General features: G+C 44.8%; 3 protein-coding genes across 5 annotated transcripts; all 3 read left to right on the top strand.

Annotated features, from left to right (window-relative positions):
• Positions 1 to 30,750: 30,750 nt before the first annotated feature.
• On the top strand, positions 30,751 to 158,171 carry NPEPPS (aminopeptidase puromycin sensitive; the record flags this gene model as incomplete). Of its 2 annotated transcripts, XM_080712325.1 has the most annotated exons (24): positions 30,751 to 30,812; positions 35,492 to 35,660; positions 64,705 to 64,789; positions 93,325 to 93,402; positions 105,576 to 105,697; positions 112,800 to 112,907; positions 116,157 to 116,357; positions 116,913 to 117,009; positions 117,122 to 117,155; positions 117,990 to 118,104; positions 120,682 to 120,846; positions 122,130 to 122,234; positions 123,055 to 123,115; positions 125,658 to 125,767; positions 129,626 to 129,689; positions 135,061 to 135,200; positions 140,683 to 140,817; positions 142,390 to 142,609; positions 144,944 to 145,086; positions 145,467 to 145,523; positions 152,566 to 152,673; positions 153,660 to 153,815; positions 154,084 to 154,131; positions 158,019 to 158,171. In XM_080712325.1, the coding sequence occupies 24 exons, from the start codon at positions 30,751 to 30,753 to the stop codon at positions 158,169 to 158,171; spliced, it is 2,736 nt and encodes a 911-aa protein (XP_080568451.1). The 2 variants fall into 2 exon arrangements, with proteins under 2 accessions (XP_080568451.1, XP_080568450.1); XM_080712324.1 differs by lacking the exon at positions 30,751 to 30,812 and having other exon boundaries at positions 35,403 to 35,660.
• An 11,440-nt stretch (positions 158,172 to 169,611) lies between these two features.
• KPNB1 (karyopherin subunit beta 1) lies at positions 169,612 to 213,704 on the top strand (the record flags this gene model as incomplete). The annotated part of the gene is made up of 21 exons (XM_080713304.1): positions 169,612 to 169,651; positions 169,752 to 169,810; positions 172,684 to 172,866; positions 183,761 to 183,961; positions 186,707 to 186,859; positions 189,683 to 189,742; positions 192,841 to 192,930; positions 193,679 to 193,789; positions 194,672 to 194,773; positions 195,416 to 195,640; positions 199,594 to 199,785; positions 200,506 to 200,636; positions 202,224 to 202,371; positions 203,185 to 203,256; positions 206,665 to 206,809; positions 208,374 to 208,456; positions 209,497 to 209,604; positions 210,388 to 210,531; positions 210,649 to 210,754; positions 211,664 to 211,778; positions 213,539 to 213,704. 21 exons carry the CDS (start codon positions 169,612 to 169,614, stop codon positions 213,702 to 213,704), a joined length of 2,634 nt encoding a protein of 877 aa, XP_080569430.1.
• A 14,375-nt stretch (positions 213,705 to 228,079) lies between these two features.
• On the top strand, positions 228,080 to 242,156 carry TBKBP1 (TBK1 binding protein 1; the record flags this gene model as incomplete). 2 transcript variants are annotated; one of them, XM_080712952.1, is made up of 9 exons in its annotated part: positions 228,080 to 228,343; positions 228,637 to 228,759; positions 228,988 to 229,092; positions 230,206 to 230,392; positions 230,948 to 231,123; positions 231,228 to 231,289; positions 239,824 to 239,942; positions 240,095 to 240,768; positions 242,028 to 242,156. In XM_080712952.1, the coding sequence occupies 9 exons, from the start codon at positions 228,119 to 228,121 to the stop codon at positions 242,154 to 242,156; spliced, it is 1,800 nt and encodes a 599-aa protein (XP_080569078.1). The 2 variants fall into 2 exon arrangements, with proteins under 2 accessions (XP_080569078.1, XP_080569077.1); XM_080712951.1 differs by having other exon boundaries at positions 228,119 to 228,343; positions 230,951 to 231,123.
• Positions 242,157 to 254,877: the final 12,721 nt, after the last annotated feature.

Below are 254,877 nucleotides of genomic sequence, written 5' to 3'. Positions count from 1 at the left end.
CAGGGTCTCACTAATTTGCTGAGACCCTCACTAAGTAGCTGAGGCTGGCTTCAAACCTGTGTGATGCTCCTGTCTCCGCCTCCCAAGCACAAGAATTACAAACGTGCACCACCACGCCCAGCTTATTCTTTATTTTGAAACAGCATCTCACTAAGCTGCGGAGGGCCTCCCTGAGTAGCTGAGGCTTGTCGCAAACCCGGATCCTCCTGTCACAGCCTCCCAAGTACTGGAATCACAAGCGTTATATCTCAACTCCTATGTCCTTATATGCACACTAGTTATAGCTAAAATCAGTCAACCAGGCATGGTGGGGCGCACTTGCTTGTAATCCCAGCATTCTGGAGGCTGAGACCTGAGGATCGTGGTTGGAGGACAGCCTCAGCTACTTAGTGAGGCCCTGCGCAATTTATTTTATTTTTTTATTTTTTTGTTTTTTTGGTGGTACTGGGGGCGGAACCCAGAGGCTTTCTACCTCCAGGCTATACTCCCAGACCTTTTTTATATTTTTATTTGGAAACAGGGTCTCACTAATTTGCTGAGAGCCTCACTAAGTAGCTGAGGCTGGCTTCGAACCCGTGTGATCCTCCTGTTTCAGCCTCCCAAGCATGGGGATTACAAGCATGCGCCACCACGCCCGGCTCCCCAAGCAATTTATCGAGGCCCTGTTTCAAAATAAAGAATCAAAAATAGGAGCCGGGCTTGGTGGTGCACACTTGTAATCCCTGCACTTGGAAGGCAGAGACAGGAGGATCTCACAGGTTCGAAGCCAGTCTCGCTGGCTTAAGAGACCCTATTTCCAAATACAAATATAAAATAGGTCTGGGAGTGTAGTCCAGAGGTAGAAGGGTTTCCAGGAATCCCAGTACCACCAAAAAAATAAAAAATAAAAATAGGGCTGGGGGTGTAGCTCAGAGGTTGAATGCCCCTGGGTTCCATCCCCAGACCCGCAAAAATAAATAAATAAATAAATAAATAAATAAATAAATAAAGTCAACCAACAAGTAAGCAAGTGTGATATGATGGAAGAGCTCTAGGTTGGAAAGCAGGAGACATGGGTTCTAGTTCCAATATTGCTGGTATTAATTTATGGCCATGGGCAAGTCCCTTTGCATCTCTGATCACTAATTTTCTTCCTTTTTTTTGGGGGGGGGATACTGGGGGTGGAACCCGAATGCTTTCTACCTTTGGGCTATACTCCCAGACCTATTTTACATTTTATTTGGGTCTCACTAAGTTGCTGAGAGCCTCACTAAGTAGCTGAGGCTGGCTTCGAACCTGTGTGATTCTCCTGTCTCAGCCTCCCAAGCGTGGGGATTACAAGCGTGAGACACCACGCCCGGCTCTCCCATTTTTTAAAAAAACAAAAGTCTCTCTAGAGCCCTAGGAGCCCACAGTCCCATCCTACATATTGAGTTCCTATTACTAACATACAAAGGCCTGAGTTTATTAATGATAATGACTCTTTCGGGGGGCTCGTGTGAACCCAGTGCTTAGCACACATTCTTCTAATCTATTCCTTCCTCTAAACCCAAAGACCTTGATATACAAACATGCCTTCCCCCATCCCCAAACACACACACACACACACACACACACACACACACACCCCTCCACCCTCATTCTTTTGGGATGCTCTCCAGTGGCTGGATGAGGTATGTGAATGCCAGAAACTTCCACTAGAGGGTACCAAGGCTGCACTGAGATCCGATTGCAGGGAGACTTCTACAAAGCCAACAATTCCAGGATTTGTAAGTACCTATGTTGAGAGAGTCCAGACATCTCCATTCTTTTTTTTTTTTTTTTTTTGGGGGGGGGTTGGGATGGAGCCCAGGGCCATTTAACCTCCAAGCTACACTCCCTCTGCCCTATTTTTTTTTTCTTATTCTTTATTTTGAAACAGGGTCTCACTGAATTGCAAAGGGTCTCACTAAGTAGCTGAGGCTGTCCAGGAACCTGGTTCCTCCTGTCTCAGCCTCCCAAATGCTGGGATTACAAGCGTGCACCACCACGCCCAGCTAAACTTCCATTCATTGCTCATCACCTGGTCTGCTCTTTTCTGGGCCCCAATAGGCATAAGAGGTCTCCACTGTTATGTCCTCATTTTTTTAAATTTTGGTGGTACTGGGGTTCTGGAAGGCCTTCTACCTCCGGACTACACTCCCAGACCTATTTTAATATTTTTTTATTTGGAAACAGGGTCTCTTAAGCCAGCACAGCTGGCTTCAAACCTGCGTGATCCTCCTGTCTCTGCCTCCCAAGCACGGGGATTGCAAGCGTGCGCCACCTCGCCCGGCTTGTTCTCATTTTGACTTGATTTGACTTCGAATCAAAGGCAGCTTGACACAATGAAGTCCACGGAAGTTCTGGCAATGGATAAAGACCTTGCTCCATGATTTCGAAGCTCTAGGAGCAAGTTACTGAAATCCACCAGGGCTCAGTGTGCCCATCAGTGAAAGAGGGATCGCAGAACTTACCTCATACAGCTACTGGGAACGCTAAGTGAGACCCTAATAGAAATGCATGGCTGGCAGAGTGTAAAACTTTTTTTTTCTTGCAGTACTGGGGATGGAACCCAGGGGCATTCTACCTTCGCTCGACACCCACAACCCTATTTTTCATTCTTTATTTTGAAACAGAGTCTCACTGAATTAACTGCAAAGGGCTTAAGTAGTAGCTGAGTTTGTCCACGAACCTCATTTGGGGAGGCCGTCTCAGCCTCCCAAATGCTGGTATTACAAGCATGCGCCACCATGTCTGACTAAATGTAAAACTTTTATGCATTGGAAGATGGTTCTAAGACCTGCGACAAAAAGAATAGATGGATGTACAGGAGCTGAGTGCCTTCAGATAGGAAATATGGCTTCTTGCCATCTTGCTCTCAAGCCAGCAGGTTTGCAAGTTGGCACAGCTGGGCGCTCCTCAGCATCACCCCTCAGATGTGTTCTCTCGCCCAGGGCCGCCTCACCACGTCCCTCCTCTGGCCTTTCTTTACCTTGGTTCACGTGGAGGTGAGTTAACTTTCTACGTCCTCCTTACCTTCTCCATGGAAAGTCTCTTGTATTTTGCCCCGTGTGTCCTGAAATACCACACACCCCTTTCATCTCCCCGACAGTCCCTTCTGGGGTTTCAGAGACAGGCTGGAGGTTTGGGAAAGGGGGGAAGGACAGCGTGGCCAGGGTTTGCGTGTCAGCAGACACGTTACAGCTGCAGGGCAAACCAGGGTGAAACCACAAACAAACCAGAGGCCCCAGGGCAGGCGACTGGGAGGCCCGCCCAGTGGCTCCTCATCTCTCTCTCACTCCGGAGGTTTCCTGGCAGGAGTGGGAGAGGTTGGCATGGAGTCCTTGAGCCCTGACTCATTCTCTGGTTAGTTGGGTATTATCCAGTTACTTCCCCAGATATCTCTCCAAGACCCGGTACAGTGTCCATCCCAGACAGAAGACGCAAGGAAAGAAAGCAAAGCACCGATTTATTTCATCCCCATCTGAGGACCCCAACAACAGACATGAAGCTCACACTCTTCACAGTTTTATGTTTCAGCCGGGAGCTTCTGTTAGTTATAAAATGAAGAAATTCACCTCACATGGCTCCATCAAGGAACGTGCTATTTTGCAGATTGCATTCTAGAAACGGCCATGATTAATTTTCTCCAGAAAGAATAAAATTGTTATTTTATTTTACATGTGCAGGGGAAGGGTGTGGAGGGCAGGGGGTAGGGCTGCAATGTGGAGCCAGGAAGTGACCAGCCATTATCAGACAGTGAGTCAGGGGCCTATCAAGGGACATAATTCAGGTTTCCAGCTCCACCCCAAATTCCATTCTTTCCCTCGTCATGTATGAACTACAGTGATATTCTGAGGTTTCTGGACTTGACAAACTTATTGTAATTGCCAAATTCCTCAGGATTCAATAGGAAATCAAATGTATTAGGCCTCTGGGCTTTTGGACTTCAAATTGTGTCCCTTTAGCCAGGCGTGGTGGCGCACGCTTGTAATCCCCGCGCTTGGGAGGCTGAAACAGGAGGATCGCACGGGTTCGAAGCCAGACTCAGCTACTGAGTGAGGCTCTCAGCAACTTAGTGAGACCCTGTTTCCAAATAAAATATAAAAAAGGTCTGGGAGTATAGCCCGGAGGTAGAAAGCCTCTGGGTTCCACACCCAGTACCACAAAAAAAAAAAAAAAAGTGTCCCTTTCACTTTTTTTTTTTTTTTTTTTTTTTTAGTGGTACTGGGGATTGAACCCAGGGGCATTTTACCTCTGACCTACACTTCCAGTCCTATTTTATTATATTCATCTTGAGGGCCTCACTACGTTTCTGAGACTGTCCTTAAACCTTGACCCTCCTGTCTCAGCCTCCCGAGGACTAGGATTATAGGTATCTGCCGCCACACCCAGCTCCCTTTTTATCCTGTGGACACTGTGAGATCCATGTTGCTGCCTTGTAGATACGTTGTCAAAAGCACTTTAGAGTCATCTAAGATTCAAAGAAGACCATGGTAGGGCGTTCACTACGTCAGTCACGCAAACAAGATGGAGGTCATGGGTATAAAAAGTCTGGTCCACATGTAATTCCTTGGGTGTATTCATTTTGAGTCACCCCCCATGCCATTTTGGCATGGGGCTATATTTCTATTTTCTGTGTTTCTTTCTAATAAACTTCTTTATATCTTCAAAAAAAAAAAAAAGACCAAGGTAGTAGTAACCTATGGTTCTGAGGTTAGATCTAGGAGATTAGAGATTACATTTTTATTCTATTTATTTTTATTTATTTATTTATTTTGGTGGTACTGGGTGTGGAACCCAGAGGTTTTCTACCTCCAGGCTATACTCCCAGACCTATTTTATATTTTATTTGGAAACAGGGTCTCACTAAGTTGCTAAGAGCCTCACTAAGTAGCTGAGGCTGGCTTTGAACCCATGCAATCCTCCTGTCTCAGCCTCCCAAGCGCAGGGATTACAAGCGTGCGCCATCACGCCCAGCCTTATTCTATTTATTTTTATTTTTATTTTTGCAGTACTGGAGATGGAACCCAGGGGCATTCTACCTTCGAGGTACACCCCAGTCCTTTTTTTTTTCTTTATTTTGAAACAGGGTCTCATTGAGTTCCAAAGGGCCTCACTAAGTAGCTGAGGCTGGGTGTGAACTGCGATCCTCCTCCCAAATGCTGGAATTACAAGTGTGTGTCACCACACCTGGCTGGAGCATAACTCTTATATTTATTTGTTTAGTAGTACGAGAGATTAAACCCAGATAAATTCTACCTCTGAGTTACACCCCCAGCCACATACATATACACACACATATATATATATATGTATATATATATATTTTTTTTTTTGGGGGGGGGGGTTCCTGAGGATGGAAAATAGAGGCCTTCTACCTCCAAGTTATACTTCCAACCCAATTTTATTTCCACACCCAGCTGAGATTGTATGAGACTGTATTTTTAAATTATTTGTAGGCCGGGCATGGTGGTATATGCTTATAATATCAGTACTTGGGAGGCTGAGACAGGAGGATCACAGGTCCAAAGCTAGCCTTGGCAACTTAGCAATGCTCTCAGGAACCTAGTGAGACCCTGTTTCCAAATAAGAAATTAACAACAACAACAAAAAATCGGGCTAGGGATGTAGTTTGGAAGTAGAATGCCTCTGGGTTCAACCTCCAGTACCACACACACACACACACACACACACACACACACGCACATCTATGTTCCAGGGTCTAATATCTTTGTTCAGGACCCGTATCAGTGGATGCGGAAAATTATTTTCTCATTTTCCCTTTTTTCAAAGGTCCCAATCTCTCCCAAACCAGGGTCATGCTTCCTAAAGATATTAGCTGGTTTCCAAGAAAGCAGATTTTAGCTTTATCCCTTGGCAGAGAGAATGGAGTCATTGCACCCAGGCCAGAACATTCTTTTTGCCAGAGCTCCCCATCTGGAAGAAAGATAGTTTCAGAGTTTCCATAAAGGCTGCCTGAAGGGGAGGAAATGAGAGTGAGCCACAGGGAGGGAAGAAGAAAGCTACAGGGCTGGAACCCCAAGCTCCCTAGTCTGAAAAGAAAATCAGATTCCCCAGCCTAAAAACCTGGCCTGGTGTTGATGCGCCTCTCCCTTAATCCCAACCCTTTGCCAGGATTTCTTTTTTCCCCATTCTTTCATCTTTCACATGTACTTCTTTTTTGTTTGTTTGTTTGTTTGTTTGTTTTCTTTTTTTCAGTATAAGGATTGAACACAGGGGTATTCTACCTCCAAGTTATACCCACAGCCCTTTTTTTTTTTTTTTGTGATACTGGGGTTCCTGGAAACCCTTCTACCTCTGGGCTACACTCCCAGTCCTGTTTTTATATTTTTATTTGGAAACAGGGTCTCTTAAGCCAGTGAGGTTGGCTTCGAACCTGTGCTGTCCTCCTGTCACTGACTCCCAAGCGTGGGGATTACAAGTGTGTGCTACCACGCTCGGCCCTATTTTTTTATTCTTTATTTTGAAACAGGGTCTCAGCCGGGTGTGGTGGCACACATTTGTAATCCCAGCATTCGGGAGGCTGACACCAGATGATCAAGGTTTGCAGACATCCTCAGCTATTTAGTGAGGCCCTCCACAACTTAGTGAGACCCTGTTTCAAAATAAAGAATAAAATATAGGGCAGAGGGTGTGTCTCAGAGGTTGAATGTCCCTGGGTTCCATCCCTAGACCTGCGAAAGAAAGAAAGAAAGAAAGAAAGAAAGAAAGAAAGAAAGAAAGAAAGAGGGTCTCACTAAGTTGTGGAGTACCTTACCTTACATAGTTAAGGCTGGCTGAGAACCTACAATCCTCCTGTCTCCGCCTCCCAAGTACTGGGATTATTTAAGTGTCCACCACCATCTCCAGCTTTATTTTTATTTTATTTTATTTTAATACTAGAGGTTGAACCCATAGAGGCATTCTACCTCTGAGCTACATTCCAGAACTGTTTTAATTTATTTTGAAATAGGGTCTCACAGCTGGGCATTGTGGCATGCTTGTAATCCCCATGGTTGGGAGGCCGAGACAGGAGGATCGCACAGGTTCGAAGCCAGCCTCGCTGGCTTAAGAGACCCTGTTTCCAAATAAAATATAAAATAGGTCTGGGAGTATAGCCCTAGCCCAGACCCCTAAGGTAGATGGATTCCATCCCCAGTACCACCAAAAAAAAAAAAAAAAAAAAAAGAGAGAGAGAGAAAAGAAAAGAAAAAGAAAAATGGAAAAGAAAAGAAATAGGGTCTCACTAGGTTTATAAGATTCATACTACTTGCTGCCCTTGAACCTGCAATCCTCCCATCTCAGCCTCTGAAATACTGGGATTACAAGTATACATTACCATGCCTGGCCGATTTTTTATTTTTGAAACAGGGTGCTAGTCGGGCGTGGTGGCATACTCTTATAATCCCAGCATTCGGGAGACTGAGACCGGAGGATCGCGGTTCGCGGACAGCTTCAGCTACTACTTAGTGAGGCCCTCTGCAACTCAGTGAGACCCTGTTTCAAAATAAAGAAGAAAAAATAGGGCAGGGGGTGTAGCTCGGAGGTCAAATGCCACTGGGTTTCATCCCCAGACCCACATAAATAAATAAATAAATAAATAAATAAATAAATAAATAAATAAATGAAACAGGGTGCTGGGGGCCTTGTTAAATTGCTGAGGCGGGCCATGAATCTGCCATCCTCCTGTCTCAGCTTTCCAAGTACTGAGATTACAGGATACCCACCACAACACCTGGCTAACTTGTTGCTATTACATTATATACATATATAAAATCAGAATATTCAATCTTATTTACTTAATGAATATTTTTAAATATTTACCATGTGGCAGGTAGTGCTCCAGTCATTGGGGATATATGGATTAAAGACACTTGTTTCTGGACCACAAACAGCTCACATTTGTTAGGAAAGAAATAAATACACAAAAAATTGCACAAGAATAGTAAGAGCCTCTACAGAAGTACAAAGTACAATCTGGTGTAAAAGAGCACATGATGAATCATTCGGGGAATTCAGGTGGGGCCACACAAGTTTGGAGAAATGAATTGGAACTTGTGGGGCATCTAATAGAAAGACAAGACATTCTGAGTCCAAGGGACTGATGCGCTCAAAGACATAGCCAAAGTGCTCACTTAGAAGTGGTCTGGCCGGGCGTGGTGGCGCACGCTTGTAATCCCCGTGCTTGAGAGGCTGAGGCAGGAGGATCGCACAGGTTCGAAGCCAGCCTCAGCTACTTAGTGAGGCTCTCAGCAACTTAGTGAGACCCTGTTTCCAAATAAAATATAAAAAAGGTTTGGGAGTATAGCCCGGAGGTAGAAAGCCTCTGGGTTCCACCCCCAGTACCACACAAAAAAAAAAAAAAAAAAAAAGTGGTCTGGAATAGGGGGAGAATTGGGTAGGGGTTAAATCAGTGATGTGTACATGTATGTACACACAAGTTTTTTTTACCCCAATATGATGTATGAATATAATGCACCAATAAAAAAAAAAAAAAAAAAAGAAGTGGTCTGGTAGCCGGGCGTGGTGGCGCAGGTTTGTAATCCAAGTGCTTGGGAGGCTGAGACAGAAGGATCGCACAGGTTCAAAGCCAGCCTCAGCTACTTAGTGAGGCTCTCAGCAACTTGGTGAGACCCTGTTTCAAAATAAAGAATAAAAAATAGGGCAGGGGGTATAGCTTGGAGGTCGGATGCCCCTGGGTTCCATCTCCAGACCCCTCCCACACACCAGAAAAAAAAAAGGCACATAAGTGTGTTAGCCATTGTAGGAGCAGAAGGGGGTAATCCTTTTCCTACCCATCATAAAAAGCCATGGCTAACACCCTTATAACGAAAGAGACCTTACCACCTAGAGAAACATACAAAAAGCTGGGCAAGGTGGCACAACACATCTCTAATCCCAGCTACTCTGGGAGGCTGAGGCAACAAGATCATGAGTTCAAGGCCAGCCTAGGAAACAGAGTGAGACTTTGTCAAAAAAAAAAAAAAAAAAAAGATGAGCCAGGCTTGGTGGCACACACCTGTAATCCAGTATTTGATTTGCATACATTAATACTGTAATTCCCAGGATTTGGGAAGCTGAGACAGGAGGGACACCGGTTGGAGATAGCCTCAGAAAGCAGTGAGACTTTATCAACCTAGTAAGATTCTGTTTGGGAGACTGAGACAGGAGGATTCGAAGCCAGCCTCAGCAATTCAGTGAGACCCTGTTTCCAAATAAAAGTAAAAAATAGGTCTGGGAATATAGCCCAGAGATAGAAAAGCTCCTGGGTTCCACCCCCAGTACTACATACACCAAAATAAATAAATTAATTAATTAATTAAATTAAATTAAAAAGGCCGGGCAAGGGTAGCACTTGCTTGTAATCCCAGCATTTGGGAGGCTGAGAGAGGAGGATCACAGGTTCACAGCCAGTCTCAGCTACTTAGTGAGGCCTTCTGCAACTTAGCGAGACCCTGTTTCGAAATAAAAGAATAAGCTGGGCATGGTGGCGCATGCTTGTAATCCCCGCGCTTGGGAGGCAGAGACAGGAGGATCGTGTTGGTTCGTAGTTTCCAAATAAATAAAAAATATAAAATAGGTCTGGGAGTGTAGCCCGGAGGTAGAAGGGCTTCCAGGAACCCCAGTACCACAAGAAAGAAAAAAAGAAAAAAAAAAGAATAAAGCCGGATGTGGTGGTGCACACTTGTAATCCCCGCGCTTGGGAGGCTGAGACAGGAGGATCGCGCAGGTTTGAAGCCAGCCTCTCTGGTTTAAGAGAACCTGTTTCTAAATTTAAAAAATATAAAATAGGTCTGGGAGTGTAGCCTGAGATGGTTTCCATCCCCAGTGCCACCAAAATAAATAAATAAATAAATAAATAAATAAATAAATAAATAAATAAATAAATAAATGGATGGGGTGTATCAGAGATAGAATACCCCTGGGTTCCATCCCCAGTACTGCAAAATAAAATAAAATAATAACAAAATAGGGCTGTGGATGTAGTTCAGAGGTAGAATGCCTGTGGGCTAAATCCCCAGACCCCCCCCCAAAAAAAAAAAAGAAAAGAAAAGAAAGAAAGAAGAAGAAAGAAAGTTTTCTTCTCTCTTTCCCCTCCTGGTTTGGTGCTAGGGATTGAATCCAGAGTCTCATATTTGCTAGGCAAATAGCTCTATCACTGAGCTACATTCCAAGTCCAAAAATAGGAGATTAATTTCAAAGTTTCATGTTATTGAGGGGCCTTCAGACTGAAGCCCCAGGTTTGGTGAGGCATGGACATCTGTGAAGAAACAGGATGGGAAGGAAAGGGTATGACCTAAGGATCACAGACTGAGGTGGGAAGGGGAACCTGGCAAAGCCTGTTTGTTCAGATTCTTGGCCTTTCTGTGCAATATTCCTTCCTTCTGGGTAAGGGGCAGGCCTGGCTATGGAATATCTTGCAATGGAACAAAAGTAAGTCTGACCAAATTATGTATGTGCATGTACAAATATGTAAAAATTCCACTATTAGGTATAATTAAAATGCACCAATTGAAAAAAAAAATCCTAGGTGGGCATGCTTGTAATCCCAGTACTTGAAAGGCTGGAGGATTGGAGGTTTGGGGCCAGGGTCAGCAACTTAGTGAGATCCAATTTCAATATAAAAACAATAAAATAGGGCTGGGGATGTAGCTCAGAGGTAGAATGTCCTCGGGTTTCATTTCCATTACCTAATTAATTAATTAATAAGACCAGTCTCAGCAACTTATGAAGACTCAACAACCTAGTGAGGCTCTGTTTCAAAATAAATAAATAAATAAATAAATAAATAAATAAATATGGGCCGGAGGTTGTGGCGCTCGCTTGTAATCCCAACATTTGAGAGGCTGAAACAGGAGGATCACTGTTTGCAGACAGCCTCAGCTATTACTTAGTGAGGCCCTTTGCAACTTAGTGAGGCCCTGTTTCAAAATAAAAAAATAAAAAATATTGCCGGGCGTGGTGGCGCATGCTTGTAATCCCTGCGTTTGGGAGGCAGAGACAGGAGGATCACACAGGTTCGAAGCCAGTCATGCTGGTTTAAGAGACCCTGTTTCCAAATAAAATATAAAAATAGGTCTGGGAGTGTAACCCGGAGGTATAAGGGTTTCCAGGAACCCCAGTACCACCAAAAAAAAAAAAAAAAAAAAAAAAAAAAAAAAAAAAAAAAAATCTATGCTCAAGCTTTTAGCCGGGCGTGGTGGTGCACGCTTGAAATCCCAGTATTCAGGAGGCTAAGACCTGGAGCATCACGGTTCGCGGACAGCCTCAGCTACTTAGTGAGGCCCTCTGCAATTCAGTGAGACCCGGTTTCAAAATAAAGAATAAAAAATAGGGCAGGGGGTGGAGCTCTGAGGTCAAATGCCCCTGGGTTCCATCCCCAGACCCTCAAAAAAAAATAAAAAAATAAATAAATAAATAAAATAAATATAAATAAATAAATAAAATAAATATAAATAAAAAATAAAAATAAATAAATAAAATAAATAAATAAAATAAAAAAATAAAAAAATAAAAAAAAGTAGCTGAGAGGTTGAATGTCCCTGGGTTCCATCCCTAGACCCACACAAAAAACATATATATATATATATATATATATATATATATATATATGTATGTATATGGTGGGAGTCATCATAGGTCAGATATAGAATGCCTCTTGGTTCAATCACCAGTACCACAAAATGAATGAATGAATGAATGAATAAATAAATAAATAAATCAGACAAGTACCCGTGGCACTCTAATCAGTTACTCCAAAGGTTGAGATTGGAAGATCATAAGTCTGAAGGTAAAGGTAACCTTGGCAATTAAAAGAGACTCTGAGCCGGGCGTGGTGGCGCACGCTTGTAATCCCAGCATTCGGGAGGCTGAGACCTGGAGGACTGAGGTTCGCGGACAGCCTCAGCTACTTACTCTGCAACTCAGGGAGACCCGGTTTCAAAATAAAGAATAAAATGTAGGGCAGGGGGTGGAGCTCGGAGGTCAAATGCTCCTGGGTTCCACCCCCAGACCTGCAAAAAATTAAAAAAATTAAAAATTAAAGAGACTCTGGCACAGGCTTGTAATCCAGCATTTGGAGGCTGAGACCAGAGGATCACGGTTTGAGAACAGCCTCAGCTACTTAGTGAAGCCCTTTGCAACTGAGTGAGAGCCTGTTTCGAAAATAGAAAGAATAAAAAATTAGAGAAGGGGGTGTTGCTCAGGGGTAGAATGCCCCTGGGTTCCATCCCAGGTACCACAAAAAAAAAAAAAAAAAAAAAAAAAAAGACTAAGCCAGGTGTGGTGGCTCATGCTTGTAATCCGAACATTTGGGAGGCTGAGACAGGAGAATTGCAGTTAGAGGACAGCCTCAACTACTATTTCATGAGGCCCTTTGCAACTCAGTGAGACCCTGTTTCAAAATAAAGAATAAAAAATATAGGGCTGGGGGTGCTGCTCAGAGGTAGAATGACCCTGGGTTCCATCTCCAGTACTGCAAAAATAAGTAAATAAATAAATAAATAAATAAATAGGACTCTGTCTCAAAATAAAAAATAAAAAAGCTGGGTGTGGTGGTACACATTTGTAAACCCAGTTATCTGGGAGGCTGAGACAGGGGGTTTGCAGGTTCACGGCCAGCCTCAGCAACTTAGTGAGGACCTCCACAATTTTGTGAGACCCTGTTTCAAAACAAAAAAAATAAAGTTGGGCTAGGGGTGTATCTCAGAGGTAGAATGCCTCTGGGTTCAATCCCCAGTATCACAAAATAAATAAATAAATGAATAAATAAATAAATAAATAAATAAAACAGGGCCGAAGATATACCTCAAAGGTAATATACCTTTGGGTTCAATCCCCAGTATCTAGTACCAAAAAAAAAAAAGTGGGGGGAGGTAGAACTATATAGCTCAGTGATAGAGCACCCGTGGGTCAATCTACAGACAATATAAAAAAAAAAAAACTAAGTAAGAGAGTTTCTCTGTAGTTGCACTGAAAGGTGGGGGAAAGTTAAAGTAATATTTTAGATTATATGGTTGGCTTTTGTGAAAGCTTGTTTTCTCTTTCTCACTTCCTTTCTTTTCTTTTTTTTTTTTTTTTTTGTGGTACTAAGGATGGAACCCAGGGACATTCTACCTCTGAGCAAAATCCCAGCCCTAATTTTTATTGATTGATTGATTGATTGATTGATTTTTGTGGTACCAGGTTGAATTTATTTATATATTTTATTTATTTATTATTTTGTGGTACTGGGGGTGGAACCCAGAGGATTTTTACCTCCGGGCTATACTCCCAGACCTTTTTATATTTTATGGAAACAGGGTCTCACTAAGTTGCTGAAAGCCTCACTAAGTAGCTGAGGCTGGCTTCGAAACTGCGCGATCCTCCTGTCTCAGCCTCCCAAGCGCCGGGATTACAAGCGTGCACCACCACACCCGGCCTTTATTTTTTTTATTTCTTTGGTGGTACTGGGTGTAAAGTAAAATGCAAGTCCATATACCACGTAAAACACGAGAGAAGTCCAGAACGCGCGGTATCAGCTTTAATAGTATAGTCTCCCGGAGATGGGGCTGGGCAGTTCCGGACTGCGGGCCCATCCGAGGCTAGAATGGAAGGGCCCTTCTTTTAAGGTATGCATCTGGGGGGTGGGTTTACTCGTGGGAACATGCGATTCTCTCGAGATACTATTGCGAGGCAGACTCTTTCTGCCTCCGGGGTTCTGCTCCCCCTGCCCTTGAAGAGGGGACCTCGACTTATCACTGGGGTTCCTAGAAACCCTTCTATCTCCAGGTTACACTTTCAGCCACCTTTTTTTTTTTTTTTTTTGGTGGTACTGGGGGTAGAACCCAGAGGTTTTCTACCTCCGGGCTATACTCCCAGCCCTGTTTTATATTTTATTTGGAAACAGGGTCTCACTAAGTTGCTGAGAGCCTCACTAAGTAGCTGAGACTGGCTTCGAACCTGAGCAATCCTCCTGTCTCAGCCTCCCAAGGGCGGGGATTACAAGCGTGAGCCACCACGCCAGGCTCCAGTCACCTATTTTTTATATTTTTATTTGGAAACAGGGTCTCTTAAGCCAGCGAGGCTGGCTTTGAATCTGCACGATCCTCCTATCTCTGCCTCCCAAACGTGGGGATTACAATCGTGTACCACCATGCCCGGCACCCTGCCCTATTTTTTATTTTTATTTTGAAACAGGTCTCACTAAGTTGAGGAGGGCATTACTAAGTAGCTGAGGCTGTCAGCTAACTGGGATCCTATGGTTTTGAATGCTGGGGTTACAAGCCTGCGCCACCACGCCCGGCCCTATTTTTTATTTTTTATTTTGAAACAGTGTCTCACTGAGTTGCAAAGGGCTTCACTAAGTAGCTGAGGCTGTCCTCCAACCAAGACCCTCCTGTCTCACCTTTCCAAATGCTAGGATTACCAGTATGTGCCACCATGCCTGACTTTATTTTTTATTCTTTGTTTTGAAACAGGATCTCACTGAGTTGCAAAGGACTTAAGTAGCTGAAGCTGTCTGTGAACTGCAATCCTCCTGTCTCAGCCTCCCAAATGCTGGGATTACAAGCCTGCGCCACCATGCCTGGTTTAAACATGTTCATTCTTTCAAGATAATCTTGAAGCCGGGTGTGGTGGCGCAGGCTTGTAATCCCAGCATTTAGGAGGCAGAGACAGGAGGATCGCAGTTCGCAGACAGCCTCAGCTACTTAGTGAGGCCCTCTGCAACTCAGTGAGACCCGGTTTCAAAATAAAGAATAAAAAATAGGGCAGGGGGTGTACCTCGAAGGTAGAATGCCTCTGGGTTCCATCCCCAGATCTGCAAAAAAAAAAAAAAAAAAAAATCTTGATATTCTACACTGGAAATCTGAAATCGCTTCTCTTTTTCTTTTCTCCCCTGCTCATTTTTCTTTCAACCTTTGATTCCCCCTTCCCAACCTCCCAAGCACATACACTCCAAATTCTTCTTATTTATACAGAGATTCTGCTGCCTCCCAGCTCTTTTGTTCAGCTCTGTCCTCGCTCTGCGTCTGCACTACAGTTCTCAACACAGTAAACTTGTTGCCATCCAAAAACCAAAATCCATCCTCCTTAGTAACCCCAACCTTGAGTCCTAACATTTATTAATCCATTTAATATCTTTATTTTTTTTTTTTTGGTGGTCCTGGGGGTGGAACCCAGAGGCTTTCTACCTCCGGGCTATACTCCCAGACCTATTTTATATTTTATTTGGAAACAGGGTCTCACTAAATTGCTGAGAGCCTCACTAAGTAGCTGAGGCTGGCTTCGAACCTGTGCGATCCTCCTGTCTCAGCCTCCCAAGGGCGGGGATTACAATTGTGCGCCACCACACCTGGCAATATCTTATTTTTTGATAGTACTAGGATGGAACCCAGGGGCACTCAACCACTAAGCTACATTTCCAGCCCCTCTTATTTGTTTATTTATTTGTTTATTTATTTATTTATTTGAGGTACTGGAGCTGGAACCCAGAGGCATTCTATCTCGAAGGTACACCCCAGCCCTAATTTTATTCTTTATTTTGAAACAGGTCTCACTAAGTTGCAGAGGGCCTCACTAAGTAGCTGAGGCTGTCCGAGAACCCCAATCCTCTTGTCTCAGCCTCGCAAATGCTGGGATTACAAGCGTGTGCCACTACGCCTGGTTTAGCCCTTTTTTTTTTTTTTTTTTTTTTTTTTTGTGGTACGGGGTGGAACCCAGAGGCTTTCTACCTCCGGGCTATACTTCCAGACCTTATTTGGAAACAGGGTCTCACTAAGTTGCTGAGAGCCTCACTAAGTAGCTGAGGTGGCTTCAAACCCATGAGATCCTCCTGTCTCAGCCTCCCAAGCACGGGGATTACAAGTGTGCGCCACCATGCCCGGCTTTGGTTTAGCCCTTTTTATTTGATTTTGAGTCAGGGTCTGGCTAAGTTGCCCAGGGTAACTTCAATCCTGCCATTTCCTGGCTCTGCCTCCTGAGTCAATGGGATTACAGGCCTGTGGCACGAATCCCAGTGACCTTTGAACAAATTTATGATGCTGTACTATTGTTATGCTTATTTCATGAGTGAAGAAATTGAGGCTTAGAGAAGTTAAGTAACTTGTGTAAATTCACACAGCTTTAAAATTCCACTGAAGTCGTGAGTGGTGGTGCGGGCCTGTAATTTCAGTACTTAGGCTGAATCAAAAAGATTACAGGTTCAAGGACAACCTCAGCAAGTAGTGAGGCTCTCATTAACCTAATGATAACCTGTTTCAAAATAAAAATAAAACAGAGCTGAGAATGTAGCTTGGAGGTAGAATGTCCCTGAGTCCCATTCCCAGTAGTACCACAGGGGGGAAAAGTTTCACTGAGAGACAAGTGTGGTGGTGTAGGCCTGTAATTCCAGTACATGGGACGCTGAGGCAGGAGGATAGCAGGTTCACAGTCAGCCTCAGAATCCTAGTAAGGCCCTCTGCAACTTAGTGAGATCCTGCTTCAAATAAGAAATAATAGGACTGGTAATATGGTAGTATAGCTCAGAGGTAGAATGCTCCAGAGTTCAATATCAAGTACAAACAAACAAGCAAATAAACAAAAAACTGAGCTCAGCCAGGCACAGAGATACATGTCTATAATCACAGCGGTTCAGGCTAAAGCAGGAGAATCCCAAATTCAAGGCCAGCCTGGGCAATTTAGTGAGACTATGTCTCAAAAAAAAAAAAAATTTAAAAAGGACTGGGGATTAGCCCAGCGTGGTGGCGCACGCTTGTAATCCCAGCATTTGGGAGGCTGAGACTGGAGGATCGCGGTTCACAGACAGCCTCATCTACTTAGTGAGGTCCTCTGCAACTCAGTGAATAAAAAATAAATGAAAAAAAAAACTCAAAATAAAAAATAAAAAATAGGGCAGAAAGCCAGCCGTGGTGGCGCACGCTTGTAATCCCCGCGCTTGGGAGGCAGAGACAGGAAGATCGCACAGGTTCGAAGCCAGCCGCGCGCGCTGGCTTAGGAGACCCTGTTTCCAAATAAAAATGTAAAAATAGGTCTGGGAGTGCAGCCCAGAGGTAGAAGGGTTTCCAGGAACCCCAGTGCCACCAAAAAAAAAAAATAGGGCAGGAGGTGTAGCTCGGAGGTCGAATCCCCTTGGGTTCCACCCCCAGACCCACAAAAAAAAAAAAAAAAAAAGAAAGAAAAAAGGGCTGGGGATGTAGTTCATTGATTAGAATGGTTGCCTAGCGTGGATGAGGTCCTGGATTCAATTCCCAGTACCATAAGAGAAAAGAAAAAAAAACAGCACCTAATTCTTCCACTGCAGATGAGTCAAGCACCTTGCCTGTTTATCTGGAATGGTGAGGCAAAGGAAAGTCTGAGGGCAAGGTGCAGTCAGGAAAAGTTCCAAGACCCATGAGTGCGTGCGTGTGTGCGTGTGTGCGTGTGTGCGTGTGCGTGTGCGTGTGTGTGTGTGTGTATGTGTGATTTTTTGGCAGCTTCTCTGGAAATTGTGATGACAGTTGGTGATGGGGAAAAATACCATTGAAGTCAGCAGTGACAACAGTCATTTCCCTGCCTCTAGCTGTCTCGGTGGCTATCACCTGCGCCATTCCAAATAGCAGACTGCTGTAGATGCTTCTCCTCCTTCTCTCCCTCCTCTTTCTCCTTCATTCTCTCTTGTCCATTTAATAAAGTGAGGGGAATTAGTGGATTTTTATTTTTTGGTACTGGGGATTAGACACAGGGATACCCTACCTCTGAGCTATACCCCCCTCCCTTTGTATTTAATTTGTGTGTGTGTGCGTGTGTGTGTGTGTGTGTGTGTGTGTGTTACTTGGGATTGAACCTAGTGAGGAGATAGAAAGGAAATAGGCAGATAGGGAAAAGGCCTTGGTAGAAAAAGTTAATTTCCTGAGTTTCCTGAGGGGCGACAAATGCCTGAAACTCCAAAGGCTCAGAGATAAGAAGGCCAGCGCTTCACAAAGCCATCCTGAGTTTCCTAATCAACAAATCCACCGAGCAAGTCTGGCATTCCTGAAAGGAGACCCTTCAAAGGACTTGCAAATACCCTATGCAAATTCTCCTTGGAATCCCAAAAGTCACCCTAACCAAAAGCAAACTTGCAAGCGGTCAGGCATTGGCCAGTCGGATGGCAAAAGGGGGATTTTCCCGCTCGGGACCCCCTCCCCTTTTGGGGAGCTGTTCTCTCTCTCACAGGTCAGGTCGTGTTGGCCCTGAGAGAAGGCAGAGTGCATCTGAGGGCTCGGGCGACTCTCGAGTAGTGACCTGAAGGCCTCTGCTGGACATCATGGCTGGCCAGGCCCCTAGGGGTGACCTGTACCTCTTTTCTGGCAGATCGCGTGGACTCTGGGAGAAAGTAGTTTGCAACTGATGGGCACTTGGCTCGGGTGACAAGAACTCTCCCCGTTTCACTAGGAGCATTCTAACTCCATGCTGCATCTCAAGGTCTTTAATTTTTTTTTTTTTTTTTTTTTTTTGGCCAGGTGTGGCGGCACTCACTTGTGTGATCCCAGTATTTGAGAGGCTGAGACAGGAAGATCTCAGGTTTGCGGCAAGCCTCAGCTACTTAGTGAGGTCCTCCCCAACTTAGTGAGACCCTGTTTCAAAATAAAGAATAAAAAAAATCAGGCTGAGGGTGTAGCTGGGAGGTAGAATGCCACTGGGTTTCATCCCAGTAACACACACACACACACACACACACACACACACACACACACATACACACACACTTATTTGTGGTACTGATGGGGATTGAACCCAGAGGCATTCTGCCTGAGTTATACCCCAGCCCTATTTTATTTTGTTTTGAAACAGAGTCTCACCAGGTTGCTGACAGTCTTGGCTAAATTGCTGAGACTGGCCTTGAACCTGTGAACCTCCTGTCTCAGCCTCTCAAGTACCAGGATTACAAGGAAGCACCACCACACTATGTAGCTTGTTTAGCTCTTTAGGTAGGGAGGAAGAGAAAGGTTCATTTTCCAAGAGCATTGAATAAGCAACGCTTATTTAACATTAACCTCAACATTAAGCAGACTCCTCCTCCTCCTCCTCCTCCTCCTCCTCCTCCTCCTCCTCCTCCTCCTCCTCTTCTTCTTCTTCTTCTTGCAGTATTGGGGACGGACCCAGGGGCATTCTACCTTCACCCCACACCCCCAGACCTATTTTTTAAAAAACAAAAACAAAACAGGGACTCACTGAAGCAGGGTCTCACTGAGTTGCAAAGGGCCTCACTAAGTAGCTGAGGCTGTCCTCAAATCATGATCCTCCTGTCACAGCCTCCCAAATGCTGGGATTACAAGCGTGTACCACCATGCCTGACTACCAGTTTCTTGTAGGATAAAAAGACCTCTACAGAAGCTGAGCGTGGTGACCCAGGTTTGTAATCCCAGTACTTGGGGAGCTGAGACAGGAAGATCACACAGGTTTCGAAGACAGCCTCAGTTATTTAGTGAGGCTCTCAGTTGCTTAGTGAGACCCTGTTTCCAAATAAAATTGGGATGGCGCACGCTTGTAATCCCCGCGCTTGGGAGGCAGAGACAGGAGGATCGTGCAGGTTCGAAGCCAGTCCCTTGGGCTGGCTTAGGAGACCCTGTTTCTAAATAAATATGTAAAAATAGGTCTGGGAGTGTAGCCCGGAGGTAGAAGGGCTTCCAGGAACCCCAGTACCACCAAAAAAAAAAAAAAAAAAAAATTGGGATTACACGTTTGTAATCCCAGCATTCAGGAGGCTGAGACAGGAAGATCGCACTTTGTGAACGGCCTCAGCTACTTAGTGAGACCCTGTTTCAAAATAATGAATAAAAAAATAGAGCTGGGCGTGGTGGCGCACGCTTGTAATACCCGCACTTGAAAGGCTGAGACAGGAGGATCGCACATGTTCGAAGCCAGCCTCAGCTGGTTTAAGAGACCCTGTTTCCAAATAAAATATAAAATATGTCTGGGAGTATAGCCCGGAGGTAGAAGGCCCCTGGGTTCAATTCCCAGTACCACCAAAAAATAAAATAAAATAAAATAAATAGAGCTGGAGGTGTAGCTCAGAGGTAGAATGCCCCTGGGTTCCATCCCCAGTACCAAAAAAAAAAAAAAAAAAAGAAAAGAAAAAAGAAAAAAAGAAAAAAAGAAAAAAAAAAAAAGAAAGCTCTTAACAGGAGACTCAGTCCACAGAGAGACCCTGTCTCTGGCTTCAGATCCGCTACAACTTCTCTGAGCTTTAGAAATTCACAACCTATCTGTTCGTCCAGTTCCTTAATTGTGCACTGGGAATAATAATTTTTTTGTCTCATGATACTGTGAACAAGGAAAGAGAGGAATAATAAACATTTAAAGTTCTTAGGAAGTAATATTCTGTAGAGATTCATTTTATTGTTTTTACCAATTTCTCAGACTGTTTTAGAGAAGTAAAAAGACCATGCTTGATATATCATTTTTAAATGAATGCTGTGCGTTGCTAAGGGGCCTCTCTTGAATAACTTCCTCCTCCTAACTGGGACAGAAATTTTGGCTGTGGACACAAATGTGGAAGGGCCAGAACAGAACTTGAGCGTTTTACAATTTCTCTCAATAGACTGAACTTAGGCATTCGGTTTTGTTTTCAAAGCTAGGTCATAAGACATGAGACACTTTGAATGAAGAGCCTACTCATGAAAAAAGTATAGATAATACACAGAAAAAGAAAAGGCACAAACTGGTTAGCCTAGTACTTGTGAGGTTGAGACAGGAGGTCCAAAGGTTCAAGGTCAGCCTCAGGAAATTACTGAGATCCTTGTTTCAAAGTAAAAAATAAAATAGGGCTGGGAGTATAACTTAGAGGTAGAACCGTGGGTACCACAAAAACAAACAAAAACAAAATTTGAAGCCAGGTGCTGTGGCACAAGCTTGTAATCCCAGCATTTGGGAGGCTGAGACCTGAAGATCTTGGTTCGAGGACAGCCTCAGGTACTTAGTGAGGTCCTTTGCAACTCAGTGAAACCCTGATTCCAAATAAAGAATAAAAAATAGGTCTGGGTGTGTAGCTCAGAGGTAGAATGCCCCTGGGTTCCATCCCCAGTACCCCCCCCACACACACACACAAAATGTGCAAAAGAGTTGACTACTTCAAGAATAAAGGTTCAGCTGGGCGTGGTGGCGCACGCTTGTAATCCCCGCGCTTGGGAGGCTGAGACAGGAGGATCACGTAGGTTCGAAGCCAGCCTCAGCTACTTAGTGAGGCTCTCAGCAACTTAAGTGAGACCCTGTTTCCAAATAAAGTATAAAATGGGTCTGGGAGTATAGCCTGGAGGTAGAAAGCCTCTGGGTTCCACCTCCAGTACCATCACCAAAAAAAAAAAAAAAAAAAAAAAAAAAAAGAATAAAGGTTCGTAAATGGCCAACAAGCCACGAAAAGGTATTTGTGTTAATTGCTATGATGATGTATCACCAGAAACTCCTTTCAGAAGGAAGGACTCATTACTCAGCTATTGGGACACTGCCAGCTAACAGCTCTCCACTGCAGCATTTGCCTCAGCTCAAGAGCCCTGGCTTGCTCAAGGTCGCTCCCTCTTCTCAGTGGCCTGCATCCAATGTCAAATCAACATAGCTGTATAAAGGACCAGCCCTTGCCCCAATTCAGCGCTCTCTCTCTCTCTCTCTCTCTCTCTCTCTCTCTCTCTCTCTCTCTCTCTCTTTTCTTTTTGTGGTACTGGAGATGGAACCCAGGGGCATTCTACCTCTGAGCTACATCCCCAGCCCTATTTTTTTTTTTTTTTTTTTGGTGGTACTGGGGTTCCTGGAAGCCCTTCTACCTCCGGGCTACACTCCCAGACCTATTTTTTATACTTTTTATTTGGAAACAGGATCTCTTAAACCAGCATGGCTGACTTCGAACCTGTGTGATCCTCCCATCTCCGCATCCCAATCGCGGGGATTACAAGCGTGCGCTACCACTTCCGACCTCCCAGCCCTATTTTGTATTCTTTATTTTGAAACAGGGTCTCACTAAGTTGCAGAGGGCCTCACTCAGTAGCTGAGTCTGGCTGCAAACCTATGATTCTCCTGTCTCTGCCTCCCAAGTACTGGGATTACAAGCATACACCAGCATGCCCGGCCTCAGGTCATATTTTTTGTTTGTTTGTTTGTTTGTTTTTTGTTCTTTTGGTGGTACTGGGGATAGAACCCAGGAGCTTTCTACCTCCAGGCTACACTCCCAGACCTATTTTATACTTTATTTGGAAACAGGGTCTCACTAAGTTGCTGAGAGCCTCACTAAGTAGCTGAGGCTGGCTTCGAACCCTCGCAATCCTCCTGTCTCCACCTCCCAAGCGGGGGGATTACAAGCGTGTGCCACCACGCCCGGCCTCAGGTCATATTTGAAAGGTCACCCCAATTTCAGTGCTTTCTGGAGGGTCGCCTGAGGCCTCTGAGATGAAGTTGCAGCTCAACTTCTTCCTCTACTTGCTTCCTTTCTGCTATGGTTTCAATGTAACCTCCCAAATTCATTCGTAAAAAATGGGTGTAGTGGTCCACACTTGTAATCCTGGTACTTGGGAGGCTGAGACAGGAGGATTGCAGGTTCCAAGCCAGCCTCAGCAGCAACTTAGTGAGGCTCTCAGAAGCTTAGGGAGACCCTGCTTCCAAATAAAAAAATAAAATAAGGCTGGGGCATATCCTGAGGGTATATCCCGGAGGTTGACTGCCCTGGGTTCAATCCTTAGTACTGCAAAAACAAAAAACAAAAAGAGAAATTTAATCCTTGCTGTGGTTTAAATATGGTTTGAGTGTATCCCTTAAGGGTTTCTGTCCTGGAAACTTGGTCTGCAGTGTTACAGTGTGAGAGATGGTGGGACTTTAAAAGGGAGAGCCTAGCCGCGCGTGGTGGTACATGTTTGTAATCCCAGCATTTGAGAGGCTGAGACAGGAGGATCGCACAGGTTCGAAGTCAGCCTCGGCTACTTAGTGAGGCTCTCAGCAACTTAGTGAGACCCTGTTTCCAAATAAAATATAGGTCTGGGAGTATAGCCCAGAGGTAGAAAGCCTCTGGGTTCCACCCCCAGTACCACCAAAAAAAAAAAAAAAAAAAAGAATAAAATAATAGGGCTGGGGGTGTCGCTAGGAGGTAGAATGGCCCTGGTTTCCATCCCCAGTAGGGCAAAAAGTAAGAATAAATAAATAAATAAATAAATAAATAAATAAATAAATAAAATAGGGCTGGGTTTGTAGCTTAGAGGTAGAATGCCCTTGGATTCCATCCTCAGTAACACACACTCTCTCCTCTCTCTCTCTCTCTCTCTCTCTCTCTCTCTCTCTCTCTCTCTCTCTTTCTCACACACACACACACACACACACACACACACACACACACACACACACGATTGAACTCTAACTGACCTTGGTGGCACAAACATGTATTCCTAGTATTTGGAAGGATGAGACAGGATAATCACAGTTTCACAGCCAGCCTCTGCACTTAGTGAGGCTCTCAGCAACCTAGTGAGACCCTGTTTCCAAGTAAGAAATAAAATCAGGGCATATAGCTCAGAAGTAAAATTACTCTCAGTTCAATGCCCAGTACCACACACACACACACACACACACACACACACACACACACACAGAACTGAACCTGTCTTCTGCTCCTATTCTGCTCTTTTATATGGTGAAAGATATTTTTTTCAGTTATCCAGAGGCAATGGATAAATTGAACTAAACAAAGAGCCTACGTCATTGGATCTCTAGGTTTTGTGTATGCAGGGGCTAAGAGCCTGGACTTAACCATATGAATGAATGAACCCAGAGAACTTGTTTCTCTTGCTAGGTTTGCTATTCCTAGTGAGGAATGAGCGGCTTGACTTTGTAAAGCAGTTTGAGGACTTCGGAAATGCTGAATGCAAGTATTTTGTCCTGATGAAGTCATCATCCCCACCCCTCCACTAAGGATTACCCCATTGTTTGGCTTTATAGGTCTTGTCATCCTTTGTCAAAGCCGCAGGGTGAAGCCTGCCTGCCTGCCTGCCTGATGTACGGTTACTCCAGAGGTGAGCTGGAAAGAGCAAGGTGGCTCTGAGCCTGGTTTAAGCACTGATGGAGAGCATTCTTTTCAGCATCAGCTGATGTTCTGCAGGATGGGATTCTGCTACCCTCATTTGAGCTGCCTGGTTATTCTGGCAGTCAGATCGTTCTGTCTCCTTCCTGTTCTCCTCATGTTGCCTGGCCATGACACCAGCTATCTATTGTGTGCCCTCTTTGCCTAGACTCACAGACACATGATCCTTCTTTATTTCTTTTTCTCTTTTTTTTTCTTTTTCTTCTTTTTTGCTTTTTTCTTTGGTGGTACTGGGGGTGGAACGCAGGAGCCTTCTACCACAGAGCTACACCTCCAGTCCTATTTTTTATTCTTTTTTTAAAAACAGGGTCTCAGCCAGGCATGGTGGCTCACGCTTGTAATCCCAGTGCTTGAAAGGATGAGGCAGGAGGATTGCACAGGTTCAAATCCAGCCTCAGCTACTTAGTGAGGCTGACAGCAACTTAGTGAGACCCTGTTTCCAAATAAAGTATAAAATAGGTCTGGGAGTATAGCCCAGAGGTAGAAAAGCCCCTGGATTCCACCCCCAGTGCTATACACACACACACACACACACACACACACACACACACGAGTCTCACTAAGTTGTGGAGAGCCTAAGTAGCTGAGGCTGGCCGAGAACCTCCTTTCTCAGCCTCCCAAGTACTGGGATTACAAGCATGCTCCACCATGCCTGGTTCCTTCTTCCATTTTCTTTAAACTCAAATGCAAGAATATTGGTTTGTTTTCCCTCTGCCCCTGGGGATTGAACCCAGGGATATTCTACCTCCAAGCTATTGCCCTAGATCTTGTCTTTTCTTTTTTCTTTCTTTCCTTCCTTCTCCTTTTCCTTCTCCTTCTCCTTCTTCTCCTTCTTCTTCTTCTTCTTCTTCTTCTTCTTCTTCTTCTTCTTCTTCTTCTTCTTCTTCTTTCCCTCTCTCTCTCTCTCTCTCTCTCTCTCTCTCTCTCTCTCTCCCTCCCTCCCTCCCTCCCTCCACTACTGGGGATGGAACCCAGGGGCATTCTACCTCTGAGCTACACCCCCAGCCCTATTTTTATTCTTTAATTTGAAACAGAGTTTCACGGAGTTTCAGAGAACCTCACTAAGTAGCTGAGGCTGTCTGAGAACCTGTGATCCTCCTGTCTCAGCCTCCCAAGTACTGGGAGTATAAACTTGTGCCACCATGCCCGGCCATAAATCTCTCTTGAATGGTTTAAATTGTGCCTTTTTGCTTAAAAATTTTTGTCTTCTTTTTGGATCTGCCCTAATTCCTGATGTCAGGTCCTGTGGTATGCCTCATAGGGTACCTGTGCTATGCCTCATTCTCAGTGAATGTATATTTTATACAGTGTGATCGCACTTTGAACTAAAATAGACCATATCCAAAAACCTGCTGGTGAAGTCTTCCCAGAGCTAAAGAACATGAGCAGTTTGAATTGCATTTTGTCTCTTTGGCTTCTTTGATTCAATTCACAATACAGAGATGTTAAGATCTAGATTTTATTAAAAAAAAAAAAAAAGTCTCCAGATCCCCAAAGCTGGCTTCTGTTATAAGACTTTTTTTTTTTTTTTTTTGTACTGGGGATGGAGCCCAGGGGCATTCTACCTCTGAGCTACACCCTTAACTCTATATTTTTATTCTTTATTTTATTTGTGTGTGTGTGTGTGTGTGTGTGTGTGTGTGTGTGTGTGTATGGTACTGAGGATGGAACCCAGGGGCATTCTACCTCTGAGATACACTCCCAAGCATTCTACCTCTGAGATACACTCCCAACTCTATTTTTTTTTTTTTTTTTTGCAGTACTGGAGATGGAACCCAGGGGCATTCACCTCCAAGCTACACCCGCAGCCCTATTTTTTATTCTTTTTTTTTTTTTTTTTTTTTTGGTGGTACTAGGGGTGGAACCCAGAGGCCTTCTACCTCTGGGTTATACTCCCAGACCTATTTTATATTTTTATTTGGGAACAGGGTTTCACTAAGTTGCTGAGAGCCTCACTAAGTAGCTGAGGCTGGCTTTGAACCTGTGCGATCCTCCTGTCTCAGCCTCCCAAGCGCGGAGATTAGAAGCGTGCGCCACCACGCCCGGCTTTTATTCTTTATTTTGAAACAGGGTCTCACTGAGTTGCAAAGGGCCTTACCAAGTAGCTGAGGTTGTCTGTAAATCACGATCCTCTTGTCTCAGCCTCCCAAATACTGGGATTACAGGCGTGTGCCACCACAGCAGGCTAAAACTAATTTTTTTTGTTGAAAATGCATAAATGAGCCGGGCGTGGTGGCACACGCTTGTAATCCCTGCACTTGGGAGGCAAGACAGAAGGAATGCGCGGGTCTGAAACCAGCCTTGCTGGCTTAATAGACCGTTTCCGAATAAAAATATGAAAATGGGTCTGGGAGTGTAGCCCGGAGGTAGAAGGGTTTCCACGAACCCCAGTACCACACACACACACACACACACACACACACACACACACACACACAAACACACACACACTATATATATATAAATTTTTTTTAAAGAAAAGAAAAAGAAAATGCATAAATGAAAAGGTCCTGGATGTTTACCTTAATAGTCTCTCTTTAGCTCTAGAATTATTTTTTTATTGAGGTTAAGATGACTTTCACCTGGGTCCTGTGAATATACTTTTTTTTGGATTCTGGGAATTGAACCCAGGAGTATTCTACTTCCAAGCTAAACCCCAGCCCCTTTTTAAGAAATTGAAACAGGGTCTTGCTAAATCGCTGAGGTTGGCCTGGAATCTGCAGTCCTCCTGTCTCAGCTTTCCAAGTGCTGAGATTACAGGCATGTGCTACCATGCCCAGCTCCCCTTATATTCTATGTGTGTGTGTGTGTGTGTATGTGTGTGTGTGTGTGTGTGTGTGTGTGTGTGATATTAAGGATGGAACCCAGGGGCATTCTACCTCCGAGATATATCCCCAGCCCTAATTTTTATTCTTTATTTGGAAACAGGGTCTAAGTAGCTGAGGCTTTCCATGAACCCAAATCCTCCTGTCTCAGCCTCCCAAATGCTGGGATTACAAGCGTGTACCACTGCGCCCGGCTTATTCTTTATTTTTGATTTGCTTTTTTGTGTGTGTGTGGTACTGGGGTTCCTGGAAACCCTTCTACCTCTGGGGTACACTCCCAGACCTATTTTTATACTTTTTTATTTGGAAACTGGGTCTCTTTAGCCAGCGCGGCTGGCTCCGAACCTGCGCGATCCTGCTGTCTCTGCCTCCCAGGCGTGGGGATTACAAGTGTGCGCCACCATGCCCGACTTATTCTTTATTTTTGAAACAGGGTCTTACTAAATTGCGGAGGGCCTCACTAAATAGCTGAGGCTTACAGTGAATCCTCTTGTCTCAGCTGAGATTATAAGTGTGCGCCACCACGCCCGGCTCACCTTTTATTTTATTTATTTATTTATTTTTGGTGGTACTGGGGTTCCTGGAAGCCCTTCTACCTCCGGGCTACACTCCCAGACCTATTTTTACATTTTTATTTGGAAACGGGGTCTCCTAAGCCAGCGTGCGGCGGCTGGCTTTGAACCTGCGCGATCCTCCTGTCTCTGCCTCCCAAGTGCGGGGATTACAAGCGTGCACCCCCACGCCCGGCTCACCTTATACTTTTTAAGTGTCTATTTTGTGTGTGTGTGTGTGTGTGTGTGTGTGTGTGTGTGTGTGTGTGTGTGTGTTAAGGGAAGGAACCCAGGGGCATTCGACCTCCGAGATACACCCCCTTCCCTATTTTTTATTCTTTATTTTGAAACCGGGTCTCACTGAGTTGCAAAGGGCCTAAGTAGCTGAGGCTGTCTGCAAGCGCAATCCTCTGGTCTCAGCCTCTCGAATGGTGGGATTACAAGCATGCACCACCATGCCTGGCTTTTAAGTGTCTATTACTCTTGACTTTTATACAAATTCTGTAGGGATACTGGCAGCAGAGGATTCTCATCTTCAGTTATTTATGTGACTAACACTCCAAAGGCCAATTGCTGTCATAAAATCACACTCCATGAGATGAAAATCTACCAGATTGGCAGGCCTTACTGTGTTGGGTTCCTTCACTTCACCCTTGACCTGGGATGGGACAAAGGCTGAACTTATTCTCTTTGCTAGGCATGGGATCAGATATTGAGTGAGGATTAATTCCGGTGTCAGTTCTTCTTGCCAGAGATTTAAGAGGCAAACAATAGAGCCAAGGGTGGAGAAACTGAAGCCCTCTTTCTGAGTCAAGCTTCTGAGACTTCTAAACCTCTTGGCTACTCCAGTGGTCTGGCTCAACTTGAGCCCTCAGTGATTTTTTTTTTTTTAATTTAAAATCAAGGCAAATAGCTCTGCAGAGTCAATTGCAGTGTGCCAGTTCCAGAGCACTGTAACCTTTGAAGACTTGGGATTCTAGGAGAAATGTTGCAGCAACATTCCAGAGACCCACGCGGCATAGACATATGCATTTCTGCCTGCAGCAGCGGGTGTTGGCTTCGCTCTCTAGCTCACAGTCCGCTAAGCCCTTCATAAAAGGACACTGTCAAACAGGCTCCTCTCAGTGCACACATCACCAAGGAAGGGGCTGGGTTTAGTCACAGAACTGCCAGTCATCTGGGATTAGGAAATAAACCTGAAGTAATAGTTGTGAGAAGAGAAGCAGAAGTATTAGCGGAAGAACAAGGAGGGACTGGACAGGAAGCGAGACAGGTGGAAATGTATGACTTTTTCAACTTCCTGATGGAAAGATACCAAGAGAAATAGAAACCTTTCAGACCAGATCCAGCCTTTCCTTTGGCCACAATTGAATGTATATGCTATATTGCCACTCTGAAACAAATAAATGAATCGCTCTATATGTGAATATTACAAATAAATGTAGTTATCCATCAGTATAATACACTTTTTTTCGTTTTTGCGGTACTGGGGATTGAACTCAATGGCATTGTCTCTCTGAGCTATACCCCTAGTCCTATTTTGAACGCTTAATTTTGAAACATTCTCACTAAGTTGCAGAGGGCCTCACTAAGTAGCTGAGGCGGGCCCAAACCTGTAATTCTCCTGTCTCGGTTTCCAAAGAACTGAGATTATAAGCATGTACCACCATGCTCAGCTCTACTTTTTTTTTTTGTATTGAGGATTGAACCCAGGGTCTCTGACAGGCTAGGCAAGTGTTCTATCAGTGAGCTACATATCTGGCTCTTTTTATTTTTATTTAGATTGAACACAGAGGCATGCTGTCTCTAAAACCCTCCTTATGCCGGGCTTGGGGGCACATACTTATAATTCCAGCACTTTGGAGGCTGAGACAGGAGGATCGCACAGGTTCACAGCCAGCCTCAGCTACTGAGTGAGGCTCTCAGCAACTTAGTGAGATCCTGTTTCCAAATAAAGTATAAAATAGGTCTGGGAGTGTAGCCCAGAGGTAGAAGGCCCCTGGGTTTCATTCCCTCATACCACCAGAAAAAAAAAAAAGAAAGCCCCCCTCTTTTTTTGTGGTACTAGGGATGGAACCCAGGGCCATTCTACCTCTGAGTGACACCCCCAGCCCTGCTTTTTGTTCTTTCTTTCTTTCTTTCTTTCTTTCTTTCTTGTATTGAGGGTGGAATCCAGGAGGCTTTCTACCTCTGGGCTCTACTCCCAGACCTATTTTATTTTTATATTTTTATTTGGAAACAGGGTCTCACTAAGTAGCTGAGGCTGGCTTCAAACCTGTGCAAGCCTCCTATCTCAGCCTCCCAAGCGTGGGGATTACAAGTATGTGCCACCACATCGGGCTTCCAGGGGCTTTTCTATCTCTGGGCTATATTCCTAGACCTATTTTATACTTTATTTGGAAACAGGGTCTCACTAAGTTGCTGAGAGCCTCAATAAGTAGTTTAGGCTGGCTTCGAGCCTGTGCAATTCTCCTATCTCAGCCTCCCAAGCGCTGGGATTATGAGCATGCGCCACCAGGCCTGGCTTTTATTCTTTACTTTGAAACAGAGTCTCACTGAGTTGCAAAGGGCCTAAGTAGCTGAGGCTGTCTGTGAACCCAGATCTTCCTGTTTGAGCCTCCCAAATGCTAGAATTACAAGCGTGCACCACCATGCCCAGCCCCCTTTTATTTTTAAAATTTTTTAAATTTTTAATTTTTTGGTGGTACTTGGGTTCCTGGAAACCCTTCTACCTCCAGGCTACACTCCCAGACCTAATATATATATATATATATATATATATTTTTTTTTTATTTGGAAACAGGGTCTCATAAACCAGCGAGGCTCCTGTCTCCGCCTCCCAAGCACGGGGATTACAAGCGTGCACCACCACACCTGGCCCCCCCTTTTATTTTTGAAGCAAGGTCTTGCTAAGTTGCGGAGGGTCTCACCAACTTGTTCAGGCTGTCCTCAAACCTGTAATTTTCTGGTCTCAGCCTCCCAAGTACTGGAATTATAGGCATGTGCCACTGTACCCAGTTCTTTTAATTTTGAGCCACTCTACCTGGTTCTTTTAATTTTGAGACAGGGTCTTGCTAAATTGCCCAGGCTGGCCTTGAACTTTCAATCTTCCTGCCTCAGCCTCCGGAGTAGCTGGGATTACCAATGTCCAGCTAGTAAACTGTGTAAAGCATATGTAATTAACCTACCACCTTTCACAGAGAACACAACATGCATAGACAACATTCCGTCCACTCAAATTTCCAACTGTCATTCCAACAGCCATTTTGAATTACAGAAGAGAGTCAAGGCTGGGATCTTGTGTTATTAGCTTCTCATGGATTGTTCTCCCGCTTTTTGTGTCCCTGGATTTTGGAACCCCTTCATCATATTCCGCAGGTAAAACTCATATTTTGGAATTAGAGTTATAATTACTATGCTGGAAATTGACATTGAAGGCCATAATTTCTCAGTCCAGAAAACTGAACAGTAACAGTACCTTATGTTTGATCTGACAGGGTAGATTTTGAAATGCTCTCCCAAGATCTTAACGTTTTCCTCTTCCCCTTTCAATGTTCCACAGTGAGGGGTTTCTTCTTTCTCTCCTGCCTGATTTTTTTTTTTTTTCTTTTCTGTGTGTGTGTGTGTGTGTGTGGTACTAGGAATGGAATCTAGGGGCATTCTAATACCTCTGAGCTACACCCCCAACCCTATCTTTTAAAATTAAAATTTTTATTTTTTTACTTTTTGCGGTCTGGAGATGGAACCCAGGGGCATTCGACCTCCGAGCTACACGCCGTGCCATGTTTTTTATTCTTTATTTTGAAACAGGGTCTAAGTTGCAGATGGCCTCCCTAAGTAGCTGAGGCTGTCGGAGAACCGCAACCCTCCTGTCTCAGCCTCCCAATTGCTGGGATTACAAGCGTGAGCCTTAGTGCCTCAATCAATCAATACATAAAATGCATTTAGGAGGCTGAGACAGGAGGATCACAGTTCGTGGACAGCCTCAGCTACTTAGTGAGACCCTCTCCAACTCAGTGAGACCTTCTCAAAATAAAGAATAAAAGCCGGGCGTGGTGGTGCACTCTTGTAATCCCAGCATTTGGGAGGCTGAGACAGGAAGATCGGAGTTTGTGGCCAGCCTCATCTACTTAGTGAGACCCTCTGGAGCTCAGTGAGACCCTGTTTCAAAATAAAAAATAAAAGCTGGGCGTGGTGGCGCACACTTGTAATTCCTGGGCTTGGGAGGCTGAGACAGGAGGATCGCACAGGTTCAAAACCAGCCTCAGCTACTTATTGAGGCTCTCAGCAACTTAGTGAGACTCTGTCTCTAAATAAAATTTTAAAAAATATGTCTGGGAGTATTGCCCGGAGGTAGAAAGCCTCTGGGTTCCACCCTCAGTAACACCAAAAAAAAAAAAAAAAAAGAATAAAAGTAATAGGGCTGGGGGTATAGCTCAGAGGTAGAATGCCCCTAGGTCCCACCCCCAGCACCACAAAAATAGATAAATAAATAAACAAATAAATAAATAAATAAAAAATACGGCTGGGCTTGTAGCTCGGAGGTAGAAGGCCCCTAGGTTCATTCATTCCCCAGTACCGCAAATAAATAAAAATATATATTTAATTTGTTACATATAAGAAATCAAATGTATTATTTTAACATCTATTCATATATGACATACTAATATATACATTACAGAACAAGTATCAATAAAGTCAGTAAAAAGCCAGGCGTGGTGGCGCCCGCCTGTAATCCCAGCATATGGGAGGCTGAGACAGGAGGATTGCGGTTTGTGGCCAGCCTCTGCTACTTAGTGAGGGCCTCTGCAACTCAGTGAGACCCTGTTTCAAAATAAAGAATAAAAAAAATAGTGCTGGGGGTATAGCTTGGAGGTAGAACGCCCCTGGGTTCTTCCCTAGTACCTCTAAAACAAACAAACAAACAGAGTCAGCAAAAATTAGTATTTGTAAGCTGATGGGAAAGGGGTTAGAGTTGGGTGGGGCTAGTCAATGGAGACTTTCTGGAAAAGGTGAGTTTAAAGGAAGGGAGGGGCAGGTTTTACCAAAAAGGATGAGGAGGTCATTTCAGCAATAATGTGTGAGCAATGGTAGGGAAGACAGCATGAGCAAGCTGTAAGGGCTAAACTGTAGGCAGGTTATGAGACTGGAGAATTTATGTTAAATGATAAAACACAGGTCTGTGAAAATAGTACAAGCATGGAGAATCTCTTTTTCTTCCTTTCTTTTCTTTCTTTCTCTCTCTCTCTCTTTTTTTTTTTTTTTTTTGGTACTGGGGATGTAACCCAGGAGCATTCATTCTACCTCCGAGCTACACCCTCAATTCTATTTTGTTTTCTTGATGTTGAAACAGTACCTGGGAGGCGGAGAGAGTAAGAACACAGATTCACAGCCCGCCTCAACTATTTAGTGAGGCCCTCTGCAACTTAGTGAGACCCTGTTTCAAAATAAAGAATAGCCAGGCGTGGTGGTGCATGCTTGTAATCCCAGCATTCGGGAGGCTGAGATCGGAGGTTCATGGTTCACAGACAACCTCAGCTACTTAGTGAGGCTCTCCGCAAAAAAAAAAAAAAAAAAAAAAAAAAAGCCTGGTGTACTGGTACATGCTTGTAATCCCAGTACTTGGGTGGCTGAGACAGGAGGATTGCAGGTTTATGGCCAGCCTCAGCTACTTAGTGAGACCCTTTATCAAAATAAAGAATAGAAAATAGGGCAGAGGATGTAGCTCGAAGGTAGAATGCCCTGGGTTCCACCCTCAAAACTTCAAAGAAAAAAAAAGCCTAGGTTGCAGGGCGTGGTGGCACATGTTTGTAATTCCAGTACTTGGGAGGCTGAGACAAAGGATCACAAGTTCAAAGCCTGCTGTGGCAACATAAGGGAGGCTTTCAGAAACTTAGTGAGACCTTGTTTCCAAATAAAGAAATAAAATCCGGCTGAGGGTGTAGCTTGGAGATAGAATGCCTCTAGTTTCAATCCCTAGTTCTCCCCCCCACCAACAATGTCTGCACCAACAATGTCTGGGTATTAATACCAGCTCTATTAGCTACATGACCTTGGGTAATTTACTGAATTTCTGTATTTGTTTTTGCATCTATAAAATAGAATGGTAAGCCAGGCGTAGTGGTGTACCCTTGTAATCCCAGCATTTGGGAGGCTGAGACCCGAGGATCGCAGTTTGCAGATAGCTTCAGCTACTTAGTGAGGCCCTCTACAACTCAGTGAGACCCTATTTCAAAATAAAGAATAAAAAATAGGGCAGGGGGTGTAGCTCAGAGGTTGAATGCCCTTGGGTTTCATCCCCAGACCTGCAAAAAAAAAAAAAAAAGGTGCAGTTTGGAGGTAGAATGCTCTTGGGCTTAATCCCCAGTATCAAAACAAAACAAATAAAAAAACTACGTGGCATTCAGAGAACAGGACAAACTGAGTGTCCAAAACTGGCCCTACCAGATACAATAGCCACTGGCCACGTGGGACTACTGAGCACTTGAAAATTTGGCTAGTCAGAATTGAGAGGAGCTGGGCATGGTGGTCCATGCCTGTAATCCTAGTAGTTGGGAGACTGAGACAGGAAGATAACAGGTTCCAGGCCAGCCTGGACAACTTAGAATTTGTACTAAAATAATAAATAAAAAATAGGACTGAGGGTGTAGCTCAGTAGCAGAATGCTCTTGGGTTCAATCCTAGAACCACAAAATAAATAAAAGAAAATTTAAGACAACAAAACAAAAAATAAAACTGGACTGGAGGTGTAGCTCAGTGGTAGTCCCTGGGTTCAATCCCCAGTCCTTAGTATAGAAAAAAAAAAAAAAAAAAGATAAAACGGGGAAAGGTAAAACAGCCCATTTTATTTTTATACTTTTATTGGCACATTGTAATTATGTTCGAATCCATGTGATGCATCCGCGCGCACACATCACTTGATTGTTTCTCTGGGGAAGCACACTGCGTCCTATTCTTCCCCCACCCAGGCTAGTGAGATTGGTGGCGATGCCGTCATATACGGCATGTTATTTGAACTGTTTCCTTCCACCATACTACTGGTTTTCTCCTCATTTAACTGGAGTCCCTTTTGTTTCCTATTTTCTCTCTAGTTTTCACTTAAGAGAGAAAACATGACCCTTGACTTTCAGAGACTGGATGATCCCAGTTACATATTCTGGCTTTATCAACTTTCCCGCAAAGGTTATGATTTTGTTCTCCTTTTTGGCTGAGTAAAATTCCATTGTGTGTATATACCACATTTCCTTTATCCATTCATCTGTAGAAACATTTTAAACATTAAGTCACGGAACGAAAAACTTCCCAATGTTTGAAACCACTCTCTCAAAGGTCCAAGTTTCATTAGCTGAAGTAACCTGGATTATTAAAGGTTTATTGACAGAGGGAAAAAAAAAAAAACCCAAACTCTTTCCCCCAATCCTCTCTTGAACTTGCTACTTAAAAGGGCAGGAATTAGGGCCGGGAGTCTCAGATCAAGGGCCTCCCACCAATCTGGAGGTAGAATCCAGTGGGGGGTTCTGCTTTCAACTGCTTTAGCACGCCATCCTGGCCGGCGGTGCGGGCTCCAGCCTCCCGGGCGGCCCGGGGGCCCCTCGGGTCTCTGCCCCTCCGCAGCCGCCCCGGCTCCTCCGCTCGCGGCCCCTCTGCCCGCCGCGCCGCGCCGCCGACAGGTGCAGCGCGGAGCCCGCCGCGCCCTCGCCCGCCGCCCCGCCCCGCCCCGCCCCCTCCCGGCGCGCGCACTGCGCGGGGGCGCGCCCGCCGGCGGGGCCGCGCACGCAGCCGCCGCCTCCCTCCCTCCTCCCTCCTCCCTCCCTCGCGGCGGCCTCCTCCCCTCCCTCCCCTCCCCTCCGCCCCTTCCCCGTAGGCAGCCCGCCGCCCGCCGCCCGCCCGCTCCGCGGCCGCTGGCCCTCCGCCGGGTCTCCCGCCCAGGCTCCGGCGGCTCTCCTCCGGCGGTCGCCGGCTCGGTGGATGTGGCTGGCAGCCGCCGCCCCCTCCCTCGCTCGCCGCCTGCCCCTCCTCGGCCCTCCGCCTCCTCCCCTCCTCCTTCTCCTCCTCAGCCGCTCCTCTCGCCGCCGCCGCCTCCACAGCTCGGGCCTCGCCGCGATGCCGGAGAAGAGGCCCTTCGAGCGGCTGCCGGCCGACGTCTCCCCCGTCAACTACAGCCTGTGCCTCAAGCCCGACTTGCTGGACTTCACCTTCGAGGGCAAGCTGGAGGCCGCCGCCCAGGTACGGCGACCCTCGGGCGCCAGGGCCGGGCAGCCGGCGGCTAGGCCGCGCCCGGGGCTGGAGCGGCGGGCGGCGGGCCGGGGCGGGGGCCGGCGGCGCTGCGGGAGGGCGCTCGGGAGCTGGGAGCCGGCGCCCGCCCGCGCCCCCCCGCAGCACACCTGCGCGGCCCCCGCCGCCCGGGGCCTGACAGCGGCCTGGGGGAGGCCGCGGGGGCCGGGGAGGCCGGGGGGTCGGGGCCCGCCGCCCGCCGCCCGCCTCAGCTCTCTTCCCGGCCGTCCCCGCACCCGCGGGGATAGCTCGGAAGGGGCGGTCGTCGGGGACTCCGGCCGCCGCGGAGGGCGCTTGGGGAGGGGGGAGAGCGGAGCGAGAATGTTAATCCCCGGCAGCCTCGCCGAGTCCTCCCCGCCTGTTCCAGCCCAGGGGCCGGGTTTCCAGGATGATCCGCCCCCTCCCCCTTCCCCACAAGTGACAGTGCAGCAGTGACTTTGTTCTCTCCTAACCTCTGGAGAAGCTGCGGGAGGACCCTGTGTCCGCGTGTCCTCCTGGGTTCCTTGCTTTGCGCCCTTTGAGGCTGGTGGATTTATTGCTGCCCTGATGGTTGCTTAGCAGTACCCTCCTCTGAAAGCTCTTAGTTTTAGCATACCACTAGTGAAAATATTCCATTACTCTTCATTGCAATTTTTGGTGAATCGTAGGCGCCCCCCCCCGCAGCATTATCTGAAGTATTGTTTGATTTTGTAGACCATTAGTATAGATGCCCTACAAAGGTCCAGAAAAATAGATATTTATGATATTTATGATAGAGACCATGTTACGTGATGTGTTTGTTATATGAAGTCTGTCATGAAAAATTGTAGCTGTTTAATAGGTATCTTTAAAAAAATGGTGCTAAATATGTTGTTTAATTTCTTTTCCTACTATTGGAGGGGTTGGGGTGGAAATCAGAAGGCCTCTACCGGAAAGGTGTATGTAGCAAAGAAATAAGAGTAATGTAGACTAGGACTCCAGTGAATTGAAACTTGGCGGTTGTCTTTGAAAGCTAAGAGGGTATGAAACTCTGATTGAAAATATGTCTAAGCCGGGCACTGGTGGCGCATGCTTGAAATCTCAGCATTCAGGAGCCTGACATCGAAGGATCACGGTTAGGGGACAGACTCAGCTACTTAGTGAGGCCATTTGCAACTCAGTGAAACCCTGTTTCAAAATAAAGAATAAAAATTGGGCTGGGGGTGAGGCTCGGAGGTAGAATGCCCCTGGGTTCCATCTCCAGGACCTCAAAAATGAAAATATGTTTAAAAGTACAGAAGTTTAAAAGTATATGGTTAACCTGGCATAGTGGTGCAGGTTGTAATCCCAATACTTGGGAGGCTAAAACAGGAGGACCTGGGTTTTCGGCCAGCCTCAGCTATTTAGGCCTTCTGCAGTTTAGTGAGACTCTGTTTCAAAATGAAGAATAAAAAATGGGGTTGGGGGTATAGCTCAGAAGTAGAATGCCCCTGGGTTCAATCCTCAGTATTTTAAAAAAAAAGTATACTGTTAACTTTGGGGCACTGGATTGAAAGCATGAAGGCTCTAGAGAACCCCCACTGCACCAAAAGGCAGAATTTATTCCTGTGAAAATCAGGTGATTTAAAATTTTCCACTAAGAAGCCAGGCGTGGTGGTGCACACTTGTAATCCCAGTACTTGGGAGGCTGAGATAGGAGGATCACAGGTTTGTGGCCAGCTTCAGCTACTTAACCCTGGACAACTTACTGAGATCCTGTTTCCAAATAAAGAATAAAAAAGGCTGGGAGTCGGGCGTGGTGGCGCATGCTTGTAATCCCAGCTTTCGGGAGGCTGAGACCAGAGGATCATGGTTGGAGGATAGCCTCAGCTATTTAGTTAGGCCCTGCTTCAAAATAAACAATAAAATATAGGGCAGGGGATGTAGCTCAGAGGTCAAATGACCCTGTGTTCCATCCCTAGACTGGCAAAAAAAAAAAAAAAAAAAAAAAGGCTGGAGGTGTTGTAGCTCAGAAGTAGAAGTAGAATGCCTCTGGGTTCAATCCCCAGTATCCAGTAGAATTTGAGAGGGCTATTTGAGAAATTGGTTTAAATTACGAGACAGGAGAGTTTGATATATGTTGGCAGGGGGCAAATGGGAGGGATTGTAAATAGTAGTATGTCTTGTGACTTGGCAAACCTTTGGAAGAAGGACCTACCCATAGATGAGTTTGCATTATGTTAAAAGGCTAACATTAAAAAAGTAATTCGGGAGCCTGACGTGGTGGCGCACACAAGCTTGTAACCCCTGCGCTTGGGAGGCCTAGAGACAGGAGGATCACGCAGGTTTGAAGCCAGCCGCGCTGGTTTAAGAGACCCTGTTTCCAAATAAAGAAGTATAAAATAGGTCTGGGAGTATAGCCCAGAGGTAGAAGGGTTTCCAGGAACCCCAGTACCACCAAAAAAAAAAAAAAAAGTAATTTGGAGCAGGATGTGGTGGCACATGTTTATAATCCCAGTGTTTGGGAAGCTGAGACTGGAGGATTCCAGGTTTGTGGCCAGCCTAGGCTTTAGTGAGGCCCTTTGCAACTTAGACCCTGTTTCAAAATAAAGAATAAAGCCAAGGGCTGGGCGTGGTGGCACATACTCCTATCCCAGCATTCGGGAGGCTGAGACAGGAGGATTGTGGTTTGGGAACAGCCTCAGCTACTTAGGAAGGCCCTTCACAACTCAGTGAGACCCGGTTTCAAAAAAATAGGACCTAGCTGGGCATTGTGGCGCACGCTTGTAATCCCAGAGCTCAGGAGGCTGAGATAGGAGGATATTACAGGTTCGAAGCCAGCCTCAGCTACTTAGTGAGGCTCTCAGCAACTTAGTGAGACCCTGCTTCCAAATAAAGTATAAAATAGGTCTGGGAGTATAGCCCAGAGGTAGAAAAGCCCCTGGGTTTCATCCCCAGTAACACACACACACACACACACACACACACACACACACACACACGACTGGGCGTGTAGCTCAGAGGTAGAATGCCTGTGGGTTCCAACTCTATTACTGAAAAAAAAAAAAAAAAGAAGCCAGTCCTGGTGGTGCACGGTTGTAATCTCAGCATTTGGGAGGCAGGGACAGGAGGATTGAGGTTCAAGGACAGCCTCAGCTGCTTAGGCCCTTTGCAACTCAGTGAGACCCTGTTTCAAAATAAAGAGTAAATGACAGAGCTAGGGGTGTAGCGCAGAGATAGAATGCCTCTGGGTTTCATCCTCAGCACTGACAAAAAAAAAAAAAAAAAAAAAAAAGAATAAAACATAGGGCTGAGGTATAGCTTAGAGGTAGAATCTCCCTGGCCTCAATTCCCAGTACTGCAGAATAAATAAATAAATAAATAAATAAATAAATAGTGTGGGGTGTGGTGGTACATACCTGTAATCCCAGTACTTGGGAGGCTGACTCTGGAGGATTGCAGATTTCAGGTCAGTCTTGGCAATTTAGACCTTGTTTCAAAATAAAAAGGGCTGGGATATAAACTCAGGTGGAACAGCCCTGATTCAATTATCATTACTCCCCACCCCCCAACTACACACACACAAAAGGCAATTTGTGAGCTGGATGTGGTTGTATATACCTGTAATCCCAGAATTTGAGAGGCTGAGATAGGAGGATCGCAGGTTCAAAGCCAGTCTCAGCAATTTAGGGAGACTGTTTTACAAATAAAAAACCAAAATAGGGCTAGGAATATAGATCAGAGGTAGACTGCCCCTGGATTTAATATTCAGCCCCCTCACCCCTCTCCCACACATCCTACCCACACACACATACAGACACAGCAATTTGTACCCTTCCCCTGCCTCACCTTCCCCTGTGGTAGGGATGGGACCTGGGGCATGGAGTATGCTAGGCAGGCACTTTACCACTAATCTATACCTACGGCGTATAATTTGTTTCTTACCCCATTAATTGGCATGATAGGTTCATAACTTTGGAAGGTGTACATATTTAGGGGAATTTTTTCAGGAAAAATAGTACAGATTTAAAAATACTTATTAAGTTTTATTTAAGTGCTGGCTGGAAAAACAAGCAGTGACATTTCTCTTTTTTGCTTTTCCAAAGAGATGAGAAATGTTGGGCATGGTGACCCATGCTTGTAATCCCAGTACTTGGGAGGCTGAGACAGGAGGATCTCAGGTTCACGGCCAGCCTGAGCTACTTAGTGAGGCTCTTGGATACTTATGAGACCCTGCTTCACAATAAAGAGTTAACAATAGGACTAGAGCTGGGCGTGGTGGTGCACGCCTGTAATCCCAGCACTGATCACGGTTTGTTGCCAGCCTTAGATACTTAGGCCCTCTGCAACTTAGTGAGACCCTATTTCAAAATAAAGAATAAAAAATAGGACAGGGGGTATAGCTTGGAGGTCTAATGCTCTGAGTTCCATCCCCAGACCCCCCCCCAAAAAAAAAAAATAGTAGGACTGGAGGTGTAACTTGGAGGTAGAGTGCCCCTGGGTTCAATCTCTGGTAACACCAAAAAATAAAAAAAAATAGAAAATAAATAAAGAGATGAGAAATATGTGGAACACTGATTTGTGCCTTTTTTTTTTTTTTTTGAGGAACTAGGGATTGAACCTCCAAGCTACACCCCCAGCCCTATTTTTCACTCTTATTTTGAAACAGGGTCTCACTAAGTTTCGGAGGGCCTTACTATGTAGCAGAGACTGGTCTCACTTGTGATCCTCCTGTCTCAGCCTCCTAAGAACTGGGATTACAAGGGTATGCCATTATGCTTGGCTGATTTGTGCCATTGAAGAAGCACTTGGTAATATGTTAAATATTATCAGAGAGTTGTTAATTTTTTGGGGGGGTACTGGGGATGGTACCCAGGGACATTTTACCTCCGAACTACACCCCCAGCCCTATTTTTTTATTCTTTTTTTAAAACAAATTTTATTGGTGCATTGTATTCATACATCATAATGGGGTAAAAACTTGTGTAGACATACACGCACACATCACCCAGATAGCCCCTACCCAATCCCCATCCCATTCCCTCCCCATCCCTCCTTCCCATTCTTGGCTTAGTGGTTGATTTGAATATGTTTAAGTACATTGTGTGCTTTAGACAGTTCCCCCCCCTTAAGCCCCCCCTCCTGTCCCATTCCCCCCCTTTTTTTTTTGCGGGTTTGGGGATGGAACCCAGGGGCATTTGACCTCCGAGCTACACCCTCTGCCTTATTTTTTAATTCATTATTATTATTATTATTATTATTATTATTATTAATTATTATTATTTGGTGGTACTGGGGTTCCTGGAAGTCCTTCTACCTCTGGGCTGTACTCCCAGACCTATTTTATACTTTTTTATTTTTGGAACAGGGTCTCTTAAGCCAGCACGGCTGGTTTTGAACCTGTGGAATCCTCTTGTCTCTGCCTCCCAAGCGTGGGGATTACTGGATTACAAGCGTGCACCACCGCTGGGCCTTTTTTCTTTATTTTTGAAACAGAGTCTCACTAAGTTGCAGAGGGCCTCAAAATAGCTGAGGCTGTCAGTGAACCAGGATCCTCCTGTCTCAGCCTCTCGAATGGTGGGATTACAAGCGTGAGCCACCATGCTCGGCTCCATCCCCCTATTCTTTATTCTTTGTTTTGAAACAGGATCTCACTGAATTGCAAAGGGACTCACTGTGTAGCTATCCGCTATCTGCTAACCATAATCCTTCTGTCTCAGTCTCCCAAATGCTGGGATTACAAGTGTGCACCACCACACCCAGCTTCTATTTTTTATTTTATTTTTTGGGGGATTTGGGGATGGAACCCAGGGCCATTTGACCTCCGAGCTACACCCTCTGCTCTATTTTTTATTCTTTTATTTTGAAACAAAGTCTCACTAAGTTGCAGAGGGCCTCACTAAGTAGTTGAGGTTGTCCATGAACTGGGATCCTCTGGTCTTAGCCTTCCAAATGCTGGGATTACAAGCATGTGCCACCACGCCCGGCTCCTAGCTTCTATTTTTTTTTTTTTTTTTGTGGGTCTGGGGATGGTACCCAGGGGCATTCGACCTCCGAGCTATACCCCCTGCCCCTATTTTTTATTCTTATTTTGAAACCGGGTCTCACTGAGTCTCGGCCTCCGGAATGCTGGGATTACAAGCATGCGCCCCACGCCCGGCTTCTATTATTTATTTATTTTTCTTTCTGGATTTTTTTTTTTTTTTTTTGGTGCTACTGTAGGTGGAACCCAGGGGCTTTTCTACCTCTGGGCTATACTCCCAGACCTGTTTTATACTTTATTTGGAAACAAGGTCTCACTAAGTTGCTGAGAGCCCTCACTAAGCAGCCAAGGCTGGCTTCCGACCTGAGCGATTCTCCCTCTCTCAGCCTCCCAAGCGCTGGGATTACAAGCGTGTGCCACCATGTCCGGCTTATTCTTTATTTTGAAACAGGGTCTCACTGAGTTGCAAAGGGCCTTACAAAGTAGCTGAGGCTATTCCTGAACTGCAATCCTCCTGTCTCAACCTCCCAAATGCTGGGATTACAAGTGTGTGCCACCACACCTGGCACTTTATTTATTATTTGAAACAGAGTCTCACTAGGTTGATGAGCGTCTCATTACTTGCTGAGGCTGTCCTCAAACCTGTGATCCTCCTATCTTAGCCTCCTGTACCGGGATTACAAGCATGCACCACTATGCCCTGCTTGTTTTGTATTTTTGAGGTGGGGTTTTGCTCTGTTGCTCTGGTTGGCTTCGAACTGCCCATCCTTCTGCCTCAGTTTCCCAAGTAGCTGGGAATACAGGCATGCACCACCTTGCCCAGCTGATTGGTTGATGTGATATAAGGAAATAAGTGGATCTTTTTATTTATTTATTTATTTATTTTGGTGGTACTGGGAGTGGAACCCAGAGGCTTTCTACCTCCGGGCTATACTCCCAGACCTTTTTTATATTTTATTTGGAAACAGGGTCTCACTAGGGTGCTGAGAGCCTCACTAAGTAGCTGAGGCTGGCTTTGAACCCATGCGATCCTCCTGTCTCAGCCTCCCAAGCGCGGGGATTACAAGCGTGCACCACCACGCCTGGCTTAAGTGGATCTTTTTAGAAACATGAACTTTTCAAAGAATTTTTTTTGTCCCCAAAGTTTTCTGGTTGGATGACAACATAGAGATGGCATGGTAGTGAATTCTAACAGGTTTTATTAAAGAGTGATTGGATTTTCCAATCTTTCTAATCCAATCTTTTTCTAAATCTACCTACTGATACCTTTAGAACTATAACAGAGGAGTTAGTAACAAGTAACTAGAAGTATATATTTCTGTTTTCAAAATCCAGGAATTGAAGCAAAAAGTTTAAATTGTGGCATTAGGTGTTATGCCTAATTTTATGGAAATGGTTTATGGTTTATGGAAATTTAAAAATACTGACAAAATTCCTACTTCTTAAAATCTAGATTTGTAACTGATACTAGGTCAGTTTCCTAACAGTTGGAATCACATTACACAAAGTATGCAAGTTGCTTGGTTGCTTTTGTTGCAAAATTTTATGATAAGAGCAGAGTTTGTACAGGTTACATATTAGAAGCTTAGTAGATTTTTAACCTGGCTTGGGGTGTGAACTCCTCAGGAAGGTGAAAAAATTAGTCAGTGTGCAGTGATTTAAAAATTGTCTTTCAGCGGGTAGTGGTGGCACACGTATGTATTTCCAGTACTTGGGAGGCTGAGACAGGAGGATTGCAAGTTTACAGCCAGCCTCAGCCAGTTACTTAGTGAGGCCCTCTACAACTTAGTGAGACCCTGTTTCAAAATAAAGAAAAAAAAAAAAAAAAGAGTTGGGGGCGTAGCTCAGAGGTAGAATGCCTCTGGGTTCCATCCCCACTACCACAAAAAATAAGAAAATAAAGATATAAAAATTGTTTTTCTACTGGGAGTGGTACATGTTTGTAATCCCAGTATTTGGGAAGCTGAGACAGGAGGATCACATATTAACGGCCAGCCTGAGCCACTTAGATATGTTCTGCAACTTTGTGAAACCCAGGTGTGGTGGTGCAGGTTTTTAATCCCAGCATTCAGGAGGCTGAAACTGGAGGATCGCAGTTTGCAGGCTGCCTCAGCTACTTAGTGAGGCCCTCTGCAACTTAGACCATGTTTCAAAATAAAGAATAAAAAATAGAGCAGGGGGTAGCTTGGAGGTTGAATGCCCCTGGGTTCCATCCTCAGACCTGCAAAAAATAAAATAAAATAAAAGAAGAATAAAATAGGGCTGGGAATATAGTTCCAGGTAGCTTGGAGGTAGAATGCCTCTGGTTTTCACCCTTAGTATCTCCACCCCCCCCCCAAAAAAAAAAGAAATCTTTCATATAGGTGAATATGGTCTAGTTCAGCTGGTTTTTGAAAATGTATTATTATGGGCCTAGATAAATTTCTGGTTACTTATATCAGAAATTTTCTTGCCCCATAATTTATTTCATTTCATTTTCTGTTCCCTCTCTTTACACTGAATATTTGAGAGCAATGGACTTTTTAGATATTTCAAATTTGAATCCACCTCTTGTATGTCTGATTAATTAAAATGGATTATAGGTATTTGTGAGTGTGGCTACAATTCGTGGTAACTTGTGTATGGTGTTTGGTACTTTCTCTGGCATAGATAAAACATTAAAAAAGTTTTTTTTTTTTTTTTTGTGGTACTGGGGGTGGAACCCAGGGGCATTCTATCTCCGAGAGACACCCCCAGCCCTATTTTTTATTCTTTATTTTGAAACAGGGTCTCACTGAGTTGCAAAAGGGCTCACTAAGTAGCTGAGGCTGGCTTCGAACCAGTGCAGTCCTCCTGTCTTAACCTCCCAAATGCTGGGATTACAAGCGAATGCCACCACACCTGGCTTAGATAAAACATTTTCATAAGAGAAATTAAGCCACACGTGGTGGTGCACACTTGTAATCCCAGTACTTGAAAGGCTGAGACAAGATGATCGCAGGTTTGAAGCCAGTCTTCACAACTTAGCAAGAGCCTCTGCAGCTTAGTGAAACCCTCTTTCCACATAAGAAATAAATCAGGCTGGGTTTAGCTCAGATGTAGAATGCCTCTGGGTTCATTCCTTAATGCCACACACACCAAAAAAAAAAAAAAAAAAAAAAAAAAAGAAATTAACTAATTCATCAAGGCCAGAAATAAGGATATACTAGACAATCTCTGGCCTACACCAACAAAATATTCATGTTGTGGATGACTAAATTGGCACTAAGAGGAGAATTACAGATATAGTAGTTTTGTTTGGCAGACTAAAACCTTGGCACCTAAGTGGATGTTATTGTCAACTCTGTGTTATGAATTTTCTATCCAAATTTTGCATATTTTCTATGCAATCACTGTGACTGTTTTTTATTTCTTTAAAAAATGGTAGCTAAGCCGGGTGTGGTGGCACACGCTTGTAATCCCAGCGCCTGGGAGGCTGAGACAGGAGAATAGTACAGGTTCAGAGCCAACCTTAGCTACTTAGTGAGGCTCTCAGCAATTTAGTCAGACTATTTTTTATTTTTTTGGTGGTACTAGGGGTGGAACCCAGAGGCTTTCTACCTCGGGGCTCTACTCCCAGACCTTTTTTATATTTGATTTGGAAACAGGGTCTCACTAAGTTACTGAAAGCCTCACTAAGTAGCTGAGGCTGGCTTCGAACCTGTGCGATCCTCCTGTCTCAGCCTCCCAAGCGTGGGGATTACAAGCGTGCACCAACACACCCGGCTAGTGAGACTATTTCTAAATAAAGTATAAAATAGGTGTGGGAGTATAGCCCGGAGGTAGAAAAGCCCCTGGGTTCCACCCCAAGTAGCATGCACACACACAAAAAAAGGTAGCTGAGCCAGCTGTGGTGGTACATGCTTGTAATCCCAGCATTTAGGAGGCTGAACTTAGTGCGACCCTGTTTCAAAATAAAGAATAAAAAATAGGGCAGGGGGTGTTGCTAGGAGGTCGAATGCCCCTGGGTTCCATCCCCATACCCGCAAAAAAAAAAAAAGAAAAAAAAAAAAGAAAAAAGGTAGCTGGGTGTGGTGGTACATGCTGGTAATCTTAGCCACTTGCAAGGCTGAGGCAGGGGGATTATAAGTTTGAGGACAGTTTTAGTTTAGCGAGAACCTATTTCAAAAAGTAAAAAGGAGCTGGGTGTGGTGTCTTGGGAGGCTGAGAGAAGAGGATTGCAGGTTCAAAGCTAACTTTAGTAAGTTAGCAAGGCTCCTAACAATTTAGTGAGGCTCTCAGCAATTTAGCAAGACACTGTTCCCAAATAAAAAAATAAAATAGGATTGTTAGTGTAGCTTGGAGGTAGAATGCTTCAGGTTCAATGCCCCAAAACACAAAAAACAAAAATAAGTAAATATCCAGGCGTGGTGGCGCACGGTTGTAATCCCAATCAGCATTCAGGAGGCTGAGACAGAATCGCGGTTCTTGGACAGCCTCAGCTACTTAGTGAGGCCCTCTGCAACTCACTGAGACCCTGTTTCAAAATAAAGAATAAAAAATAGGGCAGGGGGTGTAGCTCAGAGGTCGAATGCCTCTGGGTTCCATCTCCAGACCTGCCAAAAAAAGAAAGGGGGGCTAGTAGTATGGCTTAGAGGTAGTAGAAAGTCACTGTGTTTAATCCCCATTACCTATGAATGAATGAATGAACAGGCTGTGTGTTAGTTGGGCATGGTGACACACGCTTGTAATCTCAGCATTTGGGAGGCTGAGACAGGAGAATCTGGATTTGCGGACAGCTTCAGCTACTTAGTGAGGCCCATTGCAACTCAGTGAGACCCTATTTCAAAATAAAGAATAAAACAAGTAAGGCTGGGGGTATAGCTTGGAGATAGAATCCCTCTGGCTTCCATCTCAGTACCCAAACAAAAACAAAAACAAAAAACTCAAGCTTCCCAGCCCTATTTTTTATTCTTTAAATCTTTATTTTATTTTATTTTATTTTTTGTGGTACTGGAGATGGAACCCAGGAGCATTGTACCTCTGAGCTATACCCTCCAGCCCTATTTTTATTCTTTATTTTTAAACAGGGTCTCACTGAGTTGCAGAGTTTATGTAATGGCTGAGGCTGTCTGTGAACCTTGACCCTCCTTTCTCAGCCTCCCAAATGCTGAGATTACAAGCCTGTGCCACCCACCACTCCTGGCTTTTATTCTTTATTTTGAAATAGGATCTCATTAAGTTGCTGAGGGCCTTGTTAAGTAGCTGAAGTTGGCCATGAACCTGCTATCCTCCTGTTAAAGCCTCCTAAGTACTGGGATTACAAGCATGTGCCACCACACCCAAGTGAGACCCTGCTTCCAAATAAAAAATAGTACTGGAGGTGTAGCTTAAAGGTAAAATACCTATGGGTTTAGTTCTCAGTATTTAAAAAAAAAAAAAAAAAAAGGAGTTGGGATGTATCTCAGTGGTACAGTGCCTCTGGGTTCGATCCCCAGTGCTGCAAAAATTTTAAACAGTAAAAAAATATATAAGTGCTGGGGATGTAGCTCAGTGGTAGAATGCTCGCTTAGCATGAACACAAAGCTCTGTGTTTGATATTCAGCATTGTAAAAATTAAAAATAAAAATAAATATAAAATTTAGCCAGGCATGGTGGTGCACGCTTGTAATCCCTGTGCTTGGGAGGCTGAGACAGGAGGATCACGTAGGTTCAAAGCCAGCCTCAGCTACTTAGTGAGGCTCTCAACAACTTAGTGAGACCCTGTTTCCAAATAAAAAATATAAAATGGGTCTGGGAGTATAGCCCGGAGGTAGAAAGCCTCTGGGTTCCACCCCTAGTACCACCAAGAAAAAAAAAAAAAGAATGTGTGTGTGTGTGTGTGTGTGTGTGTGTGTGTATGTGTATGTATAAAATTGTTAGCATTGTGCCAGACAACTAAAAGGTTGTAAATTTGAGGGACTGAGGGTAAGGCTTAGTGGTAGAGCACATGCTTAGCATGTACAAAGCCTTGGGTTCAATTCATAGCATCAATAAACAAATTGATAAAGATTTGGAGCTGGGCATAATGGCTTTCCCTTGTATTTCCAGTACTTGGGAGGCTGAGAAAGGAGGATCCCAGAGTCGGGGTGCTGGCACAGGATTGTAATCCCAGCATTTGGGAGGCTGAGACAGGAGGATCTGTAGTTTGTGGATAGCTTCAGCTACTTAGTGAGGCCCTTTCAATTCAGTGAATCCTGCCTCAAAATAAAGAATAAAAAATAGGGCTGGGGGTATACTTCAAAGGTATAATGCCCCAAGTTCCATCCTCAGTATTAGGGAAAAAAAAAAAAGAATGAACCCACTGTGTTGGCACATGCTTGACTGGAGGATCTCAGCAACTTAGTGACACCCTGTTTCAAAATAGGGCTAGGTGTGTAGCTAAGAGGTAGAATACCCCTGAGTTCAATTTTGCAAAAATAAAAAAATAAAACAATAAAGAATAAGCTGGAGCCGGGCGTGGTGGTGCATGCTTGTAATCCCAGCATTTGGGAGGCTGAGACCAGAGGTTCCCAAACAGCCTCAGCTACTTTGTGAGGCCCACTGCAACTTAGTGAGACCCTGTTTCAAAATAAAAATAAAAAACAGGGCAGGGGGTGTAGCTCAGAGGTCGAATGCCCTTGGGTTTCATCCCCAGACCTGTAAAAATAAATAAATAAATAAAGAAAGAATAAGCTGGGCTTGGTGGCAGCACATCTGAAATCCCTTTACTTGGGAGGCTAAGACTGGAAGATCACAGGTTTGAGTATAGCTTCAGCAAGTAGTGAGACTCACCAGCCAAGTGAGACAATTGGACTGGGTGTATAGCTTGAAGGTATAATGACTCTGGGTTGAATATCCAGTCATGCTAAAGAAAGAAAAAAACAAGAAAAAAAAAAAAAGAAAAATTTGGAAGATTTGGTGATTAAGAATTTGATTTGTTGAAAATTTTTATCCATATTCCCCCACCCCCACCCCCATACTGGAGATTGAACCAAGGGCCTTACATAGTTACACCACCAGCCCTGTTTAGCTTTTTGAAATGTGGAGAAAAGGTATATAAGAAACCAGCAGAAGCTGGGCGTGGTGGTGCACACTTGTAATCCCTGCCCTTGGGAGGCTGAAACAGGAGGATTGTACAGGTTCAAAGCCAGCCTCAGCTACTTAGTGAGGCTCTCAGCAACTTAGTGAGACCCTGTTTCCAAATCAAATATAAAAAAGGTCTGGGAGTATAGCCCGGAGGTAGAAAGTCTCTGGGTTCCACCCCCAGTACCACCCAAAAAAAAAAAAAAGAAAAAAAAGAAGAAAAAAAAAGAAACCAGCAGAGCATGGTGGCACAAATTTGTAATCCCAGTAATTGGGAGACTGACTCAGGAGAATCTGGCTCACTGCCAGCCTCAGCTGCTTAATGAAGCCCTCCGCAACATAGTGAGACCTTGTTTAAAAATAAGAATAAAAAATCAGGCTGAGGGTGTAGCTCAGAGGTAGAATGCCCCTGGGTTCAATCCATAGCACCACACACAGAAAAAGTGTTTTATATGTTAAGCTTTGTTGTTAATATCAACGGACAATTTTTGTTTTTTTGTGGTACTAGGGATGGAACACAGCCCTATTTTCTATTCTTTGTTTTGAAACAGGGTCTCACTGAGTTGCAAAGGGCCTCACTAAGTAGCTGAGGCTGTTCACAAACCACGAACCTCCTGTTTTAGCTTCCCAAATGCTGAAATTACAAGTGTGCACCACCACGACCGGCTTTCAACTGACAGATATGTAGTGATTTTTTTTTGTTTGTGTGTGGTACTGAAGCTTGAACCCAGGGCATATTACCTCTGAGCTACATACATCCCCAGCTGGATTTTATTCTTTATTTTGAAACAGGGTCTCAAAGAGCTGTGGAGGTCCTCACTAAGTAGCTGAGGCTGGTCGCCAACCTGGATCCTCCTGTCTCAGACTCCTAAGTACTGGAAATACAAGTGTGCGCCAGCATGCCCGGCATGTAGTGAATTCTTGTTTTTTTTTGGGGGGGGTATGGGGATGGAACCCAGGGGCATTCGACCTCTGATCTACACCCCCTGCCCTATTTTTTATTCTTTATTTTGAAACAGGGTCTCACTAAGTTGCAGAGGGCCTCACTAAGTAGTAGCTGAGGCTGTCCACGAACTGCGAACCTCCGGTCTCAGCCTCTCCAATGCTGGGATTACAAGCCTGTGCCACCACGCCCAGTTTTGTAGTGAATTCTTAAAGTAACTGAAGCCTACTGTTTGAGGCATTTAGACTTTTTAAAAAATTTACTGATTTGAGCCGGGCGTGTTGGCTGCATGCTTGTAATCCCAGTGCTTGGAAAGCTGAGACAGGAGGATCAGAGCAGGTTCGAAGCCAGCCTCAGCTGGTTTAAGAGACCCTGTGTCCTAATAAAATATAAAATAAGTCTGGGAGTGTAGCCTGGAGGTAGAAGGCCCCTGGGTTCCATTCTCAGTACCACCAAAAAGAAAAAAAAAAAAAATTTACTGATTTGAGCCAGGCGTATTGGCACACACTTATAATCCCAGCATTTGGTAGGCTGAAACTGGAGGATCAAGGTTCCCGGACAGCCTCAGCTACTTAGTGAGAGGCAGTGTATCAAAATAAAGAATACAAAAATAGGGCAGGAGTATAGCTTGGAGGTCAAATGCTCTTGGATTCCATCCCCAAACCAACTAAAAAAAAAAAAAAAATGATTGATTTGGATGGAAATATTCCCCAGATAATGTTATTATTTTTTAGGCTTTATAATTCTTCATAATGTATGTTTCTGTTCGCTTTTTTTTTTTTTTTTTTTTTTTTGCTGGTCTGGGGATGGAACCCAGGGACATTTGACCTCCAAGTTACACCCCTGCCCTATTTTTTTTTTTTTATTCATTATTTTGAAACGGTCACACTAAGTTGCGGAGGGCCTCACTAAACAGCTGTGGCTGGCCATGAACTGTGATCCTCATGTCTTAACCTCCCAAATGCTGTGATTACAAGCCTGTACGACCACGCCTGGCTGTTCTCTTTAAAACAACAACAACAACAACAACAAAAAACTAGACATTGACCCAGTAGTGGTGTGGCTTACACCTGTGATCCCAGTACTTGGAAGGCTGAGACAGGAGGATTGCAGGTTCAAGGACATCATCAGCACAACTTTGCAAGACCCTTTTCAAAACAACAATAAAAAGGGTGGGAGGCTTATCTATAATCTTAGTATTTGGGGGCTGAGACAGGAGGATCATATGTTCGAGGCCAGTCCAAGCAACTTAATGTAAACCCCAGCAAATTATTGAGACCCCGTTTCAAGATAAAGAATAAAAAGGGCTAGGGGTATAGCTCAGATATAGAAATTCCCCTAGGTTTACAAGTTTCTAAGAGAGTGTTTGATGGATTTTTTTCTGAGTAAAGGGTATGAGCTTTATTGTATGGACTTTGTATCTCTATTCTGGCTTTGTATCTAAGCCTCTTTTTTTTAACTTCCTGGTTGTGGATAATTGATAATGTCTAATACAACATAGATAATGTGGTCTTGTAGTAAATTATCTGTGAAGTGTCTCTGAACTTTGCACAAAAATGAGCGAGCCTTATTCTTACGGTAAAGTAAATCCTATTCTAATCAGTACATGATTCAGTGATAAAGGGTTGAGCCTTTTGTTAGATATTTTATTGTTAACTAAGATTAGCTCTTAAGATTTTAGAAATTTTGTATTGAATATCATTTAAGCATAAGGTTTTTAGTTTATTTGGCCATTCATAATCTCTTTCAGATTTTGTTTTAATCAGGAAATATTTATTTATTTTATTGTAGTACTGGGGATGGAACCCAGGGGCATTCTACCTCCAAGCTACACCCCCAGCCCTATTTTTTATTCTTTACTTTGAAACAGGGTCTCACTGAGTTGCAAAGGGCCTCACCAAGTAGCTGAGGCTGCCCCTGAACTGCGATCCTTCTGTCTCAGCCTCCCAAATGCTGGGATTACAAGTGTGCCACCACACCCAGCAGGAAGTATTTTAGAAGTACAGAAAAGTAAGCTACTACCCTGATTTAACTTTTTGCCCCAGTTGCTTCAGATGATGCATACTGTTTTTGGGGAAATAAAATGTCACAGATACCACTAAACCCATTTTCCTGTCTTTCAATCACCAAAAGTAACTTTTTTTTGTGTGTGTAGTATTTGGTATTGAACCCAGGGGCATTGTACCTCTAAGGTATACCCCCTAACCCTATTTTTTTTCTGTTTGCAGTACTGGGGATGCAAACCAGGGGCATTCTACTTCTGAACTGTACCCCCAACCCTGTTTTTTAGTCTGTATTTTGAAATAGGGTCTCACTGAGTTGTAAAGGACCTCATTAAGTAGCTGAAGCTGTCCACAAACTGCAGATCCTCCTGTCTAAGCCTCCACAAACCTGGAATTACAAGCATGCGCCACCATGCCCGGCATCCTAGCTCTATTTTTTATTCTTAATTTTGAAACTGTCTCACTAAGTTGCAGAGGTCTCACCAGGTAACTTAGGCTGACTGTGAACCTGCAATCCTCGTGTCTCAGCTTCCCAAGTACTGGGATTACAAGCATGCGCCACCATACCTGGTTTACCAAAGGTAACTTAGGTCTTAAGATAGGTGCATATTATTTTAACATACAGTTTTAAACTTCTTTTTTTTTTTCTTTTTTTTTTAGGTGGGGGGAGGGATAGAACCCAGGGGCATTCTACCTCTGAGCTACATCCCCAGCTTTTTTTTTTTTTTTTTTTTTTGTGGGTCTGGGGATGGAACCCAGGGGCATTTGACCTCCGAGCTACAGCCCCTGCCCTATTTTTTATTCTTTATTTTGACACCGGGTCTACGAACCACGATCCTCCTCCTGTCTCTGCCTCTCCAATGCTGGGATTACAAGTGTGCGCCACCACGCCTGGCCCTGAGGCTGGCTTTGAACCTGCACAATCCTCCTGTCTCAGCCTCCCAAGTACTGGGATTACAAGCATGCGCCTGTCTCAGATTTTTTTTTTTTTTTTTATACTGGCATTTAACCCAGAGGTGTTCTCCCTTTGAGCTCTACCCCCAGCCCGATTTTATTTCTTATTTGGAAACAAGGTCTACTAGGTTGATAAAGAGTCTCACTACTTGCTGAGGCAATTTTCAAACTTGCAATCCTCCTGTCTTAGCCTCTCAAGTACTGGGATTACGGGTGTATACAATCATACCTGGCTCTGAGTTTAGAAAATTTAGTGCTGGCCAAGTGTGGTGGTGAATGCCTGTAATCCTAGACTAGAGTATAATTTGTAGGTAGAATGCCTCTGGGCTCAATCCCCAATACCACAAAAAGAGAAAGAGAGAGAGAGAGAGAGAAAGAGAGAGAGAGAGGGAGGAAGGGAGGGGAAGAGAAGAGAAGAGGAGGGGATAGGAGGGGAGAGGAAGAGAAATAGAGAGGGAGAGGAAGGAGAGAAAGAAAGGAAGAAAATAAATAAATAGGGTTGGGGATGTAGTTCTGAGGTAGAATGCCCCTGGTTTCGATCCCTAAGTACGTGTACACACACACACACACACACACACACACACACACACACACACACACACACACCTGATTGTAGTAAACACTGATTCAGAAAGTGTCTCAAGCCCTTTGTAAGTATCATTGAAAACAAAACGTGCCAGTCAGCATGTCACAGAAAATGAACGAAGGACAAGAAGTAGATCAGAATACTGGTGTACAGCCTCTGTCTCTAACAAAATATGGAAACAAGTAGAGCTTTTATTTTGCTTTTGTTTTCTTTTGTCTCCCACCCCACAGATAGAAACAAGGGCTCTTAGTTTGTTTTTGACAGTCTGTTAATTTATTAGGGTAGGTGTCTTTTTGCTTTTCAGTAGGCCTAGTAAATTTATTTGAAGAGCACGTCTGAATGCTACAACTTGATTACATCTTTTTTTTTTTTTTGGTATTGGGGATTGAACCCAGGGGCATTTTACCTCCAACTTACCCACCAGCCCTATTTTTTCTTCTTCTTTTTTTAAATTAAAAAATTTTTTTTTTGCAGTACTAGGGATGGAACCCAGAGGCATTCTACCTTTGAGCTACACCCCCAGCTTTTTTTTTTTAATTATTTATTTTGAAACAGGGTCTCACTGAGTTGCAAAGGGCCTCACTAAGTAGTAGCTGAGGCTGTCCTCGAGCTTTGATCCTCCTGTCTCAGCCTCCCAAATGCTCCGATTACAAGCGTGCGCCACCACACCCGGCTGCCATAGTTCTTAATAATTGTACATAGTTATTCTGATCTCATACTTTATAAATTGCTAAGTGGATGCTGTACCATGCCTGGCTCGATTTTCCTATTTTTTGTCAGTTTTTAAATACAGTGATCTCTCATATGGGTCATACAATACCTACTGATTTTTTTTTTTTTTTTTTTTTTGGTATTGCAGATTGGACACAGGGGTGCTCTCTTCTGGGCTATACCTTCAGCCCCCTTTTCAAAAATTTTATTTTTTATTTTGTTTGTGATGCTAGGGATTAAACCCAAGGGCATTCTACCTTTGAACAACACTCCCAGCTTGCCCGCCCTTCCTTCCTTCCTTCCTTCTTTCCTTCCTTCCTTCCTTCCTTCCTTTTATTGCGGTACTGGGGATGGAACCCAGAGGCATTCTACCTCCAAATTACACCCCAGCCCTGGTTTTTTTTTTTTTTTTCCTTCGGTACTGGGGATGGAACCCAGAGGCATTCGACCTCTGGACTATACCCTCAGCCCTATTTTATAATTTATTTGGAAACAGGGCCTCACTAAGTTGCTGAGAGCCTCACTGAGTAGTTGAGGCTGGCTTCGAACCTATGCGATCCTCCTGTCTCAGCCTCCCAAGCGCTGGGATTACAAGTGTGCATCACCATGCCTGGCTTCCCAGCCCTGTTCTTTATTCTTTATTTTGAAACAGGGTCTCACTGAGTTGCAAAGGGCCTCACTATGTAGGAGCTGAGGTTGTCCTCAAACCATGATCCTCCTGTCTCAAGCTTCAAATGTTGGAATTACAAGCCTGTGCCACCATGCCCAGACTGTCTCAAAAGCAAAAAGGACTGGAGATGAATTATGTAGCTCACAGTGATAGAACACCCTGTGTTTGATCCTTAGTACGGTTAACAAAAAAAAAAAAAAAAAAAAAAAGTTGATGGATGGTAATGTGGTTGCTTAGATAAGAATTAAGGCCAGTAACTAAACCATTGTGGCATTCTGTTGGCATAAACCTTAAACTCTGAAGGATTGTTATTCATTTTACCTTTTGGAGCCAATCCTAGTAAGTGCTTTATTTTCTTCTGTGTTCTGATTTTTTTCCATTAAGTGAATTTATGAATAAGCAAAAAATTATTTTTCTTTTTTGTTCAAATAAGTGTTATAAGTGGTCAGTTGTAGCCAGGTATAGTGGTTGGTGCATGCTTGTAATCCCAGTACTTGGGAGACTGAGACTGGAGGATCACAGGTCCGAGACCAGCCTCAACAATTTAGCAAGACCCTGTTTCAAAATAAATAAAATCTAGAGGCGTAGCTTAAAGGTAGAAGGACCCTGAGTTCAACCTCCAGTGCCACAAAAAATAAAATAGAATGAAAACAGAAATGGCTACTTGTGCATAAAGGCTTTAGTGCTATTGGGTTATGTTCTGGTGAAATACAGTGTTAAGTCATATTGCTACTTAAAAAAAAAATGAAAACTCTATTTATAAAATGACAGTTTTTTTTTTTTTAAATAGGAACATTCATGAGGAGGATTTTTTTGGAGGGTGATGCTTGGGATTGAACTAGGGCCTTGCATATCTAAGACATACTACATACTGTATCACTGAGCTATATATCCTAGCCCAGATTCCTTGTCCTATTCCCCTTCCAGTACTGGGGATTGAACTCACTAATGTCACTGCTGCTATACCACTGAACTATATCCCCAGCCTGTTTTTTTGTTTATTTTTATATTTTTATTTTTTTATTTTTTTAATTTGCTGTACTGGGGATAGAACCCAGGGGCTTTCTATGTCTGAGCTACACCCAGCCCTATTTTTTATTCTTTATTTTGAAACAGGGTCTCACTGAGATGCAGTGGGCCTTACTAAGCATCTGAGGCTGTCTGCGAACCGCAATCCTCTGGTGTCAGCCTCCAGAATGCTGGGATTACAAGCATGTGCCACTACACCTGGCCTCCTGTTCTTTATTTTGAAACAGGGTCTTATTAAGTTGCAGAGAGCCTTAGAAGTTTTTGAGGCTGGCCAGGGACCTGCAGTGCTCCTGTTTCAGCCTCCCAAGTACTGGGATTACAAGCATGGGCCACAATTTCCAGCTAGGGACAAGGGTTTAAACATGCAATTCACAGAGGAAAAACTTAATTTTATGTGTAGATATATATGTCTGTGTATGTATGTGTATATGTGTGTGTATAGATATATACACACATATACATATATATGAAAAGATGGCTTGGGATTTGTAATCAATGTTAGTAATAAGGAGAAATTCTAATTTAAAAAATATGATACAATTTAATCCTGATCAAATTTAAAGAAATTCTTAAGTTTTTATTTTTTTTTATTTTTTTGGTGGTACTGGGGGTAGAACCCAGAGGCTTTCTACCTCTGAGCTATACTCCCAGACATATTTTATATTTTATTTGGAAACAGGGTCTCACTAAGTTGCTCACTAAGTACCTGAGGCTGGCTTCTAAACCTGTGCGATCCTCCTTTCTCAGCCTCCCAAGCCGGCGGGGGGGGGGGGGGGATGATATTAAAAGCATGCGCCACCATGCCCAGCTTAAGTTTTTTTTTAGAAGATGCTAAAAGTGAGATTTATTTATTCTTTGCTCAGGGGCTATCAATTGCTACCGCTCTAGAGGGTAATTTGGCAATTCTTGGTAAAGTTTAGGTTGTGTGGTCTGAAACTCAGAAAGCCATTAGGTTTCTTTTTTTGGAAAAATTATTCCATATGTGTACAAGAAAACATGGACCAAGATGTTTATTGTAGTACTGTTGTCTTTAAGCAAAGAAGTCTTCTAAACACAAAAGTACAAATAAGCTTGCTTCCTTTAGGAAGGGACTAAATAAATATTGTTTATTCATAGAATGGAATACTATGTAGAAGTTAAAATTAGTGAATTACATCAGATTCTCTTAGCATTAACCTGTCTCAAAAGCAATGGTAAGCCGGGCGTGGTGGTGCATACTTGTAATCGAAGTATCTGGAAGGCTGAGACAGGAGGATCACAGGTTCGCGGCCAGCCTCAGGTACTTAGTGAGGCCCTCCACAACTTAGCGAGACCCTGTTTCAAAATAAAAAATAGGTCTGGGGGTGTAGCTTGGAGGTTCCATTCCCCCATACTGCAAAAACAAACAAACTGAATAGTTGAAAATAGAGTTTAGGGGGTTTAGGAGGGAGGTAAAAACACCAACCAGGTTATCAGAGACCCGCTGTTTTATTTGGACCGGCACCCTCTGGAGGGGTGGGGGGAGATCCATGGGCCACGTATCTGGAGAGTTGCGCATAGTCCTGATTGGCCGGCTGAGTCACGTGGGGGATCGGAGGCACTGCTGTTACATAGGCATGCCATTCTCTTGCGACATTTGTAGCATCGCGTTGTCTCGAGGCACCTGGAGTCTCACAACTGCTTTTGGCTTCCAGGGTTCCGCTGCGAGATCATGTGGGGGAGGGACCCAACTTATCACAAACCATAATGGTAAATAATTCAGGTGAGCTAGATATGGTGACTCATACCTATAATACCAGTACTTGGGAGACTTAGGAGGATTGCGGGTTCAAGACCAGCCTAAGCAATTTAGCAAGACTCTCAGTAATCTAGTGAGACCTTGTTAAATAAGAGCCTGGTGCTGGGTGTGGTGGCCCATGTTTGTAATCCCCGCGCTTTGGACGCGGAGACAGGATCTCATAGGTTTGAAGCCAGCCGCGCTGTTTCCAAATAAAAAAAATAGGTCTGGGAGTGTAGCCTGGAGGTAGAAGGGCTTCCAGGAACCCCAGTGGCCCCCCCCCCAAAAAAAAAAAAAAAAGCCTGGCAAGGTGGTGCATGCTTGTAATTCCAGCATTTGGGAGGCTGACCAGCCTCAGCTACTTAGTGAGGCCGTTTGCAACTCAGTGAGACCCTGTTTCAAAATAAAGAATAAAAAAATATAGAGATTGGGGCGTAGCTTGGAGGTAGAATGCCCCCAGATTCCACCACACACACACACACACACACACACACACACACACACACCTACAAAAAAACAAATAAAAAATAAAAAAGCGCTGGGTATCTGGCATAGAGGTAGAGTCCCTCTGGGATCAATCCCTAGTAATATACACACAGATTGAGTTGCTATGATGCACACTTTTAACATTCTCTACTCACAGGTTGAGACAGGATGTAAATTCAAGGGTAGCCCCCCAATTTTGGGAGACCTTGTCTCAAAATGAAAAACTCAGTGGCAGAACACCCCTGGGTTTAATACATAGTACCACAATAAATAAAAAGGAAGCTTGAGCCGGTGTGGTGGTACATGCCTATAATACCAGTACTTTGGAGGCTAGGACTAGAGAATCACAAGTTTGTGGCCAGCCTCAACAATTTAGGCCCTCCACAACTTAGTGAGACCCTGTTTCAAAAAATAAAAAGCAGCCAGGTGTGATGGCGCACCCTTGTAATCCCAGCATTCAGGAGGCTGAGACCAGAGGATTGGGGTTTGCAGACAGCCTCAGCTACTTAGGCCCTCCTCAGTTTAGTGAAACCTTGTTTCAAAATAAAGAATAAAAGCCTGGTGTGGTGGCACATGCTTGTAATCCCAGCATTCCGGAGTCTGAGACTGAAGGATAGTGGTTCTGGACAGCCTCAGTTACTTAGTGAGGCCCTCTGAAACTTAGTGAGACCTTGTTTCAAAATAAAGAATAAAAAATAGGTCAGGGGGTGTAGCTCAGAGGTAGAATGCCCCTGGGTTCCATCCTCAGATCCACAGAAAACCCAAACCAAAACAAACAAGCAAACAAACAAACAAAAAAATAGCCTCAGGTATTTACTGAGGCCCTTAGCAACTCAGTGAGACTGTTTCAAAAATAAAAAGACTAAGCCAGGTATGTGGCACACGCTTGTAATCCCAGCATTCGGAAGGCTGAGACTGGAGGATCTCAGTTCGCGGACAGCCTCAGCTACCTAGTGAGGCCCTCTGCAACTCAGTGAGACCTGGTTTCAAAATAAAGAATAAAAAATAGGGCAGGGGGTGTAGCTTGGAGGTTGAATGCCCCTGGGTTCTACCACCAGACCCACAAATAAAAAAAATAAAAAGACTAAAAAAAATAGGGCTGGGGTGTAGCTCAGAGGTACAATGCCCCTAGGTTCCATACTTGCTAATTAACACACACACACACACACACACACACACACACACACACACACACCAAAAAAAAAAAAAAAGTGCATCTTGGAGGTAGAATGCCCCTGGGTTCAACTGGGCGTGGTGGCACATGCTTGTAATCCTAGTATTTGGGAGGCTAAAACAGGAGAATCCCAGATTCACGGCCAGCCTTAGTAATTTAGTGGGGCCCTTAGTAACTTAGGGAGACCCTGTTTCAAAATAAATATAAATAAATAAATAGGGCTGACACACAAAAATAAATAAAATATAAAAAATTAAATTAGGGCTGGGGTGTAGCTCAGAGGTAGAATATCTCTGGAGAAGGAAGGAAGCGAAGGAGGGAGGGACAGAGGGGAAAGGAAAGGAAAGGAGATGGGCACAGTGGCACATACCCACAGTTCCAGTGGTTGATGGGCTGAGACAGAAGGATTGCATGTTTGAATGGTATTGAAATGGGGGTTTCTTCTGAGCCCCACAAGATGAAACAGGGGGTTTCCTGAGAAGAAACCTGGTGTTTCATCAAAGAAGAAATGGAGTTTCTTGAGAAGAAGCTTGGCATTTCCTTACAGGGTTCTTGTCTACGGTGAGTGAAGAATGACACCCGCAGACCTCAGGAAGGGGAGTAAAAGGTTTATTGGAAGCAGCAGGGAATAAGGAAGATGGCTGAACACCCCAAAGCGGCTGTCGGGTCTCTGATGTCCAGCTGCTGCCTTCAGGACATTACTTGGGAGTAGCCCAAGCCTAATGCCTTCAATTACAGGCGGCCTCCTTCCAGAGTCCATGCGATTTGCCAGAAAGGAATAGGAAAGTGGCAGAACACCATTTGGGCTGTCGGGTCTCTGATGTCCAGTAGCTGCCTTTAGGTCACTACCTGAGTGTTGCCCGAGCCAAGTGCTGTCAGTTGCAAACAACTTTCTCCCAGAGTCCACGCAATCTGCCAGAAAAGAGGAGCAGGTCACCGCTAGGGGCCCTGTTCAGCCTTGATGTCTAGCAGAGGCCTTCAGGTCACTACCCGAGAGCTGCCCGGGCCACGTGCCATCAGTTGCACTCTGCCTTCTCTCAGGGCTAATACAACCTGTGAGAGAGAGAACAGCTCCCCAAAAGGGGAGGGGGTCCTGAGAGGGAAAAGCCCCATTTGCTGGCTGACTAGGGCCTTTGCCCAATGTTTTCGAGTCCTCTTTTTGGTTAGGGTGACTTTTGGGATCCCAGGAATTCTGGGAAGCAGCTCTCAGAATTTGCAAGTCCTTTGAAGAATCTCCTTTCAGGAGTGCCAGACTTGCTCAGTGAGTTTGTGTTGATTAGTAAACCGATGGCTTTGTGAAGCTCTGGTCCTTCTTATCTCTGAGCCTTGGAATTTTAGATATTCATCACCCCTCAGGAAATTCAGGAAATTAACTTTTTCTACTGAGGCCTTTTCCCTATCTGCCTATTTCCTTCGACCTCCTCAGTATCTTTAGGGAATGAGAGACAGTGGAAGAGACTTTCATTATAACTATTCAGTAGTCCCTCTTTACCCATGGGAGACATGTTCAAAGAACCCTAGTGGGTGCCTGAAACCAGGGATTGTACTGAATTCCATATATACTATGATTTTTTCCTATAAGCCACAATGTACCAGAATTAATCTGTTCTTCCATGTTTAATGCCTTGGTGCCTCTTTTTGTTTTTGTGGGTCTTGGGATGGAACCCAGGGGCATTTGACCTCAGAGCTATACCCCTTGCCCTATATTCTTTATTTTGAAACAGTCTCACTAAGTTGCCAAGGGCCTCACTAAGTAAACAAGGCTGTTCACAAACCTTGGGTCTCAGCCTCCTGAATGCACTTGGTGCCTCTTTTGTATTAGTATTCTTTTACCTTGGAGTCATTATTAAGCAAAATAAGGATAATACTTGAATACATGCACTTATACGCCTCAGCAGTCAGTCTGATAACCTAGGCTGGCTTCTTAGTCATTAACTATGGACAGCATGTACTGCCTAGGGATGATGGACAAAGGGATGATTCTCAAGTGAGGCAGAGTGAGATTTTATCATGCTAAGGTGAGCAGCTTAAAATTCCTAGCCTTGCATGGTGGTGTGCTCTTGAAAACCCAGTATTTAGGAGGCTGAACCAGGAGGTTCACAGGTTTGAGGCTAGTCTCAGCAACTTAGCAAGAACCTTATCAATTTAGCAAGACTCTTTCAAAATAAAAAAGCCAGGCTGTGTGTGGTGGTGCATGCTTGTAATCCCAGCATTTGGGAGGCTGAGACAGGAGGATCCTGGTTTGCGGACAGCCTCAGCTACTTAGTGAGGCCTTCTACAACTTAGTGAGACCCTGTTTCAAAATAAAGAATAAAAAAATCGGGCTGGGGTTGTAGCTCGGAGGTAGAATGCCCCAATGCCCCTGGGTTCACTCTCCAGCACCACAAAAAATAAAAATTAAAAAAAGCCAGGTGTGCTGGTGCATGCTTGTAATCCCTGTACTTGAAAGGCTGAGACAGGAGGATCCCAGGTTCATGGTCAGCCTCAGCTGCTAAGGAAGGCCCTCCACAATTTAATGAGACCTTGTTTCAAAATAAAGAATAAAAAATAGGGCTGGGGGTGTGGCTCAGAGATAGAATGTCCCTGGGTTTAATCCCAGTAACAAAATGAAAAATAAAACATAAATAAAAGGTACTTCTGGAAATTTCTATTTAGTATATTCAGGCTGCAGGAAACGAAGGAAAAAGAGGAACCATTGTATTTTACTGTTTTGGATCTCAATAGTTGGTTTAAGCCAGGCATGGTGACATACCTGTAATTCCAGTACTTAGGCAGCTAAAACAGGAGGATCACAGGTTCATGACCACCTTTAGGAACTTGGTGTGACTCTTAGCAACTTCAAAACAAAAATTAAAAAGGGCTTGAAAGGAATCTCTCTGGGTTCAATCCCAGAACACAAAAAAGGTTGGCCTAATCTTGCTGGGTCATTAGTGTGTGTTACATTTTAGGGTAGCGTTTCTTTTAAAGAACTTAAAGAGTATTTTTATGAAGTTTTGACATCATAGTTTCTGGTATATCAGCCTTCTTCCTCTATCATCAAAGAAGATCTCAAGGTAGGTTTTATGTGCATGTTAAAATATGTAATTATAGCCATGCATGGTGGCGCAGGCTTGTAATCCCAGCATTCGGGAGCCTGAGACCTTAGGATCGCAGTTCACGGACAGTCTCAAGTATTTAGTGAGACCCTGTTTCAAAATAAAGAATAAAGCCGGGCGTGGTGGTGCACCCTTGTAATCCCCTTGCTTGGGAGGTGGAGACAGGAGGATTGCGCTGGTTTGGAGCCAGCCTCGCTGGCTTAAGAGACCCTGTTTCCAAATTAAAAAAATATAAAAAATAGGTCTGGGAGTGTAGCCCAGCGGTAGAAGAGCTTCCAGGAACCCCAGTACCACCAAAAAAAAAAAAAAAGAATAAAAAATAGGGCAGGGGGTGTAGCTCAGAGGTCAAATGCCCCTGGGCTTCATTCCCAGACCTGCAAAAAAAAAAAAAGTAATTATTTTGATATGTAAGAAATGTTCCCTAATTTAAGAATTTTATGAAATTAAAAATTTTTATTATTTATTAATTTTTGTTGTACTGGGGATGGAACCCAGGGCCATTCTACCTCTGAGCTACACTCCCAGACCTGTTTTTTTTTATTTTTTATTTTGAAAAAGGGTCTCAGTGAGTTGCAAAGGGGCTTTGCTAAGTAGCTGAGGCTGTCCTCAAACCGCAGTCCTCCAGTCTCAGCCTTCTGAATGCTGGGATTACAAGTGTGTGCCCCCATGCCCAGCTAATTCAATTGTTTTAAATGCAGATTTAGGGAGAAAAGATGCTTTTGTTTGATTCATTGGTCAGATGTTTAAATGATATGAAGTGCTTCCACATTTATTATTGTTTTTAATATAACTTAGAAAATGTGAGCTGGGCCTGGTGGCGCATGCTTATAATCCCCGTGCTTGGGAGGCTGAGACAGGAGGATCGTGCAGGTTCGAAGCCAGCCTCAGCTACTTGGTGAGGCTCTCAGCAACTTCGTGAGACCCTGTTTCCAAATAAAATATAAAAAAGGAGCCGGGCGTGGTGGCGCACGCTTGTAATCCCCGCGCGTGGGAGGCAGAGACAGGAGGATCGCGCAGGTTCTAAGCCAGCTACGGGCGCTGGCTTAGGAGACCCTGTTTCCAAATAAAAATGTAAAAATAGGTCTGGGAGTGTAGCCCGGAGGTAAAAGGGCTTCCAGGAACCCCAGTACCACACACACACACAAAAAATATATGGGTGTGTGTGTGTGTGTGTGTGTGTGTGTGTGTGTGTCTGGGAGTATAGCCCGGAGGTAGAAAGCCTCTGGGTTCCACCCCCAGTACCACCAAAAAAAAAAAAAAAAAAAAAAAAAAAAAAGAAAGAAAGAAAGAAAAAAAGGAAATGTGAATTGCTCCAAAAGACTAAAACTACTCCTTTCTTTCTTTTGTGTGGGTCTGGAGATGGAGCCCAGGGGCATTCGACCTCTGAGCTACACCTTCTGCCCTATTTTTTTATTCTTTATTTTGAAACAGGGTCTCACTAAGTAGCTGAGGCTGTCCATGTACTGTGATCCTCAGGTCTCAGCCTTCTGAATGCTGGATGCTGGGATTACAAGCATGTGCCACCATGTCCGGTTTATCCTTTTTTTTTTTTTTTTTTTTTTTTTGGTACTGGGGATGGAACTCAGGGGTCTTCTACCTCTGGGGTATACTCCCAGACCTATTTTATATTTTATTTGGAAGCAGGGTCTCTTAATCCAGTTGAGGCTGGCTTTGAACCTACTTGATCCTCCTGCCTCAGCCTCCCAAATGCCGGGATTACAAGTGTGCGCCACCACACCCGGCTTTTTAGTCTTTTTAGAAACAGGGTTTCACTGAGTTTCAAAGGGTCTCGCTAAGTAGCAGAGGCTGTCCGTGAACCGAGATCCTCCAGTCTCTGCTTCCCGAATGATCCTCCAGTCTCTGCTTCCCGAATGCTGGGATTACAAGTGTGCATCACCATGCCCGGCTCCTATTTTTTTTTCCCCCTTGTGCTACTGGGGGTGGAACCCAAGGGCTTTTTACCTCTGGGCTATACTCCAAGACCTATTTTATATTTCATTTGGAAACAGGGTCTCAGTTGCTGAGAGCCTTACTAAGTAGCTGAGTCTGGCTTTGAACCTGTGAGATCCTCCTGTCTCAGCCTCCAAAGTGCTGGGATTACATATGTGTGCCAAAACGCCTGGCTTATTCCTTATTTTATTTTTTCTGGGTCTGGGGATGGAACCCATGGGCATCCGACCTCCAAGCTATACACTCCCTGCCCTATTTTTTTTTTCTTCATTATTTTGAAACACGTCTCACTAAGTTGTGTAGGGCCTCACTAAGTAGCTGAGATTGTCCCTGAACCACGATCCTTCTGTCTCACTGTCTCAGCCTCCCAAATGCTGGGATTACAAGCATGTGCCATTACGCCTTGTTTATTCCTTATTTTGAAACAGGGTCTCACTAAGTAGCTGAGGTTGCCCGCAAACTTTGATCCTCCTGTCTCAGCCTCCCAACTGCTGGGATTACAAGTGTGTGCCACTATGATGGTCTTATTTCTGTCTTTGATGCCTGAATGTTCTGTCTAGGTTTTAATTAAGTTTGGGTTTTAAAAATTACTGTGACATTAGTCCAAGATGAAGATGTACATATTATTAATCTAGGTTATTTTTGACTGCCCCTTAGGTGAGGCAGGCGACCAATCAAATTGTGATGAATTGTGCTGATATTGACATTATTACAGCTTCATATGCACCAGAGGGAGATGAAGGTAAGAAATGTTTTACATTTTAATTTTAATTTGCTGTGTGTGTGTGTGTGTGTGTGTGTGAGTGTGTGTGTGTGTGAGAGAGAGAGAGAGAGAGAGAGAGAGAGAGAGCGCGCGCGCGCGCGCACGAGCATGAGCGAGACAGAGACAGAGAGAGGAGGCGCCTGTATTTTATGGTTAATATATCAATATTTGTTACTTTATTCTTCTTTTATTTTATTGTGATACTGGGTATTAAACATAGGGATGTTCTACCGCAGAACTACATCCATTGCCCAATTTATTTATTTTATTTTACTTTTTGTACTGGGGATGGAACCCAAGGACGTTCTACCTCTGAGCTACACCCCAAGCCCTATTTTTATTCTTTATTTTTAAACAGGGTCTCACTAAGTTGGGGAGGGCCTAAGTAACTGAGGCTAGCAACAAACCTATGATCCTCCTATCTCAGCCTCCCAAAATCTAGGATTACAAGTGTGTGCCACCACTCAGCTTTATTTTTTTTTCTTTTTTCTTTTTTGCGGGTCTGGGATGGAACCCAGGGGCATTTGACCTCCAACCTACACCCCCGGCCCTATTTTTTATTTTTTATTTTGAAACAGGATCTCACCTAAGTTGTGGAGGGCCTCATTAAGTAGCTGAGGCTGGCTGCGAACCACGATCCTCCCATCTCAGCCTCCCAAATGCCTGGATTACAAGCTTGGACCGCCATGCCCGGCTTATTTTTATTTTTTATTTTGGAAATTTTATTTGGAGTTGCCTATGGCCTCACTTAGTTGCTGAAGCCAGCCTTGAACCTGGGATCCTCCTGTCTCTGCTTCCCAAGTACTAGGATTATAAGTGGGCACCACCATGCCTGGCTTACTTTTTTTGTGTGTGTGTGTGGTATGTATGTATGTATGTATGTATGTATGTATGTATGTATTTATTTATTGGTGCTGGGGATGGAGCTGAGAGGCTTTCTACCTTTGGGCTATGCTCCCAGACTTTTATTTTATTTTATTTTATTTTATTTGGAAACAGGTTCTTACTAAGTTGCTGAGAGCCTCACTCAGTAGCTGAGGCTGGCTTTGAACCTGTGCGATCCTCCTGTCTTAGCCTCTCAAGCGCTGGGATTACAAGCGTGCACCACCACACGTGGCCTTACATTATTTATTTATTTATTTAGTGGTGCTGGGCGTGGAGCCCAGGGGTTTTTCTACCTCCAGGCCATAACTTATTTATTTTTGTGTGTGGTACTTGGGTGGAACCCAGAGGCTTTCTACCTCCGGGCTATACTCCCATGCCTATTTTATATTTTATTTGGAAACAGGGTCTCACTAGGTTGCCGAGAGCATAAGTAGCTGAGGCTGGCTTCGAATCTGTGCAATCCTCCTGTCTCAGCCTCCCAAGTGCAGGGATTACAAGCGTGCGCCACCACGCTTGTAATCCCTGCACTAACTAACCCTATTTATACTTTATTTGGAAACAGGGTCTCACTAAGTTGCTGAGACCCTCATTTAGTAGTTGAGGCTGGTTTCAAACCTGTGTGATCCTCCTGTCTTGGCCTCCCAAGTGCTGGCATTACAAGTGTGCAGCACTACACCCAGCTTTTTTTTATTTTGGCAGGGTTATTTTCTTTTTCTTTTCTTTTCTTTTCTTTTCTTTCTTTTTTTTTTTTGTGGTACTGGGGGTGGAACCCAGGGGCTTTTCTACCTCTGGGCTATACTCCCAGACCTATTTTATATTTTATTTGGAAATAGTGTCTCACTAAGTTGCCGAGAGCCTCACTAAGTAGCTGAGGCTGGCTTTGAACCTGTGTAATTATTCTGTCTCAGCCTCCCAAGCGCTGAGATTACAAGAGTGCTCCACTATGCCCGGCCCAACTTTTTTATTTATATTTTGAAACATCATCTGGCTGAGGTCCTGAGGGTTTCGCTAAGGTGCTGACCTAAAATTTGCAATCCTCTTTGCTCAGCTTCCCAAATACTGGGATTATTGGCATATACCATAATGACGAACTCCAACTCTTAGTAATATAAATACATATATATATATGCAATTGTTTGTTGATAACTAATAACATTAAACACTAACTCCTTGCAATTGATTTGTTTAATGTCATTGGTGTGTCTGTGAGTACAGGGCATTCAACCTCTGAGTTACACTCACAGCCGTTTTTTTGTTTTTTGTTTTTTATTTATTTATTTATTTTTTTGGGTGGTACTAGGGATGGAACCCAGGGGGCCTTCTACCTCCGGGCTATACTCCCAGACCTAACCTCTGAGTTACACTCACAGCCAGTTTTTTGTTTTTGTTATTATTTATTTATTTGTTTATTTGTTTATTTATTTATTTATTTATTTTGGTGGTACTAGAGATGGAACCCAGGGGACCTTCTACCTCCGGGCTACACTCCCAGACCTATTTTTATATTTTAGCTGAGGCTGGCTTCAACCTGCGTGATCCTCCTGTCTCAGCCTCCCCCAAGCGCAGGGATTACAAGTGTGTGCCACCATGCCCAGCTGTTTGTTTTTTAAACACCGGGGAATAAACCCAGAGGCATTCTACCAATGAGTTACAACCTTAGCTGTATTATGTTTTTATTTTGAAAAAGGTCTCACTAGGTTGCTGAGGGTCTTTTTTTTTTTTTTTTGTGGTACTGGGATCCAGGGTATTCTATCTCTAAGTGACACCCCCAGCCCTATTTTTTATTCTTTATTTTGAAACAGGGTCTCATTTATTTGCAAAGGGCCTCACTAGGTGGCTGAGGCTGGCTTTGAACTTGCACGATCCTCCTGTCTCAGCCTCCCAAATGCTGGGATTACAAGTGGGTGCCACCACACCTGGCCTTGCTGAGGGTCTTACTACTTGTTGAGGCTGTCTTTGAACCTGTGATCCTCCTGTCTCTGCCTCCCAAATACAGGAATTACAAGCGTGTGCCACCATGCCTGGCTTGAGATCTTGTGTTTATTAACTAGCTAAATAATTTTTGTCTCTGATTTACTCACTATTCCTGAGTGTATTGAGTTTTGGGAATTGAGCATAAAGTCTGTTTTGTACTGTTGCTGTTCTGCAGGATGGGTAAATTTATGCATAAACTAACCACTGTTGGAGGGAACGTTGAGGGACCAAATATTTTCCAGATTTATTGGAAACTTTTAGGACATCCTGTTTTCTGAATTAAATGACTATCTTATTTTTAATGAGTAAACTTTATTTTTTGGAACAGTTTTGGGTTTATAGCAAAACTGTGTGGAAAGTACAGAGAGTTCCCATATAATCCCTGTCCTCATGCGCTCCCAGCCTTCGCTTCTATCAGCATCCTCCATCAGAGTGGTATATTTGTTACAGTCGATGAGCCAACATTGAAATATCATTAACCAACTTCACAGTCCATAGTTTATATTGTGGTTCACTCTTGTTATTGTACTGTTTATGGGATGACTAATGTATGTGTGTATGTGTATGATGACAGGTATCCACCATTATAGATAGTATCACACAGACTAGTTTCACTGCCCTAAAACCCCATTCTTTCCCCATCCCTGTCTCCTGGCAACCACTGATCTTATTACTGTGGCCATAGTTTTGCCTTTTCTAAAATGTTATATAGTTGGAATCACACATTATGTAGCCTTTCATATTGACTGTCTGTCTTTCTTTCCTTCCTTCCTTCCTTCCTTCCTTCCTTCCTTCCTTCCTTCCTTCCTTCTTTCTTTTTTGGTGGTACTGGGGTTCCTGGAAGCCCTTCTACCTCCAGGCTACACTCTCAGACTCTTTATACTTTTTTATTTTTGGAAACAAGGTCTCTTAAGCCAGCGGGGCTGGCTTCGAACCTGCGTGATCCTCCTGTCTCCACCTCCCAAGCGTGGGGATTACAAGCGTGCGCCACCATGCCTGGCTCCTAGCCCTATTTTTTATTCTTTATTTTGAAACAGGGTCTCACTGAATTGCAAAGGGCCTCACTAAATAGTAGCTGGGGCTCTGCGTGAATCATGATCCTCCTGTCTCAGCCTCCGAAATGCAGGGATTACAAGCATGCGTCACCATGCCCGGCTATGTCTTTTTAGTTTTGAAACAGGTCTCACTAAGTCGTGAAGGGCCTCACTAAGTAGCTGAGGCTGTCCATGAACCACAACCCTTTAGTCTTAGTTTCCCTAATGCTGGGATTATAAGTGTCTGCCACCATACCAGGCCAGTGTTGTATCTTAAAGGGCATCACCAGGCTACTTTCCACTTCTGGAAATAGATTGTTGCAGATCCTTTCTCTGGGATGTAACCTTATCATCACCCTTCTCTTAAACTGTATCCCACCTCCTTAAATCAACCTCTTCTATCCTCTTCTCAACATAAAAAGCCATCACCAGCTGGTGCAGTGGTATGTGTCTGTAATCCTAGATACTTGGGAGACTGTGGCTGGAGGATTGCAAGGTCAAGGCCAGCCTGGGCAATTTAGCAAGACCTTGTCTCAAAATAAAATGAAAAATGTTAGGAAGCTGGGTGTGGTGAGTCATGCTTGTAATCCAACTATTTGGGAAGCTAAGTTTCAGGAGGATGGAGAGTTTGAGGCCATGTGGGCAATTGAGTGGAATCCTATGTCTTAAAAAGGACTAGGTGTGTAGCTTAGTGGTAGAGTACCACCTCTGTGTTCATTCTTTCTCATGTATGTGTGGGTGGGTGGGTGGGGGGTTAGAGATGTAGTTAAGAGTTCTGGCTATCATACACAAGGCCCTGAGTTCATTTGCTGGTACTACAAGAAAAGAAAAGTTATTATCATACTCAAAGTCATCTAGATTTTCTCTTATGTTGTCTTTTGGGGAGTTTTACAATTTACATTTAGATCTGTTAGTCATTTTGAAGTTTCTCTTGTAAAGTATTTAAGGTCTATGTCTAGATTCTTTTTTCTTCTTCTTTTTCTTGGCATGTGATATCTATTGGTTCTAGCATGATTTGTTGAAGAGACTGTCTTTGTTCATTGTATTGCCTTTGCTCCTATGTCAGTTAGCTATATTTGTGTGGCTCTGTTTTTGGACATTTTGATCTGATCTATTTGCCTATCTTTTGCCACTTTGTCTTAATTACTGTAGCTTTGTTGTTGTTGTTGATGTTTGTAGTACTGAGGGTGGAAACCAGGGGCTTTCTACCTCTGAGCTATACTCCCAGAAACAAGGTTTCACTAAGTTGCTGAGAGCCTCACTAAATAGCTGAAGCTGGCTTTGAACCTGTGTGATCCTTCTGTCTTCAGCCTCCCAAGTACTGGGATTACAAGTGTATGTCACCACGCCCAGCCAACTTGCTGGTATTTTGATTGAGTTTATGTTGAATTTATAGATTAAATTTGTAAGAACTGACATCTTAATGATAATGTCAAGTCTCCCCATCCATTTGCATGAAATATCTTTCTACTTATTTAGTAGTTTGATTTTATTCATCAGAGGCTTGTTCTTTTCTTCATGTAGATCTTGTAGTCTTGTTAGACTTATACCTAAGTATTTCATTTTTGAGGATGCTAATGTAAATGGTATTGTATGTGTATAAAAGCATATACAATATATTGTTGCTATTATTATTTTTTATTATTATTAAAAAAATTGTTTTTGGTACTGGAGATGGAATCCATGGTCTTTCTACCCCCAAGCTACACTCCCAGACCTATTTTATATTTTATTTGGAAACAGGGTCTCACTAAGTTGCTGAGAGCCTCACTCAGTAGCTGAGGCTGGCTTTGAACCTGTGCAATCCTCCTGTCTTAGTCTCCCAAATGCTGGGATTACAAGCGAGCGCCACCATGCCTGGTTGCTATTATTGTTTTTTAATAAACTTTTTTTTTTTTTTTTTCGGGTCTGGGGATGGAACCAAGGGGCATTCGACCTCTGAGCTACACCTCCTGTCCTATTTTTTTTTTATTCTTTATTTTGAAACCAGGTCTCACCGAGTTGCAAAGGGCCTCACTAAGTAGCTGAGGCTGTCCGCGGACTGCGATCCTCCGGTTTCAGCCTCCCAAATGCTGGGATTACAAGTGTGCGCCACCGCGCCCGGCTTTTTAATAAATTTTTAATTGTTAGATCACTTAAGTAAAAATATTTTTATTTGCAAGTGTGGTGCCCTATAATTCCAGTACTTGGAAGGTGGAGACTGCAGGATCACAGGTTCGAGGATAACCTCAGCGTCATAGGGAGACTGTCAGCATATTAGCAAGACCCTGTTTCAGAACAAAAAATAAGCCAGGTGTGGTGGCGCACGCTTGTAATCCCAACACTTGGAGGATGAGACAGGAGGATTGCACAGGTTCGAAGCCAGCCTCAGCTACTTAGTGAGGCTTTCAGCAACTTAGTGAGACCTTGTTTCCAAATAAAATATAAAATAAGTCTGGGGGTGTAGTCCAGAGGTAGAAAGCCTCTGGGTTCCACCCCCAGTACCACCAAAAAAACAAAAAACAAAAACAAAAAAACCCTAAAAATAAAAAGGGCTAGGGATATAACTCAGAGGTAGTGTGTTCCTGGGTTCTATCCTCAGGACCTCTAAAAATAAAATAGTGCATATATACTATATTTTGTTATGTTTTATTAATTTTATGTTGTATTTTGTTCTTTGCTTTTGTGGTTCTGGGATTACAGGCATGCTCCATTAAACCCAGATCTGTAAACAGATTTCTAAAAACTTTTTACTAGCAACAGCTCTGTTAGTTGATACTTATTTTTTTGCTGGTTTGGGGATGGAACCCAGGGGCATTTGACCTCTGAGCTACACCCTCTGCCCTATTTTTTTTATTCTTTCTTTCTTTCTTTTTTTGGTGGTACTGGGGATGGAACCCAGGGGCCTTGTACCTCCGGGCTACACTCCCAGACCTATTTTATATTTTATTTGGAAACAGGGTCTCTTAGGCCAGCTGAGGCTGGCTTCAAACCTGCGCGATTCTCCTGTCTCAGCCTCCCAAGCGCGGGGATTATAAGCGTGTGCCACCACGCCCGGCTTATTCTTTATTTTTGAAACAGGGTCTCACTAAGTTGCAGAGGGCCTCACTCACTAAGTAGCTGAGGCTGTCCGTGAACCCCGATCCTCCTGTCTCAGCCTCCCAAATGCTGGGATTACAAGTGTGCGCCACCATGCCTGGTTTGTTAGTTAGTACTTTTTATTTTATATCATAATGCTGGTAGAACCCAGATCCCCATGCATAGTAGAGAAGCTTTTTTTTTTTTTTTTTTTTTGGTTGTATTGGGGATAGAACCAAGTGGCATTCTACCTCTGAGCTAAACCCCCAGCTCTACTTTTATTCTTTATTTTGAAATAGAGTCTTATTAAGTTGCAGTATGCTTCACTAAGCAACCAAGGCTGGCTGTGAACCTGCAATCCTCTTGTCTCAATCTCCAAAGTACTTGGGATTACAAGTGATGCCACCATGCCCAGCTAGTAGGCAAGCTTTCTATGTTCCAGCCCCTCTCTCTTCTGTTTTTGTGTTCTAAAAACGTGTTTATTTTGACCTCCCCCTTTTTTGGTGGTATTGGGGATAGAACCCAGAGGCATTCTACCTCTAAGCTACACTCACCAGCCCTTTTTTATTTTTATTTGGAAAGAGACTCTAACTAGGTTAATGGGAATCTCGCTACTTACCAAGACTGTCCTCCAACCTGTGATCCTCCATCTCTGCCTCCCAAATACTGGGATTACAGGCATGTGCTACCACTCCAAGCTTGTCCTCATTTTTTAATAATAATTTTTCTGGCTGTAGCTATTATTTGTAGTTATTGTTGAGTTCATAAAACCTTTCTATTGTCTTCTGGCTTTCATTTATATTGAGAGGACTTAGCTGAACAGGTGCTGCTTGACATTTTATTTTTTTTTAATACTGGGGATTGAACCCCAGGGGTATTCTTCTCTCACACTATACCCCCAGCCCTGTTTTTTATTCTTTATTTTGAAACAGGGTCCCACTGGAAGTTATGGAAGGTGGTGATTTCGTTAGATGCACCCCCTCATGTTACCGCCGGGTAACATGAGGCTGTAACTATCTTCTGTATTTCTGTCTTTTTAATAAACTCCTTTAAATCTTCAAAAAAAAAAAAAGTTATGAAAGGCCTCACAAAGTAGCATAGTCTGGCCACAAATTTGTGATCCTCCTGTCTCAGCCTCTCTACAAACATGTGCTAACGTTCCCTGCTCTGCTGCTTGACTTAAAGATGGTGTTATACCCTGATACACCCATTGCAAGCCAGAGATATTCTTTTTTTTTTTTTTTTTTTTTAATACTGGGGATGGAACCCAGGGGGCATTCTACCTCTGAGCTACACCATTAGCCCTATTTTGAAACAGGGTCTCACTGAGTTGCAAAGGGCCTCACTAAGTAGCTGAGACTGGCTTTGAACCTGCACGAGCCTCCTGTCTCAGCCTCCCAAATGCTGTTATTACAAGCCTGCACCACCATGCCTGGCTCAAGCCAGAGATATTCTAAGTCAAAAACAATTTCATATTCCTAACCTATTGAAGACTCATAGCTTAGCAACACAGCACATTGTAGGTTATGAGTTGTTTACTCTCAACAATCAAATGACTGACTTGAGCCAGGCGTGGTGGTGCACGCTTATAATCCCCGCGCTGGGGAGGCTGAGACAGGAGGATCACACAGGCTCGAAGCCAGCCTCAGCTACTTAGTGAGGCTCTCAGCAACTTAGTGAGACCCTGTTTCCAATAAAATATAAAATAGGTCTGTGAGTATAGCCCAGAGGTAGAAAGCCTCTGGGCTCCATTCCCAGTGCCACCAAAAACAAACAAACAAACAAACCGAATGACTGACTTGAGCTATAGTTTGCCAGAGCTGCATAGCATCTGGAGAGAGTATTGTACAGCATATTGTTAGCTTGTGAAAAGGTCAGAATTCTGAGTACAGTTTCTACTGAATGCTTTGTGCTTTTGTAAGGTCAAGTTTAAGCATTTTAATTTTAATTTTATTTTTTGGTGGTACTAGGGGTGGAACCCAGAGGCTTTCTACCTCCGGGCTATACTCCCAGACCTATTTTATATTTTATTTGGAAACAGGGTCTCACTAAGTTGCTGAAAGCCTCACTAAGTAGCTGAGGCTGGCTTCGAACCTGTGTGATCCTCCTGTCTCAGCCTCCCAAGTGAGGGGATTACAAGCGTGCGCCACCACACCCGGCAAGTTTAAGCATTTTAAATTGGGGGCTATCTGTATTCTTGTTATTGCTCCTTTGAAGGTATGAAGTCTTTTCTGTGGCTTCTCTCTTACCCTAGCTTTGAGGTATACTTAATATATACTAAACTGTACATATTTGAAATGTATAATTTGATGGGTTTTGACATATATGTAGACTTTCATGGAAATATCATCACAATTAAGATGATGAACATAGCCAGGTGCAGTGGTATGCACCTGTAGTCCTGGCACTAAGGGCCAAGAAGGGAGGATTGCTTGAGACCAGTTGGGAACCATAGAGAAGTCCTGTCTAAACAATTTGTGATCTGCTTTCTGTCATTATAAGTCAGTTTGAATTTTCTATAAGTGGATTATGCTGTATGTAGTTTTTATTATTATTATTTTTTGGCTTTATAAATAAAAAGGATCTGGGAGCCAAGTGTGGTAGTCCTCGACTGTGATCCCAATATTTGGGAGGCAAAAATAGGAGGGTTACAGGTTCAAGGCCCGTCTCAGCAACTTAACAAGACCTTAGCAACTAAATGAGACCCTGTTTCAAATGAAAAACATAAAAAGGGTTGGTGATGTAGCTCGGAGGTAGAATGCCTCTGGGCTTAATCCCCAATGCCACACACAAAAAAGTTGGGGAATGCAGCTCAGCAGTAGAGCATTTACCTAGCATGTGCATGCCCTGTGTTCAATCCCTAGTACCACTAAAATAATAATTTTTCTTTCCTTTCTGAATAATAGTCCATTCTGTGTATACAGCACATTTTGTATATCCATTCATCTGTCAGTAGGCACTTAGGCTGCTGCTTCCTTTTGGTTGTGATGAGTCCATGTTATAAACATGGGTACATTCCGTTTAATGGTGCATGCCTCTAATCCTTGAAGTGGTGACTGAGACAGGAAGATCACAGGTTTGAGGACAGCCTCAGCAGTTTAGCAAGACTCTGTTTCAAAACAAAAAATAAAAAAGAGGGGAGGAGGCTGGGAGTGCAGCTCAGAAGTAGAATGCCTCTGGGTTCAATTCTCAGGACCACAAGAAAAATCAAATAAATAATCCATGGTAATGAATATCTCATCAAGACCCTATTTTCAGTATTTTTGGGCATATACCCAACTGGAATTTCTAGATTGTATAGTAATCCTATTAGTTTTTTGGGAAACTACTATACTTCTCTAGTGGTTACATCATTTTATGTTTCTACTAGTTGTACACAAGATTCTGGGTTTTCTAAATTTTCACTTATGCTTGTTATTTTCTCTTTTTCTCTTTTAAGAGTAGCCATCCTCATAGAGCGGTCAGCTATATTGGGCATCTTTTCACTTGCTTGTTGGTCATTTGTAAATTTTCTTTGGAAAAGGTTTTATTCTTTACTCATTTTAAAATCAGCCTATTTATTTATGTTTCTTATTGAGGCTGTAGTTTTCTTCATATATTCTGGATTTTAACCCCTTGTCAAATTTATTATTTGCAACTATTTATTTTGCCTTCTCTGTTGCTTATGTCATTTATTTATTTATTTATTTATGGTACTGGGGGTGGAACCCAGAGGCTTTCTACCTCCGGGCTGTACTCCCAGACTTTTTTTATATTTTATTTGGAAACAGGGTCTCACTAAGTTGCTGGAAGCCTCACTAAGTAGCTGAGGCTGGCTTCGAACCCGTGCGATCCTCCTGTCTCAGCCTCCCAAGTGCAGGGATTACAAGCGTGCGCCACCACGCCCGGCTTATGTCCTTTTATGTATAGAAAATTTTAAGTTTGGTGAAGTCTTTTTCCTTTTTTTCCTCTTGTTATCTGTGCTTTTGGTGTCATATTCAAGAAATTGTACCAAATCCAATGTCCTGAAGCTTTTATGTTTTCTTCTAAGACTTTTATTGTTACCAGTTGGCTGAGAGTTCTTTTGCTCTATTTGGATAAAAACCACAAATAGGAAAAGTGCAGCTCCCTTAGTATTAGCAGCTCTGAGCTTTGAATGCCAGCAGCTTTCAGCTCTTAGTGTTAGTGGCCCTCCTTATTGTTCTCCTGGCAGCCAGAGCCAAGCAGCTACTGGCAACTTTCTGGAACTCTTCCAGCAGCTAGAGCTAGCAGCTCCCCACTGTTCTCCTTCTACTAGCTGCCCTTAATATTATCAGCCCCTGCTGCTAGCCACTTTGAATGCCAACATCCTCAGTATTACCAGCTCAGCCTGCTTTACTTGAGCTAGAAATCATGAATAGGCAAAATACAACCATCTCAAAGAGGCTGTATCAGTACTTATGTTGCAGCATTAGTTGCACATGTACTGTTCCAATAAGGTAAGGAAGCTTGCTTACTTAGATAGAAAGGTGGACATGCTGTATGTTCTGCCATCTGCCAAACCAGGGACTTTCTGCTTAGTCATCAGTAGAAACAGGGGGCTCCTTGAAGACCAGATGGGGCAGCTGAAGTGGCTCTAGAGTAGGAGTACAGTCATCCAGTGGGATACAGTCATCTCGGGGAACCTACCAGTGAAGCTTGCTGCAGCTAAAACAAAATGTCTCTGAATGGCCATGGCCAAGGCATGTGTAATGTAGCCATGGACTGGTGTTTTGAGACAGCTGTAGCTGTCAAAGATGGAAGAATAAAAAGTACCTTTTGAGTTGGGCATGGTGGCACATGCTTGTAATTCCAGTAGTTGGGAGGCTGAGACAGGCAAGGACAGCCTCAGCAAATCGTGAGATTCTCATTAACCTAGCAAGACCCTGTTTCAAAAATAAAATAGGAAGAATGCCCCTGGGCTCAATCCACAAAAAGTCCCCCCTCCCCTGCAGAGGTACCTCTTGGGGGGGGGTCTTAGACCCTTTTTGTCTCATATGGTGTTAATTCTTACATTTAGGTCTTTGATCCATTTTGAGTTATGGTATTTTTGTATATGGTAATTTTTGGATATGGCATAAAGGATTCCAACTTCATTCTTTAGTGTTTAAATACCCATTTTTCCCAGCACTATTCCCTGCCACGTTTTTCTTGGGTTTTTGTTTTTGTTTTTGTGGTAATGGGATTGAATCCAGGGCATTCTACCTCTGATGTATACACCCAGCCCTATTCTAATTTTGTTTTCAAACAGGATCTCACTATGTTGATGAGAGTCTCATTACTTGCTGAGGTTGTCCTCAAACCTGTGATCCTCCTTTTTCAGCCTTCCAAGTACTGGGATCACAGGTGTGTACCACCATACCCAGCTTGGGTTTCTATCTTTTTTTGTGTGGGTCTGGAGATGGAACCCAGGGACATTTGACCTCTGAGCTACAACCCCTGACCAATTTTGTATTTTTATTTTGAAACAGGGAGGGTCTTACTAAGTTGCAGAGGGCCTAAGTAGCTGAGGCTGTCCACAAACCACATTCTCCAGTTTCAGATTCCTAAATGCTGGGATTACAAGTGTGGCCACCATGCCCAGCTCCAGTTGCTATCTTTTTGTGTGTGTGTGTGGTACTGGGGATGGAACCCAGAAGCATTCTACCTCTGAGGTACAAAACCCCAGTCCTATTTATTTTATCCTTTATTTTGAAACAGGGTCTCACTGAGTTGCAAAGGGCCTCACTAAGTAGTAGCTGAGGCTGTCTGTGAACCCGGATCCTCCTGTCTCCGCCTCCCAAATGCTGGGATTACAAGCGTGCGCCACCACACCCGGCTCCAGTTGCTATCTTTTTGAACATAGACAGCAAGTTTATGAATAGTTGATATTTAGATGATTTTGTTTTGTTTTCCATTTAGCTGTTTTTATTTAGCTTGTCTTTTATTGTTGAAATGCCAGTGGTTATTTGATTGAATACTAAAGGTAATGAATTAGGAAAATCATGTGGTCAAAATACGATGTTATCTAGCCTGGTGTGGTGGTACAGTTTGAGGACAGCCTCAGCTACTACTTAGTGAGGCCCTTTGCAACTCAGTGAGACCCTGTTTCAAATAAAGAATAAAAAGGGGGGCTGGAGATGTCTCTCAGAGAGATAATGTCCCTGGGTTCCATCCCCAGTACCAAAAAAAAGATACTATCTTTTAGAGATTTTTGTTTGCTTTATCTAGGGTCACTACTACTCAAGGATCATCTTTTATTGGTCCATCATAATTATGCATAATAGTGGAATGTGTTATTACATATTTGTACATGCATATAGCGTAACTCGGATCATTATTTTCCAATGTCAGGGCTTTAGAATTTTCTTTTGTTGTTGTTTGTGGTACAGGGAATTGAACCCAGGGACATTTTACCTTCACGCTATACCCTCAGCTTCTTTGACTCGTTAATTGCAGAGGCATTCTATCTTCCAGTTACGTCCTCAGCCCAGTTTGACTTTTTTACCCTTTGGTACTGTGGATTAAATCCGGAGGAGTCTACCTACCTCCCAGCCCTAGTTTTAGTTTGAAACAGGGTTTCACTATATTGATGAGGCCATGAACCTGTAATCCTCCTGTGTCAGCCTCCCAAGTACTGGGATTACAAGTGTGCCCCACTATATCTAGCTCTGAAACAGAATCTTTCTAAGTTGGCTGAGAGTCTTATTAAATTGATAAGGCTGGCCTTGAACCTGCAATCCTTCTGTTTTAGCCTCTAAAGTACTGGGATTATAGGCATGTGCCACCACACCCAGCTATTTTTTTTTTTAAATGTTGAAACAGTTTATAGTTTGGCTGGTGGTGCATACCTGTAGTCCCAGTACTTGGGAGGCTGTGAAAGGAAGATTGCAGGTTCGAGGACCACCTCAAAAGTTTAGCAAAACCCTCAGCAACATAGTGAGGCTCTCCTTCCTCTCCTCTCCTCTCCTCTCCTCTCCTCTCCTCTCCTCTCCTCTCCTCTCCTCTCCTCTCCTCTCCTCTCCTCCTCCTCCTCCTCCTCCTCCTCCTCCTCCTCCTCCTCCTCCTCTTCCTCCTCCTCTTTCTATTTCTTCTTCTGATGGAACTCCTACCTCCACACCACACCCTCAGCTCTATTTTTTTTTTTTTTTGGTGGTACTGGGGTTCCTGGAAACCCTTCTACTTCTGGGCTACACTCCTAGACCTATTTTATATTTTTATTTGGAAACAGGGTCTCTTAAGCCAGCAAGGCTGGCTTCAAACCAGCGCTATCCTCCTGTCTCCGCCTCCCAAGCCCAGGGATTACAAGTATGCGCACCACGCTCCGGCCCCCAGCTCTATTTTTTATTCTTTAATTTGAAATAGGTTCTCACTGAGTTGCAAAGGGCCTAAGTAGCTGAGGCTGCCTGTGAACTCGAATCCTCCTGTCTCAGCTTTCCAAGTACTGAGATTATAGGCCTGTGCCACCACACCTGGCTTCAAATATTTTAAAAAAGAGCTGGGGTGTAGCTCAAGGGTGGAATTCCCCCATGTCCCTGGGTTCAATTCTCAGTAACACACACAAGAAAAATAAAAGAAAGAAAAGGAAAAAGGAAGGAAAGAAAGAGAAGGAAGGGAAAGGAGAGGAGGGAAGAGAAATGGTCTTGTTGAAGTAGTACATAGGCCTAGACCTTTTTTAGCTTTAGCTTCTTAAATACTGGGGTTACAGGCATGTGCTGCATTCAGCAAAGGGCTTCAGATTTTCTAAAATTCAATTGTTTACCATGTATGGACTGCTTTTCTTTCTGTTCACCTTTATTATAAGGATATTGTTTTTGAGGTTTCAAGCTCAAGGCAAGAAGAGTAGTTTACCATAGTTCTTAGTCTTAGTGGGTCTTGAATTCTAACTTTGGCCCTGAGGCTTAGCAAACTCAGCCTCTAAGATTTCTCTGCTAGATCAGCAAATGGCCCTGGAGAGAAAGTGACCAAGAGTACAAGGCTTCCTCTTCCTGGGATCCCATTTTCTTCCTCATCTTGACTTCCTTATCTTGTTGCTCTTTAATATATGTATATATTTTGGTGGTACTGGGGTTCCTGGAAGCCCTTCTACCTCCGGGCTACACTCCCAGACCTATATTTACATTTTTATTTGGAAACAGGGTCTCCTAAGCCAGCGTGCGCGGCTGGCTTCGAACCTGCGCGATCCTCCTGTCTGCCTCCCAAGCGCGGGGATTACAAGCGTGCGCCACCACGCCTGGCTGCTCTTTAATATTTTGAAGAAAAAACCCTTCCCCCTCTAGCTTTTTTATTTTGAGAGGAGTCAGGTAAGAGGGAGAATATTTTTGAATTACATCCTCCACCTTTACCTGAAATAAAGTTCATACTTGTTTTGTTTTGTTTTTGGTACTAGAGATTGAATTTAGGGCATTCTACCTCAGAGCTATACCCCAGCCCTATTTTATTTTTTATTCTGAAACAGGGTCTTCCTTAGTTAATGAGTCTCCCTACTTAATGAGGCTCTCCTCGAACCTGCAACCTTCCTGTTTTAGCTTCCCAAGTATTGGGATTACAGGTATGCACCACCACACCTGGCTTTCATACTTGTTTTAACAGATGAAGATCTAGAAGGAGTAACAATGTAATACCACATAATCAGTAGCAAAATCAGATTTAGACTCCAAGTATTGGTGTTTCTTTAGTATTGTCACTTATGAGTGATTTTAACTAAATATGCAGCAATCATTTCCCTCCCTCCCTTCCTGTATTGATCCCTGGGGGCATTCTACCTCTGAGCGATACCCCCAATTCTTCTTATTTTGAAACAGGGTTATGCTAAGTTTCTGAGGGTCTTATTAAGTTGCTGAGGGTGACCTCAAACCTTTGATCCTCCAGCCTTAGCCTTCTAAGTTGTTGGAATTACAGACATGTGCCACCATGTCTTGTAATGTAACTTCAAATTTTATCCTTTATCCATAAATCTCCATCTATATGACATTAGTAAGGGTAGTTTTTCATTACTGCACCTTATATGGTGATCTCCATGACGTAACAGCTTAATACGTTGCTTTTTGAAGCATTTTATTAATTGTATGAATATTTAGAGAACCTCAGCTATATGCAAGATACCATGTGGCTCACATTGAAGGTAAATAAAACCAAGTTTCTCCTGGCATGTGCAAGGCCTTGGGTTTGATCCCCAGAACCACCAAATGAACATCAAAGAGTAAAACAAAGCTGGGCGTGGTGGTGCATGCTTGTAATCCCAGCATTCAGGAGGCTGAGACCAGAGGATCATGGTTCGCAGACAGCCTCAGCTACTTAGGCCCTTCGCAACTCAGTGAGACCATTTCAAAAATAAAAAGACAGCCAGGCGTGGTGGTGCATGCTTGTAATCCCCGCTCTTGGGAGGCTGAGACAGGAGGATCGCACAGGTTCTAAGCCAGCCTCAGCTATACTTAGTGAGGCTCTCAGCAACTTAGTGAGACCCTGTTTCCAAATAATATAAAATAGGTCTGAGAGTATAGCCCGAAGGTAGAAAGCCTCTGGGTTCTACCCCCAGTACCACAAAAAATAAAAAAAAAAAAAATAAATAAAAATAAAAAGACTAGCTGGGTGTGGTGGCCCAAGCTTGTAATCCCAGCATTTGGGAGGCTGAGACAGGAGGATCTCAATTCCAGAACAGCCTCAGCTACTACTTAGTGAGGCCCTTTGCAACTTAGTGAAACCCTGTTTCAAAATAAAGAATAAAAGGTAAGGTTTGGGGTATAGCTCAGAGGTAGAATGCCCCTGACTTCCATCCCCAGTACCAATAAAATAAAATGCAAAAATAAAAAGACTAAAATATAGGGCCGGGGGGGTGTAGCTCGGAGGTAGAATGCCCCTGTGTTCCATCCAATACCACACACACACACACACACACACACACACACACACACACACAAAAGGAATAAAACAGACCAAGCCTCAACATTTCTGATACATATATTTTATTTGGGAAGATACCTGGGATAGAAAAGCCAACTGATTTTCCTCTCCTCATGTCATAACAAATGAACACAGAAGACTTATGTGGCCTTAAAAGATACGGGGGTGGGGGTGGGGGGGTGGCGCACGCTTGTAATCCCTGCGCTTGGGAGGTGGAGACAGGAGGATCGTGCAGGTTCGAAGCCAGCCGCGCTGGCGTAAGAGACCCTGTTTCAAAAAATATATAAAATAGGTCTGGGAGTAGAGCCCGGAGATAGAAGGGCTTCCAGGAACCCCAGTACCACAAAAAAAAACCCAAAAAACAAAAAACCAACAACAACAACAACAAAAAAAAAGATACGGGGATTCTCCCCAGTAGCAAATAAGCAGTTTTGCAGCAGGAACACAAGCTCCTCTAATCCATTTCTCTGCTTTGCTTTTTTTTTTTTTTTTTTTTTTTTTTTTTTAAGCACTGGGGATGGAACCCAGGGGCATTTGACCTGAAAACTATACCCCCTGCCCTATTTCTTATTCTTTATTTTTGAAACAGGGTCTCACTAAGGTGCAGAGGGCCTCACTAAGTAGCTGAGGTTGTCCACGAGCTGCAATCCTCCGGTTTCAGCCTCCTGAATGCTGGGATTACAAGGGTGTGCCACCACGCCCGGCTTCTGGCCTTTTTTTTAATTTTTTATTTTAAAACAGGGTCTCAGCCGGGTGTGGTGGCTCATGCTTGTAATCCCCGTGCTTGGGAGCAGAGACAGGAGGATCATGCAGGTTCGAAGCCAGCTGCGCGCGCTGGCTTAGGAGACCCTGTTTCCAAATAAAAAAAAATGTAAAAATAGGTCTGGGAGTGTAGCCTGGAGGTAGAAGGGCTTCCAGGAACCCCAGTACCACCAAAAAAAAAAAAAAAAAAGACAAACAAAAAAAACCAACAAAACACAGGGTCTCACTGAGTTACAAAGGGCCTCTCTAAGTAGCTGAAGATGTTCTTGAACCATGTTCCTCCTGTCTCAGCCTCCCAAATGCTGGGATTACAATCATGGGCCACCATGCCCACCTTCCAATTAATTTCTGACACAGTCTACCTGGAGATAGAGTCAGATCCCATAAGATTCAGTCCCCAAATGCTCAGTCCCTAAGACTGTCTCTGTCCCTACTTTATTTATTTATTTATATTTTTATTTTTTGCGGTACTGGGGATGGAACCCATGGGCATTCTATCTTCGAGCTATATTCCCAACCCTACTTTTTTATTCGTTATTTTTGAAACAGGGTTGCACTGAGTTGCAGAGGGACTCACTAAGTAGCTGAGGTTGTCCACGAACCATGATCCTCTAGTCTCAGCCGCCAAAATGCTTACAAGCGTGTGCCACCATGCTTGGCTACCAGCCCCCACTTTAGATGTCAGTTGCAAGCCCCAGGTTGTTCTACCTGTGCTTCAGCCCGTCATGTATAAATCAGTGTTCCCATAACCCTCTTTTCAGGTTTGATGAATTTACCCTAGTGGCTCACATCTCAGGGGAAATATTTATAGATTTGTTATAAAGCATATTACAAAGCATAGAGGTAAAGAGATGCATGGGGTGAGGTATGGGGGGAAAAGCATGGAGCTTCTTTGCCCTCTCTGAGTATATTACCCCACAAGAAAGTCTGGGTTCAGCTATCCAGAATCTCTTTGAACCCTCTGTCTATTCTTTCTCATCTCCTCTCTTCTCTTCCTTTCTTTTCTTTCTTTATTAGAGATTGAAACAGACATTCTACCTCCAGGCTATACTCCCAGACCCTTTCTTTCTTCCTTTCTTCCTTTCTTTCTTTCTTTCTTTCTTTCTTTCTTTCTTTCTTTCTTTCTTTCTTTCTTTCTTGGCTACTGAATATTGAATTCAGGGGCACTCTTCTTCTGAGCCAAAATCCCCAGCCCTATTTTTTATTTTTGGTTTTTTTTTTTTTTTTTGGTGGTACTGGGGTTCCTGGAAGCCCCTCCTCCTCCGGGCTACACTCCCAGACCTATTTTATATTTTTGAAACAGGGTCTCTTACGCCAGCACCGCTGGCTTCGAACCTGCGCGATCCTCCTGTCTCCGCCTCCCAAGCGCGGGATTACAAGCGTGCGCCACCACGCCCGGCTTATTTTTGGTTTTAAAATAGGATCTCCCTAAGTTGTTGAAGCTGACCTCAAACTACAATCCTTCTATCTCAGCCTCCTAAGAACTGGGATTATAGGTGTGTGCCACTACTCCTGGCCCTTTTTATTTTTATTTTGAAATAGTCTCACTGGATTACTGAAGCTGGTCTTGAACCTGTGGTCCTTCTGTCTCAGCCTCACAAGTACTGAGATATATAGTACCTGGCTCTGAACTCTATTTTTGGTTTGGATTTTGGGGTTTTTTGTTGTTCAAGTTTCTTTTTGTTTTTGTTTTTTTGCAGTACCAGGGATGGAACCCAGGGGCATTCTACCTCTGAGCTACACCCCAGTTTTGAAATAGTGAAATGGGTGGTTTCTTGAGAAGAAACCCAGCATTTCCTTAAGATGAAAGGGAGTTTCTTGAGAAGAAACTTGGTGTTTCCTTACCGGGTTCTTGTCTACGGTGAGCGAAGAATGACACCCGCAGACCGCAGGAAGGGGAGTAAAAGGTTTATTGGAAGCAACAGGGAATAGGGAAAAGTGGCCGAACACCCCTATGGGTCTGTCGGAACTCTGAAGTCTAGCAGCTGCCTTCAGGACAATACTTGAGGGTAGCCCAAGCCAAATGCCTTCAGTTGCAAGCTGCTTTCTCTCAAAGTCTACACGATCTGCCAGAAAGGAATAGGGAAAGTGGCAGAAAACCTCTAAGGGTTATCGGGGCTCTGGTGTCCAGTAGCTGCCTTCAGGTCACTACCCGAGTGTAGCCTGGGCAAAGTGCCTTAAGTTGCAAACTGCTTTCTCCCAAAGTCCATGCGATCTGCCAGGAAAGAAGTGCAGGTCACCCCTAGGGGCCCTGATGTCCAACAGAGGCCTTCAGGTCACTACCTGAGTGTATCCCGGGCCAAGTGCCTTCAATTGCACCCCACCTTCTCTCAAAACTAACGCGACCTGCAAGAGAGAGAGAAGCTCCCCAACGGGGAGGGGTTCCCAGAGTGAGTAACCGTCTTGGTGACTGCTCTAGGGGTTTATATATGTCTGCATGTCCTCTCTTGCTTGGAGTTTGGGATTCTGGGAAGCAGCTCTCAGAATTTGCAAAGGGTATTTGCATGTCCTTTGAGGGGTCTCCTTTCAGCAGGAGTGTCAATTGCATGTCCTTTGAAGGGTCTCCTTTCAGTAGGAGTGTCAGACTTGCTCCAGTGATGTCTCCTGGGTTTGTTGATTAGTAAACAGATGGTTTTGTGAAGCTTTGGTTGGTCTCATCTCTGAACCTTGGAATAGCTGATCTCTTTTAGGAGCCTTTGAAGTTAATTAGTATTCCTCGCCCCTCAGGAAATTAACTTTTTTCTACCGAGGCCGCCTCCCTATCTGCCTATTTCCTTCTACCTCCTCAATTAGGGTCTCACCGAGTTGCGAAGGGCCTTGCTAAGTAGCTGAGGCTGTCCGTGAACCACACTTCTCCTGTTTCCGCCTCCCGAATGCTGGAATTAAAGTGTGTGCTACCATGCCTAGCTTGTTTTTGTTTTTGAAGACAGGGTATTGTTATTTTGTCCAGGCTGGTCTTGAACTTCTGGGCTCAAATGATCCTCCTGAATAGCTGATACTACACAAACTCAATACCACACTTGGCTCCTGTTTTTGATTTTATGAGACTTTATTATACATCCAACTCAGATTAGGTGGGAAAACCTAGCAAGACCTGTGTATTCAGATTCTTCTTGGCCTTGCTAGGCATGGTGGCATATTCCTATAATCCCAATTCTTGGGTCTGAAACAAGAGGAGCACAGATTGGAGGCCAGTGAGACCGTTTCAAAATAAAAAGGACTGGGGATGTAGCTCAGAGGTAGAACATCCCCTAGTTTCAGTCTCTAGTAATATATACAAGCACACAATTCTTCTTGGCTTCTGTGCATCTTTCCTTCCTATGGGTATAGAACTAGACCCATTCAGAAATGTAGGCTCATAATCCACCCCCACCCTGCTTGGGAAGGAAGTTCTGAACTAGGAAATGTGGGAAAAAACAAGAAATATATTTTATAATATTATAATAGGCAACCACAAATATGTAAAGTACTAGTAAATGCTTAAAAAATCACAAGAGAATGTAGAGAATGTAGACTGAGGATTGTTCTTTAACGTGATAGATCTTTAAGCCGAGCGCGGGTGGTACACGTTTGTAATCTCAGTAATTGGGAGGCTGAGACAGGAGGATCGCGGTTCACAGACAGCCTCGGCTACTTAGTGAGGCCCTCTGCAACTCAGTGAGAACCTGTTTCAAAATATAGATTAAAAAAATAAGGCTGGGGGTATAGTTTGGAGATCGAATGCCCCCGAGTTCCATCTCCAGTACTGCATAATAAATAAATAAATAAATAAATAAATAAACAAATAGAATAAAAGATTGGGCTGGGCTGGGCATGATGGTACATGTTTATAATCTCAGCATTTGGGAGGATGAGACGGGGATCACGGTTTGTTGATGGCCTCAGCTACTACTTAGGTCCTTTGCAACTCAGTGAGAACCTGTTTCAAAATAAAGAATAAAAGAGCTAGGGGTGTAGCTCAGAGGTAGAAAGCCCCTGGGTTCCATCCCAAGTACTGGGGGGAAAAAAAATGGGGCTGGGTGTGTAACTTGGAGGTAGAATGCCCCTGGGTTCAATCCCTGATCAATCAATTCTTCCCTTCCTCCCTTCCTCCCCCTCCCCCCCCATACACACAGATCTTTAAAGAAATGAGTTGACCTTGAGCTAGCTGGGCATGGTAGTGCTCACTTGCAATCCTAGTACTTGGGAGGCTGAGACAGAAGGATGGCAGGGTTGCGGCCAGCCCCAGCAATTTGTAAGGCCCTCTGTAACCTAGTAAAACCCTATTCAAAATAAAAAGAATAAGCTGGGCGTGGTGGCACATGCTTGTAATTCCAGCATTTGGGAGATTAAGACAGGAGGATTGCTGTTCCCGAACAGCCTCAGGTACTACTTAGTGATGCCCTTTGCATCTCAATGAGACCGTTTCAAAATAAAGAGAAAAAAAAAATAGGGCTGGGGGTGTAGCTCAGAAGTAGAATGCCCCTTGGTTCTATCTCAGCCTCAGGTACTACTTAGTGATGCCCTTTGCATCTCAATGAGACCCTTTCAAAATAAAGAAAAAAAAATAGGGCTGGGGGTGTAGCTCAGAAGTAGAATGCCCCTTGGTTCTGTCTCCAGTACCACAAAAATAAATAAGAAAGAAGAAAGAAAGATAAATAGGGCTGGGAGTGGAGGTCAGAGGTCGAATGCCCCTAGGTTCTATCCCTGGTACCATAAAAACAAAAGAGAAAGAGTAAGTTGAGCTGAGCCTGATGGCACATGCTGTAATCCTAGTACTTGAGAGGCTGAGACAACTGGAGGATGGTGAGTTTAAGGTTATCCTCAACAGGGTGTGTGTGTGTGTTTTGCTGGGTATTGAACCCAGGGGCATTCTACCTCTGAGCTACACCCCCAGCCCTATTTTATTCTTTATTTTGAAACAGGGTCTCACTAAGTTGCTGAGGCTGGCTGTGAACCAGCAATTCTCCTTTCTTAGCTTCCCAAGTACTGGGATAAAAAGAGTGCATCACCACGCCCAGCCAGCCTCAACAATTTAAGGAAATCCTCAGGAACTTAGACTGGTTCAAAATAAAAAAGGCTGAGGTTATAGCTCAGAGGTGGAATGCCCTTGGGTTTAATCCCTAATGAGGGCTTGCACACATGAGTGCCTGTGTACTCAATGTACAGTGAGTTGAGCAGAGATCTAAATTATCCAATGGATTTATTTTTCTATTTTTATATTTTGGTGGTACTGGGGTTCCTGGAAACCCTTCTACCTCTGGGCTACACTCCCAGACCTATTTTTATACTTTTTTTATTTGGAAACAGTGTCTCTTAAGCCAGTGCGGCTGGCTTCGAACCTGCATGATTCTCCTGTCGCCGCCTCCCAAGCGTGGGGATTACAAGCGTGCGCCACCACGCCTGGCTTGCTTGCTTGTGTTATGGATTGGGAGAATATGGTTGTGGGGAAACTGTTCCCTGGGGACCCCTGCTAGGGTCCTGGACACACTTTCTCCCAACCCATAACATAAACCAAAAGCGACCAAAAACATAAAATTACTGTGGGTTCTTGTCCTAAGCTAAGAATAAATATGTATAGCTTGGACAGTTGCCAAAGATTTAAAGAAGTTTATTAAAGATAGAAATACAGAAAATAGAAATACAGCTCCATGCCAAAATGGCACGAGGGGGCGACTCAATGAATACACCAAAGGAATTACACGTGGACTCAGCCTTTTATACCCATGACCTCCATCTTGTTTGCGTGACTGATGTAGTGAAAGTCCCTGTAAGGTACCTCCCCTAGCAAGGTATGGTGAGGTGTCTCATGAAGGTCGACCCCTCCTACCATCTTAGCTAGCTTATCCAATCATGTAGATCTGTCTTTAGAGAAATAGAGAAAGGCCTAGTTCTCCTCTCCTATTGACTTGTTAATTGCTTTGAGCTAGTGAAATGGGGGTTTCTTCTAAGCCCCCCAAGATGAAAAGGGGGGTTTCCTGAGAAGAAACCTGGAGTTTTATCATAGATGAAACGGAGTTTCTTGAGAAGAAACTCAGCATCTCCTTACAGGGTTCTTGTCTATGGTGAGCGAAGAATGACACCTGCAGACCTCAGGAAGGGGAATAAAAGGTTTATTGGAAGCAGCAGGGAATGGGGAAAGGTGGCTGAACACCCCTAAGGGGCTGGAATTCTGGGGTCCAGCAGCTGCCTTCAGGACAATACTTGAGAGTAGCCCAAGCCGAATTGCCTTCAGTTGCAGGCTGCTTTCTTCCAGAGTCCACAGGATCTGCCAGAAGAGAATAGGAAAAGAGGCAGAACACCACTCGGGCTGTAGGGTCTTCTGGTGTCCAGTAGTTGCCTTTAGGTCACTACTCGAGTGTCGCCCAAGCCAAGTGCTGTCAGTTGCAAACTACTTTCTCCCAGAGTCTACGCGATCTGCCAGAAAAGAGGTGCAGGTCACCCCTAGGGGCCCTGGTCAGCCTTGATGTTCAGCAAAGGCCTTCAGGTCACTACCCAAGAGTATCCTGAGCCATGTGCCCTCAGTTGTACTCTGCCTTCTCTCAGGGCTAACACAACCTGTGAGAGAGAGAACAGTCCCCCAAGGGGGTCCTGAGAGGGAAAAGCCCCAATTTGCCTTTGACTAGGGCAAAGGCCTGACCGTTTGCGAGTCCTCTTTTGGTTAGGGTGACTTTGGGAATTCTGGGAAGCAGCTCTCAGGATTTGCATAGGGTATTTGCAAGTCCTTGAAGAATCTCCTTTCAGCAGTGCCAGACTTGTTCCCTGGGTTTGTTGATTAGTACACAGATGGCTTTGTGAAGCTGTGGTCCTTCTTATCTCTGAGCCTCAGGAAATTAACTTTTTCTACTGAGGCCTTTTCCCTATCTGCCTATTTCTTTTCTATCTTCTCACTAGGTTAATTTACATTGGAATAGCTGCCTGGTTTTTTTGGTGGTGCTGGGGGTGGAACCCAGAGGCTTTCTACCTCTGGGCTATACTCCCAGACCTTTTTTATATTTTATTTGGAAACAGGGTCTCACTAAGTTGCTGAAAGCCTCACTAAGTATCTGAGGCTGGCTTCAAACCTGTGCGATCCTCCTGCCTCAGCCTCCCAAGCGCGGGGATTACAAGCGTGCGCCACCACGCCCGACTTTAGCTGCCTGTTTTAGGCAGAAATCAAGTCCTTTCTTTACCCATGTCTGCCGCCATTTTGACACAACTATTTTGAAATATATAAATTATTTTCTTTTGAAATATATTAATAATCAGAGCTTTCCCAAATCTTCATAGGCCATTCCCAATACTGGTACAGCTTGCTTGCTTGCTTGCTTATTTATTTATTTATTTATTTATTTATTTATTTTTGCCATACTGGGGATGGAACCCAGAGGCATTCTACCTCCGTGCTACACTTCCAGCCCTATTTTTTTTTTTTTTATTCTTTATTTTGAAACAGGGTCTCACTAAGTTGACAGGAACTAACTCACTAAGTAGCTAAGGCTGTTCACGAACCATGATCCTCCCATTTCAGCCTCCCAAGTATTGGAATTACAAGCATGTGCCCAGCTTCTTGTTACTCTTTTCAAAAGTTAGCCTTTCTAGTGGGTTCATAGTGATATGTCATTGTGATTTTAATTTGCATATCCTTGATGATAACTAAGGGTACTGAATACTTTTTTATTTTCTTTTTGGCTAGTTGTGTTTCCCGAGCACCATAGTGCTCAAAAAGTTATGCATTTTGAGTTTTAGATAAAGGATGCACAATCTAAAGTATAATATAATATGAAGAGTTCCCATAATACAAGGGACTCTTTAAGAATTCAGATATATGAGTGAGGTGTGGGGGCTGGTGGCATGGCAATCACTGTACTTGGGAGGTGAGACAGGAGGATTGTGGGTTCAAAGTCAACACCAGCAATTTATCAAGACTTTGTTTCAAAATAAAGAAAAAGGACTGGGGGTATAGTTGGAGGTAGAATGCCTCTAGGTTTTATCTCTAGTACCCCCACCAAAGAATTCAAATATATGGCTATTTTGTTGGGAGGGGGATTGGAGATTTAACCCAGAGGCATTCAAATTACACCCCCAGCCCAATTTTACTTATTTGGAAACAGGGTCTTGCTAGGTTGATGAGAATCTCACTGCTTGTTGAGTCTGTCCTCAAACCTGTGATCCTCCTGTCTCAGCTTCTCAAGGACAGGGTTTACAGGGATGTGCCACCACTCCTGGCTATTTCCTTTTTTTTTTTTTTTTTTTTTTTTTGCTAGAGAATTTTACAGATAATTTTCTTTCCTATTTAAACTTATGCAATATAGGTGGTATATACATCTGGAAGTCTATACTATAGAGTGGAATATTAACAGTACAACACATGATTGTTTCAGTTTTAAAACCACTGTCCTAGCGAGCCTGGTAGTGCATGCTTGTAATTCCAGTACTTGGGAGGTTGAAAGGGAGGATCCAAGTTTGTGGTAGTGAGGCCTCTGCAATTTAATGAGACTGTTTCAAGATAAAGAATAAAAAATCGGACTAGAAGTGTAACTAGGAGGTTAATACCCCTAGGTTCAATCTCCAGTACTGCAAGCAAACAAACAAACAATCAAAAAACTACCATCTTTTTTTTGGGGGGGGGTACTAGGAATTGAAGCCCAAGGCAATCTACCTCCAAGCTACACCCTTAACCCTTTTTATTATTTAGGGTTAGGGTTAAGGTTAAGGATATACTCTGAGCCACACCCACAACCATAGTTTTTAAATTAATTATTTTTTATTTTGAAAGAGTCTTGCTAAGTTGCTGAGGGTCTGGCTGTGTCTTTTTTTCTGAGATGGAGTCTTGCTATAATTCTAAACTGATCTCAAACTCATTGGTTCAAGCAATCCTTTTGCTTCAGCCTACTGAGTAGCTGGGATGACAGGTGCATCACATTGTGCCTTTTTTTTGTTCATTGAATAACTTTCACATGTTTGGATAGGCCACATTTTATCTATTAATCAATTAATGGACATTTGGGCAACAAAAGATCACTTTGAAACTATTATAAATTGTGTACATATTTTTCTGTGAATATATGTTTTAATTTGGGAGGATATACCTAGAAGAGGGATGCCTGAGTCTTATAATATTATATTTAGTCTTTTGAGGAACTCCAAACTGTTTACCAAAGTGGCTGTACTATTTTTTATTAGGGCTCTGATGTCTCTACATTCTCCATTATATTTATTATTATTGTTGTTGTTATTTTTATTGTTTACTGGGGATTGAACCTGTGGGTTCTACCTCCAAGCTACACCCTAGCCCTTTTTTAATTTTTTTGTTTGGAAGCAGGGTCTTTGCTGAGAGTCTTGATTTGTTCCTGTGGCTGGCCTCGAATCTGCAAACCTCCTATCTCAGCCTCCCAAGTACTGGGATTACAGGCATGCGCCATCATACCTGGCACGCTGATTATTATTATTACTATTTTTTTGGTGAAACTGGGGGTTGAACCCAGGGATGTTCTACCTCTGAGCTACACCCCAAGCCCCGTTGTTGTTGTTGTTAAACAGGGTCTCACTAAGTTGCTGAGGTTGACCTCAAATCTTTGATCCTTCTATCTCAGCCTTACAGGTACTGGGGTTACAGGTGTGTGCCACCACAATTGGCTATTAAACTTATTATCTATCATTTTGATTATAGTCAGTCCAGTGGGTGTGAAGTGGTATCTTATTTTGGTTTTGATTTCCATTTGCCTTGTGGTTAGAGATGCTGAGTATCTTTTCACATGCTTATTAAGGCTACCTCGTTGGCTGTTTTTTTTATTTGGGATGGGAATAGATGTATGTGTTGCAACTTAAGCTACATGGTTCTTTCCTTAATGTGTGAACTAAGCATCATAAAGTACCAATCAAATATGTAGTCTCTTTCCTTCTAGAGAGTAAACTGAAACCTTACTTTAATATGTACTTTTGGCAGTACTGGGGATGGAACCCAGGGGCATTCTACCTTCAAGCTACATCCCCTAGCCCTATTTTTTATCCTTTATTTTTGAAACAGGGTCTCACTGAGTTGCAGAGGGCCTCACTAAGTAGTTGAGGCTGTCTGAACCACAATCCTCTTGTCTCAGCCTCCCAAATGCTGAGATTACAAGCTTGAGCCACCACACCTGGCTGTACAGGTGTTTTTGTCTTTTTTTTTTTTTTTTTCCTTGTGGTACTGGGGATGGAACTCGGGGGCTTTCTACCTTCCAGGCTAGTACTTCCAGACCCATTTTTTATATTTTATTTGGAAACAGGGTCTCACTAAGTTTCTGAGAACCTCACTAAGTAGCTGAAGCTGACTTTAAACCTGTGCGATCCTCCTGTCTCAACCTCCTACGTGCTGGGATGGATTACAAGCGTGCACAACCACGTCCAGCTTTATCTTATTTAAAAAAAAATGTAACAGCAAGTTTTTTGCTTTTTTTTTTTAACCAGAAGTGGATGTTTTCTAATGTTTAAATTGTTATCCATCACGAAAGGATAGAACTTTCACTGATGCATTCCACCCTATTCTGTGTGTGTGTGTGTGGGGGGGGTACTGGGGGTGGAGCCCAGAGGCTTTCTACCTCCGGGCTACACTCCCAGACCTCTTTTCTATTTTATTTGGAAACAGGGTCTCACTAAGTTGCTGAGAGCCTCACTAAGTAGCTGAGGCTGGTGTTGAACCCATGCGATCCTCCTGTCTCAGCCTCCCAAGCGCGGGGATTATATGCGTGCGCCACCACGCCAGGCGGCTGCAATTATTTTTAAGTAGCATCTTTAACTTTGGTCATGTAGTTAATAGTTAAAATAGGTTAATTTGAAATGACACTCGTGTTAATAGGAACATGATCTGCTGAGTTTATTTCCTTTTAGTAGAGATTTTGCTCTTGAAAATGTTAATTGCTAGAGTCTAGATTTTGTCTCATGAATTCAGTCAGATTTGCAAAATCATTTTCCCTCCCTTTCCAGAAATACATGCTACGGGATTTAACTATCAGAATGAAGATGAAAAAGTCACCTTGTCTTTTCCTAGTACTCTCCAAACAGGTAAGAGCATGTTTTGTAAAGTCCTGTCATAAACATTAGTATTTTACTTTTTCAAAAGAAATTTATTGTATGCTATTTTTTTAATGTTGCTAGCAGATGAAGTATTAAGAAAAAAACTTAAAAATATAAAAATAAAAAAAGTTTGCCAGGTATGATGATGCATGCCTATAATTCAAGTATTTGGGAGGGGAGGCTGAGACAGGAGGATAACAAGTTTGAAGCCAGGCTCCTCAATTTAGGCCGTCAGAAATTTAGCATGACCCTGTTTTCAAATAAAACATAAAAAATTGGTTTAGGGGTATAGCCCAGAGGCAGAAGGTCCCTGGGTCCCATCCCTAGTACAAAAAAAAAAAAAAAAAAAAAAAAAAAGAAAGGACCATGCTGGGTTTGGTGGTGTATGCCTATAATCTCAGTACTTGGGAGGCTGAGACAGGAGGATTGCCAGTTCAAAGCTAGCCTCAGCAACCTAGGATGCTCTCAATTAGCAATTTAGCAAGACTTTGTTTCCAAATGAAAAATAAAAAGGGCTGGGGGCGTAGCTCAGTTGTAGAATGCCTCTGGGTTCTATCCCCAGCACCACGGGGCGGGGGGGGGGGGGGGGACGACTTGATTAGTTGATATCATTGGAGAGTTTAGAAAAGATAATTCATTAAGCAAGGACAGAGAGAAGGCCACCAGAGAGGAAGAATTAAAGTAAGAAAACTTGGAAATTAGAATATGATAAATATACAATATAGTAGAAATTTTGGAAAATGAAATTAAGGAATCTTCCAAACATCAGAAAAACAACAAAATGAGCCAGGCGTGGTGGCACACGCTTGTAATTTTGAGGCTGAGACAGGAGGAGTATGCAGGTTAGAAGCCAACCGTAGCTACTTAGTGAGGCCCTTTGCAACTCAGTGAGACCCTGTTTCAAAATAAAGAATAAAATATAGGGCTGGGGGTGTCAGTCAGAGGTAGAATGGCCCTGGGTTCCACCCCCAGTACCGCAAAAAAAAAAAAAAAAGAAAAGAAAAGAAAAGAAAACAAAATGAAAAACAGAGGGCTGGGATATGGCTTAGAGGCAGAGCTGCTTGCCTTTGAGTTTGATCCCTAGCACCGCAAAAGAAAGACAGAAAGAAAGGGCAAAATAGAAAAATTTTGAGGACCAGACAAAAACAGTGAGGAGGAATTTATTAAAGGCATAAAAAATGAAGTTACTTCACACTAATGAGTCAAGAGCCTTCAGCTTGCAGACATTAGGAGAGAATAGCTCAATAAGTGTAAAAAGTACCACACCACAGCAAATTTTAGAACTTCTGGGATAATGTGAGGCTCTGGGAGAGTTTATTGGAGTGGAGCAGAAGAAAGAAAGGATGGCCTGTTACTTCCACAGTTTACGAGTAGCAGCAGTGGCACGTCCCCATTATCCCAGCTGTTTGGGAGATTGGGTCAGAAGATTTAAAGTTCTAGGCCAGCCTGCTCAGTTTTAGTTAGAGTCTATCTTGAAATAAAATTAAAAGGCTGGACATCAGCCAGATGTGGTGGCACACACCTGTAATCCCAGTACTTGGGAGACAAGAATAGACATCAGGCAAGAATAGACCCTTCTATCATGGTAGATTTACATTATCCATGCACATATATACTGAGTGCTTAATCTGTGCCACATAAGTTTTGTTTTGTTTTTGTGTGTGTGCTTGGTACTGGGGGTTGAACCAGGGGCATTCTCCTTCTGAGCTATACCCCATCCCTTTGTTATTTTTTTATTTTTTGTTGCCGGGAATTGAATGTTACAGCGTTCTGCCTCTGAGCTATACTCCCAGCTCTATTTTATTCTATTTAATTTTTTAGTTTGAAGCAGGGTTTCACTGAGTTGTGGAGAGCCTCACAAAGTTGCTGAGGCTGGTCATGAACATGTGATCCTTCTGTCTCAGCTTCCCAAGTACTGGGATTACAGGCATGTGCCACCATGCCAGGCTGAAACCCTGCCTCTTAAAAAGATAAGTGAATAGCTGAGCATGGTGGTGCACCCTTTTAATCATAGTACTTGGGAGGCTGAGGGAGGAGGATAGCAGGTTTAAGAACAGTCTAAGCAAGTAGTGAAGGCTCTCATCAACCTAGTGAGACCCTGTTTCCAAATAAAAATAAAATAGGGATGGGGGTGTAGCTCAGAGGTAGAATGCCCTTGGGTTCAATCCCCAGTACCCTACAAGTCACAAAAAAGATAAGTAACTTATTGAATCCTAGTCGGGCATGGTGGCGCATGCTTGTAATCCCAGCATCCGGGGGCAGAGACCAGAGGATCGTGGTTCACGGAAAGCCTCAGCTTCTTAGTAAGGCTCTTTGCAACTGAGACCCTGTTTCAAAATAAAGAATAAAAATTAAGGCTGGGGGTGTAGCTCAGAGGTAGAATGCCCCTGGCTTCCATCCCTAGGGTGGGGGGGCTTATTGAATCCTTTCAACAGTCTTTTTTTTAAATTTATTTATTTATTTATTTTGGTGGTACTGGGGTTCCTGGAAGCCCTTCTATCTCCGGACTACACTCCCAGACCTATTTTTACATTTTTATTTGGAAACAGGGTCTCCTAAGCCAGCGCGCGCGGGGCTGGCTTCGAACCTGCGCGATCCTCCTGTCTCTGCCTCCCAAACGTGGGGATTACAAGCGTGCGCCACCACGCCCGGCATCGACAATCTTTTGATATAGAATCTATTCTCTCTACTTTATAGATAAGAAACCAAGGAACAAATGTAAAATAAATAAACCTAAATAACTTCTCCGAGCAAGATCAAACAGGTAGTAAGTGGCAGAGCTGAGATTTAAACCCAAAGAAGTCTGTACTTTTTTTTTTATGGTAGTGGGGACTGAACATGGCATTCTACTCCCAAAGCATCCCCAGCCCTAATTTAACTTTTATTTTGAAGCAGTGTCTCACTGTATTGTTGAGGTACCTGTGATCCTCCTGTCTTAGCCTTTCAAGTACTGGGATTACAGGAATGAACCACCATGCCTGACTTCAAAAGTTTGTACTTATAACTCTTACATAGTACTTTTTACATTTTGTTCTTTTGTGGCATTCAAAATTGAATTCAGGGGCATTCTACTTCCAAGCCACATCCTCAGCCATATTTTATATATATATTTAGTGGGTTTGGGGATGGAACCCAGGGGCATTTGACCTATGAGCTACACCCCCTGCCCTATTTTTTATTCTTTATTTTGAAACAGTGTCTCACTAAATTGTAGAGGGCCTCACTAAGTAGCTGAGGCTGTCCACAAACCGGGATCCTCCCGTCTCAGCCTCCCGAATGCTGGGATTACAAGCGGGCGCCACCACGCCTGGTTTTATTTTTTATTTTTTTAAACAGGGTCTCCCTAAATTCTTAAGGGCTTAAGTTGTAGATACTAGCCCTGAACTTGTCATCCTCATGACTTAGCCTCTCAAGTACTGAGATTACAAGTATGTACCATCACACCAGCTGTTTTTTCTTTTTTAATTAAATGTTTTAAAAATGATGCTTGTAGCTGGGCATGGTGGCACATGCTTGTAATCCCAGCATTCGGAAGGCTGAGACCGGAGAATTGGAGTTCGTGGACAGCCTCAGCTACTTAGTGAGGCCCTTCACAACTCAGGAGACCCTGTTTCACAAAAATAAAAATAAAAAAAGACTAAAAAATAGGGCTAGGAGCCGGGTGTGGTGGCGCATGCTTGTAATCCCTGCCCTTGGGAGGCTGAGACAGGAGAATTGCACAGGTTCGAAGCCAGCCTCGGCTACTTAGTGAGGCTCTCAGCAACTTAGTGAGACCCTGTTTCCAAATAAAATATAAAAAAGGTCTGGAAGTATAGCCCGGAGGTAGAAAGCCCCTGGGTTCTACCCCCAGTACCACCAAAAATAAAAAATAAATAAAAAATAAAACATAGGGCTAGGGATGGAGCTCAGAGGTATCATGATGCCCCTGGGTTACAGCCTCAGTAATGCCCCCCCTCCCCCCAAAAAATAGATGTATATTTATAGTTTGAAATTTAAATGCTGTATAGTGAAATTTTGTTTGCCATTCCATTCTTTTTCTCTCAGCATCATTCAAAAGGAAACAGCGGGATGTCATGATGCATGTCTATAGTTCCAGTACTTGGGAGGCTGAGACAGGAGGATCTCAGGTTTGAGGCCAGCCTCAGCAATTTAGTGAGACCCTCGTGTTTTGTGTGCGTGCGTGCGTGCTTGTGTGTGTGTATTACTGGATATTGAACCCAAGAGCATTTGACCTCCAAGCTATATCCCCAGCCCTTTTTATTTTATTATTTTGGAAACAGAGTCTCACTAAGTTGCCGAGGCTAGCTTCGAAACTGCAATCCTCTAGTCTCAGCCTCCCAAGTACTGGGATTAAAAGTGTGTGCCACCATGCCTGGCTCAGAGAATCTTTTGCAAAAACAAAAAATAAAGAAGGTTGGGGGTGAAGGTTGGAGATAGAAGGCCCCTGGGTTTAAGCCCCAGTTTAAAAAGAAAAAATCTTGCATGCTCTCGCTTGTGCTATCGCTCTCTCTCAAAAATAGTTTTACCATTTTTTTCTTTGTTTGTTTTTGTGGTACTGGGGATTGAGCCCAGGAGCATTCTGTCTCCAAGATATACACCCAGCCCTATTGTTGTTGTTGTTGTTGTTGTTGTTATTACTATTATTCTTAATTTTTTTTTTGTGGTATTGAGGATAAAACCCAGGGGCATTCTACCTTCGTACTTCCGAGCTACACCCTCAGCCCTATTTTTTATTGTTTATTTTAAAACAGGTTCTCGCTAAGTTTTGGAGGTCCTCACTAAGTAAGTTGAAGCTGGCTGCAAACCTGTGTTGTCTTAGCCTCCCAGATACTGGGGATACAAGTGTGAGCCATGACACCTGGACAATACTATGTTTTGTTTTTGTTTTTAAATACTGGGGATGGAGCTGGGTGTGATGGCACACGCTTGTAATCCCAGCATTCGGGAGGCTGAGACCTGGAGGATCGCAGTTCGTGGACAACCTCAGCTACTTAGTGAGGCCCTCTGCAACTCAGTGAGACCTGGTTTCAAAATAAAGAATAAAAAATAGGGCAGGGGGTGTAGCTCGGAGGGCGAATGACCCTTGGTTCCATCCCTAGACCCGTAAAAAATAAAAATACTGGGGATGGAACCCAGGGGCATTCTACCTTCAAGCTACACCCTCCAGCCCTATTTTTTAATTCTTTATTTTGAAACAAGGTCTCATTGAGTTGCAGAGGACCTCACTAAGTAGCTGAGGCTGTCAGCGAACCTGGGATCCTCCTGTCTCAGCCTCCCAAATGCTGGGATTACAAGCGTGTGCCACCACGCCCAGCTCCATACTATGTTTTTGTAAGCATTTATGTACATGTATCTTATTTTTAACATTTATTTATTTATTTATTTATTTATTTATTTATTTATTTATTTATTTATTTATTTATTTATTTTTGGTGGTACTAGGGGTAGAACCCAGGGGCTTTTCTACCTCTGGACTATACTCCCAGGCCTATTTTATACTTTTTTTTTTTTAAAGGTCTGGGAATGGAACCCAGATGCATTCCACCTGCGAGCTACACCCACTTCCCTATTTTTTTCTTTATTTTGAAACAGGATCTCACAAAGTTGCGGAGGGCCTCACTAAGTAGCTGAGGCTATCCGCAAACCACGATCATCCGGTCTTAGCCTCCCGAATGCTGGGATTACAAGCGTGCGCCAATACCCCCAGCTTATTATACACTTTATTTGGAAACAGGGTCTCACTAAGTAGCCGAGAGCCTCACTAAGTAGCTGAGGCTGGCTTCAAACCTGTGCGATCCTCCTGTCTCAGCCTCCCAAGCACGGGGATTACAAGCGTGCGCCACCATGCCTGGCTTGTACATATATTTTAAGAACACAAGCCATCCAGGTGCAGTGGTGACCTTGGGAGGCTGAAACAGGAGGATCTCAAGTTTGAGGCTATTCTCAGCAACTTAGCAAGACCCTCAGCAACTTAGGAAGACTCTATTTCAAAATAAAAATAAAATGTTTGTACTTGGAGGTGTAGCTCAGAGGTAGAATTCTCCTGGCTTTGATATCCAATACCAAAACAAAGAGAATACAGAAGTTTTCATGCCGTGTGTAATATTCTGTACCTCCTTTTTCCCCTTAAATAAATATATGTGTTTATACACATGCACACACATATACTATATAAGGCCATTTATTATCAGTATTTATTTATTTATTTATTTTGGTGGTACTGGGTGTGGAACTCAGGGACTTTCTACCTCTGGGCTATACTCCCAGACCTATTTTATATTTTATTTGGAAACAGGGTCTCACTAAGTAGCTGAGGCTGGCTTTGAACCTGTGCGATTGTCCTGTCTCAGCCTCCCAAGCTCGGAGATTACAAGCGTGCGCCACCATGCCCAGCTATTATCAGTATTTAATAGGACCTTCATCATTCTCAATAAGAACACAGCATGCATGCTAAATGGTAAAGCCCTTTCAAATAATAATAGAAACAAGAAAGGTTATTGCATGTGGTAGTGGCACACGCTTATAATCTCAGTACTTGGGAAACAGAGACAGGAGGATTGCAGGTTCACAGCCAGCTTCAGCTACTTAGTGAGGCCCTATGCAACTTAGTAAGACCCTGATCAAAGTAAAGAATAAAAATTGGCCTAGGAATATAGCTCAGAGGTAGATTGTACCTGGATTCCATTCTCAGTGCTGGGAAATTAGAAAAGACAGATTATGACCATGTAATTCAATATATTTTCTGAGATTTTTAGGTAATATAATGATTTTTAGCTAATATAACAAGTAACTGATATAAATATTAGAATAGGAAATACAGCAGATGTGACTGTTGAGTTATTGAATATATTAATATCTATTTGAAAATTATTGGCCTTTAAGTTTGATCAGAGTTCTTTGGGTCAGTTACCCAGTCATCATTTGCTTTAAGAATTTTTAGCTGGGAGGCTGAAGTAGGAAGATTGTAGGTTTAAGAACAGCCCCAGCAAGATAACAGGATTTTATTTTTAAATAAGGGCTAGAAGGTAGCCCTCCCAGAGGTAGACTGCCCCAGGGTTCAATCCCCTGCTGTACCAAAAAAAAAAAAAAAAAAAAAGACATTCTTACCCCATAAGTACTTAACTTTTTTTTTTTCTCTTCCAGTACTGGGAATGGAACCCAGGGGTATTCTACCTCTTAACTAAATCCCCCAGCCCTATATTTTATTCTTTATTATTTCTTTTTTTATTAATTTTTTTGGAGGTGTACTGGGTATGGAACCCAGGGACTTTCTACCACTGGGCTACATTCCCAGACCTGTTTTCTGTTTTGTTTGGAAACAGGGTCTCACTAAGTAGCTGAGAGCCTCACTAAGTAGCTGAGGCTGGCTTCAAACCTATGTGATCCTCCTGTCTCAGCCTCCCAAGTACAGGGATTACAAGCTTGCACACTTAGCTATTCTTTATTTTGAAACAGGGTCTCACTGAGTTGGAGAGGGCCTTACTAAATAGCTGAGGCTGACTTGAAACCTGCGATCCTCCTGTCTCAGCCTCTCAAGTTCTGGTATTTCAAGCATGCTTCGCCATGCCTGGCTCCAAATATTTACAATTAAATAAATAAAATAGTTTTTGCCAGGCATGGTAGCACATACTTGTAATCCCAGTTCTTGGGAGGCTGAGACGGAAGGATCACCAGTTCACGGCCAGCCTCAGCTACTTAGTGAGGACTTCTGCAACTTAGTGAGACCCTGTTTCAAAATAAAGAAAAAAAATAGGGCTGGGGGTGTAGCTCAGAGGTAGAATGCCCCTGTGTTCAATCCCCAGTACCACACACACACAAAAAAAAAAATTATTATTTTTTCAGATTTTAACAGAATACAGAAGTGTTCAATTGGCTAATGGAATAAATATTGAACATATAATGACATTAGCAGTTTTTCTGTTTAACATTAATCACGCAAACTGTCATAGAACTAAATAAAATATCTTTTTGTGCAGCACCATGTTGCACGCCTGTTATCCTAATGATTCCAGAGTCTGAGGCAGAAGGTTCGCAAGTCCAACTCCAGCCTCTGCACTTAGCAAGATCCTGTCTCAAAATAATAAGGAGGGCTTGGATGTAGCTCAGTGGTAGAACACTCTTGGCTTCGATCTCCAGTACCTTAAAAAAAAAAAAAAGAAAGAAAAAAGGCACCTTTTAGAATGGTGGTTAAGTTACCATAATCATTTTAAGATCTAACAACCTGAGAACCAATAGTTAAGAGTCCTGTAGAGGAGCATTTATGTGGAGAAAAACAAGTTGTTCTTAGCTTTTTTTTTTCTTTTTTCTTTCTTCATGGTACTGGGTATTAAGCCCAGGGGCATTCTACCTTTGAGCTACACCCCTAGCCCTGCTTTATTTTTTGTTTTGAAATAGGCTCTTGCTAAGTTGTGAGGGCCTCCCTAATTTGCTTATGTGTGAGAGTAGGTATGAAGTTAGATTGATTGGCAATCAATTCATTATAGTATAAATTTGATAAGTGAAACTTGTCGAAAAGTCTTTTTTTCTCCTACTTGCCCTAAATTTCTACTGTAGTACTTTGTAATTACTATTGTATAATGTGACACTAATTAAATTTATTAATGATTTTTTAAAAACTTTAACTTGTGTTTTGTTTGAATTTCAGGTAATAACCCTTTCCAATACTTTGTATTTTGTTTAGTATGCCACTTTTTGGAAGTGGTCACTGTCAATATCTTGTTATGATTTGATGGCCTTGGAGATTTAAAACCGAGTAAAAGTGTAAGCAGCCTTTCTTATTTAGTTACAAGTTTTAAATCCACTTTTGTTCCAAATTGGAAAAGTTGAAAGTAGATTTACTGTGAAATATGAATTATACTAGAAACATCATCACAGTCGACCTAGTGAAAATAGACTGGCTAGTTCCACTTCTGGAATTTTAACATTAAATTCCATCAAACAACTCCTATTAAAGGTAGTGGGCGTTTACAATTTATTAGGTCTTTCTTGCAGACTTTATTAATGAAAATACATCTGTTTTTATAAAAATAAAAATTCACTGAATTCCTAAAGAAAATAGGGAATAAACATCTTTAAAACTTTTCCTCAGAATTCTGTATTATTTATAAATTTTTTAGTTTTAATTATTAAAAATTCCTATAGATTCTCTTACTGTATACATATTTATTGTCCCAATTTATTATTCTCTCTAGGGAAAAATTATGTTTTCAGGCTCAGTGGTAGAGTGCCTGTATAACCTGTCCAAGGCCTTGGGTTCAACCCTAGCACCTGAAAAAATGTATTAATTGTCCCTTTAGATAGTCACAAATGTCTAGGTTTCTTTCTTTAAATAACCATCATAGATATCTATTCATTTGAGCTTCACTTGAGTTATAATTGTTGTTTTCTAGCATGATTACATTAAGATGGGTATACTTTCTTTAGTGATGACTTTGCAGCAAAGGTCTAAAGATTTTAACTTTCAGAATCACTTTGTAGTACCTAAGAAACTCACTTTAGCCGGGTGTGGTAGCACATGCTTGTAATCCCAGCATTCGGGAGGCTGAGACAGGAGGATCGCAGTTCGAGGACAGCCTCAGCTACTTAGTGAGGCCCTCTGCAACTCAGTGAGACCCGGTTTCAAAATAAAGAATAAAAAATACAGCAGGGGATGTAGCTCGGAGGTAGAATGCCCCTGGGTTCCATCCCCAGAGCCGGAAGGAAAAAAAAAAAAAAAGAAAAGAAAGAAAAAAACTCATTTTACTTCAGACATGCTTTGTTTTTGTATAAAATCAGTTGGCAGTTTATCATTCACTTACTGTCTAAACTTGTACTCTTCATGATTTGGGACCTCTCCACAAAGCAAATTCAGTGTTAGAAGATGAGAATGTGACTTTAAGATCATCCAAAAGAAAATACTAAGAGAGAAAGGCAAGAATATTTGACCAATATCAAATGTCATCACTTTACAGCATTCCAGAATGATAGTATGAAATATTAGAATGTGAAAGTTTGGCACGATTAGCTAATTGTTTAAAATTATACCGTATCTTTATGTTTTTTATAAACTGCCAGGCTCTAGATCTTATTATAAATAGGAGCGTTAGCTGAGCATGGTAGTGCATGCTTGTGATCCCAGTACTTGGGAGGCTGAGACAGGAGGACTGCAAGTTTAAGGACAGGCTCTGCAAGTAGTGAGACTCTCAACCTAACAAGACCCTGTTTCCAAATAAAAATAATATAGGGCTGAAGGTATAACTTGGAAGTAGAATGCTCCTAGTGCCACCAGAAAAAAAAGGAGCTTTAAAACAGTCGAAGTGAACATTTTTCTGAGTTTTCTGACTTGATTTGTAAGATGTAGAATGAGATAATTGTTTTTCATGTTTCTATATTTATCAGATGACTACTATATAATAATTACCTTTTTTCTGTTATTAAAAAAAAAAAATAAGCCAGGCATGGTGGCACATGATTTTGATCCCAGTACTTGGGAGGCTGAGACAGGAGGATTACAGATTCTCGGCCAGACACAGCTATTTAGTGAGGCCCTCTGCAACTTAGTGAGATCCTGTTTCCAAATAAAATATAAAATAGGTCTGGGAGTATGGCCCGGAGGTAGAAAAGCCTTTGGGTTCCACCCCTAGTATCCCCCCCACACCTCCCCCCCAAAAAAAGGATAAAAAATAGGGCCGTGCCCCTATTTCCCCTGTACCACAAAAACAACAACAAAAGTACAAAAACAGTTGGTCTAAATTGATTTTTCTCTTAAACAACATGGAATACATATTTATGTTGCATTTTCATTTGCATTTAATAACTTGTTAATTAAATGTATTTTTTTCTTTTCTTTTTATGTGTGTGTGGTTCTGGGGATTGAATCAGGGTCATTCTACCTCTGAACTATAACCCTAGCCCTGTTTTATTTTTTATTTTGAAACAAGGTCTCACTAAGTTGCTGAGGCTGGTCTCAAACCTCAATCCTCCTGTCTCAGCCTCCCAAGTACTGGGATTACAGGCGTGTGCCAACATAGCCAGCTCCCTCAGCCCTCTTTTTATTTTTGAAATAGGGTCTTACTAAATATATTTCTTAATATTATAGTTCAAATAATTGAGTTATCAATGAGTTTGTTTTATGCCCTTTTTGTGTGTGTGTGATACTCGAAATTGAACCCAGGAGCATTTTACTTGTGAGCTACACCCCTAGCCTTATTTTATTTTCACTTTGTTTCAAAGGGTCTCACTAAGTTGATGAGAGTCTTATTACTTCATCTGGCTGTCTTCAAACTTATGAACCTCCTGTCTCAGCCCCCAAGTACTGGGAATACAGGTGTGTGCTATCACACCCGGTGTTTTAAATCAGTGGTCTTCCCTATATTTCCTTACACAGATATGCAATCACTGTTCCATTTGGATGGGATGGATAGTGTTTATCTTTAATGATAGATAGGATGAAGTTATCGAAAATGACCAATTCCAGATGGTGTAACTGATAGCTTGAATTTTGGGTTAAGACATTTTATCTCATTCTTGCTGCTTATTTAATTATATGGCCCTTGACAAGTTATTTAACTTCTTCAATTTCCTCACCTGAAAAAATGGAGATAATATCTATTTCCAAGTTTATAGTCTCAAATATTTTTAAGCCCCATGTATAATAGCAGGCATTTAATAATAATAAATTGTTCCATTCTTGTTCCAATCTTCATGTTTGATAATTTGAGACCAGATTAATAAAATTAAAGAACTTTCAGCCAAGTATGGTGGTGCATGCCTGTAATCCCAGTCATTTGAGAGGTGGAAGCAGGAGGTTCATAAACTCAAGATCAGCATGGGCAATGTAATGAGACTTTGTTTAAAAATAAAAAATTAAAAAAAAAAAGTCTGGGAATGTAGCTTAGTTAAAGTGTCTCTGGGTTCAACCTCCTAGTACTGAAAAAAATAAATAAAAGAAGAACTTTCTAAACAGTCACCCTGAACATAACTTGAAGGGCTATTTTAGGATTAGTTTGCATTTATTTCAGTAAATAAGCTGTTCTCTCCAATGCCAGCAGTAGTATTTGAGAAAGGAAAGAATGATTTGAACATTGTGAATAGCCATCTGGATGCAGTATCTTAAAGACATATTGTTGATAATTGTACTTAACATCTCCATAAAAGTGGTTTTTATTTATCTTCAATCACAGGTACAGGAACCTTAAAGATAGATTTTGTTGGAGAATTGAATGACAAAATGAAAGGTTTCTATAGAAGTAAATATACTACCCCTTCTGGAGAGGTACGCTATGCTGCTGTAACACAGTTTGAGGTATGTGTTTTTCTTCTCTAACATATTAGAATTATTAAGCATTTTAAAAATTTGATTTTTGCCAGGCGTGGTGGCACATGCTTATAATCCCAGCATTCGGGAGGCTGAGACCAGAGGATGGTGGTTCGCAGACAGCCTCAGCTACTTAGTGAGGCCCTCCCCAACTTAGTGAGACCCTGTTTCAAAGTTAAAAAATAAGGCAGGGGTGTAGCTCAGAGGTCTAATGCCCCTGGGTTCCATCCCCAGAACTGAAAAAAATTTAAAAAAAAATTTTATTAAGTGGATTATTTCACACTGGGTGCTTTTGACCATATTTCTATTCATGATTTTAGATTTTTTTTTTCTTTTTGTGGTACTGGGGGTGGAACCCAGGGGCTTTTCTACCTCTGAGCTATACTCACAGACCTATTTTATATTTTATTCTGAAACAGGGTCTCGCTAAGTTGCTAAGAGCCTCACTAATTAGCTGAGACTGGCTTTGAAACTGTGCGATCCTCCTGTCTCTGCCTCCCAAGTGCTGGGATTACCAGCATGCCCCACCATGCCTGGCTTAAAATTTTTATTTTAGCTAGATGTGGTGGTTCATGCTTGTAATCCCAGTTCTTGGGAGGCTCAGACAAGAGGATTGCAGATTCGTGGTCAGCAACTTAGTGAGACCCTCCACAACTTAGTGAGACCCTGTTTTAAAAAAAAAAAAAAAAGGCCGGGCATAGTGGTACACGCTTACAACTTAGTGAGACCCTGTTTCAAAATAAAGAATAAAAAAAATAGGGCAGGGGGTATAGCTTGGAGGTCAAATGCTCCTGGGTTCCATCCCCAAACCTGCAAAAATAAAAATAAATAAATAAAATAAAAATTAGGGCTGAGGATGTAGCTCAGAAGTGGAATGCCTTTGTGTTCAATCCCTAGCTTAAAAAAATCTTTTTATTTTTATATTCAGCCATTGTCTAGAAAGATAAGGGAACTAAGGGTATGGGTTAGGGAATGATTTTAAACAGGTACACACACACATGCACATATACATTCAGGTAGTAGAATTTCAATACCTGAATTGCTTTTATGCTGTGTACCTTTCTTAATTAAAGTAATTCTGTGCCGGGCGTGGTGGTGCACACTTATAATCCCAGTACTTGGGAGTCTGAGAAAGGAGGATCTCAGGTTTGTGGCCATCCTCAACTACTTAATGGGTCCCTCTGCAAATTAGTGAGACCCTCTTTCAAAATAAAGAATAAAAAATAGAGCTGGGTTATAGCTTGGAGCTAGAATATTCCTGGAGTTAGTCCCCTGTACACACACACACACACACACACACACACACACACACACACACTCATACACACACAAAAGAAAAATCATACTTTTAGCCAGGTGTGATGGCACATGCCTGTAATCCCAGTACTTGGGAGGCTGAGACAGGATTGCAAGTTCAAGGCCAGCCTAAGCAACCTAGCAAGACTTGGTTCCAAAAGCAAAATAAAAAGGTAAAAAGGTCTGAGGATGTAATTCAGAGGTAGAATGCCCTGATTTTAGTCCCAAGTACCAAAAAAAAAAAAAAGAGTGTGTGTGTGTGTGTGTGTGTGTGTGTGTGTGTGTGTGTGTGTAATTATCCCTTTAGTTTTTTTCTTTTTCTTTTCTAGTGTACTATTAGGTGTTTCATGGTGTTCCTTGGCTATTGCTGCTTCTCCTTGTTTGTGTGTGGTACTGGGGATTTAACCCAGGATGCTCTACTACTGCTACATTCCCATGTATCTTATATTTATTTATCATTTTATTTCATTTTATGACAGGGTTTCACTAAATCCCCAGGCTGGCCCCAAACTTGTGATCCTCCTTGCCTTAGCCTCTCAAGTAGCTAGATTATAGGCTTGTGCCAGTACATCTGGCTCTTTTGCTTCTTTGATATTTCTTTTGTTCATCTTACTATATAGTATCTGTGTTTTTGTTTTTTCTGTTTTTTTTTTTTGGTGGTACTGGGGTTCCTGGAAACCCTTCTACCTCCGGGCTATACTCCCAGACCTATTTTTATACCTTTTTTTTTTTTTTTAAATTTGGAAACAAGGTCTCTTAAGCCAGAGCGGCTGGCTTCGAACCTGCGCGATCCTCCTGTTTCCGCCTCCCAAGCCCGGGGATTACAAGTGTACGCCACCACGCCCGGCTAGTATCTGTGTTTTATTTGTATTTTTTGTTTATTTATTTTGTATATGTGTGGAACTTGGAATTGAACCAGGCCCTCACTAAGTAACTGAGGTGGGGCATGAACTTGCAATCCTCCTGTCTCAGCTTCCCAAGTACTGGGATTATAAGCATGGGTCACCACACACTTTTTTTTTTTTTTTTTTTTTTTTTTTTTGTGGTACTAGGGGTAGAACCCAGAGGCTTTCTACCTCTGGGCTATACTCCCAGACCTTTTTTTTTTTTTTTAATTTGGAAACAGGGTCTCAGTAAGTTGCTGAGAGCCTCATTAAGTAGCTGAGGCTGGCTTTGAACCTTGCAATCCTCCTGTCTCAGCCTCCCAAGTGAGGGATTAGGGGATTACAAGTGTGCGCCACCACGCCCGGCTATCTTTTTTCTTTTTTTTTTTCTCTTCTTTTTCTTTTTTTCTTTTTTTTTTTTTTGCAGAACCGGAGATGGAACCCAGGGGCATTCTACCTCCCCTGGCCCTATTTTTTATTCTTTATTTTGAAACAGAGTCTTACTGAATTGCAGAAGGCCTCACTAAGTAGCGTAGGCTGGCCACAAACTGCAATCTTCCTGTCTCAGTCTCTCAAAAGCTGGGATTACAGGCATGTACCACCATGTCGGGCTGCACCACACATATCTTACCTTCTTTTTTTTTCTTTTCCTTCGGTACTAGGGATAAAACCCAGTGGCATTGTACTTCTGAGTTTACCCCAGCCCTATTTTTTTATTCTTTATTTTGCAACAGTCTCACTGAGTTGCAAAGGGCCTAAGTAGTAGCTGAGGCTGTCCGCAAACCCTCCTCTTGTATCAGCCTCCCAAATGCTGGAATTACAAGTGTGTACCACAATGCCTGGCTACCTTCCACTTTAAAATAACATTTGCCACAACTATTTAGGCTTAATCCTGTGTTTGACTGATTTTAGTGCCTGTTTCTCACCCTTTTGAACACTTCATTCTGGAATGTAGGCTGGAATATGTCTCTAGACTATTCTTAAAAAAAAAAGATATGTATGTATGTGGTTTAATTCCTGAGCTTTTGTATATCTGGAACACTTTTATTTGCCTTTACAAACATGGCCATTTTTACTAGGTATATAGTTCTGATGAAAGACAAGAAAAAAAAGAGCAACTCTAAACTGACCTTTAGAAGTTGTCCTGGCGCTCACAGCTGCTCAATTATTCTCCTGTTGGACATAAACAATATCACAGAGTACCAGATATCTCAGATATGGGTATTCTGAGACAGTGGTAAAGTGAGACAGACGGGCGTGGTGGCTCACACTAGTAATCCCAGCATTTGGGAGGCTGAGCAGGAGGTTCGCACAGGTTTGAAGCCAGCCTTAGCTACTTAGTGAGGCTTTCAGCAACTTAGTGAGACCCTGTTTCCAAATAAATTATAAAATAGGGCTGGGAGTGTAGCCCGGAGGTAGAAAGTCCCTGGGTTCTACCCCCAAGTACCACAAAAATAAAAAAAAAAAAATAAAAAAATAAAGCGAAGGCCGGGCGTGGTGGTTCACGCTTGTAATCCCCATGCTTGGGAGGCAGAGACAGAAGGATTGTGCAAATTCAAAGCCAGTCTCGCTGGCTTAAGAGACCCTGTTTCCAAATAAAAATATAAAAAATGGGTCTGGGAGTGTAGCCTGGAGGTAGAAGGGCCTCCAGGAACCCCAGTACCACCAAATAATAAAATAAAGCGAGACAAAACAAGGACACCACGTAATTTTCTCTTGCACAGACAAAAATAAAATCATTATGCTGTTGAAAAATAACATCTCCATTTCTCTTTTTATGAGCAAGTACTACTTTTTTATCCATTTTAATTTTACACTTGCTCTAGTTTGTCTTCCTTATAGATAAGAAATTTTTAAAAATATTACTTGTTGGAATTACCCCCCTCCTACTCTCCCTTCCTTACTCCATCCTAGAATTAGACCCAGGTGCATTCATTCAGTCACTGAATACCCAGCCCCCTTCCCCCCTTAATCTTGAGACAGGGTCTCACTAAGTTTGCCCAGGCCGGCCTTGAACTTGTGATCCTCATGTCTTAGCCTCTTTGAGTAGCCAAAATTACAGGCTTGTGCCACCACACCGGGCTTCTGCCCCTCCTTTCTGACAGCAGCAAATCTAGACTGAATCTCTACTACTTTAGACCTTCCCCCAAATCACTCATCCAAAATTATATAATAGGTCCTTAGACTTTTACACTTTGGTATGGGTTCTCCTTGCAACAATGAGTAACAAGCCAAATTTGTTCAACTATAGGAATAATAAAATTAACTTACAATTTTTTCCTTTCAAAAATTTATAAATAATGTTCCAAAGTCTTTCACACCTCATTTGGGATTTTTTTTTTCTTTTTTGGCGATTCTAGGGATGTAACCCAGGGGCATTCTACCTCCCGAGTTATACCCTCTGCTTTATTATTTATTCTTTATTTTGAAACAGGATCTCACTGAGTTGCAGAGGGCCTCACTAAGTAGCTGAGGCTGTCCGCGAACAGCGATCCTCTGATCTCAGCCTCCAGAATGCTGGGATTACAAGCGTAGCATCACCACACCTGGCCGATTTGGGATTATTTATTTATTTATTTTGTGTGGTACTGGGGTTCCTGGAAACCCTTCTATCTCTGGGCTACACTCCCAGACCTATTTTCATACTTTTTAAATTTGGAAATAAAATAAAATATAAAATGGGTCTGGGAGTATAGCTTGGAGGTAGAAAGCCTCTGGGTTCCACCCCTAGTACCACCAAAAAAAAAAAAAAAAAAAAAAAAAAAAGAAGAAGGAGAAGAAGAAATAGGTGCTCCCTCCTCCTCTACATATTTTTATTTATTTGTTTGAGTAGTGAGGATTGAATCCACAGCCTCTTTTTTTTGGTAGGCACTGGAAATGGAACACATGGACATTCTAACTCTGAGCTATACTCCCAGCCCTTTGTGGTTTGCGATATTCTGGGGGTGGAACCCAGAAGCACTGTACCTCCAAGCTATACTCCCAGCCCTATTTTTTACTCTTTATTTTGAAACAAGGTCTCGCTGAGTTGCAAAGGGCCTCATTAAGGAGTAGTTGAGGCCGTCCTCGAACCGTGATCCTCCTGTCTCAGCCTCCCTAATGCTGGGATTACAAGTGTGCACCACCATGCCTGGCTCCTATTTTTTATTCTTTATTTTGAAACAGGGTCTCAACAAGTTGCAAAGGGCCTAAGTAGCTGAGACTATCTGCAAATCACCATCCTCCTATCTCAGCCTCCCAAATGCTGGGATTACAAACATGCGGCACCACGCCCAGTTTGAAACAGGGTCTTGCTAAGCTGCTGAGGGCCTCATTAAATTGCTGTGACTGGCCTCCAACTGTGATCCTCCTGTCTCAACCCCACACCCCAGTGTGTGTGCCATCACACCTTACTCTTTTTTTTTTTTTAATTTATATTTTTTCTTTTGTGGTACTAGGGATTGAACCCAGGGGCATTCTACTTCCAAGCTACACCATCAACCCTATTTTTTATTTTTATTTGGAAACAGTCTTGCTAGACTGATGAGTTTCACAACTTGTTGATGCTGCCCTTTAACCTGTGTAACTCCATTCTCAGCCTCCCAAGTAATGAGATTACAAGTGTGCACCACCAGGTCCAGCTTCCTTTTTTGGTTTTTTTTTGGTGGTACTGGGGTTCCTGGAAGCCCCTATTTTTACATTTTTATTTGGAAACAGGGTCTCCTAAGCCGGCACATGCAGCTGGCTTCGAACTTGTGCGATCCTCCTGTCTATGCCTCCCAAGCAAGGGGATTACAAGCGTGCACCACCACACCCGGCTTCTTTTTTTGTTTTTAAAGAAGAGTGAACCTATTTAAAAAAAAAGAGAGAGAGAAGAGTTTGCTAGGTGTGGTGGCTTATGCCTGTAATCCTGTATTTGGGAGGCTAAGACAGGAGGATCGCAGATTCCTAGCCAGTCTTGGCAATTTAATTTAATGCCCTCAGCAACTTAGCAAGATTGATAATATTTTATTTTGGTACTGGGGATTGAAATCAGCAGCATTCTGTCTCCAGCTGTATCCCTCAGCCTGGTTTTACTTCTTTCTTGGAAACAGGATCTCACGAGGTTGCTGAGAGCCTCAATAAGTTGCTGAGGCTGGTCTTGCATCTATGATCCTCTTGTCTCATCCTCCCAAGTATTGGGACTACAAGCATGCACTACTATACCTGGCTTGAATATTTTTATTTTAAAATAAAAGTTAGAGGGCAGGCTATCATATTTTCCCAACTCTGAGTTCTTATAGCATACTATTGACTATTCCATTCTGTGTTCTGTTGACATTATTGATGAAATTATTAGCATTAAAGCTGGGTGTGGTGGTACATGCTTGTAATCCCAGCAATTTAGGAGGCTGAGACAGGAGGATCGCATTTCGCAGACACCCCCAGCTACTTAGGTCATTTGCAACTCATTGAGACCTATTTTAAAATAAAGAATAAAAAATAGGGCAGGGGGTGTAGCTCAGAGTTAGAATGCCCCTGGGTTCCATATATATTTAAGTATTTTCTTTGTGGTTAGTATGGAACTCTGAGCAGAGTAGAAGGTAAATTATTTATTTATTTATTTATTTATTTATTTAATTTTGTGGTACTGGGGATGGAACCCAGGGGCATTTTACCTCCGAGCTACACCCCTGTGTTTTGTATTCTTGATTTTGAAACAAGGCCTGAGTTGCAAAGGATCTCATTAAGTAGCTGAGTCTTGCTGTGAACCATGATCCTCCTGTCTCCTCCTCCTGAATGCTGGGATTACAAGCATGCACAAGCATGCCTGGCATGGAGGTAAATTTTTAATCAAACACATGAACAAATTATAGAGAAATGATGGTTGCTTCATGAAATACCTTATTGGGCTAATTTTGTGATACTTATATTTTATATTCTTATTTTAGGCTACTGATGCCCGGAGGGCTTTTCCTTGCTGGGATGAACCTGCCATCAAAGCAACTTTTGATATTTCATTGGTTGTTCCTAAAGACAGAGTAGCTTTATCAAATATGGTATGTATATGTTTATAAGTCTATTTAAATTTTTAATGAGCTTTAATATACTTAATTTGTTGTTTGGATGGAATAACATGAAACCTCCTCTAGCACAGTACTTTGTATATAATAGGAACCCCAGTAATAGTTTCCTTTATTTTCATTAAGCCTTCTTTCTCTCTCTCTCTCTTTTTTTTTTTTTTTTGGTGTGTGTGTGAGGATTCTTTCTGTGGAAGAAAGTCCTTGTTAAATATATTAACAAGATTATGTACTTCTTTTAATTTAGAGACATAAATAAGTGACAAGTTTAGTAACTATTACCTGTAAGGGAAAGATACTGACTTTCTTTTTAAATTCCAAAAGATAGCCAGGTTTGGTGGCGCACGCTCGTAATCCCAGCATTAGGGAGGCTGAGACCGGAGGATCACAGTTCGCCAACAGCCTCAGCTACTTAGGTCCTCCGCAATTCAGTGAGACCCTGTTTCAAAATAAAGAATAAAAAATTGGGCAGGGGGGTGTAGTTCAGAGGTCAAATACCTCTGGGTTTCATGACCAACCCACAAAAAAAAGCAAAAAAATCCCAAAAGATACAACTGTATAATAATTGCATTTAGGTTTTGGCTGATTGTGTTCTTCAGATATGCTCTTTTCACTGGTGTCGTTGATCTCAGCATTCACCACTTGAAGTGTGTGGTCAGGATTACCTTGTCTAAGATGTGTAATAGCCGGTAACCTATATTCTGATTCTGGGGAACTTGGCCCACTTAAGAGCATTCCATAGGTAGAATGTCATTCTCTTCTTAAATATTCTAAGAGGACTCTAATATATTAAGGTGAAATTCACTTACATTTTAGTATGAGCGAATGTTTTAGAGATCTGTTCCTTGAAAGTAAGATAGAATTTGGGGAATTTGAGAGCTTAAATAGGAAAAAGAAAGAGAACACCAAAGAAGTTAGGGATTCTGAAAGTAAAAGTAGAAATTTTTTCACCAATTTGCTCAACTATCACTGGTACAGAGACTGCTTGAGATCTAGAAATCTGTACCCTTTGAAATGAGAGCTTCCAGCCGGGCGTGGTGGCGCACGCTTGTAATCCCAGCATTCGGGAGGCTGAGACTGGAGGATCACGGTTCGCAGACAGCCTCAGCTACTTAGTGAGGCCCTCCACAATTTAGTGAGACCCTGTTTCAAAATAAAGAATAAAATGGGAGCTTCCATATTTATATATATTTTTATTTTTTATATTTTTTTTCTTTTTCTGTTACTGGGGGTGAAACCCTGGGGCATTCCACCTCCATGCTACACCCTTAGTCCTATTTTTTCTTTATTTTTGAAACAGGGTCTCAATAAATTGTGGAATGCCTCACTAAGTAACTGAGGATAGCCACGAACATGTGATCGTCCTGGCTCAGTCCTCCCAAATGCTGGGATTACAAGTGTGTACCACCATAGCTGGCATTATTTTATTCATAATTGTTTTCTCAGCCAGGCGTGGTGGCACACACTTGTAATTCCAGCATTTGGGAGGTTGAGACCTGAGGATCGCAGTTCATGGACAGCCTCGGCTACTTAGGTCCTCCATAACTTAGTGAGAACTTGTTTCAAAAAATAAAAGAAGAGCCAGGCATGGTGGCGCACGCTTGTAATCCCGGTGCTTGGGAGGCGGAGACAGGAGGATCATGCAGGTTCGCAGCCAGCCTCCGCTGGCTTAAGAGACCCTGTTTCCAAATAAAAAATATAAAATAGGTCTGGGAGTGTAGCCCAGAGGTAGAAGGCCCCTGGGTTCCACCTCCATTACCACCAAAAAATAGAAATAAAAAAATAAAAATAGGGCAGGGGCTGTAGTTCGGAGGTCACATGCCTCTGGATTTCATCCCCAGACCTGCCAATAATAATAATAATAATAATAATAATAATAATAATAATAATAATGTTTTCTCATATCCTTGTTTTATTTGAAAAATTTTGAGGCCTCCTGCTCAGCTGGGTATGGTTACACATGCTTGCTTGTAATCCCAGTACTTAAGAGGCTGAGACAGGAAGATTGAAGGTTCGTGGCCAGCCTCAGCTACTTAGTGAGGCCCTATGCAGCTTAGTTAGACCTTGTTTCAAAAATAAAAGAATAGAGCTGCGTATGGTGTCACACGCTTGTAATCCCAGTATTCAGGAGGCTTTGACTGGAGGATCACAGTTTGTGGACAGCCTCAGCTAAGTAGGAAGGCCTTTGGCAACTCAGTGAGACCCTGTTTCAAAAATAAAAAGTCAAGCCGCGCATGGTGGTGCATGCTTGTAATCCCCGTGCTTGGGAAGCGGAGACAGGAGGATCGCGCAGGTTTGAAGCCAGTCTCGCTGGCTTAAGAGACCCTGTTTCCAAATAAAAATGTCAAAATACGTCTGGGAGTGTAGCCCGAAGGTAGAAGGGCTTCCAGGAACCCCAGTACCACCAAAAAAAAAAAAAAAAGAATAAAAAATAGGACTGGGGGTGTAGCGCAGAAGTAGAATGCCTCTGGGTTCAATCTCCAGTACTGTAAAAAAAGATCCCACTAGGTGTGATTGTGCACACTTGTAATTCCAGTACTTGGGACACTGAGATAGGAAGATTTGCAGGTTTCTGACCAGCTGCAGCAACTTAGTGAGACTCTGTTTCAAACTAAAAACTAGGGCTAGAGTACTGTAGCTCAGAGGTAGAATGCCCCTGCTTTCCATCCCCAGTACCACACACACACAAGAAAAATAATAAAGAAAAATATCAATGCCTACCATATAAGTATTCAAGAAAAGTAGATTCCTCTTTTCTCTCAGAAATGTTAGTAATTTTAACAGTTTAGCCCCCAACATCTTAGTTTGAGTGATTTATCAGATGACTTATGAAGAGAAAAGATCTTGATAACAGAAAAACATTGAATGAGCCGGGCGTGATGGTGCACTCTTGTAATCCCAGCATTTGGGAGGCTGAGACAGGAGGATTGGGGTTCGCAGACAGCCTCAGCTACTATTTAGTGAAGCCCTTTGCAACTCAGTGAGATTCTGTTTCAAAATGAAGAGTAAAAAATAGGACTGGGGGTGTAGCTCGGAGGTAGAATGCTTCTGGGTTCCATCCTTAGTACCGCCAAAAACAAACAAACAAACAAACAAAAAAAACTACAATGAATAGAGAAGCCATTCTGGAAAGGAGAAAAGAAAAACATTCAAGTCTACAGTTTTTGGCTCTTGTCTTCTGTAGAGGATTAATGTAAATCTCTTTAAATTTCCCTTTTTGTTTTTAAGAATGTAATTGACCGGAAACCATACCCTGATGATGAGAATTTAGTGGAAGTGAAGTTTGCCCGCACACCTGTTATGTCTACATATTTGGTGGCATTTGTTGTGGGTGAATATGACTTTGTAGAAACAAGGTCAAAAGATGGTGTGTGTGTTCGTGTTTACACCCCTGTTGGCAAAGCAGAACAAGGAAAATTTGCGTTAGAGGTAAATGTACTTGAAGAGGATTGTTCCAACAGTCCATAACTCCAGGTTGGGGAATTTACATTTCTGATCAATTATTAGTACAGTTATTTATAATTTAATCTGAAAGTTGTTGTGTTACTTTGGTTTTATTTTTGTTAGTATTTTTGAAAATACCAATTTTGATGCTGCATTAACTTTTTACAAAATAATGATTCAGGGAATATAAAAGTCTGGGCTTTGGGGTGTAGCTCAGTAAGTAGAACACATGCCTTAGCATGCGCAAGACTGTGGGGTCAGACCCCAGCTCTGAGAAAAAGAATATAAACCTGAAATTTCTTTATCTGGGGAATGGGTGGAGAAAAATTTAGTTATATTTATATTTTCATACTGAGTTATAAATGGGTGAGAGTTTGGGCAGTGTGTACAAAGCTTGAAATTAGTCTTTGGAAGAAGGGCTCCCTGGGATTGATTTCTGGTTACTTGAGATACTATTTCTTGCAACAGGTTTCCTTTGTGGATTTCTATATGCATCATAATAAAATGTTTATCAGGTGGTTCTGTTTTATACTTTTATAGGTTGCTGCTAAAACCTTGCCTTTTTATAAAGACTACTTCAATGTTCCTTATCCTCTACCTAAAATTGATCTCATTGCTATTGCAGACTTTGCAGCTGGTAAAGTAAATTTCATTTTATTGCTGAATTGTAATAACTTTACTTGAATTTTGTGATTTTGAAGAAGAAATATGCATAAATGTCAATAAATGTTTATATTTATTTTATGAAGGTGCCATGGAGAACTGGGGCCTTGTTACATATAGGTATGTTAATGATGCTGTTACCTGCCTTATCTTTCCAAGCACTGACTTTATAAGGGCTTCACTCCTAATCACAGTTGAGTAGCTTCTGCTTTAGGCTCTGGTAAATTTTCCTGTCTCCGCCCAGTTCCATGCACATTTCAACTATACAGATGGACTTCCCCCTGTAGTGCTACTATCTGTGGGTGTAAGATTTTAAAAGTGAGCATCTGGTATTAGTAGAATTTTTAGATACATTTTTGGCTGAGCTTTCTCATTTCAGTACCTTTTCTTCCTCTCAGTAGTTTTATAGTTATTTATCCAGTTTGAAGAACCTCCCCTGATTTCATATCTTCTAGCCAAGTTTTTACACATCTGCCACCACAAGACAAACATGTGGGTTGTATAATTTTTAAAGCAAGGTCTGTAAACAATTTTCTGCCTTCTCCTTTCAGTTGCCTTTTTAGATGAACTAAGTGTTGGACAGCCTGCTCAGTGTTCTTTTTCGAATTGTGGAATTCATCTCCCCTGCTGCTCCCCTCACTTAATGGAAGGAAGTCTTCTCTATGTAGCATAATCATTCTTAATCTCATAGACAAAGCATTTCTAAAATTTCAGACAACAAACTGATGACAACAAACTGTGACATTTCTTTGATCTTCTACTGTATGAATTCTGTTGGGGTAGTCTTCAGTCTTTCTAGAACTTTTTCTATTCTGTATGTGCTAAAAAAGCATTTTCTTGATATCTGTAAAGCCTAACCTAACCATGTCATTTACAAATGCATAAAAACATAGTACATATTTATGCCCTTTTCATTGCCATATTTTAATTATTTTAAATTTTTCTTAAATACAGGGAAACGGCGTTGCTTATTGATCCAAAAAACTCCTGCTCCTCATCCCGCCAGTGGGTTGCTCTGGTTGTGGGACATGAGCTCGCCCACCAATGGTTTGGAAATCTTGTTACTATGGTATTTAATATTTTTAAGTGCTCAAATATGTTTGTCTTCACCCTGCTGCACATTATTTTGGCCACTTAGTATTTCAGGTTTGGCTGAACATTGTGCCAAAAAATAACTGAGTATAGAAAATTTTTATTTTAGCCAAGCATAGTGACATATTCCTGTAATCCCAGTACTTGGAAGGCTGAGACAGGAGGAGTGCAGGTTCAGGGCCAGACTCAGCAACTTAGCAAGACCCTGTTTCAAAATAAAAAGGGCTAGAGGTGTAACTCAGCGGTAGAATGACCTGGGTTCAATCCCAATACCATGATCAGTAAATCAGTCAATAAAGCAAAAGATCTACTTTGAAGCATATTTCAAAATCTTTGTGTTGATTGAGAACATGTGGACAGTTTTTACTCAGTAGAAAACACTTTCTGAGCCGTTCTAGAACTGCTGCAAATGGGGGAAGGAAAGATCCTAATTTGGGTGAGAAAGAAAGATTCCTCTTTAGTAAAGATGATGAATCATTCAGTGAGATTCCAGGCTAAGGTTAGTTTCTTGAATGATAGTTACATAGTATACTAAGTTGCAGAGGGTGTCACTAAGCAGCCAACTTCAGCAACTTAGACCCTCTGCAATTTAGTGAGACCCTGTCTCACTAAAATAAAGAATGAAAAATCAGGGCTGGGGGTGTAGTTCAGAGGAAGAATCCTCCTAGGTTCAGTCCCCAGCAACACACACACACACACACACACACACACACACACACACACACAGAGTCCAGGAAAATAAACCCTTGCCTTTTGCTTTGAATGTTTAAAACTTTACTAACAGATGAGGGAAAAATAATTTTGGAACTATAATTTCATGTTTAATTCCATGTGTCGTACTGCCTATATTCACATATGTGCTGTGCCGGGTGTGGTGGCGCACGCTTGTAGTCCCAACATTTGGGAGGCTGAGATAAGAGGACCATGGTTTGAGGCCAGCCTCAGCTACTTAGTGAAGCCCTTTGCAATTCAGTGAGACCCTGTTTCAAAATCAAGAATAAAAAATAGGCTGGGAAGCTGGAGTTGGTGGCGCACACTTGTAATCCCCACGCTTGCAAGGTGGAGACAGGAGGATCGAGCAGGTTCGAAGCCAGCCTTAGCTGGCTTAAGAGACCCTGTTTCCAAATAAAAATATAAAAAAATAGGTCTGGGAGTGTAGCCCAGAGGTAGAAGCCCCCTAGGTTCCATCCCCAGTACCACCACCACCCCAAAAAAAAAAAAAAAGGCGGAGAGTGTAGCTTACAGGCCCCTGGGTTTCATTACCAGTACCATAAATGTTAAAAAAAAAAATTTTATACTGAACTACTTCTTGCCATGGTATTTCTGTTAATTTCACATAATCCATATTGAAGCAGTACTATTTTTCTATTTATATTTTTATTTGGAAACAGGGTCTCTTAAGCCAGCGCGGCTGGCTTCGAACCTGCGCGATCCTCCTGTCTCTGCCTCCCAAGCGCGGGGATTACAAGCTTGCGCCACCACGCCCGGCTCCAATTTTTCTTGTTTGGCCCTGATAACTTTCTGGGTTTGTTTGTCTCTAAGAAAAAATTTTTACTAAACCTAATTTTCAGTAATAATATTTTTGCCTTTGCCTATTTATCTGCTCTCTTTTCCTTTTCCATATAGTAAGACATTACTTAGCAGTGTTTTTTTTTTTTTTTTTTTTTGTGGGTCTGGGGATGGAACCCAGGGGCATTCTACCTCCGAGTTACACCCCCTGCCCTATTTTTTTAATTCTTTATTTTGAAACCGGGTCTCACTGAGTTGCAAGGGGCCTCACTAGCTGAGGCTGTCCACGAACCGCGATCCTCCAGGTCTCAGCCTCCCGAATGCTGGGATTACAAGCGTGCGCCACCACGCCCGGCCTAGCAGTGTTTTTAAAATGTTCTTTAGGCATGATTCTACTATCACCCATTAGCCTTTATTTTCATCTCAATTTTGGTGGAACTGCAGATTGAACCCAGAGGCATTTTGCTTCTGAGCTACACCCCCAGCCCTATTTTTTTTCTTTATTTTGAAATAGGGTCTCACTAAGTTGCTAAGGCGAGCCACAAACCTGCAATCCTGTCTCAGCCTCCTAAGTACTGAGATTACAGGCATGCACCACCACATCCATCTTGTTTACATCTCTTCTATGCTCCTCTCTCCCTCCCTCTCCCCCTCCCTCCCCCTCCCCCCCCTTTCTTGTGGTACTAGAGGGTGGAACCCAGGGGTTTTCTACCTCCAGGCTATACCCCCAACCCTATTTTATAATTTATTTGGAAACAGGGTCTCACTGAATTGCTGAGAGCCTTGCTAAGTAGCTGAGGCTGTCTGCGAACCTGTGAGATTCTCCTTTCTTAGCTTCCCAAGCGCTGGGATTATAAGCGTGCACCACCACGCCCAGCTGATTTTCTCTTTTTCACATATGTCAGTTCCTTATTAAATGGTTTTAATTGAAATTTAGTTATTTAAATTAAAAGTTTTAGAATATAGTAGAAGGGACATATTTTTAAAATTAGTAGAATGACAGCCATTTTGTTTTAGTCACATTATTTCTACCTTTTGTTTTTAGGAATGGTGGACTCATCTTTGGTTGAATGAAGGCTTCGCATCCTGGATTGAGTATCTGTGCGTGGATCATTGCTTTCCAGAGTACGATATCTGGACTCAGTTTGTTTCTGCTGATTACACCCGTGCCCAGGAACTCGACGCCTTAGATAATAGCCATCCCATTGAAGTAAGCTATACTTTGAACCATTAGCTTATGACTGCTCTCCCTTTCAGTGAACAAGTAATTTGGCATACAGATGCTTAAGATATTGAAATAAAATGAAGAGAAAATTGAATGAGTGGTTTCACTTTTTTTGTTGTTTTCTCAGTGCTAGCAAGTCTTATACATTCTAGGCAAATGCTCTCCCACTGAGCTGCATGCGTAGCCCTCACTTGTTTGTTTGTTTGTTTGTTTGTGGAGCTGGGGATTAAACTTAGGGGTATTCTATCTCTGAGCTATATTTCCAGCCCTATTTTATTCTTTATTTTTTTATTTTTTTAAATTTTTTGCAGTACTAGACATGGAATCCAGGGGCATTCTACCTCCAAGCTACATCCTCAGCCCTATTTTTTATTCTTTATTTTGAAATTGTGTCTCACTGAGTTGCAAAGTTGCCTCACTAAATATTTGAGGCTGTCCATGAACCACAATCCTCTAGTCTCAGCCTCCCAAATGCTGAGATTACAAGTGTGCGCCATCACGCGTGGCATTTTTTTTATTTTATTTTTATTCTTTATTTTGAAACAGGGTCTCAATAAGTTGTGAGGGCCTCACTGAGTACCTGTGGCTGGCCACGAACCTGATATTTTCCTGTCTCAGCCTTCCAAGGATGCACCACCACTCCCAGCTCTCCCAGCTTCTGCTTTGACTTATTTAACCAGGGTCCTACATAATTGTAAACTATTACAGTTAGTGTAAGAAATCAAATGTTTGTCATCTCTTTCTCTCCTCTCCCACTCTCCAAGAATAAACAGAGCTGTGATGACTTCCTTCCAGCAGGGCAAAGTTAGGACTAGAACCAAGGTTCTGAGAGATAATGGGGATCAGTTTATATATTCTACTTTATTAGGGTTAGTTACTACACTCTTTCTTGAGGATTGTCATATACATCATGAGTGAATTAAAGGCAAAAAAAATGTAGCGAGGCATGGTGATGCATTTGCTGAGACAGAAGGATCACAGGTTTGAGGATAGCTTTAGCAATGTAGTGAGACTTTTTAGCAATTTGGCAAGACCCTGTTTCAAAAAAAAACAACATTATAAGAACCAGGGGTGTAGCTCAGATATAGAATGCCCTTGAGTTCAACCCCCAGTCACACACACACACACACACACACACACACACACACACACACACACACACAGCAAAAAATATGAGTTAGAAGGGTTTTCCTAGAAAGCTTTTTATGTAATTCAGTATTACAGGCTATCTGCTTCCTGTCATAACCCTGAATCGCACTGTCTGCCAGGTCAGTGTGGGCCATCCATCTGAGGTTGATGAGATATTTGATGCTATATCATACAGCAAAGGTGCATCTGTCATCAGAATGCTACATGACTACATTGGGGACAAGGTAAAAGCAATTTTTTTAATCTTTCATTTATTGTGAAATCATAGAGTTTTGCATGGATAAAATGTTTTTTTAAATTAAGTTTCTAGGTTATTTTTGTCTTAATTTCTTTGTATATTGACTATTGTAATCTCTTAGAAGAATGATGTACAAGTATGTTTGGGGATAAGAATGGGAGGCTGGTAGCCAGGCATGTTGGTACACGCTTGTAATCATAGCATTCGGGCTAAGACAGGAGGATTGTGGTTCATGGACAGCCTCAGCTACTTAGGCCCTTTGCAGTTCAGTGAGACCCTGTTTCAAAATCAAGAATAAAAAGCCGGGCATGGTGGCACACGCTTGTTGTAATCCCTGTGCTTGGGAGGCAGAGACAGGAGGATCATGCAGGTTCAAAGCCAGCCTTGCTGGCTTAAGAGACCCTGTTTCCAAGTAAAAAAAATATAAAATAGTTCTGGGAGTGTAGCCCGGAGGTAGAAGGCCCCTGGGTTCCATCCCCAGTACCACCAAAAAAAAAAAAAAAGAACAAAATAAAGAATAAAAATTAGGACTGGGGGTGTAGCTTGGAGGTACCATGCCCCTAGGTTCCAACCCCAGGACCGCAAAAGAAAAAAAAAAAAAAAAAAAGAGAGAGGCTGGTATAAAACAAAGGTAGAAGCCAAAGAATATACATTCTTAAATAAAAACAGTAGGTGTTAGAGGTATTTTTTTTCAGCATATCTCTTACTTGAGTGTTTGAGTAAATTTGCTTTTGACTACTGATATGTACATATACTCTAAATTGTGGGAAATGACTCTTCTGGATTTAAAAATTGTGTTTTCTCAGGACTTTAAGAAAGGAATGAATATGTATTTAACTAAGTTCCAACAAAAGAATGCTGCCACAGGTAATCTTTAATACTTGAGATAAAAATGAAAAGTGTTGTCACACCGTACAACAGGGACATTTCTAACAAGTTCTTGAGTAAATGTAGTGCTACTAGGTCATGGGCCACACTTTGAATAGCCAAGCCTATCACTTAATGTTTTCATTTGTTCTTATATTTATGAAAGACAAATGGCAGTTTAGATATGCTTTGGCTATTATTTATAGTCTTTATCATCTTGCAGAACTTCCAGTGTCCTCTCTCTTTCCTCACTGCCCTTCCCCTAATGTTTGGCTTTGTGATTTCTACATTAGAATTCCACAGTTGCTTACTAACTCAAAACTTCTTTTCCTACCCACTCTTTTCAACTTCATCTTTTATACCCTGGCTAGAGTTATCTTGGTAGAGTGATTATCTAATTGGATCATCCTACCTATTAAAAATGCTTGAAGCCAGGCATGGTTTCGCATGCTTGTAATCCTAGTATTTGGGAGGCTAAGACAGGAGGGTCTCAGTTCGCAGATAGCCTCAGCTACTTAGTGAGGCCCTTTGCAACTCAGGAGACCCTGTTTCAAAATAAAGAATAATGCCGGGCGTGGTGGCGCACGCTTGTAATCCCCATGCTTGGGAGGCTGAGACAGGAGGATCGCACGGGTTCGAAGCCAGCCTCAGCTACTGAGTGAGGCTCTCAGCAACTTAGTGAGACCCTGTTTCCAAATAAAATAAATAAATAAATATATATATATATATATATGGTCTGGGAGTATAGCCCGGAGGTAGAAAGCCTCTGGGTTCCACCCCCAGTACCACCAAAATAAACAAACAAATAAATAAACAAACAAACAAACAAACAAACAAATAAATAATAGTAGCTGGGCGTGGTGGTGCACGCTTGTAATCCCAGCATTTGGGAGGCTGAGACAGGAGGATTGTGGTTCGCGGACAGCCTCAGCTACTTAGTGAAGGCTCCGCAACTCAGTAAGACTCTGTTTCAAAATAAAGAATAAAAAATTGGGCAGGAGGTGTAGCTTGGAGGTCAAATGTCTCTGGGTTCCATCCCCAGACCCACACACACACAAAAAAAAGAATAAATAATAGGGGCAAGAGTATCACTCAGAAGTAGAATGCCCCTGGGGTCCACCCCTAGTACCACACACATACACACACACACACACACACCAAAAAAAAAAAAAAAAAAAAAAAAAGCTTGAAGCTCAGCCCAGTGGCACATGCCTGTAATATCAGTACTTGGGAAGCTGAGACAGGACAATCACAGGCTCAATGGCAATGCATGACAACTTTGTGAGACCCTTTTTCAAAACTGAAGCAATAAAATGGGGCTGTGGGTATAGCTCAGTGGTATAGCACCCTGCATTTACTCCCCAGTACCAAAAAATAAAATAAAATAATACAGTACAGTGGTGCACAACTGTAATCCCAGTACTTGGGAGGCTGAGACAAGATGATCATAATGGTTCAAGGCCAGTGCACAGTAACTTAGCAAGACCCTGTTTCAAGAAAAAGAGGGCTGGAGGTATAGCTCAGGTAGAATGCCTTTGGGTTCAGTCCCTAGTACCACACAAAAATACTTGAGAGTCTTCACTGTATTTATACTGAAGTTCCTACTTCTTGTAAGCCCCCCGCCTGTGGTACTGGGATGGAACTCAGAGGCTTTCTACCTCCGGCTACACTCCCAGACCTATTTATATTTTATCTGGAAACAGGGTCTCACTACGTTGCTGAGAGCTTCACTAAGTAGCTGAGGCTGGCTTCGAACCTGCGTGATCCTCCTGTCTCAGCCTTCAGAGTGCTGGGATTACAAGTGTGCGCCACCATGCCCGGCACCAAACAGTCTTGAACAATTCAGCCTGTCTATGTTTTAGCCTCATCTTCTGTTACTTCCACTCATGTGCCCTGTCTTTTGAGCTTATTAAACAAACTGCTACTTCCTGTCTTATACTTTACTATTTATACATAGACCATGTATTTGTTCCATCTTGAATTCCCTTTTCTCCCTTGTCTGCAAGATCAACAACTCAACTTTGGATTCTTCCTTATGTGTATTTCTCTGTTCATGCCACCACTAGAGTACTTATACATTATATTGCTGTTTTGCTTTCTCAACCACCAGTGATATTTGACTATGAATTTTACTTCAGTTTCATTAGTGTTGAATATTTTTTTAACTATGGTTAATTGAATGGATACATGACTAAGTTTGTGAATAATTATTTAAGTAGTGAGCTTGAATATTTTCCATGTCTTCATTCCTATTTCTTCGTTTGAAGAATTCTTCTGTTTGTCTTTAGTTTATTGTAATTTTTCTTATATGCTAGAATGATTAAGTACATATTAGAATAAAAGAACAATTTTTAGAATAGAATTCTATTCTCTTCTATGGGGGGGGGCATTAATTTCACCCCTACTATTTCCTGAACTTGAAAGAACCAAAGAATTGGCCAGCATTGTAGTATTTAGAGTTAAAATAAAGTTTCTGATTTGTTTTGGAAAATAAACATATATAAGCCTTGCAGATTATCTGTTTTTTATGTTTACTTTCTAGAGGATCTTTGGGAAAGCTTAGAAAATGCTAGTGGTAAACCCATAGCAGCTGTGATGAATACCTGGACCAAACAAATGGGATTCCCTCTCATTTATGTGGAAGCTGAACAGGTAAACTTATAAAAAGTTCTTCTGTTTGGTATTGTATTACAGGAAATTCAATTCAGTATTGTCAGATTTGCTTTTCTGTATTTTTTAAGCCCTTATGCTATTTTCTCAGTGACTTTGCCCCTCCCACATTTTTATACATACTTAAGATAGAAAACAAAATATAGTCTACTTGTATTATTCCCAGAGAAAACAGTGTGATTTTTTTTTGTATAATTCTAAAATTACCAAGTGAGGTTTATTCTAGAAATGTAAGGCTCATTTAATATTTAAATAATCACTACAAAAGCTATGCCCAGTGGCACACACTTGTAATCCTAGGTACTTAGGAGGCTGAGGCAGAATATATTAAGTTTGAAGACAGATTGAGCAGTTTAGTGAGACATTGTCTCAAAAATAATAAAAATTTAAAAGAGCCAGGCATTGTGGTACACACCTGTAATCCCTGTATTTAGGAGGCTGAGACAGGAGGATCACAGGTTTCAGACCTACCTTAACAATATAGTGAGACTCTCAGCAACTCAACGAGACCCCATTTCAATATAAAAAATAAAATAGGAGCCGGGTGTGTTGGCTCACGATTGTAATCCCAGCATTCAGGAGGTGGAGACCAGAGGCTCATAGTTCACAGAAACAAACTTAAAAAAAATCTATTTTTAATCAGACAACATTTCTAGAGCACTTCTAATTGTCTAGAAGAAGGTGTTCTTCTATCACTGCACCAAAAGGATATGAAAGTAATACTGAGGCTGATGACATATAATACCTATAATGATTAAGGAAAACAGCAAATCCATTCGAAGTTTGAAATTTATTTATTTATTTTTATTTATTTATTTATTTTTGGCAGTGCTGAGGTTGAACCCAGGAGCATGCTACCTCCAAGCTATACTCTTAGCTCCATTTTTTGTTCTTTATTTGGAAACAGGGTCTCACTGAGTTGCAGAGAGCCTCACTAAGTAACTGAGGCTGTCCACGAGCCATCTACCTTCCTGTTGCTGGGATTACAAACATACATTTTTAAATTTTTTTCTTTTTTTGAGACAGTAAATTGCCTTGGCTGGCCTCAAAAAAAAATCCCCCCCCCCCTGCTTTAACCTCTTGAATAGCTAGGACTACAGAACATACTTTTAAGGGCATAATGGTTCATCACTTAGAACAGATGACAGTATTACCCCACTGCTTTGCATTGTTACTGAAACTCAGTTTACTTTTCTATCCAACTACTTTTTGCTTTCTTTGTTTTTTTTGTTTTTTGTTTTTTTTGTCTGTGTGCTGAGCCAAACTCATCATCCATTTTTATATTACAATAAAAAAGGCTATCTGTAACTCAATCTTTAAGAATAGAAGAAGCCGGGTTGGGCGTGGTAGCTCACACAAGTAATCCTAGCGTTTGGGAGGCTGAGATAGAACGATTGCACAGGTTCAAAGCCAGCCTCAGGTACTTAGTGAGGCTCTCAGCAACTTAGTGAGACCCTGTTTCCAAATAAAGTATAAAATAGATCTGGGAATATAGCCCAGAGGTAGAAAAGCCCCTGGGTTCCACTCCCAGTACCACAAAAAAGAAAGAAAGAAAAAGAATAGGAAGCTGGGCGTTATGGCGCATGCTTGTGATCCCAGCATTCAGGAAGCTGAAACTGGAGGACCGCAGTTCACAGACAGCCTCATCTACTTAGTGAGGCCCTCTGCAACTTAGTGAGACCCTGTTTCAAAATAAAGAATAAAAATATAGGGCAGGGGATGTATCTTGGAAGTCGAATGCCCCTGGGTTCCATTCCAAGACTGGCCAAAAAAAAAAAAAAAAGAGAGAGAGAGAATAGAAGAGTGCTATCCAGCTAGCCAGGCACAGTGGCACACTTGTAATCCCAGTACTTGGGAGGCTGAGACAGGAGGATTGCACAGGTTTGAAGGCAGACCCAGCTACTTAGTGAGGCTCTCAGCAACTTAGACCCTGTTTCCAAATAAAATATAAAATAGGTTGGGGGTGTAACCCAGAGGTAAAAAGCCCCTAGATTCCATTCCCAGTACCACACATACACACCAAAATTATTAAAAAAGAATAGAAGAGTGCCATAACATAGTATTTTATTTATTTATTTATTTATTGGTACTAAAGATTGAACAAAGAAACATTGTACCTCCAAGCTACACCCCCAGCTCAATTTTATTTCTTATTTGGAAACAGGATCTCACTAGGTTACTGAGAGCCTTGCCCTTGCCAAACTTTCGGGGCTAGGTCCGAACCTGTAACCCTTCTGTCTTAGCCTCCCAGGTACTGGGATTACAAGTGTACAGAACCATGCCTGACTATAGCATAACATCACTGGGGATGATACCCAGGGTCTTTCTACCTCCAGGCTACACTTCCAGATCTATTTTATGTTTTTTATTTGGAAACAAGATCTCACTAAGTTGCTGAGAGCCTCACTAAGTAGCTGAGGCTGGTTTTGAACCCACTCAATCCTCCTGTCTCAGCCTCCCAAGTACTGGGATTACAAGGATGTTCTACCATGCCCAGATTTTTTAAAATCTTTTCTCCCTCCCTCCCTCCCTCCCTCCCTCCCTCCCTCCCTCCCTCCCTCCCTCCCTTCCTCCCTCCCTCCCTCCCTCCCTCTGTCCCTCCCTCCCTCCCTCCCTTCCTTCCTTCCTTTCTTCTTTCTTCTTTCTTTTTTGTGGTGGTGGGTGTGGAACCCAGGGACTTTCTATCTCCGGGCTATACTTCCAGACCTATTTTATATTTTATTTGGAAACAGGGTCTCACTAAGTTGCTGAGAGCCTCACTAAGTAGCTGAGGCTGGCTTCCAACCTGTGTGATCCTCCTGTCTCAGCCTCCCAAACGCAGGGATTACAAGTGTGCACCACCATGCCCTGTTTTTTTATTTATTTATTTTTTGTTTTGTTTTTTTTTTTTTTTTTGGTGGTACTGGGGGTGGAACCCAGTGACATTCTACCTCTGAGCTACACCTCACACTGAATTTTTATTCTTTATTTTGAAACAGGGTCTCACCAAGGTGCAGAGGGTCTCACAAAATAGCTGGGGCTGTTCGCAAATGGTGATCCTCCTGTCTCAGCCTCCTGAATGCTGACAAGCATGGGCCACCACAGTCGGCTGTAACATAGTATCTTAATTATGATCTACTTCTCACTTTCCATTCCTAATCAACTGGAAAGTTGAAATTGAAACTTAAATTTTTATGCAACTCTGTGTGATATATAACTAATCAGTGATATAGTATTGAAGATCATTAATAATTTCTTTATTGCTGGATGTGGTGGCTCACGCTTATAATCCCAGCATTTGGGAGACTGAGGCGGGAGGATCATGGTTCACTAACAGCCCCAGCTACTTAGTGAGGCCCTTTGCAACTCAGACCCTGTTTCAAAATAAAGAATAGCAGGGCGTGGTGGCGCACCCTTGTAATCCCCGCGCTTGGGAGGCGGAGACAGGAGGATCGTGCAGGTTTGAAGCCAGCTGCGCTGGCTTAAGAGACCCTGTTTCCAAATATAAAAAAGTATAAAATAGGTCTGGGAGTGTAGCCCGGAGGTAGAAGGGCTTCCAGGAACCCCAGTACCACCAAAAAAAAAGAAAAAGAATAAAATATATGGCTGGCAGTGTAGCTAGGAGGTAGAATGCCCCTGAGTTCCATCCCCAGTAACAAAAACAAAAAACAAATAATCTCCTTATTAATAGTTTTCTTATGGCATTAACTAATTCTGTAGTAGTGTTGTCTTTTTTCACCACTGCATTTTGTGTACTCAAGAGATATTTGCTGGTACTGGTTCCACCAACTACTTTGTCATAGGAATATTGTTTCCTGAAAAAGTGTTGATGTTATTATATTCTTTGTTTTGTTTCTTTAGGTAGAAGACGATAGATTACTGAGGTTGTCCCAAAAGAAGTTCTGTGCCAGTGGACCATATGTTGGTAAGGAAATGGTCATAAGTGGGAGATGAATTTGGATATCAAACCAGTAATATTTCAACTAATAGGAAATAATTGTCTCTTTTTTTATAGTTTTAATATAATTAATAAAAACAAGGAGAGATATTTATAGTGTTTAGTCACTTTCTCAGATATTTAAAATTTCATGTCTCTGTGTGTTATTAGAGGCTGTAATAAGTGAAGAAGGATTAGAACACCCAAGAGGTGATGTATCTATCTTTTCTTTCTTTCCTTTGTTTTTGTTTTTGTGGTACTGGGGGTTAAACCCAGAGTCATTCTACCTCTGAACTATACCCCCAACCCTGTTTTAATTCTTTATTTTGAAACAGGATCTCATCAAGTTGGGAAGGGCCTCACTAAGAAACTGAGGCTGGCTGTGAATCTGTGATCCTCCTGTCTCATCCTCCCAAGTACTAGATTTATAAGTGTGGGCCACCTTGCCCAGCTATGATGTATCTAATCTTAATCTCTCTCACTGTTTCATATAAAACACATTCACTAGCTGGGCATGGTGGCACAGTACTTAGAAGGCTAAGATAGGAGAATACAGGTTCGTGGCCAGCCTCAGCTGCTTAGTGAGGCTCTCTGCAACTTAGTGAGACCCTGTTACCAAATAAAAAGAATAAAAATTAGGCGGGCGTGGTGGTGCACACTTGTAATTTCTGCATTTGGGAGGCTGAGACAGCAGGATTGCGCAGGTTCAAAGCCAGCCTCCACTGGCTTAAGAGACCCTGTTTCCAAATAAAAAATATAAAATAGGTCTGGGAGTGTAGTCCGGAGGTAGAAGACCCCTGCGTTCCATCCCCAGTACCACCAAAATAAATAAATAAATAAAAGAATAAAAAATAGGACCGGGGTGTGTGTCTTGGAGGTAGAATGCCCTTGGGTTCAATCCACAGTACTATATTAAAAAAAAAAATGTGTGTTTTATGTGGATGACTAAATTTTTTTTTTAATTCCTAGGGCATAAAGAAAGCCCAGTGATTACTCCATAAATAGGGCAGGGGGTGTAGCTTGGAAGCAGAATGCCCCTTAGACTTATTATGTATCATTGTACTCAGTCCTTTTTTTTTTTTTTTTTTTTTGGTGGTATTAGGGATGGAACCTAGGGGCCTTCCTTCTGGGCTACACTCCCAGACCTCTTTTATATTTTATTTGGAAACAGGGTCTCACTAAGTTGCAGAGAGCCTCACTAAGCAGCTGAGGCTGGCCACGAACCTGTATTCTCCTATGGCTTCAAACCTGTGTGATTCTCCCATATCAGCCTCCCAAGTTCTGGGATTACAAGCATGCGCCACCACGCCCAGATCATGTTCAGTACTTTTATTGGCTCTTATTTTATATCTCTTAGCATCCTTATAACGCAAGTAGTATTATTTGTATTTTACAGATAAAAGAACAAAGAAAATATAGCTATGTTAATTAAATTGATCAAGGTCAACTGGGTGTAGTGGCACATGCCTGTAATCCCAGTACTTGGGAGGCTGAAACAGGAGGATCACAGGTTCAAAACTCACCTCAGCAACTAAACGGGGCCCTTCCCAACTTATTGAGACCCTGTTTCAAATAATGAATAAAAATTTAGAATAGCCAGGCACGGTGGCACACACTTGTAATCCCAGAATTTGGGAGGCTGAAACAGGAGGATCGCGGTTCGAAGACAGCCTCAGATACTACTTAGGCCCTTTGCAACTCAGAGAGACCTGTTTCAAAATAAAGAATAAAAAATAGGGCTGGGGGTGTAGCTCAGAGGTAGAATGCTCCTGGGTTCCATTCTCAGTACTGCAAAAAAAAAAAAAAATTACAATAGAGAATATATATATATTTGGGGGGGGTACTTGGGGTGGAACCCAGAGGCTTTCTACCTCCAGGCTATACTCTCAGACCTATTTTAATATTTTTTATTTGGAAAGAGGGTCTCAATAAGTTGCAGTAAAGAATAAAAATAAAGATCTGATACATTGAGAAGTATGGCCTTCTGCCTTTAACCCTAAAACTTAACATTTGAATTACCGTTTTAAACTGGGTACAGTGGTGCACATTTGTAATCTCAGCAATTTGGGACACTGAGGTAGAGGCATGGAATTTTTTTTTTTTTTTTTTTTTTTTGGTGGTGGTACTGGGGTTCCTGGAAGCCCTTCTACCTCCGGGCTACACTCCCAGACCTATTTTTACATTTTTATTTGGAAACAGGGTCTCCTAAGCCAGCGCGCGCGGCTGGCTTCGAACCTGCGCGATCCTCCTGTCTCTGCCTCCCAAGCGTGGGGATTACAAGCGTGCGCCACCACGCCCGGCGAGGCATGGAATTTAAAGCCAGCCCTGGCAATTTAGAGAGACAATCTCAGAATAAAAATTAAAGGCCAGGTGTGGTGGAGCACACTTGTAATCCCAGCATTTGGGAGGCAGAAGCCAAAGGATCACAGTATATGGACAACCTCAGCTACTTAGGCCCTTCGCAACTCAGTGAGACCCTGTTTCAAAATAAAGACTAGAAAATAAGGAGTTGGGTGTGGTTGCACACGTTTATAATCCCAGTACTTGGGAGGCGGAGATGGAGAAATTGCACAGTTTAAAAGCCAACTTCAGCTACTTAGTGAAGCTCTCAGTAACTTAGTGAGACCCTGTTTTCTTTTTCTTTTTCTTTTTTTTTCTTTTTTTTTTTTGCGGGTCTGGGGATAGAACCCAGGGGCATTCGACCTCCGAGCTACACCCCTGTCCTATTTTGTATTCTTTTATTTTGAAACTGGATCTCACTGAGTTGCAGAGGCCCTCACTAAGTGGCTGAGGCTGGCTGCGAACCGCGATCCTCTGGTCTCAGACTCTTGAATGTTGGGATTACAAGTGTGCGCCACCACGCCTGACTCCTGTTTTCAATAAAATATAAAAATAGGTCTGGGAATGTAGCCCAGAGGTCAAAAGCCCCTGGGTTCCATCCCCAGTACCACCAAAAAAACCCCACAAAAAACCTAAAAAGGGTGGGGGATGTAGCTCAGTAATAGAGCATTCCTGGGTTCAATCCCTAGTACTGCAAAAATAATAATAATTATTCTTAATAAATATGTCTGACAAATCAATCTTTAAGTGTCACAATTGCTGGTTTCTGCCCTATGCCTATAATCTGCATTGTAATTACTGACAGGTTTTTCTATATTGTAACCAATATAGGCAATATTAAAACCTGAGATGGAGCCGGGCGTGGTGGCACACGCTTGTAATCCCAGCATTCAGGAGGCTGAGAATGTAGGATTGTGATTCACAGACAACCTCAGCTACTTAGTGAGGCCCTCCATAACTTAGTGAGACCCTGTTTCAAAAAAAGAATAAGAAATAGAAGCCAGGTGTGGTGGCGCACACTTGTAATCCCCGCACTTGGGAGGCTGAGACAGGAGGATTGCTCAGGTTCGAAACCAGCCTCAGCTACTTAGTGAGGCTTTCAGCAACTTAGTGAGACCCTGTTTCCAAATAAAATATAAAATAGGTCTGGGAGTATAGTCCAGAGGTAGAAGCCCCTGGGTTCCATACCCAGCACCACAAAAAAATAAAATAATAAAAAATAGGACAGGGAAGCCGAGCATGGTGGCGCACACTTGGAATCTCAGCACTTGGGAGGCTGAGACAGGAGGATCACGTAGGTTCGAAGCCAGCCTCAGCTAGTTAGTGAGGCTCTCAGCAACTTATTTGTGAGACCCTGTTTCCAAACAAAAGATAAAAAAGGTCTAGGAGTGTGTCCTGAAGATAGAAAGCCGCTGGGTTCCATCCCAGTACCACAAAAAAAGAGGGCAGGTGGTGTAGCTCAGAGGTAGAATGCCCCTGAGTTCATCCCCAGACCCGCAAAAAAATAAAAAAATTAAAACCTGAGATGGAGAGGCTTAAATTGTGGTTTAACCTGCTAACCAGGTATGTAACTTAATTATGTATGTTATATATTAAGGATTAAAATTTCTGATTTTATTTAAATAGCTCTGTTAATTACTGGTAAGGTTTCTCTTTTGTTTGGCATCTTTTTTTTTTTTTTTTGGTGGTACTGGGGTTCCTGGAAGCCCTTCTACCTCCGGGCTACACTCCCAGACCTATTTTTACATTTTTTTTTAAAATTTGGAAACAGGGTCTCCTAAGCCAGCGCGCGCGGCTGGCTTCGAACCTGCGCGATCCTCCTGTTTCTGCCTCCCAAGCGCGGGGATTACAAGCGTGCGCCACCACGCCCGGCTGTTTGGCTTCTTTAATTCAAAGTTTGTTTTGCTCTCTGATATCTATGACAGTGTTTCTGCTTTACAAATGCTTTGGCTTTTTTTTTTTTTTTTTTTCATTTTTTCTTTTTCTTTTTTTTTTTTTGTGTGTGTGTGTGTGTATGTGTGTATGGTACTAAGGATGGAACCCAGAGGCATTCTACCTTCAAGCTACACCCCCAACCCTATTTAATTTTTTATTTTGAAAGAGGGTCTCAGTAAGTTTTAGAGGGCTTCACGAGGTTGCTGAGGCTGGTCAAGAACCTACAGTTCTCCTGTCTCAGTCACCTAAGTACTAGGATTACAAGCATGCGCCACCACCCCTGCATGCTTTGGCTTTTAGATATGTCTCCTTGGTAATAGAATGCAACAGCTCTCAGGATATGTCGTAATCAGCCCTTCAGTGTTTTGGCAGTGTGCATACCCATTAAGAACTGCACCTTAGAATTTGTTTTTAGCTTATTTTTTTCTGAAGGTCTTTTTTTTTTTTTTTTTTTTTTTTTGGTGGTACTGGGGGTAGAACCCAGGGGCTTTCTACATCTGGGCTATACTCCCAGACCTATTTTACATTTTATTTGGAAACAGGGCCTCACTAAGTTGCTGAAAGCCTAAGTATCTGAGGCTGGCTTCGAACCTGTATGATTCTCCTGTCTCAGCCTCCCAAGTGGGGGATTACAGGTGTACGCCACCATGCCCAGCTTGAAGGTCTTTTTTTTTGTCTTTTTGGAACTGGGAATTGAACCCAGAGTGCTGTACCTGCAAAGCAGGCACTTTGTCACTGAGCTGCATCCCAGTCCCTAGAATGTTTTTAAATGCTATGTGAGTTTTCACATACCAGAATTTATTTCAGCAGTAAAGTTCTTACTGTCTCTATTGCTCTGTAATGGGAAAACAGCAGTTAAATTTAAATCACTGATATGATTCTACAGGCAAGTTGTTATCTTTTTAAGACTTCTGTGATTCTGTTAGTAAATTATTGCTTCCTTTGCACTGATATTATTCAGGTTATCTGGAAGAGTTCTGTAGCATTATTGGCTTAATGCTTAAACTCAGGCCCAAGGTTAGAACACCAGTCCTCTCTTTCCATTTGACAGTCTGTTCTTTTCAAGTTTTCTTCTCTTACTTAGGAGAAGATTGTCCCCAGTGGATGGTTCCTATCACAATCTCTACTAGCGAAGATCCCAACCAGGCCAAACTAAAAATACTAATGGATAAGCCAGAGATGAATGTGGTTTTGAAAAATGTCAGACCAGACCAGTGGGTGAAGGTGAGTCCAGAAATGGCATAACTATATTTGTCTTGCTTTAATTATTTCTCTTCATTTTTCTTTTTATCTGTCTCTCTCTTTTTTTTTTTTTTTTTTTTGGTACTGGAGATTGAACCTAGGGGTATTCTACCACCGAACTACACCCAGCCTATTTTTTATTCTTTGTTTTGAGACAGGGTCTCAATGAGTTGCAAAGGGCCTCACTAAGTAGCTGAGGCTGTCCTCAAACCACGATCCTCTTGTCTCAGCCTCCCGGATGCTAGGATTACAAGCGTACGCCACCACTCCTGACTGTCTCTAAATTTTAAGCTTCAGTTTAGACTAGGACTTTTGGAAAAAAAAAACATTTCTAAACCTTTGTAAAATTTAGTATCAGTTTTCAAATAGTGTTGTCCTAATACTTGCCCTTATGTTAAATATAAGGAAATGAGAAATAAGCAAATAAAACGGGATAAGACTGAAGTGAAAAAGAAAATAGTAGACTGTGTTATAAAATCACATTAACCAAAACATTTGTAGTCTTGCAATTTTAAACTGCCTTCTCATTGTAATGATACGTTAACCTCAATGATGTGTTATCACATGTGCACAACTATCATCAAGTGAGCAGACATATGTAATGATGAGTTTATGTCATTAAGATGTGAAATTCCTTTAGCTAGTGGGTTTTTTTTCCTGGTTTGTGTGTGTGTGTGTGTGTGTGTGTGTGTGTGTGTGTGTGTGTGTGTGGTGCTGGGGTAGAACCTAGGGGCTTTTCTACCTCCAGCAGGCTATACTCCCAGACCTATTTTATACTTTATTTGGAAACAGGGTCTCACTAAGTTGCTGAGAGCCTCACTATGTAGCTGAGGCTGGCTTCGAACCTGTGAGATCCTCCTGTCTCAGCCTCCCAAGTGCTGGGATTACAAGTGTGGACCACCAGGCCCACCCATTGGTAGTGTTATGAAACCATTTCAGAAAAATATCTCTGGGTATTATTTTTCATTATTCTGTACCCTGTATCCTTTTTTTTTTTTTTTCACCCCTGTACTGGAAGTGGAACCCAGGGGCATTCTTCTACTTCCAAGCTATATCCCAAGCCCTATTTTTATTCTTTATTTTGAAACAAAGTCTCATTAAGTTGCAGGCCTCCCTAAGTAGCTGAGGCTGCCGGTGAACCTCTGTCCTCTTATTTTAGCCTCCCAAGTACTGGGATTATAAGCATGTACCATCACACCCGGCCCTGTATCTTTTTTTTTCTTTTCTTTTCTTTTCTTTTCTTTTCTTTTCTTTTCTTTTCTTTTTTTTTTTTTTTTTTTTCAGTACTGGGGATGGAACCCAGGTCTAACTCCAAGCTATACCCTTACACTTTTTATTTTTTTATTTTGAAATAAGATCTTTCTAGGTTGTTGAGAATCTCACCACATTGCTAAGGCTGCTTCTGGGTTCAATCCCCTGTACCAAACACAAGAAAAAAGAGCTGGGTTTGTAGTTCAATGGCAGAGCACCCCTGAGTTCAGTCCTCAGTATTACCAAAAGAAAAAAGATGCCGGGCGTGATGGCGCACGCTTATAATCCCAGTACTTGGGAGGCTGAGACAGGAGGCAGGTTTGAATCCAGCCTCAGCTACTTAGTGAGGCTCTCAGCAACTTAGTGAGACCCTGTTTCCAAATTAAATACAAAATAGGTCAAGGTCAAGGTGTAACCTGGGCAGAGGTAGAAGGCCCCTGGGTTCAATCCCCAGTACCACAAAAAAAAAAAAAAAAAAAAAGATAAGAGGAATCAATAAAAATTATTGCATTAGGAGCCAGGCATGGTGGCAAATGCTTGTAATTCCAGTACTTGGGAGGCTGAGACAGAAGGACCTGGGTTCACAGAAAGTGAGACCCTGTTTCAAAATAAACAATAAAACATTGGCCTGAGGATGTAGCTCAGAGATAAATGCCCCTGGGTTCCATCCCCAGCACCACCTAAATAAATAAAATAATAAATAAATAAATATTGTTGCATTAGAATTTGTAGATTTTTTTTTTTTTTTTTTTTTTTGCGGTACTTGGGTGGAAGCCAAGGGCAATCTACCTCCAAGTGACACCCCCAGCCCTATTTTTTATTCTTTATTTTGAAACAGAGTCTCACTGAATTGTAAAGGGCCTCATTAAGTAGCTGAAGCTATTTTCAAACCATGATCCTCCTGTCTCAGATTCCCCAAGCATGGGCCACCACACCTGACTTGTAGGATAATTTTTAAAACATATTTACATAAAAGCCAGGCGTGGTGGCGCACGCTTGTAATCCCCGCACTTGGGAGGCTGAAACAGGAGGATCACACAGGTTCGAAGCCAGCTTCAGCTACTTAGTGAGAGGCTCTCAGCAACTTAGTGAGACCCTGTTTCCAAATAAATAGAAAAAAGGTCTGGGAGTATAGCCCGGAGGTAGAAAGCCCCTGGGTTCCACCCCCAATACCACCAAAAAAAAAAACCCCCACAAACAAAAAAACATATTTACATAAAAACAGTAAAATATTTGTATCTTATTTTACCATTAAACTATTTTGTATATAAATATTTTAAAGATATTTTGGTTGTTTATGAATAACCTATAGAGAATAATTGCAGTCAGTGATTACCTCACTCCAATAATCATTAAATTGCACTTAGTGTATCTCTCACTTAAGGACTGTAATGAATTTTGTTGATTAAAGGATCTTGTTTTTTCCTGAAGTTTCTGATTAGAAGAGTATGGTTCTTCCTGAAGGTTAAAATTTGGGATCCAAGCCGGGTGTGGTGGTGATGCACACCTATAATCCCAGTGTTTGGGAGGTGGAGACTGGAGGATCACAGATTCGTGGCTAGCCTCAGCAACTTTTTGAGACTCAGCAACCTAGCAAGACCCTGTTTCAAAACAAAACATAAAAAAGCTTGGCAGTGTAGCTCCAAGGAATGCATCTGGTTTCAGTAGATCAATCTTTATAAAACTTAATCTTTCTCAAATATTCTATTCAACTGCTTTTTTTTTTTTTTGGTGGTGGTACTAGGGTTCCTGGAAACCCTTCTACCTCCGGGCTACACTCCCAGACCTATTTTATACTTTTTTATTTGGAAACAGGGTCTCTCAAGCCAGCATGGCTGGCTTCGAACCTGCTCCTAATGCAATAATTTTTATTGATTCCTCTTATCTTTTTTTTTTTTTTTGTGGTACTGGGGATTGAACCCAGGGGCCTTCTACCTCTGCCCAGGTTACACCTTGACCTTGACCTATTTTGTATTTAATTTGGAAACAGGGTCTCACTAAGTTGCTGAGAGCCTCACTAAGTAGCTGAGGCTGGATTCAAACCTGCCTCCTGTCTCAGCCTCCCAAGTGCGGGGATTACAAGCGTGCGTCACCACGCCCGGCTTCAAGTGCTTTTTTAAAGTGTGTGTGTATGGTACTGAGGATTGAATCTAGGGGCATTCTACATCTGTGATACAGCCCCAGCCCTATTTATTTGTATTTGGAAACAGAGTCTCACTATTTTGCAGATAACCTCACTAAGTTGCTGAGGCTGGCAAACCTACAATCCTCCTGTCTCAGCCTCTTAAATACTGGGATGACAAGAATGTGCTACCATGCCTGGCTCAAGTGCTTTTAACATACTAAGTGTGTGTGTGTGTGTGTGTGTGTGTGTGGATTGAATCCAGAGACATTCCACCTCTGAGCTATACCCCCAGTCCTATTTTATTTTATTTTGAAACAGGGTATCACTAGGTTGATGAGAGTCTCACTACTGAGATTGTCCTGTAGCCTCTTATCCTCCTGTCTCAGCCTCCCAAGTACTGGGATTACAAGACTGTACTACCATCCCTAGTTTAAAGTAAATATTTTCTGTAAGGCTATTACTTTCCAGGGAGATTAGAAATAGGAACATATGTAACTTTTTCTTCTTTCTCTTATTCTTCCTGCTGTTTCTCATTTTGGACCCTACTGTTGCACTTTTCTGTTTTCTTTACATTCATTCATTCATTCATTCATTCATTCATTCAATTTGTAATTCTAGGGATTAAACCTAGAAACATTCTACCTCCAAGTTATATCCCCAGCCCTTTTTTTTTTTTTTTTTTTAATTCTGAAACAGGGTCTCCCTAGGTTCCTAAGGGCCTTGCTAAATTCCTAAGGCTGGCTTCAAATCTACCATCTTCTGTGTCAGCCCCTGAAGTCCTGTAATTAAAGGTGTGCACCACCATACCCAGCCTTTGCCTTTTTTTGGACAGTTGATTTCTGACTTCCTTGGTTCTGTGTTTTAATCCTGTCTTACTAAGTATGATCTTTGGTGTTTTTTATCCAGATATGTCTCAGACTAGAATTCATTTTACACATAGAAAAGGTTTTTGAAGCCGGGTGTGGTGGCGCATGATTGTAATCCCTGCATTTGGAAGGCTGAGACAGGAATATCACAGGCTGAGGGTGTATCTCGAGGTAGAATGACCCTGAGTTCTATCCCCAGTACCACCAAAATAAACAAAAAAACAAACAAATAAATAAATGGAAAAGCCGGGTGTGGTGGTGCACCCTTGTAATCTCAACATTTGGGAGACTGAGACAGGAGGATCGAGGTTCACGACCAGCCTCAGCTACTACTTAGTGAAGCCCCTTGCAACTCAGTGAGACCCTGTTTCAAAATAAAGAATAAAAAAGTAGGCTGGGGGTATCACTCGGAGGTAGAATGCCCCAGGGTTTCATCCCCAGTACTGCAAAAAATAAATAAGTAAAATAAATAAATGGAAGCCAGGCATAGTGGCAAATGCTTGTAATCCCAGCATTTAGGAAGCTGGGACAGGAGGATCACAGGTTCTTGAACAGCCTCCGCTACTTAGTGAGGCCCTTTGCAACTCAATGAGACCCTGATTCAAAATAAAGAATGAAAAATAGGGCTGTGGGTATAGCTTGGAGGTAGATGCTGCTGGGTTCTATCCCAGTACCTTAAAAAAAAAAAAAAACCAACAACAACAAAAAAAACTGAGTGTGGTAGCTCACGCTTGTAATCCCAACATTTGGCAGGCTGAGACAGGAGGATCACAGGTTTTCGGAAAAGCCTCCACTACTTAATGAGGCCCTCCACAACCTAGTGAAACCCTGTTTCAAAATAAAGAATAAAAAATAGGGCTAGGATGTAGCTTGGAGGTAGAATACCCCCCGGGTTCCACTGCCAGTACTGCAAAAATATAAAAAATAAAATAAAAAATAAATAAATGGGCTGGGTATGGTAGTACACACCTGTACTTATGAGTGCAGGCCTACAGTACCTGGGAGGCTGAGACAGGAGGGTCACAGGTTCAAGACCAGCCTCAGCAATCTAGTGAGATCCTATTTAAAAAAAAAAAAAAAAGGTCAGGAATGTGGCTTAGAGATGCAGTGTCCTTGGATTCAAACCAGGGTAACACACACACACACACACACAAAAAAAAAAAAAAAAAAAAAAGGAAAGAAAGAAAGAGTTAAATAGTGCCTATTAAATTTTTTTTTTCAGTTAAATCTGGGAACTGTTGGATTTTATCGGACCCAGTACAGCTCTGCAATGCTGGAAAGTTTATTACCAGGCATTCGTGACCTTTCTCTACCCCCTGTGGATCGACTTGGATTACAGAATGACCTCTTCTCCTTGGTAAGCATCTCTCATTAAGTAATACAATGGATTTTGTTGATCAAAGGATCTTGTTTTTCCTTGAGTTTCTGAAACATAATTGGAAGAATATGATTCTTCCTAAAGGTTAACACCTTTGAGATGAGAGCAAATGAATTATTATTCATTAACATGACAAAACTGGAATGCTTTCTTTCTAGTAGAAATAGATATGAACCTTAAAGAAATTTTTCAACTTTTTTTTTGGGGGGTGGGTCTGGGGATGGAACCCAGAGGCATTTGACCTCCGAGCTATACCCCCTGCCCTATTTTTTATTCTTTATTTTGAAACCGGGTCTCACTGAGTTGCAGAGGGCCTCACTAAGTAGCTGAGGCTGTCTGCCAACCACGATCCTCCTGTCTCAGCCTCCTGAATACTGGGATTACAAGCGTGCGCCACCACGCCCGGCTCAACTTTTTTTTTTAATAATCAGAGTGATTATGTTTTCCTAAAGTTGTACTTTGATTGGAAAGCTAGACTTTTATAGTATTCTATTATTATCCATATTATAGCACAATAGCTTTAGAATTACATATATATGTCTTTGTTCCAAAAATAGTTTAAAGCTGCAATTAGTATTATTATTTTTATGATTCCAAAATAGGTTACGTTATTTCTGGATATCTTTGACTATGATAAAATTGTCATATTCCTCCTATTGTTCCTTTAAATTGGACTTGAAATTTTCCGTGCCCTCTGCAGTCACTGGTTTTGGATTCCTTCTTTGTATAAACACAGATTAGCATTGATGCACAAAACCTCACATCTGCTCATCTCACTGCCGAGAGAGATCTGTCCCAGGAGAGTGAGCTGTTTATGTAGTTGGCTGCTTAACAGAAGTTTTTCCTCCTAATTCCATTAGTTATTATTAAAAGGGCTCTGAATTTGAAGTGCCTTTAATTTGTGCTCTTTTAAAAATAAGTAAAGGAGAGGCTTAAATTGACACATTTTGCAGGTCCAGCATTGAAAGAGCCTCTGTCAAGAACCAAAGCCCCAACTATTTTTTCATCTTCTCTGAAAGTATGAAAAATTTTAAAACAAAAACAGCCAGGGCCCCAGAAACTAAGTAGAAGTAGGAAGTTAACTAGTTTGTGTGTTTTTTTAAATTCCCATATTATAGGAGTTTAGTATAATTTTCAGGGTTTTTTTTTTTTTGTGGTACTTGGGTTCCTGGAAGCCCTTCTACCTCTGGGCTACACTCCCAGACCTATTTTTATATTTTTATTTGGAAACAGGGTCTCTTAAGCCAGCAAGGCTGGCTTCAAACCTGCGTGAACCTCCTGTCTCTGCCTCCCAAGCACAGGGATTACAAGCGTGCATCACCACGCCCGGCTATATCCAGTATTAATTTTATAAATAGCAAAGAAGTAAATGAGGGGTGTTGTCATAATGGGAGTTTTATTCTAATGGTGTTCTTCTGAGCTCATTTCATAGTCTTATTTCCTTAAACCAAAAACATTTATTACATATAGACAATGCCAAAAGTGCATGCTTATCTGTTTTGCTTTGTTTTGTTTGAAAACTAGGTTAATGTATGTTTTTTCCTATCCCAGGCTCGAGCTGGAATCATTAGCACTGTAGAGGTTCTAAAAGTCATGGAGGCTTTTGTGAATGAGCCCAATTATACTGTATGGAGCGACCTGAGCTGTAACCTGGGGATTCTCTCAACTCTCTTGTCCCACACAGACTTCTATGAGGAAATCCAGGAGTTTGTGAAAGATGTCTTTTCACCTATAGGGGAGAGACTGGGCTGGGACCCCAAACCTGGAGAAGGTAATGGACATACTGAGTGGGGAAACAACCAGAAATTGAGACCTTTTTTCTCACCTGTGATTAACAATTTAGTCAGTATTATCTTTATTTCATCTGGATGTCACTGTATATTTAGCCAGACAGAAATTAAAACCCAAGCCTGGCATGGTGGTGCATGCCTGTAATCCCAGGACTTGGAAGACTGAGACAGGAGGATCACAGGTTCACGGCTAACCTCAGCTACTTAGTGAGGCCCTCCACAATTATGTATGCATGCATGTATGTATGTATGTATGTATGTATGTATGTATGTATGTATAGTACTGGGGATGCAACCTAAGGGCATTTTACCTCTGAGCTATACCCCCAGCCCTATTTTTTATTATTTATTTATTTATTTATTTGCGGGTCTGGAGATGGAACCCAGGGACATTCTACCTCCGAGCTACACCCCCCTGCCCTATTTTTTATTCTTTATTTTTGAAACCGGGTCTCACTGAGTTGCAGAGGGCCTCACTAAGTAGCTGAGGCTGTCCGCGAACCACAGTCCTCCGGGCTCAGCCTCCCAAATGCTGGGATTACAAGCGTGCGCCACCACGCCCGGCTTATTCTTTATTTTTGAAGCAGGGTCTCACTGAGTTGCAAAGGGCCTCACTAAGTAGCTGAGGCTGTCCGCGAACCATGATCCTCCTGTCTCAGCCTCCCAAGTGCTGGGATTACAAGTGTGAGCCACCACACCTGACTTTGTCTTCTAAACTTACTTGTGAATTACATGGGTCACCACAGACACACAGTAGTGCTTAGGTGTATTCATTGCTAAATAGGATTTATGCACAATGATGAAAATAAAGGTCTTCTGCAATGTTCAAAAGGCCCATTTATAGTCAAGAAAAGCTAAAAGGAATTTTGGTAATTTTATTTATATTATTATAAATACCAGGTATTTTATGTGTAACTTGTAACCCAACTAAGCAACACAGGAACCAAATTTTTGAGTTAAGGAAGTTAGTTGTTTTCTACATGTGTTCTCTCTCCTCCATCTTGAGGTGGATGGGTGTGTGTATGTGTTTTACCAGACATTGAACCCACAGGTACTCTACCTTTGAGCCATACCTCTAGCCCTATTTTTATTTTTTATTTTGAAACAGGGTCTCATTAAGTTGCTGAGGGCCTTGCTAAGTTGCTTTGGCTGGCCACAAACCTGTTATTTTCCTGTCCCAGCCTCCTAAGTACTGTGGTTATAGGCGTGTGCCACCATGCCCAGGTACATTATTTCTTTAATCATTGTATTTACTTTTTAACACTCCTTTAAATGTTGAGTATGGAGACTTGAAGGCTTTTTTTTTTTTTTTTTTTTTTTTTTTTTTTTTTTTTGGTGGTACCGGGGGTAGAACCCAGGGGCTTTTCTACAGCCAGGCTATACTCTTAGACCTATTTTTATACTTTATTTTGGAAACAGGGTCTCACTAAGTTGCTGAGAGCCTCACTAAGTAGCTGAGGCTGGCTTTGAACCTGTGCGATCCTACTGTCTCAGCCTCCCAAGTGCAGGGATTACAAGTGTGTGCCACCATGTCTGGCTTAAATCTTTTTATTTTTTTTGAAACAAGGTCTCACTGAATTGCAAAGGGCCTCACTAAGTAGCTGAGGCTGTCTGTGAACCTCAATTCTCTTGTCTGTGCCTCACAAATACTGGGATTACAAGTGTGCGCCACCACGCTTTACACCAGATTTTCATTTAAAAAAATCTGATTCAGCTGGGTGTGGTGGCGCACACTTGTAATCCTGCGCTTGGGAGGCTGAGACAGGAGGATCACACAGGTTCGAAGCCAGCCTCAGCTACTTAGTGAGGCTCTCAGCAACTTAATGAGACCCTGTTTCCAAATAAAGTATAAAATAGGTCTGGGAGTATAGCCCGGAGGTAGAAAGCCTCTGGGTTCCACCCCCAGGACCACCAAAAATAAATAAATAAATAAATAAAATAAAAAAAATCTGATTCAGTTTGATATACACAGAGCATTTAATATATTTTACATGTAGTCTTTTTGAACCTTTTCAAAGCTGATGATGTCTCTTCATACATAATGCTTAGCAGAGTGATTAACTAGATTGAATGGACCTTTAGTAAATTCAGATAGTTGGTATTTGTGACCACGGGTAAATTTATTTGATGTCTAGTCTGTTTAGCACTCTCTTAGGATTTGCTACATTCAAATCAAATGTTCTCTCAAGTATCAGGATAATTATGTTTGTTCAATACCACAGACTTGGTGTGATACAATTATAAAATATTCAGGTAGTAAGTTTGTGCAAACAAGCTTTGTAAGTAGTCACTACTTCTTTCTTCTTCTCAATCAGGTCACCTAGATGCACTCCTAAGGGGATTGGTTCTCGGCAAACTAGGAAAAGCTGGACATAAGGCAACATTAGAAGAAGCCCGTCGTCGGTTTAAGGACCATGTGGAAGGAAAACAGATCCTGTCTGCGGATCTCAGGAGTCCTGTAAGTTTTCATAATGAATTCCTTTGACCTCTAGGTGTCTGCATCAGTTTATAAAGCTTGGAACACCTCTGGTAGTAATCAAAACTGACTAAGCACTGACCTGCAAACCATGTCTGTTGCTAGGTTAACATATTCCATGTAGGTGGTTTGTAGCCAGCTTCTCATTTAAGTTGCTGAAAGGTTGCTCCTGTGCACATTCCCTGGTAGGCTCTACTGTCACCATATACCATACACCTCTGGTGGTTCACAGGGTTTTTAGTTCCTTACAAAATGTGTATGTATATTCACATGTGACTATTTACAAATTTTTTTAACTTGCTTTCTAAAACAAGATCCATGGACTCAGATGATTCCCTTCTTGTCCCTATCTCATCCTGTAGGTCTATCTGACTGTTTTGAAGCACGGCGATGGCACTACCTTAGACGTTATGCTAAAGGTGAGTATATTTGAAAAAGGCACCTCTTTCTGGCTTTTCAATGTTGATGGACATGGAGAGTACAGCTTTTTTTTTTTTTTTTCCCCCAATACTGGGGATTGAACCCAGGGGCATCCTACCTCTGAGCTACACCCCAGCCAAATTTTTTATTTTTATTTTTATTTTTTTGTGTGGTACTGGGGGTGGAAACCAGAGGCTTTCTACCTCCGGGCTATACTCCCAGACCTTTTTTTAAAAATATATATTTTATTTGGAAACAGGATCTCACTATGTTGCTGAAAGCCTCACTAAGTAGCTAAGGCTGGCTTCGAACCCGTGCAATCCTGTCTCAGCCTCCCAAGCGCAGGGATTACAAGCGTGCGCCACCACACCTGGCTTTTATTCTTTACTTTGAAACAGGTTCTCACTGAGTTGCAAAGGGCCTCACTAAGTAGCTGAGTTTGTCCTCAAACCACGATCCTCCCGCATGATCCTCCTGTCTCAGCCTTCCAAATACTGGGATTACAAGCGTGCACCACCATGCATGCCCTGGCTTGCAAAAAAAAAAAAAAAAAAAAAAGGTCCTGGCAAAAGAGAAGTGGTGTATGTCTATTTCAGACATGCAAATACTAAAACTGTGGGAGCCAGGGATGGTGGTACATGCCTATACTTGGGAGACAGGAGGGTAGCAGGCTTGAAGCCTCAGCAACTTAATAAAGCTGACAGCAACCTAGTGAGACCCTGTTTCAAAATAAAAAATAAAATGGCGGGGGAGGGCGGTATGGTGTGTACGCCTGTAGTCTCTACTTGAAAAGCTAAGATTGAGCCAGACATGGTGGAGCACGCTTGTAATCCCAGCATCAGGAGGCTGAGACCAGAGGATCGGGGTTTGCCCATAGCCTAGTTATTTAGTGAGGACCTCCACAACTTAGTGAGACACTGTTTCAAAATAAACAATAAAAATTAAGGCAGGGAGCCTAGCTTGGGGATCGATCGAATGCCCCTGGGTTTCATCCTCAGAACCACACACACACACACACACACACACACACACACACACACACACACACAAAGAAGAATAAATAGGGTAGGGGGTGTAGCTCCAAGGTCAATGCCCCTGGGTTCCATCCCCAGACCTGCAATAAATATATATATATATATTTACACTCCCAGACCTATTTTATATTTTATTTGGAAACAGGGTGTCACTAAGTTGCTGAGAGCCTCACTAAGTAGCTGAGGCTGGCTTCGAACCTGCGCGACCTCCAGTCTCTGCCTCCCAAGCATGGGGATTACAAGCATGCACCACCATGCCTGGCAATAAATAAATACTTAAAAAAATAAAAAGACTAAAAAAAGAAAAGCTGAGATTGAAAGTTAACAGGCTCAAAGACAGCCTCAACAAGTAGTAAGACCCTTAGCAGCCTAGCAAGACCCTGTTTGGGGAAAAAAAAATGAAGCAGGTCATGATTGCACATGCCTATAATCCCAGTACTTGGCAGAATGAGACAGAATCACAGGTTTGAAGCTAGCTTCAGCAATTTAGCAATGTTCATGGGAACTTAGCAAGACCCTGTTTCCAAATAAAAAATCAATTCGTGCTGGGTGTATAGTTTGGAGGTAGAGTGTCCTTGGGTTTAATCTCCAGTTGCACGAATGAATGAATGAATGACTGAATGCTTAGAGGTAGAATGCCTCTGGATTCAGTACCTAGTATCAAAAATAGTAGTAGTGGGCTTGGGAGGCTGAGACAGGAGGATCACGCATGTTCGAAGCCAGCCTCAGCTACTTAGTGAGGCTCTCAGCAACTTAGTGAGACCCTGTTTCCAAATAAAATATAAAATGGGTCTGGGAGTATAGCCCGGAGGTAGAAAGCCTCTGGGTTCCACCCCCAGTACCACCAAAATAAAAAAATTAAAAAAAAAAAATAGTAGTAGTGGTAGTGGGGGAGGTGCTAGGGGTGTAGCTCAGAAGTAGAATGTTCTTGGGGTAAAACAGTAAAATACAGAGAAGGGACAATGTTTAGTTGAAAGTTAAACCCTAATTTTTTTTAATAGGTTTAGGGATGGAACCCAGGGGCATTTGACCTCTAAGCCACATCCCCTGCCCTATTTTTTGTTCTTTTTATTTTGAAACAAGGTCTCACTAAGTTGCAGAGGGCCTAAGTAGCTGAGGTGGTCTGTGAAACACAATCCTCCTGTCTCAGCCTCCTGAATGCTGGGATTACAAGCATGTGCCACCACGCCCGGCTTTAAACACAAATCTTTTATATTATAAAAATGAAATAGCAAGAAAAACCTTGCCTCAAAATAAAAATACCATTCTTATTTGAAATATGGTGTTAGAGTGCCATCTAGTGGAGTTGTGTATAACGGCTCTCTCAGAAGAAACACTTCCTGAACTCTAGAGTTCAGTCCTTGAATATTGGAGCCGACCTTAGGAATCTGAAATTGGTGATACACACCTATAATTGGGAAGCTTAGCTGGTAGAAACATGGATTCAAGGCCAACTCCAGCAATTTAGAAAGAACATCATCAACTTAGTGAGACTCTGTTTCTAAATAAAATACAGATAGGGGCCGCCCACTCTCAAGCTGGCCCGCAGTCTACCTTGAACATGCATCCTCACTTTTCCTTAATAAACATCTGCCTTTGCTCTGGGGGAAAAAAAAAAAAAGAACAACTGGGCTGGGGCATAGCTCAGATGTAGAATGCCCCTGAGTTCTATCCCCAGTAAAGGAAGGGAGGGAGGAAGGGACCTTAGAAGTCTGTCTCTCAGCCCCCACCCCCACCCCATGTGTCTGTGTGTGTGTGTGTGTGTGTGTGTGTGTGTGTGTGTGTGTGTGTGTGTGTGGATTAAACCCAAGGGCAGGGTCTAACTAGGTTGCTAGAATCTCACTAAGATGCTGAGACTGTCCTAAAACCTGTAATCCTCCCATCTTACCCTCTCAAGTACCTGGATTACAGGCATGTACCACCATGTCTAGTGTCCCCCTTATTTTATAGATGGAGAAACTGGGACCTGGAGAAGGTTAGGAGTTAGTCAAGATGATAGAGCTAATTAGAGAAACATCTGGGACTATAACTCAGATCTTTCCAATGTTTCACCTGTTATACTGATAGAGTACATGCCTAGCATGCCAGAGGTCCTGGGTTCCATCCCCAGCACCATTAAAAAAATTAAAAAGTACGATCTGGGCTGTATCTCATATATATTCAGTGTTTGTGTGTGGGTGGGTGGGTGTGTTACACACTCGTGTAATCCCAGCATTTGTGAGGTTTAGACAGGAGAATCTTGGTTTGCAGACAGCCTCAGCCATTAGTGAGGCCCTTTGCAACTCAGTGATACCCTGTTTCAAAATAAAGAATAAAAAATCGTGCTGAGGATGTAGCTCGGAGGTAGAATGCCCTTGGGTTCCATCCCGAGTACCACAAGGAAATTAAAAAAAAAAACCCAGAACCTTCTGCATGCTAGACTAACACTATACAATTATGCTATATCACCAGTCCCTGCAGTCTTTACTTCTTAAAATACACCAGGTGTCAGGGCCGGGTGTGGTGGCACATGCTTGTAATCCCAACATTCGGGAGGCTGAGACCGGAGGATTGCGGTTCGTGAACAGCCTCAGCTACTTAGTGAGGCCCTCTGCAACTCAGTGAGGCTGGTTTCAAACTAAAGAATAAAAAATAGGGCAGGGGGTGTAGCTCGGAGGTCGAATGCCCCTGTGTTCCATCCCCAGACCTGCAAAAAAAAAAAAAAAAAAAAAACATCAGATGTGGTGGCATACACTTGTAATCCCAGTACCTATGAGGCTGAAACAGGAGGATCACAGGTTCAGGACAGCCTCAGCAATGTAGCAACTTGTAACAACCTAGTGAGATCCTGATTCAAAACAAAAAATAAAATAACTTAGAGCTAGGGTATAGCACAGAGGTAAAATTCTCCTGGGTTCACTCTTTAGTACTATACACACACAAAAAAAAACCCCAATGTTTTGTTTCTAATTACGAAAATAAGATTTTATATATGGTAGATTTATTTTATATATGGTAGATTTTTCATATGGTAGATTTATAGACTAGAAGAGTTAAGAAGAGGAACTGTCATTTAAAAATTGAAAGCTGGGAGCCCAGTGTGTTGGCACACGTTCATAATCCCAGCATTTGGGAGGCTGAGACAGGTGGATCTTGGTTTGAGGACAGTTTCAGCTACTACTTAGTGAGGCCCTTTGCAGCTCAGTGAGACCCTGTTTCAAAAATGAAGAATAAAAAATCGGGCTGGGGGTGAAGCTTGGAGGTAGAATGTTCCTGGGTTCCATCACCAGTACTGCAAAGAAAAGAAGAAAAGAAAAAGAGAAAGAAAGCCAGGCATGGTGGCACATGCTTATAATCCCATCATTTGGGAAGCTGAGACAGGAGGATCAAGGTTCAGGGACAGTCTCAGCTACTTAGTGAGGCCCTTTGCAACTCTGTGAGACCTTGTTTCAAAATAAAGAATATAAAATAAGGCTGGGGGTGTAGCTTGGGGATAGAATGCCCCTGGGTCCCATTCCCAGTACTACATAAAATAAAATAAAATAAATAAAATAAAGAACTGAAGAAGAAAAAGAAGGCAGGCATGGTGGCACATGGTTGTAATCCCAGGACTTGGGAAGCTGAGACAGGAGGATTGAGGTTCTCATCCAGCCTCAGCTACTTAGTGAGGCCCTCTGCAACTTAGTAAGACCTTGTTTTAAAATAAAGAGTAAACTGGGCGTGGTGGCACACGCTTGTAATCCCAGCATTTGGGAGGCTGAGATGGGGATCACAGTTTGTGGCCAGCCTCAGCTACTTAGCTACTTAGTGAGGCCCCTTTGCAACTCAGTGAGATGAGGTCCTGTTTCAAAATAAAGAATAAAAAATAGGGCTGGGGGTGTAGCTCAGAGGTAGAATGCTCCTGGGTTCTACTCCCAGTACCACAAAAAAATTAATAATAATAAGCCGGGCGTGGTGGCGCATGCTTGTAATACCAGCAGTCGGGAGGCTGAGACCGGAGGATTGCGGTTCGCTGACAGCCTCAGCTACTTAGGCCCTTCGCAACTCAGTGAGACCCCGTTTCAAAATAAAGAATAAAAAATTGGGCAGGGATTGTAGCTCGGAGGTCAAATGCCTCTGGGTTCCAGCCCCAGACCCACAACAACAACAACAACAATAAAAATGGTAATAATAATATTAATACTTAAAAAAAAAAAAAGGCTGGGGTTGTAGCTAGGAGGGGCAAGGTTCCTGGGTTCCATCCTCAGTACTGCACCAAAAAATAGTGATGAAGCTAGGTATGGTGGTGTACTTTGTAATCCCCGTACTTGGGAGGCTGAGACAGGAGGATCACTTAGGTTCAAAGCCAGCCTCAGCTACTTATGAAGCCCTCTGCAATTCAATGAGATCCTGTGTTCAAGTAAAGAATAAAAAATGGGGCTGGGGATGTAGCTCATAAGTAGAATGCCTTGGGTTCAATCCCCAATACCACTAATAAATAAATAATAAAAATTGGAAAAAAGGCTCTATTTTTAAATTCTTTATTGTTATTTATTTATTTATTTATTTATTTAGTGGTACTGGGGTGGAACCCAGAGGCTTTCTTCCCAGCCCTATTTTTTATATTGTATTTAGAAACAGGGTCTCACTCAGTTGCTGAGAGCCTCACTAAGTAGCTGAGGCTGGCTTTGAACCTGCGCAATCCTCCTGTCTCAGCCTCCCAAGCGCAGGGATTACAAGCGTGCGCCACCACAGCCGGCTTCTTTATTGTTTTAACATAAGGGCATTCTACTTCTTAGCCACGGCCTAGCACTTTTTTTTTTTTTTTAACTAGGTACTGGGGATGGAACCCAGGGACTTTCTACCTCCAAGCTACACTCCCATACTTATATTTTATTTGGAAACAGGATCTCACTAAATTGCCAGGAGCCTCACTAAGTATCTGAGGCTGGCTTTGAACCTGTGCGATCCTCCTGTCTCAGCCTCCCATGTACTGGGATTACAAGAGTACAACACCACACCTAGTTTCATCACTTTTTTTTTTTTTTTTTTTTTTTTTTTTGTGTGTGTGTGTGGTACTGGGGATGGAACCCAGGGACATTGTACCTACCAGCTACAACCCTAGCCCTTTTAAGTCTTTTTATTTTTTTGAAACAGCATCTCACTGAGTTGCAAAGGGCCTCACTAAGCAGCTGAAGCTGTCTGCAAACCCTGGTCCTCCTGTCTCAGCCTCCCTAATGCTGGGATTACAAGCATGTGCCACCATGCCTGGCATCACTTTTTTTTTTTAAACTGGAGATTAAAGCCAGAGGCAACTGGGTGTGGTGATGCAGGTTTATAATACCAATACTTGGGAGGCTGAGACAGGAGGATTGGTCAGTCTCAGGTTCACAGCCAGCCTCAGCTACTTAGTGAGGCCCTCTGCAACTTAGTGAGACCCTGTTTCAAAGTAAAGGATAAAAAAAAAAAAGCTGGGCGTGGTGGCGCACGCTTGTAATCCCCGCACTTGGGAGGCTGAGACAGGAGGATCGCATGCGTTCAAAGCCAGCCTCAGCTACTGAATGAGGCTCTCAGCAACTTAGTGAGACCCTGTTTCCAAATAAAATATAAAAAAGGTCTGGGAGTATAGCCTGGAGGTAGAAAGCCTCTGGGTTCCACCCCCAGTACCACCAAATAAAAATAGAGCTGGAGGTATAACTCATGCCCCTGGGTTCAATCCCAAGTAGAGGGCAGGAGGAGCCCGGAGCACTCACCTCTAAGCTCCACTCTTAGTTCTTTTTTTCAAAACAAAGTGCTGAATTGCTGAACCTGCAGTCCTCCATTCTCCGCCTCCCAGATGTTGGGATTCAATAAAGACCTGTTCTGTCGCACCCAGCTACTTTTCTATTCATTGATTTAAAGAAGGTAGATTTATGGGGAGTGCTGAGTAATTTTTTTTGAACAGGGGGTGTTAAGCCAGATGAGTTTGGCAGTCTCTAGCTTGAGTTACTTAGTGTCATAGAACTTTGAGAGAAAGCTAATCATCCCTGTCTTTATTTTCTCCCTATAGCTTCACAAACAAGCAGATATGCAAGAAGAGAAAAATCGAATTGAAAGAGTCCTTGGGGCTACTCTTTTGCCTGAACTGATTCAAAAAGTCCTCACGTTTGCACTTTCAGTAAGTTACAAGGAAAATGCTTTTAGAGGAAACTGTTACCCACTCAACTGATCTGTGGCAAGTGTCACTAATCAGTACCCTCTTGACCCGCTTTTACCCTAAACCAAAGCTTTCTCTTCACTGGAATGACGTGTTTTTGTTTTTGTTTTTGATTTTTGCAGGTCTGGGGATGGGACCCAGGGACATTTGCCCTCCAATCTACAGCCCCTGCCCTATTTTTTATTGGGGTTTTTTTTTTTTTTTTTTGGTGGTACTGGGGTTCCTGGAAACCCTTCTACCTCCGGGCTACACTCCCAGACCTATTTTATATTTTTATTTAGAAACAGGGTCTCCTAAGCCAGCGCACAGCTGACTTTGAACCTGCACAATCCTCCTGTCTCCGCCTCCCAAGCGCGAGGATTACAAGCGTGCGCCACCACGCCCGGCTTTTATTCTTTATTTTGAAACCGGTCTCACTGAGTTGCAGAGGGCTGTCCGCGAACTGCGATCCTCCAGTCTCAGCCTCCTTAATGTTGGGATTACAAGTGTGCGCCACCACACCCGGCTAGGAATGAGTTTTTGTTTTTGTTTTTGTTTTTTACTTCAGTTATCTCCCATTAGTGGTGAGAATCAGAACTTGAAGAGGGAAGAGGAAACAAATCCTCCTCTAGAACTCTAGAATTGGGTCTGTGGAGACAAGGACTCTTGTAAACTGGACAGCTGACTTACCCTTTTGCCTACTTTGTGTCTTTTTTTTCTTTATCCTCTTAGGATCCTGAGCAAATATTTGATGATTAGCCTGTTTGTTTGTACCTGTCTCAATGCCTCATTCTCAAATTTACAGATGTTTAGAATTATCCTTTGCTGGAAGCTTCTGGTGTCACTTATTCCTAAAACAGTAAATGTCTTCAATGTGGTTACTCAAGAATTTCAATAGTATGTTATATTTTCTGGCACCAGAAAATATTTTGGATATGCCAGATTTTTAGTTCTCTTTCTTATTTTAGGAAGAGGTACGTCCACAGGACACTGTATCAGTAATTGGTGGAGTAGCCGGGGGCAGCAAGCATGGAAGAAAAGCTGCATGGAAATTCATAAAGGACAACTGGGAAGAGCTTTATAATCGATACCAGGGAGGATTCTTAATATCTAGACTAATAAAGGTATGTGAAAGTCTTTTGATTAGTTAGCTTACCATGGATGTTATTGAATGATAACAGTGATTTACTAGACCTGTAGGATATGGTCTTTGCTAAACAAATTTCTCAAATAGTTATTGTTGTCATTTAAGGGCTCTGCATCCCTCATCCTACACCTTCTATAATAAGCCAAAGTTTGGGAGAGAAGAGAATACTTTGTTTTTAGAGTAAATGGAAGCATATTCCTGGTCTTCTTTGGTTTCACTTATTATTTAAAACTTTTTTTTTCCAGCTATCAGTTGAGGGATTTGCTATTGATAAAATGGCTGGAGAAGTTAAGGTAAGGAAAGTACTATTAACTATACTACTTTTCAACCTAAAACAGAAACTAACCTAGTTTTGGGGGTTTTTTTTTTTTGTTTGTTTGTTTGCTTTGCAGTACTGGAGATGGAACCCAGGGGCATTCTACCCCTGAGCTACACCCCAGCCCTATTTTTTATTCTTTATTTTGAAACAGGGTCTCACTGAGTTGCAAAGGGCCTCACTAAGTAGCTGAGGCCTTCCTCGAACTGCGATCCTCTGTCTCAGCCTCCCAAATGCTGGGATTACAAGCATGCACCACCATACTCAGACTCAGCTACCTAGTTTTAATTATAGAGTGTTAGGATAATATGCTTTAGTGTTTCATTATTTTTTCTTAGAGAACAACAGGTTAGATTGTATCTTCATTGTCTAAAGAATTTAGGGTTGAAATCATCTTTGAGAGTGTTGAAATATAAAGACTAGGGTCTCTCAGCCTTTATAAAGGTTGATCATCAGTTTAGTGTGGACCTGGTAAAGGTTCATTTGGAGGACAAATTTATACTAATTAGGAAACTCTTAACTTTAAGCTTTCCATTGCATTTAGTTGCTGAATATTTTTATAAACAGATTATCAGAGCCAGGCATGGTGACTCACACCTGTAATTCCTGTCCTTGGGAGGCTGAGACAGGATGATTGCAGGTTCGGAGCCAGCCTCTGTAGCTTAGTGAGGCTCTCAGCAACTTAGTCCTTGTCTCCAAAGAAACACAATAAATTAGGGCTGGGGGTATAGCTCAAATATAGAATGCACCTGGGTTCAATCCCCAGCACCACAAAGTGGGGGGGGGGCTATCAGGATGAATTTGGAAGTTCTGGGAGCTATATATAGTTTAATTGACTCTAAGCCATTGTTAGAAGTTTTTTTCATTTGTTTTTTCATTACTGGGGATGGAACCCAGGGGGCCTTTTACACTCTGAGCCACACCCCCAGCCCCATTTTTTTTTTCTTTATTTTGAAACAGGGCCTCACTAAGTAGCTGAGGCTGTCCTCAAACTCCAATCCTCCTGTCTCAGCCTCCCAAATGCTGGGGTTACAAGCGTGTGCCACCATATTGTAAATCTGAGCCAGGTGTGGCGGCACTTGCCGGTAATCCTGTTTTTAGAGAGGCTGAGACTAGAGGATCACAGATTCAAGACAAGTCTCAGCAATTTAGCAAGGCTCTCAGCAACTTAATGAGACCCTCTTTCAAGATAAAAAATAAAAAGGGCTTAGGTGTGTAGCTCAAAGATAGAATGCTCCTGGGTTCAATCCCCAGTACCACCAAAAAAAAAAAAAAGAATTTGCTCTCGCCAGTTATGGTGGCACACACTTATAATCCCAGAACTTGGAAGAATGAAACAAGAGGATCACAGATTCATAGCCAGCCTCGTCTACTCAGTGAGGCCCTCTGCAACTTAGGAGACCCTGTTTGAAAATAAAGAATAAAAAAATAAGGCTGGGGGTGTAACTTGAAGATAGAATGTCCCCTGGGTTCAATCCCCGATACTGAAAAAAAAGAAAAGGAAAAGGAAAGCCAGGCATGGTGGCACATTCCTGTAATTGCAGTACTTGGGAGACTGAGACCTGAGGATTGAAGATTAGAGGATAACCCCAGCAATTTAGCTGTTTAATACTCTGTTTCAAAATTTAAAAAATAGTGCTGGGGTATAGTTCCAAAATAGAATGTCCCTGGGTTCAATCCCTCAATCCCTCATAACACACACACACACACACACACACACACACACACACACACACACGAATTTTCTAAGATATGAAAGCCCTCAGTTGGTTTATTAAACAAGGGAGTGACATGATCTGATAATGTAAAAATATCAATCTGAGCCTTCCATGGTGGCACACATTTATAATCCCGTACTTGGGAGGCCAAGACAGGAAGATCACAGGTTTGAGGACAGCCTCAGCAAGTATTGTGATTCTCATCAACCTAGTAAGACACTGTTTCAAAATAAAAATAAAATCAGGCTGGAAGTATAGCTGGGAAGTAAAATGCTCCTGAGTTCAAGTCCTGCTACCCTCCAATAAAAAATCTCAAAATGATTTTAATGTCGTTTGTTGAGATGGAACTGGAGGAATACTTGTATCTAACACAGGCCCTGACAACCTAACCATGATTTGGAGCTTTGGAGCAGGAGCCATTATCTTCTAGGTAAATAAGGCTATTAATTTCTAGCCAGGCTAGACTAAATCTGATGATACAGTCATCTTCTCTTTTCTACCTGTGATAACTTAGAGGAAAGGCCCCCTCACTTTACAGGTTGGTATTTAAGAGCTGGTTTGTTTTCTGTGAAACCAAGTGTACTTCATTAGAAAATAATTTATTCAAGCCGGGTGTGATGGCACACACTTTTTTTTTTGGGGGGTGGTACTGGTGTTCCTGGAAACCCTTCTACCTCCGGGTTACACTCCCAGACCTATTTTATACTTTTTAATTTAGAAACAGGGTCCCTTAACCCAGCACGGCTGGCTTCAAACCTGCGTGATCCTCCTGAAAAATCCTATAAAAAAATAGGAGCTGGATATGGTGGCACACACATGTAATCCCAGCACTTAGGAAGTTGAGACTAGAAGATTGCAGTTCAAGGATACCCTCAGCTACTTAGGCCCTTTGCAACTCAGTGAGATCCTGTTTCAAAATAAAATATTAAAAAAAAAGGGCTGGGGGTGTAGCTTGGAGAATGTAGAATGCCCCAAGGCTCCATTCCCGGTATTGCCAAAAAAAAAAAAAATTTTTTTTTTTTATAACCATTTAAGATTCACCATGGAGCCAGGCATGGTGGTGCATGCTTATAATTCTAGCATTCAGGAGGCTGAGAACAGAGGATCGGTTTGCAGTCAGCCTCAGCTACTTAGTGAGGCCTTTGCAACTCAGTGAGAGCCTGTTTCAAAATAGAGAATAAAAAAATAGGCTGGGTGTGGTGGCGCACGCTTGTAATCCCCGCGCTTGGGAGGCAGAGACAGGAGGATCGCGCAGGTTCGAAGCCAGCCACGTGCGCTGGCTTAGGAGACCCTGTTTCCAAATAAAAATGTAAAAATAGGTCTGGGAGTGTAGCCTGGAGGTAGAAGGGCTTCCAGGAACCCCAGTACCACCAAAAAAAAAAAAAAAAAAAAAGCCAGGCATGGAGGCACATGGTTGTAATCCAAGCATTTGGGAGGCTGAAACAGGCAGATTGTGGTTCGCGGACAGCCTCAGCTACTTAGGCCCTTCCCAACTCAGTAAGACCCTATTTCAAAATAAAGAATAAAAATAGGGCTGGGGGTGGAGTTTGGAGGTAGAATGCCCCTGAGTTCCATCCCCAGTACTGCAAAAAGAAAAGAAAAAAGAAATAATTTATTCAATCTTGAATCAGGTATTGTAATAATTATAATAAACTTAGAAAGCCAGCCGTGTTGGCTCACACTTGTAATCCCAGCATTTGGGAGGCTGAGACAGGAGGATCCGGGTTCTCAGCCAGCCTCAACTACTTAGTGAGAGGCCCTTGCAACTCAATGAGACCCTGTTTCAGAATACAGAATTAAAAAATAGGGGTGGGGTTTGAGTATTTAAGTTGTGGAATAAGTATTTTTTCATAGCTGAGAAAACTGAGACAGCAGTTAATTTACTCAAAATGACAGGCTAGTACCTTAACCTGTCTCTTTATTATTAACCCCTGATTAGGTTTTATGAATTTAATATTTGGGAGAATTCTTATACTTAGGACCACGGAGTTGCTTGTAGCCTGAGGACTGCAGTGGTCAGTTCTCATGCCTGAAGCTTATGGGTTCTATATGTAGGCAAGTGGGGTTTTTTTTCTTTCTTTACAGCTAGTGATACTGACTTCATATTGCTAGTAGTGAATCTGCATTCTGGATTGTCTCATACCAGGCTTTCTTCGAGAGTCACCCGGCTCCTTCAGCTGAGCGGACCATCCAGCAGTGTTGTGAAAATATCCTGCTGAATGCTGCTTGGCTAAAGCGAGATGCTGAGAGCATCCACGAGTACCTCCTTCAGCGAAAAGCCTCTCCACCCGCAGTGTGAACCCTGAGCGGTACGCACTCCACCACCATGGTTCTGCCGCTCCGCTGCAGGGGTGAGGTGGAGCTATCACAGCTGATTCATATGCCAAGAATTTGGAGTCTCCTTTCAAACCAGTGGGGGTTGGACAATGAATGTAGTTAACTGGTTCCTGCTCACACTCCAGAATTAAATTCTATTGAAAAAGGAAAATCAGCAATTCAGCAAAAAAATAAAAATAAGAAATAAAAATGTAAATATGATAGTAATAAAATAGAGCATAACGAAACTGTGAAACTTCCTGAAGCCTTGTCAGTGGTTAAAAGTATTTAACACTCTCCTGTTAATGACAGATGTTCTGTTTCTATAACCTACCCAAAGGAAAGCAGGCTTCTGGGGAAGAGGATTTTTATGAAGTGGGCTCTGTGAATAGCCCACAAGCCCAGGATAGTGTCCATTGCTGGGAATGGCTAAAACACGAAAGGCTGATGGTATAACAGGTCTGAGTCTGTGCAAAATTCCAAGTGGTTTTTTGTTTTTTGTTTTGGCATGGGGACTAACCAGGAAAATCTCTTTTCCTGTATAACTCAATCTGAACCAAGGATTGTAGTTTTTCTCCTTGCCTCCATTCTGTGTGATTCCTTGGCCAAAAAAAGAAAAAAAAAAAAAAAAAAAAAAAAAAACCAAGAAAAAGAAAAAAAAAAAGCCCTTCCCCACTCTGGGTTTTTCCTCTCTTAATTCTACCCAGTCCCCACCCCCAGTGTCCTTCTTAGAGGTAAAGAAATAATAACGAAACATCTTTCATAGCCACATTAAATAAGAAAAACTGATATACATTATTTTTTTTCTTTTTTAAAATGACTTTTTAAGAACCCCAAAATGTCTATAGGTGAGAAAATAGAAAAAAAAAAAAAAAAAAAAAAAAGAACTTTAGCCAGGCCTTTCTGAAGGAGTTATTCTGCTGAAAATGGTCTTTATGGACTGTCAGGCCAAGTGTTGACCCTCTTCATGACAGTATCAACTCAATTCTGGCTTCTCCTGGTTCATTTTGTTCGTGGAAGAAGCCAGTGGTGACTGCTACAAGGCCTCATCGTGGTAATTGGTATCAAAGCAAAGACTGTAAGCCTGTGTGTGCCACTCTCTGCTTTAACAGTATATCCTACTAACAAGCCTCACCTATCTAATCCAGTGAGTTTGACCCTACACCTCATCCCCTTCCTCTTTCCCTGCCTTTTTTTTTTTTCCATTTTCTTTTCTTTTTCTTAGAAAACATTTTTGTGTTATTAACAGAAATCCATATTTGGTGTGGCTTAACTGTATTTCAGAAGGTCATCAGATTGTGAGACTGCTTCCTTGAAACATTTTTGTGCTATTGTTTTAAAAAATAATAATTAAAAAACAGTTGGCGTTAATAAAAATGTCAATGTGAAATTGATGTTCTGATTTATTTTATTCATTAATAAAATGAAAAGTAAAGCCAAGCATGGTGGCGTATACTTGTAATCCCCGTGCTTGGGAGGCTGAGACAGGAGGATCACGCAGGTTCAAAGCCAGCCTCAGCTGGTTTAAGAGACCCTGTTTCCAAATAAAATATAAAATAGGTCTGGGAGTGTAGCCCGGAGGTAGAAGGCCCCTGGGTTTCATCCCCAGTACCGCCAAAATAAATAAATAAATAAATAAATAAATAAATAAATAAATAAATAAAATAAACTGAAGTTTCCTGTGACTCAGTAGGATTATAAAAAGTTTTAGGAGCTGGGTGTGGTGGCACACATGCTTGTAATCCCAGCATTTGGGAGGCTAAAACAGGAAGATCAAAATTCGCAGACAGCCTCAGATAATTAGGCCCTTAGCAACTCAGTGAGACCCTGTTTCAAAAAAAAAACAGACTCAAAAATAACTCTGGGGGTGTAGGTTGGAGGCAGAATGCCCCTGGGTTCTACCCTTAGTACTGCAAAAAAGTAAAAAAAAAATAAAAAAATAAGGACCCAGGCGTGGTGGTATACACTTGTAATCCTAGTAATTGAGAAGCTGAAACGGGAGGATTCTGAGTCCGTGGCCAGGGTCAGCTCTTTAGTGAGTCCCTCAGCAACTTAGTGAGACCCTATTTCAAAATAAAGAAAAAATAGGACTGAAGGTGTAGGTTGGAGGTAGAATGCCCTTTAATTAAATCCCTAGGACCTCAAAAATAAAAATAGTTACAATCGGGTTGGGGATATAACTCAGGTAAAATACCCAGGGGTTTAATCCTCAGTACCACACACACACACACACACACACACACACACACACAAAAAGTAGGTGGAGGTATAGCTTGGAAGTAAAATCCCCCTGGGTTCAATCCCTAATACCAAAAATTAAATTGAGCCAGGCATGGTGGCACATTCCTGTAATTTCAGTACTTGGGAAATTGAGACAGGAGGATTTCAGGTTCAAGGACAGCCTAAAGAACTCAATGAGATTCTCATCAACCTAGTGAGACCCTGTTTCAAAATTTGTTATTTCATTATTTTTGTGCTACTGGGCATTGAACCCTGGGACATTCTATCTCTGAGCTACATCCCTAGCCCTTTTTAATTTTTTTTTATAAACAGGATCTTTCTAGATTGATGAGCGTCTCACTACTTGCTGAGACCATCCTCACACCTGCAACCCTTCTGTCTCAACCTCCCAAATACTGGGATTACAAGCATGCACCACCACACCCAGCTAATTTTTTCTTTTTTCTTTTCTGGTACTGGTGAAGAAACCCAGGGGCATTCTACCTCCAAACTACACCCCAGCCTTATATTTTTTTTTATTCTTTATTATGAAACAGAGTCTCACTGAGTTGCAAAGGGCCTCACTAAGCATCTGAGGCTATCCATGAACCAAACCGTGATACTTACAGCTAATTTTTTTTTCAATTTGATACAGTATCACTAAGTTTTTGAGGGCCTCACTAAATTGCTGAGGGTGGCCAAGAACCTGCAGTCCTTCTGTCTCAGCCGCCCAATTACTGGAATTACAGGCATGCGCCTACAGGTCTTTTGCCTTTTGAAGCTCAGTGTGCCAGCTAGGACCTGCCACTCACCATGAACTTGTGAACAACGAATGGATATTTGAAGTGTTTCTTCCTTGTTTAGAATCATTGGCTCATGGAGTTTCCCACCCTGACTGCCTAATATATATGCCTGTTTGGTGGAACATTCACATTCAAGGCATATGGCCTTAAGCTCCTGGCCCAATAAGATTTTTTATGACACTAGGAACATTATACCATTGAGTTACACCCCAACCCTATTTTATTTTTTAAATTTAGTTAGAGTCTCACTAAGTCACCCAGGCTATGATCCTCGTGCCTCAGCCTCCCAGGTACTGGGATTACAGGTGTGACCCACCATGCCTAGCTTCAGTGAGTTTTAAAGGGCCTACATATTGTCTGGCATGGTGGCGCACGCTTGTAATCACAGCATTTGGGAGGCTGAGACCGGAAGATTGCTGTTTGGGGACAGCCTCAGCTACTTAGGCCCACTGCAACTTAGTGAGACCCTGTTTCAAAATAAAGAATAAAGAGTCGGGCGTGGTGGCGCATGCTTGTAATCCCAGCATTCAGGAGGCTGAGACCAGAGGATCCCGGTTCGCAGACAGTCTTAGCTACTTAGTGAGGCCCTCTGCAACTCAGTGAGACCCGGTTTCAAAATAAAGAATAAAAAATAGGGCAGGGGGTGGAGCTCGGAGGTTGAATGCCCCCTGGGTTTCATTCCCAGATCAGCTAAATGAATGAATGAATGAATAAATAAATATAAAGAATAAAAATAGAGCCGAGCGTGGTGACGCACCCTTATAATCCCCACACTTGGGAGGCTGAAACAGAAGGATTGCGTGAGTTCGAAGCCAGCCTCAGCTGGCTTAAGTGACCCTGTTTCAAAAAAAAAAAAAAAAAGGTCGGGGAGTATAGCCCGGAGGTACAAGGCCCCTGGGTTCTATCCCCAGTACCACCAAAAAAAAAAAAAAAAAAAAAAAGAATACAAATAGGACTGAGGGTGTAGCTGGAAGGTAGACTGCCCCTGGGTTCCATCCCCAGGACTGCAAATAAATAAAAATAAAGGGCCCACGTCGTGAATTCACTCAATGCTCTTTCATCACTGATGTATTTGGAACCAACTTTGCAATCCTATATACTGTTGCCTGTTTATACATTTTAATGTCACCATTAACTGGATTTTAGAAATTATATAGTGATGACTTTCACAAAGCTGGGTGTGAGCCGGGTGTGGTGGTGAACACTTGTAATCCCAGCATTTGGGAGGCTGAGACAAACAGCCTCGGCTACTACTTAGGCCCTTCGCAACTCAGTGAGACCCAGTTTCAAAACAAAAAATAGGACTGGGGGTTCAGCTCTGAGGTAGAATGCCCCTGGATTCCATCCCCAGTGCTACAAACAAAAACAAAACAAACCAAAAAACGCTGTGTTGTGGTGGAGCGTCCTTATATATGTGTGTCCTTATATATGTATGTCCTTATATATATGTGGTGGAGCATACTTGGGAGGCTGAGATAGGAGTGTCACAGGTTCCAGGACATCCTCAGCAATAGCGAGATTTCACCAACCTAGTGAGACCCTGCCTCTCAGAAAATATAATAGAGCTGAGGTGTAGCTCAGAGGTAGAATGCCCCTTCGTTCAATCTCCAGCATCCAAAAAAAAAAAAAAAAAAAGCCCGGTGTGGTGGTGCGTACTTGTAATCCCAGTATTTGGGATCCTGAGACAGGAGGATCACCCAGGTTCGAAGCCAGCTTCAGCTACGTAGGCTCTCGGCAATTTAGTGAGACCCTGTTTCCAAGTAAAATATAAAATAGGTAGAAGGTCCCTGGGTTCCACCCCAGCACCCCCCCACACACACACACACACAGAGACAGAGCTAGGTGTGATGGCACATGCTTGTAATCCCAGTACTTGGGAGGCTGAGACAGGAGGACACCCCCAGCCTTATTTTTTATTTTGAAACAGAGTCTCACTAAGTTGCAGAAGGCCTCATTAAGTAGCTGAGGCTGTCCACAAACCCACAATCCTCTTCTCTTAGCCTCCCCAGTATTGGGATTACAAATGTGCGCCACCACGACCAACAGACTTATTCTTTTAATTTTGAAGTAGGTTTTCATTAATTTGCAGAGGGCTTCACTAAGTAGCTGAGGCTGGCCATGAACCTGTGTTCCTCCTGTCTCAGCCTCCCAAGTACTAAGATTACAAGCATGAGCCACTATACCTGGCCAAAAAATCCATGTATCTATTTCAAAGTAGAAAAAGAGGGGGGGTTATACCTTGGAGATAGACTGCCCCTGGGTTCAATCCCCAGCACTCCCCCCAAAATAATTACTGAATTCTAAAGGACAATGGGAAAACATAAGATTCCTCATCTAAAAAGTGGGAATAATAATAGCTATCTCATAGTTATGAGAAAATACAAATGAAAGGTCTTTGTAATTGGGGGGGGGGCTCTGGGGATGGAACCCAGGGGCATTTGACCTCCAAACTTCACCCCCCGCATTCTTTTTTTTTGGCACTATTTTTTTATTCTTTATTTTGAAACAGGGTCTCACTGAGTTGCAGAGGGCCTCACTAAGTTGCTGAGGCTGTCTGCGAACAGCGATCCTCCCGTCTAAGCCTCCCAAATGCTGGGATTACAAGCGTGCGCCACCACGCCTGGCTCCTATTTTTTATTCTTCTTTTTTCTTTTTTTGTTGTAGGTCTGGGGATAGAACCCAGGGGCATTCAACCTCCAAGCTACACCCCCTGCCCTATTTTTTATTCTTTATTTTGAAACAGCGTCCCTGGTCTTTGCCTTCCGAATGCTGGGATTACAAGCGTGTGCCACTGAGCCCGGCTTCCCAGCCTTATATGTTAATTATTATTTCCAGACATGTACTTGCTCCTAAATTGCTTGGTCTGGCCTTGAATTTTCCATCCTCCTTCCTCAGCCTCCCAAGTACTGGGATTACAGGTGTGTGCCACCACTAGTGGCTACATCATTTTTTAACTGGCTTAAATGCATGCTTTAAGTGAATTTTTTTTTTTTTTTTTTTTTTTTTTTTTTTTGCGGGTCTGGGGATGGAACCCAGGGACATTTGACCTCCAAGATACACCCCCTGCCCTATTTTTTATTCTTTATTTTAAAACGGTCTCACTAAGTTGCGGAGGGCCGCGCTAAGTAGCTGAGGCTGTCTGTGAACCGCGATCCTCCTGTCTCAGCCTCCCAAATGCTGGGATTACAAGCATAATTGCTTACTTTGAAACAGGATCTAAATAAATAAATATTTAAAAAATAGGGCTGAGGATGTAGCTTAGTGGTAGAAGGCCCCTGGGTGCAGTCTTGTACCACAAAAAATAAATAAACAAACAATGAAAAAATAAAATAGGGCTGAGGAGAGGTAGGATGCCCGAGTTCAATCCTCAGCAACACAGACAGAAGAAAGTTTTGTGAATACAGAGGCAAAAGAGTAATGTGATCACAAAACAGACACACCCAGAGCCACCGAACTCGCACCCGGCAAGGAGAAGAGCGCCCCCTAGCGCCACTTAGGGAACACGGCGGCTGCACCTTTGCGGCTTCTTTCCTCCGGTGCGAGAATTGTTTTATTTTGATTTGTTTGCGGTACTGGGATGGAACCCAGGGGCATTCTATCTCTGAGATACACCCCCAGCCCTATTTTTTTGTTCTTTATTTTGAAACAGGGTTTCACTGAGTTGCAAAGGGCTTCACTAAGTAGCTGAGGCTGGCCTTGAACCCTGATTCTCTGGTCTCATTCTCCCAAAAACTGGGATTACAAGGTGAGTCACCACGCCCGGCTAAGAATTCTGGTTTTTTTTTTGCAGGTCTGGGGATGGAACCCAGAGGCATTTGATCTCCGAGCTACACCCCCTGCCCTATTTTTTATTATTTTGAAATAGGGTCTGAGTTGCGGAGGACCTAAGTAGCTGAGGCTGTCTGCGAACCGCGATCCTCCTGTCTCAGCCTCCCAAATGCTGGGATTACAAGCATGCGCCCCCATGCCCAGCTCCTCCAGGGGCTTTCTACCTCCTGACTATAGTTCCAAAGACCTACTTTATATTTTATTTGAAAATAGGGTCTAAGTTGCTGAGACCCTCACTAAGTCGTTGAGGCTGGCTGTGAACCTGCAATCCTCTTGCCTCAGCCTCCCAAATGTTGGGATTACAAGCATGCGCCACCACACCAGCCGGCAAGAGTACTTTTTTTTTTTTTTTTTATGTGGTACTGGGGGTGGAACCCAGAGGCCTTCTACCTCTGGGCTATACTCCCAGACGTATTTTCTACTTTTATTTGGAAACAGGGTCTCACTAAGTTGCTGAGAGCCTCTCACTAAGTAGCTGAGGCTGGCTTCGAACCTGTGCGATCCTCCTGTCTCAGCCTCCCAAGCGCGGGGATTACAAGCATGCGCCACCACACCCGGCTCAGCAAGAGTACTTTTAAAAATTATATATATTATGCTGGACGTGGTGGTGCACGCTTGTAATCCCAGCACTTGGGAGGCTGAGAAAAGAGGATCTCACAGGTTCGAAGCCAGCCTCAGTTACTGAGTGAGGCTCTCAGCAACTTAGTGAAACCCTGTTTCCAAATAAAGTATTAAAAAGGTCTGAGAGTATAGCCCGGAAGTAGAAAAGCCCCTGGGTTCCACCCCCAGGACCACAAAAAATAAGAATAAATAAATAATTATATATATTGAATATATAATATGTGATATATAATATATATATGCCAGGTGTGGTGGCGGTTGGTGGACAGCCTCAGCTACTTAATGAGACCCTTTGCAATGCAGTGAGACCCTGTTTCAAAATAAAGAATAAAAATTAGGGCTGGGCGTATAGCTTAGAGATATGTTCCTTGGTTCTATCCTCAGTACCAAACCAAAAAGAAAACAAAGTACTCTTGCTGTACTACCTTCAGCAGATACTGGTGGAGCAGTAGCCTGAGTGTTGAGCACAGACACCAGAACCTGCCGACGGCCATTTCCTAGCTCCACTGCTTTGCCTGCACGACTTTTTTTTTTTTTTTTTTTTTTTGGTGGTACAGGGGGATTGAACCCAGAGGTATTCTTTTTTTTTTTTTTTGTGGTACTTGGGGTTGAACCCAGAGGCTTTCTACCTTCGGGATATACTCCCAGACCTAGTTTATATTTTATTTGGAAACAGGGTCTCAATACGTTGCTGAGAGCCTCACTAAGTAGCTGAGGCTAGCTTTGATCCTCTTGTCTCAGCCTCCCAAGCGCGGGGATTACAAGCGTGCACCACCACGCCCAGCTGAACCCAGAGGTATTATACCTTTGAGCTATACCCCCCAGCTGGATTTTATTTATTTGGAAACAGGGTCTGGCTAGGTTGCTGAGTCTCACTACGTGCTGAGGCTGTCCTCAAACCTGCAATCCTCCTGTCTCATCCTCCTAAGAAAAGGATTACAGGCTTGTGCCACCCGCCTACATGGAGACTTACTTTCTTATGTAAATGGCGCTAGCAATTGTACTTCCTATAGGGATGGTGGGCCGTCCTAAAGAAATGAACACACACTGGGTGCTAGGGGCACTGCCTAGCGCAGGGACACATATTGGCTGTTACCTGTTTAGCACCTATTTTGTGCTAAGCTAGTAGTTCTTTGTCCTTATCCTGTTAAGGAAGATAGACTTGAATTAGTTAACTGTCACAAACAAAATGTAAAGTTGTGAAAGTGATGTGTAAAGGTATGAGCGGTGAGGGGACTCAGGGAAAGACCCAGAAAGAGGGGAACAGCATTATAGAGGCTCTGTTGAAGGAACAAGCTTGAGGTTTACAAGGAGTGTGAGACGAGTGTTCCCAAACACAGCAAACAGACGGACTAAAGCATCAAGTGGGACAAGGCCGTAAAAACCCTTGCACGCCTCACAGCAGTTCTGTCTGTATCCTCAGAGCAAGGGGAGCCCTTGAAAGGAGGATAGTATTAGTGAGGTCCTCTGCAACTCAGTGAGACCTGATTTCAAAATAAAGAACAAAAAATAGGCAGGGGGTATAGCTTGGAGGTCGAATGCCCCAGGGTTCCATTCCCAGACCTGCAAAAAAAAAAAAAAAAAAGGATAGTAGCCAGGCATGGTGTCCTATGCTGGTAATCCCAACATTTGGGAGGCTGAGACAGGAAGATCGTGCTTGGCGGACAGCCTGAGCTACTTGGGCCTTTGCAACTCAGTGAGACCCTGTTTCAATTTCCAAAAAAAAAGTTTTTTTTTTTGCGATACTGGGAATGGAACCCAAGGCCATTCTTCCTCTGAGCTACACCCCCTGCCCTATTTTTTACTCTTTATCTTGAAACAGGGTCTCACTGAGTTGCAAAGGGCCTAAGTAGTAGCTGAGGCTGTCATCGAACCGCGATCCTCCTGTCTCATCCTCCCAAATGCTGGGATTACAAGCTGAGCCATGACGCCCCGCTCAAATTTTTTAACCAGGTAGAAAACTGCATGATCCCTGTCTCTCTGGCAAAATTAAGTTAAATTAAATCCCCAGTAAACACACCCCCCCCAAAAAAAAATAAAGAGTAACTGGCCAATTCTAGGGTCCTTCAGCAAAGACTGACTTCCAAGGTTTTTTTTTTTTTTTTTTTTCCTGTACTGGGAATAGAACCTAGGGACATTCTACCTCCAAGATACACTCCTGGCCCTATTTCCCTATCTTTTTATTTTGAATTAGGGTCTCACTAATTTGCGGAGAGCCGCACTAAGTAGCTGAGGCGGGCTGCGATCTGTGGATCTGTGATCCACCGTCTCAGCCTCCCGAAGGCTGGAATGCTGGGGATTATAAACGTGCGCCACCAAGCCCGGCTCCTTCCAAGTTTTCAGTGTGATTGTGTGTGACCATTATTCTCAAGCTACAAAAAAATGAGCCCTGTAAAGGAGCCTCAACCAATTCATCCTGGGTCAAAAGGGAAAATATAACAATTCAGTAAACCCTTTTCCTTTTTTTTTGGTACTGGGAATCGAACCCATAGCTTGAAGCATCTCCTCTGCCTCTGCCTCCTAAGTAGTTTGATCACAGGCCTGTGCCACTGCCAATTTGGGAAACTCTTAACCTGGAGTTTTTGTACCAATGTCAGAGAAAGACAAAATACCGCACATTTTCACATTTTCTTTATATGCATTTTACTTAAAAAAAAAAAGGCTCTCAGGACTTTTAAAAGACCAAGAACCACGATGCCTTGCAAACTTTTTATTTCAAAGTTGTGCCTTTAAGGGGCACCTGTGGGAGATCAAACATTTTTATTCCATCAAGAACCTGGTAACTCTAGATGGGATCTAACAGCACGAAGGGGTCCACACGTGGGGCGAAGGGCGGCCAGGAGCACCGAGTCCAGTACCGGCCAAATCACTAAGTGGCTGCGTGACCTTGGACAAGTTTCATACCCTCTCTGAGCTCGTTTCCACATCCGCACACTGGAAGCTGAACGCATGGTCTTCAAGGTCCTTCCTTAGCCTAGGGTTGGGCACTAAGTAGACTTCGCCATTAACGCTGTTTCCTGTGGGCGCGGTGCGAGACTTTAACGGTTCCCCCTCCCCCGCTCAACACGCCCCTAGGAGCGATGGCGCTTTCCCCACCGCAGCCCTACCGAGCACCGCTCCGCCCTTCCCGAGGGCGTCCCAACGTGCCCCGCGCCCGACTCCAAAAGCGGCGCGGCGCCTCCCGCCTTTCCGCGCCCGGACCCCGAACTCCTCTCCCCAGTTCTCCCGGGCGCCCTGTCCTATCAACGTCCAGTACCCCAGCCAATCACGCGGGCTCGGAATCTAGCCTCCAGCCAGCCTCCTCCCCGCGCTCTGAGCGCAAGGCCTTTCCAAGCCAATCCAATCAGCATCCGGCTCTCACCTGCCCCACCCCCAATGTCCCTCCCCTTGACCAATGCGCGTGCTTCACTCCTCTGCCCGCTAGCCAATCCCGGTCCTGAAACCAGCGGGCGAATGGGCGCAGGGCGGCCCTTCAACGCTAACCCCCTAGCCAATTGGGGATTCCGCGTGGCCGCAGCGGCAGCCAATCGCCGTGGAGCGCGGTGCCGCCGCGGAGAGGTCCGGCCCGAATATCCCTCCGCCTTCCTCCCTCCCACCCTCTCTCTTCCCCCCTGCGAGCCGCCGCTCACTTACTGCCTGCCTTCCTTCTTTCTCCCTCCGCCACCCTAGGACCAGCCGCGCTCAGAGCTGCCCCCGGGGTCCCTCCCCCGCCGCCTGAGGAGCAGCTGCCGCCGCCGCCAGCAGCAGCACACCAGGAGGGCGGAAGGAAGTCGAGAGGGAGGAAGGAGAGCCGGGCGCCCGCCGGGAGTCAACCGGTGAATGGGCTTGTGGTGACCCCCGCCCCCCACCCCACCCTCCCTTCCCACCCGACCCCCAACCCCCATCCCCAGTTGGAGCCGCCGCCCGGGAGGCCGGACCGTCGTCTTGGGAGGAGTCGCTGCCACCGCCGCTATGGAGCTGATCACCATCCTCGAGAAGACCGTGTCTCCGGGTAGGACGCGGGGCCGGGGGTCGGGCTGAGGTGATCGGGTGGGGGAGGGGAGCCTGGCCCCTCTGACCCCGCGCGCGTCCCCACTTTTCCTTCCCTCCAGATCGGCTGGAGCTGGAAGCGGCACAGAAGTTCCTGGAGCGTGCAGCCGTGGAGAACCTGGTGCGTGCCTCCCCGCCGCGCCCCATCCCGCCGCGTCCCCATCCCTGCGTGCGGGCCTTCCCGCCCTCCCGGAGGCCCAGGCCTCGGGAACCCACCCCGCCCCATCCCGTCCCCCTCCCCCCGCCCGGTCCAACCTAACCCCGCCATCGGGAAGCCGGTGGGTGTGTCCCGCCCCGGGCCCCGCGGCTGGCCAATGGCGCGGGGTGCCGGGGTGACCGTCGCCCAATCGCCGCGCGGCCTGAGGGCGGCGGTGCAGCGGGAGAGAGAAAGAGGGAGGGAAAGGAAGTTAGGTTGCGCGGCGCTGCGTGTTCAGCAAGGGTGGGGGTGGGGGAGCCGGGCCTAGGGGCCATGTGGAAGCTCTGGGCCCGGCTGCCCGGCCTGTGCTGGCCGAGGCCGGCTTCTCCTTCCTGTCTCTTAGCCTCGGTGCCTCTCTCCACCTACTTTGCAGAGCTCTGCCCTTTCCTGTCTCCCCGGGTCTGTGCCCATAGCCAGACCTGGCCCCGGACTGCCTCTGAAACCATTCCCACTAATATTTTTTCTGCTCTGGGATACGTATATAAATATATACTTGGACCTGGACTAGGGATCAGCACCCAGACAACAGGCAGGCTCATCCTTGAGATCAGGCCTATTTCCTGATGAAATCAGGGAGGAGAAAGTTCCTCCCTTTTTTTTTTTAATGTTCAAATTTAAGGGGTACAGAAAAAGGGAAGATAAGTCCCCTGATGTATGAACCATTTATGGAAAAAAGTGGGGTAAACAGATTGAAGTAGCCTGGTGCCTGAAATGTTTCTCTTTGGTGTCCCTCTCCTGTTGAGTGGGGGATAGAGAGCAGACTGAAGAAGGGTGGGTGATACCTGACCTCTTTTAAAAGGTTATAGGGTAATGACTGTAAATAACAGTGTAACCAAACGTGTTCTTTTGTGGTCTCTTGGTAAAATAATTTCAACAAGGACAACAAAGTGACAAAGCTTATTTTATACACAATGCCTTTGAATGTTTTTTTTTTCTTGTACTTATATGTGCTAGCTTTGGTTGACATTTTAACCTTAACTTTTCTAGACAAGGCTTTCCTGCTCCTGTAGACTGATAATTCTATTTAGGGTGTATTCTTATTTCTCCTTTTGCTAATTTGTAAAAGCTTTTACATTCTTAACTGGCACATAATAAGACTTGTGGGAATTATCCTCTGCTGAGGTTAGCAGTAAGAAAATGTATCTGCTTTTGGCATCTGTTAACTTTCCTATTTGGTCAGGGCTGGTTTTGGTAGAGGGAAAGATATGTATGGATTAACATTTTAAACAAAAAATAGTCTCTGAGACTTGTGTATTACAAAAGATTGAGAATGCTTTATTGTGTATTACAAAAGATTGAGAATGCTTTTCACAGATTCACAGTGTTCAGTGGACAACTCAAGTCCGAAATGTTTAAGAACCTTTAGTGCATTCACTGTTGACTATTAAATATGTAATAATTTTCCTGGAAACAACTTACCTTGCCATTTTTATCTTTCCCCTTAATTTTACATTTGTTAGCATCTTTTCTTATAAATTTGTTTTTTTTTTTTATGGTGCTGGGGGTGGAACCCAGGGAGGGGCTTTTCTACCTCTGGGTTATACCCCAGACCTACTTTCTATTTTATTTGGAAACAGGGTCTCACCAAGTTGCTGAGAGCCTCACTAAGTAGCTGAGGCTGGCTTCGAACCTGTGTGATCCTCCTGTTTCAGCCTCCCAAGAGCTGGGATTACAAGCATGCGCCACCACGCCTGGCAAATGCTTTTTTATGCAGCACTGGGAATGGAACGCAGGGGCATTCTACCTTCTGAGTACACCCCCAGCCCTATATTTTATTCTTTATTTTGAAACAGGGTCTCACTGAGTTGCAAAGGGCCTCACTAAGTAGTAGCTGAGGCTGTTTGTGAATTGATTCTCCTGTCTCAGCCTCCTAAATGCTGGGATTACAAGCGTGTACCATCATGCCCAGCTAATAAATGTGCTTTCTTTAACACAAGTAAAATGAGAACTAGGCTCCTAAGTCTGTTTAGGTTCATCTGTATTTTCTCCCCCTTTTTTTCCCCCTCTTTTGATGCCGGGAATTGAACCCAGAGACATTCTACCTCTAAGCTACACCCTAGCCTGATTTTGTTTTTTAAACTGGGTCTCACTAGGTTGCTGAGAACCTCACTAAATTGCTGAGGCTGGCTTTGAACCTCCAGTCCTCCTGTCTCACCTTCCCAAGTACTGAGATTAAAAGTGCGTACCACCATGCCCTGCTGTATTTTCCCTCTTTAAAAGATGACATGCTTCTATGAGATCAGAAGCTGTCCTGAGTATCATTCTTTTTGCACTAAAGTTTTTAAATTTGGAAAAGAAATTTTCTATTTTGTCATCTTTATTCAACAAAAAATTTTTGATTTTAGTCTTTTATTTTTGAAATGGTCTCTGATTTGTGAAGGGCCTCACTAAGTAGCTGAGGCTGTCCACGAACTGTGATCCTCTGATCTGAGCATCCCGATGCTGGGATTACAAGTGTGGGCCACCAGGCCCGGCTAACAAATATTTATTGAGTGTCATACATTGTTTATATGCTCGGAACACTCCAGTGTAGATAGAAGAATCCACTGACTACCAGATTGTTAAGCTTGCTTTAATTCTAGGTATCTATTGTGAAGATTTGGGCAGTAAGATTGTGATAGGAAAAGATGTAACTTCCATGTACTCTTTTTTTTTTTTTTTTTTGAGCTGGGGTCTTGCTTTGTTAGAACACCCGCCCCCCCCCCATCCCTGTCCAGTGGTTTCATACTCAGTAAGCTATTCTCAGTTGTTGAAATTCCTAAAAGATTTTTATTCACAAATGCATCTTTTCTTAAAAGCCCACTTTCCTTGTGGAACTGTCCAGAGTGCTGGCAAATCCAGGAAACAGTCAGGTTGCCAGAGTTGCAGCTGGTCTACAAATCAAGAACTCTTTGACATCAAAAGATCCAGATATCAAGGCACAGTATCAGCAGAGGTGGCTTGCTATTGATGCTAATGCTCGGCGGGAAGTCAAGAACTATGTAAGTAACTTTAATCTCTTTTTGGTCATAATTCCAGGGGTACAAGAAATATATCAGTTTGTTTGTCATTTGCATGGGACAGATTGATGGTGTGATATTTCTCGAATCTAAACTTTTTTATCTGAAGATAAAAATTGTATTCATTTTAAATCTCTCAATTCAGCTTCTCTGTTAATTGAATTGAAATTCTTTTTCAGATGACTAGGTTAGCCTGCAGCAGTGTGGGAAACTAATTGTTATTTGGTGAATTGGAGTAGTATACTAATTAACGCTGTATGTCAGAATCACGTAGGGAATTTAATAATATACATATTTTTAGCCAGATGTGGGGGCACATGCCTGTAATTCCAGTACTTGGGAGGCTGAGACAGGAGGATTGAAGGTTCAAGGACAGCCTCAGCAGTGTAGCGAGACTCAGCAACTTAGTGAGACCTCATCTCAAAACAGAAAATTAAAAGTTGGTATATATATTAGAAATAGAATGCCCTTGAGCTTAAACCCTACTACCAAAAGAAAAAAGAACATATGTGTGCACTCATACACACACACGCACGCACGCACGCACAATCTCTATATATCTCTCTTTTCTATATCTCTCTCTTTTTCCAGGGCTGGGGGAGTAACTCAGTGGTAGACTGCTTGCCTACCATGTGTGAGGCCCTGGGTTCAGTCCTCAGTACTTGGAAATGTGTATATGTCTACTTCCCCCAACCCTGAGCTCTCCAGAAATTAGGGTTTGGAGGGTTTAGAATGAGACTCTGGTTTTGTTTTGCAGTACTGGGGATTGAACTCCGGCATTCTACCACCAAGCTGTCCTCCAGCCCTATTTTTTCTTTTTGGTGGTACTGGGCTTCCTGGAAACCCTTCTACCTCCGTGCTACACTCCCAGACCTTTTTTTATACTTTTTTTTATTTGGAAACAGGGTCTCTTAAGCCAACGCAGCTGGCTTCGAACCTGCGCGATCCTCCTGTCTCTGCCTCCCAAGTGCAGGGGATTACAAGTGTGCACCCCCATGCCCTATTTTTTAATCTTTATTTTGAAACAAGGTGTCACTTGGTTGCTGAGGGCCTCACTAAATTGCTGAGGCTGTTCTTGGACCTGTGATCTTCTGTTTCAGCCTCCTAAGTACTAAGGATACAAGCGTGTGTCTCCGTGCCCAGCAGGCTCAGGTTTTTGTTTTTTTGTGGTACTGAGGATTGAACCCAGGGACATTCTACCTCCGAGCTACACACCCAGCCCTATTTTTTAATTTATTTTGAAATACATTGTTACTAAGTTGTAGAGGGCCTCACTAAGTAACTGAGGCTGGCCAAGTACCTGCAACCCTCCTGTCTCAGGCACCCAATTACTGGGATTATAAGTGTGCACTTCTAAGGTATTTTTAAAACCGTTGTTCCAAGTGGTTATTTCAGTTAGCTCAACACCTGGGTCTTGTTGAATGTCTGCTCTGGATAGTTCTCAATCTCTGTGGTGGTTTAGGTGTGGAGCAGTGGAGAGTTAAATGACCTCTTTGGAAGCCGGGCGTGGTGGTGCACACTCTAGTCCTAATATTTGGGAGGCTGAGACAGGAGGATTGCAGGTTTCCAGCCAGCATAGGCAACCTTGTGAGACCCTCCGCAAATTAGTAAGACCCTGTTTTTTGTTCTTGTTTTTGTCTTTTTTACAGTACTGGGAATAGAAGCCAGGGGCATTCTACCTCCCAGCTACACTTCCAGCCCTATTTTTTTATTTTGAAACAGAGTCTCACTGAATTGCAAAGGGCCTCACTAAGTAACTGAGGCTGACCTTGAACCACAATCCTCTTGTCTCAGCCTCTCAAATGCTGGGATTACAAGTATGCACCACCTCGCCCTGTTTAGTAAGATAAGACCTTGTTTCAAAATAAAAAAATAGGACCTGGTGTATAGCTCAGAGGTAGAATGCCCCTGGGTTCAATTCCCATTGCTACACAAAAAAAGATTTGGGGTCTTTCAAGCCCCAAAAGTTTGTAATGTAAGAGTATGACATTGAAGGTGCATTTATATACTTAACAAATTACAAAAAACCTTTAGAAACCACCTGAATTGCTTTCCAAGGTGTTTAAAGATTGAGATGAATTTTGAGAAAAATTGAATGTTATTTTGTTGCTTTGCATTACGGCATTCTTGTAACTTGTTGAATTGGAAATCAATAATTCTAGCTAAAAGCAAAGGATTTGGAATATATTAGACAGGTTTATTGATTTATTTTTTGGAACTGGGGTGGAGCCCAGGGGCTTTTTCTCCTCCGGGCTATACTCCCAGGTGTGTGTGTGTGTGTGTGTGTGTGTGTGTGTGTGTGTGTGTGTGTGTGTGTTTACTGGGATGGAACAACCCAGGGGCTTCCTACTTCGGGCTATTAAGCTCTTTAGCTACTGATGTTATTACAGGGATAAGGCCCAAAGGGGAAGAGTATGTTAAACATCTATGCAGTCTTTTTTTTTTTTTTTTTTTTTTTTTTTTGCGGGTCTGGGATGGAACCCAGAGGCATTTGACCTCCGAGCTACACCCCCTGCCCAATTTTTTATTCTTTATTTTGAAACAGGGTCTCACTGAGTTGCGAAGAGCCTCACTAAGTATCTGAGGCTGTCTGCGAACTGCGATCTTCCTGTCTCCGCCTCCCAAATTCTGGGATTACTAGTGTGCGCCACCACATCCGGCTTCTATGCAGTCATTTTTATCCTAGGTAGAATTTGAAAGAATACTGGTGGGGAGTTTCTGTAGTTGTACTTATGCAGAAATTAAGTTAGAAAACCTGACTTATTTTTAATTTTTTTATTATAGTACTGGGGATGAAACCCAGGGGAATTCTATTTACAAGCTATACCCCTAACTGTATTTTTTATTCTTAGATGGATTTTTTTTTTTTTTTTTTTTTTTTTTTTTTTTGCGGTACTGGGGATAGAACCCAGGGGCATTCTCCCTGGCCTATTTTTTGTTCTTTATTTTTGATACAGGGTCTCACTAAGTTGTGGAGGGCCTCACTAAATAGCTGAGGCTGTCCGCGAACCGCAATCCTTGGGTCTCAACCTCCCAAATGCTGGGTGTGCCACCACGCCCAGCTTATTTATTTATTTATTTATTTATTTATTTATTGGTGGTACTAGGGGTGGAACCCAGAGGCTTTCTACCTCCGGGCTATACTCCCAGACCTTTTTTATATTTTATTTGGAAACAGGGTCTCACTAAGTTGCTGAGAGCCTCACTAAGTAGCCGAGGCTGGCTTCAAACCTGTGCGATCCTCCTGTCTCAGCCTCCCAAGCGCGGGGATTACAAGTGTGCGCCACCACGCCCGGCTGTTATTTTTTATTCTTTATTTTGAAACAGGGTCTCATTGAGTTGCAGAGGGCCTCACTAAGTAGCTGAGGCTGTCCAAGAACCACAATCCTCCAGTCTCAGCCTCCCGAGTGCTGGGATTATATGGATGTGGCACCATGCCCACCTTGTTTTGAATTATCTTTGGAGTATATAAAGCTACTTCTATATCCGTATTGGGTTTGCTTGTGTAATGACGTGAGTGTGTGTGTGTGTGTGTGTATTTTTTTTCCTACTGGGGTTGTACCCAGGGGCATTCTACTTCAGATCTACACCCCCTTCCCCCATTTTGTATTCTTTATTTTGAAACAGTCTCACTGAGTTGCAGAGAGCCTCACTAAGTAGCAGAGGCTGGCTGCAAACCTGCAATCCTTCAGTCTCAGCCTCCCAGGTACTGGAATTATAAACATGTACCATCTTGTTTGGCTCCTGTTTTGTTTTGAAACAAGATCTCACTAGGTCACTAAAAGTCTCACTGAGTAGCTGAGGCTGGCCATGAATCTGGAATCCTCCTGTCTTGATCTCCCAAGTACTAGGATAACTGCCACCATTCCCAGCTCTTTTTCAGGGGATCAAACCCAGAGGTGATCTAAGCTACATCTCCAGCCCCCCCCCCCCTTTTTAAATTTTTTGCGATACTGGGGATGGAACCCAGGGACATTGTACCTCTGTGCTACAGCCCCAGCCCCCCCTTTTTTTTTCTTTTTTTTTTGTGGGGGGGGTCTGGGGATGGAACCAAAGGGCGTTTGACCTCTGAGTTACACCCCCTGCCCTATTTTTTATTCTTTATTTTTAAAACAGGGTCTCAAGCCAGGCATGGTGGTGCACGCTTATAATCCCCGTGCTTGGGAGGCTGAGACAGGAGGATCATGCAGGTTCGAAGCCAGCCTCAGCTACTTAATGAGGCTCTCAGCAACTTAGTGAGACCCTGTTTCCAAATAAATATAAAATAGGTCTGGGAGTGTAACCCAGATGTGGAAAGCCCCTGGGTTCCATCCCTAGTACCACCCAAAAAAAACAGGTCTCACTAAGTTGCAGAGGGCCTCACTAAGTAGTAGCTGAGGCTGTCCGCCAACTGCGATCCTCTGGTCTCAGCCTCCCAAATGCTGGGATTACAAGTGTGCGCCACCACGCCTGGCTCCCAGCCCTATTTTTCAGTTTGTTTGTTTGTTTGTTTGTTTTTGGTGGTACTATGGATGGAACCCAGGGGCCTTCTACCTCCGGGCTATACTCCCAGACCTATCTTATATTTTATTTGGAAACAGGGTCTCTTAAGCCAGCTGAGGCTGGCTTCGAACCTTCCTGATCCTCCTGTCTCAGCCTCCCAAGTGTGGGTTTACTAGCATGCGCCATCATACCCGGCTTTTTTTTTTTTTTTTTTTTTTTAGTTTTTGAGACAGTCTCACTGGGATTATAAGCATGCACCACCATGCCCGGCCTTTTATTTTTAATTTTGATAGGTCCTCACACTGCACTTCTCTCATCTCAGCCTCCCAATTACCAGGAGGTTACAGATGTGCGGACAGCCCATGGCTGTGGTAGAGCTCTTGGGCTTAAAAGAAATTAGTATGAACTTAGGGTGTTAGTCATTACCCTGGCCTTTCTCCCTCGTGTAGCATATCAGCTAATTAATGCTCTCAGTGCTGGTGGCTTGTTTTTTCTTTGAAATCTGGGTATTGGAACACAAGTAGTTCTTCCTTCACCACCTATTTTGAGATTAAGTCTCTATTTTGCCCATCTGGTCTTGAGTTTTTGACCTCATGAGTCACTGGGACTGGAGGTGTGCACCACCAATTCAGCTAGCTCTTTTTTTTTTTTTGTGGTACTGGGGATGGAACCCAGGGGCCTTCTGCCTCCGGGCTAAACACCCAGACCTATTTTATATTTTTTTATTTGGAAATAGGGTCTCTTAAGCAAGCTAATGCTTGCTTCAAACCTGTGTGATCCTCCTGTCTCCACCTCCCAAGCGCGGGGATTACAAGCTTGCAGCACCACGCCCGGCTCAGCTAGCTCCTCTTGATTTTTTTTTTTTTTTTTTTTGTGGTACTGGGTATAGAACCCAGAAGCATTCTACCACCGAGGTACAACCCAAGCCGTATCTTTTTATTCTTTATTTTGAAACAGGGTCTCACTGAGTTGCAAAGGGCCTAAGTAGTAGCTGAGGCTGTCACGACTGGATCCTCCTGAGTCTCCCAAATGCTGGGATTATAGACGAGCGCCACCACGCCCAGCTTCCTCTTGATTTCTGATAATTGAGTATTACTGTAGTGTCCCCCCTAGTTTAGAAAAAATAGATTTCAGTACTTAGAAGTTGGACGTCTGTATTCTCTAAATTACCTCAAGTGATATTAACTGTCTTCTAAAAGCAATTTATAGAAGAGACAAAGATGAGTGGGATTCTCTGTGCTCCACAGGTGCACTAGGAGACAACGTGGTACACAATAAAGGGGCATAGTTGGGAGGTAGAATGCCCTTGGTTCCACCCCCATTATTACAAAAAAAAAAAAAAAAAAGGAAAAGGCGCCCTCGCAGGGAGAAGGAGGAGTGGAGAAAGCTTGGTTACTGGGTACAAAATTACAGATAAGAGAAATAAGATGTATGGTGCTATTAACGCTGTAGGACGAACAGAATATGGTAGCATATAATACTGAAAAGGCAAGATGAGAGGATTTTTTTGTTTTGAAACAGGGTCTCACTAATTTGTGAAGGTCCTCACCAAGTTGGTACGGTTGAAAGCAAACCTGTGATCTTCCTGTCGCAGCCTAACAAATACTTGGATTTCAAGCATGTGCTATCATGGTCTGCTAAGACGAGAGGGTTTGAGTGTTTTTACTACAAAGCAAGGACAGATACACTTACCTCGGTGTGAATGTTTTCTTTTCCTCCCCCCCCCCCCATTAGTAAAGGAGATGGATCCCAGTATTCTATGCCCAAAATATACTCTCAGCAGGATGTTTTACTTTTTTTCTTTCCCTACTGGGGATGGAACCCAGAGGCATTGTACCTCCGAGCTATACCCGCAGCCCTATTTTTTAATTCTTTATTTTGAAACAGGGTCTCTCTGAGTTGTGAAGGGCCTCACTAAGTAGCTGAGGCTGCCTATGAGCCATGATCCTTTAGTCTCAGCCTTCTGAATGCTGGGATTACAATTGTGGGCCACCACATCAGCCTTGCTTTTTGTTTTGAAACAAAGTCTCCCTAAGTAACTGAGAGTATCTTGCTAAATTGCTGAAGCTGTCCTTGAACCTGTAATCTTCCTGCCTCTTAAGTACTGACTGGGGTTAGAGGAATGCCACCATGCCTGGTCTTGATTTGAATTTTATGCAGTGCGTGTGTATTGCAGCAATGCGTGGTACTCTAAAAATGTGTGTGGGGGGGGGTCTGGGGCTGGAACTCGGGCATTTGACCTCCGACCTACACCCCTGTCCGATTTTTTATTCTTGATTTTGAAACAGGGTCTCACTGAGTTGCGAAGGGCCTCACTAAGTAGCTGAGGCTGTCTGCGAACTGTGATCCTCCAGTCTCAGCCTTCCAAATGCTGGGATTACAGTGTGCGCCACCACGCCCGGCTATATGCATATATTTGTGTGTGTGAATATTTTGGTGGTCATACTAGGGATTTAACCCAGGAGTGTTCCATCTCTGAGTGATACTCCTGACCCTATTTTACTTTTTATTTTGAAACAGGGTCTCACTAAGTTGCTGAGGCTGGCTTTGAATCCTCCTGTTTTAGCCTCCTAAGTACTGGGATTACAAGTGTTTGCCACCATGCCCAGCAATATATAATTTTTGTCCATTAATTGTTTTTTAACCAGGCATGGTGGCACATGTTTATAATCCTAGTACTTAGGAAGCTGAGACAGGAGGATTGTAGGTTCCAGGATAGCCTCACAAGTAGTGAGACTCTTATCAATGTAGTGTGTAGTGAGATCTTGGTTTTTTTTTTTTTTAAGATTTAAAGAAGTTTATTAAAAAGAAATACAGAAAAGAGAAATACAGGAAATAGTTACAGCTCCATGCCAAAATGGCAAGAGGGGGGGAAGGTGGCCCAGGCCAACTCACTACTCCCCTGTAGTGAGATCTTGTTTTTAAAAAAAAAAAAAAAAACCAGGGCTGGGGGTGTACCTTGGAGGTAGAATGCCCCTGGGTTTAATCCCCAGTACCATACACACACCCCAAAATTAAATCAAGTCTGCACCCCTCCCTCTGCCTTTGAAAAAAGGCATCCTTACCAGGAATGTGTGTGTGTGTGTGTGTGTGTGTGTGGTATCTGGGGTTTGAACCACTGAGTTACATCCCCAGCCTTTGTTTTTATTATTTAGACAGATCTTGCCAAGTCACCCAGGTTACCTTTACCTCACAGTCCTCTTTCAGCCTTCTGAATATGGGATATAGAGGTGTATCTTACCTGACTTGGATTGAATCAGTCTTTCAGTGCTGGGAATTGAACTATAGAGCATTTTACCTCCAAGCTATATCCCCAATCCTATTTTGTTTTTTTATTTGGAAATAATCTTGTTCATTTGCCTAGGGTCTCCTTGTCTCAGTCTCCCAAATACTGGGATTAAAGTTGTGTACCACCACACCTGGCTTTGGACTTGGATTTTTTTTTTGGTACTGGGTATGGAACCCAGGGGCATACTACCTCTGAGCTACAGCCCTAGGCCTAGTTTTTATTCTTTATTTTGTTTGTTTTTTGTTTTTTTTTGGTGGTACTGGGGTTCCTGGAAGCCCTTCTACCTCCGGGCTACACTCCCAGACCTATTTTTACATTTTCATTTGGAAACAGGGTCTCCTAAGCCAGCGCGCGCGGCTGGCTTCGAACCTGCGCGATCCTCCTGTCTCTGCCTCCCAAGCGCGGGGATTACAAGCGTGCGCCACCACGCCCGGCTTATTCTTTATTTTGAAACAGGGTCTCATTGAGTTGCACAGGGCCTCACTAAGTAGTAGCTGAGGCTATCCTGAACCAAGAAGAGCCTACTGTCTTAGCCTCCCAAACCAAATGCTGGGATTATAAGCATGCGTCACCACGCCCGGCTGGACTGTTTTTGTTTTTGTTTTTGTTTTTCCCCCAGTACTCGGGATGGAACCCAAGGGCATTCTACCTGCAAGCTATACCCCCAGCCCTATTTTTATTATTTTGAAATAGGGTCTCACTGAATTGTAAAGGGCCTCACTAAGTAGTAGCTGAGCCTTTCCTCAAACCGCTATCCCATCTCAGCCTCCCAAATGCTGGCATTACAAGCCTGCGTCACTATGCCTGGCTTGGACTGGGTTTTTAATAAAAATTTGGTTAATACCCATTTCGCCCCTGGTATTTTGAACAATCAAAGTTATTTTTTTTTCTATCACTACATTTTGTCTTTGATAAACAGTTTTTGTTCACGTCCATTCTAGCTCTGCTAGTCCTAGAGAGCAAAAACCTACATTTGGAATCAGAACTGTGTTGTTACTGGGTAGAGCTGTTTGGGTGAGGCCGGCAGAGGTGATCTTATACTGCATAAGAGTGAAAGCTGGGGAGCTCATTATTAGCTGATAGCTACAAAGCAGGGTACTATGTGACCTGACCCAGTCAGCAGAGCTGGCCTGAATATCTGGCAGCTATTCTTTGTCCTGTCCTCATGCCAGGAACAGTTAACTGTCTATGAGTTGACTGGTGATTCTTAGTTCATAGACTGAATTAGCTGATAATGGTAATGATTAATCATGGGTCAGTGGTAGCTTCATCCTTTATCCAAACCTGTGCTTTACCCCTCATAAATGCTTGAGTGGTTACCATTCCTGGTGAGATATTTAATAAGTGAATCTCTTTTTTGTGTGTGTGTATGTGGGTCTGGGGATCAATCCCAGGGGCATTCAACCTCCAAGCTTCACCCCCTGTCCTATTTTTCATTCTTTATTTTGAAACAGTCTCACTAAGTTGTAGAGGGCCTCACTAAGTAGCTGTGGCTGTCTGCGAACCACAATCCTCCAGCCTCAGCCTCCCGATTGCTGGGATTATAAGCATGCGCCACCACGCCCGCCTAGATCTCATTTTAATTGGTGTATCAGACTAGTTCTTGGGATCTATTGATGGTACAACGAGATGTAGTGAGGAACCTGACCCTTACTCTGTGTAGATGTTATGACCCTGACTCTCGTCTTTTAGTGAGACCTCCTTTTGTTGTTGGGCAAACAGAATTAATCTTTTCAGATTAGAAATTAAGGAACGTTTAGGTCTTAGGTTTTGGTAGCATCAGTAACTGTTTAGTAATGTTGTTTACCCTAAAACCTTTCTTTGTGTTACTCAGAATACTTGACTCTGGGTGGTCAAAGGGAAGGGGGTTTGTTTCATGTCACCAGAGAGAAGTTAGACAATGACCTCCTATCACCCAGACCTACCTGAGTGCCCCATAGTTAGCCTTTTTGGGGGAGGGGCTTATGGAATTGAACCTAGGGGTATTCCACCTCCAAGCTATACCCCTCAGCCTTATATTTTTTGTTTTGTGACAGAATTTCACTAGGTTGCTGAGGGTCTTGCTGAATTACCAAAGCTGACTACAAACCTGTGCTCCTCCTGTCAGCCTTCCAGATACTGAGATTACAGGCATGCGGGTTCTGCTAACATTAGAGATTGAATCAGGAGTGCTCTACCACTGAGCTGCCTCTCCAGGCCTTTTTTTTGTGTGTGTGATAGTGGAGATTAAACCCCAGGGGTATTTTATCTTCAAGTTACTCTCCAGTCCTGTTTTTTATTCTTTTTTTTTTTTTCCCCCAGAACTGGGGGTGGAACCCAGGGGTGTTCTACCTTCGAACTACACCCCCATCCTTATTTTGTATTCTTTATTTTAAAACAGGGTCTCACTGAATTGCAAAGAGCCTCACTAAAGTAGCTGAGGCTGTACTCAAAGTACAATCCTCCTGTCTCATCCTGCCAAGTATAGGGATTACAAGCATGCACCACCATGCCCAGCTGCTACATTTAGTATTTATTTATTTATTTATTTATTTATTTATTTATTTATTTATTTATTTGGTGGTATTGGGGGTGGAACCCAGGGACTATTTCTATCTCACCTATTTTCTATACTTTGGAAACAGGGTCTCACTAAGTTGCTGAGCCTCACTAAGTAGCTGAGGCTGGCTTCCAACCTGTGTAATCCCCTCTCAGCCTCCCAAGCGCAGGGATTACAAGTGTGCGTCACTAAGTTGCCATGGCTGCTTTTGAACTTGAGATCCTCCCTGCCTCAGTCTCCTGAGTAGTTGGAATTACAAAAGTGGCCATCATGCCTGGCTGCCTCTGACCTTTTAATGCTACCTCTCCTGACTGCTAGTTTTCTACTTGTGTTGAATGTTTAGGTGAGGTATGTGGTTTGGGAGAATTTCCAGCAACAGGGAGGTGGTTGGTTTTGCTTTTAGACCCTGGATAGTGTTGATTTTGTAGGTGTTACTCTTGAGGCTGGTGTTCTTATTTGTTTTTGACAACATTTAGTGACAGTGATATGAAAGGTGTGGTAGTTGGCAAAATATGCTCAAATTGTGTTATAAATTGATACATTTTGTCCTCTTTTTTTCTCTCCAGGTTTTACAGACTTTGGGCACAGAAACTTACCGGCCTAGCTCTGCCTCGCAGTGTGTGGCTGGTATTGCTTGTGCAGAGATCCCAGTAAACCAGTGGCCAGAACTTATTCCTCAGCTAGTGGCCAATGTCACAAACCCCAACAGCACAGAGCATATGAAAGAGTCAACGTTGGAAGCTATTGGTTATATTTGCCAAGATATAGTAAGTGATTCCCTGATATAATTTATAGATCCTTTTACTGTGATGTGCATGGTAGTCACTGTTAACTTGTGAAGAAAACTAGGCTGCTGCAGTGTCTTGAAAGTAGGATTGCTTTATTTGTTAACTTAGAACTCTCTTCTTGTTGCTAATTATGCACTGAAGTAAAGAAACTTTTTGAGAGTCAGATATGGTGGTACGTGCTTGTAATCCCCAGTACTTGGGAGGCTGAAATAGGATTGCGGGTTCACAGCCAGCCTCAGCTACTTATTGCGGTCCTCCACAACTTAGTGAGACCCTGTTTAAAAATAAAGAATAAAAAATAGGGCTGGGAGTATAGCTCAGAGGCAGAATGTCCCTGGGTTTAATCCTCAATACTACATACACACAAAAAGAAACCTGAGAATCACAAACTCAGAGTGGGGCTAGGAATGTGCCTCAGTTGTAGTGTACTTGCCTAGCATGTGCAAGGCTCGGGGTTTGATCTCTAGCACCAACAAAAAGGAAAAAAATAACAAAAGCAAAATGGAGATTCATAGGTTTGAAGATTTTTATTTTTGGGGGGCGGTACGGGGTATCAAACCTAGTAGGGCTTTGAGTATGGTGACCAAGTGCAATAGAGCAATAGAGCCCTTGGTCACCAGAAAAACTTTTGCGGTACTCAGAATTGAAATCAGTGGTGTTCTTCCTCTGATCTACACTTCCATCCACATTTTATTTTATTTATTTACTTTTTTTGGTGCTAGAGGTTCAATCTAGAGGCATTCCACCTCCGATCTATACCCTTAGTCCTATTAATTTTTATTGATTGATTGATATTGGTGGTTCTGGGAATTGAACTATCTCTGGGATATACCCTCAGACCTATTTTATTTTTTATTTGGAAATAAGATCTCACTGAGTTGCTGAGAGCCTCACTAAGTTGGTCAGACTGGCCGTCGAACCTGCAATCCTCCTGTCTCAGCCTTCCAAGTACTAGGATTATAAGTGTACAGCACCATGCCTAGTTTATTTTGTTTTTTTATCTTGAAACACAAGACTCGGTAAATTGCTAAGGCTGGCCTCAAACTTGTGTTCCTCCTCCTGTCTCAGCCTCCAAAGTTCTGGAATCACAGGTGTGTGCCACCACGCCTAGTTCTGGAAGCTTTTGAAATGATGTTTGTATTTGGAGTATACCTGATCTGATTCCTTTGCTCAGAGTTCTCAATGGACAATGTGTGCTGGGGTGGAGCCCAGGGGCTTTCTACCTCCAGGCTATACTCCCAGACCTATTTTATATTTTATTTGGAAACAGGGTCTCACTAAGTAGCTGAGGCTGGCTTTGAAAATCTGTGCGATCCTCGTGTCTCAGCATTCCAAGTGCTAGGATTACAAGCGCATGTGCCACTACATCCAGCTTTTTTTTTTTTTTTTTTTTTTTTTTTTTTTTTTTTTTTGTGGTACTGGGGTTCCTGGAAACCCTTCTACCTCCGGGGTATATACTCCCAGACCTTTTTTTTTTATATTTTTTTATTTGGAAACAGGGTCTCTTAAGCCAGCAAGGCTGGCTTCGAACCCGCGCGATCCTCCTGTCTCTGTCTCCCAAGCGCGGGGATTACAAGTGTGCACCCGGCTTTTTTGTGTGTGGTACTGGAAATGGAACCCAGGGGCTTTCTACCTCTGGGCTACACTCCCAGACCTATTTTATATTTTATTTGGAAATAGGGTCTCACTAAGTTGCTAAGAGCCTCACTAAGTAGCTGAGGCTCTCAGCCTCATTGTGTGTGTCAGACAGACAGGGGATAGAACCCAGGGGCCTTCTACCTCTGGATTTCATCTGTAGCCCTCTTTTATTTTCTTTGGAAATAGGATCTCTCTAAGTTGCTGAGACCCTTGCTAAATTGCTGAGAGTGTCTTCAAACCTGTGATCCCCTGTCTCAGCCTCCCAAGCACTGGGATTACAGGTGTGCATCATCATCCCTGTGGTGCGACAGTAGGTTTAACCACTGAAGTCATCACAGTACTTTTTTGTGTGTCTGTGGTACTGGAGATTGAACCCTAGCGGCCTTCTACCTCTAAGCTACACCCCCAACCCTATTTGTCTGTTGATTTCTTGTCCTAGGGATTGAACTCAGAGGCATTCTACCTCTGAACTACACTCCCAGCACGATATTTTTTATTTTGAAACAGGGTCTCACTAAGTTGCTGGGGCTGGTCTGGCACCTGTGGTCCTCCTGTCTCAGCCTTTCAAGTACTGGGATTATAGGTGTGTGCCACCACGCCCAGTACATCACTGTTGCTGCTCTTGAGGTTACTGTCCTTGGTATCTGCTGTTGCAGATTTTGCTAAGCAAAAAAGCCCATAGCACTTGATCTGGACTTAGATATCCCTACATATTGTACTCAGGTGTTGATTTTTAGCCTTCGGCTATTCTGAAGCTTTACTTTTTTTGGTACAAATGTGGGGGCAGGGTTGGACAAAACAGCAGCATGCCAATCTCTATTTGCACATACGAGAAAAGTTCAGTATTACCTCATACTCAGTCATTCTGCTAAAAAGTAAGAGATGTCATTGATGAGTTTAACTTTTGAGTCCATTTTGTACTTCTAGCCATGTGGGGTATTGTGCAGGTACTTTGTAGTGCTGGCTCAAGATGTAAACTTATGTAAAGGTCCCAAGGCATGCTTGCTCTAAATGGATTCTATGGTGAAAGGACTGCTGGGCAGTGTGGATTACTAGTGTGTTCATTGTGCTTCTTTGCCTGTTCAGGATCCAGAGCAGCTACAAGATAAATCCAATGAGATTTTGACTGCCATAATCCAGGGTATGAGGAAAGAAGAGCCTAGTAATAATGTGAAGTTAGCTGCTACTAATGCACTCCTGAACTCATTGGAGTTCACCAAAGCAAACTTTGACAAAGAGGTGAGTTTTATTTCTTCTCTTTTGGTGCTGGAGATCAAACCTAGGGCTTTGTGGATGCTAGGTAAATGTTCTAGAGCTGGGCATTATACTTCAAAGTATATAATTTATTGCTAAAAAGAGCTGAGCTACATCCCCAGTCCTATTTTTTATTTTTACTTATTTATTTTTTTACGGTACTGGGGATGGAACTCAGGGGCAGTGTACTTTTGAGCTACACCCCTGGTCCTCTTAATTTTGAAACAGGGTCTGAGTTGTGAAGGGCCTCACTAAGTAGCTGAGGCTGTCTGGGAACCTTGATCCTCAGGTCTCAACCACCTAAATGCTGGGATTACAGGCGTGTGGCACCATACCCAGCTTCTTTTTTTTTTTTTTTTTTGGTGGTACTGGGGATGAAACCCTTCTACCTCTGGGCTACACTCCCAGACCTATTTTTTTATATTTTATTTGGAAACAGGGTCTCTTAAGCCAGAGAGAGGCTGGCTTCGAACCTGAGTGAAACTCCTGTCTCTGCCTCTAAAGCACGGGGAGTATAAGCGTGCGCCACCACACCCGGCCCAGGTTCTATTTTTTTATTTTAAAACAGGGTCTTGGTAAGTTATGGAAGGCTTTGCTAAACTGCTGAGGCTGGCTTTGAACCTGCTATCCTCTTGTCTCAGCCTCCCCCAAGTACTGGGATGACACCATGCCTGTCTCTTGGTGGAACATTCATTCATTTATTTTTGTGATACTGGGGATGGAATCAGGAGGTCTTCTACCTCTCAGCTACATCCCAAACCATATCTGGCTATTGTTTTTTGTTTTAGAGAGCTATATTTTATTTAAAAGTGTTGATCTTTATCCCAGTTGAGAATTATGTTGTGTGAGCTAATGGCCATGAGGTAGGTGTTTGCCATTTCTCATTAGTCTCCTGGAATAAGTGGTCCTAAAGTGTTTCCAAGCTTAGATTCTTCCTTTTATATTTAAAACTGTGGGAATATTTGGGGTGTGTTTAAAATATTAACAGAAATTGGGCTGTTTCATACCTTCTTAGGAAGGTTCTTTTTGTTTAAAACTCTTTCCAAACTATCATTTATTTACTTACTTGTTTATTTATTGTGGTACTGTGGATTGAACCCAGGCACATTTTACCTCTGAGCTGCACCTCCAGGTATATTTGGTACTGGATATGGAACCCAGATGCATTCTACCTACAAGCTACACCCTCAGCCCAATTTTATTTATTTGGAAAGAGAGTCTAACTAGGTTGCCAGGAGCCTCACTATATTGCCAAGTCTCGCTTTGAACCTGTGATCCTCTTGTCTCAGCCTCCCAAATACTGGGATTACAAGTGTGCACCACCACACCTGGTCTTTTTTTTTTTTTTTTTTTTTTTTTTTGGTGGTACTGGGTGGAACCCTTCTACCTCCAGGCTACACTCCCAGACCTTTTCTTTCTTTCTTTTTTTTTTTTTTTTGGAAACAATGTCTCTTAAGGCAGCAAGGCTGGCTTTGAACCTGCTTGATCCTCCTTTCTCTGCCTCCCATGCGCAGGGATTACAAGTTGTGGGCCATGACACCCAGCACACCTGTTCTTTTTTATTTTGAAACAGGGTCTCACTGCCTTTCTGTGAGGTGTGAATCTGCAGTCCTTACTAAGCCTCCCAAGTACTGAGATTGCAAGGTTAGCCACCATTCCCAGCCCGTTTATTTTTACTTTTACTTTATTTTATTGGTGTCAACCCAGGGGCATTCTACCTCCAAGCTACACTCCCTGCCCTATTTTTTATTCTGTATTTTGAAATAGGGTCTCACTAAGTTGTGGAGAGCCTCACTAAGTAGCTGAAGCTGTCTGTGAACCGTGATCCTTGGATCTCAGCCTCCTGAATGCTGGGATTACAAGTGTGCACCACCACGCCCAGCTCTATTTTTACTCTTATATTTGTTTATTTTTGTAGCCCTGGGAATTCGACTCGGACATTTTTAAGACTGAATAACACTCCTTTGTGTTTGTATTGGGTCATCTCTTTGAGTCTTTTTTCATTTGACTATTGTGAATGCTGTTCACATGGATATACAGATGCTATTTTGAGGCCTGATTTCATTTATTTACTTATTTATTTTTTGTAGTGCTAGGGCTTGAATTCAGGGGCACTCTACTTGCAAGCGACACCTCCCAGTACTGTTTTATTTTTTATTTTCAAAGTCTCAGTGAGGTGTGGAGGCCATCAACTAAGTTGCTGAGGCTGGCCTCCAACCTACCATCCTCCAGTCTCAGGCTCCCAACTGCTGGGATCACAAGTGTGTGCCACTGTACCCAGCTCTTTTTTTTTTTTAACAGAACATTTTGATTTATTCATTTATTTAAAAAATTTATTTTAGTACGGAGGGTGGAACCCACAGGCTTTCTACCTCCAGGCTGTACTCCCAGACCTATTTTATGTTTTATTTGGAAACAGGGTCTCACTACGTTGCTGAGAGCCTCACTAAGTAGCTGAGGTTGGCTACCTCCTGTCTCAGCCTCCCAAACGCTGGGATTACAAGTGCACCACCACGCCTGGCCGAGACAGTTTTTATTTAAACCTTGTGACCTACATTTTATGTTAACTTGCATCCTGCAGTCTTCTTAGTGAAGGTCTTGGGGATTAAAAGATTAGGGCCTTCTTATAAGGCAGGTCATATAGCAGACACTGAAGGCAAACTCTGTTTTCTCTTTGGTGTCATTGCTACCTCAAGAATTTCTGGATTATACCTAAGGAAATGATAGGCTTTCCTTATAGTGAAAGTGTAGGATTTTTATGTCTGGTTTATGTTTTCCTAATTCTCTTCATCTCTTTTCTTCCTGCAGTCTGAAAGGCACTTTATTATGCAGGTGGTCTGTGAAGCCACACAGTGTCCAGATACAAGGGTAAGTGTGTGATCATATGAAAAAATATCTTGCATCTTGCCTAGAAAATGCCAACTGTAACATACAAATTTTGAAATATAATGAATCATGCCCTTTTTTTGTGGGTCTGGGGATTGAACCCAGGGGCATTCGACCACCGAGCTACACCCCCTATCCTATTTTTTTATTCTTTATTTTGAAACCCGGTCTCACTGAGTTGCAGAGGGCCTCACTAAGTAGCTGAGGCTGTCATTGAACCACGATCCTCTGGTCTCAGCCTCCCGAATGTTGGGATTACAAGCTTGTGCCACCATGCCTGGCTCTGAATCATGCATTTAAAAAACAAGATTTGACTAATATTATTATTAAGAATTTTTCTCCAGCATATTGGAGAAGAGAACAGCAGAGCTTCTTGGAAAGAATACAGTGGAGGTTGCGTGTGTGTGTGTGTGTGTGTGTGTGTGTGTGTGTGTGTGTGTGTGTTCGTTCGTTCAACCCAGGGGAATTCTACCTCCGAGCTACACCTTCAGCCCTATTTTATATTCCCTTTTTTGAAACTGTCTCACTAATTTGCAGAGGGCCTCACTAAGTAGCTAAGGCTGTCTGCGAACCAGGATCTTTCTGTCTCTGCCTCCAAAATACTAAGATTAAAGGTGTGTGCTATCACACTCTGCTACGCTGTACTTAGAAAAGGATTAAAAAGCCTGGTGTGGTGGCACATGCCTCAGTATTTGGGAGGCTTAGACAGGAAGATTGCAGATTCAAGGGCAGCCTCAGCAGGTAATGAGACTCACTTAGTGAGATCCTGTTTACAAAAAAAATTCAGCTAGAGGTGCAGCTTGGAGGTAAAATGCCCCTGGATTAAATGCCCAGTACCAGAAAATGATAAAGAGAGGTGGTGAGTGTGTGTCTGTCTGTCTGTCTATCTGTCTGGGTATTTCAATTCAGGGACATTTTACCTCTGAGCTAAACCCCTAGTCCTATTTTACTTTTTATGTTGAAACCGAGTTTCACTAAGTTATGGCACACTGACCTTTAACCTGCGATTCACCCGTCTCAGCCTCCCAAGTACTGGAATTACAAGCATGCCCTACCACGCCTGGCTGAGGAATAGGTTTTGATCATCTTTGCTATTATATTGTTAAGGGTTATTCCAGTGATTGGTCTCAACTTTAGGCATTGAAACAGCTTTGCTATTGCCCTGACCTAACCCTTGAGGCCGGTGAAGATGAAGATAACATCTTTAGTTTGAATCACATTAGTGAGTTTATCCCTGCTGTGGGTTCCTCAGGCAACTTCATTTTTTAATTTTTATTTTATTTATTTATACTTTTTTTGTGGTACTGGGAATGGAACCCAAGGGCTTTCTACCTCTGGGGTACACATCCCAGATCTATTTTATATTTTATTTGGAAATGGGGTCTTAGTAAGTTTCTGAGAGCCTCACTAAGTAGCTGATGCTGGCTTCAAACCTGCATGATCCTCCTGTCTCCGCCTCTCAAGCTTGGGGATTACAAACATGCAGCATTACCATGCCCGGCTGGTTCTTTATTTTGAAACATTTTTGTTTATTTATTTATTTATTTTGGTACTGAGGATTGAACCCAGTGTTCAACCTTTGAGATATACCCCCAGAATTTTATTTTATTTTTTTCGGATCTGGGGATGGACCTCTGAGCTATACTACCTGCACTGGTTTTTTTTTGTTTTGTTTTTTTTTTTTTTTCATTTCATTTATTCGGTTGTTTGTTTGTTTATGGTACTGAGGATGGAACCCTGGAGTATTCTACCTCCAAGCGACACCCCCAGCCCTGTTTTTTTATTCTTTATTTTGAAACAGGGTCTCACTGCGTTGCAAAGGGCCTCACTAAGTAACTGAGGATGGCTTCAAACCTGTGCAATCCTACTGTTTCAGCTTCCCAAATGCTGGGATTACAAGCGTGTGCCACCACGCCTGGCTTATTCTTTATTTTGAAACAGGGTAGTTGTGGAGGACCTCACTAAGTAGCTGAAGCTGTCTGCAGACCACAATCCTCTGGCCTCAGCCTCCTGAATGCTGGGATTACTAAGCATATGCTACCACACCTGGCTTAGACTTTTGTGTGTGTGTGTGTGTGTGTGTGTGTGTGTGTGTGTGTGTGTGTGTGTGTGTGTGTGTGTGTGTGTGTGTGTAATTGGGTTCCTGGAAACTCTTCTACCTCAGGGCTATACCCCCAGACCTATTTTTATATATTTTTTTTATTTGGAAACAGGGTCTCTTAAGCCAGTGAGGCTGGCTTCGAACCTTTGTGATCCTCCTGTCTCTGCCTCCCAAGCGCGGGGATTACAAGTGTACGCCACTATGCCTGGATAATTTTTTTTTTTCATCATTTTTTGCTATACTGGGGATTGAACCTACGAGCAGTGTACCTCTGAGCTGTTTATCTGTCTGCCAGAGCAGAACCCAGGGGCATTCGACCTCTGAGCTTCACCCCTTTGCCTTATTTTTTATTCTTTACTTTGAAACTAGGTCTCACTGAGTCGCAAAGGGCCTCACTAAGTAGCTGAGACTGTCTGCGAACCGCGATCCTCCGGTCTCAGCCTCCCAAGTGCTGGGATTACAAGCGGTGCCCCACCACACCCAGTCCCAGGATTCTTTCAAGTACTGGGAATCCAGGAGTATACCACCCTGCCCAGCATTGTTTTTTGTTTTGTTTTGTGGTACTGGGGATAGAATCCAGGGGCATTCTACATCTGAGCTACCCCCTGCCCTATTTTTATTTTTAATTTTTTTCTGGTCTGGGGATGGAACCCAGGGGCATTCGATTTCAGAGCTACACCCCCTGCCCTGTTTTTTATTCTTTATTTGAAACCAGGTCTCACTAAGTTGCAGAGGGCCTCCCTAAGTAGCTGAGGCTGTCCACGAACCACGATTACAAGCGTATGCCACCACGGCTGGCCTTATTTTTTATTATTTATTTTGAAACAGGGTCTCACTGATTTTCAAAGAGCCTAAGAAGCTGAGGCTGTCCTCGAACCTTGGTCCTCCTGTCTCATCCTCCCGAATGTTTGGATTATTAGTGTGCTAATAATGGCTAGCATGTTGTTATTTTAATAAATCATATAATCTGTTCTTAAAGGTACGAGTGGCTGCTTTACAGAATCTGGTGAAAATAATGTCCTTGTATTATCAATACATGGAGACATACATGGGTCCTGCTCTTTTTGCAGTAAGTATTTATATTTTATATATTTTGAGCTTATAGCTAATTATAAGATAAATCATCCTAACTTGATATTTTATAATTCTGTAGTCTTTATGTGTGTGGCATGGGGGATTGAACCCAGGGGCATTTTTCCTCTGAGCTACACCCCTGTCCCTATACTTTAATTTGAAACAGGCTTGTACTAAGTAGCTGAGACTGACTGTGAACCTGCGATCCTCTCTCAGTCTTCTGAGTACTGGAATTACAAGCATGTGCTACCACGACCTATAATTCTGTAATTGGGGGGGGGGTACTAGAGTTCCTGGAAACCCTTCTACCTCTGGGCTACACTCCCAGACACCTATTTGTTTTATATATTTTTTAATTTAGAAGCAGGGTTTCTTAAGTCAGCGAGCCTGGCTTCAAATCTGCGCAATCCTATCTCCGCCTCCCAAGCGCAGGGATTATAAGTGTGCGCCAGCATGCCTGGCCTAATTCTGTAATTTTTTTAACGTAATATTGTGAAATAAAAATTCTTTGTATCTTATTATTACGTTTAAGCTCATCAGTGGTGTGTCAAGAAAACTTGTACTATTTTTGTTCAGGTAAAAGAATGTATTTTGAAAATCTTGTTTTTTCTGCCTTTCATTTCAGACCTAGCTTTTTATAAATTGTATATTTGCAAGTAGAATGGAATATTGGGTTAAAGAGGAATGTCTAGCTTGAATCAGTACTTACCTGAGGTCTGAGGTGTTGTGTTTTCTCTCTCAAGATCACAATTGAAGCAATGAAAAGTGACATTGATGAAGTAGCCCTACAAGGGATAGAATTCTGGTCCAATGTCTGTGATGAGGAGATGGATCTGGCCATTGAGGCTTCAGAGGTGAGCCTGGGAGAGTTTTTCCATAGGGGAGAGCTATTCTTTTGCCTGTGTTTTGAGTCATAGCTTATTTGTGGGTATTAATTCTTCTAGGAAAGCTCTAATTTTGACTTTGCTTAGAAGAAGTCTCCATTTGTATAGATTTAGATTTTTCTTTTAGCCAAACACCCTCAGGAAGGAAATAGTTCAGTAATGAAGCAGCTCATATTTTAGCAAATTTTGGACTTGATTTATTGTGTGATCTTCGTTCTTTGAACACAAGGGGGCAGCAGGCTGCCAGTTTACCAAGCTGACACCTGATGTTGAATTCTTTCCTTTCTGAAGCCCTAATGCAACCCTTGAATGTATGATTGATAGTTTAGTAACTGGTAAAGGAGTCAGATTATTAGGGAAAGAGTAATTCTGCACTCGGGATCTTTAAATTTAAGCCTTGTTTCTAGGTTTTGTTTGTATGCACTTCACAAACAGCCTTATTTTTAGCATGCTTATATAAGCTATTTTATGGTTCTTGATTCAAAGAATACTGTCTGTTTAATGCAAATTTAGGTTGTAAACAACATAAGCAATTTTTAAAGTTTCCTTGTTACTTTAAGATGCATTTTGTATATGGCCTTTTAAAAGAATCTCATTGTGCCCGCTTTGGTGGCACATACACTAAAATCGGAGTGATACAGAGAAGATTAGCATGGCCCCTGCACATTCCATATTTTTTTTTAAATGAATCTTATTGAAGTGAATCAAGAAGTGAGCACCTCCAAAGGTCACCATGAACAGGACCATTGGCCCTCTACGTTTGTCACAGACCCTGGGGTAGTGGTCAACGGATGCCCTTAGTATTACAGCCTGTTTGTGTGTGTCTAAAATTTGTTCCATGCTTGTCCTCAGGCAGCAGAACAAGGAAGGCCCCCTGAGCACACCAGCAAGTTTTATGCCAAGGGAGCACTGCAGTACTTGGTTCCCATCCTCACACAGACACTAACTAAACAGGTAAGCCTCCTTGCAAACCTCACAAGATAAGCTGTGAGGCCTTATTTGTGTTGGGTTGGTTTGCTGTGGAGCAATTCCATGGAGGGACTCGGTAGCCCAATAACTGTGTGATTTGTTATAGATGAGTCAGAAATAACTAAGTTATATCCATAAGTTCCACTAGGCTCTGAGTTTTTTATTAGGAGAAGGGGGGTGATTAAGAACAGACCACACACTGCTTTGATTTCTTTAGTGTTACCTTGTTCCTGCTAATAGAAGAGATGTGTTTTGTAACATAGGCAGTAAAGGTTGGGGCTGAGAGTGTATCTTGGAGCACTGCATAGCATGTGTGAGGCCTTGAGTTTGATCTTCACAAATTTTGAAAAGGTCAGGAGAGCTGAATATGTGACAAACTTCTAAAGAAATAGACCTAATGGATAAATATGTAAGCAGTGTGCTTTAGACCCTGTTTCAAAATAATAAGAAATAGGGCTGGTGTTATAGCTTAGAGGTGTACAGTGCCTGGTTTTGAACCCCATTACCACAAAAAAATAAAAAAATAGGCCTGGGGTGCAGCCTGTAGGGAGAACCCACTCTAAGTTCCATTTCAAATACCACCCCCAAAACACCAATAACTTATCTACTGCCTGGTTGTTTTGCCAGGATGAAAACGATGACGATGATGACTGGAACCCCTGCAAAGCTGCAGGGGTGTGCCTCATGCTTCTGTCCACCTGCTGTGAAGATGACATTGTGCCACACGTCCTCCCCTTCATTAAAGAACACATCAAGAACCCGGATTGGCGCTATCGGGATGCAGCAGTGATGGCTTTTGGTTGTATCTTGGAAGGACCAGAGCCAAATCAGCTCAAACCACTAGTTATACAGGTAAAGCTGAAGGAATTAGCATGGCAAACGGGATTTTATTTATTTATTTATTTATTTATTTATTTATTTATTTATTTATTTATTTTTGGTGCCAGGAATGGAACCCAGGGGCTTTCTACCTCTGGGCTATACTTCCAGACCTGTTCTTTATACTTTATTTGGAAACAGGGTCTCACTAAGTTGCTGAGGCTGGCTTCGAACCCGTGCGATCCTCCTGTCTCAGCCTCCCAAGCGCGGGGATCACAAACATGTGCCACCACACCTGGCTTATTTATTTTTTGACACTTTTTTCTGTGCATTCATTTTTATAGGTGCAGTCATCCACAAAGGTTGTTTACAAATGGTTATATGTTATAAAAAGTGGAAAGTATATTTCTGATTTTATTTATTTATTTTTTTGTGGTACTTGGGGTGGAACCCAAGGGCTTTTATACCTTTGGGCTATACTCCCAGACCTATTTTATATTTTATTTAGAAACAGGGTCCCCCTAAGTTGCAGAGGGCCTCACTAAGTAGCTGATGCTGGCTTTGAACCTATGTGATCCTCCTGTCTCAGCCTCCCAAGCACTGGGATTACAAGTGTGTGTCACCACTCCTGGCATTTATATTTCTGATTTATATGTTATTTATAAGGATAGTGACAAGAGTAGTGAATTTACACACAGTATTGACAGTGTCAGAAACTACTGTTAGAAGAATACCAATAATCATTCTTTTTTTTTTTTTTTTTGGTGCTGGGGATGGAACCCAAGGGCATTCTACCCCCTACACCCCAAGCCCTATTTTTCTTTTCTTTTTTTTTTTTTTTTTTTTTTTTTTTTTTTGGTACTGGGAGTGGAACCCAGGGGCTTTTCTACCTCCAGGCTATATTCCCAGACTTATTTTATACTTTATTTGGAAACAGGGTCTCACTAAATTGCTGAGAGCCTCACTAAGTAGCTGAGACTATCTTTGAACCTAAGTGATCCTCCTGTCTCAGCCTCCCAAGAACTGGGATTACAAGCGTGTGCCACCATGCCCGGCAAACCCTTTTTTTTTTTTTTTTTTTTTTTTTTTTGTGGTTCTGGCGGTTGAACTTAGGGATGTTCTACCTGTGAGCTACACCCTTATACCTATTTTAATTTTTTAATTTTTTGGTGGTACTGGGGTTCCTGGAAGCCCTTTTACCTCCGGGCTACACTCCCAGACCTATTTTTACATTTTTATTTGGAAACAGGGTTTCCTAAGCCAGCGCACGCGGCAGGCTTCGAACCTGCACGATCCTCCTGTTTCCGCCTGTGCGGGGATTACAAGCGTGCACCGCCACGCCCGGCTTTTATTTTTTATTTTTATTTTTATTTTTTGGTGGTACTGGGGTTCCTGGAAACCCTTCTCTGGGCTACACTCCCAGATCTATTTTATATTTTTTTATTGGAAATGGGGTCTCCTGACTCCTCCCAAGCGCAGGGATTACAAGCGTGCACAACCACACACAGCTTCCTATTTTAATTTTTGAAACAGTCTGCTGAGGCTGGCCTGTGGTCTTTCTGTCTCAGCCTCTCGAGTACTGAAATTACAGGTGTACACCACTACCTCTAGCCAAGGATGGATTGATTATTTCATCCTTTGGGAAAAATTGACATTAATGTAACGATAATCTCTTTTTTAAAATGTCTGGCTGGGCTGGGTGGCGTACCCTTATTATCCCAGCATTTGGAAGGCTGAGACAGGAGGATTGATATTCCTGGACTGCTTTAGTTACTTAGTAAGGCCCTCTGCAAATTAGTGAGATCCTAAATTCAAAATACAGAATAAAAAATAGGGCTGGGGGCGTGTGGCTCAGAGGTAGATGCCCCTGGGTTTTATCCCCAGTACCACACACACACACAAAAAGAGTGGAGATTCTGACCTCAAACCTTCAGTCCTCTTGTCTAACCTGCCCAGGAATTGGTGTGTGCCATCATACCTAGCATTCCCAGTCCTTATATTCACTTTGTGATTTATTTTGATACTGGGAATTGAACCCAGGGCTATTTTCCTCTTTGTGTTTAGGAGGAGGTATATAAAGGGTGGAACCTAGGGGCTTCTGTTTCTGAGCTATACCCCCATCTGTTTTTGTGTGTGTGGGTGTGGTATGGGGGTTGAGCTCAGGGGTACTCTACCTCTGAACTGTACCCCATTTTATTTTATTTTTTTTATTTGGAAACGGTCTTGCTAGTTTGAGAGTCTTACTACTTGTTGAGGCTGTCTTCAAACATGGAATTCTCCTGTTTCAACCTCCCATGTATTGAGATTACCAGCATGTACTACCATGGGCAGAGTATTTTATTTATTATTTTACATATATACATATATATTGCCAGTACTAGGGTTGGAACCCAGGTGCATTCTACCTCTGAGCTACACCCCATCCCTATTTTTTTATTCTTTATTATTTTTTCCTTTTTTTTTTCTTTTTTTTCTTTTTTTGCGGGTCTGGGAATGGAACCCAGAGGCATTTGACCTCAGAGCTATACCCCATTCTTTATTTTGAAACAGGGTCTCATTGAGTTGCAAAGGGCCTCACTAAGTAGCTGAGGGTGTCTGCGAACTGTGATCCTCCTGTCTTAGCCTCCCAAATGCCGGGATTACAGGCATTCGCCACCATGCCCAGCTTTATTCTTTATTCTTAAAGGGTCTCACTGAGTTACATAGGCTTTACTTAAGTAGCTGAGGCTGGCCTCGAACCGTGATCATCCTGCCTTAGCCTCCCGAATGCTGGGATTATAAGTGTGTACCACTACACTCGGCTAATTCTTTATTTTTGAAGCAGGGTCTCACTAAGTTGTAGGAGACCTTATTTTATTTTATTTTATTATTTATTTATTTATTTATTTATTTATTCTTATTTTTTTTTTTTGGTGGTACTGGGGTTCCTGGAAGCCCTTCTACCTCCAGGCTACACTCCCAGACCTATTTTTACATTTTTATTTGGAAACAGGGTCTCCTAAGCCAGCGTGCGCGGCTGGCTTCGAACCTGCGCGATCCTCGTCTCTGCCTTCCAAGCACAGGGATTACAAGCGTGTGCCACTATGCCCGGCGGAGACCTTATTTTAAATAGCTGAGGCTGACTTTGAACCCGCAATCCTCCTGTCTCAGCCTCCCAAGGACTGGAATTACAAGCATGCACTACCACGCTTGGCTCTTTTATTTTTTATCTGTGATCCTCCTATTTAAGCTTCATACTACTGAGATTACAGGTGTGTGCCACCATATCCAGCTGGTGTTTTACCTTTAAGTGAAACCCCCATTCTCCGAGCACTTTTGTTTAATATAATTTTTTGTGGTGCTGAGGAATGATTCCAGGTGGATTCTACCTAATGAGAGTCTACCTGCAACCCTCCTCTCTTTTTTTTTTTTTAATGTTGGTCTGGGGATGGAACCCAGGGGCATTCTACCTCCGAACTATACCCCCTGTCCTATTTTTTATTCTTTATTTTGAAACAGGGTCTCACTAAGTTGCAGAGGGCCTCACTAAGTAGCTGAGGCTGTCCTCGAACCGTGATCCCTCCAGTCTCAGCCTCCTGAATGTTGGGATTACAAGTGTGCGCTACCACATCTGGTTCCAGCCCTATTTTTTATTCTTTATTTTGAAACAGGGTCTCTCTGAGTTGCAGTGGGCCCAGTAGCTGAGGCTGTCTGTGAATCACGTTCCTCCTTTCTTGGCCTCAATCCCAGCATTTTAAACCCAGGCTACACCCCTAGCCCTTTTCTTTTTTTATTTTGAAGCATAGTCTTGGTAAATTGCCGAATCTGTCCTTAAGCATTCAATCCTTGAGTTTCAGTCTCCCCAGGTACTGTGATGATAGGTTTACCTTCCCATTCTATAAAGAGGAATGTCTTTTTGCAAAAGCATATTAGTGATGATTGTCTAGAGGCAAAACCTTTTCTGTTTGTCAGCATGAATTTTAATCTTTCCTTTCTTATATTTTTAGGCCATGCCCACCCTAATAGAATTAATGAAAGACCCCAGTGTAGTTGTTCGAGACACAACTGCGTGGACGGTGGGCAGAATTTGTGAACTGCTTCCTGAAGCTGCCATCAATGATGTGTACTTGGCTCCTCTGCTGCAGTGTCTGATTGAGGGCCTGAGTGCTGAACCCAGAGTAGCTTCAAATGTGTGCTGGGTAAGGGCTTTTCGTCCTGGTGAAAGAAGGAAACTCTCTGAGCCATTGTCAAGAAATTAGTGGGAGGTGTGGGAGGTGTAGGAGAGACGTGGGTTTCTGCCTCACTGAAAGGCTTTTCTGAATACTGTCTCCTTTCTAATTTCTTCATTTAAAACACGGGGGAGGTGCCAGTTTCAGGAGCCAGTGGGAGCTGTTGACTCATAGTGACTAGTTCTCAGAGCACTCAGAGCAGTCATGGTAACCCAGCGGGGAGCTATCTGGATTTCCTTGAGTTTTTTGGGGACAAGAAAGTTGATTAGGGAAGAGTTGTTTGCTATAAGAAGGGGAAAGAGGGAAGGAAGTACTGAGTCAGGATAGGCTGCTTGTGATGTATTAGGGACCTTTGGGACAGCGTGAGGGAGGAGGTTGAAATAAGGAAGAAAAGAGGCTGAAAGACATTTTGAGGATGGGAAGAAGTGAAATTGTAGACATTGGTGATAGGTGAAAGTACTTTCCTGATTAGAGAATTTGGCACATTATGAAATAAGACAAATGGATGATTTAAATAAATACTTATTTTAAAGCTGTTTCTAAATGTCTTATAAGGACTAACAGATAAAGTTTAGAATTTTAAAGCATTGATTTGTTAATAGATCATTGGAGAACACTACTCAAGATAAAAATCAGGTGCTCCTAGAATGGAGTTTCCTCAGGACTAATGTTAATCTCTTCGTATTTCAGGCTTTCTCCAGTCTGGCTGAAGCTGCTTATGAAGCTGCAGATGTAGCTGATGACCAAGAGGAACCAGCCACCTATTGCTTGTCTTCTTCATTTGAACTCATAGTTCAGAAGCTCCTAGAAACCACAGACAGGTAACTGGTGACTCACAGAGGTAGATAATGTTTCAAGTCACGGAGGCATGTGTCTGTGGTTCCATCTAGTCAGGAGGGTGAAGTAGGAGGATCACAGGAGCCCCAGGATCTGGAGACCGGCCTGGGCAAAACAGTGCAAGTTGGGGGGTGATGTTTTTTCACCCAACTCTTGTTGCCTTCTATGTGAAGGTTAGAAATATAGAGGAATGAGCCAGGATTGTTGGCACACACTCCCCAATTTAATGAAACCGTGGTTCAAAAGTAAAAAATATGCCAGGCATGGTGGTACACACTTGTAATCCCAGGTTTGTGGCCAGCCTCAGTTACTTAGTGAGGCCCTCTGCAATTTAGTGAAACCCTGTTTCAAAATAAAGAATAAAAAATAACTGTGGGTGTGGCTTGGAGGTAGAATGCCTCTGGGTTCATTTCCCAGTTCTGCAAAAGTAAAATACGCTTGGGGGTATGACTTAGAGGTAGAATGTCCTGGGTCCAATCCCTTGGACCACACACACAAAAAATGATTCCCATAGTAGACTTGGGTATTTATGTTAAAGAGTGAGTATCCAGGCATAGTGGCGCACACCTATAACCTCAGCAGCTCTTCAGGGTTGAGGTGGGAGGATTGCAAGCTTGAGGCCACTTTGAGTAACTTAGTGGGACCTTGTCTCAGAGTGAAAAATAAGGGCTGGGCATATAACTCACTCCCTAATACCAAAAAATGAATGGAAACTTAAGAGGCCAAGGCAGAGGACCACAAGTTCAGGACTAGCCTGGGCAACTTACTAAGATTCTTTGTTAAAATGTGAGGACTAAGCTGGCATGATGGCACATGCCTGTAATCTCAGTTCTTGAGAGGCTAAAACAGGAGGATTAAAGGATTGAGAGTGCTCTTTGCAACTTAGAGTCCGAGAGTATCTTCGGCAACTTAGACACCCCCCCACCCCCGGTACTGGGGATGGAACCCAGGGGCATTCTAACTCTATGCTATATTCCTAGCCCTGTGTTTTATTCCTGATTTTATTTTATTTTATTTTTTGTGTGGTACTGGGGGTGGAACCCAGGGGCTTTTCTACCTCCAGCCGTATTCCCAGACCTGTTTTATACTTTATTTGGAAACAGGGTCTCACTAAGTTGCTGAGAGCTTCACTAAGTAGCTGAGGCTGGCTTTGAACCTATGCGATCTTCCTGTCTCAGCCTCCCAAGCACTGGGATTACAAGTGTGTGCCACCGCGCCCAGCTCTATTTCTGATTTTTGAAACAGGGTCTCATAGAGTTTCAGAGGGCCTCACTAAGTAGCTGAGGCTGTCCTCAAACCCATGATCCTCTTGTCTCAGCCTACCGAATGCTGGGATTACAAGTGTGTGCTACCACGATCCCTGTTCTACATTTTAACCAAGTCTTTCAATCATAATAAGCATAGCCATCGACAAAAGACTTTTGAAATTTTGGTTCTTAGATACTCTGCCAAACTCAAACCAAGTCCACAATATCAGTTTCTGGTTTCCTGTGTTTAGATATCTACATTACAACAACCTGTCGTTCTTCTCAGTTATGACTTTTAAGATTTTTGCTATATATTTTTTATAGACCTGATGGACACCAGAACAACCTGAGGAGTTCTGCATATGAATCTCTAATGGAAATTGTGAAAAACAGTGCCAAGGATTGTTACCCTGCTGTTCAAAAAACTACTTTGGTCATAATGGAACGGTTGCAGCAAGTGCTTCAGATGGAGGTAAAACTTGGGAGCCCCTCTGGATATAGGGGGAGGGCCAGTACTTGCCAGTATTTGTGACATAGGATCTACTCTTATTTCATTTTCATGTTTGTATTTTTGTTGTTGTTGTTGTTGTTATTTATTTATTTTGGTGGTACTGGGGTTCCTGGAAACCCTTCTACCTCTGGGCTACACTTCCAGACCTATTTTTATACTTTTTTATTTGGACACAGGGTCTCTTAAGCCAGCACGGCTGGCTTCGAACCTGTGCGATACTTCGAGCCTGTGCAATACTCTTGTCTCCACCTCCCAAGCGCAGAGATTACAAGCGTGCGCTACCACGCCTGGCTATTCTTTATTTTTTTTTGAAATAGCGTCTCACTAAGTTGCGAGGGCCTCACTAGGTAACTGAGGCTGCCCGCGAACTGTGATCCTCCAGTCTTAGCCTCCCAAATGCTGGGATTACAAGAGTGCGCCACCATGCCAGACATTTCTTGTGGGTTTTTTTGCGGGTCTGGGGATGGAACCCAGGAGGCACTCAACATTCAAGCTACACCCCCTGTCCTATTTTTTATTCTTTATTTTGAAACCAGGTCTCACTGAGTTGCAGGGGGCCTCACTAGGTAGCTGAGGCTGTCCACAAACTGCGATTCTCCAGTCTCAGCCTCCCAAGTGTGTTGGGATTACATGTGTGCGCCACCACGCCTGGCTCATTCCTTGTGTTTTAAATTCTCTTTTGTAGTTAGCACTTGTAAAGATCATTTAATGGTCCTGACATCCCCCAAAAGTAGGTTTTCATTTAGAACATAATGATTTCTTTTTTTCTTGCAGTCTCATATCCAAAGCACATCTGATAGGATCCAATTCAATGACCTTCAGTCTTTACTCTGCGCAACTCTACAGGTATGATGGTGCCCTTACACTTTAGTTTACTTATGCGGTATTGGGTGTGAATCATACCCAGGGCTGTTCCACTGCTGAAATAGTTCTCTGATCCGATTGATTGATTGATTGATTGATTGTATTGATTGTACTAGGGTTCCTGGAAACCCTTCTACCTACAGGCTACACTCCCAGACACCTATTTTTTATATTCTTATTTGGAAACAGGGTCTCTTAAGCCAGAGAGACTGGCTTCAAACCTGCCCGGTCCTCCTGTATCCGCCTCCCAAGCGCAGGGATTACAAGCATGCACCACCATGCTTGGCCTTTTTATTTATTTTTAAGCAAGGTCTCACTTTTTTGCCAAGTCTAGCTTCCATCTTGCAATCCTTCTACTTCTTCTGTGCTTACCCCCACCCCTGTTCTGTTTATTTGAAAAAGGGTCTTGATAAGTTACTGTCTCTTCTCTAAAGTACTGGGGTAATAGGCATGTACCACAGCGTCTGGCCTTAACTTTTTTGAGGTACTGGGGCTGAAACCCAAGGGCATTTTACCTCCAAGCTGTATCCCCAGCCTCTTTTTATTTTGTATTTTGAAACAGGGTGTCATTGAGTTGTAGAACGACCCATGATCATTCTTTCTCAGCCTGGCAAATGCTGAGATTGCAAACGTGTTACCACGCCCTGCTGCCTTATCACTTTTATTTATTTATTTATTTTTTTTTTGGTAGGTCTGGGGGTGGAACCCAGAGGCATTTAACCCCCAAGCTACATCCCCTGCCCTATTTTTTATTCTTTATTTTGAAACAGGGGCTCACTAAGTAGCTGAGGCTGTCTGCGAATCCTCCAGTCTCAGCCTCCTGAATGCTGGAATTACAAGCGTGTGCCACCACGCCCGGCTAGCACGTCTTAATAGCTTTAGGGAAGAGTTATTAGTATGACAAGTTTTCTTTTTTTTTTTTTTTTCCTTCAGGTCTGGGGATAGAATCCAAGGGCATTCAACAACAAGCTACATCCCCTACCCTATTTTTTTCTTTATTTTGAAACAGGGTCTCACTAAGTTGTAGAGGGCCTCACTAAGTAGCTGAGGCTGTCCGCAAACCGCATTCCTCCGGTCTCAGCTTCCCAAATGCTGGGATTACAAGCGTGCACCACCACGCCTGGCTCAGTATGGCAAGCTCTTTATACATTAGAGTTCTAAATTGTTATAGACAGTATTGATCAGGAGATTTTCTTAGAAAACTTTGGTCTGTGGTTGATCGGAAGAATTTCCTGCCTTCCTTACCTATTTGTCCAGAAAGTGCCAGTTTGTCTTTTGTACATGGTGGGGAGGAGGAAATACCTCAGTGTGTGATGGTCCCTCAGCTATACAGCTTGTTAGTGTTTGCAGCTTTTAGTTTTGATTTCCATGAGTTTGTCCAAGCATAGGTTCGCCAGATTCAGTCCAGCTGTGGTTTACTTAGTTAAAAATACAGCCTTGAGTTTCTGCAATCATCTTTTGAAACACTTGCTCTTAAAACTTTAATTTTTGTGACATCGTTTCTAGGGCCTTATGTTCACAGTAGTCTTTTTCAAGGAGAGACTGGAGAAACCACAATGTCTCTCTTGCCTTTTTCCCAGATACAGAAGGATACCCAGGGACTTGATGTCTGAAGTTTGAGTAGTATTTTGGATTTTAGTGTTAAGTGATACTGATTGATTCATCTTAACTGTGAACTCCCCTGTTTACCCAGACTTCATCATTTTTAAGCATGACTATTGGGAGGTCTTTCATTTCTCATCAGACATGATACAGGAATGATTCAGTTACATAAATTGAAGCAAACAAAAGAGGAAGGAGGAAGATGTGATGAGTGTGTATTGTATGGAGAAGTAAAGTTGGCCTCGTTTCAGGACTGGGGATTTAGCACAGGGAAATTCTACCTCCAACCTACACCCCCAGCCCCAATTTATTATTATTTTTATTTATTTTATTTTATTTTTTGCGGTGCTGGAGATTGAACCCAGGGGCATTCTACCTCTAACCTCCAACCCCAGCTCCCCTTCTTTTCTTTCAGAACTGGGGATGGAACCTAGAGGCATTCTACCTCTGAGCTATACCCCCAGCCCTATTTTTAATTCTTTATTTTTTGAAACAGCATCTCACTGAGTTGCAAAGGGCCTCACAAAGTAGGCTGACCGTGAATGATGATCCTCCTGTCTCAGCCTCCTGAATGCTGGGATTACAAGAATGTACCGCCACGCCCGGCTCCCCAGCCTATTTTTTATTTTGAGACAGGGTCTTAATAAGTTTTCAAAAGGACTCACTAAGTAGCTGAAGCTAACTGCAAACCTGTGATCCTCCTGTCTCGGCCCCCTAAGTATACCACACACCCAACCAAATTCTTTTTTTGTAACAAGGTCTCACTTAAGTTGTGGAGGACCTCACTAAGTAGCTGAGACTGGCTGCAAACCTGCTGTCTTCCTATCCCAGCTTCCCAAGTACTAAAAGTGTTTACCACCATGCTCAGCTCAGGACTATTTTTTTACCATCATCTTTAAATGGGTTAGAATATTGAAAGGATTGCTTTCTGTTTAATGAGTAGGAACTCCTAAAATGACATGACCTTCTATAAATGGAAATAATTTAAATGTCATCCCAGTAAGGCTGGAATATGGAGGCTACTAGTAGGGATTTGTCAAATAGACCAATGAAACTGGGATTACTTTTCACACCATAGAGAATCATCTTGCATACAAATGCAAGATGATCAATGGACAATGTGGCACATGCCTGAAACCCTAGTACTTGAGAGGCTGAGTAGGGCTATAGGTGTAGCTTAGAGGTAGAATGCCCTTGCGTTCAATTCCCATTACCCGAAAAAAAAAAAATAAGGTTGGGGATGGCATGTGGCTTAGAGGTAGACTGCCTCTGGGTTCAATCCCTAATACAATAAATAAATATTAGTAAAATTAAGGATAGGGGGTTTAGCTTGGAGGTAGAATGCCCCAGTACCAAAAAAAAAAAAAAAAAAACTTTAGAAGAGTTATTCAAATAAATGTGTTACTGTATTTGCATTGTCAGAGTCTTTGAGCAAAAATGTATTTGACCTTTCTAAAAAAAGAAAAAATCAAGGGACTTAATTTATTTTACAAAGAAAAGGTGTAGCCAGGCGTGGTGGTGCACACTTGGATTCCCAACGCTTGTGAGGCTGAGACAGGAGAATCGCACAGGTTCAAAGCCAGCCTCGACTACTTAGTGAGGCTCTCAGCAACTTAGTGAGACCCTGTTTCCAAATAAAGTATAAAATAGTTCTGGGAGTATAGTCTGAAGGTAGAAAGAGTCCCTGGGTTTCACCCCCAGTATAACCAAAAGAAAAAGAAAAGGTGTGTGGTGTGTTCATTGGAAGGTTTTTAATTAATCAATCCTGAATTCTTGTTCATTTATCAGAATGTTCTCCGGAAAGTGCAACATCAAGATGCTTTGCAGATTTCTGATGTGGTCATGGCCTCCCTGTTGAGGATGTTCCAGAGCACAGCTGGGTCTGGGGGAGTACAAGAGGATGCCCTGATGGCCGTTAGTACACTGGTAGAAGGTCAGTAAATTGTAATCAGGCAGCAAGTATCTTTTTTTTTTTTTTTTTCTCGAGTCTGGGGGTGGAACCCAGAGACATTCGACCTCCAAACTACACCCCCTGCCCTATTTTTTTATTCATTATTTTGAAACAGGGTCTCACTAAGTTGTGGAGGGCCTATCTAAATAGCTGAGACTGTCAGCGAACCACAATCCTCCTGTCTCAGCCTCCCAAATGCTAGGATTACAAGTGTTCGCCACCACGCCTGGCTCAGGCAGCAAGTATCTTAAGAATGCAAAAGTTTTAATGGCCTTGAAATTTTACTGTAGAAGACAGTTACTGACTGGGACTGGAGCTCAAAGTTGGATCAAACTTAAATGTAAATTTCATAACTGCCCTGGCACTCTCCTTCAAGTCAGTGGGTAGTCCATTTGCAACTAAGTCAGATTGGGGGAAACTCATGTTCATCAGCTTTCTTCTCTTAAAAGTCAACTTGAGCTTGGCATGATGCCGTACACTTGTAATCCCAGTATTTGGGGGGCTGCTACAGGAGGATCACAGGTTTGAAGCCAGCCTCAGCAGCTTAGTGAGGCTCTCAGCAACTTAGTAAGACCCCGTTTCTAAATAAAATATAAAAAATAGGTCTGGAGATACAGCCTGGAGGTACAAGGCCCCATCCTCAGTACCACCAAAAAAACAAAAAGTCTACTTACTTTATCCTATCAAGGATAGAAGCATCAAATGTTCCTAGTTGGCTTCTTGTTACTTGGTATCTTCCTAGTTCAGGTTGTCATATGTTGGACTTCAGTTTACCTATTATGTGCTTGGTGTGGAATGGAGTGAAACATTGAAAGAGTTCTAGAAATTTGTTGATTTTCTGATCATTAAATGTCTAACTGCATAATGGCTTTGGGGAAGCCATATCTGATTTAAAATTCTTTGAAGCGCCATTAAAAGCACATTAAGGAGCAGTTCAGAAATCTGGAATGCTCTTTAGGTGTGAGATATGTGTTCCACCTGGTAATCACCTGGTAACCACTCTTGTGAAGACCGGACCCATTTCTGATGAAAAGTCCCTATGTCCAACTGGCCTCGCAACATGTGACCACCACAAAAAGCCATGGAAGTCAATTTTGGCTCCTGGAGTGGCTGCTTTGGACCTGGGGCTCTGTGTTGCTTGTTTTGGCTGTGGCTTGGTGTACCTCCATGGGTTGCCTGGGGACCCTGTTTTGAAGCAGGCCTCTAGAGAGGACAGGTAATCAGATGGGGGTGAGGTCAAGACACCTGATTGCTGGCTTGGCCAGTTCAGAATTAACCTTAACTTTTCTGTGGGCATACTACTTTGTGTATTTACCCAGAGTGAATTTCAATTCTGTAGAGTGTGGTTATTGTCTCTGAAACATAAGAATTAGGCCTTTCCAGCAGTTATGAAGTTGAGTGATAGCCTTACTGTCTATATAATGCAAACATTATATAGACCCAGTCCTGTTGAGCATTCAGTACATTTGGGATTGCTAGGAGGTTATCTTGCTCACTTCTGGTACCTTCTGTTGCTATCATTAGCTAATATTTTCTTTCATTTCAGTGTTGGGTGGTGAATTCCTTAAGTACATGGAGGCCTTTAAACCTTTTCTGGGCATTGGATTGAAAAATTATGCTGAGTACCAGGTAGGCTCTGCTTTTCAAATAATTTGTTTTTGTGTTCTTTGCAGTGCTAGATTGAACTCAGGCTCACACGTGTGAGGCAAGCACTGTACCGTGGCTTCAAAAGAGTACATTTTCATTCATACCTGACAGTCACAAAAAATCAGTACAGACAAAATCAGGTTTCTGTAGCCTGTCTCAGCCTCCCTAAGTAGTGGGATTGTGGTACTTTTTCCTTTGTAATTGATGCCTCTGCTAATCCTAGTTCCCTTCCTGCCATATTGATTATTAAAATTAACTAATCTCTTGCCAGGCACATACTTGTAATCCCAGAATTTGGAAGATTAGAGACAGGAAGATTGCAGGTTTAAGGCCAGCTTCAGTTTTAACAGGAGGATAGCAAGTTCAAAGCCAGCCTTGGCAACATAGCAAGGCTTTCAGAAACCTAATTAGACTGTTTCCAAATACATTTAAAAAATCGGGCTGAGGTATAGCTTGAGGTAGAATGCCTCTAGGTTCAATCTGTAGTGCAAAAAAGAAAAATACTAGCCAGGAGTGCTGGAGCTTGTGTGTATTTGTGATCACAGTGCTTAGGACACTGAGACAGGTAGGTGGATCACAGTTTTGAGGTCAGCTTCAGCTACTTAATGTGGCCCTCTTCAACTTAGTGTGACTTTGTTTCAAAATAAACAATAAAAATAGGGCTAAGGGTGTAGCTTGGAGATAGAATGCCCCTGGTTTCAATTCTTAGTACCACATATGTACATACACACAAACAAACAAAAACTATAAAAGGGCAGGGAGTATGGCCCAAAGGTAGAATGCCTCTGGGTTCAATCCCTAGTAGTACCACTAGAAAACATTTAATCTCAAACTAACTGTGGTGGTATATCCCTGCAATCCTCATACTTTGGAGGCTGAGGCAGAGGATTGCAGGTTCAAGACCAGCTTCAGCAACTTTGTGAAACATGCTTTCAAATTTTAAGATATAATAGGGTTTGGGGTGTAGCAGGGAAGTTGAATGCCCCTTGGTTTAAGGAGGTTATTTTCTTTATTCTTTGCAGGTTTGTTTGGCAGCTGTGGGCTTAGTGGGAGACTTATGCCGGGCCCTACAATCCAACATTTTACCTTTTTGTGATGAGGTGATGCAGCTCTTGCTGGAGAACTTGGGGGTGAGTGTGTGTACACAACCCAGTTAGTCTTTGAAGAGCCAGGCATGGTGGCGCACGCTTGTAATCTCAGTATTTGGGAGGCTGAGACAGGAGGACTGCGGGTTTGCAGCCAGCCTCAGCTACTTAGCCCCTCTGCAACTTTGTGAGACAAGGTTAGTAAGACTTCGTTTCAAAATAAAGAATAGCCAGGCATGGTGGTGCACACTTGTAATCCCAGCATTCGGGAGGCGGAGACTGGAGGATCGTGGTTTGTGGATAGCTTCAGCTACTTAGCGGTTCACAGGCAGCCTCAGCTACTAGCAAGGTCTTTTGCAACTCAGTTAGACCCTGTTTCAAAAAAGAAAAAGAAATAGGAGCGGAGTGTAGCTTGGAGGTAGAATGGCCCTGAGTCCTATCCCCAGTACCACAATAAGTGAGTGAATGAATGAATGAATGAATGATTAAAAAATAGGGCTGGGGTATAGCTTGGAGGTAGAAATGCCCCTGGGTTCAACCCCAGTACTGCAAAAAAAAAAAAAAAAAAGGAAGGAAGGAATAAATAGTTAGTTTACAACGTTGGCTTGAGCTTTATGAAGGGATTGTTTATTTTTAAAAATGACTTAAAGATTGCAGAGGTAATTAAAGGAATGCATTCTCTACTTGAAGGGGAAAGGTAAAGTAAAAAGGAAATGTCAATACATAATACTGTATTGTGGATGCCCAACAAAAGATTTTTGAGTCTTTCTACCAAATTTGGACTTTTAGTAATTTACTTTCTTTTGTTTTTTTTTTTTTTCTTGTCAGAATGAGAATGTCCACAGGTCTGTGAAACCACAGATTCTGTCAGTGTTTGGTGATATTGCCCTTGCTATTGGTGGAGAGTTTAAAAAATACCTAGAAGTTGTATTGAATACTCTTCAGCAGGCTTCCCAAGCCCAGGTGGACAAGGTAAGCTTAAAGGAGCCCTGCTAATCTTTTAAGTTCAGCTCTAATTGGAGGACTATTCACAATCAGGACATTAAAGGTGATCGGTATGGTGAAGGTTCTGTTCTTTGTCTCTTACAGTCAGACTATGACATGGTGGATTATCTGAATGAGCTAAGAGAAGGCTGCTTGGAAGCCTATACTGGAATCGTCCAGGGATTAAAGGGAGATCAGGAGAACGTACACCGTTGAGTATACAACCCAGCTCCTTCAGTTCACTGGCCAGGGTGCACAGCCACATGGGCTGGGTTTTTGCTGGTTGCTTTTTGTAGCATGGGTAACATTTGTTGGGTACCCAGTTCCACAGTGTTTCTGATTCTGATGGGAATTCTTGGAAAAATATTTGGTCCGGAGTATGTGTGTGTTTTGTGCTGGTAATTGAACCCAGGTGCATTCTACTTCTGAGCTATACCCCTAACCCTATTGCTTTTTTTTTTTTTTTTTTTTTCCTCGAAACAGTCTGGCCAAGTTGCTGAGACTGGCCTCAAACCTTCAGTCCTCCTCTCTTAGCCTCCCAAGTTCTTACAGGCATGCACCATTGCACCTAGCTTGTACTTTACTTTTTGACATGGAGGACTCAAGAGAAAGTTCCATTTATTTCTCATATATTCTGTCTGCTTTTTATTGAACAATTAACATCCTGAGCTGAGGAAGAGTGATCTTAGGGTTTCACTCTATGTGGCCAGTTATTCACCTTGAACATCGTGATTTTTGTTGTTGTTGTTGTTGTTTTGGGGATTGGGGATTGGACCCAGGGGCATTTTACCACTGGGCTACCCCAGCTCTTATTTTACTTTTATTTAGAAACAGGGTCACAGAAACTGGGTTGATGAGGCACTAGGTTGATAATTCTCACTTCTTGCTGAGGCTGTCCTTAAACCTGTGATTCTCCTCTCTCAGTCTCCTAAGTACTGGGATTAGAAGCATGTATCACCACACCCTCAGCAACTTAGAGGGACCCTGTTTCAAAATAAAAATAAAATAGGACTAGGAGTGTAGCTCAGAAGCAAAGTTTTCTCGGTTTAATTCCTAGTACCACCAAAAAAAAAAGTGATCATGCCAAATAAGAGGTCATTAGACCTTCTCTCTTTTACAGCGGATGTGATGCTGGTACAACCCAGAGTAGAATTTATTCTGTCTTTCATTGACCACATTGCTGGAGATGAGGATCATACAGATGGAGTAGTAGCCTGTGCTGCTGGACTGATAGGGTAAGTTATACCTGCTCTCCATAGCTGAACATGAGGATGTGTAGGAAAGAACCTTGAAAATAGCACAGATGGCAAATAACCCACTTCTTTGGCACAGAGATTTCTAGTGGGTTGCTGCTTTTGCTTTTCTTTTTTCTTTTTTTTTTTTTTTTTTCTTTTCTCTTTCTCTCTCTTTTTTGTTGGTTTAGTTTTGCAGTGCTGGGGATCAAATCCAGATCCTCACTCAGGCAAGGTAGGCGCTCTACCATTGAGTCATATTCTTTGCCACAGAAGAGGTTTTGTTGTTATTATTGCTTTTATTATTATTATTATTATTATTATTATTTTATTATTATTATTATTATTATTGCTTTTATTATTATTGCTGAACTCAGAGGCATTACTCTGAACTACAGGTTTACCCCAACATAATTAATTTTTTATTTGGAAACAGAGTCTTACTAAGTTGCTTAAGAGCCTTGTTAAATTGCTTTGACTGAGCTGGGCATGGTGGCACATGCTTGTAATCCCAGTACTTGGGAGACTGAAACAGGAGGCTCACAGGTTCTCTGCGAGCATCAGCTACTTACTTAGGTTCTCAGCACTTAGTGAGACCCTGTTTCAAAATAAAACACCCAGGTGTGGTGGCACACACTTGTAATCCCAGTATTTGGGAGGCTACCAGGAGGATTGCAGGTTCGAGGCCAGCCTCAGCTACTTGGACCCTTTACAACTCAGTAAGACCCTATTTCAAGATAAAGAATAAAAAATAAGGCTGGGGTGTGGCTTTGAAGTAAAATGCCTGTGGTTTCCATCGCCAGTTCATAAATTTTTTTGACTGTCTCTGAACCTATGATCCTTTTGCCTTAGCCTCCCAAGTACTAGTATGTGCCATCACACCTGGCCTGGGAGATAGCTTCATAGTGCCCATAGTATACTATTTTGGGTGCTCACAAATTAAAATTCATTCCAGATCCTCCAGAGCTTTGTAATTTCTCCCCTTTGAACTCTGGTATTGGTTAACAGGTTTTTTCTGTTGGTTTGAATCTGTTGGTTTGAAAACTCCGCCAGCCCTCTCTTGACCACCCCCCTCCCCCCCCCTTTTTTTTTTTTGTGGTACAGGGGTGGAACCAGGGGCTTTTCTATCTCCAGACTATACTTTATTTGGAAACAGGGTCTCACTAAGTGGCTGAGAGCCTCACTCAGTAGCTGAGACTGCCTTCGAACCTCCCAAGCGCTGGGATTACAAGCGTGCGCCACCATGCCTGGCTTTTTTTTTTTTTTTTTTTTTTTTTTTTTTTTTTTTAACCGGGTCCTGCTGAGTTATCGCATGCTGGCCTTGAAACTGATCCTCCTGTCTCAGCCTCCCAAACACTGGGATTACATGTGTGTGCCACCACACCCTGTTTCTGTTTCTGAGGCATAGAAAAACTTTGACTTTGCCAAGAGACCCTGTTTTCAAAATAAAAAGGTCTGGGGTTATAACTTAGAGGCCAAACACCCCTGGTTTCAGCCCCAGCAAAAGAAGAACAATGGCTTTGAGCCCAAAGACCTGGATTTCAGTTATCATTTTTACAGTGAGAGTTAGCTGTTTAACCTTGGGCAAGTTCTCCAAAGTGGTAGACTTTGGACCTAATTTATCTCTAACATCTCATACAGCTTCTAAAAAGTAGGTGAATGCTAAGAAACCTGTAATTTACTCAGCACTGGTTTGGCAGGCTCAAAACATAGTACTGGTAGGGGTCCAGGAGCTCATTCTCTGGCGTGTTTATTTTACACAGGGACTTATGTACAGCATTTGGGAAGGATGTACTGAAATTAGTAGAAGCTAGACCAATGATCCATGAACTGTTAACTGAAGGACGGAGATCGAAGACTAACAAAGCAAAAACCCTTGCTACATGGGCAACAAAAGAGCTGAGGAAACTGAAGAACCAAGCTTGGTAAGATCTGTCCCCACAGCACTTTGTGCAGCCTTTTGGGAGGCATCTTCTCTAGGCCCATCTGGTGAGGGCCGCCTTTGGTGTCTTTTGTGCTCTTTCCCATAGAGATGCTTCTGAGGCAAGGGCAGGTCTTTGTTCCTTAGCCTGATACTAGAGGAAGAGTTAGGCTCTTGCCTTGAACCAAGTATTTGATTCCTCGTGGTAATGGAGAAGAGGTTTTTTTTGTTTTGTTTTGTTTTTATTTTTGTTTTGTGCTGGGGATTGAGTCCAGGGGCATTCTACCTTTGAGCTATCCCCCTGCCCCATGCCCTATTTTATTTTGAAACAGTCTCACTAGGTTGATGAGAGTCTCACTACTTGCTGTTATCTTCAAGCCTGCAAACCTATCTCAGACTCCCAAGTACTGGGATTACATGCACTGCCCCCCAGTATTGGGGGGTAGTGGTACTGGGGATTGAACCTTAGGGGCATTCCACCCCCAAGGTACACCCTCAGCCCTATTTTACTTTACTTTCCTTCCTTCCTTCCTTCCTTTCTTCATTCATTCATTCATTCATTTATTGGTGGTACTGAGGGTGGAACCCAGGGGCTTTTTTTTACCTCCGGGTTATACTCCCAGACCTATTTTATAGTTTATTTAGAAACGGGGTCTCACTAAATTGCTGAGAGCCTGGCTTAGTAGCTGAGGCTGGCTTCAAACCTGTGCAATCCTCCTGTCAGCCTCCCACGCGCTAGGATTACAAGCGTGCACCACCATGTCCAACTCTTACATTTATTTATTTATTTATTTATTTATTTATTTATTTATTTATTTATTTATTTTGCAGTGTTGGGGATTGAACTCAGGAGCATTCTACCTCCGAGCTATACCCCAGCCAGTTTTTTTTTCCCCCCCTGGGTTGAAATGGAATCCAGGGGAATTTTACTGAGCTTCACCCCTGCTCTAATTTTTTTTTAATTCTTCATTTTGAAACAGGGTCTCACTAAGTTACGGAGGGCCTCACTAGGTAGCTAAGGTTGTCCGTGAACCACGATCCTCTGGTCTCAGCCTCCCGAATGCTGGGATTACAAGTGTGTGCCACCACGCCCAGCTTTTTATTGTTTATTTTGAAACAGGGTTTCACTAAATTGCAGTGGCCTCACTAAGTAGCTGAGATTGGCCTTGAACCTGCAATCCTTCTATCTCTGCCTCCCAAGTGCTGGAATTACAAGTGTGCATCACTGAACCTGGCTCTATTTTACTTTTATTTTGAAACAGGATCTCACTAGATGGCTAAATTTCATAATCTTGCAATTCTCCTTTCTTAGCCTTCCAGGTACTGGAATTACAGGCTTGCCCCACTATACCCAACACTTTTTTTTTTTTTAAATCTTTGATGATGGGGTCAAACCCCAGGGTCTTGTGCATTTGGGTAAGTGTTCTACTACCGAACTATATAGCCCCAGTTCTTATCTTTTTTACCTTAGACATTGCCAAGCGCTACAGAAATGATCTGAAATTAGCACTCTGGCCCCTGCTTTGAAATACAGTTTTTTACTCTCTCTCAACTATTCAGTTATCATACTATACAGATCTCAGTAAAATCGACTGTTTTGTGTTCTCTGGTTTCCGCCTATCCTCTGATTAGCTACCTATCTAGGTGCTAGGTCCCTGAAAAGTTGACAAATCCCTTGCAGACCTAGGAGCATTTATTTCTAGGAATCTAAGGTGTGTAGGTATATTGTGATCTCAGGATTGGCCTTTTCTTTGTCTGTTTTTAGATCTGTTACCATTGGGATGATAACCTGAGACCCCCACTGGAAATCTCCAATCTTTTGAAAAACCCGGAAGTGAGGAGTGTGCACGGATGCTGAATGTTTGGGAATGAGAGGATGAGTGAGTGAGGCTTGAAAACACCACATTGAAAATCCTGCCGCAGCCGCAGCCGCCAACAGCAGCGCTGTTAGTGAGCCAAGTAAGCACTGACTTCCTAGAAACCCATAACATCGGCCATCTTGGAAAAGAAAACGATGGATTCACTTGCTTACAAAAAAGCTGTCTCTTCCCAGGGGAGGCTAGAACTAGCTTTTCTGTCTTTGGGCCGGTGCCGAGTGGAATGACTGGTTTGGGAGAGGAGGAGGGACTGGGTTCAGCTGTGGTGCTTTGTTGTAAAAGGCAGCCTGGCCTTTGCTACTGAGGAGAAAGATGGAGCCTGGGTCTCAAGCCCACCTTCGCTGTACGTTTGCCACACGGTACTGTGTACGTGCCGGCTGGAAGGAGGGTGAGGGATTTTTACAGTCTGAGAATGAGTGTGTGTGAGTGAGGCGGTATCCACATTCTCAACTTCAAGTCATTGCAGTTTCTTTTTCCCAGAAAACAAGGGGTTAGATGTTGCATTTCATAAAACTAACCGAAGTTCTGTCTACTGATGCAGCACAAGAGATGTAAAAAAAAAAAAAAAAAGAAAGAAAAAGAAAAAAAAGGAAAGACGCTCTTTAGGGGTTTTTTTGTTTTGTTTTGTTTTTTTTTTTTTTTTAATTCTAGGGAAAACACTGACGAATGGTCAGAGCTCCTATCCTGATCTTTTCATCAAGGCGCCTTTCCTGATAATATGGTTCAACTGTGAATGTAGAAGTGGGGGGAGGGGGGAATAAAACTCTGGAGTTAGGGGAGATAGAAAAAAATAAAAGAACAATTGTTACAGATAGAGAATGCAGACTTCAAAGACTAAAATGCCACAGCCCGAAACAAAATTTAAATGCTTACAATTGGCAGCATAAAAGCAAAGCTCTCGCCTGGCTTGTATTGTGGCAGTCTGAAGCCCCCAGAAAACTGTGCCAAAGAGTTTAGAAAAGAAATACACAATAAAAGTAAATACACACACACACACACACAACAGCAAACTTCAGGTAACTATTTTGGATTGCAAATGAGGATAAATTTAATGTTCAAACAATCTGATAAAACAACCATTTGGAAACTGCTTGGCCTTCTGTTCTCTTTTATTTGATAGACTACAATACGGTATTGGTCTCTTGCACTTCAAAACCAACTAACAAAACAAAAAGATCAAAACAAGAGAATGTGTGTGTGTGTATACACATGCACAATAGCTAGGACTCATGAAAGTGGCACTTGAAAAAGGTTATATTTTTCCACTGAAGTTGAAGATTGGTCAAACATTCCCCTGTTCACACGCTTTAGTATTTTTTAAAAAGTGTGTGCTGTGATTACCATAAATCAAAATGATTTTCCCTTTTCCAGGGTAACAGGGCGGCCCTGAATTTTAGATTCTTTCAGCAATAAAAAGGGATGTCGGTGAGCTTTGGTCCCCTAATGGTTTTTGCAGATACTAGGGAGTTTTTGGTGGCATTTTGAATATGCTGCTTTCCAAAAACCCCAGGAGGTTTTTTAATTGCTTCCTGGCAGTTGGAGGGTTAAAAAGCAAGACCCTCATTCCCACTTTCATTTCCATTCTAGCAAAAAGCATGGGCTTACATTTTTCTCCATCTCTCCTTTACATCTCTCCCTCCCTGTCCAAGCCCTCCATTCGTAAAGTGGGATTGGCTCGGTTTTGCCCATCCGTACAGCAGCATTTCTAGTAGCTCTTGTACAGGGTATTAGATATTGTGCCTTTTGGTGCCAGGTTCAAAGTCAAGTGCCGATCTATGAACCAGTGTACAAAAAAACTTTTTTAAATCCAGGTGTTTGAAGGAGAGACGCTCCATTGTGAATAGAGAACACACACCAGCTCCTAAGCCTATCGAGAAGAGGCCTGGTCCTCTAATGCCTTGTTTCCATTAGTTGTTCTTTGAGGAAGAGGATGACATACTAACCATTCCTGGTATTAGATAGGGTTGGGTCAGGGCTTAGGGAGGGGGCAGGAATATTGGGGAAAGAAAAGAAAAATCTGATCATTCCTCAGTGCTACCCATTTCTGTCCTGTGTGGGCTGCTTAGCTAGACAGCAGGAGAATAAAGTACACTGAGAACCATAATAAAAACAAAACCTTGTGTGTGTTTTGTCATGTTTTGTTCCAGGGAAGCAGTGGATGCGTGCTGTTATTAATGCTTTCTCCCAGATCCGTTCAGTGATGGAGAGGAGGAGATGGGCTGGTTGGATTGTGGTGTTGGTGCCTTGCAGTTACTCTGCACTGGTTATGCATTTAATCCTCCTCTTTTCTAGTTACTGTCAGCTCATGGGTTTTCCACGGTCTGGGTACTTGTCCTTAGTTGTACCACCTAAGGCAACTGGGTGCAAAGTGCATTCTGTCCACTCACTGCCTGGGCCTTCCCCACCTAGTCTTGGCACATTCCTTCAAGAATGTAGTTACCGTCTGCTTGGGAAGATGTCAGTGCAAATGTGAAGAAAATGGGCATCGGACTAGACTTTGGTTTGCCACAAGTGGCAGCTGCCTATACCAATTACATTTATTAATTTTGCTTTTAATTTTTTCCAGTTCCCTTCAGCCCCCCTCTGTTGAAATGTTGAAATTTTAGCTGTCAGAGGCAACTATAATATTGCCCCTAGGGACTTGTGGAAAAAGGGAGGGGAATTGCTCAGTGTAGTGTTTTACAACTTTCAGAACCAAGCAATCTATTTACTCTTACTTACTATTTAAGAAGTGTGTTAGTCTGACTTTAAGAAAAATCCAAACTCCATCAGCTTTTGATAGCATCTTGGTTTTTGAGACAATTTCAATCTGTAATTGGCATTCAGAATGCCCTTGGCATGCCAGTCTGTGTGATGGCATTAAAGACCTGTTTAAACACTTGAGCCCAACTTTATTAACCAAAACTGATACCACCACCTTTATCTTCTAAATAAAGTCCGCTTTATTTTTATTTTCAACATTTTGCCGCTTCGGTTATTTGTTCCAGATGGTGTCTCCTCTGTGGAGGTGAAGTGAGTGGTTTGAAAGAAGCCGGCGTGTGGCGACATGTTGTATGTGTGTACATGTGTGTGTTGGGGAGAGGGCCCAGCACGGGTCTTAACAGCAGAGTGCAGTGTGCTAGGAAGTATTGGAGACACTGCCCTGTGAGGGGCATGAAGCGCCACGGGCATGTTTCCTGCCTGGAGAGGGACTGAGGCAGGTGAGAGCGCCCTGTCTTGGGCTTTTCAGTCCAGTGGCTGTTGATGGCCTGACCATGACGGAGCTAAACTTCCAGCCCTTTTTTGTTTTGTTTTGTTTTGTTTGAAACAGGGTCTTGTTAAGTTGCTGATTCTAGCCTCAAACCTGTGATCCTCTTGTCTCAAACTCAAAAGTACTTTGATTACAGGCATGTGCTGCCATACCTGGCTTTTTTGTTTTTTAAAAAATATTTCCCTAATTTTGATCATACCTATATGCATGTACTATTGTACCCGTATATTGTATAATCATAAGACAAAAGTAGAAATTAAGAAATGATTATATGAGCTGGGCATGATTATATTACATACCTGTAATCCCAATATAGATGGGGGAGGTGTGCAGGTTTGAGGACCACCTCAGCAGCCTAAGTGTTTCCAACCTAGAGAAGACCCTATTTCATAAAAAATAAGGGGGCCAGGTGTGGTGGCTCTCGCTTGTAATCCCAACATTTGGAAGGCTGAGACAGAAGGATTGCAATTTGCAATCGTTAGGCCCTTTGCAAACCTTTGAGACCCTGTTTCAAAATAAAGAAAAAATGGGGCTGAGGGTATAGCTCAGAGGTGGGGTACCCTGGGTTCCATCCCTAGTACTGCAGGGGGTGGGGCTGGGAGATGTGGCTATGAAAGAATGCCCCTGGGTTGAATCTCCTGTAACATGCAAAATGATTATGTGGGATAAGTATAAGTTTTAGTATTTCTCTGCCCAATTTTAGAGATTACTTTGTTGCAGAGAGTAATGTATAATCCTTATGTGACCCATTAAGTCATGAGCAACAGCGCTTGCTTGGCCAGGAACATTTCTCTACCAACTGTGCTTCAAGGGCAGAATACACCCAGCTGAGACTGCTTCCAAGGTTTTCATCAGTACTTATTACCATATACCCACTCCCAAAAAACACCATGTGGTGACCCCAGCTTCACCTGCCTGAGGTGAAGAGTGGTAAACTGAAAAGATCTTATGTTACATTAGTTCTTAATTTTCCAACATGAAGGGCCACTATCAATGATTTACTGAAGAGGGAGAAGCACAAAGGAGGATTCATCAGACCAAGGTCACAGGGAGCCAGAAATACCTCAGTATGCTAGATGTCAAAACCTGAGCTGCTCACACTCCTGGACAGGTTCTGTTAGCACCCAATGCAAGCTAAAGTCCGTAGCATCTGCCTTGCATTTCCTCCCCAGCACTCTAGAACCAGGCTTTAAACGTGTTTCCTTAGTGCTGTGACTTCAGCTTTCTTACTTACCACTATAAAAACCCAGCTCAGAGCTGTGCCCAATGTACAGTAGACCTTCAGTAAACGACTTGGACTGAGGACATGTTGGTAAAGCTCAGGGAGCTCTGGGATGGCCTCACTTAGCTCTTGAAGGGCAGGCGTCCAGAAACCTGGAAACAGGCCTCAGGAGATGGGTTCCCCTTTCCCTCGTTTGCTGGATGACTTCCAGCTAGCCTCTTAATCTTGGGTTAACTGGAGGAATGGGAACAAGGTTGGTCAGTCATTATATGGTGTCCATTTTCTGCATTTACCAGATGGCAGGCCTGGAGAACTAATTTTATTTTTTGCGGTACTGGGGATGGAACCTGAGGGCATTCAACCTCTGAACTACACCCCCAGCCCTATATTTTATTTATTTTGAGACAGAGTCTTACTGAGTTGCAGAGGGCCTCACTAAATAGCTGAGGCTGTCTGTGAACCGCAATCATCCTCTCTCAGCCTCTCAAATACTGGGATTACAAGTGTGCACCACCATACTTGGCTTTTTTTTTTTTTTTTTTTTTTTTTTAAACAGGGCTTCACTGTTGCAAGCCTAAGTTGCTGAGGCTGGTCATGAATCTGAGATCTCCAGTCTCAGCCTCCCAAATGTGCCCCACCATGCCTAGCTACACCCTTTTTGAAAGAGGCTCTGAGCCGTGCTTGGTGGCGTACACTTGTAATCCCTGAGCTTGAGAGGCTGAGACAGGAGGATCACACAGGTTCGAAGCCAGCCTCAGCTACTTAGTGAGGCTCTCAGCAACTTAATGATACCCTGTTTCCAAATAAAATATATATAAGGTCTGGGAGTATAGCCCGGAGGTTGAAAGCCTCTGGGTTCCACCCCCAGTACCACCCAAAAAATAAAAATTTAAAAAAGAGGCTCTAGCCTAGGTTGCCGAGGGTTTCACTGATTTGGTATGGTGGTTCTCAAACTTGCAATCCTCCTGTCCCAGCCTCACAAGTACTGCACCATGGTACCTGGCTACTAGCTGCCTAACTCTTAAATTAGTGGGGGAGAGGAAGGGGTGTGTGTGTGTGTGTGTGTGTGTGTGTGTGTGTGTGTTTCTTACCTAAAGTCAACTTCCTTTCTAATCAGTTTGAACAAAATCATCTCTCCCTGAACTTCTTTCCATTTTCCTCTGAGCTGAAAATTTCTGGGAACCAGGGCTAGCGCTGGAGTTGTTGCCAATGCCTGCTGGCCAGAAAGGCCACCGGGCCGCTGAGTAAGTTACATCTCTGAATCACCCAGCCTGCGTTCTGGGTGCAGAGGGGCCTGTGGGAAAGATAATTAAGAAATGGCTGTGTATGAATGAGCTCTCCATAGCAATGGGCCATGCCTGCTGTTCCCCAAGCACTTTCACAGTGGTGTACAGTCTTTCTGAGAATGACCTTGGCATACTTGGCATATCCTTCAACTTCTCTGACCCATAGTTTCCTTATCTGCAAAACAGGGACCCTAATAAAAAGACACTGCATATGAAGTTGTTAGGGCCTTTAACAACAGCTATCTGTTACAGACACTGAGGAGATAGCAAACTAACAAAAATATTTCCCAAAGAGCTCATTCTATTGGATAATACATAGGTAGTCAATAATTACATACACATTTTTTATTTTGAGCTGGGGATGTAGCTTAGTGGTCCATGCCTAGCATGCATGAGGTCCTGGGTTCCTTTCTGAGCACCACAAAAAAACAAATTGTTTGGGAGATAAAAATAAACATAGTTGTAGAGCGTATATAGAATCTATAAAAGCAGAAGAAACTGGGCATGGTGGTGCACACCTGAAATCCCAGTACTTAGGAGGCTGAGACAAGAGGATCACAGACTCAGCTACTTAGGCCCTTCATAAATTTGTGAGACCCGGTTTCAAAATAAAGAATAAAAAATAGGGCTGGGGCCAGGTGTGGAGATGCCCTCTTGTAATCCCAGTACTTGGGAGGCTGAAACAGGAGGATTGCAGGTTGAAGGGACAGCCTCAGCTACTTAGGCCCTCTGCAACTTAGTGAGACCTTGTTTCAAAATAAAGAATAAAAAAAGAGGACTGGAGTATAGCTCAGAGGTAGAAAGCCCCTGGGTTCCATCCCCAGTACCGCTAAAAAGAAAGAAAAATTAGAACACCCTATTTCCTCCCAAACCCTGCTAACAAAGAGACCATGCATGACCCCCATAAGAATCTGGGGAGTCGGGAGAAGGAACGAGTTCTCCGCACTGCCCCTGACCTCTGGTCAGTTGAGGGACCAGCAGCCGCACCTAGTGGCCTTAACTTCCTAAAGTCTGGAGCTGGGGGGCAGAGGCAGCATGGGATCTTGCACGTCACATGTGTCTAATCTGTTTTCCTGCCCGCCAGATTCTATTTGAGTCATCTGGGTTTTATTTTGATGCAGTCTAATGCCACCTCCTCCTACTCTGTTTAGGCAAGAATGGGACAGGAAAGACAAAGTCCAAGTGTCACAGAAGTGGGAGACTGTCTCTCCCTGATGGCTTCCAAGGCAGACACCTGCTGGGCCTGCTCTGGGGCTCTCTCTACAGTAATGACTGGCCGCCATCCTCTCAGTCCGCTCTTACCTTGCTGGGAAGGCCAGTTAGGAAGGTTTACATCTCATGCCTGACCGGTGCTTTAACACACTCCCCTTTCACTACTGCCCTAGCTCCCACTTCCCATCCCCTTCCCCTGTCCTGGCTTCTTCCTTCCCCACCCCCATACCCCGGCCATGAGCCTGGACGATATCTGGGGTCTTAGGAGGAAATCAGACCACTGTCCAGCTTTCTCAGGTGAAGCAACTACTCCCTAGTCACACCGTTTCATTCCTTTATTCACTAAACAAAGAAGATGCTTTCTTATCCTTTAGGATGGAGGTATCATTTCTTTTTTATCCTAGGGATTGAACCCAAAAGAATTCTACCTCTGAGCTACCCCTCCCACCCTTTTCTAATATTTTTGAAATAGTAATTTTGAATAGTAAGTTGCTGAGGCTGGCCTCAAACCTCCTGTCTCAGCCTTCCAAGTACTGGGATTATGGGCATGTGCCACCATGCCCAGCCAGGATTTAACTTAAATGCCATCTCATCAGGAAACTTAAGATCACTGTGAAGCAATCTGCTCTCTCATTGTTCTCTGTTGCTGCTCCTTATTATTTTTACCCTCTAATACAGTTTGTAATCTTTTTTTTTTTTTTTCCAGTACTAGGGATGGAACCCAGGGGCATTCTACCTCTGTCTATACCCCCAGCCCTATTTTTTAGTCTTTATTTTGAAACAGGGTCTGAGTTGCAGAGGGCCTAAGTAGCTAAGGCTGTCTGTGAACTGGATCTCCTGTCTCAGTCTCCCAAGTACTGGGATTACAAGTGTGTACTACCATGCTCGGCATAATTTGTTTTATTGACTTTTTTTTTTTTTTTTTTGGTACTGAGGATTGAATCCAGGGGTATTCTACCTCTGAGCTACACTCTCAGACCTATTTTATTTTTTATTTTGAAACAGTGTCTTAACAAATTGCTGAGGTTGGACTAAAATCTGTGATCCTCCTGCTTTAGCTTCCCAAGTATTGGGATTACAGCTATGTGCCACTGTGTATTTTTTTTTTTTCAGGTACTAGGGATGGAACCCAGGGGCTTTCTACCTCCAAGCTACACCCCCAGCCCTATTTTGTATTCTTTATTTTGAAACAGGGTCTCACTGAGTTGCAAACGGCCTCACTAAGTAGCTGAGACTGTCCTCAAACCTCCATCTTTCTGTCTCAGCCTCCTGAATGCTGAGATTACAAACGTGCGCCACCATGCCTAGCTGTATGCCTTATTGATTCATGTTTCTAAAAATGCTCATCACTATTTTCAGATTGAGTACTCCATAGAGGGTCAAGACATCTTTGCAGAGTAGAGCCGGGCGTGGTGGCACACGCTTGTAATCCCAGCATTCGGGAGGCTGAAACCAGACGATCGCAGTTCGCAGACAGCCTCAGCTACTTAGTGATGCCCTCCGCAACTTAGTGAGACCCTGTTTCAAAATAAAGAAAAATAGGGCAGGGGATGTGGCTTCGGGGGGGTCAAATGCCCCTGGGTTCCATCCCACACCCGCAAAAAAAAAAAAAAAAACCTTTGTGGAGTAAATATTTGGTGAGCAAGTACCATCAGACAGAAAGCTAGATGGGACATAGTCCCTGTTCTATCTGGTATTAGAAACAGGGAGACTGTAGTGAAATCAAGTCCAGATTTGGTGACAAGGGGAGGAGGGACATTTTTCATGGCAGTAAACCAGGCCTTATCTCTGTTGGGCTTTTGCCCTCACCTAGAACCCAGGATAAAACTATCTGGCTCCACCCTGCCACGTGACTTAGGCCTGTACCCTGAGCAGGAGGGTCTGACAATTTCTCCCAGAGAAACCACTCAGAGGGTACTTGGACCCACTGCCTTTTCCAGCAAGAGAGAGCTTGCCAGTTAATTTCATAGGTCTAATTTTTGGCTAAGTCTGTGCTCATCGAGGGTCCCAGAGAGAGACAGCTCCATCACACTCTGGCCTAGTAGCTTCCAATCTTGCCTGCTTCAGAAGAGAGCCTGTACTGGGTATGGTGACACATACCTGTGATCCCTTGTACTTCAGTACTTGAGAAACTGAAACAGGAGGATTACAGGTTCACAGCCACTCAGCAATTTAGTGAGGCCCTCCCCAAGTTAGAGACAGTTTCAAGATAAAAGAATAAAAATAGGGGTGGGTGTAGGTTGGAGGTAGAATGCCCCTGGGTTCCATCCCCAATATCCCTCCCACATGAGACCCAGACAGATAGACAGACGTTAGAATGTATGGGCATCGGGGAAGAGGAAGGGGACACCTGTCTCACGCTTGGATTAATGAGGACATGGATGTTGCCGGCCAGCTCGCTCACCTTCATGTCTAGAGGGTAGGTGGGTCATCCCACATAGCCCAGAGAGAGCTAGTGCCTCTGAGGGCAAGTGGCTGACCTGCCTTCCAGATATGGAGTATAAAATGGAGCAGCCAGCAGGAGGGGGAGGAAGCCAGTGAGAACCCCTTCCTTTGAAGATCTCAGAACTCCTGCTGATGGTCCTGGCAGGAGCAGCCTACCCCAGCCCAGTCTTCTTACAGCTGCTGTTGCTTCTCAAAGCTCACAGAGCAAGGGACCTTTTCTTTCATCCTCCCCTCTCTGACACACCCCTCCCCCAACAGTCTTCACAGCAAATGCTGGGCCCATGCTGGGCATGGTGGCACAGGCTTGTAATCCCAGCCTTTGGGAGGCTGAGGAGGATGGCAGGATCCCTGTGCTGAAGACAGCCTCACCTACTCAGGGAGGCCCCCTGCAACTTAGCCCCTGTTTCAAACTGAAGAATAAAAAATCGGGATGGGGGTGTGGCTTGGAATGCCCTTGGGTTCAATTCCCAGCAACACACACACACACACACACACACACACACACACACACACACACACAATGCTGAGCCCTTCCCCTGGCCTACACCTGCCACCCCTCAGCAAGGTTTGTGTCCATGTCCCTTGAGGGTCCTCCAGCTTCTCCTGGTCATTCCCCACCTGCAGTGAGGCTGACCCTGCTTCTGAATGTTTTTTAATCCATCGGGTAATAAAAATGACACATGAACATCTCTCTGCCACTCACAGGACACCGCTACTTCTAATCCCTATTCTTCCCCATGAAGGGAATCATCTAACTCGGAGGTTAAGTAACTTGACCAAGGTCACATAGTGGGAAAATTGGGGAGGGGGCGAAAAAGAAGAACAAAAGGGGAAACAACAAAACTCGTGCCCCCTGCCCACCCGCCCAGCAGTTTGACAGATGCTCGAATTATGTTTGTGGGAAGGCTGGAATCCGTCGTTTCACTTCTCTGGCCTGTGGACCCTGTGTCCGAGGGGTGGGAGGGGAGCGGTCCGTCTTCCTAAACGCACATTCGACCTCCTTAGCTCGCTCTCACTCCAAAGTTACAATTTAACTCCAGCCTCTCCGACTGCGCGTTCGGTGTGCGTGTGGATGCCCCCTCCTCCGGGAGCCAGGAGTAGGTAGGTCTAATCATCTTTCCAAATGAGCAAAGACCAAACAAACCCAAATAAAACGCTCCGCTTCTTCCCAAAATACACAGCCCCAACCCGTGCAGGCCGAAGCCCCGGCGGCGGCCCTGCGCCCGGCGCGGGTTGGGGGCGCGCTGCCGGCCGCCCCTCGCCACGTGGCGGTGGCCGCCGCGGGGTCCCGGGCGCCGGCCCCGCCGGAGGAGCCGGAGCGGCGGGAGGAGGCGGCGGCGGAGACGGCGGCGGCGGAGGAGGAGCGGGCGGCGGGCGGGCGGGCGGGCGGGCGGAGGGGGCTGGGAGGTGGGGGTGGGGAGAGACCCGGCGGCGGCGACAGGGCGCGGAGCGGCGCGCGGTGCCAGGGGGGTGGGGGCCGGGGCCGTCCGGGGAGGGCGCAGGCGGAGGGGACGCGGCGATTACGAGCGGCAGCCGGCAGCAGCTGTGAGTCCCGCCGGCGAGGGGAGGCGGCGGCGCCCGCGCGGGTCCCGGGGTCGCGGCGGGCGGGAGGGGGGGCGCGGGCGGCGGGCGGCGCGCCGGGCCGGGGGGGAGGGGGTCGCGCCGCCCGGAGCCCGGGGCCCGGCCCGGGAAGGCGGCGGGGCCCAGGCCCGGACGGCAGCGGGGAGGGGGCTGCGTGGCCTCGGGCCGGGAGGGGAGGGGCGACAGTTTCTGTCCGCCGAGCTGCGGGGGTTTAAAGGGCTGCTCTTAAAGGGGCCGCCGGAGGGGCCGGGCCGGGCGCGGCGCCCCCCGCCCAGCCGCCTCCCCTCGCGCTCCGCCGGGTGTCGGGAGAATGCGGAGGAAGGCGGCCTTGGCGGGCGGCCCGGGGCAGGCCCGCGAGTGGGGGGGCCGCGGCGGCTGCGGGCCGGGGGGTGTGGTGAGCGCGCGCGGCCGCGGGGGGAGGGGCGGCGTGGGCAGGAGGGGGTTAAAGGTGCGGCCAGCCCTACAAACGCGCGCACACACCCTTACTCAGACCCAGGCACGCGGGGGGGGGGTGCTGGGCCTGCGCCCGAGCCCCGCGCACCGCGGCCCCGCAGCCTGCGCGGCCTGGCCGGGACCCCGCCGTCGGCACTCGCGCCGAGCCCCTCTCCTCGGCGCACACACTCGCTCCAGCGCGCACACACCTCGGACATTCCCATAGTGCCTCACGTGACACGGCCCGAACGTGCCCACCCTCCCACACGCTCACGCACGCGTGCTCACACGCGCGCGCGCGCACACAGCTCCCGGCCGCTTCCCAACTCCGTACCGACCCGCACCCTCCGCCCCGCAAAGGCGCTCATTGACGGTGACACACCTACACTCATTCACAGCACACTCCCCCCGCACGCCAGCCACAGACACATTCATAAACACGGCCCGGAGAAGTACACACGCACCCCCTCGCTGCCTACTCTTTCGGGAGCCCTGAGTCATTCCTGCCCCCTGCAGGGCTCCCCACTTCCCCGTGTGCGGGCACTCGGACGGGCCGGGGACTTCATTAGCGTCCGTTCGCCCGAGCCCCTGCCCCCTTTGTGCCCCTGACACTCCGCCGAGGACTTCCTGTAGGTCCCTGGTCAGGGGCCGGGCGCCTGGACCGTTGCCACCGCCCCGGTGCGAGTAGGGGAGGCGCTTCCTTTTCCTGAACTCTGAGATCCTGCGGGAGGAAACCGGGAAGTTGGGCGGGGGCTGGGTAGAGGCCGTCGGGCTGGTGGGGTCGGCGCTCCAGGGCACCGAGCCTTAGGAGCTGGGGTGCCGGAGGCCTGGGAGAAGCAGCTTGCCGAGGTACTTGGGGAAGCAGGTCTGGGGTGGAGAAGGGGCCAGGGCCGGAGGCCGAGGGCTTTGGCAGTTCACCATCCCGTCCACAGGTCTTCCTGGGTTCTGCAGGGACCTCTTTCTTGGCAGTCCCCTGAGCTCTGGGCGGGAAGGAAGCTTCCAGGTCGCTTCTCAGCTGGCCACAGGGTACCGTGGGCCAGCATGAGTGACCTGAGATGTCCCTCTCCACTTTGCTCCTGTTCTCCCAGGAGGCCCAGCGTGGGCCGAGGCCCTTATCATGGAGTCCATGTTTGAGGACGACATCAGTATCCTGACCCAGGAGGCCTTGGGGCCCAGTGAGGTGTGGCTGGATGGCCCGGGAGACCCCTCACTGGGTGGGGACATGTGCTCTGCCTCCCACTTTGCTCTCATCACAGCCTACGGAGACATCAAGGAGCGGCTGGGGGGCCTGGAGAGGGAGAACGCCACCCTCCGCCGCCGCCTCAAAGTCTATGAGATCAAGGTCAGCACCTGGAAGTGGGGGGCATGATGTGTGGGCAGTGTGGTGATGGCAGAACCCGGGGTCCAATAGGGATGCCCCACATTCACAAGACGCCTTGGGGGGCAGCTGCTGGGTGGGAACTCTGAGCGCCCAGCAGTCAGTCGCCAGGGATGGGCTTTGGAGCAGTGAATCTGGCCGGGGCGGGAGGAGTCGGGCACTCTGAGGCAGGTTGTGGCGTTTGGGGCACGGAGCTACTCAGGCATGAGCCAGAAGCAGGGCTCCAGCACTCCTACTGAGGACCTGCCCTCCTGCAGTACCCCCTGATCAGTGACTGTGGAGAGGAGCACGGCTTCTCTCTGTATGAAATCAAGGACGGCTCCCTGCTGGAGGTAGAGAAGGTCAGTCTGCAGCAGCGGCTCAACCAGTTCCAGCACGAGGTGAGCCCTCGGCCCCCTAGCTGGCCCCGCTCCCGGAGGTTCTTGCTCCCATCTGTTGCAGATACCCACTGCTTCTATTACCCCAGCCCAGCCTCTATGGTCCACCCTAGACCAGCTGCAGCTCCTCCTGCCCCTCCATGCTGGGAGTGGGGGTGGGGAGGTGTAGGGAGTCCTCCGTCTGTAGCCAAGGATGGGTCTGACCTGCATGCTCCTCCGGGGCCCATCCAGTTACAGAAGAATAAGGAGCAGGAGGAACAGCTGGGAGAGATGATCCAGGCTTATGAGAAGCTCTGCGTGGAGAAGAGCGACTTGGAGACGGAGCTGGGGGAGATGGTGAGGCCCAGGGAGCGGTAGTGCTGGAGGGTGTGCCTGCTCTGCGCATGGGTGTGGCTCTGCATGTGAGCATTCAGATGCTGCGATTGTGCGACCCGTGAGTCTCCTGCCGCTTGTATCTGTTAGTGCCCGCCTCGCCTCCAGGTGAGATTGCATTTGTCCTCCAGGTTGTGGGTGACTGTACACTTGGCCACGCACTGACCCTGTGTGTGTGTGTTGGCCTCATGCTGGTGTGACCCTATGCATTCTTGTAACACCGGGCCTGGGACATGTTATGGATGAGGGTAGGGGTAGCCAGGAGCGTCTGTGACTGCTGGGAAGGGTCCTGGCATAGGTATACATCAGAGTCTGCACGTAGCAATGCGCGTGAGCAGGTGGGCAGGTGTCAGAATCGGGAGACACCAACTCTGCTGACTCCTGGTCACTTAGCTGGAGCCCTCCTCTGAAAGTGGAGCAAATAATAACGACGGGGTATCTGTGTAAAAATGCTTTGCTTTGGTGCTGGAGTGCGGCTCAGTGGTAGAGTGCTTGCCTAGCAAGTGGGAGGCCCTGGGTTCCATCCCCAGTACCCCTGAAAGGAAGAGGAGAAACCTTCACTTTAATAAGCCCAAGGCTCATTAAAGGCGTCCATGACACCGGCTATGTATCAGGCCCTGTTCTCGTTCTGTTACACCTCTTTACGCATTTTTAGCTCTTCAAGCAGCCATAAGAGGTAGGGGTGGCACTGCTCCCTCCATTTTATACACGAGGTAGACGAAGCCCAGAAGTGGTGATGTCACATGTGCAAATGGAAGTTATCACTGTCCTGATGGGGTGGCAGTGGCTGGACACAGGCAGGGTGTTCTTATGAGTGTCCCTATATGTTAATGACAGAGAAGATGTATTGGCTCCGACCTTGCCAGGGGCAGAAGCCAGAAACATCTGCATTGCAGTTGCTGGGAGAGGCCTGGTACCCTTGGCTGATGGGAGCAAGAGTGTGAGACCTGGGATCTGGGGTGTCCTCTGCTCCAGCCTGGGGAGTGGTGACTGTCCAGACCTGGGGGAGTTGTGGGCTTGGGTTTGGGGCGCCCCTCCTGGCCCTGTGCAGACCCTCAGCTCTGCCTTTCCCTGCAGCGGGCCCTGGTGGAGACCCACCTGCGGCAGATCTGTGGTTTGGAGCAGCAGCTGCGGCAGCAGCAAGGCCTCAGGGACACAGCCTTCTCCAGCCTGAGCCCCCCGCCTGCCCCTGCCCCAGCCCCAGCCTGTGCGGACCTGGACCTGCACTACCTGGCACTGAGAGGGGGATCTGCCTTGGGTCACGGTGAGATCTTAGTGACCCCGACTTACCGATCCCCAGGTCCCCAAGCCCAAGACACGTTTCAAAACCACTGGACACCTGTAGCTTGCCTAAGACACCATTGTGATATATTAGACTTCTCCTGCAATCACCCCATCCCCCCTTTCCAGCTGTTCCCTCACCTCAACCACCGTTTTACTCAATTTTTCCCACTGATCATTAATGGCTGCACTACCCCATGAGATCCTCAAGTGTGCCAGCAGAGGGCGCCCCCACCCAAAGTCCCTTGCCTGTCTTGGGTTGTGATGAGGAGAGCCCCCTTACCCCTCCAGTGCCATAGACTTCTGAGTCTGGCCCCTGAGTCTTCCTGAAGTCATCTCATCCCCCCCCCCCTCCAGCCAGATTAGAAGCAGCAATCAGCCCATCCTTCCTCACTGCCTTTGTCACGGCCCCTCTCGTCCTTGGGTATCTGTCCTTCTGGCCTTTCCTGGTCCCTCAGGGCACCATCCCCACCTGTTTCATTTTCGGTGGATCTGGGAACGGTAGAGGCAACCCTGATGTTGTCCTGTCCCCTGAAAGCAGGTTGGCCTGCAGCCACGCCCAGTGTGAGTGAGCTGGAGCGGAGGCAGCTGGAGGAGGCCCTGGAGGCTGCCCAGGGGGAGGCTCGAGGGGCGCAGCTTCGTGAGGAACAGCTGCAGGCGGAGTGTGAGCGGCTGCAGGGGGAGCTGAGGCAACTGCAAGAGACCCGGGCCCAGGTAAAGGCCGGGGCAGAGCCCCCTCGGCGGTCACGGAGCAGGGCGGGACGGCGGGGTCCAGCGAGGGCCAGGCTGCACTCTGACCTTTTGATCGTCCCCCTTAGGATCTGGCCTCCAACCAGTCAGAGCGGGACATGGCGTGGGTGAAGAGAGTCGGAGACGATCAGTAAGTCACATCGGTAACCCTTGCCCTGTGAACCTCTCAGCCTGGGGCGGCCTCTCCCAGGTCCCCCTTAGATATGCTGGCGTCCCGCAGCCTGATTCCAGCGCCCTCTCTCCAGGCCTCGGGTGTGATGCCGGGTTTGCTCCTTGCTCTGCATCCGCCACAGGAAGGGGGCGGCTCAGGAGCGTCCGGGTTCCCTTTGCCTTCCTTCCCATCTCTCCTCGAGGGTCCGGGCCCAAGCGAGATTTACTCAGCAGCTTTGCTGCTATGTTTTGTGTGCTCCGCTGAGTTTGGGGGCCTCTCTGGGGCCCTGGTTTCCTATCCCAGGACAAGGCCCAGCCTTGGTGCTCACTCTCCCCTCCCTGGTGAGGAAGAAGGAGCTGGCTTCCTGTAGGATCTGCTGAGTTTGTCTGCTCATCTCAGAAGGAAGAAACCTGGGGCTTAGGGACAGGAGGGGCTTCCTTGGGTTCCCACAGCAGGGGCCTGGGGAGCTAGGAGGGGCTTTGGAAGGTACCCGGACAGAGGGGCTGCAGGGAGCGGGAAGGGAGCTGTGTTGATGGGCACCAGCAGTGGGGCAGTGGGGCAGCGGGACAACAGGGGCGCTGAGCGGCCACCCGCAGCTCCGGTGCCTGGTGCCTTTCACATCTGCACCGAGCTCATCCTCTCCCACTTTCTGAGAAATAGAGCTCAAACCTCCTTCCGCTCAAGTCCTTTCCTCTGAGATGAGGCTAGAGAAACACGCTCCCTATGTATTAGAGGGGAAGACTGAGGCCCAGAGAGGGGCAGGAACTAACCCGCTTCACACAGCACATCCAGCTCCAGGACCCCGGGGGTCCTCCCTCCCAGCAGGCCTCCACCTCATCTTCCTCCCAGCTTCTGGCCCACTGGGAATACCCTTCACCTCCCTCCCCACCCTGGGTGAGGGCCTGGGTGGAGCTGTAATGGCTGGGTGAGAAGGGTGGGACCCCTCAGCCAGGCTGCAGAGAGGACCTGGGGGACTCTGGAGAGGGTCCGCCCTAGCTTGTGAGCCCACACATACCCACATTCTAGAATCCTAGCTTGCCCCAAAAGTCATGCTGAAGGCCCCCTTACAGGACCGGGAGTCTAGCCCCTTAGAAGACCAGCAATGAAGGCTCCCTCCAGTGGGTGGGGTCCTGAGGGCTACTTTTTGGCAGGGCTAGAGTGTGACCATCCAGGCTTGGAGTCCCGGGATCTCTTCCTTCCCTCTCGGGACCTGAGGGTTCCCTTCCAGGCTTGGAGTCAGTCATGGCTGGGAGTGAGAGGAAGGTGAGGTGGATCGTGGGAAGGGACAGCGAAGGGTGGGTGCCCAGGGCCAGGTTGTGTGTGCAGAGTGGGACAGAGCCCATGCCCCGTGTGCTTCAGGGGCCCTGTCATCCAGGCTGTTTGTTCTGGCTAGAGCAGCCCCTCCTTCCCCACCCGAGGCACCTGCCCTGCAGGCCCTTCCGCCAGAGGGACTGGTCCTGATCAGGGGCCAGCCTGAGCTGGTCCCACCTGCAGCAGCTCAGGCTCTCTTCTCCCTGTGGTCCCCAAGGGCTGCAGGCCTCCCCGGTGTGTGCGCATCCTTCCAGGCGCCTGCCCAGCGTGCCTCTTTTCAGGCCCAGTTTCTTTGGACAGTCCCCCCTTGGCAAGAGCTGATTCCAGAGGAAGTCCCTACTCCCCTGACTAGTTTTAGTTTCTTAAAAACTCACCTCCTTTTGGTAGTAGCGCTCCCTCCTGTCCTCCCTGAGCAGGGGTGCTCAGTCACCTGCTCTGTGCTCCCTACTTCCCTGGACTTGGCCACCCACAGGCTAGTGGGATTTGGCCTGTGGGCTCTTCCGGGGTGGGATGCAGGCCCGGGGGGTCTGGAAGCTGAGGAGCACATGCAGTTCCTAAGTCCTGCCTACTCTTGTGGGAATCTTTCTTTCACATCCTGAGGGACTCAGCTAGACCAGCTGGTCTTCAGAAATCCTTGCCATTAAAATTCCTTCCTTATTCTGATCCTGTCCTCTGAATCCCCCTTCCTGGTGCCATCTGCAGACCTGGGATGCAGCTCCAGCCCCTGGGTTCCCGGTTCCTCTCTCCCTCGCTCTGGCCACGGACTCAGACCATCAGCACCAGCTGCTGGCCTCTGGGTCTGACCTTGGGCAAAGTTTCCCTCTGGTCAGTTCAGTCCCTGGTGGCCAGAGCCCAGAGGACACTTGCCTCAGAGGAAGAGCTGTTGAGGGCCATCGAAAGGCAATGATGAGACAGGAGGCAGGACCGGAGCCCCCGCTCCCAGGGAGCTTGGGACAGCGAGGGCCGAGGTGGCAGGCATAGAACCACGGCCCCCTCCTCTCTGGGCATGGGTGTTCCTGAGCGAGACTTTGTGATGGGGAGGGGGGACCCCCGGGGGCGCTACCTGAGGGGATCAGAGGTCTGAGGGGGCCTATTAGGGTCCAGCGAGGGGGCCCAGTGAAAAGACTGGGTTCAGTTAGGGGTGGCAAGGGGGAACTGTAAACTATAGGCCTTGCTTTTTTTTTTTTTTTGCCAACGTGGGGGGCTTGGTGTTGCAGCCTGGGCCTTTTCCGCCCACCCCTCCTGCCCCCCTCTCTCCGCCCACAAGCCTCTGCGTGGGCTGCGGTTAGTGGTGGGGGAGAAGTGTGAACTCCGAGAGAGGGGATGGAAACTCTGCATAGAGGTCAAGGGCAGTGTGGGGTGGGTCAGGACGGAAGTTGGAGACCCCTGTGTACCCTGAGCTTAGCCTCATGCCCCAGAACCAGCGGCCTGGGCCTCCCCCTTCACGCTCTCACCCTCCCTACTTCCTTTCGCACCAGGCTCAAGCACCAGGCTGAAGGGAGACTGCCATCTCCAGTACTGTGTGCCTGGTGCTAGGAGGAGCTGGGGAGAATTAACCCCTGAGCGCTTGCAGCCTCAGGCCGGCAGGGAGGGCCTGTCAGGCTGGTCTGAGCCTGACAGTACCCTAAGCCTGCCAGCTAGAGCAACACTAGCCTGCTCTCTCCCCGGTGGGAAACTCCACATCCTCTCCTCCTTCTTAAACCAAGTCTTAACCTAGTGTCTCCACAAACTGTCGCAAAACAGGCTTCTCTCTCTCCCGACCTGTGCCCCAGGTACACCCCAGATTCTCTGTGCCAGGCTGGGTGAGGCGGTCCACTGCGGGGCTCTGTTCTTTCTCATAAACAGCACGAGGTGCAGCGCCACGTCTGGCACATCCCGAGCAGGTGGCCCCGGGGCCTCGTGCTGCTCTCCCAGCCAGGTTCTCCTGCAGGTAGAGGGTCCTTATATGAGGGGCGACCATGTGATTTGTTGACCAAATAGAATCACTTTTGAAAGTGAAAGGGGACGCTATTAATAATTCTGCTGGGTGACTAGTGTGAACCGGGACAGCCCTGAGCAAACTGGGGAACCTGGCTCCCACCTTGCCGTGAGCGGCTTGGCTTTGCTGCATCTGGAAACGCTTCCAGAAACAGTGGACATCTAGCTCTTCTGGAAGCCTGGCAGGGGCTGCCATGAAGAGCCACACCGTGGGGACCGCAAGTCATAGCTGGTCGAGGAGAGCGAAGGGCTCAAGGCGCTGGAAAGGAAGTGGTGGCGCTCCTGCTTGTTGCAAAGCGACTTCCTCCTCCCCTAGCCCGCAACCTCAAGTCTGCTCCAGGGCGGCCCGGCCCGATGCCTGTGGTCCCCTCCCTGAGGGTCGGGCGGGCAGGCAGGCGAGAAGACTGATGCTGGGTGTGCCTGTGGGTGGTGGAAAGTTTGGCCCCTAGATTCCCCCAAGGGGCGAGGTGTCCTCAGCAGCTCTGTTGAGGATGGAGGGGATGGGAATTTGGGGTTTCGGGTTTCCTCCCAATTCTGAATCAGATGGTGATTCTGACTCCATGAGGAGCTGTGGTCCCAACCCCAATCCTATCCTGCATCCATCCCGAACCCTACCCCTAATCCTGACCCCAGTCTATCCACAGTCTTGGCCATAAATGAAGTCAGCCCTGTGCCGACTCTCACTCCAGCCCGCTGACCTGAAGCCTCTCTCCAGGTCTGATCCCATCCCTGGGGGCCAGCCTGAACTCTGACCCTACTGCTTCCTCTCCGGAGTCTCCACGGGTGGCTTGAGGCCGACGGAGGCCCAGAGGAGGATGCGTAGGTCTCCAGTCTGCCTGATCTCATTGCTGTGTCAGTAACAGAGAATAGTATTTCCAAAAGTTTTTAGGATCCCTGAATTATTCATGGAAAGAATGAATGAAGGGTCATGACTTGCAGTCGAGGGTGCCCTCCTTCCTGCCAGCTCTGCCATTTGCACTGTGGCTCCTCCGAAGGTGCCAGCTTAGTGGGCTGAGGTGCCAAGAGCAAGTGTCTGAATGCCTGCAGTGCGCCGCCACCATCCCGTGACCTTGAGAGCTCTTCACTGCTCTGGTCTTCCATTCCCAAGCATGTCTAGCACCTTCTTCTCCCTTTCCTGAGCAGGGTGGTGTTCTCAGGGCACCTAGGCCACTTCCAGGATCCCCAGCCGCATCTTCCTCCTTGTTCTCTTTTTCTACCTTCTTGCTTTTCCTCCCTCTTTGCTGATTCTTTGGGAAGTGTATGTGTAATATCAGTAGCCTGGACTTTGGGCCCCAAGAGGCAGGAGTTCCCATCCCAGCATCTCCACCACTTTTAGGCTTTAGGACTTTGGGTGATCAAGTGACTTAACTCCTGTGGCTGGTTTTCTCATCTGTAAAATGGTGGCAGTGATAGTGGCAACATTGTAGGGTGTGTTCCTAGGCAGTACCTGGGCACTGACAGTGCTCACACAGACCATCTATGATTCTTTTTTTTTTTCCTTCGCCTGGAAGGAACCCAGGGACATTCTACCTCTGAGCTACACACTCAGCCCTATTTTTATTTTGAAACAGGGTCTCACTAGGTTGATGAGAGCCTCACTACTTACTGAAGCGGACCTTGAACCTGTGATCCTCCTGTCTCGGCCTCCCAAGTCCTGGGATTACAGGCATACACCACCATGCTCAGCTCTGTTTTACTTTTTATTTTGAAACAGGGTCTCACTAAATTGCAGAGGGCCTGAGGTGCTAAGGCTGACATCAAACCTGCAGTCCTCCTGTCTCCGCCGGCCGAGTGCTGGGATTATAAGTGTGTGCCACCACACTTGGTTCACACATCCCTGGTCCCTCAGGTTCTGACAGGCTTAGAACTTTTCCTAATTTAAGCAATCAGAAAGCACCTTAAAGCCAGGTGTGGTGGCATATTGCTTGTAATCCCAGTACTTGAGGTGGGCTAAGACAGGGGGATCACAGGTTCAAAACTAGAGCCTCTGCAGCTTAGGGAGACCCTGCTTCAAAATAAAAAAATAAAAAGGGCTTTGGGTATAGCTCACAGGTGGAATGCTGCTAGGTTCAATTACCAGTACAAAAATGAATTTTTTTTTTTTTTTTGGTGGTACTGGGGTTCCTGGAAGCCCTTCTACCTCCAGGATACACTCCCAGACCTATTCTATACTTTTTTTTTTTTTTTTTTGGAAACAGGGTCTCTTAAGCCAGCGCGGCTGGCTTCAAACCTGCGCCATCCTCCTGTCTCCGCCTCCCGCGCGCGGGGATTAAAAGCGTATCTTAGTGCAGCCCTTCACCTGAGCCACTCTTCCCAAAGTCATGATGGTGGAAAAAGCACTCAGGTGTGGGCCAGGAAGCCAGGAAATGGAACTCGTATTTAGGTGCACGTGTACAGCTCTTGGTTGTGTTGTGTAGTTGAAGATTTTTTTTCCACTGAATTGGCAGTGCTTTCAGTGAGTCATTCAGGTTGTTAGTATATTCAGCACCCGGCGCAGGCATCTTGAGGAGGGAGAGATGCCCAGTGGAAGGGGAGGACTCATGGGCATCAGGAGGAGGTCGGGTCCCCTCGCCCTTCCCGGGGTCTCAGGGGTCTTTGTGAGGGTGGCCTGGGGCTCTAGAGGCCAGGACCTGCCTGCCTCAGGCCTCCCTTGTCATACCTGGGAGAGAGGCTGGCATTCTGGGCTAGGGTCTTCCTTCCATTTCCTGTGGCCCTGTTTTACCATGAGGAGGGTGCCAGGACCCAGACTGTGGGCGCTGGGGTGGCACCTGACAAGGAAGGAGGGCAAGCACGGAGAGCTGGGACCTGGGAACTGAGTGCGGCAGGCGAGATCTCCAAGGCAGGGTGTGAAGGCGACGGCCTGTATCTGTCACCTGAGATACTGCGGGGAAGGTGGCTGTGTGGATGGAGAGTGACATTCCATCTGTGCCCTGGCCAGACCGCCCCCCTCAAACACACACTGAGCAGACAGTGCCATCCTGCCCTCCGGAAGCCCCAGGCTGACGAGGGACACGCAGCTTCTGCCCCCAGATTGCCCTTGGTCTGAAGGAGAAGGCTTCTCTTGGGGAGTCCCCAGTTTGATGTGGGACACACATGGACCTCCTAGTCTGATGGGAGACATGCCATTTCTTCCCACAGACCCGTGAGATTGGGGAGGGGGAGTAGAGAACACATTTAGCAAACATGGGGCCCAGATGTGGTGAGATGGCGGGCTGCAGGACCTGGGTGAGGTTCCTAGCGCTTCTCATCTCCAGGGAGATAGGTGGCGAGAACCCAGCTTCCTTAAGACGTGAGCTTCAAGCCTGGCGTGGTGGCTCATGCCTGTAATTCCAGCACTTGGGAGGCTGAGACAGGAAGATCATAGGTTTGAGGTCAGCCTCAGCAACTTAGTGAGGGCCTCTGCAACTTACCCAGACGCTGTTTCAAAATAAAGAGGCTAAGCCAGGCGTGGTGGCGCACGCTTGTAATCCCCGCGCTTGGGAGGCAGAGACAGGAGGATCACGCAGGTTCGAAGCCAGCCGCGCGCGCTGGCTTAGGAGACCCTGTTTCCAAAATAAAAATGTAAAAATAGGTCTGGGAGTGTAGCCCGGAGGTAGAAGGGCTTCCAGGAACCCCAGTACCACCAAAAATAAATAAATAAATAAATAAATAAATAAATAAATAAATAAAATAAAAGAGGCTAGAGGTGTAGCTTAGAGGCAGAGAGGTAGAGGTAGAGAGAGAGAGAGAGAGAGAGAGAGAGGAGGGGAGGAGAGGAGAGGAGAGGGGCAGACTCCTTTGCAGGGAGTCTGAAGGACTTTAGCTTTGCCCCAACTGGGTTGCAAATGGTTCTGTTGGGTGTGAGAGGACTGCTACTCCCTCCACCCCAGCCCTGCCCCTGAGTTAGCAAGAGTGGGCCAGCCAGGGGTCAGATTGAGGGAGCATCATTACCTGCCCTCTGAAGTCCTGCCGCACGTGGACGCATGCACACATCCTCATACCTTTCCTTACACCCGTCAGATGGGCCTCACACTGGCCCTCTTCCCACGAAGGTGCATCCTTTCTCACTTGTCCATAGCTGGGGATGGGGACCGGCCCTCAGGGCAGGAGAGCCTCAGCTGGCCCTGGGGAAGGGGGCCTTCCCTGGAGGAGAGCCACATGGAGTGGTATCTGCTGCTGCTTTCCAGCTCAAACTTCCAAAGTGCTGGAGTCCCTTCTGGAGTTGGGGAGCGCCAAGGAAAGCCAACTCCTGCTTTCAGGGAGGTCCCAGGCTCTAAGCCCAGGACAGAGGTGAAGGCAGGACCCAAGGCCATAGCACAGCCTCCTGTGAAGCCAGCAGGGGGGCAGAGCGGAGGGGCAGTGCTGGAGCGATAACCAGGACCATTCTGGGTCAGAGTGACCCAGAGGAAAGGGTGTGGTGGAGTCCCTTGCTAAACTCAGAGTCAGCTAGCTCAGCTCTGTTCTGCTGGGAGGGCTGAGCAGGAAGGGAGGAGGAGAGGGAAAGATAAGTGGGGCTCAGATCATGATCTGAGTACTCAACACCTACTGGGTACTAAGCCCTGGAAGGTGCTGGGTCAGCAAAGGCAGCAGTGGTTCAATCCCCACCCTCGAGGAACTCCCAACACAATTCAGAACAATGCAGACTTTGAGCAGCTCTCAGTGTGAGCGCCCCCTGCAGGCTGCCGAGCAGTAAGAGGGTCCTGGAAGGTACCTGGCTGAGAAGAGGTCAAGGCAAAAGGGCCGGCGTGGGGTCAAGTTTATCAGTTGGCACAGGAGGCTCTGTCTTCCGCCAGGAAGGGGCTCATCACAGGCTGAACGCAGTGGTCTCCAACATTTCCAAAGGTGAGGGCACTTTTTATAGACCCCTGCCCCCAGCACACAGGACTGTTACACTTTTAGTTTGGCCCTGAGAAAACTCACAGTGACAACAGCTATTGTAACTTCAGTGCAGCCGTTTGGTGAACCTGTGTTTTGTCCTCTCAGCCTCTGCACAGATTAGGAAAACATTCGCACACACCTGTAGGGGCCGTGTGCAGGCCACAGACGGGGCTTGGTGCGCACGGGGTTCAGGGGCCCCGGCAGGGTCTCTCCATCCCACCCGGCCCAGGAAACAGGTCTCTGGAACAGAGGGAGGCGCTCTGGAAAAGGCAGAGGAGAGTGGAGGGCCTGGGGGGGAAGGGTGGCCAGATGCCGGCCGAGCTGGGAAGGTAGAGCGCGCCCCTTCTCTTCCCGCCCTCTGACCTCAGGGTGAATCTGGCGCTGGCCTACACGGAGCTGACCGAGGAGCTGGGACGGCTGCGGGAGCTGAGTGCCTTGCAGGGCAGGATCCTCAGGACCTTGTTGCAGGAGCAGGCCCGGAGCGGCGGTGAGCCTGGGGCGCCCCGGGGACCTAGGCGGGCGGGTTGCCATGGCAGCGGCCCGCGTCCGAGCGCCGCCGGGGGGAGGAGAGCCCCCACGCCCCCCCCTCTGACGCGCTCCCTCCGCACCCCCCCCCGCCCGTCCCGCCCTCTCTTCCAGGCCAGAGGCACTCGCCGCTGTCGCAGCGCCACTCCCCGGGCCCGCAGTGCCCGTCGCCCTCGCCGCCCGCCCGCGCGTGCCAGTCCCCCGCGCCCCAGCGCCGCTCGCCCGTGCCCCCGTGCCCCTCGCCGCAGCAGCGCCGCTCGCCCGCCTCGCCCTCCTGCCCGTCGCCCGCCCCGCAGCGCCGCTCGCCGGTGCCGCCGCCCTGCCGGTCGCCCAGCCCGCAGCGCCGCCCGCCCGCGCCGCCCGGCTGCCCGGCCCCGCCGCCCGGGGAGAGGACGCCCGAGCGCGCCTACGCCAAGCCGCCCAGCCACCACGCGAAGGCCGGCTTCCAGGGCCGCCGCAGCTACTCGGAGCTGGCGGAGGGCGCGGCGTACGCGGGCGCCTCCCCGGCCTGGCTGCAGGCGGAGGCGGCCACGCTGCCCAAGCCGCGCGCCTACGGCGAGCTCTACGGCCCCGGCCGGCCGCTCAGCCCGCGCCGCGCCTTCGACGGCCTCCGGCTGCGCTTCGAGAAGCAGCCGTCGGAGGAGGACGAGTGGGCCGTGCCCGCCAGCCCGCCCAGCCCCGAGGCGGGCACCATCCGCTGCGCCTCCTTCTGCGCCGGCTTCCCCATCCCCGAGTCGCCGGCCGCCTACGCCCACGCCGAGCACGCGCAGTCCTGGCCGTCCATCAACGTGAGTGGGCGCACACCTGCGCTCGGGCACACCTGCGCTCGGCACACCTGCGCTCGGGCACACCTGCGCTCGGCACACCTGCGCTCGGCACACCTGCGCTCGGCACACCTGCGCTCGGGCTAGCGCCAGGCACCAGGCACACGCGGGGGGGGGGCAGAGGCTACTGCCCGGACCTCCCCGCCCTCCCGCGGCTTTCTGTATGTGGGAATTAGGGCCATTAAGACCCTGGTCCAATGCTGTACGGGGCAGGGCCCTCAGAGTGACAGCCCTGGCTTTAATTCCAACTCCACTACAGTAGCCTCTCGGATCCTCAGTTTTCTTACCTGCAATATGGGAACAATTATTTACATATCACCTAGTAAAATTTTATCATCTAGTGCCAGGCATGGTGGCTCACGCTTGTAATCCCAGTGCTTGGGAGGCTGAGACAGGAGGATCACACAAGTTCGAAGCCAGCCTCAGCTACTGAGTGAGGCTCTCAGCAACTTAGTGAGACCCTGTTTCTAAATAAAATATAAAATAGGAATGGAAATATAGCCAGGAGGTAGAAGAGTCCCTGGGTTCCACCCCCAGCACCATAAAAAAAGAAAAAAAAAATAAGATTTTATCATCTAGTAATAAGGGTTCTTGGAGGAAGGCAGTCAGCCTAAAGCAGCCTGCACCGTGCCTGGCTCAAGCGACCTCTGTTATGGTGGTGACTTTGGGTGGGGTGCTGGCGGCTGTCTGTCCAGGGCCAACACAGACACAGGGCTGCCTGTCCAGTGCTCTCCTCCAGGCTTAGGGCCCCTGCTCTTTTCTCTGTCCTAGAAGACAGTGCTATCTCAGGACTCCATCATTTCACTGAAATAATGAGTTTTCTGAATGTCAGAGTTACCCCTTGCCACATGGAAGGACCAAAATATATTCCAAAGCCAGACAGAAAATTATTTTTGGGTTGGACATTGTTTGGGATTATCCATTACTTTGAGTTATCCAGGAGCTGTCTTAGTCACTCTGGGGGCCTGTCTGGCTTCCCTCATTACTGCAGGTGCTCTGGCAAGCTGAGAGGCGACTCTTACACACACCTCCTGGGGACCCTGTGCCGGGGGCAGGGGAGTAACTGCTGAGCTGGTGGGCGAGAAGGGTGCTGGAGGAAGGTGCCCAGGTCCCTTCCACATCCTGCAGCACTCCCTGCCCTGGCCCCGGGGAAGGGTAGGCTGGAATGTGGGGGTCATGGGTGGGAACTGGGGTCCATAAGTGACTCCCTTCTCTCCCCACAGCTGCTGATGGAGACAGTGGGCTCCGACATCCGCAGTTGCCCCCTCTGCCAGCTGGGTTTTCCCGTCGGGTACCCGGACGATGTCCTCATCAAACACATTGACTCACACCTGGAGAACAGCAAGATCTAGGGCGCCTCCCCCAACTGGCTGTTTTTCTGCCCTCTCTCATCACCCCAAACACTTTGAATGCTGCATGAATCTCGTGGGGGGGGGCCTGCCCCTCGCGACCCCCAGATACCTCCACAAGCTACCGAGTTAACGTGCGTGCCGTCTTCCCCGGCCCAGGCACTGCTCAGCTCTGGCTCTCCCAGGAGGTCAGTTGAGGCCCCGCCTAGGTTCCGGGTTTCCACTGGGGAGGGCCACCTGGGCTGGGCTGGGAAGGGCTCCCTCCTAGGCCTCTCCTTCTGCCTTTCTGTTCTTAAACAGGGTTGGATCCCAGAAGGTGTCTATGCTTGGGCCTGGGGAGGGAGGGTGTTGGTGACCCCAGGAGCTCCCTGAGCTCCTCCTGTGTCCATCTTTCTCAGGCTGTGCTCTGTCCCTGTGGGGTCCCAGAGCCTGCCCTGCTCACGGATGCCAGTTCCTCCTTCCATGGCTGTCTTGGGGCTCGCGATGTTGGGGAAGGAGGCATCTTGTTTCTTGCTGTTCCCTGCAGGCCAGCTGTGTCCTCCTCTCCCTCTCCTCCCGGGGAACAGGGAAGGTGGGAGGGAGGAGGGAGGACCCTGCACAACCAGGAAGAGCCAGCCTGAAGAGACTGCCTGGGACCAAGTGTCCTGTGCCATGACCCTCGGGCCAGGGGACTGTCTGCCAGCCTCCCAGGCCCGCCCTCCTCCTGGAGGCCCTGGCACTCAGGCACAGATGGTCAAGGCAGATGTTCCCCTCGGCCCTTCCCCACCAAAACCCCTGATGCCACAGGTGCCCCGGAGCCCATGTGTGACTCGGACTCTGTTTTCTGGGTGGGTGTCATCAGCACCTACCTCCCTGGGCCAGAACTTGAGAATGGACCCAGGGTGCTGTGGAGATCAACTTTAAAAGAGCTAACCCCCTTCCCACACCCCACCGACCCACATTCCCTCTGTGAAATCTACCTCAGAGTCACACCCTCAGAAGGGCGGGTGAGCAGGAGGCCAGAGACCCCAGGGCTGCGGTGGGGAGCAGCGTGCGCGGAGCCTGCTGCCCACGATGAGCCCACCCCTCCACTGTGAGCCTCCCCAGGCCTCAGCCCGGGGTGGTGGCAGTGGACGCTACTGTCAGCGCATGTACTGTCCTGATCCAACTCTTCCAGGCCCCCCCACCTCCTCAGACCCCTCCCCTCCTCAGTACAGGGGAGCGAAGGGGTGTGTCAGGCGGGGGAAGGGGCCAAGGACTCCAGAGACACATGTCATTGTACCCTGAGTGTTCCCCCAGGGAGGGGACATGGGGACGGGGGCCTGGAGAGGGGAGGGAGCCCCTGTGCTCTCTGAACAAAGTCCAAATAAAACTTACCTGTTCCATCTGCACTCGGTCTGTGCCTCCTCTGTGGCTGGGGCAGGGCCACAGTGCTCCGTGGCAAGGGGGTCTTGGACACTCAAGGGTCTCAGCCAAGAGAGGGTGGGTCTTGGGAAGTAGAGGACAGAATGCATGCAGCACCTACTTTCAGAAGGACTCTGGACAGGAGGCCATGCGGGCGGGCATGGGGGACTTGGACATGGAGTTCACTTAGAATACATGCGTATTCTAAGCAGCCCCCCCCCCCGGCCCAGAGCAGGGGCATGGGCTCTGGAACTTGCCTTTCCTGCAGGTCTGACCAGGCAGAGGCTCTAAAGGCCCAAGGGGGTGCTTTGGGTAGTAGCTCTCAGTAGTAGAGCCTAGCATGCAGAATGCCCTGGGTTTAGTCCCCAGCACCCCCCTAAATAATAATAAAAAATCAAGCCCTGGGGGTCCATTTATCAATAGCCCCTGTTTCTTCATCAAACGATTTCTACAGCTGGGCGTGGTGGCGCACGCTTGTTATCCCCGCTCTTGGGAGGCAGAGACAGGAGGATCGCGCAGATTCGAAGCCAGCCGCGCGCTGGCTTAGGAGACCCTGTTTCCAAATAAAAATGTAAAAATAGGTCTGGGAGTGTAGCCCGGAGGTAGAAGGGCTTCCAGGAACCCCAGTACCACTAAAACAAAACAAAACAAAACAAAAAACAAACAAACGATTTCTGCATCCGGGAGCCAGACTGAGGCCACGGAGGAAGAGCATGGCTTCATGTCCCAAGTCTTCACAGGTCTAAGGACAGGGGAGGGGCCAGGCTCAGCCACTGCCTTACCCGTACCACACCTTGGAGGTCAGAACTGGGTCATAAACTCATGACTTTTGCCCCAACCAGCACTGTGCTCTCTGTCTGCAAAAAGGGCCTGAACTTTTTTTTTTGGGGGGGGGGTGCTGGGGATTGAACCCAAGGCTGGGGATTGTATCTCTGAGCTATACCCCCAGCCCTATTTTATTTTTTATTCTGAAAAAGGATCTCACTAAGTTGCTGAGGCTGGCTGTGAACCCAGAATCTTCCTTTCCTAGCCTTCCAAGTACTGGGATTACAAATGTGTACCACCACACCTGGCTGGGCCTGGACTCTTCATCAACTCTGGATGTCTTTCATTTCCATGTGGCCCTTTTTGGATTTTTTTTTTTTTTTTTCAGTACTAGGGATTGAACCCAGGGTCATTCTACCTCCAAGCTCTACATCTCCAAGCTTTAAAAAAATTTTTTTTTCTTTTGCGGTACTGGGGATGAAACCCAGGGGCATTCTACCTCCGAGTTATACCCCCAGCACTATTTTTTATTCTTTATTTTGAAACAGGGTCTCACTGAGTTGCAAAGGGCCTCACTAAGTAGCTGAGGCTGTCCACAAACGGCCATCCTTCTGTCTCAGCTTCCTGAATGCTGGGATTACAAGCGTGCGCCACCACGCCACCCGGTTTATTTGGCTGTGACCCTGCGATCCTCCTGTCTCAGCATCCCAAGTACTGGGATTACAAGCGTGGGCCACCTTGTCCATCCTGGATTACTTTAAAGAGGGACTTGGGATGCTTAGCTGACAGGGGAGACACCATGATCACGAAGGCGGTTTTCCCAGTGCTTACCACTGGACTCCAGTGTGCTGACCCTTGTGATTTCCTCAAGTGTGGGAAACTCAACTGCATAATTAGTGACCGTGGAGGACTGAGTCCACCCTCTTCCCTGTTTAAGAAAAAAAGCCAGGCATGGTGGTGCAAGCTTGTAATCCTAGTACTTAGGAGGCTGAGACAGGAAGGTCGCAGGTTTGAGGCGAGCCTCAGCAGGTAGTGAGACTCTCGGCAACTTAGTGAGACCCTCCCTGTTCCAAAATAAAAGTTAAGATAGAACTGAAGGTATAGCTCTGGAGTAAAATGCCTCTGGGTTCAACTCCCAGTATTAAAAAAAAAAAAAAAAAAAAAAAAGGACCTCGGGAGGGCTGGGATGCAGCTCAGTGGTAGGGCACTTGCCTGGCATGTATACAGAGCCCTGAGTTTGATCTTCAGCACTGAGACAAACAAAAAGACGTGGGAGGAGAGGGTACATCAGAGCAACAGTGCACTGAGGTTCCGCTCTAGAGCCAGGGTAAATGTTCTTCTCCATCGCGTGCTGAGGTCCAGAGGGGCCTCCCCAGCCCCTCTGCTGTGATAAGAAGGTGTAGTCTGCATCCAAGACCTGCGTCCAGGAAAGCTGGGACTGGCCGTTGCAATGCCATGTGGCTCACAGCCCTGGGAAAGAAGGCTTCGGGGCCTCCGGTGGGCCCTGCAGGGCTCACACCTCAGCCACTTCCCCTGGAGGAAGGCAGCACCCAGGTTTCTGAATCTGGGGCCTGCTGGATTTCTGGAAGCACTCGCTAGTGCAGTGTAAAAAGAATAAGGGTGTGGTGGCGCACACCTCCTAGTACTTGGGAAGAACAAGATGCTGTTTCAAAAGAAAAAATAAAATCGGCTGGAGGCGGTAGCCCGGGCGTCATGGAATGCGCCTGTGTTCAATCCCCAGTAACACACACACACACACACACACACACACACACACACACACACACACACACACTCACACTGGCCTAGAGACACACAGGCAAAGGGAGATCCTGGCCCTTGAGAACAGGGAGAAAGGATGGCCTGGGAATGAGTGGACGCACGGCAGGGGGTGACCTAGGTAACCAGCAGTCTCAGGCGGGCATGCCTGAAGGTTACAGGGAACTCAGGTGTCCTGCAGCCTGGACGGTCCCCCTGTCACCAGGGTGAGGGGAGCATGGGGACAGAAGGTGCAGATTCTGGCAGCTGTCGTCTTGATTTCCAGGGACCTGGGAGAGGGCTCAGGTGCAGGGCAGGAAGTTGCTGGGGGCTGGGAGGGGAGGTGGGGAAGAGAGAAAAAGCTAGGCTGCTCCCAACTACGTCCCCCAGCTACAGCCTTTCATCTAGTGTCCCCAAAAGGAGGGGACTTGGAGGTGGGAGAGCTGGGGAGGGGCTGGGGAGCCCTGGCAGCGCTCACCCTCTCCCTTCCTCTCAAGCCGGCCGGAGTGAGATAGGACCTTGGCTATTCACTGAGAACACAGGAGCAGAGGGGGCATCTCTAGGAGATGCCAGGAAAGACACACCTGGGGTGCCCCTTCACTCTCCCCAGCCCAGACCCAAAGCCAGCGGTGGCGAAAATGGCTTCCTGGAGACCAAGCCATTCACAGGTCCAACATCCTCCAGCCCTTCTCCTCCCAGGGCTTCCCCAGCCAGAGCCACCAGGCCACAGAGACCCCTGCCCGGCCTGGTCCCTTGGTCCCTGTGCTCGGCCCAGGTGGCCCAGGAGGACGCTCTCCTTTCCAAGCCTGAGGTGTGTGAGCACAGCTGTGGGGGACGCAGATCCCTAACAAAGGGAGGGGTGTGTGGGCGAGCTGGCCTGTTAATGAGAAACACCTCACCCGCTGATTAGGACTGAGGAGGAGCAGAGGGGGCGGGGGCTTCGCTGAGTGACATCCTCGCCGGGTAGGGGGAGCAGGGCAGCTTCCCTGGGCGCATCTCTGCCTCAGCAAGGACAGGAACAGAGCAACTTGGGGACCGTGGGAAGAACTGAGGCCAGACACAAGGAAGGAGGGCCAAGGGGACAAGGCCTCTGGGCAGAGAAGGGAAGACTAACTCTCGCACCCTGGCCCTCTTCGTGCCCTGCTCCACTTTGCTCTACTGTCTCTAGAGAAACTCTCAGCATTCCAGGAGGCCCCCCTGGTTGCCCACGTGCCTCGGAGATCTGACCTCCGTCTGTGGAGGGCTGTGGGCTGTGAATTGGGCAGGTTTGTCCAAGCCCTGGGCGGCCTCGGGGAGAAGGCTCTGGGATGAGACAGTGGTCTGTGCCCTCACCTTCCACGCAGACTCGTGGCCTGGGGAGGCCTGGCAGGGCTGAGGGCAGGAAGGGGCTGGGTTGCTGGAGGTTGGAAGCCCTCCCCATGCCTGCCCTGTCCCTGGTGGAGGTAGACGCCCCCCTGCAGAGCCCAGCCCCAACCCACAGCCCCAGCCATCGCCTGCGCGACTTCAGCAGAGGGCACCGGGCGCATCTCACAGACGTTCCACTGTGTGTGTGAGTGTGGGCACAGGGGGAGGGGCAGGGGGACAGGATGGGTGTTGGCCAGCACCTCCAACACTTCCTAATTTGCATTACCACTGACACCCTTCTTGACCAAGAAAATGGAGCCAGAAATAACAAGGAGGGGGGTGGCTCCCTTGTGGGGTGACTCTGAGGCGCTCTTTCCCTGCCTCCAATACTCCCACGGTGCTGAGGCAGGAGGTCACCCCACAGCTGGCCCGGGGCAGGGGAAGTGTACCTACTGTTGCTCATCCACCCTCAGATCTGGCAGACACATCATTGCCCTGGGCCCCGTACACCTCAGCGCCGCCCCTTTTCCTGAGCCTACCCCCCCACGCCCTGGAGTCCTCCCTGGGGCACCCTCTTGCAGCTGCGGTGACCCCAGCCCTGCCCAGCTGTTCTCCGGACTGAGTCCTGCCTCCCTGATCAGATCAGGCATTTCCCGGGGACCAGGGCTGGATCCTCCCCGGCCCACTTGCAAGCTGCTCAAGGTGCCTTTTGAAGAGACAGCCTGAACAGTGGTAGGAGAGCTTGTGGGGAGAGTATGTCAGAGCCCAGTGTGAGACCCTGGCTCCTAGGGTGGCCGGGCCAAAGAGAGACCTCCCAGCTCCTCTGCTCCACATTGACTTGGAGATTTCCAGTGTCAGCCCCCTCCCCCCCTCCCGGTGATGAGATCTTTGGAGAAAACGATCAGGATTATTATAGTTGAACATTCTTTTATTTGCAGTGCTGGGGATGAAACCCAGGGCCTCACACATGCTAAGCAAGCGCTTTACCACCCAGCCGGAGTTCAACATTTTTATCCCCTGCCCCTGTGACTACTGTATAGACTCTCTCGGCCAAATCTGTGGACACCACGCACATAAAGCACAGTTTACATGCCTTGCATTTACTGCTGCCTCAAAGACGGTAGGGAATAGTGACCCTCACCGTGGAGAGGCAGGGTGGGCTCCGGCAGAGGGGTCCTGCTACCCGGCAGGGTGAGGAGGTGAGGGCGGAGGCAGAGCAGAAGGGCCTGGCAGGGAAACCAGGTCGCGAGAGACAGCGGGGAGAGCTGTGAATGCACTGTGGGAAGGAGCGAAAGATGAGCTGAGAACTTGCCCCACTCCCCCTCTAGAGATGTTATTTTGGGGGAGACAATATATGCAGTGCAGGGCCAGGGTGGGGGAGAGGATACCAGCTTCTGTGAGGGTCAGCGGGCACCTGCTGTCACCCGTCCTCAGCCCCAGGACCCACCAGCGCCACCTCTGGTGGGGAAGTGGGGAAGCCTTGCCCCCTCGAGCAGAGAGGATGAGCTGGGGGATTTGGAGCTGGCCTCCCGGCACCCCCTCAAGGGTCCCTGAGTCCTCGGACTGAGGGAGGACTTTTTATTTCTACCACTTCCTCGGCATGAACATGTGGAGGGTACCTTGGGGCCAGCACAGAACGCAGCTCAGCAGGCCCCTGCTTCTGGCCCCAGCTCCACACTTAGGTGCTCTGGACCCCTTTGCTGTCAAACGCAGGCCCCAGATTGGGTGGAGAAGGTCCCAGCGCGCTCACCTCGGGGAGGTCATAACCCAGAGGGGAAGCCCATCTAGCTCCTTAGGCCCCAGGAGGCTGTATGGAATTGGCCTTCAAGTCGAGGGAGCCCCTGCTTGGCACAAAGGGGAAATTCTTGCTTCCCGGAGCAGCCCTCTGAAGGCCCCTGACTCATTTTGGGATGAAGGCTCCAGTGCCCTGTGCGTCTCTGCGGTGGCCGGGCCAGGGGAGGACAGGCGCACAGACAGAGCATGCTGGGACAAGTAGAGGCTTTTGTTTTCGCTTTTGGAGCCTGACTGCTTCTCAGCCTGAAAGTCCAGTTTGAGCTGGAGAAGACTGGGGAGGGAAGAAGGAAGCCAGTGTCCTGACTCGGGCTCCTGAGCTGGGTTAGACTTTAGGAAGAACTTCCTTTGGAGACATGGGGCTACGTTTCCAAAGGCGAATGGAGGGACCAGCCCCGACCTTGATATTCCGCCACGGGGCTCCCTCTGTCCCTCCAAGCCAGCACAGCTCTGGGCCAGAGGGAGGCAGAGGTGAGCAGAGCCAGGGGACCCGCTGCGGGTGGCTGGCAAGGAAGCCTCCAGGAAGAAGGGGTGAGGGTGGGTGAGTCAAGCCAGACCAGGTGGGATTTGAGTTTGAAGACACAGGTCAGGGATAAGTCTCTCAGCTCCGAGCCTCAGGTCCCGTCTTGGAGCTTTTCCTCTTGTAGCCTTACAGACAGGGAGGGCAGAGGGCAGAAGGAGGCCACCATGTGAAGGAGACCCTGGCTCCTTCCGTCTGTAAGGGTCTGCAGGACTTCTTGTCAGGGAGACTGAGATTAGACCCAATTCCGAGCCCTCAGAGGCTGTGAAACTGCTTCCCCTAAAACGGAAAAAACAAACTGGATTGGAGGGGAGGGAGATCAGGAGATGGTATGAAGGAGATGGCTCTCCCTGCATGGGAGGGGCAGGGAAGAGGGCAGTGCCTCCTGGTGCTGACCTTTGTGGTTGACGCAGAGCCGCACAACTCACTCAGGCATCAGAGAGCCCTTGCCTGCCTGGCATCCCTCCGCCTCCTTCACCTGTGCCCTACAGACTTACCTGGTCACACTTCCCCTGGTGTGCCCCGGACACACGCCCCCTCCCCACTCACCATCCCCTCCCCAGAGGCCCCCCTGCAGAGACACCCCCCTGAATATGCATGGCCTACACACCCCACCTCACACAACCAGGACCACGGTGCCATGCGGTGTGTACACGGGCCCCATGTGCACAGGTAGACATGTGCCCCTGGGCCCAGTGGTGTACTGGTGTTTAGCAACCTCTCCAGTGTGTGTGTGTGTGTGTGTGTGTGTGTGTGTGTTCCTAGAGACTGACCCTGGGGAGGGAGGCCCTGCCTCTGAGCTATACTCCTAGCCCTTTGTATTTTTTATTTTGAAACAGGGTCTTAAGTTATTGCATGCTGGCCTCAAACCTGCAGTCTTCCTATCTCAGCCTCCCAAGCACTGGAACTACAGATGTGTGCCACCATGCCCGGCTGGTAACCTTTCCACTTTAAGCGACCACTAGGCTCACACTGGGTCCTGGGAATACACATAACCAGCTCTTCTGAGCTGGTGTGAGCAGCCCAGCACTCCAGGATCCTTTGAGGTATTGGGAATTGAACCAGGATTGCTCTACCACTGAACTGCATCCTAGCCTCCCCCCTTTTAAATTTTGAGACAAGCTGGGGTAGTGGTGGTGGTGGTGCACAGCTGTTATCCCAGTACTTGGGAGGCTGAGACAGGAGGATCACAGGTAAGGCCCTCTGCAATTTAGTGAGACCCGGCTTCAAAAATAAGTAAAATAGAGTAGGGGTGGGGGTATAGCTCGGAGGTAGAACACACACACACACACACACACACACACACACACACACACACACACACAGGCTGAGGGGTATAGCTCAGAGATAGAATGCCCCGGGCTCAAATCCCCAGCACCAAAACAAACAAACAAATACAAAAGAAACACCGAAACAGGGTCCTGCTAAATTGTCTAGGCGGGCCTTAAGCTTGTGATCCTCCTGCCTCAGCCTCCCCAGTGTCTGAGATTACAGGCATGCTCCACTGCACCTGGCCACCCCAGCATCCTTTGTAGAAATCACATGAGCTTTCCTCGCAGCTGGGAGCCCCCAAGGGGCCACACCGCACCTGCTCAGCAGTGACTCCTCACAGCAGGTGTCCCCCACTCCCGCCTGGACCTCACCTCCTCCTCCCCTGCTGCGGGCCTTGGCTGGCATTTGGGCTGTGTCTCTCACCCCTGCTTGTGCCTATCTCTCTGCTGTGGCAAGGCCCGGGTCAAGGCAGCACTACCAAAATGCCAGTACTCTGCTGGCTCCCTCAGGCTGTGTCTGCCTCCCGCAGCCTACCACCTCCAGTCACTTTCCTCTCTGGTCATGGAGTCTGGGCCGGCGGGCAGGCGGGCAGGCGGGCGGGCGGGCAGGCGGGCAGGCGGGCAGGCGGGTAGGTGCCTCCTCTGTGCTGCGGGAACCTCGTGTCACTTCTCAGAACCCTGAACGCATGAAGACACTGGACAAGGTGGTTTGAACTTCCTTCTCAGCTCCGGCGTTCTGGCAGTCAATATTTCTGAGATCCTTCTCATGTGCGCAGTGGGAAGGTTTCTTAGAGCTGAATGCAATGTCTTTCCCTGTAGCTCACAAAGGAGTGTGAGAGAGAGAGAGAGAGAGAGAGAGAGAGAGAGAGAGAGAGAGAGAGAGAGAATGACATAAAAATGGAAATGAAATGAAAGAAAAGAAAAAAGGTGAAGAAAAAAGAAATGGAGGGCAGGAAAGAGACAGGAGGGGAAAAGTGGTCACCCGGGATCCAAAAAGTAGCCCTCCTCACCAGTGAGTCTGGGGGGCAGGGACACGGAGGGCTGGGGACACTTCTAGTTGGTTGTTGGAAGTCGGGAGTCTGTGAAGTGGGGCGCCCGGTCTTCCTGGGGCTCGGGCTGCAGGGTGCAGCCTCTGGGCTGTGCAGCGCAGAGGCCGTGGGCCAGGACACAGCCCCCTCCTCTGCCCAGGGCCGGGCCTTGCTGCTCCTTCTGAAAACTGAAACCACAAAATTGGCTTGTGGTTGGGTGGATATCAGTCACCGCTATTCAGCTTGGCTTCCTAAAATGACTAAGGGGGTTGGGAACCCCTCCCTTAAGCCCCCCAAATTTTCAGAGGCGTCAGAGGCCAGGATGGAAAGTGGTTTTCTTCGGAGGCTTTTGCTAGGGCCGGAGCGCTCAGAGGGCAGGGGCACTGGGGATCGGGGCTGCCCAGGTCAGGGGAGTATTATTCCTGGGCCTCCTCACTCATAGCTTGAAAGCAGGGAGCGGCTGAGTGGAGGACACCAGGCTCCCCTGAAGAACCTGCTTGCAGTCTGCCTCTTGTAGCTCCAGTTCTCCAGGGAGCTGAGCCGCTGCTAAGGGCAGGACGGGGCGCAGTGGGTCTCCTCTGTAGGGCCCGGGTATCCCCCAGGCAGCCATGCTGAGGCCAGCTCCTTGGGCTGGGATTCCCCCACCGCCTTCCAGGGGCTGTGTGACCTGGAGCAGCGCTCTCTCCTTTCTGGGCCAACTTTTGCTAGTGGTCTTTCCAAGGAAATGCAGACTGCGCATGCCCAGCCCCAGGCCTGGTCAGGCTCCACAGTGCAGGTCTCCTAAGCCAGCGCGCGGCTGGCTTCGAACCTGCGCGATCCTCCTGTCTCTGCCTCCCAGGCGCGGGGATTACAAGCGTGCGCCACCGCGCCCTGCTAGAAACTTTTGTAAGGGCATCCGTTAGAAAGTTTTGCCCTTTTTATCCATCTGTAAAGCCACTGACTCCGCGGGCCATGCAAATACAGCCTCAAGGCAAGTCCTCGCGGACACCCCCCGGGCCCGCCCACAGAGGGCGCTGGACCTGGCCTCGGCAGCCGCGCCGCGGGTCCCTCCGACTCCGGTGTAGGCAGGGGTCCAGGGAGGCCGAGGTGGGCGCCACCCCAGACTCGCCGGTCCCTTTTGGGAACTAAGCTTCGATTTTCCCTTCTTGAGATGAAACACTCGGATTCTGTCCGCGCTGACCTTTTTGTGTACTCGTGAAATTGCAACCAGACCGTAGACCCTTCGTCTGGGACGGGTCACCGCACTCCCCTCCCAGCGCGCCCGCCGCTCTCTTTCTGACTGTCTCGTCTCAGTTTCTCTCCTTCCCTCCTTTCTCTCTTGCTCTCCCGTTCTGTCTCTCCATCTCTTTCTGTTTCGGCTCCTTCACTCTGTCACGGGGTGGGGGGCGTAAGTCCCTATAGATTGATGATTCAGGTGTCATCACCACCCCCTCCTGTTTCCCCCAGGGGTGAGACCTTCTCCCACCCAGGGTCTGGGCGCAGGGCTCTTGGTGGCTGGGGTTTTCGATGGCTGGGGTTTGTGGCTTTGAGCCACCTGAAGGTCGAGGGTCCAGGTCATGTTTGTGATCTGACCCCAGTAGCTGGAGAAAGCCTTTTTAGTTTTCTGCGCGCGCGCGCGTGTGTGTGTGTGTGTGTGTGTGTGTGTGTGTGTGTTACTGGGGATTGAACCCAAGGCCATTCATTCTGCCTCCGGGCTACATCCCAGCCCTGTTTTATTTTTTATTTTAAAACAAGGTCTCACTAAATTTTTGAGAGCTTTACTAAGTTGCTGAGGCTGTCCTTGACCTTGCGATCCTCCTGTCTCAGCCTCCCAAGTACTGGGATTACAGGCCAGAGCCACCCTGTCCAGCTTGTTTCTCTCTTTCTTCCTTTCTTTTGTTCTCCTTTCCTCTTCCTCCTCTTCCTCCTCCTCCTCCTCTTCCTCCTCCTCCTCCTCTTCCTCCTCCTCCTCCTCCTCTCCCTCCTCCTCCTCCTCCTCTTCCTCCTCCTCCTCTTCCTCCTCCTCCTCTTCCTCCTCCTCCTCTTCCCTTGTGTGTGGTACTGGGGATTGATCCTGGGACATTCTATCTCTGAGTTACACCCTCAGCCCTATTTTATTTTTATATTTATTTATTTGTTTGTTTATTGTGGTACTGGGGATGGAACCCAGGGGCATTCTACCTCCGAGCTACACCCCCAGCCCTATTTTGTATTCTTTATTTTGAAACGTCTCACTGAGTTGCAAAGGGCCTCACTAAGTAGTTGAGCTGTCCATGAACTGTAATCCTCCTGTCTCAGCCTCCTAAATGCTGGAATTACAAGCATGCGCCTCCCTGCCTGGCCCTATTTTATTTTTTATTTAGAAACAGCGTCTTGCTAAATTGCTGAGCTGTCCTTGAACCTATGATACTCCTGTCTCAGTCTCCCAAGTACTGGGATTACAAATGAGCACCATCACACCCTGCCAAGAGTCCATTTTCTTTCTTTCTCTCTTTCTCTTTCTCTCTTTCTCTCTTTCTCTTTCTCTCTTTCTCTCTTTCTCTTTCTCTCTTTCTCTCTTTCTCTTTCTTTTTGTTTTTTTGTGGTACTAGGGGTGGAACCCATGGGCATTCTACCTCCGAGCTACACCCCCCAGCCCTATTTTTTATTTATTATTTTGAAACAGGGTCTCACTGAGTTGCAAAGGGCCTAAGTAGCTGAGGCTGGCCTTGAACCCAGATCCTTCTGTTTCAGCCTCCCAAATGCTGGGATTACAAGCGTGTGCCACCACGCCTGGCCAAGAGTCCATTTTCTGAGACAGAAGTACCACTTCTCCTAGACTCCTGAATCTCTCCACAACCCCCCAGGCACCTGAGGCTGCTTCTTGGAGGAGGTAGAGGGACCCT

This window comes from Muscardinus avellanarius (assembly GCF_963383645.1).
Source record: "Muscardinus avellanarius genome assembly, chromosome: 16".
Taxonomy (NCBI): domain Eukaryota; kingdom Metazoa; phylum Chordata; class Mammalia; order Rodentia; family Gliridae; genus Muscardinus; species Muscardinus avellanarius.
Note: the sequence above shows the minus strand (reverse complement) of the source record. Positions and strands in the feature narration are given on the sequence as shown.